The sequence below is a fragment of the Erithacus rubecula genome (assembly GCF_903797595.1).
Source record: "Erithacus rubecula genome assembly, chromosome: 13".
NCBI classification, from domain to species: domain Eukaryota; kingdom Metazoa; phylum Chordata; class Aves; order Passeriformes; family Muscicapidae; genus Erithacus; species Erithacus rubecula.
The window spans coordinates 19068214-19334829 of NC_136665.1; the positions used below are offsets into that span (position 1 = coordinate 19068214).

Genomic DNA, 266616 nt, shown 5'->3' on the forward strand with positions numbered 1-266616 from the left:
CAAATTCTCTGCTGGTGTCAACTGTCACAATTCTCCTGATCTCAGTGAGATATTTGCATCACCTGGGATTCCTTTCTCACAATCAATAGTGATCAACCAATTTAACTCCTCCAACAACTATTTTGTCCTTTGTAGAGTCCAAGTGCCTGATAGAAAAGAGGAATATCTTACATCCATTATGAAATGTGGCTCTTTTCCCCACGCTGTAACAAATACACACAGACACTGCTACCAGAGCCTGAGTGCAATGGGACAGCTCCTCCTGCTTCCCTTGGGGAGCCACTGGGACCCCAAAGGCAAACACTTTATCTTCTCAAAACATAGCTGTGAATTCTATGAAATACCCACAGATCCAATTTGCAGCTTCCAAGGCCAAAAAATGCCTTAGCTCCTGTATTCTCCCAAGAAACAAGTTCATTTCATTCTACAATTTACTCCCAGGAAGAGCTGCATTTGTGACTGATGGTGAGGGATACTGGAACTGAATCTGCCCAAAACCACTGGGTTTGTGCTAAAGGGTGTTGGAAATGCAAAACTTCTGGCTGTGAGCAAGGCAGGTTTTATTTCCTCCTCTTTGTTATCTCTCTCTCCTGTATTAAACAATTGGAGTGCTTTGTTTATATTGTCAATAGCACTGTGTGCCAATTGTGATAGAAAAATTTGCTTATAATTTAATTATGTTTCAGAAGCCTCTGGGAAAACAATGGAAAGTGACAGTGTGAAAAGAGGGAGGGAAGCATTGTCAGAGTAGAAAATTCTTATTTTTTAGTGTGAATCTTTGATATGAATTAGTCAGTAAAATCCGTTTACCACATGTAAATCCTTCTCAGGTGACTGGAAGGAAAAAAACCACAAGAGCATTTCCTGATCCTAAGCTTGTCTATGTACTCAGATCCTGGAGTCACTTTGGGAATATTTCCTCAGCACAGACCAAGCCTGAACAGCAGCATCCTCCCCTCAAAACACAAAGTCACTCACTGTCTGTGTGATGTGTTCAGTGGGAGAACCCCAGCAGGTCTCGAGCTGGTGGCCCAGTGAAACCCAGCACAAACCAGTACAGCTGCTCTGCATTTCCACTCCCACAATAAAGAGAAGGGAACAAACCTGATGGAGGGCAAGGGTGGGGAAAATAAATCCAACGTGCAGCTCAAAGCACTGCTCAACTCATTTTCACAGGCAGGAAAGAAAAGGTATTTCAACCCTAACAGAAAATATCCTCATTCACACTCAGATTATGTGACAGAACTACAGGAAACCTGAAGTTCTGAAATGACATCATGAAGGTAGAAGACAAGAGCAAACTCAGATAAAAGGCCACAGGAAAAAGTAGATCCTATGCAGAAAAAAAAAAAATATATTCATGCTTTGTTACTTTCTATAAAAAACTTGTCAGAGTCTTTTCCCTGGAAGGAAAGCGTCTGTCAGAGCGAGCGAGAGGAACTGAGAGCAGCAGATCTGAGCCAAGGGAACAAAAGCAGAGCAGCAGAGTAGAAAGAAGTCAGCAGCCAGTCCCCAACAGTCTGGCACACAATAAAACACACCAGCAATCACAGCCTCGGTGAGAGACAGTGCAGGAGCTGCAGATGAGATGAACAGATGGAAAGACAAAGACAACCAGGAATCAAAATGCACAGTCCCAGCAAGGAGACTCCCCACCAGTGGACATTTTGCAGGCTTTAGTTCCAGAACTAGGTCAAGGGATTTTTTTTTTCCTTTACCCCTTAACTGCTGCCTGAAGTAAAAAGTTCTGAAGTGAGAATGGACCCTGAGAAATCCCAAAAAATATTCTGAGCATGTACAGAAAATAAAGCAACAGAAGAATATACCATATAAACAAATCAGATTTCAGCTTAAGATTTAACTGGGGTACAGAACAGGGCACTCCATGAAAATATATGGAAGGGAACAAAATACAAAGTGATTTTCAAAATGACTAGAGAAGTTAGGGATATTTATATATCTATTTATATATATGTATACACAATGCTGACAGATGGCAAAAACCCTCACTAATTGCATTCAGTATTCTTATCAACAGGAATCAATTTTCCCCCATAATCTTAGGAGTTTCTCAATACACACACTAAATTTGTGATGGTAACAATAATATACTTCATTCACTAGAATTCCAGGACCACAGGTTTATGAAGGGATCAACTAAAAAACTCAGGGGCAGCCCCAGGGGTTGTCCAGGCACATGTACAAAACAGTGACTACTAAATAATCCATCCCTGGCAGCAAGCACTGCACAGACACCCCAACAAAAGGCTTTTCTCTCTGCCCCCCTGCACTGAAAACATTCAGACTCTGCCCCCTGGCATATGTGCAGATAATCCCAGGCAGAAGATCCCAAATGCTGAGCACATTTTAGCTGGACTGAGGGGGAACACAGGCTGGCCATTGTGCCCTGGTCTCTATGGGATGAGGCACAGCACCCTCACACAATAGTGGCCATCATTGCCAAGAAACAAAAATTCAGGGAATATTTGATCTGACACCCCCATAAGAGCACACAAACGGCAAAGGTGTTTAATGCTGAAGATGATGCTCACTCCTCTGTAAAAGGAGATGTAACCAGAAACTGCTGCTGTCAAGGGAAGGGCTCCCAGTGCCTCTGCTGGAGTTTGGTGAACACAGAGGGAAAGGAGAGCCCTGCTGACCAGGGCTGGGGAGAACCACAGCAGCAGCTCTGGGTGCTCTGTCTAGCTGTGCCACTTTGGCAAGGAGATTAGGATGTACTCAAAAGACCTGAATCCTCTGCCTCATCCTGCTGGGGATTCTTTGATGAGTCATTCCTCCTCTGGCCCTCTCTTCTGTCCTTCACTCATGTCCTTGCTGAAATCCTCCTGATGTGGCCATAAAAGTAAAAAGCACAGTGCCCTGAGTCTGCACCAGCCTCTGCTGACACAGATCAGGGCTCAGGCCTCTCTGGACTCCTGTTCAGAGTTCAGCTTCCCACTTTTATGTCCTGTTGGCCAAGAACCAACATTTGGTCTCCTGCCAGCCATCTGCACTAGAGCTGAACAGAGACAAACCCACTGAGAGCATGATTCCAGCCATGGCTTTGCAACAGACACCAGGAGGGACACGAGTTTAGGCTTAGTTTTCAAATGTTGTAAATTTTGTTATTACACAGGTCATTCCTTCATTTTCTTCAAGTGAAGAAAATCTTCAGAATGACTGGAGTGTATATGAAAATTTTCAGACCAATTAAATTCAAGAGTAAATGAAAAAGTAGACAAGATGCACATAGGTAAGAAACCTCACATTCGCCCTGAATTAAAATTATAAAAAGCTACAAAATGGGAATAAGAGCATGAAGTATTTATTACAGTAATGGAGACATGGACAATATTGGGTTGTATTAAGACAGAAAATTTAGTCTGAATATTACACAATTTTGATAAACATCCCATGTGAATGGAGGGAACACAGTCTAGTACCAGCATCATGGAAACAACCTCAGATTTTAGCAACAAATGGCACCAACTGAAGAGTTTTCTCTACTAACACTTGTTTGAGAAAGGACACTCTCCAAGAGCACATTTCCAGCAGTGTCCTGTGTCCCTGGCACAGCCCAGGTGACTCCTGAGGGACACAGGGACAGGGGGTTATTCTCATTCCTGAGGGAATTCTCTCCCCAGCCACAACTCCAGCAGCACATCACCCAGCTGTTCTAACCCACTGCCTGACAGAACTGAATTCCCCCAGAGGGACAGGGGGGTACCAGCACTGCTGACAAGCCCTGGAGCCTCAGCCACCCCTGTCACACAGCCCCAGAAGGGAACAAAGCCTCCTGCACCCCCAGCCATCCCAGAGTGACAGCAAGCACAGCCCTCTGCAGCTGGATCCCTCTCATCTCCCACCCACCTTTCCAGGAGACACTTGGCATCCAGCAGACAAACAGGAGGTTTTTCAGCACTAGCAGCTCTGCTGTGTTCCTGGAACACGGGGCTGTAGAGCAGCTCAGAGGGGTTTCACAGCAGCCACCCTGTGACTCTGACCAGAGGGATACCTGTCCCTGGCAGCCTTGCTCACCCAAACCCATACAGCACCTGGCAGCAGCACAAGGGGATTCCTTTTGGGGGGGAAGAATGATCCCTTCAGCATTCCCTGCAACAGAAATCCGTGTTGAACCACCACTGTCAGGGCATGGAAATGGTACCAGCCTCAGCTGTCTTTGCTTCTGTGCTGTTTCACTCAAGAGAAATCCAGCTACTGAGACCAACATTGACTCTGTGCCAGCCAAAGCACAGATCAGAAATGCATCCACGGGATGGAAGGGAAACTTCCCAGAGCTGACAGAGCACTGCAAGGCAGACAACAATTCCAATTTCGTTTATTTTCTCAACTCACAGCTCGTATGATGTGAACTGATAAATGTTGGGCTGTTCTAGGAGATGCCACCAAAGCCCTGAGATATTCCCAGATCCGAGACGTTCCCAGACTCGCCCAGCACATGGAGCAGCATTGCATCGCCATCTCTTGGCGGATGTTTAGATAACAATGTTACTGTACACGAAAAAATTGACATTAACAAAACATTAGAAGCTATAAACAGAGACATGTTTCTCTCACAAGCCAAAGAAAAAAAAAAATTGCAAATCTAGCCAAGGAGTCTATATTCACTTAACTTTCTCGACTCCCAATACTTAATGTTAGACACACTTCAAAAAACAAACAAGTGAAAATTTAAATATAGTCTAGCCCACTCCCCACTTTAAATAAATCATAAAAAAGAATAATGAATTTTTAAAGTTAGCTCATATAAGCAGCACATGACCACTCTTCTGAATTCAAGATTTCACCCAGTTGATTAAAAACAGTATTAAATGACCATCAGATTTATGGGCAAAAATATTGCTCAAGTTCTTGGTTCTTTCAAGTATATAAAGTGACAAATGACATATCCTCAATAGCAGGGAGTTGGGTTTCTTTATTTTCTAAGACCTTTTTTCAAGCCTTTAGAAAAGGGGGTTGTTTTTTTTAATCTAGCTCTGAGCTGTAAAACCTAAGAGCAAGTCCCTAAAATAATTTGGGCATTTAGTCCTAGAGAAATCCTATAGCATTTGGGGGACTCCCACAAATTTTATTAATTATTTCCATAACTATGTGCAATTCATCAACTAAAATACACAACAGAAAGTCTTGGCAGGCCCAATAGAGCTCACACCCCTAAAGCAGAGGCTCAGGGCAGGGGATTTTAAGGAGACAGCAGCCAGAATGCAGTTAAACAACAGCCCCTACAGAGCACCAGGGTTATTTACCATGATTCCATCTCAGTGAACAAAAACAATTTGCAGCAGTTCAACATCGAGCCCATCAAATGTTATAACAGAATGACACCAGCAAGATCTGTAAAAAACCACCCAGAATTATGAAGTTGCAAACACTGGGAGATAAACAAGGTCACTGGCTACCTCCTCGAGATGCAGCTATATGGATTTGACCTTTCTGTAAAAAGTGGTAATTTCAGGGAAAATAACCTTTCAGTTCCAAGGGAAAGGGGAGTAAGTCATGTCTCCTGCCCTGGCAGTCTATGATGAGACTCCCAGCCCTAATTTAAAGGTCACCAACAATCCTTTGAAAGCAAGATTGCTTTTCACTTTCCCACATTTCATGCAGTGTGGTCAGAGCTGGCCAGCCCAGGAGAGCAAAACTGGCCAAGCAGGCAGCTCAGGGCTCAGCACATCCCTGCACACAGTGAGTAAAACTGCTGGCACAAAGGATCACCTGGCTGATCTGTATTACAGGAGTTCACTCTGGGAACAGGGAGAGGAACTGAAGACCTTGCTTTAAACACAGCTAATGCTGCATTAAAATCAGAGCTCCAGATGTTTTCCAAACAGGAGCAGCATTCACCATCCCTGATTGCTCAAAGGATGTGCTCCTGGAGGTCAGAGCCAGAGCAGCACTAATGATCTCAGATGTATCCCTGAAAAGTTCACTTCCCACCTGGAGCCTGCCCAGAAATCCCCCGGGAGGATCCCACTGGTGGTTTTGGGTTGGATTTGGATGCTCAGGAACAGCTGCTGTGGGTGCTGGCACTGAGTGAGCCCTGCCCATGCTGAGCCCCTTTCTCTGGCTCCCAGTTATCAGCTCTGCTCTGGGAGCACCCCTAGCACTGAGAGGTTTCCACAGAACCCCAGAATGGTTCCAACCCACCCCTGGCCTGCAGGGACACTTCACTGTCCAGCTGTTCCAGCCCCAATGTCCAGCCTGGCCTGGGCACTGCCAGGATCAGGGGCAGCCACAGCTGCTCTGGGCTTGCCCTGCAACAATTCCTTCCTCATATCTGATCTGAACCTCCTCTGTCAGCTTAGAGCCACACAAAACCAGTGTTGCATAGAACATCGAGATTAAAATGGAAGGATTACACAAAAATTAATAGTTCTGAAGGGCAATTAATTTTCAAGAAACTGAAATACTACATAAGCTAACTTTTTTTCCTTCCTAAATTTTCTTTAAGAAGGAACATTTAGCATTGAAGCATTATGCTTTTCAGATAAATTGCAGTTTTGTGCTGTAACCTTTAAATACATCTCTCAGTCCTGTGCAAGATGCTTTATTAATTGCCCTGCATATACACACACATAAATTTGTTTGGGTAATTTGATGAGAGGAATTGATTTACTATCACAGTGAAATACTACATTAAAAACACATAATTCACTCTTTATAATTCTCCTCCCCCCTTAAAAGCATCCCATCTGACTGCAGGCCACACTGAATTATTACTCTGCAATCATTAAGGGATTTATTTAACCACAGCACACACAGTTAACATTAATCTATATTCCTATCCCAATTTCACCTTTGTTTTCTGTTGTCCTACCAACATGGAAAAATTATTGATTTCATTTAAACCCAAGTACAGTTATGGAACAGCAAGACAAGATGAGGGGTACTTTTATTCTCAAATCATATTTTTCAACAATTCAAATGAGAAAAAATGCAACATGAAATGTTTTTGAAAGCATGAACAGTACAGAATCATCACCATGAAAAAATTGTAATATACTAAGCAAATGTTACTTGTGAGGGGAAAAAGCACCAAATCCTAACCCATTTTTATTACTGTTAAATCATTTAATAAAGGAAAGACTCAGACCAAGATGCTACATGAGATGAGAACTAGAAGAATTCTATGATCCATCACACCTGACCCAACATTTGCTCGAGATAAAGGTAGTTATTCCTGACTCAATCTTCTATTTATTCCCAAAGCACTGTAATTTTCCAGCAGCCCTTGCTCCTGTGCATTTTCAGATTACTTGCACTCCAGTACTTATTGAGACATTAACCAGCAAGATTAAACACTCACAACTGGCAGCAAACCACCAAAAAGAACCACTCCAACCCAAGTATTTACAGGCACTAGGCCACACTAGTGATGAGAAATCAAGAAGAGGAAATTAAATTATTTTTAAAAGGAAGCTAAAAAAAACATAAGAAATTTTCATTACATCCTGCTTTATGAGGTATAGAGGTGAGACCTGGGGAAAACAAGGAAGCATTTAGATTCTCTGAGAACTTCAATCAATACAGTCCTGTGGAGCAAATTGGAGATAGAAACACTGTATGAGCTGTGTAAATCCACAGCCCAAGGGGGCACTGCCACACAGAGTGCCCCCAGGTGCACACCTGGCCTTGGCTGGGACCCAGTTGCCTTCAGCACAATGGCAAAGCCACATCTCCAAGGCAAACAAGGTGTGCACTGGGGAATATCCTGAATAATGGAGAATACACCTTGACAAAACAAAGCAGAACTGCAGACCTGGCACTGCAAACCTCTCCTGCCTGTGTGCAGGCTAAAGAAACCCCAAAATAAACATTTTACCCCCCCAAGCCAGCTCAGAGAGCAGCAGCACTCCCACCCTGGCACAGCACACAGCCAGCCAGGGTGCCACTGTCACTGTGCCACTGCCAGCTCACAGGGTTACAGCATCACCTGAGTGTCCCACAACACACCATGGCACCCACAGACCCTGACACAGCCACCTGTGGGCAGGGACAGCCCTGCCTGGGTGCCAGCAGGACTGCAGGGGTCACCTGGGGGGCTGAGGACACTGGAAGCACAACCTTGTCACACTAAGCACAGCCCAGACCCCTGCACAGGAGCTGCACAGCACATTCTGGGGGCAGGCAGGACAGCAGATCCACAGGGATTCTCTCTCAGCTCCATCCACTCTGGCAGAATGTGCAGTTCTGCCTCTGGCAAGCAGCAGCACAATAAGTGACACCACCAAGCACAGCTTGCAGCAGAAGTTGGCTGAGCCTGCTCCATCACTGATACACCCACTTAAAGCCCCCTGCAATCCCCTGGAACTCCTGTTACACATGTATTCCCTGACAGACCCGAATGGTGTGCAGGGACAGCTCCCTCACCCAGAGGGAAATGCCAGAGGTCACTGATGTCAGATGAAGTTGGTTCATACAAGGCAGATGGGGAGCACAGGAGGAATTTGATGTGCACTTCAAAGGGAAGAAATTTGTCCAGTCTGGGGGGAAGCTCTGTGTCTCACTTGGTAATGAGTTTCTTTTGAAGAAATACTGTTACACAGAAGTTTATCTGAAAGGCTGTTCTATGGCTTTCTCTACTAACAAAAACAGAATAATACTCTCAGAAAAGAGAACAACACATCAGCACAGTTTTAGCTAGGAGATGAGTGGTTCATCTAGACTTAGTGGCACACTTGCTGCTGCCAGGCCAATAGTAGGAGTGAATTTAATTACTTGAAATATATCAATAAAGAATAATTTTTACAAAACTACATTACTATTAGTGAGGAATCCATTTGCATGGTGAGAGCTGAATTGTTCTCATTACTCTAACTTGTTTGCTTACATCTAAGGATGTGACAACACATTGAGTCATAAAACTTTTGCTACTCATCTCAAAGTCAAGACTTTGTGAGTGCCCGTGTATTGGCAAAGAGATTTATGGTTCCTTTTACCCAATCGATGCTGCAGGAGCAGCACATGGGAAGGGATGAAATGCAGAGCCCTGTGATAACCTAGAGCTCAACTACTGCTTAACTTCTTTCATGTGTCCCTGCGTCAGTTTTCTTATCTGTACCAGAAAGGAAACAAAGTTAATCTCTCTCTGCAAAAGCACTTGGAGATATTTTGATAAACGGCGTTATTCAAACACAGCATTTTCCAAGGTCAGCCCTCTCCGTGCAGCTAAGGCACGCTTAAATAAACCGATCTTCAACTCCTCCTTGTCGGGATCTGCAAACATCATTACAGAGCTCTGGCTGCAGCGTGCGTTTCCTTGGGAAGGTTTGGGCAGCTCATTAGCGCACAGCAGGAGCCGGGCTGAGCAGTGACCCCAAAACCCGAAGCCAAACCCGGCCGGAGGGCACTGGGGGCACTGCACAGCCCGGGGAGCACAAACAGCCCGAGCTGTGCACGGACAAGCCACGGCTCCCCAGCTGAGCAATTAGCAGCGATGTGTTTATTGCGTTCTAATCAGAGGGGAACGCACCTGTGCTCGGTCAGGTGTCTGTGGATGGCTCCGAGGCACAAGGAGCACATGATGAAATAACTGCAGACTGCTCTGAGAATGGTTCAAAAGAGGGAAACACAAGAGATTCGTTCGAGTTCTCCATTTTCAGTGGCAGTCTGCTGAGGCAGGTGGGTGAGCTGCAGTCATCACCTCTGGGGCAAAGATCTCATACTGACAAAAAAAAAAAAAAATCAGATCTCCATATCTGGTGTCTCCACAATTCCCTGAGCACTTCAGAGCAGGCATGACACATCAGATTGCTCCCACCGGGACTAAATGCTCTGCAGAACGTTCATGTCCTACTATTTCACTACTAAAAACCAAACTGCAAGTGCTCTAATAAATCCAAACACCTGCTTGCATTATAAGCACTATAAGATGTGGCTGTTTGCCATGAACACACCTGAACAAAACCAGGACATGGTTTTATCTCACCTGCCCAGCCTCCATGTGGGGACACCAACCTGAGCTTGTCCAGCCTTGGAACGTTGTCACTTGGCTCACTAAACAGGATATTGACTTTTTATACTTGACTCTTTGCAAATCAATATTCTAATAGACACAAAAGAGACTGCCAGAAGGACCCTGGTGGAGGTGATGTTCCATAAATAAAAGTCAAATGAAAGGAAAAGTTAAACTTGACACAAAAAGAAGAGCAGCACAAAGAGAAGAGTCTTTAAAAAGGGAATTTTTTAAAAAGTATCTAAGATTAACTACAGGAGAAAGGAGACACAGCCTAAAGCAGACACAGATAAGGCAGTTAAAACTCAGCCAGGGAATGACAGACTAAAGTCCCTTTGGAATGCCTGTGCTCAGCCAGGATTGAAGAAACCCTTCAGGAGGTATCTTGAGTACATCACACAGGAAATGTGCTACCTTTTAATGTAAAATAGCAACTTTCAATATCTGAATAGGCTTTTCAGAGCAAAGTCACAGAAAACATGTGCAATGTAACAAAGTACTTAAAAGGGATTACTTGACTCTTTCAGAGATTGGTTCCATAGGAAACCAGGAAGCCAGAGGGAACCTTTAGAGAGGCTCCTGATCACTCTCCCTGGGAGAGCCCTGAAACCAGGATACAGCACACAGCCTCAGCCACCAAAATTCAGTGCAGTGAGCTGAAGACAAACTCACAGATCAGGCAGAGCCAGCCTTCCAAATTCCAATTTTCACAAGAATATTAAATAATCCAAAGGAGTGCAGAGGTCACAAAAATGATTTATGAGCAGAAAGCATTATTTATACAGGGGAAAACCCAACAGCTTAATAGATGCCATGGAACAAAAGGGACTTGCAGTCTCATCCCAGAGAATGCAACACCAATTCCCAGCTGCACCAGGTGCCTCAGACCAGCATCACAAAGTTCACCTCCAATTCACTCTTCCAGCTCCATTTTAAGCTGTTCTTCCTCAACAATTTTACATAACAAATGTAAACAAGCTTTCACCCATTTTTCACCCACCCTGGACCTCTCAACACTTACCCCATTTATAGTTCAACACAACAGAGCCCTAGGTGAGATAAGGAGGAGAAAAACACTGGATTTTTCATAACCTTTCACAGATTCCCAATCCCCTCTGCCATACACAAAAGCAATCTCTTTCTTCTACGACTACATCACTACAATCATTTCAAAATGGCAGAGAATTCCATTCGGTACCATGGATCAGCAGCCAAACTACAGTGTCTTTAGATAAAGGTCAACGTGGCAATAACAGGAAACGCTAAACAGAACATTTCAATATCAGCAATCACTCAGCATTTCAGCAGCTCTGATAAAGCTGATCTGCCTCCCCACACTGGGGGGGACTCCCAGGGTGAGAGCAGCCACCCCAAGGAGGCACCAGGGGCAGCTGAGGCTGGACAAACCCACAACAAACTGTTTAAACCCTTCCACCACAGACAGTCTGAGCAGCAATGAAGCACCAGTGCCACAAGTTTAAATTGATGGACGTCTTCCCCAAAATTAGGCAGGCCAGATATTGGGAAGCACTGACCTCCAGAAGTGCCTCTTCCACACCTCCCCTTCTCTCACAGCCCAATAATAACACTATTGCAATAATAATAAAATAAACAACCCTTCCAATTATCCAACAAACAATACTTTCGTTATCTTCATCCCAACTCTCTATCCCCCATAAACACAGACTTCACTGTCCAAACTCACCAGAAACTCTCCTGCTGTTGCTCAGCTCCTTTTCCAAAGTAGGAGAAAGGAGACAAAAAAAGGTGATGACTCTTCCTACTTCCTGAACGTTGCAGAAAGAGGGACCAGAAAAGCATCATCAGGAACCATCCCAGGAAAAAGAATCCACAAGTAAAAAATCCTCCTGAAGGAGCACAGAGCATACACCAAAAACTTCTAAGCACCAGCTCTGAGGGGGAGCTTATTTGTGGGTGTGCTAATTGAGCTCCAAATGGAAACACCTGGCTCAAGCTAACGGACAAAGCAGGTGAAATGATGAAACAGCTTTGTTAAAGTCAAACCCAAAACACCTGAGCCAGGGATAAATACAAAATTAATGGAACTCTCAGCATGGCAAGCCTGGCTTTGCGTTCCCAAGACTGGGGGCAGTTTCAAGTTCAGAAAGGATGGTGTGAGATGCTTTAGAAGAATGTCATGTATTGCACCAGCGGGACTTCCCTGAGCCGGTTTCAGATGAGAGATTTGGAATAAATTCCTGGCTGTGAAGGTGAGCAGGGCTGGCACAGGTGCCCAAAAAGCTGTGGCTGTCCCTGGATCCCTGGCAGTGCCCCAGGCCAGGCTGGACACTGGGGCTGGAGCAGCTGGGACAGTGGGAACGTCCCTTCCAACCCAAACCAGCCTGTGATCCCAAACCACAACTTGTTTCCATGGATTCCATCCAGAACACTGATTTGGCTGCATGATCTCCTGCCAAAACCCACGGCCACGGCTCTTCCCATGCCCAGGACAGGAGCGTGTGGCACTGCCTGCCCTGCACAAGGGTTGGAGTCCCATCAAATCATCACACACATTTACTTGTTTAAAAAAAGGAAAAAGGGTGTTATGGACAACAAAGAGATTTAGCCGGATAAAGTACAATCAAAATAAGCGATAATTTATTTAGTGACCGGGATATGGTCGACGAAGGCACAATGCCGGGATCGGGGCCGGGTGAACACGCTGTGATCCGAACTCCGGATCCCCCGGGGTTCAGCCCCGTTTTTATACAGCCTTTCTAGCCCGGAGCAGAGATCTGTGTCTTCTTCTGTGGTTTTCTTTTTCTGCGTTGGGCTGCACAAACCGTATTTAGTCCGTGGTGCTCTTTTTGGCTTCTGAGTTTTCTTCATTAATTTATTCATACAAACATTGCTTATTCTATATTATTATACAGCTTTACACGAATTACATTATATCATATATTACAAGGAAAAAAAAAAAAAGAAACAAAAGCAAACTCGAACACTTTCAAAACAAGCAAGGATTGACAGCCTGGTGGGGAATTACAACTCAGTGGTTTGCGATTAACGGTGATTATTGATGCGAGCGCTTCACGCGGCCGCGCGATTTGGAGCGAGGTGTGACCGCACCGGGCCCGGGCCGGGACGGGAATGGCCCGAGGTGTGACCGCACCGGGCCCGGGGTGGGAATGGCCCGAGGTGTGACCGCACCGGGCCCGGGGTGGGAATGGCCCGAGGTGTGACCGCACCGGGACCGGGCCGGGGCGGGAATGGCCCGAGGTGTGGCCGCACCGGGACCGGGCCGGGGCGGGAATGGCCCGAGGTGTGGCCGCACCGGGCGCGGGGCGGGAATGGCCCGAGGTGTGGCCGCACCGCGCCCGGGCCGGGACGGGAATGGCCCGAGGTGTGACTGAACCGGGCCGGGGTGGGAATGGCCCGAGGTGTGGCCGCACCGGGCCCGGGCCGGGACGGGAATGGCCCGAGGTGTGGCCGCACCGGGCCGGGGTGGGAATGGCCCGAGGTGTGGCCGCACCGAGCCCGGGGTGGGAATGGCCCGAGGTGTGACCGCACCGGGACCGGGCCGGGACGGGAGTGGCCCGAGGTGTGGCCGCACCGAGCCCGGGGCGGGAATGGCCCGAGGTGTGACCGGACCGGGACCGGCCCGAGGTGTGGCCGCACCGGGCCCGGGCCGGGGCGCGGCTCTCTCGCAGTGCCCGCCCCGCTGAGGGAGGGCTGGCGCAGCGCGGTGCCGCCCCCTAGCGGCGCTGTCAGTTACCGCCCCGCCCAATCAGCGAGCGGCGCGGCCGCGCGCAGCCAATGAGCGCCTCGGGGCGGGGCGGGGCGGGGCGCGAGCATGGCGGATCTGAGCGGCGGCAGCGAGCCCGTGCCCGTGGCGCTATGGCCGCCCGGGGAGGCCCCGCCGGTGTTCCAGGTACCGGGGCGGGGATATCCAAATCCCTCTGCAGGGACAAATCCCTCTGCAGGGACACCTCTCTGTGCAGGGACACCTTCCACCTTCCCCTGCGGGTCCCTCCAACAGGCCTCGCACACCGCCACAGCTTCTCCGGCCAGCCTGTGCCGGGGCCTCCCCGTCCTCAACGGGGGAGGATTTAGCTAATATCTAATTTCTAATATCGAATCTAAATCTGCTGTCTTTTGGGTTGTATCTGTTCCTACTTGTCCTGTCACTCCAGGATGCGTAGGAATTTGCTTCAGTGGTATTAGAGAGTCTTTACAAACCAGGTTGGAGCAGTTTCTAATAGGCCTGAAGGTGTGATCACTGTAGACCCAAATCTCCCTGAATTGCGTGGTGTGCTCGTGTTTTATTAAAATTGGAAAGGTTGTGGTGGTTGAAGAACATTCAACTTTGACTGGAAAGATGGTGCTCATTAAAAAAAGAAACTTGCGAATGCACCGTCATCTTTCACAGCACCCAGAACTTGCCAGGTACAAGCTGCTGTGAAATGCAGTGTTTAGGGATAGCACATCCTCCAGGCTTCTAAATTAAGCTGAATGCTGAGACAGCAGTGAAAATATACCCGCGGCTGTCCTCTAATCTTGATTTCCAAATGTAGCAGTTTCTATCAGGTTTTGTTTTGCAACATTCCGTGGTTCTATAGCCATTCACCTGCTGGGGGCATCAGTGTAATTTTGGCAGTCTGGTTTTCTACCGGAATTAGGAAGGAAGCGTGAATGCAACAAGCTGAAAAGATAAATTAAAACATCTTCATTTTTAACATAATTGTGTTTTTCAAGTCCTGTGGCTTAAAAGAGCTATAGATTAACCTTAGAAGTAACTTATTGAACATTTTGAAGTGTGTGGAGAATTATTTTAAGAATATCTTGATAGTTGTGCAAATAAATACATCCATAAATATCTTTGGTATCACTAGAAATTAAAATAGTGCATAGTAGAGTAGATTAAATGAGCTGGTTTTTTTTTTCTACTAAGCATTTTTTGTGGGCAGGGAGTTGTTTTGACAGATTCAGACACAAGACTAGACTAGTTCTTCTACTAGTCTACAAGACTAATGAGCTGATTTTTTTCTGCATTTTTTGTGGCCAGGGAGCTGTTTTGACAAATTCAGACACAAGACTAGACTAGTTCTTCTACTAGTCTACAAGACTAATTAGCTGATTTTTTTCTGCGTTTTTTTTGTGGGCAGGGGGCTGTTTGGAGAAATTCAGACACAAGACTAACTAGTTCTTCTACTAGTCTACAAGACTAATGAGCTGATTTTTTTCTGCATTTTTTGTGGCCAGGGGGCTGTTTTGAGAAGTTCAGACACAAGACTAAACTAGTTCTTCTACTAGTCTACAAGACTAATGAGCTGATTTTTTTCTGCATTTTTTGTGGCCAGGGGGTTGTTTTGAGAGATTCAGACACAAGACTAGACTAGTTCTTCTACTAGTCTACAAGACTAATGACCTGATTTTTTTCTGCGTTTTTTGTGGGCAGGGGGCTGTTTTGAGAAGCTCAGTCCCAATAGTAGCAGTTGGTTTTTGATCTGTGTGAAATAGCCGACTGGCGTTGTTGTAAGCAGTTCAGCCGGGCCGGGAGTTGGCGGTGTGTGTACCGGCGGCGGGCGGTGCCGGTGCCGGTGCCGGTGCCGGTGCCGGTGCCGGCTCTGACCGCCGCTCTCCCTGCAGTACAGCCCCGAGAGCGTGGCGGGCGCGGACGGGGAGCTGGAGCCCAACGCCGTGACCTTCCCGGGCTGTCCCTGCCGCCGCTCCTGCCAGCCGCCCGAGTGTCCCTGCCTGCCCCGCGGGCACAGCTACAGCGGGCCGTGCCTGCGGCTGCCCGAGCGCCAGCAGCAGCCGCTCTGCAGCCCGGTGTTCGAGTGTAACAGCCTGTGCCGCTGCGGGCCGCGCTGCCAGAACCGGCTGGTGCAGCGCGGGCTGCGGCGGCGGCTGCAGGTGTTCCGCACGCCCAGGAAGGGCTGGGGAGTGCGGGCGCTGGAGCCCGTCCCCAGGGGCGCCTTCGTCTGCGAGTACGCTGGGGAGGTGCTGGGCTTTGCTGAGGCTCAGAGGAGGATCCGGGCCCAGAGTGCGCAGGAGCCGAACTACATCATAGCAGTGAGGGAGCACCTGCACGACGGGCGGCTGATGGAGACCTTCGTGGATCCCACGCGCGTCGGGAACGTGGGCAGGTTCCTGAACCACTCCTGCGAGCCCAACCTCTTCATGGTGCCCGTCAGAGTTGACTCCATGGTGCCCAAGCTGGCGCTTTTTGCAGCCACTGATATTTCTGCTGGAGAGGAACTTTCATATGATTACTCTGGAGGATCCCATCATGTACCAGGAGCTGGCAGAGAACACAAACCTCTGGAGGAAGAGAACAGCTCGAGAAAACCTTGTTACTGTGGTTCCCGCACGTGTGCTGCCTTCTTACCTTGGGACAGCTCCCTCTTCTCCACACCAGCGAGTTCTCCACAGTCTTTCAACCTTAAACACACCTAAAATATACTATTTTCTCTAGCAGTTAAATCAAACTCTGTATGTTCCAGCAAGGAAGCACACGTGGGTTTGAGGAACAGCAAAGAGACATGGTTTTGAGAATTAACTCTGTGCAAAACCCTTTTCAAGGTGGACAGTACAAGGGGTTATTGGAGCTTTGAGATGTTTCAAAATCAGTCACTGAGCCAGGCCTGGTGTTTTTGTCTGGTTTTCCTCTGACAGCTTGGTGTATGTTAAACCTCTCAGTTTGTACCTTGCAGAAAGAAGTTGTACCTTTGACACTTGTATGTGGATAGGACATGGGATAATAGCAAGAAAAGTCACTGACAGTGGCACAAGACATCAAGAAATGACACTTGCAAGAAGGATATTAGTTTTCTTTAAAGCCATTAAATTATTTGTTTAAATTACGTGGTGTATTCTTTTTTCTTCCACATACCATAGTAACTACTAATTACTGATGTAAAAGGAAAGAGTAGCTTTAGTACTTTGTGTGTTCCTTTAGTTGCATGACTGGCTGGCTGTTTCACTCCCTTTTAGCTGTGTGGAAGCTGTGCAGGACAGCAGTCTCTGAGGAGCACATCTCATCTTTTTTCATCACCTCAGCCTCGAGGCAGCTCCCATCAGATCTCTGCAGTCACAGCAAGCAGCACATCTGTTACTCCCCAGCACTGTCACTACATACTTAGGAAGCAAATCCAGCCCCTGCAGCATGAACAGGATGATGCTGACAGCTGAAAGTAGAAATACTGAAGTGCATCTGAACAACAGATTTGTGTTTTTGTGCTGAACAGATGCACAAGGGAACAGCTGCTAACTGATCCATGTTTTCACTACTCCAGGACCAGGCAGCCTTAAGCAAGACCTGGCCTTTCCCAGCACAGGGAGAAGCTCATTCCATCTTTGCATCATCCTGTCCAGCTGTAGGAGTTGTGCAGGGCTTTTCTGAGCTCCTCCTTCCACCAGGGATGCACTGCCAGATGGGCACATTCTGCAACTGCACCTTCCTTCCCTTCCTTTCTGCAGAGATCAAATTCAGGCAGCTTCACATGGGCTGGTTTTGGTGTTTAAGATGGATAAACTGCAGTGCAGCTTTTTATTCATGTCACACTGTGCCATCAGCAGCACAAAGCCTGTTATTTGCTCTGGACAGTTTGATCTTTACCTGTTTCCATACCCTTTGACAGAACACAGACAAGGGAGTACATCTCATGGGGATCAGCTGTTCTGCAGGCAATCAGTAACTTGATTTTTAAATTACAGACAGCTTTGATTTGGACCTGAAAGATTGGTGCCACTGAAGGACTGAGCTGTCACTCCCAGCTCAGTGTGCTCTTTCACAAGGAATCCAGGCAAGCAGCTAAGAACTGGGAGCTCTCTGTAATGCTGTCTGCTAAGAGCAGTAATGATCATCAGTATTTCAATATTCACTGGGAGATGTACTTTCCTATTGAAATATGATCAGAATAATTCAAGGATGCAGCTCTGAACAAATTGAAGGTCCCCTGGTCTGAGTAGGGGGGTTGGAAAGATGAGCTTTAAGGTCCCTTCCAACCCAACCACTCTGATTAACCTGATACTAACCTGGGATAAAGGACATTTTGCTATTTACTAAACAAAATCCTATTTGGTGTTTACCTTTGCTTCCTTGATAAGATGCAGTGTTAACCTCTCCCATTTAAGTGCCTTCCTGCTGCTGTTGGGGTTTACACAAAGCTGTGGGTTTATGTTTAGATAAACTTTACCACGTGATTTCTCTTAGGATTAATCATTAAACATCATTTCTGGCACAGAAACCCCAAAGGATTTCAGCTGCTTGTCACAAGTAGTTTGCAGGCTGAGTGGACATGAACTTTACTCCTCAATGAGGGTTCTTGCTGCTACAGCAGAGGATCCCACACCTTGAAATCCACAGGATTCCAGAGCACAGCCTGGACTGCAAGGTCTCTTTGTAGAGGAGGGTTTTATCAGGTTTTCTCACTGAAAAGGCATCATGCCAGCCACTTTCAGACCACAGGGCTGGCAGCAGATGATCCAATCCACTTCCTCTTTCCCTGCTGAGAAGTTTCAAGATTAGTGTTACAGCATCTGCACTCTTCATTTTCAGGATGACAGCACGGATTGTTACCTTCCTGTTATGAATATGCACTTGGCATGATTTGGAGTAGTTAAGGAAGTGCAAGATGAAAAAAAATCCAGCCACCTTGAGCAGTATCTGGTCCTTGATCAGAGCTTACAGCAGGAGCACAGCTGAGCCCTCAGTCCCTGCAATCTGACCCCTCAGCCCACGCCAGGGCTGCAGCTCCTGGGAGTGACCCAATCCCAGTTATCTGCTGAGAGCAAACTTCCCAGCACACAACAGGAACAGTGCTGGACTGCTCAAAACAGCCCTGCAAAAACAAAATCATTGCTAATTGAGTTCTAAACCATCCTGACAGTTGTTGATAGCCTTGTTCCATACAGCTTGTGCACTATACTCCACCATGCCTTGGCACTGCAGCTGCCTGGGGGAGTGGACCAAAATCCTACTAAAAAAAAAAAAATCCCTGTCAAGGAAATGGAAAAGAAATAGTTGTATCCCTTTGTTGTATCTGCTGAATTTCTCTTCAGGCTCCTTTCAGCTTCAGAGCCCCAGTCTGCCCCTTAAGCTCAGTGTGTTCTTCCACAATGAATCCAGTCAAAGAGCTCAAAAGGCTCTGAGCCTCCTCTCATCCTCCCTCCTCCTCTCTTCTCTGAGTGCAGGATTAATTATCAATATCTCAATACTGTGCCATGTCATGCTGTGTCCTGCAATAGATTTTTCTGCTTGCTGGGCTTACCTGGACCCCACTGGAGGCTGGTGTTTGGTGAAGGACTCTGCAGGCATTCTCCTGTGCCATCTTTTCAACATTTTCAACACTGAAAGCAGTGCAGAAGGAGCTGGCAGGTGATGGATTTGCATTGTACTCAAACCCAATGTTCATGTTTCATGTTCTACAGCAAAGACACTGCTGGCAAGGACCAGCATCAGTGCCAAAGCTCTTGTTAATCCACTGTTATATTCAGATCCCAAAATGAGGTTGCTTTCAATTACTCCCATTTCCCTTCTCACTTGCTAAAATTCCTCTCCTTTTCAGTGGGGAATTTTATTTTCAACAAAACAGCTTAGAAATTTACCCTGTTAGGTCTTAGGGCTCACAGTTCCATCTACCATCACTTCCATGATTTTTATTCAAGTAGAATCATTCATTAGCTTCAGTTTCTAATAAGGCCAGTACTGCATTTTCCAAGTCTTTAAAATAAGTCTACACCACATCCAAGAAATTCAAAGGAAATTGTGGTTTTCCATCAATAAAAGTCTTTGGCATAAACAAATGCTTAATACTTTATTCAAATATGTACATGATTTCTAATCATCATTCCCTTGAGGATCATCACCCTCAGCTGCAGAAGGCACTTTCTGAAGAGCAGCCCCAGAAGAAGCCCATTTCTGGACATGATTTGTGGAATGTAACCAAGGGCTGTGTGAGCTGCCTCTGGGAGAGCTGTCATCTCCCAGCTCTCATTCTTGACTCCTTCATTCTCTCTCAAAGCTGCCTAGAATTTAATAACTGCCTAGGATTTCTTTTAAAGCTGTCTAGAAGTTTATAAAGTCTTTTCTTATTGCATTTGAGTGTAGAAGCTCTACTTAAATAAAATTGATTACAATAAAGATCTTGTCTAAAGAGGAGCTGTTGTAGTTGACAAGGTGGTGATCAGTCAAGGGTTGGAATCCATAATTCTGGGATGAAGTAATCTTTAACAACATGGTTGGCATGTTTCTGCTGAGTTTTGCTGCAGCTCTGCTCAGGATTTCAATCCAGACGAGCTCGCTCATGACGCCAAGGTTCTCCAAGCGCTGTTGAGTCGTGCTGCTTTCCCTTCCCTCAGCAGGAACTCCAAGCAAGGTTTCCCCACTGTGTGTCTCCAGCGAGGGGCCCTGCTGCCATTCTCCTGCCTGGGTGGGCTGCAGCCCCTCCTGGGGCAGAGCCCTGTCAGCCTGGCCCCGGGCCGGCGCAGCGGAAGCCCAGGTTGGAGGCTGAGCTGTCGGGGGTGTTCTGGCTCCGGGCTGCACAGCGGTACCTGTAGCAGTAGGACTGCACAGCAACACAGAAAGGGACTGCTCAGCACTCCTCAGGCAACAGCTTGTTAGATGAACAGATTCATTAGTTAGATTAATGCAGCAAATACAGCCACTGCTGTGGGACAGATCGGTGAGGCGACACGGAGGGAAATCCTGTGTTAGAAATGAGGGAATCCTACAGACAGCAGCTGACACAAACACTGCACTGGAGGGCAAAGTGGCTGATAAAGTGTCAGTCAATGATCTCTCCTGCACTGGGAAAAAGCCAAAATGACCATTCAGCTTCCCCTCAGAGGCTGAGCTGTGTATCCATGTGCTAATGCCCCACTGCAAGGGACAGGTACCAGAAACATTTCCCTGAATGAGATGCCAGACTTTTGGGATGGGATGTAAAAAGGTGCAACTTCAGCCCCTGTCAGCTCTGAGAGGGAGAAGAGCACCAGCACACAAAGATCAGTCTGAGCAGATGTCAGGCACCTAATAAAGAGCCCTGGTACTAACAGCACTCAGTGGTTTCTGTCTGGATCCACAGCCTAGTTTTATCACCTACAAAAACAGACTAGGGCAGACTAGAATCTTCACAAACCTTCAAAATGGGTCATGTTATTCATCACTGAAGAGCCTATTCCAGTGTTAATTTAATCAAAACTGCTAATTAACATCTGACATTGATTTCACCTAAGAAGGAAATCAGTGAAGAAAATGGGATCTCACTGTAGAAAATTTAATCTAATTATGAGAGTGATTTGCCAGCCACAGGCTTTGCAAGGGAAGAAGAGCAGGACAGCTTTAATGAAACAGGAGATGTACAGTGAGGGGTTTTAAGCACTGCATGAGCAGAGTTTAAAACACAGTTGTGTGTCATGAACAGCCATCATTCTGTGGTGACATCCTGGCTGTTCTGAAGGATTTTCAGGTATGTCACCAACTCAGCTGAAACACTTCATCTCTCAGCCAGCTCTGCAAACACCTGACATCACTGAACCATGGAATTTTAAAAGGATTTGGGATTGAAGGGCCCTTAGAGCTTACCCAGTCCCAACCCCCTGCCCTGGGCAGGAATACCTTTCACTAGACCAGGTTACTCCATCCAGATCCTTTCTAAAATTTAAAAATCAAAGTCACATCACTTTCTACTCTGACAAGTATCACTCAAGCTCTGTCATGAAAACAGCATTAGAAACCTACATCAATTTTAAGTTCTGCATCTAAAACCCATACTGATTAAAAAAACTTACTTGTTTTAATTCCAAGCTAAGCAAAAAGAGATCCTTAGGAATATCAGATGTTGCTCTTCATAAATCCCATTAAACCCCTTCACAAGCATCCAGGCTGCCAGGAAATTGTCAGAGGATCAAGTGTTCTCAGAGGGAAGAGGAAAGCAGCACATTACCTTATGGCACATGTAGGATCCACCCTTCTTCACTCTGTCTGTGCCTGAGGCTGGCCCTGTCTGGGAGGGAGGACACTGGTCAGTATTCAGGGAATAACTGCTAATTACATAAATAAATATTGCAGGCACAAATGTCAGTGGTGTCTGAACCAGACAGCTTGAAATAATTCTCTACAGGTGACAGTAACTGTGCTCTCTCCTCACTGCTGCAAATGTTGAACATGATTAAATGAATATAAACACTTTTGCTGCCCACTGCTAACAGGCAGGTTCCTAAAGAGGATTGTAGCAGGCAGGAAATGAGCTCCAGCTTTCCCCAGTGACCAGCCTGGTCACACCTGGCATGGACCCCCCTCTCCCACCCTGTCTCGAGGGGTACACTTGTGTCCCACCCAGGTCTGCATTACTGGGGTGATGTTCTAGAAGAATCTACCCCAGAGGAGCATTTGGAACTGAGCATAAATCCCAGGGGCTGTCAGAAAACCTTGAGAGTTGATGTTGGTACTCCAGAAGCTCCTGCCTGCACCTCCTGAGTTTGACTGCTTTGTGTCAAAGTTCACCACACAAATTGCAGCATCTTCATGTTTATTGGCAAAATTGACACGTGTGAAATAGAATTTGGCCTTTCACTGCATTTAATGGCACACAAATACTCAAGGAAAGCCACACCCTGAGGCAGCATCTGCTCATTCCAAGCCTGGGTGCTCCTCCACAGCACAGCCCTGCTCCCCCTCAAACATCTGGAAATTGTCCTCACAACACCTGCAGTGGATGCACAGTCCCTGCTCTGAGAGGAACTCTAACCAGCACAGCCATCACCCAGCCTGGGAAGCTCATTTTAGGGGAAGCCAGGAGAAAACTGACCTAAAAAAAGTTCCACAGGAACCAGACAAAGCAGAACAATGGGGCTGTGGAGCAGGATTTCCCCTAAATGCTGCAGTGCTGAGCAGCAATCTGTGCTACTGGTTCCACAGACACTTTTATAAATGAAGAGGAACATTTCTGGTTAGGGTTAGAAAGCTCTAAACTATCATGTGGCAGCAATTTCAAAGGGCTGACCTGTACTGAGCAGAGTATGAACCCAAAGCTCATAAGTGAATCTTTTTATTAACTACTGCTCTCTTCCACCAGGCAAAAATTCAGCATCAAAGGTTATCTGGTAACAAAAAAAAAACAACTTAAATTGATCCCCACAGCCTCTGCAGGAGGATCACAGCCCTGAAGCACTCCACCACCTGCAGAAATCTGCTCTAGTGTCCTCCATTAATCTATTCTATTACAAAACATCATTCTCTTACTTAAAATCATGAAGGTAAAGAGTTTATCATAAAACAACTGGCAAAGATGTCAGGAATTCAGAACAGCAATAGACATCATCAGCATCTGCAGTGTTAACATTTGCTTGTGCACATATCTCACTTAGAGATGGAGGAAACTGCTTTGGCTGTGCTTCCAGCTAATCACAGCCCAGCAATTAAGGTCACATTAGATTAAAACAAGCAGATCTCTGTTCTATCAACCACCACTGGTTTATGGCCTGCTCTGGAGAAGTGCTCCAGCTGGTACTGCAGGGGAAGGACACTGGCTGCCTGCTGCAAAGGGCCAGACTTTGATCCTAGATTTAAACCCCAGAGTTTACTGCAAATTAGCAGGGTTATTCTCTACTAGAGCACTACAACATCCATATTCCACTCTGATTACATAAGTGCTTGTGCATTCCATTACCAAAGCTTACAGAAGTAGGATTGTTCTTTTAAAAGTTACTGAAAAAGTGCAGAAGCTTTTTTGCTAATGAAAATAAAATTGTATTTCTCTCATTACATCAAACAAATGCTTTTTGATGGTGCATGGTGATTTTCAGTGCACAGTCACATGATAACTCTGTTTTGAGTGAAATCAGTCTTCAAACAGAGAACTGCAGCTCACACAAAAAAAAATGAGAGCCAGAAGTCACAATAAAATAACCCCTGAAGGGACTGTGGTTTGATTGATCTCTCACACACACTTGCCTCTCTCTGCTAAAGGATCAGTTACATTTTTAGGGAGGAATTGTTCCCTGGCAGGGTGGGCAGCCCTGGCACAGGGTGCCCCTGATCCCTGGCAGTGCCCAGGCCAGGCTGGACACTGGGTTTGGACCCTGGGACAGTGAAGTGTCCCTGCCATGGCTCTGGGTGGGATTTAAGGTCCCTCCCAACCCCAAACCATTCTGGGATCCTGTGACCTCACTGAGGCACCTTCAGTGCAATTCTCTGAGACACTTTGGTGTTGATGCCAAAGCTGCAGCACTTCCCTGCTGGACTGAGGTGATGGTGGGGAACAACTGTCCTGTGAATTCTGCTCTGTTAAACTCCAAGAGTTTCCTGAAGTTTTAAACTCAGACACTCCAGAAAGTGTTTAAAAACTAGGTGTTAACAATGAGGCTTTTACAGGCTTTTCAGATGCAAACTGATTGTCAGAATTCAGTGTCTGAGGCAAAGCACTTCAAAGTGAATTCCAAAGGCTTTTTCTGATTAAATGGGTAAGGAAACTGAATCTCCTCGTGTGAAAAGGTGTCCCAAAATAGCCAGGCTGCAGTCATCTTCTGAGACACTAGAACTGATTAGCACCAGATCTATCAGAGCCCAGCTCTTCAGTCTCTGCAGAGCACAAGGCAGTATAACCTAAATATAGGATGTGTTCTCTGGGCTGAGAAGACTCTGAATTCTTCCAGAGGGTCAGAGCTCAGGAAAAGATTTTTAACATATTTAGTTTAACACCCAAAATCTTCAAAGCAGCTTTCTAGCACTGGAGAGATCTGGGCTATGCTGGGGATTGGTTACAAGGAATGGATGGAATTCTGACACAGATTGTTGGGGGGTTTCATAATTGATTGTCTTGCCTTCACAAATAATTACCAGGAGTAAAAATCAGCCTGCAAGTGCTTTTAAGTGGTAAGCAAATAAAAACCACTGTGTTTGGTGGGGTTTTGAGTGACAAACTCTATGTAGCCTTACTTGTCATATTCATAAATCATAGGATTTATTCATCCTGGATAGCTGGGAGAGGAGCAGATCTAACACTGGAACTGGAATCTGCTGAGACAGAGCACCAGTGACCCCACACAATCTCACCCTGCAGGACCTGCCACAAAGGAAAACAAAAATTCACCTCTCAGAGCCTGGTGACTTCTCTAAATCTCACTTTTACCACTTGTTCAGTTTAAAACGAGCTACCAGAAGCCAGAAAAATAATTCATGGTAGGGGGGAGATAAATACAGCTTGTAACAATATAAATGAACTAAAAACCTTCCTTTTTAAATACAAGTCATTCCATAAATTCTTAATTTCTGTAATATGAGGCCAGTCTGGAAGTATGCAGTGATAACTTACCCAACAACACAAAAATTGCAGCAGAGCACTGTAATTGCAGGGGGATGAGCTGTCTGTGATGCTCCCAGGGCCCCAGCACAGAACAGGAAGTTTCCAAGCAGCAATCCTACTCACAGAGGGGATTCTGAACTCCATGAGAACCAAGCAAACACTTACAGGGTTGTGAAGGTCCTGGGGGGAGTGGTGCACAGCCCACCAGTCAGATGTCCACTCCCAGGCATTCCCCACCATGTTGTAGAGGCCAAAACCATTGGGGGGAAAGGCAGAGACCTGCACAGGACAGGAACACAGCTCTGTCACCACACAAAACAGGCTTTGGGTCCTCACACCAGGCTGAAGGTGCACTTGGGGGAGCCCCAAAAGCAGACACCAGATCAGCAGTGCAGAGCTGGAACACTCCCACATCCTGCATTTAAACCACACAGGAAAGCTGTCATCACCTCTGTGTCCTTTTCCAGTGTCACACAGCATCCCCTCACTTGTTTTAGGGGCTGACCCTCCTCAGAGAGGCACTGCAGACACACCTGGCACCAGTGACTGACCCACTCACAGCTCCCAGATTCCCTTCCACCAAGGAAAAGCCAGGGTGGCTGCCAACTCCTGCCTGTGCAGGCTCCTCTTCTGATCAAACTTTTGGACTTACTTAACTACCATTAAATAATTCATTCACATTCTTGATTGCTTTTCAAATTCCACTCTGGTTGTTATACTAGACAGGCTCAACCTTTCCCAAGAAGGGAAGTTTAATTTCTTTTAAACTATTGTGTGATTTTTGAGTTGCCAAAACTGCAAGGCCAGAAGTGCAGGCAGAAAGTATTTCAGCTTCTGACTACAAACTGACTGAGAAAGGGGAAAAGAGGTCAGTTTGAGAGGAACTAGAAGTTAAAATGAAAGTAATCTTTACTTTTCAATTAGCTTGCAAAAGAGTCCCTTGATAATACTCAAGCCTGCAGTGAAATTTAATGTAACTTAAAATCTAAAATGAAAGAACACGGGGATGGAAAACAGCCATGGCTCATCCTCCTGAAGACAGACCTTAATTTTAGGATTAAAGATCATTAAGATCATTAAGATTAAGATCATTTCCACATGCTGGATTGTCTTTGAGACACACTTACAGGTGCAGTCCCCTTGTACCCATCCTCTGCTGTGTTATTGGTGGGGAACTCTCCCTGCCAGATATTGGCATAGTGCTGCCCTTTGGGCTGCAATTTGTTGCCCCATGGGAAAAGCCTGGGAGAAGACAAACAGAGCAACTGTCAAACACTTGGAATTAAAAGTCAGTTTTATACAGAATCCCAGACTGGTTTGGGTTGAGAGGGACCTTACATCCCACCCAGTGCCAGCCCTGCCATGGCAGGGACACTTCACTGTCCCAGGTGCTCCAAGCCCTGTCCAGCTGGCCTGGGACACTGCCAGAGATCCAGGGGCAGCCTGTGCCAGGGCTGCCCACCCTTGCAATAAATACCTTCCTCCTAATACTCACTCAATCTAAACCTCCTCTCCTTAAGTTTAAAGCCATTCCCTGTGTCCTGTCCCTCCATCCCTCATTCCCAGTCCAGCTCTGCAAGGGCTCTGAGCTCTCCCTGGAGCTTCTCCAGGTAAGAAACCCCTGCCAAGCCCTGCTGCTGTTCCAAAGGCCAGGGGCAGCCCTGGCCAGGCCCATTTTGGGCCAGGTCCCTGTTACCTGTTCTCCAGGCCCCCTCGGCAGCTGTACTCCCACTCAGCCTCGGTGGGCAAGCGCTTCCCTGCCCACCTGCAGAAGGCCAGGGCATCATTCCAGGACACATGAAGGACTGGATGGTCCATCCTGGGGACAAAATCAACAGGACAAGCTCCTCAGGGCACCAGGCAGACTCACACAGCACAGCACAACGTGACACCCACACAGGACTGAGTTACAGCTGGACCAGGCAGCAGGTGACTTTTACAGGAAAGGCAGCAAAATGCTGGAAGGGAAATGCAGCCATCAGACAGAGACAAAGAAGAGAAAATAATTTAACTTCTGTTGGTCTCATGTTCCTACATCCAGCTCTAGACTTAAAGGTATTTGTGGTTCAGTTAAAGGTATTTGTGGTTCAGTTAAAGGTATTTGTGGTTCAGTTAAAGGTATTTGTGGTTTGTGCTTTCTCATGTGCAGCACAGACCTGTCCCCACCCTGCCCTCTGTGGGAGCCTGGGGCTTGCAGACCCAAAGGAGAGCACTGAAAATCTGCAGCATCTCCACTGGCAAACCAGCCTGGTAAGGGCCATCTCAGCCAGGATTCCCAGCAGGAAAATGCATGTTGGAATTGAATGGTGATTGTTCTTCAACCCCCTGCAGCTCTTCTCCTGCTCTGGGTTCTGTCCTTGCTGTCAGCTGTAGAGTTTTGAAGAAGTGACATGAGGAAGAGTCTTACCAATATCAGCTTTTACAACTGAACTGCAGAAATTTAGCTGGGAACTGATTTTCCTTGGGTGCTACAAGCAGTCCAGTTTACATAAGAGCTCCCATCTTTAATGGGGTTTGGTTTCAGAACTGGCATTAAAATCTTTGTCACTTTCTCCAGAAAAATACAGAAAAAATGCCCAGGCATTCTTGCAGAAGGACCCTCCCCATCCAAGCCTCCAATAGACCAAGATGCCTCTAGAGCTGAGGGTCCAGGAGAGAGAAGAGCTTCCTATAAACTTCTCTTTGCTGCCCCATTTAAGAATCCAAGGTATCCCTGTTAATCCATGGGCACCTCCATGTGCCAGGCCAGGTCTGCACCACCCTTGCACAAGCCCAGAATCCCATGGCAGGTTTCCAGCTCCTGTCTGCTGCCTCTGACCTCAATTCCTGGCTCCCCCTAACAATGCCTCCAGCTATTATCTCTATTTTTGCCTCAGATAATTCTTTCCTTGCCCTTGGAGAGCAGACAACTCGTTACTGAGTGCTTCAGCCATCAGATGATGGTGAACTAACAAAGTCCTGTCCTTAGAGGACTCAAAAACCTACTAGATCTAGGCTAGAGAGTCTGATTTGATTTCAAAATGCTGTTAGAAACTTTCACTAGTTGTTGAAGTGCCAATTTCCCTGACACCTGCCTAGAGAAGGAGCAGTTGCAATGCAAGAGGTCTCAAATGAAGTCAGTAATTTAATTTTCTAAGCCTAAAATTCATCCCACTTCAGAATGGAAAGCAATTCCATGAAGACAAACATCAACAAGTTTCAGGGTTAGTGCAGGCAAAGTGTGGCACTAACTGTAAGAAAAAGCAGAGTTTTCCAAAGCATTTAGAAGTTCTACATAGTCACAACTGATTTTTCACAGTCAGAATAAGAGAAAAAAAAAATCACAAAACTCTTCAATCTTCTGTTGCCAGAGAAAGAGGCTTCCAAATCCCACATGGAAGAGTTCACCCCAGCCAGACTCCTGGAGTGTGCACACAGTGAGGATTTACTGTTCCTCTCCAAACCCAGGTGTGCACTGGAATTCCTGACCCTTGGAAGATGTGCACAGATGTGAGCAGCAAGCACTGAGCATCAGCATGGTCCAGAAATGTGAGCAGCAAGCACTGAGCATCAGCATGGTCCAGAAATGTCAACAGCAAGCACTGAGCATCAGCATGGTCCAGAAATGTGAGCAGCAAGCACTGAGCATCAGCATGGTCCAGAAAGGTGAGCAGCAAGCACTGAGCATCAGCATGGTCCAGAAAGGTGAGCAGCAAGCACTGAGCATCAGCATGGTCCAGAAATGTGAGCAGCAAGCACTGAGCATCAGCATGGTCCAGAAATGTGAGCAGCAAGCACTGAGCATCAGCATGGTCCAGAAAGGTGAACAGCAAGCACTGAGCATCAGCATGGTCCAGAAAGGTGAGCAGCAAGCACTGAGCATCAGCATGGTCCAGAAATGTGAGCAGCAAGCACTGAGCATCAGCATGGTCCAGAAAGGTGAACAGCAAGCACTGATCATCAGCATGGTCCAGAAAGGTGAACAGCAAGCACTGAGCATCAGCATGGTCCAGAAAGGTGAGCAGCAAGCACTGAGCATCAGCATGGTCCTGACAGACTTTGTGCCCCACATCATCCCCCATGGCCATGGAATGCTGCATGCAGCAAGGTGGGAACCAGTCCCAGAAGCAGCAGCAAACAGGTGAGTAAAGAAGCAAACCAAAGCCCTTTTCTGCAGCCCAGTGCTGCTGGAGGCACAGGGACAGTGCTTTAGGATGAAGGGGTGGGCATGGCTCACCTGCTGGAGATGCTGGAGTCAGGGCCCTCAGGGTGCCTCCAGCTGGCTCCTTTCACAGGCAGCCACCAGGGAGCAGCTGCCACCTGAAAAGGGACAAGAGCAGCAGGGAAGGACACTTAAATTCCCAGCTAAAGGATTTTCTGAAAAACCACCAGATCCCTTCCAACCCAAACCAGCCTGTGCCTGTATCAATCCCACCTCAGTCTGAGACAATCTGCAAAGAGGAAAAAAGAACTGCAATTGTGGCCTAAAGAGCATTTCCCCCCTAGTTATTTGCTGCCTGGACTCAGTGTTTTGAGATCACTGGAACAACCCCTGTGATGCCCTTTAGCTGCAGGTCAAACTCACTTCTTGCAGCACATTTGTTTTCCAGGTCATTAACCCACTAAGCTGATTTTAAATTATTTGCTCTCAGCTTCCAGAAGGTGGAGACAGAAGAACCACACAAGGGAAGTGAAGCATGAAACCTTTTTTTTTTTTTTTTTCCTTCCCCAGCTGGTTTGCTGGGAAACATCACACAGCCAAAATCCTCTGTAGCAATGCAGATATTGAGTAGTTCTCTCAAAGCAGAAATCCCAAATTTGGTGCTTCAGGGCCAAGAAGTTTTTCTTGGAAGACATTCTTTAAGGATTTCTTCTATAAGGTTTACTTCAGAGCAGAGGAGGTCATGCTTAATTGTTCTGTTCTGATTCATACTCACTTAGAAATACTTATTTTAATAATGGGGCCTTCACTGAGGCAAAAAAAAAAAGGAACATTTATGCCACCCATCAACACTGGGTTTATTGCAGTAACTGCCAAAATACTCCTATTACAGAGATAATGTCTATAAAGAACAAAAATGGAAGGAAATAAGTCTGGAATGCTTTAGGAGGTAAACAAGCCAGAGGCTGGTTAGTGCTAGGCTGACTTTGTCAAGTGTTATTCACAGAGGCAGGAAAGGTGCCAAGTGTGTTACCCTTTAACTCAGCAAACCTTCAGAGTCAAGTTCAAAAAAATCACTGCAAGCTGCTATTGAGGAGACCCAGAATCAATCTGCTCAAACAATTTTAACAGCAGCTTCCAGGGGGAAGCTGCATCCTTCACCAGAACATGGAATTACAGGTGTGTGGGGAAAAAGATTATCTATGTCACACTCACCTGGATATTTCAGCAAGAAAAATCAGCAGAAGTGCCCAAACACAGACTGCTGTGACCCAGACATTCTGTGCTCTCCGTGGGACCCCCAGGCACTGACAGTTTTTACAGACCCTCTCTGACCCCCCCAGGCACTGCCAGTTTTTACAGACCCTCTCTGACTCAGCAATTCCAGTTTTTATAGACCCTCTCTGACCCCCCCAGGCAATCCCAGTTTTTACAGACCCTCTCTGACCCCCCCAGGCAATCCCAGTTTTTACAGACCCTCTCTGACCCCCCCAGGCAATCCCAGTTTTTACAGACCCTCTCTGACCCCCCCAGGCAATCCCAGTTTTTACAGACCCTCTCTGACCCCCCCAGGCAATCCCAGTTTTTACAGACCCTCTCTGACTCAGCAATTCCAGTTTTTGCAGACCCTCTCTGACTCAGCAATGCCAGTTTTTACAGACCCTCTCTGAGCTCCCCAGCACATCAAACAATGCCAACCCCAGTTCTGGCTCAGTGTCTAACAAAGGACACTCTCACCCCAAGCAGAGCCACTTGGCAAAAAGCATAAGATATATAAAATATCTGATCTCTCATGGGGAATTACAGCTCTGTCACTGAGCATTTGAACCCCAAAATGAGACTTTCCTGCAGATATTCTGCTCAACTCTCACAGCACTGAAGCTTCAGAGTGACAGAGCTGCTAGACTGATACAACAGTCAAGAGGTTTAAAACTAGTCTGATTTAACCAATTCCTTGCCCTTATTGAGGTTTGACCTTTAAACTATACTGAAAATAGGACAGAAATCCAAAATTAGCGTTTTACAGCTATTTAAGGAAAATAAAAGAGCAGCAGAAGCATTTGCTAAAGCTAAAATCTGAAAGATTACAAGAAAGATTTCGACAGTTTCTAAGCACAACATATTTTTGTAAATTAAACTGCTGGGTTTTAGATAAAAACATCTCTGCAGGAGACTCAAAGATTTACACTTTACACTACTTTAATTTTGGAAAACATTTTTGTGATGCAAAAGAAAAAGCAGATGCTTTCAATCAGGCTGGTTTATTTTAACCCAAGAAAAATGTCTCTCCACAGGAGAGCACTGTGTGTGCACAGCTCCTGGTTGTGGCTCTGCTGAGCTGAGCTCCAAATGGCTGCCAGGCTCTGCAGAGCACCCAGAGCTCCAGAGCAGCCCCAGATCCAGGCAGAGAGCACAGAGAGCCTGCAAGAATTACCTGGAGACTCACCTAAGGCAGCCCTGCCTCTGCTGAACACAGCCTGAGCTGCTCCTTCCAGAAATCTCCTACCTGAAATCTCCACTTCTCTCCCAGAACTTCTCACAAGTCTTTAAAGCTTTTAATTGCTCTAAATTTAATTAGCAGAAGAGCTAATTAGACAGATATTACAGCATCACAGTTAATACAGCCAAGTCCTCCCTTGCCAATAATGAGCTTAGTTACTTTCATAACACTTCACGTTCTGCTTCCCTCCAAAACATCTTCTGTGCCCTGCAACAGATTCCTGCTGCCACAAGAGCAGCAATGCTCCTGAACAGCTCTTGAACCACAGGACAGTCCCCTTGCTTTGGTTAATTGTGGCAGAATGTCACCTGTCCCAGGGTACCCACAGCTGCCCTGCAATCCTCACACCCTCCTGCACAGGGCCAAGCAGAGGCACAAAGGTTTGTTTTGGTCAGATCCAGCTGGAAACAGGGATTATCCAGCTCTCCCCTCCAGGATTAAACCTTAAGGACTCACTGTTCTGCTTCTTACAGACTCAGAGCAGTGTGGAAAGAGAGCCCAGTGTGGTAACACTGGGAAGAGCTGGAACAATTAATTCTGATCCACGAGCTCTGCGCTGGGCAGAGCGATTTGCAGAGCTGAACTCCCACTAACAGCCTGCAGAAAACTCCTCCTAAGTATTCCATTTTCCTTTCCAAGTAGGCTGGGACAGCCTAACTTTAATTGCTCCATTACCTCATGATGTCAAGGTTTTTAAATTACTTCACAATTACCTTGAGGAAAATTCCTTCCTAAATCTATGTAGAGGATAAAAAATGAGAGTGAGGAACATCACCAAGTGAGTTTTATTGTCAGCATTATCCTGAGCTGGTACTGCAGTAATACCTGTAAAAACCACCCCAAAGCCACCCAGCCCATAGCCATAAAAACATTTATTAGTCTTGCACTAACATGAAACAGGCCACATTTGAGAAAAACAACCCCCACTCGAGGAGAAAATCTCAAATTCAAATCAGGTTTATGCATTCGAAAAAATTACCAAAAATAAACTCAACAGAGTAGCTCATGTTGGCTCAGACTCCACATTTCCATCAAGCAGCAAGTCCCCTGAAATAACAAAGCTGTACATTTGAACCTTAAGTCAGGCCCACAAGATGATGACAAATTCATGCTGCTGTCCAGACACAGGGCACCAAATATCATTTTTCTTTGTGTTATTCTATTGCTATTTTAATGCAGCACAGCCTTACACCAGGTCAGGATAAACAGCTGGAAAAAACCAAAAGTGACTGCAGAGTAAAAACTTCAGAATTAACTGTGTGAAAAGAGATTTTGAGTGAAAAGTAGCCCAAGTCAGGAAACCACTTTAAGAATAATTTATTAAGTGGTGGGTTCTTAGAAAAACACTCCAGTTCAGAAGCTGACTTAATAGGTTATTTGAATCACATGGTTAAGTTCTGAACATCTTTAATATGCAAAAGGATTTGCTAGCATTGGTAGGACATGAGAAACTATTTGTTACTCAGTAAAGAACATAATTTTTGGATGAGGTTTTATTTTATCCAAGTAAAGCAGATACACATAAATCTCTGACAGTTTTTCCTCCTCTAAGCCAGATCCTAAACCTTGAGCACTGATGGATGAACTACTGAAGAAAGAGGCAAATGGAAAATGGAACATTTTTAGTAGGGTGAGAAGTTTAAGAAATAAAAATAATTACTGTGCAATGGATCCACTTCATTGTCCCTGCAGAGAAGAAACCTGCTGTAATTATGGACAAGGAGTGAGACAGGATAAATCCTGTCACACACAGAGCCAAACTCACAGTTAGCAGAATATTTGTCCAGCAGGTAACTCACACCTGCACCAGGGGCTGCATCTCCAGAGGTCCTCCCCAGGCACAGCCAGCCTGGGATTCTGTGAATACCTGATTTTGCCAGCTCCTGCAATTCCCATGCTATTTATTCTATCAATTAAAAGTCCCAGCTCCCCCAAAGCTCTAATTACAGAGGAATCTGTTCTCACTCTTAATTTCTAACATTAATGGCCTCTCTCATGAGCTCAGAAACAGAAGCAACAAGGGGGTTTGTTTAATATTGAATATTGATATTATCTGCCTTAAAATCCAGTATTTCACAGCAGCTTGAAACTGCCCTACAAAAAATATTTCAGACTTGATTGGAAACAAACATTTTATGAAAGGACCTTTTCTCTGAATAAGGAAAGGACATTGAACTTCAGTTCAGACAGTGTAAAACTTCAGAGCCCTGTCAATCCTCCAAGAAAAATAACCACAAACATGTGATGCTAAAATCCCCTCAGATTCATTAAGTGCAAGTTTTGGAATCAGAAGAAGCTTCTTTTGAGGAACTGATACTCCTGGTGAAGGCAGACACCTCATGAAGTCTAATTTCCAGCCAACATCTAAATCTGCACTCCAACTGGGCATTTTTTTCCACAAAACCAAGTGCACATGAGCTGTAAGGAAATGAGATGTGCAGGGATTTATCCCCAGCCTGAGGCACAAACCAAGCCCTGCTTTAACACTGCAGTTCTGACAAACACTGGCTGATATTCCTGGCAATTCCCAGGGAGAATTCCTGCACATCCTTCTTTATCCCAGCAGTGGGAGTAGAGCAGAGAAACACAGATGAACACTTCAGCAGCTCCATCCTGCAGCTCCTTGCAGGGAACAGCTCACCCAGCCCACGCTGGCACTGCTGTCCCACCTGCAGCCAGGGCTCCCTCAGCAGCAGCTGGAGATGTTCAGCTGAAATGCAGAATGTCTCAATTTGGGGTAACTCTGAAACAGGCAAATTGCACAGCTCCAGGCCACTGCAGAGATCTCCATACAAACAGGGGTGAAAGTAGCATCCCATAGTTCTGGATTGGCCAGAACTTCGTGTTTGCTTGAGCTGCCAGTGAGCCAGTTCCATTGCATTCCAGACCCAAAATTCCATACCTTACAGACAGAGAGCACTCACATTTGTATGCTCTCAGACTCTTCAGTGCAGGATTTATCTGGCCTTGAAGCAAAAATTAATTTTTCTGCCTTCCACAAGCCAAGAATAACAATGTCCCACCACTCTCCAGTGAGCAGAGACTGAGGCTGCACTCTTGTTCTCCCTTTTCCATGGTACCTGGAAGCAAGGAAAACTCCTGCAGGGTCTGGAAAGAGCTCTCAAATTCCCTCAGAATAAAATGGAATTACAGAATGGTTTGGGGTTGGAAGGGACCTTAAATCCCACCAAGTGCCATGGCAGGGACACCTCCCACTGTCCCAGGTGCTCCAGTCTGGCCTGGGACACTGCCAGGACTGCCCACCCTCCCAGGGAACAGTTCCTGCCCAAAATCCCATCTAGCCCTGGCAGTGGGAAGCCATTCCCCTTGTCCTGTCTCTCCAGGTCCTTGTCCCAAGTTCTCCTCCATCTCTTCTGGAGCCCCTTTAGGCTCTGGAAGGGGCTCCAAGGTCTCCTCAGAGCCTTCTCCTCTCGAGGCTGCATGTGAAGAATTTAAGATGTGAAGCTCTCAAAACTTGTTAAGCCCACACAAAGCATTTCAGCCTCAAAGGACCTTCCCCCCTCACACTATAAAATCCTTTTCCATTTGAAGAAACCCTCCCCAGTTCCATCAGTAACCCTCATCAGCACAGCACTAAATCCCCCTCTGTGCCACGTGACCACCACAAACTTGGAGACCAAAACTAAAACTTGAGCTCCCAGAAATCTGCAACAATTCCATCACTGGCTGCTACACCCCTTTTTACTGCTTCCCTTCCAGAGGCTGAGGCCAGCCCACATTCCTGGCTATCTGGGAGCCCACCTCACCTCCAGGAAAGGCACACCCAGAGCTCCAACAATCACCCTACGTGCTCAGCTGGGTCACTCCTGCAGCAGCTGCCACCAGCCCCAACTGAGGCTCTGAGAAATCTGCTTTAAAAACTGGAGAAGTGGCCAAACAGCAAAATTCCCAACAGACACACACAGCTCATTTCTGTTATAAATTATTTAGTTTGGTACCTCCACTTGCACCTTTCCCCAGTTATTTCACTGCATGGGAAATACTGCTTAAAAAATTTACATTCCTGTGTGTCTTCTGCTATATTCACATTTGCATTTCACAGCCCTGTGCTACACCTGGAGAAAACCTTGCCAAAACACTCCTGGGCCACTGAGGCAAAGGAAAACCACAATCCTTTCTCCCATTGGTTGGTTGGAGGGATTTTCAATGCCAGTAACACATTAATATTTATACCTTATTTCTGCTTTTCATCTGATAGTTATGATTGAAGAAGGTAACTTTTAACACCCCAGAAAACCTTCATGAAGCAGCAGCCAAAAAAGACCAATTGGGCTCCATTCCAGGCCTCTGGCACAACACTTGTCCTGTGAGCACTGCAGCCAACACTTGGAAATTTGGCTGACACACTCAGGAAAGTGGCTCCCAACACTCTGTGTTTACAAAGTTGCCAAGGCTGAGCTTACAGCAACATTCTTGGGGTTTGTTTGTTTGTTTTCAAACAGAGAACCTGATTTAGGGATTTCTGCCTCACAGAAAAAGGGATTTCTCCAATACTGACTGTTGGGAAGATGGGATGAGCCATTCATTTTTTTATTTGTATTTTTTATTATTTTTATGAAGGCAAAACAAATCCAGAGATGGATTTAGCATCAGTTATGCTGGTGGTGGGAACTGCAATTTAGCCTTATCTCTCACAGTGCACAAATGTTAGTCCTGAATTAAAAGATTACAAACTGCACTTGTAATCTTCCTTCCCTGGCAGGAGGAACCCAAATCCCACATTCTCTGCCAGTCCCTCACAGCACACACTCACACAGGACTTCCTGAAACCTCCCAGGCTCCCCCTTGAAAACAAAAATCCAAATGAAGCCTGAGGAAGTCTCAGCAACACATTCACAACAGAAAAAGAGGAGAGGGAGGGTAGGGAAGATTTACTACAGAACTTTCTTTCTTTTTAAACCAATATCCACTTTCACCCAACAGGAAAAGTGGATCAGCTCCAGAGTAATCAGAACTGCCCCTCCCAGGATCACTGTGGGGGATGAGGGAGCTGGAAAAGCAGCAAATGAACACAGAATCTTCTATAGAGAAGGAGAAAACATGATAAACTCCAGCCATTCACAATATAAGGAATCTTACAGACACAGCCTGAACTTCCAGGTAGGGGGCAAAAAGAAACAACAAAGGGTTGTTACCAACTTTAGCTAGTCAGGAAGAGATGGTTTTAATTTTTAATTTTTTAAAAGAACAGGGAATAGACTGCAAATCCTCCCCACTTCAAGCCATGATTCCAGGCCAAACACCTCTCCATAATCCCCATTTTTGCACCTGGCTTTGGGGACATCACAGAGTTCAGTTTTCCCTGCTGTGAGTGCCAACAGAGCCCAGGGGTTGCTCAGGGAGGTTCCCCCTGCTGTGCTACTCACTGCTTGGTGGATGTCAGCCTTCACTGCTTCACTCAGCATCCCCTCAAACACAAAGGAGTCACCAAACTTCTCTGCCTAGGGAAAGAACAAAGGATTCAACCATTAGCATTCATTATTATTCAAAGGAATGCTATTCTTAGAGCCACACTCAACGTTCCCAGCTTTGCTTTATCAAGGATGAGAAAATTCAGAGAATCATTAAGGTAGGAAAAGACCTGCAAGACCATCAAGTCCAACCTTTGACAAATTCTAATAGTGAATTTGAGCTCTCTTGCAAGGAAGCTGTTTTGGAACAGAAAATAAGGGAATTTTTTCTCTGGATGTTGTTTTTGTTCAGCAGCCCCTGGGCAGATGGCAGCTCACTGAGCTTCTGCACATGTTTTTACTTTTATTCATTAAAAATGCAGTTCTGATTGTCCCAACTGCTTTCAAATGCTACAGTCATCAATCTAATAGCAAAGGGCACATTACATTCTTCTTATTTTTCCTTCAGGAATCACAATAAAAGATTGAACCTTGTCACTGCTCCACCATCACTAGCACCAAGTTTTTAAGTGCTGCTACAACAATAAGGAGTTAAAATTCACTCAATCATTATATCTAACATTATATAAATCCAAAAGAATAAAAGATACAAACAATTTTGATCAATGCCAGTACATTATGCCAAGAGAAAAAAGAGGGAGGAGGAGTAAGTGGAGCACTCAGCTACACCAGCTGAGCCATGCAGTCTGAACCAGAGCCCACTGATGCAGCTCTAGCTGCCAGAGCTGCAGGAACATTTGGGTAACACTCTCAGGGACAGGGTGGGATTGTTGGGGTGTCTGTGCAGAGCCAGGGGTTGCACTGGATGATCTTTGTGGTCCCTTCTAGCTGAGGATATTCTGTGATTCCACATTTAACCCCACCACATACTCATCCTGGCACCTGTTTGTAACAAGCAAGCTTTGTTCCACTCCAAATAGTTAAACTGCCTTTTTTTTTTTTTTTTTTTTCATAATTATCCAGCTAAGAAACAGAAAGAATAGAAAAAAGAAGCTCTTCATCCAACCAGAAGGATCCAAATAAGAACCAGTTCATCCAGTGAATTGAGCAAAGTGCCTCCTTTGAGACCTGCTCATTCCTGCAGCTTTCATTTGCCTGAAGGGCTGTCAGGGCTTTGTCAGAGTTGCTTAGGAACAGTCACCTGTCAGGAGGGAGCTGAGCCTCAGGCACAGGTGGCTCCTTTCTGGGAGGAACCTCAACATATTCAGTCCATTGTTCCCAGGAACATGCACACAATTATCATGGCAGTTGCTATTGTCTCCCCCTGAGGCACAGGGCTCTCTGTCACCAGCAAGGAGCTGTGCTGCAGGGTCCTTGGCCATCTCAGTTGGTCAAACCCCTGCTCCAGGTCCCTCTAACACAAGGAAAATCTCACCTGGTTGTACTGGTACAAAGAGCTCCAGGACCCAAATGTCAAAAAACCCCAAGCAAACCCCCCCAAAAAAGCCCAGTAGAGACCTGCTGGTGTCACCCAGGCTGCAGGGCAGGCATGAGCTCAGGTGACAGTTGTGACAATTATAAAACTCAGCAACAAACACCTGAGTGCCCTTCCAGCCCAGGACAGCAAGGCCAGGTAATTCCTTCTTCCCACTACTTCCAGAAATACTTACAGAAATATTTGAGCCAAACAAGTATTGAGATGTCCTACAAAAAGAAAAGTCTGGGTTTTCAGCTGGGATTTTCTGAGGCTGGATGCCCTGGGGCCTTACCTCAGTGATGTAACCCGTGGAATTCACAAATCTCTCAAAGTCCTGGTTGCTGACCTCATACTGGTCCATGTAGAAGGTGTCAATGTGCACTCTCCTGGCAGGGCCCTCTCCATCCTGCTGGATTTGGGGCTCCTGGGTGCCCATGGTGAACACCCCTCCTGGAATCTGCACCATCTGCACAGCAAACACAACCCAAAAAAAGGAAAAGTGAAGGACTGAGAAGCCCCAGCTGGTTTTACTCCTCCTGCACCTCTCCTTTGCAGGTGGTTTGGAAACAGCATTTTGAGCAGCCCATTTGGGGAAACAGCTAAAAGAACAGAAATTGGGAACAAAGCCCAGTTTGCAGCTTTTTTACATGAAGTCTGGGTCATGCTTGTGCTGCAGGAAGAGAAACATGTTCTGTTTCCTGTGTTACACTTGGCTGTTATTTCTGCAGTTACACCACTGCCAGGGTAGCAAAGGAGCAGTAAATGAATTTACAGCAGCTCTCCTGGTTCTTCAGGGCAGCTGGAGGGAGTATTTGGCATCACCTAACTCATGCCATTGCAGTTTCTTCTCCACTGCAGATCTCTCCTAGCAACACCTGAAATTCACGTAACTTGAACAGGACCATAAAAAATGCTACAAACATCTTCTCCTTCACATTACCCACATCTGAAGCTGGCTCTTAACTTTCTCCACTGAGAAGAATCTGAGCTCTTACACACAGTCTGAACCTGAACTCCATAAAAGGGCTGCAGGATGAACTTGCTTACATTTTTTAGGACTTAGGAAATGACAACGTGGTGCAAAGTTGCACCACTTCCTCCCTTCTAACCTCCCTTCAACCCTCAGGAGCTGAAACAACTCCCTGAAGAGGTTTCCAAGCCAGGCTCAGAACTCACTGGGCTAAAACCATCTGCAAAATTAACTCCTGGTTAATTGTTAAATTAACTCCTGGTGGCTCCCCAGCTCTAAAAACATAGTGAAAATAAATAAATAATCCTGTTTGTGGGTGATGCAGAGGCCAATTCTTCTCTCACTTCTCTGCTTGTAAAGATGTTTTTTAGCTGAGAATCACCAGTGATTTTGCGAGCAAAACTTAAACCAGCAGTAATTAGCTTTCATTACCTACTGCGGAGCTGCCAGCTGCATAAAGAGACAAAGGATTTTTTCCTCCTCCAGACCCACGGTAAATACTCATGTTTGCCACACAAAACACCCGTGAGTGATGTGATTTAATTCACACTGTGCAGCCGGTGAAGGCAGTACCGGAGTCACCGCTGATGCCGCTCCCTCGCTCCGTTCCCGCTCTCCCCAGCACAGAGGGATTCCTCATCTTTGCTGTTCCTCCGCGAGGCACAAGCAGCACCCGAGCCCAAGCCCAGTTTCCCGGGGTTCCCACCCGCCTGTAATTTAATTGAAGTTTCCCCACAGTTTCCCCAGGGCCCGGCCGCTCACCGGCCCGCTCCCGCCGCTCCGCCCGCTGCTCGCCGCCGCCGAGTAGCGCCGCGCCGCCTCCTCCCGCCCGTCCCCGGCGGCCCTGCCGGCGCTGCAGCCGCAGTTCCCGCTGCCGGGGGTCCCGGCGGCCGCCGCCGTTGCCGTTCCCGTTGTTCCCATTGCCAGCAGCAGCGGGAAGAGGCAGCGGCACAGCCGGGTGGGCGCGGCCATGTTGGCGGCGGGGCCACGTGCCGCGCGCGGTCACGTGACCGGGAGCGTCTTAAAGGGGCCGCGCCGCGCCCTGAGGGGACCGTGAGGGGCGGGACCGGGGCTGTCCCCGCGTCCCCTCCGTGTCCCCGCGTCCCCTCCCTGTTTCCCTTCCCTGTCCCCGTGTCCCCTCCCCGTGTCCCCGTGTCCCCTCCCCATTCACACGGCTACCTGCCCACCCTGTGCGCATTATGAGCAGAAACTCTTCAGGGCCTCTTTACTCCCGAGGAGGCTGCGAGGGGAACTCAGCGATCCGTATAAATATCTCCAATACCCACGGGAGTCTCACCAGTCCCTATAAACACCTCAAATATCCATGCAGTATCTCCTAAGGGGTGCCAAGAACGTGGTTCCAGACCCTTTCCAGGAAAGGTGCTCTGGTATTCCCCTCTCCAGCAGGGAACTCGCAGTTCCTGTAATTTCTTTCATTTTTCCTGCAGTTCACTGTAGTTGTTGGAGATTCTGTAAAATCTCCGTGTGGGAGCTTCTGTTGAGAAATGTCAACAGAATGGATATTCTGCATCATCCCTTACACCAAAATAAATCTTTACTCATCCTGCGGGATATTAATTCTAAATACTCCATTTGATTTTTGCTTATACTTTTAGCGAAGAGAAGCACGGCCAGAGTGAAGGAGGGGTTTTATTGTTTGAGGGCTGCACTCGAACGTGTTTGCTCTGTGAAGTTTTACTGTGTGTAAAATGGAAGTGCTGGGAGGCCTCTCAGGGATGAATTCCAATTATCCATCATTAATCCCTTTTGCTCCAGAAAAGCATCAGAGTGCAAGAAAACAAATGAATGCAAACTTAATTCTACGGCCACCCCTTGCTGCTTTGGGGTCAGAAAATGGAAATATTCCTTTTGCGTTGACACGGTGATCTTTTCCCTTTGTTAAGGGATGAATGTCCGTGAAAATGAGAGTTAAATCCAGCTTATTTTCTCCTGCTAAATTTTTCCCAACACAATTCACTCACAAAATGTAGGCATCCAGATTCTACAGACTTCTAGAACTGAAAACATCCTGCCAAGGACAACCTCCCCTCATGAAAGCCATGGGATTCTGCCTGTGTGGTGATGGAATTCAGGAAAATCAGCTGATTTCCAATGAGCTGGGACAGCTCTCTGGTGTATCCTGCCCACTCCTTCTCATGGCTCCTTTTCCTGGAATTCTTGTGTGCATCATTCGTGTAGTTCCATCAGGAGGGTTCTTATTCCTTCCTCTCCCTGGAGAACAGAAGAAATAATTACAGTTTGCTTCTGAGCAACATCCAGCTTCCAGTGTGAGATCCTGAGGACTTTGGAGAACTTTTGCTGGTGTGGATCATTTTGTGCTCAGCCATGCAGGCTTTGGTTTGTTCTCACACTGAGTCCCCACGCTTCTGATCTTGCTGTTATTAAAATGTGATGGGAATGAGAGATTTTCCAGCACTTCACTGAGAGCCCGAGGTGTTCTGCATTTGTCTTTTCATCCCTGAGTGCTGGCATGGATCTCCCTAAGGACAGGGAACTTCTGGGATCATCTTCCCCATTGTGAAGACCAGCCATGACAAGAGGAGACAGATTGATCCTCAGAGTTCTGGAATTTCTTCTGCTCTCGTTTTTCTCCCAGGGCTGTTGAGCTGCAGCTAAGCCAAGAACAGAGACAAAACCTGTGCAAAGCCACCCTGCAGGCTGGAGGTGCAGTGTTTCCAAAACAGCCCAGGGAAGCCAATGGTTAGTTGCAATTTTGTCAGCATAAAACAAGACAATTGAAATAAAAAGCAAGTAAAAGACTTCAAACTTCATTCTAACATCATTCATCAATGCTGAATTGCCATAATTGCTAAAAATAAAGTAGGAGTGGAGCAGAATAAGGTTGAAAAGGAGAAAAAGAACAAAGTACTCCAATAGCAAAAAATAAAAATCCCTCACAAGTTGTTTTCCTGTGACTGAAACCAAATGTGAAATTGGGCCAAACATTCATAGCACAGCTCCCAGGCTGAAGTGATACCTACCAAGTAGTGTTTTTTCACTATTTCCTCTCTGAATTCCTGAGTTCATTCCCTCGACCCTCTGGGGCTGTGTGGGCTCTGAGCCCAGCCCTCATTTGTTACTGAGTGAGCAGGACTCTGTTCCCATCTCAGGGCTGCCTCCTGTAGTTCCCATTGTAGGGAAAATTCCTTTAAGGGAATAGCTCTGGTCCTTCCCAAGGTGACCTTTCCACTGCCCTACAGCAGTTTTAATCTTAGAGCTCTTTTCAGTGCTGTAAGATTATAGGAACCCAGGAACTCACTGTGCCTGCAGCAGCATCCCAGAGCAAGTTCCTAAAAAAACAACAACAAAAAAAGAAACATTCACGATTATCTTGTCTTTGCCAGCACCCCTTCACATCTAGCAAGTTCTTTGCTGAGCTTGGTCAGTATTTTTGGCTGAAGGCTCAAAAATTGGTGAGGGGCCATCAGTAGCAAGTGCATGGAATGACAGAACAAGGGGAATGGATTCTGACAGAGAATAGGTTCAGATGGGATATTAGGAAGCAGCTGTTCCCTGTGAGGGTGGGAGGCCCAAAGAGAGCAGCTGTGGCTGCCCCATTCGTGCAAATGGATCAGGTTGGACAGGGCTTGGAGCAACTCAGACCATTCTGGGCTTCTATGAGCTCCTCAGCCTCTGAAGAACTGAGCAAGACCCAGAATCAAACACAGCCCATAGGAGAAAATGTGATATTTGGTATTGGGGAGAGGAATGTCTCCAGAGGGCAGACTCCACTCCCTCCTGGGCAGCCTGTTCTCCCCCAGTGCTGCTGCAGGGATTTTTCCCTCAGTGCTGGAGCTATTTCAAGGCACACTGTTTGCAGAGCTGCTCAAGGTGCTCAGCAGGCAAAGCTCTGCCCCTGGCTCTGGTGAGAGCCCTTCTGTCACTGCCTCTGCCTGCTGAACCCATCCAGAGATTAGATTTGATTACACAAGAATTCATTAGGATTATCTAATGATATTAGGCACCACTACTCTGCCAAATTCCTGATGAGTAATGGCTTGTAGTATTGCAGCCATGTAGGAAACCCATAAAACTGTTCTCTGACCTTCGCTTCAGTTCCTGAGTCACAGGCTCCAGCTTCTGCATATCCTTGCTCCAGAGCCACAACTCCAGCTCCTCTGGAGGATTTTTAATGGACAGCCAGTGCAGGGGGAGGTTACGTTGATTTCAAACTGGCTAATCTGGGCTTGTTCCCATTCATCAGCGTTATCCTGCTGCTGTAGAGAGGGAAACAAGCAAGGAGCCGGGCACCATTGCTGCCTGTCACCCACGGCAGCAGGTGGGTGTGGGTGAGAGTGAGCGGAGGAAAATGTTTCCTTCACCTAAATCCCAGTTAAAGCGATACAGTTGTTCTGCAGGCAAACATTGCACCCACCCCTGCACGGCTCTGAGTGCTGCCAGCCAGGCACAGAGGGCAGGAAAATTAGGGTGTAAAGGTGAGAAATAATCTTGGCTAATATTTAAGGGCAAATAATTGCATAGTACGATAAATAAATGAAGTATTACTATTTTTTATTCGCTGCTGGTCATTCTGGCTGATGGGATGTCTCGTTAATGATTTTAGCGAAGAGGAGCCCCAGGGACACTATTCCCAGAGTTTGGAGCCGTTTCCTGCAGAGCAGCCGTGACTGCTCAGCCAAGGGCTCGCACCTGAGGCGCGCCAGAGGTGACAGCACCTGTGCAGGCAGGTGCCCAGCTCAGCCATCACCTCCCCGCTATGCTGCGCTGCCCAAGTCGCGCTGTCACCTGGTTTACTCAGGGTTTACTCAGAGTTTACTCTCCCTGGCTGGTTTCACCGCAGCCTCTGTGCCCGATACCCCCGCACGCTCGCCCCTCGCCCGCTCCAGGGCTCTGTGCTGAGCCCCCCCCGGACCAAAACACATCCGTGTCCTCAGCCGGGGGGTCCATCCCTATCACTGAGCGCACGGACCGGGGGCTCCATCCCTATCACTGACTGCACGGACCGGGGGGTCCATCCCCGTCACTGAGCGCACGGACCGGGGGCTCCATCCCTATCACTGACTGCACGGACCGGGGGGTCCATCCCCATCACTGACCGCACGGACCGGGGGGTCTATCCCCGTCACTGACCGCACGGACCGGGGGGTCCATCCCCGTCACTGAGCGCACGGACCGGGGGGTCCATCCCCGTCACTGACCGCACGGACCGGGGGGTCCATCCCCGTCTCTGAGAGCACGGACCGGGGGGTCCATCCCTATCACTGAGCGCACGGACCGGGGGGGTCCATCCTCGTCACTGAGCGCACGGACCGGGGGGTCCATCCCTATCACTGAGCGCACGGACCGGGGGGTCCATCCCCGTCACTGAGCGCACGGACCCGAGGTCTCCGCTGCCCCTCCCGGAGCGCGGCGCGGGGCACGCTGGGAGCTGTAGTCCTGCGGGACGCCCCCCCTTGGCGGCGCGGTGGCGGCAGGACTCGCTTACCCAGCGTGCCTCGAGCGATATTTAATGCGCGGCGTTGGGCGCGGAGCGCAGTGACCATGTGGACGCGCAACTGAGGCGGCGGCGGGCGCAGTCTCCGGGAGCGGGACCGGGAGCGCCGCCGGAATGGGGCTGCCGAGCCGTCCATAGCCCGCCCCGCCGCCTCCGCAGCCAGGTACGGCCGGGAGAGAGCGGGCACGGCTGGGCAGGGAGGGAGGCGGTGAGTGACCGCCGGGGCAGCCCCGTCCCGCAGCCCGAGAGATGCAGCCGGGTGCTGGGCGGGGATGCCCGGGGATGCAGCCCGTTGCTGGGCGGGGATAGCCGGCAGTGCAGCCCGCTGCTGTGCGGGGATGCGTTCCCGTGCTCGGCGGGGATGCCCGGCCGCCGCAGCCCTGGCAGGAGCGGGCAGAGCCCCCTCAGCCCTCCCGGCGGGTCCCGCACCGGGCTCCCGTCCCCGGGGCTCGGCAGCGGAGCTGCGCCTCCGCTCCAACTTTCCCCGAGTGTTTGCCCCCGTGCTCGGGGCTCTGCCGCCAGGGATGTTTCGCGTTATGTAAACACTCGTGAGCGCCGATGGGGATTTGGCTATGGGCGATCTTCCTCTTAAATGGTCAAAAAGCGGGCAGCTGTGGGTGGATGTTTCGGAGGGTCCCGGTGACTGGCCTGACAGGCCAAATATTTGTCTGTTTCCTGGACTACAATAACTGGACTTCGGCGGGGGAAGGGGTGGGGGCACATGTGCATTCCCCATGCGTGTACGTGGGATGTGCCCGGATCCCGGGCGGCTGCACGGTCCGTGCCCGGCTCCTGCGGGCTGCTTGGGGCTGGCTCTGCTCGGGCTCCGGGGGCTCCGGGGATTTTCCCCCGAAGGAAAACGCTCCGTGCATTGCGACCAGCTGGGGCTGGCTCAGCCTTTCCGCTCCCTGCCCCAGGTGGGTTCGCTCTGGCTCCCGGCAGTTTGCCTTAAAAGACTCCAACAGGTGAAAGGTTGGAGTTGGATTTATTGCCGTGCAGCGGTTCTGTGCCTGCTCAGCCACAGATGGATCGAGCTGCGGTCCTGCTGCTCGCAGATCGAGCAGGAGGGAGAACGTGGCTAATACAATCCAGATCTTTGCCTGATGGGGATTTAGTGGCTGCAAGTCGAGTGGGAGCTATTGGTTTTATTTATTACTGGGGGTCGGTACCTGTGCACGTGTTTTATTTCTTAGAGTGTGTTTAGTTATTTGTCTTTGAGGCTCTTTTCCTGGGCTCAGAAATTTGCTTGGTATCCCAGGATTTCCAGACCTGTTGAGCCAGAGCCCTGGCTGAGTGGCAGCCCAGGCCAGGGGCCCATGGTGGAGCTGTTTTCTTTCCCATTCTCTCACAGGGCTCAGCTGTGTGAGTGTGGGATGCCATGTGAGGCCAATATCCCTTCCTTTCCTCCGTGATTCCCCTGTGGCCAAGTTAATGGGCTACCAGGCACTGGATTTCTTGTTGGTTTCTTTGCTTTGATTTACGCCAATTTCCTCACACAGCAGCTATTCCATGGTCTAAGTGCCTGGTGGTTTTGCTGGTGTAAGTGCCTGAAGCAATACCAGTGTTGCAGGGTGTTGTGTTCAGTGAGTGGAAAAAGCAGGTGGCATTGCTAAGGCCAAACATTCAGGGTGAATTTCACCTGGTGAAACAAACGTGGAAATTGACTGCTGTGGGATGCAGCAGCTTGTATTGAAACTGTAGTGCTGAGTGTATCTAAACCAAAACAAGGAATCACTGTGAAAATAAAACCACAGTTCCAGAGTGTTTCAAAACAAGCTGATGCTGAGCTGATTATTTCTAATGTTTTCTTTAAGCTGCCTCTTGTTTGTCAATAGTAGGGGTTTTTCTTGTTAAAATACCTTATTTCCCCAAGATTAGAGTGTTTGCTTAGATGAGTGTTTTTCCCCCATCTGCTTGTTTTGCAGTGTTGATTAAGCCTTCAAAATCGTTTTCTTGTACAGGGTTTCATAAATTAGGAAGTAAACAAACAAGAGTAACTTTGGTTTGCCTTTGCAATCGTGGGGTGGAGCTTAGCTCGGGGAAATGGTTTTTGAGAGATGTGCTAATCCTGGACACCATCGTTGGAGGGTGGAGGAGGCCTCTGAAGAGCACAGGATGGGGACATTGGGTGTGTTTCTTTGGTGATGGTCAGTGGAACTGCAGGTTTGGATGAATGGAGATGTGCTGGGGCTGATGAACAGGGTGGAGGGGATGTGAGGGACAGTTGTGGTCTCTGGTTATAAATGAGAAGTGTAATTTTGGAAGGAATTCTTCATAAAAGGGCTGTCAGGCTTTGGAGCAGGTGGTGCAATCCCCATCCCTGGAGTGTCCAAGGAACACCTGGAGGTGGTACTGAGTGCTCTGGGCTGGGGACAAGGTGAGGATTGGGCACAGCTGGGACTCTGATCCTGGAGGGCTCCATCCTCAGTGGTTCTGTAACATGATCTTACCCACAGCACCATCAACCCTCTCATGTTCCCTCAACAAACCTGTTTTGGTGTGGCATAGTCTGGAGAGTGCACAAATGCAGTTAAAGTGAAGAAATAATCTCGGGTCCTGGCAGCTCACAAGTGAGGCCATTGCAGCTTAGAGTGAAAGCTGCAAACCACTATGTCCTGTTACTGTGTGGTGTGAGGTCCTGATCTGATTTTGTAGTAACTCCTCTGGTAAAGACAGCACTGAGTGTCCCTGACAGTGTGGCAAGCATGAGAGCAGGGCATCTGCAGGGGTGGCAGGTTTGGGGTGAATTTTGGGGATCCAGCTCCTCCAGTACTGTGTAAAAGGGAACAGTCCCAGGGACTGGTCAAACTGGGGTGATCCAGAAGTGTGTTCTGGAAGCAGAAGCTCCTTTTAGCTACTTCTCTTCAGATGAGCTGGTCTCCCCTGGTGAATTGCTGAAATGGACAGCATTGGGGTGGAACTTCTTGTTCAGTGCTGTTGAGCAGGATTAATTCAGATCCCTGAAATCCTGAGCCCTTGTCTGGTACCTGCCCTTGAATTGGAGCCATCAGAAGAGCAGGTGTTGCTTGTTCTGATGATCTCCTGCAGCAGGTGTAGCTGCTCTTGGCACCTGAGCTGTCCCAGCTCTGGTGTGCCATCAGGAGCAGGGCACTGCCTGTCCTTCTGCTGGGCACCAGAGATGGGAATGGAGCTGGGGAAGGGTCCAGGAGCAGCTGGGGGGCTCAGCCTGGAGGAAAGGAGGCTCAGGGGGAACTTCTGGCTCTGGACAACTCCCTGACAGGAAGAGATTTGGGATCTGCTCCCAGGGAACAGGCACAGGAGGAGAGGGAATGAGCTCAAGCTGTGTTAAGGGAGGCTCAAATTAAATATTAGGAAAAATAACTTCACTTGAAAGAGTAGTCAAGCACTGAAATGGGCAGCCCAGCGAAGCTGTAGGGTTCCCATCCCTGCAGGTGTTCAAAGATTGAGCAGATGTGGCTCTTCCTGACATGGCTGGGTGGACACAAGTTTAACCTGATATCTGGGAGGTTTTTTGCAGCCTCCATGATCCTGTGATCCTGGTTTGGCTGTGGTGACTCCTCAGTGCACAGCAACCTCCTTTGGAATATCTGATGTGTCAACTTGCAGAGTGTACTGGGAGTCTTTGAGACATTATTACCCCATAAATACAAGACAGTTGTAGTTGTAGGATTGTCTTAAAGCCAGGAGGAATGTGAGGCTCCCGTGGGAGGTGGGATGAGGGTAGTGGCTCTGTAGTAGCTGGTAGACGAGCTGCTGGCTCGCCCGTGGGTGAGTGTGAGGGGAGGCAGCCTCACCAAAGCAGCTTATGGAGACCACAGGGTTTAGAGGCAGAAAATCATGTGCTGCTAGAAGGTTATGTAAATGCAACATCACAATGAGACCGTGGTGTAAATCCTCATTCCTAAAAATCTGCATTACTGTATGCCCCAAACTAGTTTCTTCTGCTAAGAGAGCAACAGAACAGAAACTGAAGGTGCTCTGGGTGGCCTGGAGCTTTTTTTGGTGCTGTTTGTGTGTGATAATGCACAGGGGGAGTCAGAAGCTGCCCAGTTTTGTGCAGTGACCTGTGTCCAGGGCTGTGCAGTGATTCCTGTGCTCTTCCACCCAGCCTCTGCTGCAGGAGGCAGGATGCCAGAACTGCACGAGCTTTGATCTGGCTCGATATTCCTGTCTAATTTCTGCTCCCCATGGACACTACAAAAGCAGTACAGCAATTATTGCCTCATTCTCTGTCTTGGCAAGGGCGGGCAGTGGCTGGGGATGGAGACAGATCCCTCTTTCCAGGGTGCTGCAGCTACTTGTTGGATTGGCAGAGGCATCCAGAGGCTCTTTGTGTGGCTCTTCTTGTGCTGTACCTGTTGAGAAAGTACATTTCCAGGTCTTCAGGGCAGCTGTGGTTTATGGGATCAGATTTGCTCAGAGAAGCTGTGGCTGCTTCATCCCTGGAAGTGTCCAAGGCCAGGTTGGACAGGGCTTGGAGCAGCCTGGGGTACTGGAATGGTACTGCCCATGGCAGGGGTGGCAATGAGATGATCTGCAAGGTTTCTTCCAACCCAAACCATTCTGTGAAAAAGATGAAGATGAAATGGAAACTACAGGAACTGTAATTCCAGTGGGGAAAGCTGCAACATTCAGCTGTGGGCTCTGAACTCAGAGGAGTTTCATTTTCATGCTTGTGGTTTTGGTTAAGCTTGTGAAAACTTGGATCAGAACTTCCTATCAGTGTTTAATGGGGAACAGAATGTCAGCTGATACCTGAGCAAATTAACCCTCTGGAGTGAAAAATGGGTTGGAAATGTGCATGGAAATCTGTGTTATTTGGGGATTTGTGGCTTGTGGCAATGTAATTGCATCCTCACGTGCCAGAACGCCAACATGAAGAGTGCTGCAGGAAACTGAGTGTTCATATCTCACTGATAATCTTGCCTGGAAGGGCCCAAGGCCAGGCTGGGCAGGGTTTGGAGCAGCCTGGGACAGTGCAAGGGAGAGGAATGAGATGATCTTTCATGTCCCTTTCAAGCCAAACCAGCCTGTGACTCTGATGATTTGGCTGCAGAGGTGATCAGAGGAGGGGGAAGAGCTCTGAGAAATGGAAATGCCAGATGTTGCTGGGTTAGGATGTTAGGTAATGCCTCTGCTTTTGGAGTAATGTGATGCTGAGCTCTAAGGGAAGAGGCTTGGGTTGATTAAACTCAGTGTGACGATGGACACAGGCAGTTCATCCTCTCCTCACCCACTGCATGATGCCTGTGGTTAGAAGATGATGATCTCTGAGCCTGCACATGGAAGAAATTTCTGATCATAGTAGGCCAAAAAATGGCTGCTGCCCAAAGGCTGTACTTTGTTTTTTTATTTTATGGAATTGTTTAGTAGCAGTTTTGCATGAAACTTTTATAAACATTTCTGTTGTGCTTTGGCCCATCCTGTCCACTCCTTCAGAAATTTAGAAATCTGCCAAGAAGTTGTGAAGAGGAAAGCTTTGTTTGCAGTCCAGCTCTGTCCCATCTGCATCCCACTCCAAGGATGAACACATGGCCACAGACACCGACCTCAGCTGGCTGATGGTGCTTGATCTGAAGGGTTAATTGAAAACCTCTGATTAAAATAACTCTGCAATCCTTGGCTGCTCCTCTGCTAAGAGTTCAGTAAATTCAGATGCTCATACTCATGGGTGGTTCAGCATTTTGAACTTTTGCCTTCTAGAAAATTACAGCTGGGAGGCCAACAGGTACATGCCAGCCTGGGAACTGGAGCCTTCATCTGTAAAGCAGCCCAGCCCATCTGGGCTTTTGGGCTCAAAGTAGGTCCCCTGGCCACCAGTGGCCCTCCACACGTGCTCATCATGTGCTGGCAGTGGCTCCTCCTCTCGGGCTGAGGTTTTATCCCGGGAGCAGAGGCAGAGCAGGTGTCCGGGAGGGACAGCAGCACCTCGGTACCTGCAGCAGCAGCCAGGGGCTGGCCAGCTCACAAACCTTGGCATCACTGCCAGAGGAGACCCAAACGAGCTGGGGGACCCCCTGCCAAGCCCAGCCCTGGAGACCGACAGTGGGACCACCATGGAGGAGAGGGAGCCCCCGCCCAGGTACCGGGAGGGGATGGGGACAGGGACAGATGGGGACAGGGAGAGCAGGGGATGGGGACAGGGAGAGCAGGGGATGGGGACAGGGACAGTGAGGGGACAGGGAGAGCAGGGGATGGGGACAGGAACAGTGAGGGACAGCAGGGGATGGGGACAGGGACAGTGAGGGGACAGGGAGAGCAGGGGATGGGGACAGGGACAGTGAGGGGACAGGGAGAGCAGGGGATGGGAACAGGGAGAGCAGGGGATGGGAACAGGGAGAGCAGGGGATGGGGACAGGGACAGTGAGGAGACAGGGAGAGCAGGGGATGGGGACAGGGACAGTGAGGAGACAGGGAGAGCAGGGGATGGGGACAGGGACAGTGAGGAGACAGGGAGAGCAGGGGATGGGGACAGGGACAGCAGGGGATGGAGGCTGCTGAGACATCCCTGCTCCTCAGCATCCCTGGCCACTCCAAGTGATGTTGGGACTGCTCTGTGCCCTCTTCTTCCCTGGCCGTCTTTGTTCCTTGGCCAAGCTCCAGTTGGTGTAACAAACCCAGCTTGCTCTCTTTCCCCATGACATTGGTTGTGCTGCTCCTTTTGGCGTGTTCCAGCTCTCTGCTGATAGAAATATGCTGGAAAACATTGTGTGCTCATAGGAGCCTCGTCCAGAGGCTGACATCCAGGCTGCCTCCTCCCAGCAGGGCTGGAGCCAGCCAGGATGGACTTCAGGAAGTATCAGCTTCACTAAGTGCTCCTTACTTTTAATGGGATTAAGGAGATGCTGTCAGGTTGTGCTTGGTTTGGAACAAAAAAATGACTTTTTTCCCCTGACAGTGTGTCTCTAATAGATTTTCTTTTTCCAGCTGTCTGCAGATGCCTGTCAATAGGACCTGTCAGTTGTGTTTCTTACCTCAGTCAGTGGCTGCTGTGGAAGGGATTGCTGTCAGAGTGTAATTTCCATGCTTTTGACCTGAATTTGCTGTAACTAGCTTGTCTGGTTGCACTAGGCAAATAATTAAAAAAAAAAAAAAAGGCAGGTGCCCTTTCAAAGGAGAAAAGGACCTTGTGCACGTTTGCTTTCCTGTACTGAGGTTTTATTGAGATTAAAGTTACTGAAATGAGTTGCTTTATCTGTTTTCTTAAATAGCTGTTGCACCTATGAAGTAGTAACTTCTGAATAACTTTATCACTGATGTGATAGAAAAATCTACTTATCTGTGGAGTGGCAAACAGTATGAATAGAACATAATTAACTCGGCCCTCATCTTGCTGTGTGAGTTTACACTCCTCTCCCTACTTATTTTTAGAGGAAGGGGAAGTGTGTGCTTGATTAGATGTGCAGTGAGACTGATCTCCCTCCTGGGAGCAGAGGAGTGTGAGCTGGTGGATGGGGATTTGGGAGACCTGGATTCAGATCTGGGCTCTGAGTGTGACCTGCTGCATGTCCTTGAGGAAGTCACAGTGCTGTGCTTCTCCCTCCTTCCCCAGCCTCCATCTTGCCTGCTCAGCCTGGAAATTGGAGGAGAAAAATCTGCTGCGTTTTACGCATCGGGAGGAAAAATACTTTGAGAAAATGCATTTCTCCTCCTTAATCTAACGGCTCATCAGCCCATGTGGGGCAGATAGCAGCCTCCTGGACATGAAAGGTTGCAGCTGAAGGCAAAACAAGATCCTGTGGTAGATAAATGTACTGCACTGCTAGGTTATTTTTTAAAATGGAACGTGTAATGTGTGAAATGGAACTCCACGTGCACAAAGGAGCAGTGCTGAGCCCTCCCAGCACCAGGCTGGGTCCCACTGCAGGTGTGAGAGGATCCTGCTGTTCAGGACATGGCCTGATCCACATCCCAAAATCCCTTTGTTTGCCTTTCCCTGGCGAGTGCAAAGAGCTCCTTTTAGATTTGCTAAGTCAGAAGCTTTGCAGATGACAGAGCTCTGTCCTCAGCCCCAGCACAGTGATTATTCACTGGGTGAGTTTTTAAATAAAGCACTTCCTCCCTTCTTTGGCTGTTTTAATGGGATTCTTAGGAATCTTTCTTAGTGTCCTCAGGGAGGAAATCTTCCTTTTTTTCTTTTCCTTCTGAAATAAGAATGAGAAACATCAGATTTGGGTTCAGATTTTCGAGTTAGCCGCACCTGTGAAAATAGAGAATGCTCTGTTGATGTTGTCCCAAAAATGCACATGATATCTTGATTAGTCTATGGGGCCAAATGTTCAGCCAAGTAATCTTGTAAAATTTGGATTTACCAGATTATCTAAGCCCTGGATTTTCAATATAATACAGGGTTTGGCTGCATTTAAAAAATTTTAACTCGCTTGGCCTAATTTACCAGTATTAATGACCCGATTCCATTTAATTCAAGCACGGACTTACCTGGTCTTGGGGGTTCTCAGATCTGTTCATTTCTGGATTATTCTGCTTCTGCCATTAGGCAGTTCTTTGTGTTTGCTTCTTTGTTGTCTCTCTACCCTTAAACTCTGGTCTTGTTTCTGTCAAAAACTGAAACAGAATTAAACTTTCACTCTGGAATTTCCTGTCGGCAGTAATGAAGCTGAAGCTCTGAAGTACAGTTTGAGATTCTATTCTTAAACAACTGAGATAGTGAAAAAGACTTTGATAAAGTGCTGCTCCAGTTTTGGTACCAGTACATATATAAAATTGCCAGTGTTTATTGAATTGAGCACTAAACCACAGTGAAAATTAGTAGGGACCCGAGTGCATCCTGGGACTGCAGGGCACAGCAAGGAGCTATTTTTTTTATTTTTTTCCCCTCCAAACAAACATCATTAGAAGCATCTTAGACACAGTAATTTGTATCCCAGTTGCTGGGAGTCAAACAGTCGGCAATGAGACACATTTGGGCTGGTTTATTTTACAAACAGGATTTGCAGGGTAAAGAATTAAAATCCCACACAAAGCAGACGTGTGAGACACAGAATCAGGGAAGCAGCTTTGCCTTTTTTGAAAAAGCCTTTTGACAAATGCTGGGGATGAGGAGTGACAGTGCAGGGATGTTGTCACAAGCAGTCCCCATGAGCAGGGACTTCAAACAGAGCCTTGACTCAGCTCCTCAAGGAAAGCAAACCCTCAGTGTCGCTCTTGAAACCTGGTTTTTCTAACTTAGCATCAGGAGTGAGGTGAGTGATGGGAGGAATTAGTGTGAAATGTTTAGAGAGCAGTTGCATTTCCACTCTGAGAGTTTCAGGAGGCAGCTGTCTCATTGAGGTATTGGATGTTGAGCAGCCAGTTTGATTTCACAGTGTTTTCCCTGCTAATCCTGCTTTTACTGCTGCTGTGAAATGTGTTTTCATGAGGAAAAGGATTGCATTTCAGGGACTATATTAAGCTTATCCTGGCTTATTCAAGGCCATTAGGTTGAGCATGTGCCCTAAAATACATCAGAGTCCTGAGAGCTGGTGGGAAACACTCTGGGTCTGCTGAGCTTCCCCTTGGCTTTGGGGACAAACCCTGGCCAAGGGCTGGTGCAAACCTCAGAGCTGGTTCTGTCCAGTCCTTGCTGTAGGAAAAGCTGCTTGTTTGGAAGGTACACGAGATCATCTGTAGGAGGAAATAATCAGAACTGACCCCCGGAGCTGTGTCACTTTCTGTTCAGTCAGAAAATCAAACTCCTGCTGCAGATTTGTGCTCGCCAGAGCAGGAGGGGAAAGTCCTGAAACTCCTGGGCTGAACAGCAGCTTTTCCTGGGTTTAATTTATGTTAATATATGTTTAGATCCAGCCCCATCGAGCAGATCTGGCAGAAAAAATGGTAGGTTGGTTTCTTGAAATTCACATGAAATTCAGCAGATTTCTATGTTTGTGCATTTCTGTTATTCAGTTGCTTAAAGAGAAACTTGATTTTGTTTTCCCGTGCTGATACACTGTATATAAAACATACTCTAACTTTGATATAGACCTGAGGAAACAGTCACCAAGGTAATTATAAAAATTCAGGCTTTCAGGGCTTAAAAAAATACAGTAGCAAGTGTTCCTATCTCAGGAATTTTTCTATTGCCAGTGGACAGATAATTAACTTCTCAATGTACAGTCCACTTTTAGTTCACCTTTCTTTCATACCCTGGCAAGTCCTTCTGTCTGTTAAAATGAGAACCTTCAGGTTAGTGGGAAAAGAACATTATTTTTCAAGTTTGGATTGCTGCTGTTGACATTGCTGCCACCTGAGTTAAGCTGCTTGGAGAAACCTGACTTCAATTTTGCTTATCAGTGCTTCATCTTCGATTTTTTTTTTTTTTTAAGTGAGTTTACCTAGAGGGAATCTTGTTTTCCTGCAGTTTTAAGGGGAAGAGGAGGGCAATGCTCCTCTGCCACGTTTCAGCTGGAACAGGATGAATTTCCTGCAGGACTCCCCTTTTGCAAGGCTGTGAGAGTTCCATTAAAACTGGGATTATGCACAGAATAGCTGCAAATGTTCACTTAGGTCCGTCCCCTCCTCTAGTAGCAATCAGTTGCTCTTGGCACTGGCATATCTAAAATAAATAAATAGTGGGGTAATGGTTATATTTGTCTATGGAGCACAATTGCCTGTTGAGCAGTGATTGTGCTGTACCCCTGAGAGCCAGGTCCTGGGAGCTGTGAAAATCCTCCTGTCCTGCACTCCCAGGGAGTTGTGATGGTCATCCCAGTCATGGTCAGTGCCTGGGGAGGGCAGTGGCCCCTCCACAGCCAGGGGGACACACATGGATGCTCTGATGTGTCCAGGAGCAAACCTGCTCTGCTCACTCCCTCTGTGCTCTGGACTTGGGACAAACGTGCCAAAATTGACAGATTTTTACTGCCTCCGCTTCTGGCTTGTCCTGCTGAAGAAAATATTTAAAAATGACCCCCACAGAGGTCTGATTTTGGGAGGATTAGTGTTGTCAGCTGTCATTGACAGCACCTTTTAGAAAAAGGTTTTCAAACTGGGTACCTGGGAACTTTACTCTTGAAAACTTGCCACTTTTACTTTTTTGCTTCACATTTCCCAGTTGTCAGAGGTAGAAAATACTCCATTTGAGGTGGCTGATTTAGTGCTTGGTGCCAATAACTGGAGTGGTTTTGTCAGTCCCTTGTGAGGAGACTGTAAAAAGCTTTGAAGGTGGATCAGTGTGGCAATGATTCTCCTCCCTCCTGTGTGGGGTCCCCAAGTCCCTTCTCCATCTGCCAGTCCAGTGTGTTCCTGAGCACTGGCCAAGCTGAGCAGCAGCTTTTGTAAGGAGGGATGTCAGGGACACTGATTTTTGGCTATTAAAGGACAGATGCAGCCAGTGTTCATTTTGGCTGTGGGGAAGGCTGAGGATAAATCAGTATTTTGTAAGAGGCTCACCCCAGTGGGAATTGGCTCCCTGCTTCCCAAGGTGGTGGAGCATGTCCTGGCATCACACTGCTGGTGTTAGAGCAGTGCTCAGAAACACAAGGGAAGGAGGAGTGAGACTTAGAGGGTGATTAATCCTTGCCTAAGCCTTGTGAAATGAGGTTATTGTAGCCAGAAGAGCCCTTTGTGAAGCAGAGCTGTGAGCACAGCTCCCCTGGCTGGGCTCAACTCACCCAGAAATTCCAAGGATGATGTGCTGAGGAACCCAGCAGCTCAATTCACTGAACACCCACCTTCTGTCATCCAGAACTCTGTGATGGGTATCAGTGAAATTGATAAACATTTTTTAAGTGGAGTTGTCAGTAAATTGCAGAAGAGCTTTTTTTAGGGTTTTGCACTATCACGATATGTCAGAGTTACAATATCATGGGGGTCTTCCTCAGTGAATAAAATGTAATAAGATTGAGGTTGTATCCTGCAAAGTGATGCAGGAGTTTGCTTCTCCATCCCTGAGCCTGATTTTGAGCAATGGTCTGAGATTTTTTTTTTTTTTTTTAAACCAAGAAAAAGATCTCTAATGCAAGTCAATAATTTTGACCTTCACATTCCTTTGGGAACAGCTGTGGTGAACATCTGCCTCTTGTGAGGAAAAATAATGTCCCTCACAGCCTGGAAAGGAAACCTTAATGCCATTGTAGAAAGGGTTAATATGGAAGTATCTGTGGTTTTTGTTTTGGGCTGCATTAATTCAGGGCTGAGCCTACTTTTCAGGGATGAAAAGTTTTTTGGTCTGAACTTGGTAGTTTAACATCCAAGTCAGGAAATGGTAAAGTTGTATTTCCAGTGCTGCTAATTCAGTCACTCTGCATATTTCTGTATGTTTTGTGGCATATATCTTAAAATAGGTAGCAGTGTTTTTCTGTCCACTTATCAAGAAAGAATGGGAACAGACTGTGTAGCATGCAGTGGCTGAAGGACTTGGCATTCAACAAGCAACCTGGAGCCAAAGGGTTTGGTTTTCTTATGCACCCAAATTTGATTCCAGAGGAGCTGAGACCCCTTTACCTGCATATCAGCCTGGCCTGTTATCTCCTGGTTTTCCTGGATTTGTTTTTCACTGTAGCAGTGGCACAGATTTAGGAGGATGGAATGTCAGTGGTGAGCTTTGATTTAATAATAATGAAAGTTGTTATTGTTACTCCCAGCAGCACAGATCCTTTGGGAGTGAGGAGGGAGAGCTGCTTGGAGCTTTTCAGCAGAAAAAAAACTTTAGGTTTTTATTTTCATAGCTGCAAACATCACCTTTTAGATCTCCATGAATTTGTCCTTGTTGAGCTCCAACCTTGCCTAACAACCTGATCCTTTTGCTGTTGGTAAACATGTCCAAGGCAAGGGGATATTTATCCCTGTACAGTCAGGAATAAGCAGAATTCTCTGCTGTGCTGTTCTCCTTCCCTTAGACCTTTTAGAGCCTCTTTGGGTGTGATGGGGAGAGAGGCTGGAAGTGCTTGGAGCTGTTTTTCCCTCACCTGTGGCAGTGTTGGCTGGCAGGGCTCACAGGAGGAGCAGCTCTGTGCTCCTGCTGATGGAATCCTCAAGCACAGGAGCTGCTGGGGCCTTTTGAACTCAGTGATCAAAAAGCAGGGCTTGGGAGGATCTCCAGGAAACCAGTAAATGGGCTTGGAGAAGTCTTTGAAAATCTGTTCCACTGGGTTTTTTTATCTGGGATCATGTTGTCTCTTTGTTGCTGTGACAGATTGAAACTCCCTTTTTTTTTTCTATATTTATTGAAATGACAAGTGGGTCCTGTGTTGTTTGGACTTGGGGCTTTAGAGAAAATCAAGTTGTTAATACAGTGGAAGTTGGTGACACTCAGTGTCTGTCTCCTCATCTCTTTTAAACCCAGTATTGAAGTATTACTGATTTCAGAGATTTGGTTTCCTAGTAAAGCATTTGACTTTGAAAAAAATCTTAATCTTTGTTTTTACATGCAAAATCTGTTGTCAGGCATGCTGAGTGGGTCTTCACCTAATTCTGCCTTTGAGCCTGCAGGTGTAAGCAGGAGGCTGCTGGTGTCATGTTAAAATTTTGACATGACCAAAAAATGTTGCCATGAATCAGGTCAATATTTTTAATTTCTCAGAAGCACCATTCCAGCACAAAGGAGAGCCTTTAAAGGATGCTTAAACCTGCCTTTAATTCCAGCAAAGAGATGTGATTTAGATAGAAATATGCCTTAAAGTGGAGCAGTCCCCTCTCCCCCTTTCCCTCTGGCAGTGGGATGGAATGGGTTGGTACAGCTGCACTGGAATCCAGCATCCTCTGGGATGAATGCCTGCCTGTGAAACAGTCCCACGTGCAGTGGGATGCCAGTAGCTGCTTGTTTTTTTCTTTTTTTTTTTTTTTTTCCCTGGTTTATTTTTCCAAGCAAACACTCTGGCGTGCTGAGTTTTCTTTGATACCTGAAATTCCACTGCAAGAACTTGTGCTGCTTTTCAAACAAACCAACAATCAAAGGCAAAGGGCCCTGTTGCTGTAACCTCTGGTAGCTGCACCAAGGAATTGTGCCTGATTAATGTTGTGCTTTATTCTTTCTCCTTCCTTCCAGGGGCAATAAGCCAGAGATGACTGACAAGATGTCGAGCTTCCTTCATATTGGAGATATTTGTTCTCTCTATGCAGAGGGCTCAACAAATGGATTTATTAGCACTTTGGGGTAAGAACAGCTGTTCTCTTGTATTAAAAACACCATGAGAAGGATTAGCAGAGCTCAGGTAGCTCTCCTGAGCCTGATCCCAGGGAATATTGGCTAAAGCAAGGGAGCTTGATGGATAGATTTGGCCCTAAATGTAAAACTGGCCTAAAGTGAATATGGCAAGGTAGATTTTGGGAGGCTGGAGAGTGTGTCAGTGGCTGTGGTGCAGTGGGGAGGAAGAACCCTGTCAGGTGGAGGGGTAGAGGGGGAATGAATGCAATCCAATGATTTTCATGTTGTTGTCTGTCCCGTGTCCATCCGTGTGTCCCGTCCTGTCCCTCCCTGCCCCTTCCCCCAGTCAGGGATGAACAGACCCCAGTGCACTCTGCTGACTGCTCTAAGGGTGTAGCATAGGCAATGCAAGAAGTTTAAACAAGATGTATATAAAGAAAAATCAAATCCCTGAGCCAAGTGGTTTAAATACCAGTAACTCACCACTACAGCTAGCTTGGTCTTAAAATCGAGGTTTAATTGGAGGTTTTCCTACAAACAAAATTTTCTCCCATCAAAGGAGCTCATGTTTTGACTCTTGTGCTTTGCCAGAGCTCTGGAGCTGTGTTGTGCCAGCTCCTGCCCCACAGAGCCCCTTTGTGCTGCCTTCCCCAAGGACACAGAGCAGGTGCTCTGCACAGAGCTGCTGCAGCAGCTACTCCAGTAACCCAAAATCAGCTTTTCACAAAAGGGTGAGCTGGCAGAGCCATGGCATTGGAGCACAGCTCTGAGGAGGGCCAGGGAATGTTTGATCCTGCTGAGGAGGAACCTCTGCAAGCACCAGGAGCTTGGGGAGGAGCCCTTGCAGGGCGAGAAGCTCCAGGAGCACCTCTGGCCCCTGTTCCTGGGGATGTGCCCAGCCAGGGGCACACAACCTGCTCTTTCTCATTTCCAGTAGCCCTAAGGGCCTCAGGGTGGGTTCAGTCACAGCACATTTTTTGATGCCTACAGTCCAGATGCATCTGCTAAACGGAGCTCCCAAGCAGGGTACAGAGCCAGCATCCTGGTAAGTGCCTCAGCAGGAAACCATGGGCTGCACCCTCACCTCAGTGACTCCAAACTAACTTGTAGGTTTAGTCCTCTAGCTATTAGGATTCTGGAAAATAAGGGGGCAGAGAAGGAAGCAGACACTGAAGATGCACCATGATCTATTATAGGAAAGAGAAGAAAATATGGGATGCTGCCAGAAAGGAAAGAAGGTATGATAAAAGCAGGGGATGTAGTAAGTAGGGTTGGTCGAATAGTATTTGGCAAATGTATTTGACAAATTTCCCAGGTCCTGGTCAAATATGACACGTGCACTCTGCAGTCCTGGATCAGCTGTGTAACTGCCAAATACTATCTGCTGAACACTGGCAACATGAACTATCCTCTACATCTGCCTCTTGTTTTTCTTCCCAGTCCTGAAGCGAGTTTGGCAGTAAATAATTCCAGGCCAAGTAGAAAGTTGTTCTGCCGTGTGGAATCCCATGCAGTGCATGATGATCAGTTTGCAGTGGCTGTGGCTTCTGGTGGCATTGCTGAGCAGATATTTTTTTCACCATGGGTAGTCCTTTTGGACATGACAGGCCCCAAGTGTGTTTCCCAGGCTTGATGAGATGTTCTCATGGCAGGCTAAAGACCTCTCAGTGTTCAAGCCTCCTCTCTATTTGGTTAGTGCTGTTTTAAGGTAACTGCATTCTATAATGGCCACATATCTCTGAGCCTGATTGAAGCCAGAAATGCTAATTGCTATGTGAAACATGAAATGCATTATCATCTTAATAAGCCTTCGTAATCGAATTAGTTTTGTCCCATATTTAATTTAGTCTTTGTCCTGGAGAAAATTAAAGCAGCAAAGGCAAGATTTGGTGTAATTGTCCTCCAGCCCATGTGGAGTTTTGGACAGTCTGATGTCATAACGATGTGTAACGACTTGTTATGTGCTTACTGAAGGTTGAGCAGCAGATACCACTCTACATTCTAATGCTGTCCTAAATCTCTGAAGAGTGTTCCTATTTAATATTCCTATGACATGTTGCTTAATCAGAACTTTACTCTTGCTGTTTCCCAGACTCAGTGCTGTCATCTTGATGATTATTGGTGTACAATATATCCTCTTCTGTGTTTCTCACCCTGTCAAATTTTCCTCTTACTGCTTTGGGAAGTTCCTCTTTACTTTCAACTTAATCTCAGATGAGAGGGATATATTGCACTGAGATTATCTGTATGGGATGATCAGAGTAACCTATTTCCTTGATACTTTTGGCCCTTTGTTCACCAGAAGCAGGTGCTTCAGCTCAAATGTTAACACCATTCATGTTGGAGCACCTATATATATATATATCTGTATGTAGTACTGAGTAGGGAGAAAATCCATGGGGAAAAAGCAATTCACTCTGAATGTTTGCATATGCAAATTTTAGATGCATAAAACTGTTGAGCCCTCTTAGTTTCTCTGATCTCTTTCATGCACTTCCTTATTTTCCCTAATTGTTGTCTCAAGATGCTCCCTGCATGTGACCAGCCTCTGCAAGGAACAACTCTCATATTCTAGGTCTCAGTCTTTCTCAAGTTGATTCTGCATGAGAATGGACCTCTCAAGCCTTTGACCTTGGAGTTTGACTTTCTACGTTTGTGTAGAAAGCCTCTTTGACAGATTGGTTGTAAGGGGCCAAATTGAGTCATTCAGGATCAAATCAAGCCCCAAAGTGTTTGGTCACAGGGGTAATTTTCCAGTTTGGAAGTGGTGTTTGGGAAAAGCCCCATTCCACCTTGATCCAAAGCTGCTCAAGTAGTGGGAGCAGCTGCTTCTTAACAATTCCGTTTATTCTGTGGGATTTCAGCTGACCCTGTGGGGGTTCTGCAGGGACAGACAGCCCTGTCCTGGCATTCCCCCTTGGAATCTCTTGGGTTTGCCTGTCCAGCTCCCTCCTTCCTGGCAGAACAGGAGGAGGTTGGCTCAGTCCCTCAGCTCACCCTGTGTTTGGCTGGTGGGCAGGAGGGTCCATTTGTGCCTTCCTTTCTCTCAAGAGTCAATTTTTATTGTGGCAGTGACTGTTCCTGCCATTTCTTAATATTGAGGGGTCACAGGGTCAGTGTCCAGTTTGCATAGCTGCCATATTTTCCCATTCTCTATTCATATAACCACATTTGCAGCATGACTCAAATCTGTCCAAGAGGCAGGACCTGTCCTGAGGCTGTCTGTCACCTCCCTAGAATATGGGCTGTTCTGTCTGCACCTCGAGCAGGGGACATAAAGATGATGCACAACACAGGAGCAATGACTTATTTATTGTCCCACCTACCAGGAGCATAGCTCTGGGCAACAGTAAAAATCAGCTGCATGCTTCTTAGAGAGATCTGGCATAAGTTGGCATTTGGGGAATGTCTTCTGCTGGAGTGGCCACTCGGATGAAATATTGCAAGTGAACGACTTGGGTTTTGTTGAGGAGGATGGGAGGGCTGCAGGGGATGCAATCTCACTTCACTGCTCATTTCTTTGCAGCCTTGTGGATGATCGGTGTGTTGTGCAGCCAGAAGCAGGTGATCTTAACAACCCACCCAAAAAATTCAGAGGTAAGTTGGTCAGACAGCTCCTTAACCTTCTGCTTAGAAGTGGTTCTTGGTTTTGTGCAGTGATGTGTGGCAGTTCTGACCTCTCTGCTTTCTGTAGCATATTTTAGTGTCATCTTCTTCCACAAGTGACAGCTCATGAGGAGAAATGTGTGTGTTGAATGGCTGTGGGACTGTGGTGGTTTAACCTGAGTCATCCCCACCACGTGGGATGGGGGAGAGAACTGGGAGAGGAAGAATGTTCAGATAAAGCACTTTAGTGGAGAAAAGTTTCACACACCAGCAAAGCAAAACAATGAATTGATTGCCCATTTCCCAAGGGCAGGCAGGTGTTGGGCCAGACAAAATGCACTTCCACAGGTCCTATGGTCTGGGACATCCCTAGGGCTGGCTGTGTCCCCTCAGCCCTCACAGGTGAGGTGAGGAGCAGAAATCTGCCCAGCAGAAACATCCCTGTGGTACCAACAGCTTCCAGCACAAAACCAAAGTCTGGCTCTACCAGCTGCTGCAAAGAAAATTAACTCTGTCCCAGCCAAACCCAGCATGAAGAAAGCTTTGTGAGAGGATGGGGTTCAGCTTCTCAGTTGTTTGCCTTTCAGATCTGTCCAAACTTTCAGGATTCTTGGGAATTTTATTTCCTTTTCTCCATTCTATCACACATTCTAATTACCCAGTACCAAACCTCAGGGAGTGGGAAAACAAAAAGGAGCAAAGTGTTTGCCATGACTGTTGTTGTCTGACCTAATTTGATATGAGCTACCTTGGGCTTTGCTTTCCTTCTGCCAGGAAATTTATGCTCAGTGATAAGAAATGAGTGCTCTGCTTTGCACAGTTTGGCAAGGGCTGACTGGTTCAAGAAAAACTCAGACAGGAAAAGAATTTTGATTTGGGAATTTGGGATTTTGTTTGCAAAGATCTTGAATTCTTTTTCTCACCCCTGGGTTGCATTTTTTACCCAGGGGATAATTCAGCCAAATATTCTGCAGTTTGGGTCTGGATTTTATTGTTCAGATGTAGCAGAACTGTGTCTCAGAATCACCATCATTCTATTCAGCTTTGGCCAGGACTGCAGGTGATTGCCTTTGAAAATCATGTGCAATCTGTACTGCTTGCTGGTTTTTTGGGTTGTTTGGGTGTTTTTTTGTTTTATTTATTTTAATTTTTTTTTGCTATGACATGATATTGTATATAATGAAACTCTCCTTTTAAAATATTGCTGAAGTCTGTGAGTTCTAGTTGTTTTTTCTCCGTTTTTCCTGGAAAACTGAAGAGCTGATAATTGAAACAGTAAAGAGGCAACCTGGGGAAGTTTCAGCATTCAGTGGTGAGCTCTCCAAGAAAGAACAATGTTGTTATGTGGAACCTTGACTTGAGGCATTCTTGATGTTAAAATCATGTGGAAGAATAAAAGCAGATTTGACTGAGACTGCTGGGTGCAGAAGGAGGGGGAGGGAGAGACAGAGAGAGAAAAGAATGAGAAAAAGGCAATTCTTGCTAGCACAGTTTAGGAACTGCAAGTACAGAGAGAGACATTTGTCTGACATAGAACACCATGGTTAGACATTGTAAATGTTCTCATATTACTTATAATTTATACAGGGAGAGAAAGAATGGTGTGAACCTTTTCCAACCTTTGTAGTTACTGCATGGGGAAGTTTATGCTTAATGGTAAATGGCAACAAAAGTCATAAAATTTTAGCAGGCTTTTCTCTTATTTATACACATACTTTGTAAGTGTAGTCTGAGATAAAATGCTTTCCATGATAAACATGTTCAGAAGAAGTAATAGGGGAGTTTATCACCCCATCTTCACCAGAAGGGGAAAATGGAAATGGAAAAAAAACCCCCAGTTTTATGCAGAAGCTGGGTGGGGCTTGGAGCTGGGATAGGGGAAAGTGCCCCCTGGCAGGGGGTGGAATGGGATGAGTTTTGGGGTCCCTTCCAACCCAAACCATCCTGTGAATCATGTTGTGGTCACCCCAGCAGCTGCAGGCCTGAGGAGTGGGGTCAGGCACTGGTAATTACGAAGGAATGTTCCAAAATTTTCCTGGAGCAAGAAGAAAATGAATCAGATGGAAGTGACTCTCATTATGCCCTTACAGAGGACTGGAAAAACACTTGTGTGTTTCTGTGACCTGTTTGATGTCCCTGTGCTCCAGGTGTCCAGAGGCAGGTCAGTCCCCTCCTGGGAGGGACACTGAGCCTGTCACCTGTGGCCAGGCTTGGCAATCTCCTTTTTGGTATCATTTTTTAAGCAGTGTTGTTCTGAGCTTCTCAGAGCAGATCTGTCTCCTGTTTGCAGATGTAAAACAGTTGTAAATATAAATTTCATGCTTAATCAAGATGAGGAGAGATCTTTAGAAGCAAGATTGACTGCTTAGATATGCATAGATGACTCCAAGAAAATTCAGTGTGAAGCTCAAGCCTGTCTATCCAGTGGCAGAATGAATCCATCCTGCTTTTCTCCCTAACCACAGGTGCTTCAGGTTGTAAAAAGTCATGTTGCCAAGGCTACATTTAATCACTTGCATCTGGTGGCTGTGCTTAAATTTGAGATATTGTGTCACTAAAAACTGCTTGTGGTGTGGAAACAGCCCTGCCTGAGGAACCTGTTCCTGAAATCAGCCCCTTGCCAGAGCCTGTGCTGGGAAATCACTGCTTGGACAAGGATGGGAGGCAGGAGGGGATGTGGATGTGTTTGGTGGGACAGAGGATGTTGCAGTGGGAGCTGCTCAGCCTGCAGGGAGAGCAGAGGGATCCTGGGGACAGCAGGGCTGGCTCTGGTGACAGAAGGTGTCTGACAGATGGAGCTGGTGGTGGGGGAGCCCTGCAAAGGGTGAGGTGCAAGAGGCAGCTGAGAGTCAGAGGGGGTGGTGCATGGAGTAAAAGTGTAAATGAGATGGTTTAAAAAAAAAAAAAAAAAAGAATTCCAGGGTTATTAGATGGAAAAAAGTGAAGTGCTGGAGTTGGAAGGAGCTCCAGAGGAAGTTAGTGCAGCACACACAAGTTCCTGTGAGTGTTTACCTGCAGTCCTGCAGTTATTTCACTTGTAATGCTGTGGTGCCTCTAGGTCATTAAAATATTCATTTGAGCACTTGAAGGTGTGAAGGCAGATTCTTTTTCTTACTCTTTTCCATCCCAAGCAGAATTATTTAGCACCTGAGGTCAGGGGTTTGAGGTTGGATGGTAATTATGGGCTAAGATTTCAGTGGATTATTTTTTTAGTTCTGGATTTATGTGTCCACTTTAAACACAGTGGTTTGGGCGTGTTTGGGTTTTTTTTTTTCAAGTACAGCATTTCTCTGGCTCTTTGTGCCTCCAGCTCCAAACAATTCTAAAACTGCTTTTCAGAATGGGAGGACTGAAGAGTATATTCATTAGGGTGTTTCTTTTTAATAATGTTAATATGCAAAAGAGGTTTTTTATACTTAACTGTTGTAAATGTACTGTGTGCAGATGAGGTTCCTGGAAGAAATTGTACTTGTATGAGTCTCTAAAAAAAGAAAAAGTGTGACATTCCCTTAGTTATCCACACTCCTTTAAACAGAAAAGACAGTTAATGTTTTTATTAAGCTCCAGTTGCCATCTCTGAGTGTGACTGTGCAGCTCAGCAGTGGCTGGAGATGAATTTCCCTGTAATGTGCCTGGGTTGATGTGGGCAGTGTGACCTGGGGCTGACCCTCAGCTGGGCTAAAGCCCCAATTTCACTGGCAGTCACTCCTGCAGTGCTCACAGAGGTCCCTGCTGTGCAGATGAGGAGCAGAGCTGCTGCTGCCTGGGAGCTGTGCATGTGCAGAGGTTTATTTGTCTTCATTTGTACTGGAGCACAGCCCTGCCCGAGCCAAACGTGTTTGTTTAATGCAAGACACTGCTACTACAGCAAAGCAGTCTGTCTGACAGGCTTCTCAGGAAATTCCTTACAGCTCTTTATTTGGGATGCAGAGCTGGCTGCCAGCAGCTCTGCAAGAGATGCTTGAAACCCTGGCAAAAAGGGCACTCACTGGGTTAATCTGTCCAGCAGCTCCCTCCTTCCAGAACATTGTTTTAGTAGTTGCTGGGCAACACTCTTTTTTTGGCAAGATGTTCAAGGAATGAACCCATATCTTAGATTTAAAATACCCTCATGGCAAGGCAGAAGAGGAGTAGTTCAAATTCTGTTTGTTCTTTTGATCCTAATCCAGGCTGTGCTCCTGTGGCTCTGCAGGTGTTGGGGGCCAGCCCTGGGGGGCTCAGCCTTGAGCAGCTCCCAAGGCTGCTTTCATTTATAATTATATGGGTATAAAAACTGTTTAATATCAATCATGGAGTGGCTTGGGAATGGTTTCTGTTTCATCCATCCCATCCCTGCCATGGCAGGGACACCTCCCACTGTCCCAGGTGCTCCAGCCCCAGTGTCCAGCCTGGCCTGGGACATTCCAGGGATCCAGGGCTGCTCTGGACACCTGTGCCAGGCCTGCCCACCCTCCCAGGAAACAGCTCCTTCCCAAAATCCACAGTTTTGATGTTCTGGAGTTATCCCTGTGCTCAGCACTGAAAAGCCAATGTGCTTCTCCCCAGCAGAAATATTTTATATTTTGTCCTTCATAGCTTTGCCATCACTGATCTGAATCCTCCCCACTCCTGCTTTGTGTTACATGAAGGAAACTCCATATGAAGGAAAAATATGAAGGAAATCTGTGATTCATGTAGGTCTGCTGGAGGCTCTGGAATTCTCTTGCACACATACACATTATTTACCCTTATTTAGCCAGGGCAAGCTTGTTTATAGTTTGGCATCAGGGCTGAGATCAGGGATTCTTTCAGTTGAAGAGTCACATAATGTAATTTTCCCAAACACTTCTGAAAATTAGAAAAGAAGCTGAAACAAATGCCCAGGTCCCTCTGGCTGTTGGTTCTGGAGGAGTATGAGCAGCAGAGAGGGTGCCCTTTGCAGGCTTTGGGGGGTTCAGTGCCACCCCTGGGTTTGTCACCATTTCTCTGGGATCAGCCTGATGTTCTTGTTCAGCTCCCAGCAGGTGGGCAGCTGGAGTCCTGCTGGTCTCCACTCACTCTTTTCCTGCTCTGCTGTGGTGGAAGGGATGAAATCAGCTCTCTAAACTTTGATGTGGAGTAGCCTGAGTTGTTTCACTCTCTCAGCTGAGTTGGAGTGGGTGTTCTGCAGAGGTTTGAGCTGGAATGATGGTGCAGGGGATGGGATAGACCTGAGCTGCACAGCCAAGTTGGGGCTTCTTTTCCTTCTGGATGTGGAGTTTCTAATGCTGCTGAAATGCTTGGATACATTAATTATTAAAGTGCCTGGATTCCTTTAAGGAAAATTTAAACTAGAGTCTAAATATGGCTTTTTTTTCCCCCCTCTGATATTAGCAGTTCAAATAGCAGGATTTGTTTTTCATGCAGGAAGCAGAACTTGGGGAGTGCCTGAGTGCTGAGGCCAAAGTCTTCTTGCAGACATCCATCACTTGCAATAGAAACTCCTTTCCAATTTTGAGATGTCCAAGTGAGATTAAAATGCCTGTGCTGAATACAAGAGTAGAAAGTGGAGCATAATAGTGAATACCCACTTAAACTTTTCTGTTTTGCAGCCAAACACCATAAAAAGAAAAAAGATGCCTCTTAGCCCCTTTTTAAAAACAGTAAAAATCAAAATAAGTGTAAAATCAAAATCAACTTTTTGGTTCTTGTGATGGAAGAGAAAAATGATAAAAATACAGTCTGTTATGCCTATAATTTTTTTATTCAAAATTGAAGCATTGAGCATTTTGAGTAAAAAAAAAATCTTTCAGTCTTGCTGAATTAGGGTATAGTTAAATCTAAAATACATTTTGCTGCCTTGATGAGGAATCTTTCAGTATTTATAGAGCTGCACTAGGAAACTGCCAACTGCTTGTACACATTTAAATTTGCTGCCCTTTATAAGATGAAGAAATCCTGAATCCTGGCTTTGAACTGTGGAACTTTAGCCCACTGCAGCCTATGTGCAAGCAGATGTTGGGGACAATTGTCACTGCAGCATTTAGGTATTTTAGAAAAGCTGGGAATTTGGAAGTGTTGCTTTTTCCTGCAGAGAAGTTTTCTTTTTATCTGCTAAGGCTTGGGACACCCTGGTCAGGGGGTGCAGGAATCAAAGGGAAGCTTGGGTGGGTTTTTATCTGCAGAGTGAATTGGAAAGGTGTTTTTCTTTCATTTCCTGCATCTCTTGCAGTGGTTCCTTACTGGCCAGACAAGTTTGTGGTGCAGTCAGGAATGATTTGTGATGGAGTACCAGGATATCCCAAAGGCATCCCGAGTCTGTGGTGCTTTGTTACCCAGAGCAGCTGTGGCTGCTCATCCCTGGAAAGATCCCAGGCCAGGCTGGGCAGGGCTGGGAGCAGCCTGGGACACTGGGAGGTGTCCCTGCCATGGCAGGGTGACAATGAGATGAGCTGTAAGGTCCCTTCCACCCCAAACCCTTCAGGGATTCTGTGCTGATGTGCTTAGCAGAGATAAATGACTGGCTAAATAATTGCTGGCTTCGTTGAGATGATCAGCATTTCTCCTGTGTCCCTCTGGTGGGTGCTGGGATCAGGGGGAAGGGTCTGGCACAGGTCAGGAGGGTCTGCCCAGCTGGGGACAGTGAGGAGGAGCTGCAGAGGTTGGCTGGGCTGTGTCCCTGCTGCTCTGTGCCCAGACAGCTGCCTGCCAGCTTCTGGCCTTCAAGGGCTTTCATCTGGGTGTTGTGCATGGAGATGGAGCAGAGCAAAGCCCCTTTGGAACAGAAAGTGCCATTAATATTCATAGCTGGAACTCTGTGAAACCCCATCTGTTGGTTCAGTTCAGCAGAGGAAGGAGGGGGATTTATTTCAACTCCTGGGAGAAGTTTGATCTGTGCATTTGGTCCCTCTGGAAATGGGGGCAGTTCTGTTCTGACAAGTTTTGTGTGGGACAAAGGGGGTTGACTGTGCCCTAAATTGAAGAACTGGGCAAAATGCTCTTTGGAACATGTATTCTTTCTCAGCTCTTGCAGGTCTGAGCCTTTTCCCCGTGGAAAGCTCAGGGTATTTCAGGTAGGATTGAGGAAGGGATTGCCAGAAAGCAGTGCTGAGCTATTAAGTAGAGCAGTTCTGTTAATAAACCTGGTCCCAACCTTGTAGACAAAAGAATACTGTGGCTTTGTTGCCATAGTTTCAGTGCAAAATCTGACCTTAGCTACAATAACATTCAGTTAGAAAGAACTAGCTAATCAGTTTTCTAAAATTAGTGTGTTCCCTAGTACATAAGCCAGTATGAACAGGATATTTAATGAAATATTATACTTAGTCACAAGAGCCCAAGGGAGTGAAATGCCTTGATGAATTGTGGGGGTGGGGTGACATTGGTGCCTATCTTTTAATATAGCAAAGTTATTAAAATTTGGGACTTGCTTAATATTTAGAGTAGCCAAGTGTGTTCTGTGCACCCTGTTTTGCTGTGTTGCTTTTGAAAGAGTCTGTTCTGTGAGCTGGCAGGATTGAGATGCTGGGGAATCTCTTCAATCCCAAGTGCTCCCAAGGACCTTCAGGTGAATTGAGGGTGGGTGCTGTGTGTTCTGCCAGCACAGCCCAGTGCTCTGCAGGGAGAGGAGCTCACTCCTTTGGCAGGATGCAGGCAGATGGATAATGTCATAAATTGTGTGGAAAAAACCCTGTGTGTGAGGACAGAAGTCTCCCAGGTACTGGGAACATCTTGAGCTGTACATTCATTATCTAAAGTGCTGAGAGACTTAAGGGAGAGCCTCAGGTAAGGTCTGGGGTGGAAAATCCTGCTGGCAGTCCAGAACACCTCACTGAGAGAACATTTATTGTGCCCAGGCTCACTGACCTGGCCCTGGGTGAGATTTTATCCAACTGTGGTAACCTAGAGCCAAAGATCTCTTTCTTTCCAGTACAAGAGCTGTGATGAATTATTGTTTTCTTATGTGCAGTTTGGTATAAATATAAATAATACAGAATAGGCAAGGCTGGGTGGGTTGTCTGTTCTTCACTTCTGCTTGGAGTTCTTTGGAGCTGGATTCACCTGCTGTTGGGTGCTTGAGACACCCAAATACTCAGGGAAAGGTGTTTTAGACAAGGATCATCTAAATGATGCTTCCCAGTTTGGTGGGAGCTTTTGGAATTTGGCAGCCAGTGAGTTATTAGAGTTACCAGGGGGTCATCACCTGTGAGGGCTTTGCAGTTGAGGTTCAAAGTGCTTTTATTCAGTCACAGGCAGCTGTAGTTCCCTTAAAGACATTCCCAGGAGTGCTGTGGGCTGTGCTGGATGTGTGGAAGCACAAACATTGCTGCCAAACTCACTCAGGTTTGGTTCAGAAAAGCATTTCCAGCTTGGAAGTGCTGACACTTGCAGGGCTGAGCTCAGGCTCAGCCTCTTGGCTGCCCTTGGCTTGGATGTTTCCTGATGAGCACAGTCAGGGGAGGTGTGATCCCTGCTCCTGCATCCTCCTCCACATCTGCATTTGCATGTTGGTGCTTCAGGAGTTTTGGTTTTAGCTCTGCCTTTCCCAGGATGCTTGAGGGAAGCTTAAGGAACCAAACCTGGCCTCTCAAGCTTTTTCTCCTGGACACTTCTCTGTGGCCAGGTTGGATTTCCTGTCATCCCTTGAGGTGTTTGGTTTTTCAGAGGGAGCAGGTGGGTGCACTGTGACACCCCTGGGGAGCCCATCTGTGTCCAGCTCTTCAGTCTGTTCTGTATCATCTCCCTTCTCTTGCTTTTAGAACACAGTGAAGTTCTATGCATACAAAAAACTTCACTTATTTTCCTTTAAAAAGAAGGCTTCATACTTGGAAATGAGTTACAATTCAAAAATATTTTCAGTTTAGGTTATTTACTTAAGAAGACAAGAGATAAATGTGCTAAGTACCTGTATCAAGGAGGCCTTACAGGTGCTGTGCCCAAGTGCCACATGCAAGTCATTAGTCCAAGAGGAACCCAACCCAGAAGTTAAATAATTTCACTTCTGATTTTCTGGGCAGGCTGTTCTTCACTGAGCAAGAGTCCTGAGTGCAGTGGTGCTGTCTCAGGGAGGTGAAGCTGTGAGTGCTCGTGTTTGAGAGCAGTGAGAAGGAAAGTGGAGAGGCTGCCAGCAGAGCCAGCCATAAAAATGTGCTGTGAGAGAAGGCAAACCTTGCCAGGTGTCTTCAGCAAACACTCTGTGCCACTCACACCTTCCTGCCTTCCCACACTGCTGGAGATGGAATATTCTGCCCTTCTTGCAGGGTCTGGATTCATCCTTCAGCATGAAATGTGGTACTTAATGTGTCAGCACCTGAGTGTGATCCCTCTCCTTCAATCCCTGCACAGTTCCAGCACCTCCAGCTGCATTCTTGACATTCTGGGTGGAGATGGAGGTGCCAGTGCTGATCTGTCAAGCTCCTGCTGATTGGGAGCCTGAGTGGATAAAAACCTCCAGTCTTTGCTGCCTGACTTGAGAGTCTGTGATCCAAACTCCAGGAAACAAGTGAGCTGTTGCTGAAGGCTCTTGTCTCTGAAAACTGCTTTGCATTTTTTTGCCATCCAGAGAGGAATTTGCTGCTTTGAGGTCAGTCTTGAAAAGCACCTGACTGGATCTTTAGGAATAAACTGTTTGTTTCCTTGCTTGGCAACTGGCTGGCTGGGGGCAGGGAGTTGCAAAAATCCTGGATTAGCTTTAGTGGCCCTTGACAAATGTGTAAAAGAAGCCTTATGTCTCACATGAGCATGGAAACACCAGATTGACACTGAGTGCAGTGTTCTTTGACAATTTTATTCTAATGAACAACTATTCAGAGAGGGACTCAAAGGACTTAAGTGTTAGGGCTGACACTTCTTCATTCCCAGCTTGTGAAAACAGTCAGCACTGAGCCCCAGTGTTGGCAATTATCATCTGTTTTGATTATGTAATGTACAGAAGTTCAGTGCAAACATAACTCCTTGTGTTGTGGTTGAAGAGCCTTTCTGTAGCTCTCAGTGATGTTCAGAGCAAGAAATCTCCTGCAAGCTCCACTGCCAGCAGAGAAACCATGACAGTGCTGAAAACTCTGCTACAGGATCCTCCCCTGCCTGAACCAGAGCAAATTCTGCCTGAGCTGGGTTTTATTGAGGGTGCAGAGAGCTGTGCTATGCAGAAGCAATCTGGTAGCACTTAGACCTTGCATTTAGTGAATGTCAACCCTTTTATTTGTCGAGGTTAAAAATTACACAGGGGAAAAAAATAAACACAGAATTTGCAGGCATGAGGAAGTGAGGGAGCTGGATGAGGGAGCAGCCATCCTGAAAAGGAAAAAATCTGAGCTAGAGCTGCAAAAATGCTTTCCCTCCCCTTTGGAGCAGCATGTGGGCTCCAGGCAGCAGCAGCTGGCTTTGGGGCAGAGCTTGGGGCTGGTGGTGGCCCAAATCTCTGGGAGCCAGTCCAAAGGGGGATTCCAGCCCACAGCTGCTCCTGCTGCCCTAAAGCTCTTTTATTGTCAGAGAAAGGGGAATAATTTGAGCATTTTCAGAGTGTAACCAGCATGGAAGGAGAAGAGTTGAGTCCCCTCTGGAGGGGAGTCAGGAGCAGGGAGGGCTGAGCTGGGTGTTGACTTTGGTGCTTTCCCAAAAGCAGGAATTGCAGTGCTGATCTGGCCAATGCTCCAGACCCACAGCTCTGATTTACCAGCACCAAGTGGTGGATCTGTGATGCTGCCTGCTCACAACTGGCTTCAGCACTGAGCCTTTCCCAGCCACAGCTTTTCATGTATTTAACTGGATTTTTATGGCAAATGCATCCAGGTGCCTTTGGCTTCTTGCTCATGTCTTAACACCAGGATTGAGCAAATTATGGAGCAGACACTTTGGTGCAGCTTTGCTGGGGTTAGTATTGACTTACTTTGTTCTGACCTTCAGAATTGCATTTTCCTTGTTGATTGGAAAGCAAATACTGTCCCATACTCAGGTGATCACACTAAAACTGATCAGAAGCTGAGGTCCTGTAAGAGTGACTTGATCACCACATTTTCCTGGTGGAAACACACAAATGAAAATTGTGTGTTTGCTGTAGGAACATTTGGCAGTGTTATGGGATGGTGGCTCCAAAGGGAGAATAATCCCTCCTTGCTGCAAAGTGCACCCTCAATAAATAGGAATGGCTCCAGCCTTGGCATTGGAGGTAAATCTGAAGGCAATGTAGATTTTACAAATAACCTTCTTGGTTGGCATTGACAAGCTTTAAAATAAGTAAAGAATTTCTTTCCTCCCACTCCCTGTCAGGCAGATGGCCTTGGTCATGAAGAATGACAATGAGGAGAAGATCCTTCAAATATGATCTATAAGGTTTAATCCCAAATATAATTTTTTTCCATATGCAGCCTGTCATGTGCTGCAAGTTTTTGTGTTCTGTGAAGATTTGGGCAATTTGACAGATGATAATTCTGCATTGGGATCAGAATTTGCCTGCAGAGAACTCTGGGCTTTAACAGCTTATTTGTGTTGCAGTCTCCTTACAGGTTCATGTATATATTTCTGTATGTATATATAAACAAATAAACATTGTAGGAGAAAGGAGTACAAGATATAGAGATGATTTTATATTTAATTTTAGTAGCTTATGCTCTGAATACCCATTAATACTTCACAGCAGCTCCTTTTAATTTTAATATCACAGTTGACATTTAATTTGTAGTTCTTACCTGATGGAAAAATAACTGAGAGGATGTGTTTTCATGTTGGTATTTTAATATTTGGGTGCAGTTACCTTGAAAGATCCAGAAGGATCACCACAGCTGCTCAGTGCTCCCAATCCTCAGTGGGAGGACCTTGAAGGCAGAGGAGCAGCAGGGAAAGCTGAAAGGGAAGAAATGGGATTAATTCTGTGCCTGCCTGGGGTGTTTGATTGAGGGAAAACCCTGCAGAGGCTGAGCTGGTTCAGGGTGTGTTTCCAGAGGGATGTCACAACTCCCTGTGCTGCCCATGCACCCACTAAATGGGGAGAGGGATGTAGGATGGGAGGAAAACCTTGCAGGGTTTTTGATGTGGAATCCACATGGAGATCTTATTCTTCCCACTGATGAGTCAAGCAATGTTCAGAGTTGAGCAGGAGAAAATATTCTGTTCTTCCAACTTCTCCATGAATCCCTTACTGAGAAAGAATATGAAAATATCCAAGTTTTTTAATTTTCTGAAATTCAGCAGAAAAAAAGAAACACAACCCAAAACCTCAGAGAAAAAGTCAAGTTCTTTGGGGGACGATAAAAAAACATAAAAATGGATTCTTGCTTTCAGGCCCTTTCCAGGGGATTTTTCTGAGCAGCAGTTCCTTTCTTTGAGCTCTCAGTGTTATTTTCATACCTGATGGCTGCATAGATTTGTGCTGAAGGATCTTTGAGATCCTTCACCAGGGTTTGCTCCTGCTGAAACCATTGAGGGATTGAGGGGAGCAGTCTGCATCTCACTCTGAATTAATTCCACCCTGCTGGACCTCGTGTTCCCTGCAGGTGTTTCCAGTGTTTACATTTGCTGTTCTCTTTCTTGTGCCTTTTCTCTGCAGAAATGCTGGATTGGCCTGTCTGCTCTGGGTTTTTAGAAGTCTGCTGAGCCTGCTCCTTGCTCTGATGTTTAATGCAGGATTGAAGTTAAACACTGTGTTGGGAGCTAGATATCAAAGTATTCAAAAACCAAAAATAAAAGGGGGAGAGAAAATGTGAAGTAAAGAAGCTGCAGCCTTAGACTGAAAAACTCAGGAACTTTAAAAGAAAAACTTTTATCTGTCAGGAGTTTTGAAGTGCCTGTCACTTAGTGTTCCTTCCTTCAAGTCCTGTTTGGGGGCTCATTTCAGAAAACCACAGTGACTCAGCTACTTTGAATATCTGTTCTGTGGCGCGTGTTGGAAGCTCCCAGAGTTTCTCCCACCTCCAAATGTGGTTTTTATTGGTGGATAATTCACTGGCAGGATCTTGTGTGCTGTGCTAATTTAAACCACACTTCCAATATTTAGATTTTTCCAAGTGTAAAGGCACAATGCCCTGATGTTGGTAAGTACAAAGGAGGACGTTTGTTTATAAATATTTATTATTTTGCAGTTGTAAAGGTAAGCTTATCTAGATTTCTGTTCCAGATAAATGCTGAGTTCCTCTGTACAACACTAAATGTTCTCAAGGGTGAGATTTGCCTTGTGCTGTTTTATGTCCTCGAGCTCTTTGGCAATGGTGTTGGTTCTGGACAGAGCTTTTGCTGGAGCATCAGCTCCAGTGAGAGTTCCTGAATGTATCAAAGGGAATTTCTGAGCAAAATATTCAAAATTTGTGTGTCAATATAAACACAAACCAGAACTAATGACCTGTACAGGAGGGAACCACATGCCTGTGGTCAGGCTACAATATTTTTATTCCCTGCTTGACACTCAGAGGATGGTGGGAATAGATGATAAGGGCTGGATACTTGTGATGGCTGGGGAAGGAAGGTGTGCACTGGAATAACATGGATCCACAGGAATTCCTCACCCATCAGTGATGGAGCTGTGGCACAGCATCCTGTGAGGGTTTGCTGCTCCCAGCTGGGGTTTTTGGGGTTCACATGGAGCCAGCCCAACATCTGGCAGGGATTTCTGCAGGGCTGAGCTCCCAGCCATCACCTCTGAATTTCTCCTTCTCTCTGAGTTTCCTGGTGTGCGTGGAGGGGTTGCCATGGAGGGAGCGTGGGGTGGAGTGGGCAGAGGCAGCTGCTGCAGCACTGGGGGAGGATCCTGCTCTTGCAGCAATCCTGGGAACTTCTGCTGCTGCCCAGAGCTCTGCACATTCCCTGGGGAGAGTTCTGATGGTTGGTGGGCACGGGGGGAGCTGTTATGTGAGCAAAGTGCTTTCCCTGCTCTGCTCAGGAGGGTGAGGAGCTCATGGCCATGGTGGCCTTCATGGACCTTTGGGTTCAGTCAGGTTCCTTGTCCATCCTGTGTGCATTTCTGCACTGTTTAAACCATTGGAAAGAATGGATGAGGCACTCAGTGCCATGGTTTAGTTGATAAGAAGATGTCTGGTCATAGGTTGGACTTGATCCCAAAGGTCTTCTCCTGCCTAGTTCATTCTGTGATTTTGCCCCTTCATGGTTTGCCCCTTCAAGGATGTGCAGAACAACTCTATTACTTCTTGAAAGTCCTCTGCAAGTTTTTAATCTGTTACTTTTTTGTAAGTCCTCTGCAAGTTTTTAATCTGTTACTTTTTTTGTAAGTCCTCTGCAAATTTTTTAATCCCTGTTACTTCTTTGAAAGCCCTCTGCAAGTTTTTAATGTTACTTCTTTGTAAATCCTCTGCAAGTTTTTAATCTGTTATTTCTTTGTAAGTCCTCTTCAGATTTGCAATCTAGCAAAAGGGTGTTCTGATGGTGAACTGACAGATCCATCTGCTCCATCACAGTGGGTTTATCAACAGTTTCAGTTTCAATATTTTTAGTGGAAAAGTTGATTTGTGTATGTCAGAGGCATATGGCTTAAGGCTTGTGCTCAGCAGCTGTTTGGGTGCATTTATTAGGAAAAATACCACGCAGGGATGTTTGAGACAATCTCATTCTCTGGGGTGGGGTTGGGGTGTTTGGGGTCACTCAGAACCCAGGAGCAGCCCTGCAGTGCAGGCTGAAGCTTTCTCAGTTTAATGGTCATTTGTGTCCCCAGACTGGGACACAGTGTCTGGGAGTGTGGGCAAGCTGATGACAACTCTCCAGACATGTTACATCAAAGAAAAGGAGATAATGTGCATGAAAACTGTAACACTTGGCAGTGTCTGTAGTGGAGCAGCCCAGGGCTGGAATAGCAGATCTGTTCATCCCTGTGCAGCACTGTTCTGTCCCTGCTCTGACCTGCTGTCACCCCTCCAGCCTCAATATTGCCTTGTAAAAAACAGCATTATTCTCAGTGTCACAAAGCCATTTGGCTCAGGAGCTGCTCTGCAGTGCACGTGGGTCTCCAGCAGCTCATCTGCTTCTCCTCAAATACGGAGTTTTTTGTCATTTTTTAACCACACTTGCAATGGTTTCACCTTGTAAAAAAAAACCTTCAAAGCTTTTTGAATGAGCAGGAGGGGAAATCTGCACAGTGGAACCAGTGACACTCCTGGTCATTAATGGTTCTGTTTCTGCAAGGGCTGGAGGTGGTGGAAATACAATCCACTGAGTTTGTGCCAGCCAATATCTTTTGTTCAGACCCATAATCCTTCCTGAAGAAGTTTTTCATTTCACTTTCATCTAGTATTTAAGTGTTCTTTAATAAAAAACAGTGGATTTGTTCTGCAAATGCCTAACATGCAGTTTGTGTGTTAGCAGAACTTCTGGAATATCTTCAATGGGCAAAGAGAAGGCATGGTTGGTATCATGAACTTCACTTTTAAAAGTCCAGAGAGCTGGCAGACAAATTTACCTCATTGCTCCAGTGCTGTTCCTTCACAGCATCTCAGTGAAGTGGGAAATGCACATAAAATGTCCCATATCCTCAGATGTTTTGAGGGGATTTTTTTTTTTTTTTTTTTTTTTTTTTTTTTTTTTGCTTTGTACCATTTATCTCAGAATAAGGTTCAGATACTTCATCAGAACAGTTGGCACTTTCCATGATGGAGCCTTTGGATAACATCAGTTTTCTGATGTTTCTGATCCAAAATTCATTTGGGATTTGCTGAAACACTTGTTATTTCTGAATGGGTTTTTTTGGGCACCTCTAATACCAAGGACACTTGCAGTCCAGATTTCATAACTTGTGTCTGGTTTATCACATGGAAGTTTCCTGTTGGATCAAGAGGCTGAGAATCTTATTTTTTCCAAAGCTTGTGGGTAAAAATTATTCCTGTGGTCAGCAGGTGGGTGGCACAGTCCTGTGCTACCTCGTGCTGCTGCAGTTTTCCCCTGGAGTGATAAATCTGGGCAGGATTGTTTGAAATCTCCCCTGTGGGAGGGTTGGCAGGGCACTGACCCTCCTGGAGCTGGGATTTGGGGGCTGGGACCTGCAAGTGGCACCACTCAGGTGTGGTGAACTTCTGACAACTCTTCCTTTTACAGCAGAGCCTGAGAGGGCTCCAGGAGCTTTTGGAATTCTCCACCAGGGCTGGGTTGTTCTGTGGGGCTCAATTTCACTGTGGCTGCCTTGGACACTTGTCACCATTTCAGGCTCTGCCCTGCTCTGCAGACCCACAGTTGTAAAGTGATATTATCAAATCTGTGGGATGGAATCAGATTTTTTTTTTTTTTTGGTCATTTCTGCTGTTTCTGAATGCCAGGATTTTGTGCAGAAAATGAAAGTTCAGCTGAAACCTGATGAAATTAATTTGAAACTTGAAATCCTGCAGATCAAGGCACAAAACTGGTGTAGATCTGGAAGAGGAGACTGGACCACCTGACACAACCAGAAAGCAGTTCTAATGCAATTACCATGGAATTAATAACTGAAAATAAAGACAGTGATTGAAACAGATGAAGAAAGAGAACAGAAAGGAGCAGGCAGTGTTAAAAGAAGATTTCAGTTCATTTTTTCTCAACTTGGAAGGTTATTTCTGCTTTGAGGCTGCTGACAGAGGTGGTATTTGTGAGCCAGATTTGTGTATCTTTGCTCACTCTGGGTGGATGTGGGGTAGGATGCCTTCAGTGCTGCAGCTGGTGTTATTTAATAATTTTCCCAGCCCATCCATCACTTCTGAATCCAGCATTCTCCCTCACTGATTCATGTGTTACCATTGTGTCAGTAAGGCAGCTTGAAAGATGGCTGAAAACATTGAAAATACCTAATTATTGTTCTTTGTGGAAAAGGAAGTTTTTTAATAGCTGTGGCACAAAGCAATTTGAATACATTTATTTTCTGTAGCATTTTCAGACACACAGAGAGGATATTCTTTTTACTGTTTCTTTTCTTGTCTCCTGGATTTCAGGGCAATAATGGAGGCATTGTCAGCACCTAAACCCAGATTTCTTTGCACATGGAGTTAAAGAAATGAAACTTGTGGTTTTCTTTTCAGGTGTGTTTTAACTCTTTGGATTATCCCATGAAGTTTTGGTGCTCCTGTGGGCTCTTACACCCTGTTCTCCAGAGAGATAATCAGCTGTGAAAAACCAAGGAGCCAGAGAAGCTGCTCTGTGTGTTGGAAAATAGACAGCAAGTTCACAGAGTGTTTATTTCTGCAGCAGGCTCACACTGGGAGTGTGTATGGAACATCCCTGAGATGGATGATCCTGTGTTCCACTGCTTTTGCTGGGAGACAATGAGCCAGTAGAGCAGGCAGAAATAAATTGAATTACGTTCATGTGTTTAAAAATGAAAGGAGAAAACAACAGCTCAGTTGAAGTTGAGAAAGGAGCAGTTTGTCTTTAGCAGCTCAGTGTTTGTGGAAGCACGTGGGCAGCAGGTGAATTGCATCCCTGTGGGAGCATCCCTGGGAGCTGGGATTGACTTTGCCTTAAGGGAAATTTGGGTTAGATGTTAGAGTTTTTTACAGGAAGAGTGATGAGGTACTGGAATGGTCTGGCCAGGGAGGTGGTGGAGTCACCATCCCTGGGTGTGTTTAAGAAAAGACTGGCTGTGGCACTGGGTGCTGTGGGTTAGTTGAGGTGTTGGGCTGGGTTGGAGTTGATACTCAGATACACTCAGGCACAATCACACCCACTCAGGTGCTTCAGGTGATGGCCAGCCCTCCATGAGTGCCTCTCTCACAGTCTCTGGGGTTTCCCTGTTGGCAGTGACCACCCTGCATCTCCAGCCCCACTGAACCCCCCAGGGATGTGCTGCCAGTGGGGTGAAGGCCTGCAGGCCCCTCCTGGCAGCCTCTGCTTCCTCCCAGGGCCGTGGAACATTTCTTCTCCCCATCTGCAGTGCAGCCCATGTGTGCTGGCTGCCTCCCATGCTGGATCCAGCTGTCTGCTGTCCCCAGCCCTGTGCCTCTGCTGCCTTGGCTCCTGCTGCTCGCTTCCCTTTTTTGGTAACGCTCGGCTCCTCAGCCCTGCCTGCAGCAGGCTCCTGCACTGCTTTAGGGACTGCTTTCCACTTTCATTTTTGATCTCTAAAGCCATGGATTGTGTTTCAGCAGCGGTGCTGGCACAGCCTAACTCATAAGTGTTGTCAGACTGGAATATTGTGGTTTCTAGAAGTGCTTGGCTGTTTTACTCTCTCTGTAATGCTCTGCCTTGCTGCTGCAGAGGCAATATACAGCAGCACTTGTGTTTATGGGGTATATACACCTTGTCAGCATAACCTGCTTATTAAAATGACTTCCAGAGTGCAGCCTTCAGTGCTGAGATTACGTTCTGGAGGCCAGATTTTAATTAGCTGCATGATTTGTTGGCGTTTTCCGCGCTGTGTTCCTGGGAGGGGAAGCGGCGCCCGAGCGAGCTGGGACAGATTGAGCTGCATCACTTGATGGGCCTCAGCAGAGCATCCCTGGGCCCCTGCCAGAAGGGATGGGGACTGTTTAAAGTGGAGAGAAGGGAGAGGCCTTGGGGAGGTGGAAGACTCAGGCCCAGCAGCAGAAAGTGAGGAATATAAACTTCCAGGGTGGAGGTGTTCTGCTGGGTTTGCCTGGGCAGCAGGACTCTGCTCAGCTCCAGGCTGTTGTTTCCTATTGATGTTTTTTTTTTTGCATTGATCTTTGCTTTCTTAAGCCAGTTTCTGGAAAGCTGAACATCTGTGGCAGCTCAGAGCTCCTGGGTGCTGCCCGTGTCTGCCCACAGTGTTGGTCACAGCTGGCTGTGCTCTCTGAGCTCTGCAGAGCAGCCACCAGCTTGGGAATTCACTCAGGAGCTGTCAGAGGCTGCTCTCAGTCAGCTGCATGCAGAGAGGAGGAGGGTGGGCACGTGGCAGTGCATAGGGAAGCATCCATGGTGTGGGAACTGTGCTTAGAAAAGGAGTTGTCCGTGCTGTGCTGTGAGAAAAAGTGCAGTTGGAAAATAGAGAAGAAGAAACATGGCTAAAAAGCAGTAATTGTTTTTTTCCAGTTTTGCTTTCTGGCAGAGCCTCAAGTGAAGTTTCTTGTACTTGCAGAACAAGAGAGAAAACCCAGGAGGGAAATGGGCAGGAATGCCACTGACCAGTCTTTTATCTTGGTATCTGTGGGACACAGGACCCTGCAGATATTGCTGGGAGAGGGAGAAATTCTCTCCTGCCATGTCCCTGTGGAGAGGGAAAATATCATGGCATGAAACTGTAAAAATGAATAGGTTAAATACAGAAATAGTGCAGTGCTGGAAGGGATCACTTCAGGTGTTATGCCAGGAATGGAGGAAATTCTGCCCTTGGAGGGGAGGGATGGGCTGAGGGAGCTCCAAGGGGCTGCCAGCCCTGAGAACCTGCTTTGGAATTCTCCAGGACTTCAGGAGGGCAGCACCTGGTGCAGAAGGGAAGAAACAAACAAGTAATTCAGGCAAGGGATCTCAAGTGCTTCATTAGCATAAGAAAAATTGAAACACTAAATTCAATTTTATTATTTCTTCCATTCTTCCAACCAAGACCTCAATAATATTATCAAATATTTATTTAATCTCCCTACATCTTTTTTTGGCAATGCAGTTTTTCTTTAAGCCAAATCCATTTAAGAGCTGGAAATGGAGCTGCTTTATTGAACAGCTGAAAAATTTGCCTTTTTTCTTGCATGATGCTGTGGTGCTTCATTCCTTGTGACACGCACACGAGACATTTTTAAACAGAAGTGACTTTTATTATGCTGTTCAGTCAGCTCTGTCTAATAGCACAACAGTGTTCTTTCCATGCTGGTCAACACTGATGCTTCCAGAGGGGGTTTGAAATTTGATCTTTCCTTGTTCTTCCTGTGCTCAGAGCTTCCAAGCTTTCCCTGCCTCCTGCCCCCACTTCCTGCCCTGTTTTCAGCAGGAACTTTAATCCAGAAAAGCAGGAGCAAGTGAAGAAGCAAATGTGAGAGTGAAATCCAAGGGGTGAGCAGCCAAAATTAAATGAAATGTGGCCAGAAAATAAATATGCTTTGGTTTACTTCCAGGGTGAATGTAGACTGAAAAGCCCCAAAGATTTTGAGGAGGGGAATGTCTCAGGGTTCCCATCCTGAGAATTGTGTTGGTGTCTCACAGGGAGGTTTGGCGTGGAAACTGTTAAAATGGAGATTTGGGGATGGTTTCCTGGGTCAAGGGTCCAGCTCAGGCTGGGACAAACAATTCACTTACAAATATGGCTCATATGGCATCAGTGTGCTGAATTCCCTGCACATACAGATCCTTCTCCTTGTGTGTAAAAATTGATTTTCAGTGCCTGTGAGGGAGAGAAAGGGATGGCCTTGCAGTCTCTTGTTCAGGGTTTGTTTTCATGCTGGACCAGAGATGGAGCTGTGCTAGGACAGGAACACTCACTGCACTTCCTTGGGGTCCTGGCTTAACTCACATTCATGTGTGCAGCTCTGAACCCCTCACCTGAGGCTTTTTCTTCTTTTTTCACCTCTCCTCAATAAAAAGAGTTTTTTTTCCTGACTTGTATCTTCTATTAGCCAGGAGCCATCAAGGTGCTTTGATTTGTAAAGAGATGATTCTTAAGTAGCTTCTCCTGGTTGAAATGACCCATTTTGTCCATAAATGAGGCTGTACCTTAATGCTTCCCTGGGCACCTGCTGCATTCTCTGTGTCCCTAACAGCTTTCCCTGGGGGAACTTGCTGTGTTCTGGCATCCCACATCTCCTGTGGCCAGTCTTGCCCATCCAGGGACACATTATCCATTGGGATGGCAAGGAGAGGAATGGTTTTCTTGCCTTTTTAGCCTGGATGGGTGTCAGATGGGACATGTTGTAGATAGATCAGTGGGGTTTGGGGTTTTTTTCCTTTCTGCTTGTGCTGCTCTCCCTTCTGGCTCTGTGTTTTCACGCAGCATCTTCCCTCAGTACCAGAGATAGAAAAAAGCATCTGGTCTTTCCTGCAAATGTTTCCTTTTGGAACTGCCTGTATATCCAGTGTCTAAATATTTCTCTCTTTTCGAGTAGCAGTTTTCTTTTTGAAGGAGACCAAAGAGGTTACGTGTAGAAATAAAACAAACACTGGTGTGTTCTGAACTCTTTGGAACACAAGGTGTTTACTTAAAGGTGCATTTCTCAGGTCAGCTTTAGCTTTAGCAGACATTGATATTCAGTGTCCAGCTCTAGGGTAGATAATTTTTCTCTCTCTGAAATCTCTGTTCAGTCTTCTCCATTTGCTTTGACAGCTCAGCTCCAAGTTAATAACAATTACATTATTTCCTGTGTTGTTACAGCTTGAACAAATGAAGCAGCAATTCCCATTGGTGGGGCTTTGCATAAATGAATACAATTGCAAGAGGGTGGTTATCCTCGTGTCTTTGCAGATAGGAGTTGAGGGTGGTTATTTTAACATAAAAATTAAAATATATTTAGATCACAAATGGTGCACGCTCTCAATTTAAATGTTGGTTGCAAGGGTGATTTTCCCCCTTTATTCTGCTTTAAAAAGCACAGCATTGAAAGCCCTTGAAACACAAGATGCAGCAGCACAAAGCAGGGAGGTAACAGACGTCACCACAGCAGAAAGCACTAATAAATTTTGTCATGCAATTAGTTCAGGGTTTGGATCCTGAGTGATTGGGCTGCTTTGCAGAGGGGTGGGATAGAATCTCAGAATGGTTTGGGGTGGGAGGGGAGCTTAAATCCCCCCCAGTGCCACCCCTGCCCTGCAGGGACACTTCACTGTCCAGGTGCTCAATGTCCAGCCTGGCCTGGGCACTGCCAGGATCCAGGGCAGCCCCAGATTTCCCTGTCCTGTACCAGTGCCCTGCTCACCTGTGCCTCAGTTTCCCCACTCCTGGAATGGCAGAGCTCTTGGCAGCCTGAGGCTGGAATTGAGATGAGTTCTTCCACCAGGTTTGGTGTCCTGCTGGGATGGAGCTGTTAATGGATGGAGCCCATGGGGGACCACAAAAACCCTCTTCTGATCTGAGCTGGTCTGCTCCCAGCCAAGCTTGGTCACTGCAAATTGAAAATGAGAGAGAGTCATTTCAGTAGGATCAGGTTCTTTTTTCTCCCCCTTCATGGAAATGCAGGAATGATTAATAATCAACACGTTTCTGTGGCTGCTTTTGTTCTATATTCTTTGAACCTCTTAGGGCTGTCATCTATTAATTTTAAATCTCAGAAGGAACAAGTATAGAAATAGATGATGGAGTAATCCAAGGGTTTCTGAAAAGGTGAAACTTGTCTGTGGTTGAATATGTGCATTTTGTATTAATCTCTGAGTCTCCTGTGTGAAAATACTGCATTTGAGAACAAGAGAGGTCTTCATTTTGTCTTCAAATAAACTCATCATCTTATGGAGCATTTCCATCCTTGTGAGTGCAATTTTGTAAATACAAAGTCAACAACTTCTGTGTACAATGTTTCCATCATTGCCAGCTACATAACTTCTTCATTGCTGCTCTTCTTTCATATTTAAAACAAAAAGAGAAGTTACTATCTGTGTGTTTATTCTCTCCTTTGAACAGGCATTGGCCTTGGGAAAATATCAGGTATCTAAGTATAGAAAAGTCAGAAGAGAAAATGCTGAATTTCTGCAGGGAATAGCTGGCTTTCTTTTAATTTTAGTTTTGCTGTGCAAAAATGTGTTTGGTTTTTTCCAAGTAATGAAGAAACAGCTGTGTTGGTGTTAAATATTCAGTGGATTTGTAAGTGACTTATTTAAAGATCTTCATCTTTATAAGATTTCCCTCATTTGAAAGTACCCTAAAGTTTGATTTTTGTGAGGGGGAGTAATTTCTTTTGGTTCTTACCTTTCTCCAGTTGGCATTTTGGAGAGTTTGGGTTTAAAACCCGAAATAACACGACACACCTTTTTGTTGCCAACAAAGTATTTGATTCCTGCTCTCTCCAACTGCAGAAAAGTTGGTGAAGACCTTCTAAGTGCTTAAAATAGGCAGTGGAGATTTGGAAAAAATGATGAGTGGTGGATTGCACAACCAGCCTGGCTGGAGCTAAAACTGCTTCCAGATCTTTCTGAGTGCTGGAGAGGGGCAGAGGGAGGAGAATGGGCCCCCAAAACTGAGCTGAGCTCTGAAAGACCTAAAAAAAAAATAGGGGAGAGACTACCTGGGAGGACAGGACAAGGGGAAAGGGTTCCCAAAGGGCAGGGCTGGGTGGGATATGGGGGTGAAATCCTTCCCTGGGAGGGTGGGCAATCCCTGGATCCCTGAAAGTGCCCAGGGTCAGTCTGGATGGGGTTTGGAGCAGCCTGGGACAGTGGAAGTGTCCCTGCCATGCTGGGGGGGAGGGATGAGCACTGAGGTCCCTTCCAGTCCAGAACATTCCATGGATCTTTGCCATTCTCTGAAAGGAGTTTGATATTCATTGCTGGAGCTTTGGGTGCCTGTGCAGGAGCTTTCTGAGCTGTCCTGTAGACCAAGGGTAGAATTGACATAATTGCAACTCTTAGTGCCCAGAACAGTGGGAAAAGCCTCTGAAGGGCAGGCTGGAATTGCATGGGAATGTTTGACTTGGGTGTTTCTAGGCAGGTTTGTGTGAAAGAAGGTGGTGATATCCTGGGTCAGCTCTGAAATACTCAACTCCCTTCTCCATATCATTTCAGCCTTTCTAACCTTAGTATTTGGAATTTTGGGCAAGTCTTGCATTGTATTTTCAAATGATTAATGTACTGCCTAAACATGGCCTAAGTTTGTGGTGGAATCTATTGTAAGAAAAAGAAGCAGCTCAGTTTTTGTCAGGTTTGTCAATATGCTTTGAGAGCAAGAATTGGGTGTTTGAGATGTGGCTGCTTGGGTTTGGACTGGAGGAAAGGGCTGGAATTTTGGAATGTGTGCTAGGTTGGGAAGGAGCACAGTCTAATCAAGAAGGGAATGTAGAAAGGAGAAGAACAAGTGGGGTGGAAGGAATTGACAGTTGGAATAACGTTGCTGGCAAGTTTCCCTCTTCCTTGAGCCCCAAAATACTTTGGAACACGGGGGTTTCTAGCTTTTGCTGCCTGTGTGCTGCTGGTGCATGCAGAGGGTAACCAATCCTGGCTGTGATATTCTGGGGAGCTGCAGGTGGCAGAGCCCACGTGGGCTGTGAGTGTCCCACCAGTTCATCTCACGTGGTGCAGGTGCAGCCTCGCTTCATTCCACGCTGAGCAGTCACTGGGGATTCATCTGGGGAGCACTGACATGCACATTTAATGTGTGCCCATGGAGCATCCATCATCCTGCTGGGGTGGTGTAGGATTATGCAATCCCTCTTTCCTGCAGGACCTACGTTGGGTGTTCAGGCTTGATGTGTCATCATTTCATCAACTGTGACGTAGTATTTTATTTTTGTACTTCTTCATTGTGCAATTCTGCCATTTTTCACTGTATATCATGAAGATCTGAAAGGAAAATGCATTCCTTCCTGGTTAATATGCAACAAACAGTCTATAAAAAGATGTTGTTACTGTGCAGTAATTCTTTATTTATCACCTTTGCTATGTGGCTAAAGCTGCTCGAATCACTGAGTGGAGCAGGGAGCTGATGCTTTGGGCTGCTTTAGCTTCACTTTTAATTTCTGGCTTTGGAATTTTGGCTTCTGTTGTAGAAAGAGGCCTAAATTCCATAAGGATGGTGTGTGACAAGCATGGGTTTATCTTGCTCAGTCATCAGGACTGTGGGTCACAGATCAATGACCACGGTGGTACTCAGCCAGCACATCCTTGACTTTGTAAACATCCAAGGCAGTGGAGTCTGCAGATCTAAAAGTCTTCTGGCCATAAAGTTCATGTAGTTTGACCTGTGGCAAAATGCATTTGGTGGCCATATGAAGGTGAATAAGGCCAAGCTGAATTTCTCACCCATTTCAGAAACAGATTTCATAGAACAAATACTAGGGAAAAAAATATATATTGGGTGCTTTTCATTGTTTGTTTTAGATCTGTAGCTTTGTTACTAGGGAGAAAACCTAAGGAAAACATGTTAATGCTTTCCCTTCTTGCACTGGACTGGGTCAGAGTCTTGTAGCCCTGCTTTTCAGGCAGGAAGAGGGGGTTACTTGCAGTTAACAATTTGGAAGTTAAGTCTAACTTGACAACTTTCTTGACTGAAAAGGATGGAAAGAAGTGCACTGTGACTAAATCTAGCCTACAATTAATTCTTCTCTGCAGTTCTGTGTGTTAATTGCTGTCATTGTGTGAACTGATGGTTTAAGCAAAAATAGCAAATTTTATAACTGGTGTGTTGCTTACAATGCAGAGTCTTAGCTCGGAGTGCCAGCCTGCAGTGGCTCTTTGAATCTCTGCTGTGCTGTCAATCCCTGTGAATCATCCTGATGGGAATGGAAAAAGTGGTGAAGAGCACAAAGCTGGCAAGTGTGGTTTGCACCTTTCCTGGAGGTTCAGCAGCCCCAGGCTGGCAGTGAGGGTGGAAGTGGAGCTGAGTGTTTGTGCAGAGATGCAGCTCAGCCTCCCCCTGAGCTCTGTCCTTCCCCAGTGCCATGCCCAGCTCATGCCATGGGATCTGCTGTGGGGTCCTGGGCTGGTCAGCCAGGGGGTAGTGGGCTCATCTCTAAGGTCCTTCCAGCCCAAACCATCCTGGGATTCTTTGCCCTTCTGTGAAAGGAGTTGGGTGTTGCCTGGTGTGCTCTGGGGGTGGATTGGAGGAAAGGCATGAGCAGAGTCCATCTCAGGCAGCATCCAGAGGTGAAATCACCAAGCTCTGTCTCCAGCATGGGATTTCTCCTTTCCTGGTTGGAGTGTCCATGAACCAGCAGCTCTGCATCTCAGGCTCTGAGCATTAACCCCAGCTGGGTTTCTCCTCACCTTGCTGCTTCCCAAATTGTGCTGCTTGGCTGTAGGGATGCACCAGGAGCCTGGCCATGTGGACCTGGAGCCTTCCATCACTGCTGCCAGAGAGGCTGGGAACAGCCTCCTGCCTCTTCTGGCACTTTGTTTGAACTTCTGAGCTGCTCCTTCAGGCCCTGCCTTTCAATAGCTGAATTTATTTTTTTGCGTGTTCCGTTGCTTAGCGACAACAGGAGGAAAAACAGTCACTGCAGCTCATGTGGGTTTATTACTGATAAGTTAGCATCTCTAATACAGAAATGTATTTTTAATAAGACTAATGAGCTGTGATTCCTGACTTTTGCCAGGCAGAATGTTAAATAAACTGTGTTTCTGCATTGGGTATAGAACCTGACACGCTGAGGGGTTTGATGTTACCTCAAACCATGCCTTGAATGCCTGTGCTTGTGCAGGCTCTTGTTTGAGGGTATTTTATGTTCCTGCCACTTCATTAGGTGAGGAGTTTCTCCTATTTTTTTTTTTTTTTGCCCAGTTTTCCTTAGCAATAGAAGGGATTTGATATAAAACTAAACTGACAACAGCAACAGTGAAAAAATCCAAGGCAAACCTCTCCCCAACTTGATGGAGTTTACCTGCTGAAGTACAAAAACTCCAAGCAGAAAGTGCAGAAACCAAGTCTGTTTGCCTGGGAAAGCGCTGGAACGTGTTCCCATTTTAGTCTGGTACTGTTTTTGACTGGGACAAGTTATAAATTTTCTACTCTTGCATCAGATGTTGGCAGCAGCAGTTAGTTTTTATCATTCATGGGGCTGCATTCCTGTCGCTCAGAAAAGCATTTGTCTGATCAGGAGCTTTTTGGAATTTGTTTATAAAGCTTTCCTTGCCGCTGGAATATTTGGAGAGCATCAGCAGCACGAATCCAGCTAATTGTGGGTGTCTCAGCCCTCCTTGTGTTTGTTGCCTGCTTTTCCAGATTGCCTGTTCAAGCTGTGTCCCATGAACCGCTACTCGGCGCAGAAGCAGTTCTGGAAGGCAGCAAAGCCAGGAGCCAACAGCACCACGGATGCTGTGCTGCTCAACAAGCTGCATGTGAGTACAGCATCCCTCCCCCAGCACCCAGCCAGCCTGCCTGAGGTGAAATCAGGGTTTCCAGCCTTGGCACAGAGTGGATGGAGCAATAAATCAGCGTGCGAGATTCCTTTGGAGGTGTTCGCTCCAAGCCTTCAGTCCTGTGGTTTATGACAAAATCGTGGAATGAGCTGAGTTGGAGGGGCCCACAGGGATCATCCCAGCTCCTGGCCCTGCACAGACACCCCAGCAATCCCACCCTGTCCCCAGGAGTGTTGTCCAGTGCTCTGGCAGCCTCGGGGCTGTGCCCATTCCCTGGGGAGCCTGGGCAGTGCCAGCACCCTCTGGGGGAAGAACCTTTCCCTGAAATCCATCCCAAAGCTCCCCTGGCCCAGCTCCAGCCATTCCCAGGGTTCTGTCTGTGTCACACAGAGTGGACAGAACCCCCTCCTGTTCCTGCTCAAGCTCTGTGCCCATGGCACTGGGGTAGCCCTGGCCTTTAACCTGTGGTACAAATAATTGTGCATTTTGGGCATTAAGAGCATAAAAAAGGGACCTTTGAAGCAATTGCACAGGGGAGTCTCAGGCACTGCATTCAGCATGGCAAATCAGGAGCTGCTGCTCTCATCAATCCATTGGGACTGCTCAAACAAACATCAGTGCTGTTGATACATGGGAAGGTTGATGGGTAATTATGAGTAATTATAAGGCCAGGCAGCCTCTGCTTCCGTATTAGCATGCAGTATTTAATATTTTCTGGGTAAAATGTTGACATTCAGCAGCAGAAAACTCAGTAAGGCAGTTGATTGCTGTTTTTAGAGCTCCTATATAAAAAAAAAGCCAACTTAACTTAAATACCATCTGTTGACTTTAGAGTTAAATAAACTCAGTGTTTATGTTAAAATTACATAGCTGGAGTACTTCATGTCAAAATTACAATTCTAAATATTTTTAGGCTCTTTAAGCCTATATTAAGCTCATTGTAGCCTGGAATATGAAATGGCCCTGTAGGAGAGTGTCACTTGCTGATTGCCATATGGCTGCCTCACTGCTGCACTTCACAAAGACCCACTGGTGGACTCCTTCTGCTTCAAGAAATGTATTTATAACCCAAAAGTATCAGCTTGGCAGGGACAAAGCTATTTTGGTAGCACAAAGCTGCCTCACCTGGGCTGTGTTGATAAGGGAAGTGGGATGTGGCAGCAGGTTGGGGGTGCTGGGGTTGGCTGCTTGGGTGTATCAGGAGCAGGGAAGGTTCATGGGTTTTAACAGGAAACAGTCTAAATACTGCAATATGGAGAAGAAAATTGGAATTGCCCTGGATTACATTCTCATGTGGAGTTTTCTCCTAAGCACATGCCAGTGCTGGTTTTGGGACCTGTCCCCACTCATCTGACACTTGGCTCTTTTGTGCCAAGTGAAATACAGGATGAGATTCTTCCAGGATGGGATTTTCCCAGGATGAGATTTTGCCAGGATTAGCCTGAGCCCAGTAATGTTTGCACAGAAATGTCCCACCAAGACCTGCTTGATTTGGAGGAAGGATTTGAGTGCCTTACAGTTTTATTGGGGATGATTTAATCTGCATCACTTGGACATGCAGTGTGATGGGATCAGACAGGTCTGCAGTGACCAAGGGCTTGAAAATATTGTCCCATGGACCTCACTCATGTCAGAACTTCTTCCTGCCAGTCCTGTGTCCATGGGTCACCTTCCCCACTTGCTGGAGTGCTCTGCACCCTGTGCCTGTGCTCCAGCTGTGAGCTCTGCCCAGGATGAGATTTCTTTATCAGAGCATTTCCAACGCAGCTGATGATGCAAGATGTCTTCATCATCATCACTTGCCTTTTTTGGCTTCTGTTTGTCTGCTGGTGGAATTTATTGTCTGCCACGGAGCACTCCATGCTGAGGTCAGGTTATTTTAAGTTAATGCCATTTAAGGGATTTAAAATCTGGGACACTTGTCTCTCTCTGGTCGCAGCATCCGAGCTGCTTGAGGAGCTGACATCTAGTGGCCAGAAAATTGCTTCTGCTGGAGTCACTGTCTGGTCTGGGGGTGCTTTGGAAGTACATCCTGAGTCCTAGTTGTACTTTCATTTAAAAAAATTGTTTTCTGTATTTATAATAAATGTGGCACCCAGCATGGCAGGACAGTCCTGGCTGTAGTTGCTGTTGTTTGGGAGGGCTGTGATGTCTTGAAGAAACATTTTTCTTGACTGAATAATTGGAAATCAAGCAAAAAAAAAGCTGTATTTTAGTAATACAGAGAAAATTGTGCTGCATTCCATGACTGAATAAAATTGTGAATTTGAAAGAGCAGCTGTATCTCAGGTTCTCCTGGAGCAAGAAGCCAGTTTTCATACCTAGCACAGCATCTAAAAATAGCACATTTTGAGTGAGCTGGAGCTGATGAAATTCTCTAACATTGTGCAAGTAGCTGCTCCTTTGTCCTGGTACTTCACTGTAGTGAGGAGCTGTGGGCACTTTCCTTCTCCAGGGGAAACCTGGACCCACCACAGTCCTTGAGATCTGAGAACTAAACCATAATCCTTGATGCTCAGCCTCCTAAAAAGTCCAATTTTAAATTGCTCTTCACCTCCAGAAAGGAGTTAAAGCAAATACAGATTTATGTTTTTAATTCAGAGCATCACCCTTTCTGTAAAGTTAAGGAGAAGTTCTTTACCAAATGAAATTGTTTAAAAGCAGCCTGGGCCAAATAGCTCACTTTAGAAACAAGAATGGCAAGAGGCTCATTGTTAATTATTAATTAGGTCTTTGTGTTCTTATAATAATTTAATTTTGCAAGGGTTTTCCCCTTTCCTTCCCCTGTCAGTGTGGTGCAGGAGTGCTCAGCTGTGGCACAGAGGATCCATCACCTTGGGGAGGACAAGCCCAGGTGTGGGGAGTGGGGAACTCCCAAATCCAGAGCTGCAGTGGGCATTTGTACATTGGAGTCTCCAGAAAAACACAGCCTGGAGGGCAGCTGGAGCCTGTATTGGCCAAGGAAAACAAAGAAACAAAGTTGAGGTTCTTTCATTCAGTTTGTGTAGAGGTCAGTAGAAAGGAAAATAAAATTCCTGGCTGGAGTTGTTGCCCATCCCTTTCTCACCTCTCCCCCCTAGGTATCTGCCTTCTGTCTTGTCTGAGCTTTTCATCTCATGTTTTATTCCAGAATTTTGTCCAATTGTACCCAAATTACAAGTTACATAAATGATGTGTGTTTATCTCCCCAAACAGTTGAAAAAGGGAATTGGAAATTACGCTGTTGGAAACTGGAGAAAGAGGAAATTAGGCTCTTTCAGATGCTTGCTGTTTTTCCAGTCCTTTGAAATAATCTCGAGGAAAAGAGAGTCTCACAAAACCCCCTTTTTGTAAAACACTCAGCAATTGAAATGCTCTCCTTTGATTTCAGCATGCTGCAGATTTGGAAAAGAAACAGAATGAAACTGAAAACAGAAAACTGCTGGGAACAGTCATCCAGTATGGGAATGTCATCCAGGTAAGGCTGTGAACATCTGTGCAGAATGGAGAGGCTTCAGTTGAAAATTCCCTGCTCAGTGGACTTCAGATTTCTGGAATTCATGATCAGGAGTCTGTAGTTTTGGTTTCACCATCTCTGAAGTGGGATCCTGGGATGCAGGGCTGGGGTGTTATGGCTTTAATGAGGTCAGGTTGTTTATTATGGGTTAAATGTGTTTGGTTTTGAGGTCACCATTGATTGTTTTCTGCAGAAATACTTGTTAGAGCCCTCATTAGAGTTGCTGGAAGGTGGCACATGTACAGCACCAAATATCTCGCAGTGAAATGTTGACACTTAAATCAAAAACTGACACAGAGAAGGAAAATCAATAGAAACAGTTACATTTTCTGTTAGAGGAGACCAAGCAAAGCAGGAGAAGAGCAGCTTTGCCTCTTAAAGAGCCATTTGGTCCCCAGCATTTCACAGGTTTTGGTCCTGGGTTTTTTTGAACAGTTTGTTGTAAGTGATGAGGGCATCTCCATGTGTTTGTCCTAGTGGGCAAGGGCCAGTTGGATAAAGTGAAGGTGTTTGGCTCTGTGTCTGGGTGTGGGGGGATTGAATCCATCAGTGTTTGTCCCCAGTTCAGTTTGCAGTCCTGTGTAGCTTTGCAGTTGTCTCATGCACGCTCGGGTTATTGAGGGGAGGAAGAGGAGCATTCTTAGAACTGAACTCTGATTCTTATTCTAGCTGCTTCACTTAAAAAGTAACAAATACTTAACAGTAAATAAGAGGCTTCCAGCCCTGCTAGAGAAGAATGCAATGAGGGTGACCTTGGATGAAGCTGGAAATGAAGGCTCCTGGTTCTACATCCAGCCCTTCTACAAGCTGCGCTCCATTGGGGACAGTGTAAGTGCTGGGAGCAGCATCCCCAGCCATGCCTGTGCATCCCCATCCATGCCTGTGCATCCCCAGCCATGCCTGTGCATCCCCAGCCATGCCTGTGCATCCCCATCCATGCCTGTGCATCCCCAGCCATGCCTGTGCATCCCCAGCCATGCCTGTGCATCCCCATCCATGCCTGTGCATCCCCATCCATGCCTGTGCATCCCCAGCCATGCCTGTGCATCCCCAGCCATGCCTGTGCATCCCCAGCCATGCCTGTGCATCCCCAGCCATGCCTGTGCACCCCCAGCCATGCCTGTGCATCCCCATCCATGCCTGTGCATCCCCATCCATGCCTGTGCATCCCCAGCCATGCCTGTGCATCCTCACCCATCCCTCTGCATCCCCAGCCATGCCTGTGCATCCCCATCCATGCCTCTGCATCCCCATCCATGCCTGTGCATCCCCAGCCATGCCTGTGCATCCCCAGCCATGCCTGTGCATCCCCAGCCATGCCTGTGCATCCCCATCCATGCCTCTGCATCCCCAGCCATCCCTCTGCATCCCCATCCATGCCTGTGCATCCCCAGCCATGCCTCTGCATCCCCAGCCATGCCTGTGCATCCCCAGCCATGCCTGTGCATCCCCATCCATGCCTGTGCATCCCCAGCCATGCCTGTGCATCCCCAGCCATGCCTGTGCATCCCCATCCATGCCTGTGCATCCCCAGCCATGCCTCTGCATCCCCAGCCATGCCTGTGCATCCCCAGCCATGCCTGTGCATCCCCAGCCATGCCTGTGCATCCCCATCCATGCCTGTGCATCCCCATCCATGCCTGTGCATCCCCAGCCATGCCTCTGCATCCTCACCATCCCTCTTTATCCTCACCATCCCTCTTTATCCTCACCATCCCTCTGGGCACTGCCTGCACTTGGGAGCCCTGTCCTGCCATTAATGCAATGCACACATCTCCCAGTGCCTGATGATGATGCAGGAACAACCTTTTTGCTATGCTGTCATGAGGGGGAGGAGAATTGCTATGGTAACTCGTATTTTGGAAACGTGGAATGATCTAACATTGGAGGGAATAAGGGACCTAATTAGGCTGGCCTTGCACAATTCCTGCTCAATTCAAAATGGTAGGAAGTGTTGAGCTCCTTCAGGAGCTTTGGAGGGAATAATTAGCATCTTGGATTTCAGTGTTGTCAGCTTGGAATCAAAATTCGTCATCACTTGGGATATGAGAAGTGAGGTAATAAGGAAGTGAAATGCTCCTGTTGGTGGGAAATCTTTAAATGCATTGACACTTCAATCCCTTTTGCAAAATCTGAGTCACTTGGGTATAGAATCTTCCTGAAACCAGGAGGTCATAAGCTTCAGTGTGCTCTGGGTTCAGGCCAGGTATGTTTGGCACCTAAACATGGTGACTTTATCAATCAGCTATCATTTATCCTGTGGCCCCATCTCTACCAGAACTCAGCCTGCTGCTTCTGCAGCTCTGAGCCCAGTAGCATAGGGGTTTTTGTCTCAGTGACTGAGTTTGGTGAGCTAAAGTCTGAACCAAACAGAATCCTGGTGGAATACTCAGACTGACATCTCTCCAGATTGCAAAAGGGTGATTTCCTCCCATTGCTCCCATTAAAAACAAAAAAAAAAAATGAAAGGAAGAAGAAGCTTTCTCAGGGTACAAATTTGTCTGATGCTGCATTTCTCTGCAGGTTGTCATTGGAGACAAAGTAGTCCTGAATCCTGTCAATGCTGGCCAGCCTCTCCATGCCAGTAGCCATCAGCTTGTGGATAATCCAGGATGCAATGAGGTAAGGGGGCTTTGGCACAGCTGGAGCAGCTGTACAAACCTCTCTGTGCTTCAGCTTAGCTTTGTACATGGTTTAGAATTCAGCAAGTTGGTTGGTACCCATTCCTAGGAATGGTTATCCTGGTAATCAGTCACTTAAAAGCAAAGTGTTGGAGCTCTGCTTTCTCTTGGGTGCTGGCAGAGGTTTGAATTTGATCTCTTTTGTATGAGTGGCTAAAAACAAGTTGTTCCTTCAAAATCAGGAGCAGTGGCAAAGGGATGTGCCCCACACTCATCACTGTGAAGAAAATTAAATCTACCAGCACAGATGTGTAACAAGTGACTTCCAAGCAAGCCTTGTTCTGGAGCAGATGCAGAAAGGGCTTTGCTTCTCCAGAGCAATGCAGCCAGGCCTGCAGGCTTTTGGTGAAGGTTGTTTAAAGAATAAGACAGTAGCTCATGGCAGGGTCTTGTGCAGGCACAGGACAGTGGGACTGATGTCTCAGTTCTCCTTCCAGGTCAACTCAGTGAACTGCAACACCAGCTGGAAAATCGTGCTCTTCATGAAATGGAGCGACAACAAGGACGACATCCTCAAAGGGGTGAGGGCAGAGCTGTGCTGTGTGAATGGGCACTGCTGGGCTGGCACTGCCCTGCTGGCACTGCCCTGCTGGCACTGCCCTGCTGACACTGCCCTGCTGACCCTGCCCTGCTGACCCTGCCTGCCTTTGCCAGGGGGACGTGGTGAGGCTGTTCCACGCCGAGCAGGAGAAGTTCCTGACGTGTGACGAGCACAGGAAGAAGCAGCACGTGTTCCTCAGGACCACGGGCAGGCAGTCTGCCACGTCTGCCACCAGCTCCAAGGCCCTCTGGGAGGTGGAGGTGAGGGCTGAGCCCAGCCTGGGCTTGGCTTGGAGGAGCAGTTGCTCCTTCTGTGTATCAACACTCTGAGTTTTTTGCTTTAGGTGTAATTAAAATCCCTTCCCTTGCTGTGCTCTGATGGTGCAGCACAGAGCTCTCCACTTCAGGTGCTTTACAGTTCAGGAAAAGGGCACAGAGAAACATCAATGAAGTCATTATCTAACCAGTCATTGAAATTTAACAACAGCTTATAATTTCCACTGTCCTGCTGAGTGTACTGAGGGCTCTATTCTTGGTGTGGAATAATGTGATTATGTATATCCTCATTTGATAGGAGGCTGCAGCCCCTTCAGTCTGCCTGAACTGGCTTTTTTAATTCACTTGGCTTTTAAACAGAGTGACTAACACCTTGGCCATCACTGGCTTCTGAAAATAGCCTCAATCTGTTGGTATTATTAGTATTGGTTTATGATCTTAAATCTGATTAAATTATGAACTGCGTAAAAGAATCAAAAAATAAATTGTGATGATGGGTAGGTTCTTTTATACTCCTTTTCCAGAAGTATCTGCTGTGGCATTCAGCTTCTCCTGTATTTCAAATGCAAGTCTGCCTGTAATAGCATTACTTTATCACATTATCAGTCTGTGCCAACTGCCCATGTGTGTGCAGTTACCTGGCACAGGTGAGAGTTTTTCCCTGAAAGGTGCTGGTGTGATGAGATTTCTTTAGGGATCAGGTGTACCCACAGCCAATGTGGGGTTACAGGTGTTGGAGGCTCTGCTTGCCCCACTTTGTCACTAAATATAAATATTAATTTCTTTGTACAACATTGTTGCTTTTTAAATATTTCCAAGTGTCTTCCCTTATCCACTTTAAACAGTCAAAAATTTAGTTACAGCCATAGGATAATAAATTTGTTGCCTTTTCTGGGGTTTGTTTCAAGACCTGGCAACACATGCACATAGAGAGCACCACCTTTAATTAAATCCTAAATTGAAGTGAGCTATTCCCAGCCAGCTCAGAGCATTCCCTGCACAAAGCTGGCTTTGTCTTTTCTGGTTGTGTTTGCTCTTCCCTGCCCAGGAGCTGGGGCAGGTCCTGCTGGGGGCTCTGGCTGAGTCCAGGTGTGTCCCTGTCCTTGCAGGTGGTGCAGCATGATCCCTGCAGGGGGGGAGCTGGCTACTGGAACAGCCTCTTCAGGTTCAAGCACCTGGCCACGGGCCACTACCTGGCAGCAGAGGTAGGTGGGGCAGGGCTGGCACCCCTGCTGCCCTGGCACTGTGCTCTCCTGCTTTGGCACCTTCTCAAAATCTGTCATTTCCCACCCCAGAACTGGACACGGGGAGGGGAGGAGAGTGGTCATTGGGTTAGTGCAAAAATAGATGCTAAAAGGAGGGAGTGAGATGAAAGAGCTGGAAGAGCACTGTGGTTTGGGGTAGTCATGAGCTGATCACACTTTTTGTGTGAATTCTGGAGTCAAGAACTTCTGCTGCAAAGAATAGGCACTAAATAGTATCCTGTCATGTGGGCACTGGAATCAATGTGACTTTATTAACTGATGAATAAATGGTAAATGACTGAGAGCCTTTGGGGGAAAATGAATTCAAGTGTTGGTAATTTCTCTTGAATCACTGATTTTTGAGCAGAATCATAGAAATGAGTATAAAATGAAAGCACTGACTTCAGACAAGTCTGTAAGAGCTGCAGATAAAGTCCAGATTAAATGTCCCAATTTTTATTCTTCTGATAAGCAGATTGGAAAACCAGAAGCATTTTGTCACATGCACACTGCAAATCCTTTTCAGAAGTGATCCAGTGTAGAGCTTTTCCAGTAAATCTTGGGTTTTCTAATCAGCCAAAACAAAGACATGCTCTTAAATCCTGAAAGAATATCCCAGAGGAGATTGCTCACCTGATCCCTGGTTAGAATCATGTTTGTTCTAAAAGATTTCTCCAAGCCAGTAATTTCTAGTTGGAAATTCCACTTGAAATTTAAACAACAAAAAGCAAGCATGAACTCGTTACCTCTCTCCTCTTGCTCCAGTAGAGATTCTCCTGGATGAGATGAATCTCCTGCATGTTTGCAGGTTTTTAACTGTGATTTTAGCCTGGTGGCTGTGCTGGGTTTGGGCAGAGTGCTCTGCTGGAGCAGTGTAGCCCACTGGTGACCATGAGAGGTTTGGTGGTGCTCAGGCTCTTTCCCACTTGCAGCTGTGCTGGAGTTTTGACTGTGATTCTGTTCCATCAGGTAAACCCTGACTATGAGGAAGATGACCTGGAGTGTCAATCCTCAGTAAGTATAGGCAAGGGTCTGGTCCTGCCCTGGATTGAGGAGGGCTTGGCACACACCCAGGGCTCACCTGGTGCTCAGCTGGTCCAGGCTTCCCTGCTAGTGAAGAAACACAAACCTGAGAATGCTCTGAAGGCTTTTACAGCCTATCCAAGGAGTGGGTTAACACCTTAGTGAAGAACAACCCACTTGGAGCTGAATTAACAGTACCTGAACCCCCCTCAACTCCTCCCTTTGTGGCATCTTTTGCTTTCTTCCTGTTTCCTCAACCTTTGCTTCCTTGGAGCACTGTCCTGCCAAGGGCTGGGAATCCAGCTGCTCAGGGTGACACCAGATGGGAATTGTCCCTGAGGGAATGTCCCCAGTGCTGTGCCTGTCTGACCTCTGTGCTTAAGCAGCAAATTGGCTGTTGTTGTACCTTGTGTGTGACAGGGGCAGGAATGGCAGGGGAGGGTGATTCCAGTGCCACTCCTCTGGTTTTCCTGTGGGAGCCAGTCTGTGTTGTCAGTAAATGTTGTTGTGTCAAAGATGGAGTGTGTGGTGCTTTGTATTGACAGAAGCTTCTCTTTGGTGTCAGAGGGACCCAGCAGCAGTTGAAAAGCAGAGAAAACTGGAACAGCACTTTCCATTGTGGGTTTTATTTATTTAGTTGGGTTTGATGATAGGTTTGTGCAGCTCTCTTGGTCATTTATCCTGTATTATGGAGGATTTGCACCATTTGGATATGACAAAGAGCTGTTCCTTCCATTCTGCAGAGATGGATGTGATGCTTGGAAATCCTGCAGGGTGCATTTTTCCTCCTAAAAGGATTTTTCATTGTAGCCTGGCCATTAAAATGCTTCCTGTGCCCTCAGATATTGAGCTGTTTTCCTGATTACTTTTTGGTGGCATTTGGCAGCTTAACTGCAGTAAACATTGCAAAAAACTGAACAAACCCCACCCACAGCTATGGTCTGGAGGGAATCCAGTACTGAGATGTTTTACTGGGTTAATTTTTTGGAAGTTAATCAATGCTGAGGGCCTTTAGGCAGACAGCCCTGCTCCTGTGGTGTGTCCTGCTGACATGTGCATGGATAACATTCATGCACACTCTCAGCTCTCTGGGTTTTCCCTGCTCTGTCTCTTTACCACTAGATGGCAAAAATAGACCAGCAAGAACAGGACCAGGAGCACATAACTCAGCTCTGGCAGGAAATTGCCACATGGTTTATCATTCACTGGTGACAGGAGGGTGTAGGCTGCTTTATCCAACTTTATCCAAACTCCAGCTCAAATCGAGTGTGAGCTGTATGCAGGGTTTCTGTGCACAGCTCAGTGGTTTTATTGTTGTTTTCTCCTTGTCCCTCAGAGGACTGTGCAGGAAGGGTTTCCATGGGCATGGGTGAGGTGCCAGCTCCACCTTCCAGCAGCAAAGGGAGCTGCTCCTGTCACCTTTGGGGTTGACTTTTAATGTTCCCTGAATTGCCCCAGTTCTGCTTTACTGCTCGTGTTCAGCTTTGCCACAGTTTGAAGAAGTGACCAGTTGTCTGCTGAAGAAAGCAGAGCAGCTGTATCCCTCACTGAATTCCCTCCCCTTGCTGGGGGGGATGAAGGAGACAGCTGAAATTCAGAGAATTCATTCCAAGTGAGCGAATTCCTCCCAGAATTTCTCTCCAGATGGACTCTGAGTGTGGAGTTGCTCCTTCCCTTGAAGGCACACTCCCAAAGTGTATTTCTGTTCCATGCAGACAACTGCCTGTTCCCATGTACAGAATCAGACTTTAAATGTCACTGCTTTGCAGCCAAGTCCATTGACTGCAAATGTGTTAACTTGGGAGTATCCTGAGGCACCAGCAGCACTGGATACCTTTTCCATCTGCTTGAGGATGGCAGTGCCTTACAGCAGGCCTGTGACAGGCAGGTGCCTGAGTGCTGCCTGCTTTGAGTGCCACCAATTTCACAGAGAAATTGGTTTCTTGGTCACCTTGAAAACTGCAGCCAGGATTTAGGTGTTTGTACATGGACAGCAGTTCCTGTGTGCCAGGACAGTCAGCAACTTCTTTAGGGACTTGTGATAGCTGGGAGGTCCCTAAAAGGATTTGGAAAAAGTTGTTGTTCCATTTTCTCAGTTCATGTTTGTTTTTTTCCTACCCTTTTGTCCTTTCATCTGGGGTTTTATCCAATTGATCTGTCTTTGCTTTGCTGAGGGAGGTTGGGGATTTGCTGGCACCTTGGGAATAAAGATCCTTCTGGTGCCATGGCCTTTGGAACACATTTTTGTGCTTGAGAGCAGCACAAAAAGTGTGTGAACAGCAAGACTTCCAACTCCTTGATTGGCTTTTTGTTTCTCTTGCCTGGGATTGATGGATGTGGGTCCTATTTCTGCTGCTGAAGCTGGTTATTTCCCAGCAAGGTTGTTGGTACATGGTGTGTCTGGGTTTTTATGTTATCAGCTCATTAATTATGTGGTTAGAGGGATAATTGCAATGTGTGGGGTATGTTTGGAGAGCTGGTAGTGTCAGAATTGGGGATCTCAGCTGATGTGTGTGACCAGAAACCAGTCAGAGCTCCCAGTGTGTGTGAGGTGAATGGCTGGGAGGGTTTTGTCTCTTCTGGCACTGTCTGTGAGACATGAATTCTGTGTGGAGGAGCAGTTCCTGTGTTGGTTCTCAGGAATCACACCAGGGCAAGCAAAGAGTGCTTGGCCAGATCAGCTGCTGTCAGTGTTGCTGGTGTCCTGCAGTGTGCTGGTCCAGAGCCCTGTCTGTACCCCCTGTGTGCCCTGGGGCTGTCTGGGGGCTCTGCTGGTGTCCTGGGACTCTGCAGGGCTCTTCTGGGGCTCTGCTGGTGCCATAGGGCTCTGCAGGGCTCTCCTGGGCCCCGCAGGGCTCTGCTGGGGTTCTGCTGTCCCCCTGGGCTCTCCTGGGGCTCTGCTGGGGCTCTGCTGTCCCCCTGGGGCTCTGCAGGGCTCTCCTGGGCCCTGCAGGGCTCTCCTGGGGCTCTGCTGTCCCCCTGGGGCTCTGCAGGGCTCTCTGTCCCCTGGTCCCTGCAGGGCTCTCTGTCCCCTGGTCCCTGCAGGGCTCTCTGTCCCCTGGTCCCTGCAGGGCTCTCTGTCCCTGTCCCTGCAGGGCTCTCTGTCCCTGGCCCCTGAGGCTCTCTGTCCCTGTCCCTGAGGCTCTGTCCCTGTCCCTGAGGCTCTGTCCCTGTCCCTGAGGCTCTCTGTCCCCTGGTCCCTGCAGGGCTCTCTGTCCCTGGTCCCTGAGACTCTCTGTCCCTGTCCCTGAGGCTCTCTGTCCCTGTCCCTGAGGCTCTGTCCCTGTCCCTGAGACTCTCTGTCCCTGTCCCCCTGAGGCTCTGTCCCTGGCCCTGAGGCTCTCTCTCCCTGTCCCTGAGGCTCTCTGTCCCTGTCCCTGAGGCTCTGTCCCTGTCCCTGCAGGGCTCTCTGTCCCCTGGTCCCTGCAGGGCTCTCTGTCCCTGTCCCTGAGGCTCTGTCCCTGTCCCTGAGGCTCTCTGTCCCTGTCCCTGAGGCTCTGTCCCTGTCCCTGAGGCTCTCTGTCCCCCTGAGGCTCTGTCCCTGTCCCTGAGGCTCTCTGTCCCCCTGAGGCTCTGTCCCTGTCCCTGAGGCTCCCTGTCCCCCTGAGGCTCTGTCCCTGTCCCTGAGGCTCTGTCCCTGTCCCTGAGGCTCTCTGTCCCCGTCCCTGAGGCTCTGTCCCTGTCCCTGAGGCTCCCTGTCCCTGAGGCTCTGTCCCTGTCCCTGAGGCTCTGTCCCTGTCCCTGCAGCTGGACCCCGAGCAGGAGGCGCGCCGTGGCCGCGCTGCCCAGGACAGGATGGCCTATTCCCTGGTGTCCGTGCCCGAGGGCAACGACATCTCCTCCATCTTCGAGCTGGACCCCACCACCCTGCGAGGGGGAGACAGCCTCGTGCCCAGGTACCTCCCTGCCTGCCAGCTGGCACTTCATGGCTTTTAACCAAAGCTGCCCCAGGCTCTTTTCATTTTGTCCTGTGGAGTCAGTTTCCTCCTCGAATGAATGTAGAAATAATGAGGATAATTTGCTTGAGTGCTTTGCAATTGAGGTATAAGTCAAAGAAAACCATTTTACAGATGGGAAAATTGAGATTAAGTGACTTCCTAAGTGACTTCCTTGCCAGGAATGACCTGGGACTAAAAGCCTTGGGTGTCCTCTCAAGGCGTTCATTCCTCTGACCTGTGTGTACTGTGTCAGGATGCAGCACCAGCTGCTTAGCACTGGATTTTCTGTTGTTTGTATTCTTTACTTTTCATGTGGCACCTCTTGCTGTTGAAAACATGCTGCACCTTTCCAAGTCACACACACTGCACACAGCTTTTTGCTGCTCCCACTGAGAAAGCACAGCAAGTTTGTTCCATCTATTCAGCAGCTCCCCGAATCATCAGGTGCCCATATTTTGGAGTATCAGGGAGTTCAGGGCTGAAAACCCCAGAGGTGAGGGGAGAAGTTGGCAGCTCATAGCAGTGGAGAAGTGAGGATGGGAGAGGTTTAGATTGTTGCTGTGCAGCAGCAGCTCAGAGTGGCTGTGGTTCTGTTTCAGAACAGAATCTCTTTCATTCTAGAGGAAGCCTTCCTCAGGTGAATTCACAGAATGAGCTAAGGCAGTAAGAATTGCAGTTATGGTGTGCAGTGTGGACAGAAATGACACTTCTTTTGCACTTGTTCCTGCCAGCATCTCAAAATGCCAACAATGCAAAGATTTCCCAGCTGGGAGCTGACTCATGCTGGGGCACTCCTGACTTTCTTTCAGGAACTCCTATGTGAGGCTCAGGCACCTCTGCACCAACACCTGGGTTCACAGCACCAACATCCCTATTGATAAAGAAGAGGAGAAACCTGTGATGCTGAAAGTAAGTTCTGCCACTTTCTGTAAGCACATCCTTTGATTGCTGTACTTCCACAGAAGTGGTGTTGGCAGCAGTTTCACTCCCTGAGCCTGTCACACACAGAGCATGTGACAGTGATGAACAGTGCCTGTGCAAAATATTAGCTCTTAATGGCTCAGGTTCATGGTAGTTTTCTAGTTAAACTGTTCAGCTTCTACTCCACAACAGTCATCAGGAGGAGGGTGTTTTTTCCACTGGCTACAACAGTGTTTTGCCACCTCACCTGCAGCTCCTTTGAATTTGGGAACAGCTCTGAGCTTGCACAGAGTGTTCTCAGATTTTGGGTTCAGCAGTGCTCCCAGGCTGCCTAAGCACAGTGTGGCTTTTCTGTTTCATTATCTCTGAGTGTGTGAGCCACTGCTCTGTTCCTGCCCTTGGGTTTGCTGATAAAGCTTCTCTGGGTTTCAGATTGGGACCTCTCCAGTGAAGGAGGACAAAGAAGCTTTTGCTATCGTGCCAGTCTCACCTGCAGAGGTTCGGGACTTGGATTTTGCAAATGATGCAAGTAAAGTTTTAGGTTCCATTGCTGGCAAGCTGGAAAAGGGAACTATAACCCAGAATGAAAGAAGGTAAGGGAACCAGAATTGGGATCGGATAATGTTGTTCCCTTTAGTCAGTAACTGTTTCTTTGAAAATTTTTTCAGAGTAAGCTACAGAAGAGGGATTTGGTTTCCTCCTTGATGAGATTTGATATTGTTGTGTCCATAGTGGAAGTTCTCAGGTCTGGTCTGTCCAGCCCTCCTTGTCCTCTGTGAAGTGAGAGCATGAGAAATGTTGTTAGCCTGGGGAACTAATCCCCAGCATACCTCTGCAAATGGAGTGTGGGAATTCCTAATCCATCTTGTGAGGACTGAACATGTGACTTGCTGCAAATCCTCTGACTGTGTCTGTGAAAATGTGGCCACACAAAAAGAGCACAGGGGTGGCTGTGTCACACCAGGGCCCCTGTGCTTCCATAGCCAGTACCTTTTATTTGGCCTTGGAGAGATTATCACCTGATTTATTGTTTGTGGCAATTGACAGAAGTGCCAAATAGAACTTGGCAAGTGTAGACTTGTCCTGAAGTGATTTTTCTTGTCTTGCTGCTGCTCTGGTTTAGCTGTTGGACAGTGAGGCTGCAGCAATGGAGGAACATTAGTTCCTAATTTTAAGTTCTGTGCAAACCTCTGAGCTTTATCCAGTCTCTAATTGCTGTTAGTTTTTCACTTAGCATTTGGAAATCTGTGTAAACTTACCCTGGCACTGCTCTTTTAGCACAGGGAATTTGTATTCTCATGTTAACAACTTCTGGCTCTTCTGTAGATCTGTTACCAAGCTGTTGGAGGATTTGGTCTACTTTGTTACTGGTGGAACTAATTCTGGCCAGGATGTCCTTGAGGTGGTGTTTTCTAAACCTAACAGAGAACGGCAAAAGCTGATGAGAGAGCAGAATATTCTAAAGCAGGTAGGCTGTGGTTTTCTCTAAGCTCTGCCTGTGAAAAAATAAACCTGATAACAGAGAACCTGGCCAGGATGGATGAATGAATGGTGGGAAGTGTCCCTGCCCCTGGCAGAGGATTGGAACAAGATCATCTTTATGATCCCTTCCAACCCAAGCTGTTCTGTGGCTCTGTGAAACTTTGGTCTCAAATTATTGGGACCAAAAGGTCCTTTGAGTTTCCAGCTTTCAGCAGGCTCTGGGCAGTGGAGTGCAGGCTCTGGGCAGTGAACTATAGGCTCTGGGCAGTGGAGTGCAGGCTCTGGGCAGTGGACTGCAGTCTCACCATTGCTGGAACTAAAAATTCCAGCAGGTGGTGTTGAATAAAGGTGATCAGCATCCTCTGTCCGGGCTGCTCCATGGCCACGAGCCTTGGTGGCTGCTGTACCTTTTGAAAGAAAGGCACAGAGCTTTGACAGTCACTCTGAGCAGAGGAAGGCAGTGCCTCATGGGGCTGTGTGTGTGCTCTCTGCTGCCTGTGCAGATTTTCAAGCTGCTGCAGGCGCCGTTCACGGACAGCGGGGACGGGCCGATGCTGCGGCTGGAGGAGCTGGGGGACCAGCGGCACGCGCCCTTCAGGCACATCTGCAGGCTCTGCTACAGGGTGCTCAGGCATTCCCAGCAGGACTACAGGAAAAACCAGGTTGGAAATGTGTCTGTCATTGTCACAGGCTCACAGCAGGGTTCCTGTGCTCAAAAAAAAGATTTATCCCGTAAAGTAAACCCTGCTCTGCTGTGGTCGCACTGTCAGCGAGAGGTTTTTGGGATTGCTCAGTTTCATTCTGGTTTTTATTTTCGTTTTTCATCTCTGTCAGAGATTATACTGTAATTAGCATTGGTTGTAAGTGGGATTTAAGAAAACAACAGGATTTCTGTCCCTCACAGGTGATTTACAGGACTCTGTTCATTCTTGCTGACTACAGGCTCCATTGAAAGTTGCCCTGTAAATTGAGGCTGTGCAGTTTTTGGTGCCATGTATTAAAAACAAAGTCCTGTCAGCTAAGTATAGATGCCTTGCTGGTGCCTAGCCCAGGAGAGAGGGGAGGGATGGAAGTGTTAATGTTGTCTGTTGTTTGCTTTCTTCCACACAAGCAATTTGGATCTAACTCAGTTTGCTCCTTGGGGTGTTGTTATTTACAAACATCCACCTGTTTTCTGTTATTATTTCAAATTCTGAGGGTTAATTACACCCCCTTCTCCCCTTGCCTGTGTGTTTTGAAGGAATACATTGCCAAGCAGTTTGGCTTCATGCAGAAGCAGATTGGCTACGACGTCTTGGCCGAGGACACCATCACAGCCCTGCTCCACAACAACCGCAAGCTGCTGGAGAAGCACATCACAGCTGCTGAGATTGACACCTTTGTCAGTCTCGTGAGGAAAAATAGGGAGCCCAGGTGAGAGCTGCATGTTTGATAAAAGGGTAATCACACTTCTCCTTCTGGGAGAAGTCTGTACCTGGCAGCTTGCTCAGGAGGAGGCACAGCCAGTTCGCCGTGTTCTGGCACTCGCCCCGCCGTCCCCTCGGGCAGCAAGTCTTGCTCTGCTCTGTTCAAGTGGAGTTCTGAGTGTTTGCCTCCTGAAATGTGGATAGCTTCAGTCTAGATCTGTGCAGTGATTGATGCCCTTTTGGCTCGTGCTCCCCTCCAGGTTTTTGGATTACCTCTCGGATCTGTGCGTTTCCATGAACAAGTCTATTCCCGTGACACAGGAGCTGATTTGTAAAGCCGTGCTGAACCCAGCCAACGCAGACATTCTCATTGAAACCAAGTAAGTTGGTGCCTTTCGAGATGGTTCTGCTGGTGTGAAGCAGAAGGAAGGTGGTTCAGAGCTGCTGGCACGTCCCAGGGGAGCAGGGAATGGATGGTGTGGGGTCCTTTCCATGCCCAGGGAACGGGGCTGGGACAGCAGGTGTGTGCCAGGTGCATCCTCAGCCCCGCAGGCAGAACTCCATCACGTGTCTCCTGTTTGATCCAAAGCACACAGGCTTTGCAGGGAGGTGTGCAGGCTCCTGCTCTGCCCTCCCCCAGCTCTGAGGGCTCACCTTTCCTCCACTGAGCTGGGTTTGGGTCTCCAGCTCTCCTCTGCCATTGCTGAGGCCTCATAGCAGGCACCAAATCCTGATTGTCCTTGACAAAGATGGCTTGATTCAATGTAAGTACTAGGGAATAGATAACCATTATCAAAATACTGCAAATTTGGTAGTATTTAGTATTTAAAACACAAATGGCTTCAAGTATACTTGCACATTTAATTCTTGTCCTGAAATCATAAAGGCTGTTTTTATTCCCACAAGCTTTAACTTCATATTGGTACATCACTTATTTATCCTTGAGTATTTGATTTGAGGTTTTTTTCAGATGTTAATCTTTTCTTTGCTGGAAGCCTTTTTAGGATCAGCAGCTGATTTTTTTTCTAGTTACTTGGTCACATAGACAGAAAGAAGTTCTGATCCATTTGGCATTTATGGGATACAGAATAAATAATTTTTTTCTATTTCAGGAAAATATCTTTTCCTGGTCTGTTGAATGATCTTTGAATCAATTCTCCTGCAAAGAAGGTTTTGAAAGTCCATTATTATGTGTCTTTAACTTCCTTGTTTCTTCATCTTTTTCACTTGAAAGGAGCTGAAATGTTCATCTTTCTAAGGTTGAACAGGAAACTAATAATCAAATGCTTTTAATAACACACCCCAGTGATTTGGTGTGGTAAAATGGGACTGCTGGAAGGGTAAGATGCATTTCAGAAATGTGCAGGATGTGGAATGTAACCTCCCCTCCTCCTGGCAGGCTGGTGCTGTCCCGTTTTGAATTTGAGGAGGTGTCCAGTGGAGACAATGCCCTGGAAGTTGGAGAGGATGAGGAGGAGGTGTGGCTGTTCTGGAGGGACAGCAACAAGGAGCTGCGCAGCAAGAGCATCCGGGAGCTGGCACAGGACGCCAAGGAGGGGCAGAAGGAGGATCGGGACGTGCTCAGCTACTACAGGTGAGCAGCACAGGCTGCAGGGTCAGCTCAGGGCTCAGCAGGGCTGCTGGAGCCTGCCTGCACTGTGCCTGGGGAGCAGAGCTCCTGTTTGGTACACAAAACACCTTCAGAGAGGGAGGGTGAGGTCTCAGAGGTGACAGCTGAAAGCACTGAGTTATTTGTGGTGAGGAGTCCAGGTATTGACACAAAGCAGTTTAAGCTGACTTGTGAAAATTAGTTCAGGCTTTGAGTGTGTTGAATTTCCCAAGCACTTGGTGCTTGGTTTCCTGCTGTGGGAGTGGGAAGAGCCCCTGCAGGTGCCCACTGGGTTCCCTGTGTTCAGGGGGCACTTGAGGACTGCAGGATGTGGGTGTGTAGATGGCTTTGCTTTGTTTGCAAGAAGCCACTGCTGTTGTCTGTGCCTGCTGCTTGCTCTCCAAGCCAGTAGTGGTGCTGAATTGCCAGCAGCACAGACATGAGCTGGTGTTGGTGCCCAGCTGGCTGTTGGCACAGCCCAGCCGTGCTCTGGGCAGCTCTGACACCAGAGATGTTTCCAGATGACTTGACAAGACACCGAGTTCTTGGCATAGCGTAAGGTCAGGTTTCAGCCCAGACCAAATTCCTGTGTCTGGGTTAAAACCCCTGAGAGTCATTTGACAGGCTCAGTTGTAGCAGTGCAGAAAGTACAACTAGATTATTTGTTTAAATAAACATTTTATTTTGAGTTCTTTTCCATTGAAATCATTCTCCCGGGAGAATTCCTAATACCTGTTTTTATTTGAGCCTGTTGAAGCTCAAAAGGAAACCTCTGAGATAAAAGTTTTTTAAAACATACTCGCTTTCAGGTTTTTTGCTAGGTTTTAAATAGAATTGATAAATTTTGGTGTGTATATATATTGGTATAACAATAGTGTTAATTATTTTTTAGTCTACATAATGCCTCATAACCATGCTTAAAGAAGGGCTTAGGATATGGTTTGGTTACATTCCATGAGGAATACTGAAAGTGAAAGGAATCTGCCTTCAATTAAATCTTCTTTTATTTAGGAAGCCTCACACTTGCCAGTGCTGAGCAGCAGCCTGTGAGCACTGCTGGGTGCTGGGCACCTGCTCTGTGCTGAAGGTGAATTATCAGCCTGTGCTTGGCCATTGGGGAGGTGCCAGGGATCAGTTCATGGCCTGAGAATCTCAGACTGGAGTTCAGTTTTTCTCTAGCAGTTCTCTCCCTGAAGGGAGCAGAGCTCAGTAGTTGTTTGATCTGGTTTTTGATGATCACTCACCTGTATTGCTGCCTCAGGGAAAGGTGTGGCTTCAGCATCTGTAGGATGTGTTTGGTCTTACACAATATTTAGTTGCTTTAAGTGTTTTTTGCGTTCTGCTGCACTTTCATGAAAAACATTATTTATAATTTCCTGTCAGGGTGGGCAGGGTGGCACAGTGCCCAGAGCAGCCCCTGGATCCCTGGAGTGCCCAGGCCAGGCTGGACCCTGGGGCTGGAGCACCTGGACAGTGAAGTGTCCCTGCCATGGTGGCACTGGGTCATCTTTGAAGTGCCTTCCAACCAAACCATTCTGTGGTTTTATGGCATTTAATGGGTGATTCCATGTTACTTATTCTGTGCTAACTTACCCTACTGTTCCATTGACTGTTAGTGCTTTATTCTTCCCAGTAAGGAAGCAGCTCTAATTCTAGACCATATAATATTATTTCCATTAATACATGAGTGTATCAGTATACTTCATAGTATACTTTATATATGCTTTTATGTATTTATGCTTTATATACATATACTTTATATATTTAATGTATATAAAGTATACTTTGTGTACTTAGATGTGCTTTATATCTAATGTATTACCTTATAGAATAGATACACAGCATATATATACATTGTATATATATATTTATATTAAGCATATAAAGTATACTTTATATATACTTATATATACTTTGTATCTAATGTATAAGTACATTGTAGATATGTATACTTTGTGGATATTATTATGCATATACAGTATACTTTATATTTACTTATATGCTTTGTATCTAACATAAAGTACATTGTATTTATATTTATATATCTTCATATTTTTGTATATTTATGCTTTAGAGACATTGTTATACATATAAAGTACACTTTATAAATACTTATATATGCTTTGTATCTAAAGTATAAGGTACATTGTATATATATTTATGCTTTATATATATATTTATGCTTTATATACATTTGTACTTTATATTTATTTATATTTATGCTTTATAGATATATCGTTATGCATATAAAATATACATTACATGTGCTTACATGCTTTGTATCTAATGTATAAAGTACATTGTTTATGTATTTATTTGTGCTTTATAGCTACACTGCTATACATATAAAGTTTACTTTATATGTACTTATATATGCTTTGCATCTAGTATATAAGGTACGTTGTACATGTAGTATTTATGCTTTATATATTTATATTTATATTATGCTTTATATTTATATTTAGGCTTTATATAAATATATGTTTTCTAGATATGTTATGCATATGAAATATCCTTTACAAGTGCTTACACGCTTTGTGTCTAGAGTGTGAAGTCCATTGCCCATATATTTGTAAGCACTATGGCAGTAGGCAGGAGCTGGAAGGCCAGGGCTCCCTGGTGCAGCAGTGGCAGCTCAGTGTCCTTCCCTGCAGGTACCAGCTGAACCTCTTTGCTCGCATGTGCCTGGACCGCCAGTACCTGGCCATCAACGAGATCTCGGGGCAGCTGGACGTGGACCTGATCCTGCGCTGCATGGCGGACGAGAACCTGCCCTACGAGCTGCGCGCCTCCTTCTGCCGCCTGATGCTGCACATGCACGTGGACAGGGACCCCCAGGAGCAGGTCACCCCCGTCAAGTACGCACGCCTCTGGTCTGAGATCCCCTCCGAGATCGCCATTGGAGAGTGAGTGTGGGGCTGCTGGGGGATCAAAGCTAGACACATATTGTATATATTATATATATATATATATACACACACACACATATATACACACACACAGGAGCAGGTCACCCCCGTCAAGTACGCGCGCCTCTGGTCTGAGATCCCCTCCGAGATCGCCATTGGAGAGTGAGTGTGGGGCTGCTGGGGGAGCAAAGCCATGTATGTGTTAGATATAAATATATATATATATATACACACACACACATATATACACACACAGGAGCAGGTCACCCCCGTCAAGTACGCACGCCTCTGGTCTGAGATCCCCTCCGAGATCGCCATTGGAGAGTGAGTGTGGGGCTGCTGGGGGAGCAAAGCTAGACACATATTGTATATATTATATATATACACACACACACACATATATACACACACACACAGGAGCAGGTCACCCCCGTCAAGTACGCGCGCCTCTGGTCCGAGATCCCCTCCGAGATCGCCATTGGAGAGTGAGTGTGGGGCTGCTGGGGGATCAAAGCTATGTATGTGTTAGATATAAATATATATATATATATACACACACACACATATATACACACACACAGGAGCAGGTCACCCCCGTCAAGTACGCACGCCTCTGGTCTGAGATCCCCTCCGAGATCGCCATTGGAGAGTGAGTGTGGGGCTGCTGGGGGAGCAAAGCTAGATACATATTGTATATATTATATATATACACACACACACACATATATACACACACATATATATATACACACACACACACACACGCACAGGGGCAGTGCTGCTGGGGGGAGTCAAAGCTACATATATGTTATATATATTATATAAGTGCACACAGTGCTTCTGGGGGGAATCAAATCTAGACAGATATTATATATATGTACACACACACGCACACACAGCACTGTTGGGGCAAGGGAGTCAAATCTACATATATATTATATATATATACACACACACAGCACTGCTGGGGGCAAGGGAATCAAAGCTACATATATATTATATATGTACACACATACAGTGCTGCTGGGGGGTGGCAATCAAATCTAGATATATATTTTATATATATATATATATCTACACACAGTGCTGCTGGGGGGTGGGAATCAAAGCTACATATATATTATATACACACACACACACAGAGCACTGCTGGGGCAAGGGAATCAAATCTTTGGAGTATTCAGGGATGGAGCTTCCACCACTGCCCTGGGCCCCTGCTCCAGGGCTTCACCACTGAAGGCATTTTCCCTAAAATCTCTCTAAACCTCCCCAATCTGAGGCCATTTCCTCTGAGTGTGCTCCCCTCTTGTTTGTCCTTATGGGAGAAACAAGGAAAGATGCTCAAACAAAGACACATTCCTGAGCTTCCAATGGAAAATCCTCTGGCACAGTGCTCAAAAACCTACAAAAAACCACAGCTGGAGCAGGCACATGATTTCTTGACCACTTGTATTAACTCTATAATTAATAATTCTAAATTTATAGTACTCAACTGTTCATTTTGAGCTCATTTTTTGGTTGGAGAAAATGAGCACCTAAAATTGATGTTAGGTGTTAGGAATTTAAATCTTGTGGATGTTAATACTGGTGTTCAGTGGTTCCTTGTATTTCCTTCCTTGCCAGCCTGGTTTTCTCTGCTGAGAGATGCAGGAGATAATAAATCAAATGTAAAAGTTGAGATACAAAACCAAATGGTTTTAGCCCTGGCAGAGGCTCACCAGTGACAAGTGATCAAACAGGATTTTGTGGGAGGTGGTGGGATTGTCCTTCTCAAAGTCACTCAGCACATACTGAGAAAAAAACCCCTAGAACTTAGATTAAAAATTAATACCTGCTTTGCATGTATATTGGTTTTATTTGGAGGAAAAATTCCATCCCCACTCAGCCTCTCTTGGCCACTTGTTCTCCTCAGTGCTGCACATCACTTGTCACTATTTCCACTCAAATAATGAGGGTTTTTTTCTGTTTTTTGGGACAAAATTATCCCTCTTTTGTTTTCCTCAGATGTTTTAAAATAGTACCTAATGAGCATATGGGATAAACCAACAAAAGCCAGGAAATTCTGGTGTCAGTGTCCTGTCTTCCTGCTTTGGATAAATTATTTAGCAGCTTTCAGCTTTTCTTAGATTTTGACAAACCAATGAAAAATTGTACTGGGGGGAAAAGAGCCCTGTGTATTTGCATGCTAAGTTTTGTTTTCTTTTCTTTTATGTTTTATTCTTTTTTTCCCCTCTTCAGCTATGATAGCAGTGGAACTTCCAAAGATGAAATTAAGGAGAGATTTGCACAAACAATGGAATTTGTAGAGGAATATTTAAGAGATGTGGTGTGTCAGAGGTTCCCTTTCTCTGATAAAGAGAAAAATAAACTCACTTTTGAGGTAGTTATCCAGTTCTGATTTTATCCTATTCTTTTTTTATTTTGTGGAATGTTGGTTATTTTTTCAGCACCAGGTAGTTTGGCAAGTAATTAGTGTAATTAATGAGTGCTGAGCCTGAGTTGGCTCCTTTCTCCTTGTACAAGTAACCCTACTGCAGTTTGTGAGTTTGCAATGATGGTTCTTGAAATGCAATTAATGAATGTGAGTTTATGTCTGAGGTTTGCAGCAGCTTTGTTTACTCTCTGTGCTCTCAGTGTTATTGCAAAGCCAGGCTTTACTGGAATAAACATCTCAAAAATTAAACACTGTCTGCATGCACAGAGAGTCTCCAGAGCTTATAGTGATGTTCACCATGAGAAAAAGTGTCCTGTGACTTACTGACCTGTTAAAATACTCTGTGCAAATAAAATGTAGCAAATCCATGCAACAAATAATCATTAATTTAAGAAAAGATGGGATATTCTGTAAGAAATACAGTTAATGCAATCAGATAATGGGGCTAGATTAAATATTTGCCCTGTATGTGATATTTTTATGTGGATCTTTATGGGGAAACTTCATAACTTGGAAGTCACAAAGTTCAGCATTATGGGTGTGATGCCTTTTTTGTAAAACAATGATAAAATTATCTGTACCTTCCCCTAGTCTTGCCCTGTTTCATAGTGAGGCAAATAAAGTCTGATTTTGTAGCTATAGAATCTCAGTTACAGATACAGACATTAACTGCAAGCATTGCAGTATTTATAGGCAAGTAGAAAACTTCCTGATGTGATGTAGAACTAGACAGTGTTGTAGCATTCCCAGATATTGTGATAAAATATGACCCTCAGCCAGGCTCTTGATCTTGTCACTGTGTTAAGACAACTTGACTGTGATAGCAAAATGTTCAGTATTAATCAGGCTTTTTATTGTTATTTTGGTAGGTTGTTAACTTAGCCAGAAATCTGATATATTTTGGTTTCTACAACTTCTGTGACCTCCTCAGACTAACCAAAATCCTCCTTGCTATATTAGACTGTGTGCACATCACTACCATCTTCCCTATTACCAAGATGGCAAAAGGCGAGGAAAGTAAAGGTAAGGCTGGAGAGTGTAGGGCAGAAGGTCCTGGGGTGGCTCTGGCATCCCAGAATGTCACTGTGGGTTGGAGCCATCAAACAACATCCTGAGCTGGAAGGGACCCACCAGGATCATCCATTCTAGCTCCTTCCCTGCACAGACAGCCCAAATCCCACCCTGGGCATCTCTGGAGCTCTGTGGGGCCGTGTCTGTTCCCTGGGGAGCCTGGGCAGTGCCAGCACCTCTGGGGGAAGAACCTTTCCCCGAAATCCAGCCTGAGACTGTCCTGGCACAGCCACTCCCTGGGTGCTGTCCCTGTCACACAGGGCAGAGCTGGGAGCTGCAGCCCCCAGTGAGGTCTGACCTCAGTGTGCTCTGCCCCATCTGATCACAGCAAGGGGTCTCAGCTGATCCTCCAGTCCCTTCCCCATCTCTGTAGCCTCCTCTGGTGCTCTCTAACATCTTTAGTTCTTAGATTTTGGCCTCCAGGACTGGAGATGAGGCTGCCCCAGTGCAGAGTGGCCAGTGGTGCTGTGCCTGGAAATCTCCTTTCTGTCCATGGTTTGGCTGTAAAGCTGAGTAGTGCCTGGGATGGAGAGGGCAGGGGGCTTCTCCAGGTACTGCACTGCTTCTCTTGGCTTCCCCTGTCCCCAGGGTGTGGATGTGCAATGCTGGGACAGTCTCTTTGTGGGATGTGGCTGTTCCTTGCCCTGTTGCTGCAGTCCCATTCAGCACACTAACCCTGGCTGTTTCCTCTCTGAAGGGAGCAATGTGATGAGGTCCATCCACGGCGTGGGGGAGCTGATGACCCAGGTGGTGCTCAGGGGTGGGGGGTTCCTGCCCATGACTCCTCTGGCAGCTGCCCCTGAGGGGAATGTCAAGCAGAGTGAGCCAGAGAAGGAGGACATCCTGGTGATGGACACCAAGCTCAAGATCATCGAGATACTCCAGGTACCACATGGATGCAGCTTCTGCTGCAGTAATTGTGTCTGCTGCCTCTCAAACTGGGAAAGTATTGCAAGGGTGACCTTGTCAGGCACAGGGCTCTCAACTTGCTTGTGACAATATTGTGCCATTACTGAAAGAATTTGTTGCAGGAGAGTTTGCAGTAGACATTTGCTTATTCAGCAGTGATTTGTGAGTATCTGACTTGAGGCAGAGCTGTTGTTTTCCACCTTATTGTCTTCCCAATTTCTCTGGGTCTGCAGGGGCATCTGAAGTGCCCTGAGGAATGGGGAGTTCTCCAGACTCCTCTTGGCAGAGCCATCAGCCTGACATCTATTTGCAGCATGCACAGCCAGCCTCTCTCTTCCATCTCTGCTTTTCTCACCCCAAAGTCTTTGGGACAGACATTTTTTCATTCTTGACTTAGAATTACTGTGCTGAAATGCATCTTCTTGTGCTCAGTAACTTGATCAGCAGGTCCTGGGGTCAGAGTGCTGCCAGAGCCTGGTGGGTGAGGGCAGGAAGCAGCAGGAGATCCTGGGTGTTCCTTCCCATGCCCCGTGGGAGGCTCTGCCCTTCCCTCAGCAGCAGATGCAGCACAGGGGAGGCTCCATTCCTTCCTTGCACCATTGCTAATTTTAGCTGGAGCCAGAGCTTCTCTCATGGCCTGGCATGTGCAGGGGGATATTTCAGTGTGCCAGTGTTCCCTGCTACCAGGGGCTCTTCAAACTGGCACTGAGCATTTTCCCTGAAAGCTGCAAGAACTCGGAGTGTTCTTGGCTTTGGAGCTCCTTCCTTGAGAGGAAGACCATGGAGAAGCTGCTCTCTGCTAGGCTGGAGGTTTCTCTGGCCCAGCCCAGCTGAAGTGGTGATTTGTGTGGCACAGCCTGGCTCCTCATGTGCTGTCCTGTGTCCTGTGAGAGCAGCCACACGTGTTTGGGATGGAGATGGAAATGCTGCTTTGCTTTCCTGGGGGATGGGGTGAGCATGCCAGCATCATCACACAGGGATGAGGCACCAAAACTCTGCCAAAGTGTTTTACTCATCACTATTTATTATGTGTATGCTCGTTGAAATCCCTGGAAAATATTATTGAATTCTGGGGTTTTTAAGGCAATATTTGCATATATTAGAAAGATGGAATCCCAGAATGGTTTGGGTTGTAAAGGACTTTGAAGTTCATCCAGTTCCACTCTCTGCTATAGGCAGGGACATTTTCCACTGTCCCAGGCTGCTCCAAAATCCATCCAGGCTGGCCTTGCACCTTTCCATGGATGCCCTGTGACAGGCCCTCCCCACCCTGGGTAACTTTTCCAGGTTGAATCCACATCTCTACTCAGTTGATGTTGCATGTTGGTAGCTCTGCTTTGTGTGTGAGTTGGAAATACACAGATTATTTCAACATTTTTCCTACTTCTGTGCCATCAGTTTATTCTGAATGTGCGGTTGGACTACAGGATCTCCTGCCTGCTTTGCATATTTAAACATGAATTTGATGAAAGCAATGCCCAGATGTCTGAATCCCCCACTGGAAGCAGTAGTCAAGAAATGCCAGCTAATGTACCAGGTGGGTTATTTGGCTTAGGGAAGACTCTGGAATCTTCAAGGGTTAATGGGATGATTGCTTTAGGTCCCCACGTGCTATTTGAAATGTTTTTAAGATGGAAAAACATCTTGGCTGCCACTCTGACCTCATGTAGTTGTGTTGTTTATTTTTTCAGGAGCCCTGGACTTTGAACACATTGAAGAACAAGCTGAGGGGATCTTTGGTGGAAGGAAAGTATCTCCTCACAGGTGCAAATGGAGAGGGAGTCCCCAGGCTGGAGTGGGAGTGGGAGCCACAGATACCCAGGCTTCATTTTCCTAAAAAGGCTTTGGTGCAGCTCATTTGGATCAAAAAACAGAGATAAGGAACAGGAGTTCCTCAGCCAGAAGCATCACTGGGGAGGGCTCTGTGGTGTGGGTGATTAGTGCATCTCAGCTCGATGCTGCAATAAAATCTCAGTACAATTTCCCCCTTTATTTAAAAGTAAGAAAAAGGTTTTCTGCCACTTCTGAGAGGACTTAGAACCTCATGGGGCCCTCAGTCTAATGTGCTGGTGACTCCTGCTGTGTTGCAGTGAGGAGAACACCCCTCTGGATTTGGATGATCACGGGGGCAGGACTTTTCTGCGGGTGCTGCTGCATTTAACGATGCACGATTACCCTCCCCTGGTGTCTGGTGCACTGCAGCTGCTCTTCAGGCACTTCAGCCAGAGACAAGAAGTCCTTCAGGCTTTCAAGCAGGTACCTGTGTGTTTGGAGAGAGTTACTCCTCATCTGAGTGTATTTATGGCAGCTGAACCCAGCCCTTTTTGAGCTACTAATGGCTTTGCCTCCCTGTAAGGTTCAACTGCTGGTTACCAGCCAAGATGTTGACAACTACAAGCAGATCAAACAGGATTTGGACCAGCTGAGGTCAATAGTGGAGAAGTCTGAGCTCTGGGTGTACAAAGGCCAAGGTCCTGATGAGGCCATGGACAGTGTGCCAGGTGAAAACGAGCACAAGAAGAAAGAGGTAATTAGGTTGTGTTTGTGGGAATTTGGGTGGGTATTTGGGGGGTTTCAGAGCTGTGACAAGGCCCATCTTCCCAGCACACTGCCTAGGTGAGGTTCCCTCTACTGCTCTCAGGTTGAGGCAGGGATGAGAGGAAAACTTGAACCAGTAGCAGCCTCTGAGGTGTCACCTTTAGGGTCTAACAGGGCTGGTTTGGGTTTGCTCTGGCTCCCCACTGTGTGCTTTCAGCACTGAGCAATGGCACAGGATTTGTGCAGTCACAAGTACCTCAAGTAAGGTAAGGGCAGAGCTGTGAACTGCTCAGCTGATGCATTTTGAGTCATGGCACTTGATTAAATGACAGCAGAGAACTGTGCTTTATCTCTGCCTGATAACACAGGATTTCCCTAACGTGCACATCTGGCTTAGAACTCTATGAGCATCTTTTACTATCATATAATTTGTAATCAAATAGGAAAGATTGGATGAGGGGATCCAAGAAGCAGTCCCTGGTTTAGGAACATTTACTGTTGGAAGTAAATGCAAGTAATCCACTTGTTGCTTTTCTTGTACACATTGCTGTGAGGAATCTCTTGGTATTTGTGCAGTGACAGTTTAATAATAATAGGGAGAGAGAGGAAGGGTTTTTATGGAGGGGAGACTTGATTAGAGACAGAATGTGACAGGCAAAGGACAGGAGGTTGCTGCCTCTGAAATCATCCCTCCCTCACCTTATTTTGTGTCCTAGAGGTCAATGTGACTTGACAGGATAATTGTATGTATTTTTCTGTGGCTGTCAGAGAGCTGGAGGATGACAGTCCTTCCCAGGAGGAGAGCGGGCGCTACCCCAGAACGGTAATTTTAGCCTTCATGTAGACAGTAGTATAAGCTACTAATAAATTGTCTGATTTTATCCTCAGGAAGGTCACAGCAAGTCTCAAAAGCCTGAAAGTACTAGCAGCTACAACTACCGGGTAGTAAAAGAGGTAAAACTTTGCTTCTTGATAGTTCACTGGAAGTGTAAATGAGTAACAGAGCTCTGGAGAGCTGCAGTCAGAGGGAGGCACCCAGGAAAGTCTGAGTCACTCTGCCATTGTGGAAACTATTTGCTGAGTAATAACAAATCCCAACTTGAATGAGAAGCCAGGATAGAATAAGCACGACGTGTGTATTCTTTCCTTAAGAATGGATTAGTGAGAAACGTGACGTTTGCTGCTGTTTCAATGGTAACACAATGTTTTTATTGGTCAGGACTACAAAGGCAGTAAGCAAGGGGAGAAGACATTTAATGTGCCCTGTCCTGGGTACCTTGCACTCCAAGCCACTGTGCTGTTGAGATTTAATGTAGAAAATACCAGATCAGGAACACGCTGTGGTGCTGGTGTGGTGTGAGCTGAAGGTGTGTCTGTGGCTCTGCTGTGGAGCTTGGTGTTGGGTTCACTTGACATGGCTGAGTTCTGCAGGAGCATAGAGTCAGAACTGTAGAGTACCTGAGGTGGAAGGGACCCACAAGGATCATCCAAGTCCAGCAGCCCCAGTCAGAGCCACGGATGGAGCCTGGCCACGGGGGCTGCCTGGAGCTGCTGTGCTCCGTGCAGACGAGCTGTCCCTGGTGCTCTCTGGAGGAAAGGCAGAGCTGGGGCTCTAAGGCCAGTGTCTCCTGCAGATCCTGCTGCGCCTCAGCAAGCTCTGTGTGCAGGAGGGGGCCTCGGGCAGGAAGAGCAGGAAGCAGCAGCAGCGACTCCTGAGGAACATGGGGGCTCACGCCGTGGTGCTGGAGCTGCTGCAGATCCCTTATGAGAAGGTGGGGCTTTGTGTCGTGCTGGCAGCTTTTCATAACTCCTCTGAGTCTTCCTGGAGCTCCTCCCTGAGGATTGGTTATTTATTGGATATACAGATATGTACTGTTGGCTGAAGAAATATCCATGCATCTTGCTGCAGGATTGTGCTCAACTCTTGAGCTTTTCATGTGAGGCAGGTGCTGCCTTGAGGTTAAGCTGTGTTGATGGGAGCAAGACTCTGTGTGAGCACCATCCTGGGAGCAAGGAGGGAAGGGAGGGTCCCCCAGGGGTTTATGAGCAGTAGAGTCCTAAACACCCCCTTAGAGGTGAATAAACACCCACTGGCTCTCCAGGTGAGGTGTGCTGCCCTAAGTAGCCATGTCAGGGCTGACACTTGCCAGATGTGCAGGTTGGAGCCAGGGTTGTGCCTGTGAGCCTGCAGAGCAGCAGGCTGTGCTGACACAGCACACCCCAGGGTCATCACACTGGCTGCTCATCAGTCACAGCTGACAGGTATTTATCAGTGCATTATCCTGGTCACTCTGCTGTCCTTTGTTCCAAACTCATCAGATTTCTGAGAACCAGTAATTCTGCACAGGAGCTTTGATTAATGTTGATTCTCGTGGTTTCTTGCATCATGTTTTGCTAAGAAATCAGCAGCAAAAACACCCTTCAACACCTTCTCATCACCTTTCTGTCCCCTTTGTGTGAATGTGCATCAGACAGGCATAGAATGGAAAGGAGTTTCACCCTTGGAAATATATTAAATTCCTTAAAAATAAACACAGGCAGTAATTTTCCAAAGTGGAGCTTCTGCCATCAGTGGGTTGGGAATCCACTCTGACATCAGAGGAAGGGCAGGGGTTCCTCAGCAGTGCTTGGAAGGCTGCAAGGAGCCTGGAGGTTCCAGTAAAGATAAACTGGGCTGAGCTGGTGCAGTAGCAATTTTTCCATGCCCTGAGCTCCCTGTGCATGGCTGTGGGACGTGGCAGCTCTCCTGGGCAGCCAGAGGTGATGATGTGTGGTTTGGCCAAGGGGCTGGGATGTTCAGCACTGCAGAAGTGACTAAAGCACGTTGCTGGCAGGCCTGGCTGTGGAATAGGCACTTTTAGAGAATAAACTACTGTAATTTCTATTATGGGCTTGATTTTTGACACTCTTTGGAAGCGTGGAGCTGGCCCAGCTCATCCCAAACGTCTGTGAACTGGGTGGAGGTTTGTTTTCCTTCGGGGTGTGAGAGACGTGACAGTTCTCTTGCTGGAGCTGTGGCTCATCTTGTGCTCACCTCAGGGTGAACCTTTGGATTCTTTTTAACCCCCTCCTCTTTGTCGTGCGATCCCAGGCTGAAGACACGAGGATGCAGGAGATAATGAAGCTTGCACACGAGTTCCTGCAGAACTTCTGTGCTGGGAACCAACAGAACCAGGCCTTGCTGCACAAGCACATAAACCTGTTCCTTAACCCAGGGGTAAGAACAACCTCAGGCTGTGATTTATTTTTTTTTGCTCTAGCAAGAGAAGGGACTGGATTGTCCTTGTGATACCTCTGGGGCTGTTCTGTTGTAAGATTGGTTGAAGAGGTCACATTTTGTTTTCATTCTAAAGCCTCAAAAGTTGGCAAGATGTTTGTTTAGGGCAGTTTCGGTGTAGAAAGTTCAAGAGGCTGAAGTGGAGTGACAAAGGCTGAGATAGGAGCAGTGGTGTTGAAAACAAAGTTCCCTTCAGGAGTGTTGGCTTTACCCTAACCTCCATGGGGATGTGGTAGGTTGTTGATTTTCTCATTTTTATCTCCCTTTCATCCCCTCCATCAGATCCTGGAAGCAGTGACAATGCAGCACATTTTCATGAACAACTTCCAGCTCTGCAGCGAGATCAACGAGCGCGTGGTTCAGCACTTCGTCCACTGCATCGAGACGCACGGCAGGAACGTTCAGTACATCAAGTTCCTGCAGACCATCGTCAAGGCAGAGGGGAAATTCATCAAGAAATGCCAAGATATGGTAATGGCTGAGGTGAGAGCTGCAGAGATTTGCAGGGTCTGAACAGAAGTTTGCACATAGCAGTTGGTGAACATGACAAATTGATCCTCTCGCTTCGGGGACTGCCAAGAAGCTGACAGCTCTCACCGTGCAAAAAGAGCATTGCAGCTCCCAGGCAGCTCAGGCTTTTTGTGACCAAAGCTCTCTGAGCTCCTGACTCACAGGTGTAGCAAGGAGTTGGTTATTAATGGCATGAGTTACTTCCCAGGCCTGTACACAGCAGCATGTAGGTGGGGTTCTGAAGCAAGGCTGCCTTGGCCTAATAAAATTGGCATGAAGAGAAGTAATTTAATTTCACCACGGTAGCATTTTGATGGGAATTTTTTATGAGATCATAGACCCACCATAGAATTGCCTTCCACTATCCCAGGCTGCCCCAAGCCCCATCCAACCTGACCCTGGCACTTCCAGGGATCCAGGGGCAGCCACAGCTTGTCTGGGCACCTGTGCCAGACCCTCACCACCCATATTTTTCCTTTTGTCTAAACCTACTCTCAATTTGAAGCCATCCCCTTTGTTCTGCCTCTCCAAGACCTTGCAAATACTCCTAGCCAGATGCACTCATTCAGCTGTTCAGGTGCTGGAGGGGGAAAAGGTGAGGATTGGCTTTAGGTGTGTGGGTAACTTGAAGCTGAGGACTTGGGATAAAAGGGAGAGGTAAGAGAAGGGTGAATGAATAAATGAATGCCTTTCAGTGGGATATGGATGGGATCTGTTTGGCAGATCTGCACATCTGATGGAATATTTTGGCCTCCTCAGCAGGGGGAGCCCCAGGATCAGATTTGTCATATCTGGTTTTTGAGTATCAATCCTGATAGGTGGGTCAAAAATCTTTCATATTTTGCTCTTCTGCTCAAAACCAGCTCCATGAACTTCTCAACACTTAGTCAAGTGTGAGATGCTCACCAAGGGGTTTCCTTGAGGTCAGCAACTGCCCTGGGGGTTTTCTTGTATATTTTATCCTGCTGGTTTTCCCAAATCCTTTGGGAGGACAGCCCTGGATCCCTCCAGCTGTGTGCTCAGCAGTGCCCAGCCTGGAGCAGGGCTCAGCTTGCTCCATCTCCTCCTTTTCCTGGAGTTCCAGGAGCTCTGAGCTGCTCTGAAATCATGGCCAGCCAGGTGTCAAATGTGAAGCTGATGGAAATACTCAGTGTGTGACTTAAGGTGTCACTCCCTGGCCTTGGAGAAGGGCTGATGTGTGTTGGGAAGGGTGGAAGGAGTGAGCCCTGCAGTCCCATCCCCTGTGCCCTGGCAGCTCTCCAGCAGCACAGGGCTGCCCTCATCTCCCTTGGGGAGTCACCCAGGGTGACAGACTGGAAATGGAAAGGCACAATGGAAAGTCACAAACTTCTTGGCACAGCTTCTGCCTAAGCAGACAGCTGGACTGGCCTGGCTTTGAATTTTCTCAGTGCTCCAGAAGTGGTTAGTTCAGTGGGAAATGTCCCTGGAGCCCTGTGTGTGTGTCCCTTGAGCCCTGCTGTGTGTCCCTGGAGCCCTGTGTGTGTCCCTGGAGCCCTGTGTGTGTCCCTTGAGCCCTGTGTGTGTCCCTGGAGCCCTGTGTGTGTCCCTGGAGCCCTGCTGTGTGTCCCTTGAGCCCTGTGTGTGTCCCTGGAGCCCTGCTGTGTGTCCATGGAGCCCTGCTGTGTGTCCATGGAGCCCTGTGTGTGTCCCTGGAGCCCTGCTGTGTGTCCCTGGAGCCCTGTGTGTGTCCCTGGAGCCCTGTGTGTGTCCCTGGAGCCCTGCTGTGTGTCCCTGGAGCCCTGTGTGTGTCCCTGGAGCCCTGTGTGTGTCCCTGGAGCCCTGCTGTGTGTCCCTGGAGCCCTGTGTGTGTCCCTGGAGCCCTGTGTGTGTCCCTGGAGCCCTGTGTGTGTGTCCCTGGAGCCCTGTGTGTGTCCCTGGAGCCCTGTGTGTGTCCCTGGAGCCCTGCTGTGTGTCCCTTGAGCCCTGTGTGTGTCCCTGGAGCCATGTGTGTGTCCCTGGAGCCCTGTGTGTGTCCCTTGAGCCCTGTGTGTGTCCCTGGAGCCCTGCTGTGTGTCCCTGGAGCCCTGTGTGTGTCCCTGGATCCCTGCTGTGTGTCCCTTGAGCCCTGTGTGTGTCCCTGGAGCCATGTGTGTGTCCCTGGAGCCCTGTGTGTGTCCCTTGAGCCCTGTGTGTGTCCCTGGAGCCCTGCTGTGTGTCCCTGGAGCCCTGTGTGTGTCCCTGGAGCCCTGTGTGTGTCCCTGGAGCCCTGCTGTGTGTCCCTGGAGCCCTGCTGTGTGTCCCTGGAGCCCTGTGTGTGTCCCTGGAGCCCTGTGTGTGTCCCTTGAGCCCTGTGTGTGTGTCCCTTGAGCCCTGTGTGTGTGTCCCTGGAGCCCTGTGTGTGTCCCTGGAGCCCTGTGTGTGTCCCTGGAGCTCTGTGTGTGTGTCCCTGGAGCCCTGTGTGTGTCCCTTGAGCCCTGTGTGTGTGTCCCTTGAGCCCTGTGTGTGTGTCCCTGGAGCCCTGTGTGTGTGTCCCTGGAGCTCTGTGTGTGTCCCTGGAGCCCTGTGTGTGTGTCCCTTGAGCCCTGTGTGTGTCCCTTGAGCCCTGTGTGTGTGTCCCTTGAGCCCTGTGTGTGTGTCCCTGGAGCCCTGTGTGTGTCCCTGGAGCCCTGCTGTGTGTCCCTGGAGCTCTGTGTGTGTCCCTGGAGCCCTGTGTGTGTCCCTGAAGCCCTGTGTGTGTCCCTTGAGCCCTGCTGTGTGTCCCTGGAGCTCTGTGTGTGTCCCTGGAGCCCTGTGTCCTGCCCTGGGGATGTGCAGTGGGACAGACCCCAGTGAGGGGTGCTGGGGGGATCCCAGGCTTTGCTCTGCTGATGGAGTGTTCTCCTTGCCCCTCATGCAGCTGGTGAATGCAGGGGAAGATGTGCTGGTGTTCTACAATGACAGAGCCTCCTTCCAGACCCTGGTGCAGATGATGAGGTCAGAGAGGGACAGGATGGATGAGAACAGCCCCCTGATGTACCACATCCACCTGGTGGAGCTGCTGGCCGTGTGCACAGAGGGCAAGAACGTCTACACAGAAATCAAGTGCAACTCCCTCCTCCCTCTGGATGACATTGTCAGGGTGGTGACCCATGAGGATTGCATACCTGAGGTGAGGGCCAGCAGGGAGCTGGGCTGTTTGTGTTTGAAATGTGCTGGGTTTGGTGAGAGAGGGCTGGCACTGCTGAGTCTGGCCTGGCAGGGGGGTGGGTGCAGGTGGGCAGGGAGCTGGGAGCTGGAATCCTTCCCTGCTGCTGCTCTTGGCACCCCCAGCCAACCTGGACAGTCAAGTTAAATCCTTTTATACTTCTTTCTTACCCTGAAAGTGGGAATGGGATGCTGTACTTGGTTATTTTATAGGGTTCTTGAGGCAGAGAGGTTTATGGATGTGCTGCTAACCTTGAACAGATGGTTCTGCAGAACTGGAAATTATTATTATGCTGACGTTTTGTCTGCAGTAATCCTGGTGGTTTTTTATTGGATGGTGTCTTGCTATTCATGGCATTAAATTTCACCAGTGTTTAAGTAAAAAGAAGAGGCAGAATTCCAAAATTCCAGTTTTAATGTGACATTATATTCATTCATACCATTCAGGTTTTTACTCTTTATATGAATTATTTTCTCTACTTTTAGGTCAAAATTGCATACATCAACTTCTTGAATCACTGCTATGTGGACACAGAAGTAGAAATGAAAGAGATTTACACCAGTAATCACATGTGGAAGCTGTTTGAGAACTTCCTGGTTGACATCTGTCGGGTAATGTGTCTGCACCAAGGGACTGAATTCAAAAAGCTGAAAAACCTCTTTAATCCAGGGCAGTAAGGACAAGACATCCCAGTGCATCAAGGCAATAAGTACCCTGAATACTCTGTTCCTGCAAATATGTGCCTCCTTTTCCTTGTGCCTGTGGATTTCATTAGTCATATTCCATGGAACACGTTCATATTTTCCTTTTTAAAAGAAAAAAGAAAAACCAAGCCCAAAGCAAAGCTCAGTGAAGCTCCACACCCTGCTCCTTTGTCCAGTGCCTTTTCTGTCCTGCCACCTGGCCTGCTTATCCTGGCCAGGATCACTCAGCTCCTTCCTGAGCAGCACTCAGCGTTTTTTGGCAGGTCAGGACAGATTGTTTTCCAGCCTTGGTGTTTGTTTGGCCATATGGCTTTTTGCCTGGGATTCCAAGTATTTCCCCATACGAAAGCATTACACCTCAGTCCTCCCCATCCTGCTCTTGCTTTCCTCCAGGACACTGTGGGGTTTTTTCCCTGCCCCAGCCACGCTCTGTGCCAGCACATCAAACCAGCAGCGGCGCTGGCTCTGCCCTGGCGTGGGCTGGATTTGCAGGGCCCCAGCGGTGTCACTGAGCTGCTGGGGCCAGGACAGTGTGAGAGGGGGAGCTGCAGTCCCTGCTGGGCTGCCCCTGACACTGCTGTGCTTTGTGCTGCAGGCCTGCAACAACACCAGTGACAGGAAGCACGCTGACTCCATCCTGGAGAAGTACGTGACCGAGATCGTCATGAGCATCGTCACCACCTTCTTCAGCTCCCCCTTCTCTGACCAGAGCACCACCCTGCAGGTGGGGAAGCACAGGGACAAGCAGGGACAGCCCTGCCAGGCTGCTGTGTTCGTCCCACTGCCATTAGCATTAGTGCTGAAAGAACACAGGGAGCAGTGGTGGTGTAAATGGGGAGCAAATACATAACTGTCTTTGGTGACCACGTTGGTCTTTTTGCTGTAGAAATGGAAAAATATGTTGGTCACAGTGCAACTGTTCTTCTAGAAGAGCTCAAGTGTTACATTAATTAATCAGTGGATTCAACTCTGTGCTACCACCAAGGTCTTTGGTAGAGAGTTCTTGTGTGCCATTGAATCCTGAATGGTTTGGAAATGTTGGAAGGGACCTTAAAGCCCAACCCCCTGCCATAGATATCACAGAGGGAGCAAGGGTGATTGATTTAGGACAGCATATTTTACAAAAAATTTCCCTTTAAAACCAAAAAAGGATGCAGAGTAAAAATCCAGAAGCTCCCATGTGTTTCTGAGTGGACTTTTGCCTAGTTCAAAAGTTGGGGAAGTGTGAAGGAAGAGCTTGTGAAGGGGAGAAGGCAGAGATTTGTACAGTGTCAGAATATTGCCCTAATATTTCTGTTTGCACAGAGATTAGACTGTTCTGTATTACCCATAAATAACTTTCTGGGAGGATGTGGGTGGATGGGTCAGGTGTCTGGCAGGAGGTTGAGAGGGGCAGTTGTTGAAACCTGATGTAACCTGCTAGTGCCAAAGGCAGTTTGCAGTGCAATCTCCAGGTCTCAAAGCTCATCCAGTCCTACCCCAGCCACACCTCTGAGCTCAGCTGAGTCTGAGCAGGGCAGCAGCTGCTTTGTTCTTCAGGTGCCTTCAGACTGCCCATCACCTTCCACACTCACCAGAGAAGTGAGAAATGGAGGCTGTGGCCTTGTCCTCTGCCATGTACCTGAGCTGCCCTGCTCTCAGCTGTCATCTCTGAGATTCAGCATTTGAATACACATCTTGCCATCCTATTTTAGCCATCTGTTAATGTTATATCAGCAGTTTTTCTTTAGTTTCTCAATCTCCCCCTCTGTCTAGCAGGATGAAGTCACTTGGTTCACCTCTTTTCCCATCTCAGTTGATAGATCTGCCTTGTCCTAGATTCATCTTTCCTCTACATCTCCAAGTTAAAAGCAGTTTCTCTCCCTTTTCCTGCCTGTCAATATTCTATACCCAGGGACTCTCCCCCTGAGGAGCACAGCCTGTTGTCCCACCTGTCTGTCCCACCTGCTCCAGGTGGGATTTCCTGCCCCTGGTGCTGCAGGTGGGCTGATCTCTGTAGCCAAGGGATGTGGTCACTCTGCTCTGGGTTCAGTCCCTCCCTGCTGCACCTTCTCATCCCTTCCAGCCTTCTCTTGCCTCCTGCTCTTTCATGTCAGGGCTTGTTTGACTGAAATTCTTCCTGCCCTGAGTCAGCCCTGCTGGTTCAGGGAACACCTTGTCCATCCATCATGTGGTTCCAATCATATAAAATTAGGAGAACACAAATCTCTTGGCACAGGGCAGCTGCCCACAGCTTCTCTTTAACAAACATTGTTCAGCCTGTTTGCCTCCCAAGGCTGCTGCTGCCCCAGGTTTCCCTTTCCAAGTGCAGTTGGAGACATGAGGGACATGGAGTAAATTTCCTGTTTGATTTATTGACCTTATTTAAGCAAATGATACATCTTAAAGGCTTTTAAAGACCAAAAAGTCTTTAGACATAAATGAAAGGAGTATGTGGGTGGTTTTAATCCAAACATGCAGGTGTTTCCAGGGCCCTGGGTAAATGCTGCTGTTTGCCAGCAGATTTTTGGTGTGTGGCTTGTTTCCAGAAAGGATAATGGGTAGCAATTTTGGGGGCTTAAATTTTGGTTCTCCTCTTATACCTTTTGTAATGGTTTTTGATTTAATTGATCTAATGGATTTAATTAGGAAATAGATTTGGCTTTTTACTCTAACTCCACTTTTTTCTTGCAAACAGGCTTTACTGTTGGCCAGAATAAATGAGGTATTCTTTCCCTGGTTCCTAAGTGCTGTGGTGTTTGCACTGTGGTGTAGTTCCTTTAGCTGATAGAAGCATTCCATAGCTAGTGGACACAGGGTATTCCCTCTCAGATTGAAATATTTAAAATGCTCTTTCCTCTACAGGTAAAATATGTTTTTCTACTTAATAATCACTGCACAAAAGCAAGTGGAGTTTTGGTCACTGTGGTTGGGCAGCTGCAAAGGTGACAGAGCAGAGCTCATGGGCTTGGGTGTGTTGGAGCAGCTCACCTGTCTGTAGTGGAATATCACCTTGTGAAATTCTGGGCTGAAAACCATTCCTTGATTTTGGCTGATCCATGGCAGCTGCTGTGTTTGCCACTAACCACTGCCTGTGTTCCAAATAACACACAGCTGGTTTCTTTGTGAATTGGGTACCAGCTAAAGGTGCTTGGAATGAGGAGTTTCCAACTCTGGAGCTGTGCTGTCACACAGCCAAGTCCCATTTACCTGTGGCCTCTTGAGTCAGCTGTGGGTCAACACTGAAAGAGGAATCTGTGTGCCAGGGTTGCTGATAGCCCTGATAAAACAGATGAAGGTGTCTGCTCATTTCCTTTGCTTAGTCAGGCCTCAATTACCAGGGTTTTCTGCTGCTCCTGTTTCATGTTTCCCTTCCAGCCTGGTTCCCACCCTTCCCATGCAGCTGCTGATCCCGTGGTAGATCCCCTGCTGCCACAGGGAGCTGCCCAGCAGTGCTGCAGCCCAGTTAGGAGGGGCTGGAGGGTGCAGCTGAGCTGGGCCCTGCTCTGGGCTGGCTGTGACTGTGCTGTGCTTGCTTTGCAGACCAGGCAGCCCGTGTTTGTGCAGCTGCTGCAGGGGGTGTTCAGGGTGTACCACTGCACCTGGCTGATGCCCAGCCAGAAAGCCTCTGTGGAGAGCTGCATCCGGGTGCTCTCTGATGTAGGTAAGGACTGGGGCTGGGCAGGGCTGCCTGCTGGGACAGGCCATCAGGGCTGCCTGCTGGGACAGGCCATCCTGCCACAGGGACAGTGCTCTTTGTCCTGCAGGTGCCACCTGGGCACAGCTCGTGTCCAGCCTTGTGCTGGTGGATCATCCTGCTTGAGCAGTGGGTGTTGTCACTGTCACCTGGAGTATTTTCTCTGTCCAACCTCAAAAGTCCCAGCAGTCCTGTTGATCTGCAGCAGGGAGATGTTTTCATGGAATCACTGAGGTTGAAAAGCCCTCCAGGATCGTGGAGTCCAAGCTGTGCCCAATCCCCACCTTGTCCCCAGCCCAGAGCACTGAGTGTCACATCCAGGAATTCCTTGGACACTCCAGGGATGGGGACTCCAAACCCCCCAGGCACTTCCAAAGTCTGACAACCCTTTCTATGGAGAAATTCCTCCTGATGTCCAACCTGACCCTGCCCTGGTGCATCTGGGAGTGCCCATAAATTTGCTGCACTTTCATTGCCCACAAGAGTAGCTTGTACTGGATATGGGGTCAGGTTCTGCTGCTGTGTGTCCACGTGTGCCAGCACGAGGTGTTGGGGGGTGTGTTTAGGGACAGATTCCTACTCCCACACCTCAAACAACAGCAACAGCTCTGAGGTGTGGAAGCCTCTAAACATAATCCTGCCCAGGCCTGACCCTGCACAGGGACTGAGAACTGCCCTGTTTAAAATGCACTCAGAGTCATGGCATGGTTAAGGTTGGAGAAGACCCCTTAAGGTCCTCAAGTGCAACTACCAGCCCAGCACCAGTAAAACAAGAACTCAAGTGCCACATACAAATGTTCTTTAGCCACTTCCCTGGGCAGCCCTTTCTAATGCTTTACAACCCTTTCTGTGAAAATAAAATTTCTGATGTCCTAGTTTCCCAGTATCTAATCTAAACCTTCCCTGGTACATCTTGGGCTGTTTCCTCTCAGCCTGGGAAGGAGAGTCTGTAGAAGGAAGGACTTGCACAGACCTTTGTCCTAGTTTCCCAGTGTCTAATCTAAACCTTCCCTGGTACATCTTGGGCTGTTTCCTCTCAGCCTGGGAAGGAGAGTCTGTAGAAGGAAGGACTCGCACAGACCTTTGTCCTGGTTTTGTGTTGCTTCATGATGTCAGTCTCTCAGTCCCCACTACTTTGCCTGTTGCAGCCAAAAGCCGAGCAATTGCCATCCCTGTGGACTTGGACAGCCAGGTGAACAACCTGTTCCTGAAATCCCACAACCTGGTGCAGAAAACAGCCATGAACTGGCGGCTGAGCGCGCGCAACGCCGCGCGCAGGGACTCGGTGCTGGCCGCCTCCCGCGACTACAGGAACATCATCGAGAGGCTGCAGGTATGCCCAGCCCCCCTCCTGCAGGGGCACAGCACAACCCCCCCCTGAGCAAACCCCCAAAGCTCCCTTAGGTTCAGGCCTGTGCAGCCTTGGGGTTGTGCACCCATCCCTGGGTGGCACTTTGGCTGAAAGTGGCCGTGCTTGTGTCCTAGGACATCGTGTCAGCCCTGGAGGATCGGCTGCGCCCTCTGGTCCAGGCAGAGCTCTCAGTGCTGGTGGATGTGCTCCACAGGCCTGAGCTGCTCTTCCCAGAGAACACAGATGCCAGGAGGAAATGTGAGAGTGGAGGTTTCATTTGCAAGTAAGTTGTCTCAGAAGTCTGGCTTGGTTTTGTTTTTTTTCCAATATTCCTGTGCCTGGTGAGATAAAACCGTCTTGCCCAGCTTGGTGAATACTTGATATACTCCAAAATACCTGTAGAAATCAGTATTTTGTGATATTGTCATTGCAGTTTCTTCTTGGAGAAGAAAACAGTTGATTGTGAGAATGGGGAAAGACAGGTTGATATGTTCTGCCAGCTAATGCTTAAAAATGTGTGTTTGCTGCAGGAGGCAAATGTCCTGAGCAGTTGCACAAATGAGTTAAATATTTTAGCTGGTCCAGTTATTGATACCTGCCTTCACCCCAGGAGTGTTTGTGAGGTGCTGGGTGAATGCATCAGGATCAGTGTTGTCATGGGCATCAGCACAGCTAGAGGGAAGGAAAAGGGAAGATTTCATGGTTGTTTAGAGGGCAGTTCAGAGCAGATCCAGCTTCCCCCATCACCTCCTGGAGGGGTGGGCTCTGTACAGAGGCTGTGGAAGCTGGGCACTGACTCAGTCCCAAGTGCTGGGTGGGATGGATTTGGGATTGCACCCTCCAGGGCTCTCTGTTTTTTAACCAGGTGAAATGGATTTTTTGCTGTTCACTGGTTGTTCTGGAGGACCATCAGATCCTGGATCCCACTGATTCCTTGCTGCCTGTAGCCAGAGGGATTTTTTTTGCCTTTTTCCTACCCAGATTCCTCCCCAGTTTCCCCTGGTAGCTCTCAGGTGTTGCTCTGGAGAGAACACTCCAAACTGGTTTTGTAACAGTATGATGATAAACCTTGTTTGCAGCATACACCAGTTAAGATAAACACATATATCTCTCCCCATTTTTAGAATAATTGCACTAACCTGATTGATGGCTTTTTTCAGGTTAATTAAGCACACAAAGCAGCTGCTGGAGGAGAATGAGGAGAAGCTGTGTATTAAGGTATTGCAGACGCTCAGGGAAATGATGACCAAAGATAGAGGCTATGGGGAAAAGGTAAGGTGCAGTCCATCATTCTGTTCAACACTGCCTTTATTCAGGAGAGGAAAATAAATCTGCTTTTTCCAGCTGTTTTGTATGTGTAAGCACTTCTAGGCTGGAGCAGGGACAAAACATTTTTAGTCAGCTAAAACCTTTCAAATTATATTTGAAGTTAAGCTTGTTTCTGTTGCTTTTCTACGCGAGACTGGCAAGTTTGAATCTAATCCTGCAGTTTCTGGCACTCTAAAACACCAATTTTGTTACCTTTTTCTGAAGGCTATAACCTCTTTTTCTGCTTCCTGGGTCCAGGTGACTCTTCAGGTCATGTAACCCTACAACAAGAGGTTGTTCTGTAGATAATTTCAATTTGTGTACAACTGAGTAATCTTGTTGTGATTTATAGATGGAAACTCTCTATGCACCTACCCATGTTTCTTCTTCCCCTTTCCTACACACAACTCTTGACTGATTGAGAGGAACATTTTTCTGTAGGTACAGACCTGTTCTTTATTTCCACCAGGAGAGTGTGTATGCACCCATATGTTTGTGTTTCTAGAAGTGGTTACAGAGAGATTCTGCTGGAATTCTGATCAGCTGAGGTTCTTCCCATGGCACCCAGAGGGTTCAGAGGAGCACACCCTGCATGAAGGTGTTGGGAGCAGCTGGGAGAGGGGACTGGGGGAAGCAGTGGTGTGGAAGGGCTCTCTCTGCCACTGGGAGGCTGTGCCCAGGAGCAGATGGTGCCTCAGTCCAGTTCTCCCCCAGATGGGTTTGGAGCTGCTGCCTCGTGCTGAATTCACAGCAAAAAGGACAAAAAACTTCAGAGCTGAGGGTTTCATAACAGCAGGAGGGGTTTGCAGCAGCTGCCAGGGAGGGAGATGCTGCACAGGCAGAGGAGCCTGGAGCATCCTGGCCAGCTGGGAGTGTCAGCAGGAGGCAGGAGCAGGACGTGGTGCCAGGGCTCTGAGAGGCAGCAGGGCAGCCTGGCACACAGGGGTGTGCCCATGTGGGCTGCTCCAGCACAGCCAGGAGCACAGGCAGTGCCAGGGAGCAGGAGACTCCCAGGAAAACACCCCAAGGGCAGGGATGGCCAGGGCTGTGCTCCCTGCCCTGCCAGGTGCCAGCCCAGCTCCAGCTGCTGCCTGGGCACTGTCACTGTTCTGAGTTTTGTCACTGTCACATGCTTCTGAGTCCATTCCTCAGCTGCAGGACAGCAGCACATCCCTGTGGGGTGTGGGCTGGGTAGGGAAGGACACAGCTGCAGGTCTCAGTTTGGAGCACTTTGTCCTTCTCTGCCCACGTGGCCAAACCTGTGCTGTCCCCTCCTCAAGGTCTCTGCTCTGAGACATCCCAGCTGGAAAGGAACTCAGGCTGCTCCTGGGAAAGGAGTGGGGTTGCTGATCTTCTGTTGGTGCTGGTATCTCCTGATGTTCAGCACTGGGGTGAGACAGATTCAGTGTGCCCATGGATCACATTTTACACTTGTTCAACAGATCAGTGCATCCTCTCCTGTTAAATCAGCCAGGAGCCACTGTCCCTGTCATCCTGAGTAAGAAAAGCAGTGTCATGCATCTTGTACATGCTATACACCAGTGAAACCCAAATCAGAGCTCTGAGAGTTTTCCTTACATGCAGTCAGCCACTGAGAGATTTCCCAAAATGAAAATTAATTTCTAGGACTTTCTTAGACTTTATTCAGCTCACTTGGATGAAGCAGTACTTCTGGAAACAGCTAACATACCTTGCACCATTCAGACCACAGAGAACCCCACAAGATGCTAAAAAATCTTCAAAGTGTGGCAGAAGCATTAATTTCTGAGGCAGCAGCTCAGTTACATAAGGAGTCAGGATCTGCCTGCCTGTGAAGTGATTCCTGAGTTGGAAGCAGCAGCTGATTGCTCACAGTAGACTGGCAGTAGTAGTAGAACAGCTTTTGCTGTCTGGCTGGGAGCAGTGCAGTCGCATTTATTCTCCCTTGTGACTCAGAGAACTGAATTTAGTCACCACCTAAAAGGCAGCACCTTTTGTTTTTAACATCATCCTGTAGTGTAACAAAAATAAAAGAAGGAAAAAACCCTCTTACAATGTAAAAACCCCACTGCAAATCCTGGAGTCCCTATCCTGGAGGTGGCAGAACTCACCCCTGTGAGCAGCTGATTGACCTCACAAGCACAGAACCATGGGAGGGCTTAAAGATGACCCAGTTCCATCCCTGCCCCAGCCAGGAACACCTTCCATAGCCCAGGGTGCTCCAGCCTGACCTTGAACCCTTCCAGGGATGAGCCAGCCACAGCTTCCCTGTTTGGGCAGCCTGTGCCAGAGCCTCCCCACCTTCACAGGAAATAATTCCTCTGTGACATCCCACCTAACCCTTCTCTCCCAGTGCAGAGCTGTCAGTCCTGTCCTGTCCCTCTCCAGGGCTGTCCCTTCACACCTGTGTCCACCCCCAGGGCTCTGGGAGGTTCTGGCAGTGCTGTGGTTCTGCTGCAGCACCCTGGTGCTCTCTGGAACACCCTGCCTGACACAGGGATGGGGCTGGAGCTCCTGCCTGACACAGGGATGGGGCTGGAACACCTGCCTGACATAGGGATGGGGCTGGAACACCCTGTCTGACACAGGGATGGGGCTGGAACACCTGCCTGACACAGGGATGGGGCTGGAATACCCTGCCAGACACAGGGATGGGGCTGGAACACCTGCCTGACACAGGGATGGGGCTGGAACACCCTGCCTGACACAGAGATGGGGCTGGAACACCCTGCCAGACACAGGGATGGGGCTGGAACACCTGCCTGACACAGGGATGGGGCTGGAACACCCTGCCTGACACAGGGATGGGGCTGGAACACCTGCCTGACACAGGGATGGGGCTGGAACACCTGCCTGACACAGGGATGGGGCTGGAACACCTGCCTGACACAGGGATGGGGCTGGAACACCTGCCTGACACAGGGATGGGGCTGGAACACCCTGCCTGACACAGGGATGGGGCTGGAACACCCTGCCTGACACAGGGATGGGGCTGTTCCTGTCCTGCTGATGTCCCAAATCACCTCACCCTGCTGTGTGTCCCTGAGCAGGGTGAGCAGTGCAGGGGACACAGGTGTGCTCCTGTCACCCTCTGTGCCACAGCTGGGGTTCCCCAGCAGGGAGCAAACCCCATGGGGGGAGAGCAGAGATGTCCAGAAGCCTGTGGGAAGGCTCAAATTTTCCCATCTTGCTGAAGGCTGCTGGCTTGGCAGCTGCTCAGGAAGGCTCAGTGATGGGGAGCATACTGTGCAGTATTTAATAGGCACAAAACTGCTCTGCACTGACAGGGTAGGCCCGACCCAAGTTTTTCACTGTGCTGAAACATGTCATTCACACACGTCTCCAGCAGCTGACTCGCCTCAGCTCTGCAGGATTTGCACTGGGAAGCTCCATTTTCCTTCCCAGGGTAGAAATGCAGCCCCTGCACTGCTGCTGCTGGTGACACTCCCCTGCCCAAGGGTGAAGTCCTTGGCTCTGGGTCAGCCAGCCCACGTGGCTTGTCCCTGGCACAGGAACAAAGGCAGGGTACAGCCTGCCTCCCAAGCTGCCTGGCACAGCATTGCCAGCAGTGTCTGTTCCCTAACCCCTCACTGGCAGATCTGCCTCATGCCCACTGCAAAAATAATGTTGGATTGCAGCATTAAAGTTTTAAATGATTTGTAAGATCCTTACATGAAATTTATGTTTCGTTTCTCTTACTAATCCTTGCTTTCAATTCTTCCCCTTCTTTCTTTCCTGGCAGATTACCATTGAATTGGATAATGCTGAGGTTTTAATTTTATTTCTTTTCTCCAGTGTTGTTTCTATGGTGTTTGTTTTACCAGTAGCCCTGTGATCTGTCCTGTCTCTGCAGCACTGAGCGTTCTGATCTGTGTGCCTGTGTCAGTGAATTAGTGGAGTTTTCAGTCTGCTCTGTGTCTCTCCTGGGAATAGTTACCATAACTAATTCCATATGTCATTACTTGGAATATTAATCCACTGGAGTCATTTTTGGTGGTCTGCAATCAGGTGGTGCCTGGTCAGCATTTAGCACTTGGTCACCTGTGCCATATCTGAAGTGTTATTTATTTTTATTTGTAAAGCTAAACAGTGAGGTTTAATGGTGTCCATGCAGGAGCTGGGAGAAGGGGGGACTGGGGAGAGGGGCAGGTCCCTGTGGAGAGGTTTTGCAGCTGCTTTTCCCAAAAAAGTGACAGTCCTGCAGCCCTAGAACATTCCAGTGCCCTGAGGAGTGACTGGCTTGGGAAGCTTTTCTGGGTGAAAAGCCCTTTTTGAGGGAAAACTTGGAGCTGAGCTGAAGTGGAGCTTTCCAAGGACTGTGTCTGGTCAGGGAGCAGCACAGGGTGGAGGGAGCTGAGCTGCCTCTGCTGTGCAACTTCCTCATCAGCTCAAAAAAACCCTGGTGTGGGCGTGGAATTTGCATAAATGTATAATACTGAGAAAATGATTGACTGGCACCTTATTTTACTGAAATACCACGGAAAAAAAGAAATATTTTCCTTTCAGTGCTTTGTTTCCTGTGTTCTCTCCCAAGCCAGCCTTTTATTTGGAACAAAATTCAACCACTTAAAATGTCTAAAGCATTTCTGACCTTTATTTAGTGGAGTAGGTAATGAATTCTACAGAAAGCAATTTTCGATGTGACTTGTTAATTTTGATGTTCATCACCTGAATTCACTGGGTAAACTTCATTCTGAAAATGAAATATTTGGGGACCTTGCCTGGTGAAATGGATTTGAAAGCCAAACTGTTTGTCACTAAAGCAGACAAACACTGTGCACATCACCCAGAGTTGGCCTGGAGGGTGTTTTCTGTTCAGGGGGGCTTTTAGGGCTGGAGCTGAAGGTCCCTTCCCTAAGAAATGGGTTTCCCATCACTGCTTTCAGCTCAGAGTCTGATTTTGACCTGGAAGAAACATTTCTTGTTGCACAAATTCATTTGCTGCCCTGCCATCACCTCTGAGCTGTGCTGGGATGAGATCCCAAGTGTTTCCAAGCTCCACTTGTGGCATTACAGAGATGCTCTGCTGTCTGTTTCTCTGGGTTTTTTGTTAACAAACCCAGTTTTTCCCCTTTTACCAGGGCTATAGACACAGCAGCCTGCTCTGGTTTCCAGAAGTTAACCTGTAGCACAGAAACATTTCCATCAGGCCAGGTCCTTTGGATGATGTGCTGCTGCAGCTTCCCAGAGAGCAGCACGTGTGTATGTATATAATTTCAGCTTGGAGAAACTTCAGAGAGAAAGTGGAATTGTTTAATTGCAAATTAAGTCATAATGTGAAACTCTTTCCCCTTTGGTTTCTGGCTGTGATGTGCTGTCTTTGCCTGCAGTAAATCAGCCAGAGCGTGCAGAGCAATTTAGGATTTGGTCTGGAGGCTGCAAAGGAGGAATTTTATTGCTCTTTAATGGAGCAAGTGCATGGAAGGAGCAGGTGTGTGTATAACCATCAGCACTGAGCCCTGGCTGTGTAGGGAGAGGGATTCAGGTGGAGCTGGAACCACTGGCAAGCCTCAGAAATCCTGGGGTTTTCTGTTTTCCCTTTTTTCTCTTTGTCAGCCTTAGAGCCATTTAAGGCAAAGAATGCAGAAATCTCCATTATTAGTAAAATTGTTAACTTGCTTGTCTGTCAAAACAATGCACAATTTAATTGTTTTAATCAGTTGAAATGCTCCTTATTCCCTTGGGGGAAACTCCACTGAAGTAAATATTGATGGCATGATTTCATGGTGGCTTTTTAATGTAGGTTATCTTAGTTGTGTCCTGCAAGGTAATCCCAGTGAGCAGTGGTGTTAAAAATGCCAGGAGTGTTTGTTAGTGAAAGCCTTGATAGGAAGTCATGACAGACCCTCTTTAAAGTTGTTGTGAGTGAAGAAGGGAGTGTCCTTTGGAAGTGGGTGAATAATACTGGGATTGACCCAATGGTAGGAAATCCCCTGAGTGTGGGGTTGGCAGCAGCCCTGGACAGTTTTGGGCTGAGCTGGGGGGTTTTGGTGCTGGAGAAGTGGAGTGGAACAGCAGAGGTGGTGCTGTGCTCCTCACTCACACTTGTAGTGAGGGTTGATATGCAATTCCCTGGTGTTGGAAAGGAGGGATGGGGAGGAGCTGCAGTATTCCAAGTGGTACAGCATTGACAGAAAACCCAAAGCATGGAGAGCTGGAGCTGTGCCAGCACCCTGGCCCCATGGCTGTGCTGGGTCTCTGCTGTGTGCTCAGAGCTGGGCCTTGGCTCTGCTGGGGCTGCTATGGCCTCTCCTGGAGCAGGAGATGAAGAGCCCAGGTGTCTGACATTGGCTCTGTGCGGGTGTCTCAGGTGGTAAAGCCAAAACCCCAAGGCGAGGCAGTGTCCTTAAAAGCCCTTGGGCTGAGTTTCTGTTGGTGATCCCTTGCTCTAATCCTGTTCCTGTTGGAGCTGCTGGCTCGAGGTGAATTCTTCCCGAGTGCCACCGAGTGTGAATGTTCACACAACAGCAACAGCTAAACTCTGCTTGTAATTAGACACAACAGCCTAACGTGCTTTAACTCAGTCCCCAGCCCAGTGAGAGGTGCAGCCGTGCTGCAGATTTCCTGCTGTGCCTGGTGATCTGCACCGTGGGCTCCCTGTGCTCCAGCTCCTCCCTGCCTGCCAGCCACGGGGATGGGACATTCCTGTCAGGGAATGGCACTTGGGGACACCCAGTTTCCACCTGCAGTGTGAGCCCTGGGTGCCAAACACCATCCTGAGAGCCCCTGGGTGCTGTGCAGGCAGGGCCCTGTGCGCTGACCTGCAGGTGGCACGCGCAGGATGCCGGTGGCGCTGGGAGATGGCCTACTTTGCCTCCTTTTTATTTTTTTATATTCCCTTTTCCCCTCCCAGCCACATTGCAGTGAGCTGTTCCGCTGGGCACCTGCCAACATTCAGGCAGCAGTTACATAAGAAGAGCTTTTTTTCCTGGAATTTAGGCCTGCTGCTGATGTGTGACCTTCAGCAGGGGCTGCCAGTGACGGCGCTGGGGATGTTCCCAGCCGGGGCTGGGCCTCTGCACCGGGCCTGTGCCCCAGGGAATGGGGGTGCTCTGCTGCCCCAGGGAATGGGGGTGCTCTGCTGCCCCAGGGAAATGGGGGTGCTCTGCTGCCCCAGGGAATGGGGGTGCTCTGCTGCCCCAGGGAAATGGGGGTGCTCTGCTACCCCAGGGAATGGGGGTGCTCTGCTGCCCCAGGGAATGGGGGTGCTCTGCTCCCTCAGGGAATGGGGGTGCTCTGCTCCCTCAGGGAAATGGGGGTGCTCTGCTGCCCCAGGGAATGGGGGTGCTCTGCTGCCCCAGGGAAATGGGGGTGCTCTGCTGCCCCAGGGAATGGGGGTGCTCTGCTGCCCCAGGGAAATGGGGGTGCTCTGCTCCCTCAGGGAAATGGGGGTGCTCTGCTACCCCAGGGAAATGGGGGTGCTCTGCTGCCCCAGGGAATGGGGGTGCTCTGCTGCCCCAGGGAAATGGGGGTGCTCTGCTGCCCCAGGGAATGGGGGTGCTCTGCTGCCCCAGGGAATGGGGGTGCTCTGCTGCCCCAGGGCTGATCCCACACCCTGCAGCTCTATTTCAATTTCCAGGGGTGAAATGGGGGTGCTCTGCTGCACACTTCAGCTCTGCTTCAGTTCTGGGGTGAAAAGGGGGTGCACTGCTTCCCCCCAATCCTGATCCCAACCACTGCAGCTCTGTTTCATTTTCAAATTGAAATGGGGCTGCTCTGCTTCCCCCAACCCTAGGGCTCAGGTATGGCACCCAACCAAATCCAGCACAGAGTTTCCACTGTAGTTATTTAGTTATTTTTTAGGGTTGTGTTGGTGTTTTATCTATTTTTTCAGTAGTGACTCTTCTATATACATCTGATATATCCACAGGCAGCTCTGTCCAGTAAAATGCACTTGCAGACCCACTCAGTCGAGTTTAGGTTTGGGGGTTTTTTCACCTCTTTGTATTAGTCTTGAGGTTTCCAGTAGGTGAAAAGGGAACTGAAAATCCTGGTTCAAAAGGGTTGCCTGAATTAACCTTCTCACTGCTCTTTATCTATGATAAACTAAAATTCCAATGGCTAAGGTGCAAAATGCATGTTTTATGCATTTTTGATGGGAGTAAGGAAATGTATTAACCTCTTCAGAGCTGGAAAGCTGCACTTGGGAATTATTTTCCTTGTAGAAAGCTTACTCTGCAGTCATTTCTCTTGTGTATTTTGCACTTAGACAGTGCTTCACTTGTTATGTCTCTAGCAGAGGAAATGCAGGCGCTCATAAATTTTTGTGGGCTGCCTTATATTTTTTTTTCCCCTTGAGAAATCCTGCAATCTTTGGACTGAATTTTTTTTCTTTTTTTTTTTTTTTGGTGAGCTCCTTGGAAAAGGAGACTGGAATATTTCTTACAGTTGCTTGTCACCAAAAAAATAATAGTTATACCATCTCACTGGTTAGTTAAAACTGCTGTAAAATGTGTTGGGAAGGTGGATCTCATTGTATTCAGTAGAAGTCCTGTAAGATTGAGGATTTAAGGAGGAGGAAGTGGTTGTAAGAGCAGAGACTGAAGTCTCCAGCTCCTGGAAAGTCCCTGCCCAAGTTAAGACATGATTTCTCCACTGAAAACTCTGGGAAGGGAGGGAAGGCATTGCCCATGGCAGATCTTGGTGAGCTTTGTGTGCAGGCACTGGCAGCCCTGGTGCCAGGTTTGCCACCTCCTCAGCTGGCACTGCCCATGCCCTGGGATGAGGGAGGGGGTTCAGCCCTGTCCCTGCCTGTGCTGGGGGCTGTCCCTGTCCCCAAAATCCCTCCAGTGCCTTCTGGGGGAGCTGTGCCCTCCTGCTGCTGCCTGATTCAGGCAGGTCTGAGCTGCTCCATCCCTGAAAACACAAGGTCTGTGCAGTAACGTGGGAAGTCTGTCAAAGCAGTTCAGTGCTCCTGGGTCCCAGTTATTCCCCTCTGCCCTGAAACTTCTCCACAACAAGTCAAATCCTTGCTTGACAAACACCTACAGATCATCTGCAGGGGCTAGAAATTTCCAAATTTCTCCTCAGCTCCACAAGGTAACAGTGTTGGCTTTACAAAGGGGACTTGGCAAGGAAGCTGCACAGAGTTTTGTGGTATTTTTAAAGAGTTATGAAGGACAGCAACATAATTTGTGCTCTAGTCTGTTGCCATGAATCAGACAAGGTGATGCTTTTGCTGTGTGCCTTTCAAGGAAGAGCTGATGGTATTTCAGAGGGAAGAGCAGAGGAGTTCAGAGAAGGGAGGAAAAAGAGGAAAGGGAGTTGCAGGACTCAATCTGAATTCCCACTGGAATTCCAGCTGCTATTGGAGATGGCAATGCAGAGGCTTCAGAATAACATTTATCTGAGATCTTCACTCTAATTCCTTGCATCTGGTTGTACAACCTGCCTATCAAAAGCTTAATGTGCTATTTGGCTGACTCTGCAGTTGTGTTTTTCACTTTTTATTTCCTCCTCTCTGCCAAATGTCTCTCCCTGCCACCCCAGTAATGAGATGCCATATGCATGGAGTTGGGTCAGTTCCTGAATTCACAGATTTGAGGACCAGGAGGGACCTCTCAGTGATGGAACCTGACTTTCTGCACAGCCCAGGGCATCCTGCTCCCCACCATTGAGTTCCATGGAGCCAAATCCATGGAGTTTGGCTCAGCTTCCTCAGAGTGCTCAGTGCTGAGCTCAAGGACCTCCCAGGACAGAGAGAGGGATGTTTGGAGAAAGACCTGAAGGAGTTGTGTGGAGGTTTGGGCAATGTCATCAGCTCAGCAGGCTGAGGTTTGTCCCCTCTCAGTCCTTTGAACTCCAGGGCAGCCTGAAGTGTAGGAGATTTGTGCTTGGAATTGTGCTGGTTTGTGTGTTGTTTTGTCAAAATTCCAGAGTCTGGTGAGGCTGAAGAGAAAAGGACCAAGTTTTTGAATGTGTGTTTGTGTGGTCACACAAATGTGAGTTTTCTGATCAGATTATTTCCCTCCCATTTATTTACAATGTCAGATGTTTTCCAGCCTGTTTTGCTGAAGTCACTCTCTGGAGCTGCCCCAGTCTGTGAACTTCAATCTCCACCAGCCTTTTAAATGCATTTCAAGCCTTTTAAATGCATTTCAAGCCTTTTCACTGCTCGGTGGTCTGGGTGTTCACTGCACAGTTGAATAAAAAATGTGGAGAACAACAATTCTGATGCTTCAGACTTAGATTAAAGTCTTTCTGCCTTTTCCTCAAATCTTTTCCACTCTATCACAGCAGTAGTTTGAGTTTTCTGTGAAGGAAGGATTAGACAACTTTTGTTGGGATTGTTATTTTGAAAAGAAATGAGAATATAAAGAACTCCTCCAGACGATAAAGAAAAAGGATGCAAAGCTCATCTGTATCTCAGAATTGAGATGTAATGAATTCCCCCTGGAGCTGTCACGTGCTCTGTTGATTTTGGGGGGCATCCATCCACTCTGGAGTCAGACAGTCCCTTCTGGAAGCACACATGGCCTGTGCTGGGGAGGAGGATGCTGGAAGCACTGGGGTCACAGAGTCAGGGATTGTGCATCTCCAGTCCTGGATCATGGGGAGTGGTTTATTGGCCAGCCCTGGGGAGTGAAAACTTCAAAGGAAGGGAGGGTTTTGCTCAAGTTGAAAGGAGCTTCCCTATGCTTGTAAAAAGCACAGATGTTGGACTCTGACCAGGCCACCCACTGGGCTCCAGTTGAAAACTGTGTCCTGCTAATCACCTGGCTGTGTTTGGTGTTCCACAAACCTGCCCCTGCCCCCCAAACCAGCACCTTCTTACAGCTGGAGAGCTGAAATATATGGAGGCACAAGAAATCTTGGAAAATTGCTGCTTTGGGCTGCTCTCCCACACTGTCAATCCTGATGAAGCATAAGGTGATATTTGCTGTTGCAGCACACAGGAGAGTGCAAAGTGTAGCACAGCAACAGAAGCTCAGAAGTTCTTTGCTATTTGAACCCATTTTGACTCAAAGAATAACAATTTCAGGTTTTGGAGTTGGTGTTCTTGCTGGCAGATTGCTGAGGGCTGTGCTGCTGTGGATGGTGCATGTGGGCATTGGGTTTGCTCCCAGGTCAGTGTGTGGGGCTGTCTGTGCCACACAGGGAAGGCACAGGAATTTGTGAGCTGGAATTGGTAATTTTAGCTTGGGAAGGAACAAACTAATTTTGTGCTGATTCTTCATCAGTGCTGCCAAATGTAAATGTATGTTTGGTTGAAATGGGGTCAAGGTATCAGCCCAGGAATCCCAGGATGGTTTGGGTTGGGAGGGACCTTAAAGCCCATCCAGTTCCACCACCTCCCACTGTCCCAGGCTGCTCAGAGCTCCATCCAGCACAGCCTTGGACACTTGAAGGGATGGAAAATCATCCAGTTTCTCTGGGAAACCTCTGCCAGTGCCCAGCAGGAAACTTTTGTTTGGAATCCCGAGTCCAGCAGTCATGTCCACTTGACCTGTCAGCTCCAGCCTCCCCATGAGGAAGGGACCTCATTTCCCCTGCAGGGGAACAAGCCCAGTTCCCTTGCTGCTGTTGGCTCCTGGGGCAGGCAGGGATGTTTCCTGTGCCCCAGGCAGGTTGTGCAGGCAGCACAATGCGCCCTGTGAGCTGTCCCACTCCAGCCTGGAGCAGGCAGGGACGGTGTGTTCCTGTGCTTCCTGTGCTCTTGTGCTGCTCTGGTTCAGCCCTCCCTGCTTCCATTTGGCCAGACAAGGGGCCAGACGTGTCCAGGAGCTGTGACAATGCAAGGAAACCACTTCCAAAGGCATGGGAGCTGGCCAGGAGCAAAGTCCCTTAGGAGGAGGATGGAGAAGGGTCTTTTTCCTGGCCAAGGAGCCCCTGCTCGTGGGACTCCTTCCTGGGAATTGGAGTTTTGTTATTCCTCCTGCTGGTTTTCAGCCTCCCTCTCCCTTTGCTGGGCACTGCCCAGGCTGCAGCAGCTCCTGGGTTGCTCTCCCAGTCTGTCCCTGTGGCCTCTGGGCAGACAAATGCCTGGCTCAGGTTGGGGTTACAGGATTGTGAGAGTGTTATTTCCTGCTGTCTGCTCCTGAGAGGTTACAGGAATTTCCCCACGATGCAGTCAGTAGCTGAGTTTGAATGTTCAGCTCTCTGTTGTGTGTCTGTGCTTGACTAGATAAAAGTTACTTGTCTTCATCTGTATCAGTTTAAGATTAGCATTTTAAATTTGAGAAGCTGACACCATTCAGGTCCTTATTTCATGGCTTCTGTTTGGTGCTGTATGGTGTATCTTTTATCTTGAGAAAAGCATGTTTGTAGATGAGAATCCACAGAATACATTTTTTTAAGCTAAAATTATAAGGCTGCCACCTTTGTGATATGCAGCCCTGGCTTCCTCCTCCTCCCCACTGGGATGGATGTGCAGCATTCCAATGACAGATCCTGGGGGTGTGGTCCCCAAAAGTGCTCTGGGCACCTGCAACTGCATTATTTTGCTTGTGCCTCTGAGCTCATGCAAAGCACTTTGGGATGTTCAAAGGATACCTGTGAAATTTGCCAAATGTGACCCTTTTGGGAGCAGGGTGGGAGGGCATAAGCAGTAATTACAGCCATGATTAATTAGTGATGATTCAGCTGAAGTCAAGTGCTTTGCCAGCTCCCTTCCCCTCACTGTTGACCACTGGGTTGCTGTTGGGATGAAAGGTTCTGGAGGAATGAATGACTAATTTTTTCTGCATTTTACTTTCAACTAGCTGCCACAAGCTCCAGAAACGGAGAGCCCTGTAGAGGTGTGTCAGCCACCTATATTTGTACAGCACACAAATATTGGTGTTTCACTAGTCCTAGTGGAGTGTCTTGTTGGTAAAAAACCCCTGTGAAATGTGTGTTCCTGCCTGGTGTTAGACAGTGGAAATAAGTAAATTTGTTCAAGTGCCTTAATCCAATAGAGCATCAGCGTGGTAGTCTGAAAATATTAAAAAAAAAAAAAAGCTAATCCTAAGTCTGTTCCTTTCACCAATTTCCTTTGTTCTTTAAGGATGGCACTGGGAAAAGTCTCCTCAAATTTTATTACATTGGCACAATGAGAGTTCATTTTGGCTCCTAATGCAGAATTTGGTTTTCCCTTTGCCTCACATACTTAAAAAATTCAATACTTTAGGGAATGGGAGGTGTCACATGTTCTTAGTGGAAGCTTCATAACTCCAGAGCAATTGGTGTCCCATTTAAAATCCCCCAGTGGATGAGCTCAGGGTCACTGCACATTGTCAAGGTCACTGGTTCTCAGGGAATTGGATATGTAGAAACATGTCCTTTATGTGCATAAAGCAGATTATTTGCCAAAAAAAAAAAGGCAGGAAAATTTATCAAGTCTTACATTCCTTTGAAATTGATGGGACATCCAGACATGGCATTGGTAGATTGTACAGCTGGGTGCCAAATCAGTGCAAATCTAAATGGAACATGGAAGTCTAAATCTGGGAGAGTGTTGATTCTCTGAGCTGTGAAGTTTATAAATGTGAGATCATGTAGAACAAGAAATGTTTGTGATGGTTTAGGCATTTGTATTTGTAATTTTTGTGGAATAGTGTTTAAATGTAACCTGAAACTCTGCGTGCTCATCCAATGGATTTGAGATGTCTGGGAGATGGCTCCTGGTTCTGATGGGTCCTGTACAGAGCCATTATTCTGCACCTTTTCAGATGCTTTAAAGCAGCAAAACCCCAGTGTGCTTCAGCTTTGCAAAGTCAAGTTGCATTCCTGGCAGTGAATATCCAAAGTGAGAGTTTGATTTGGACACGTGCCCGTGCCAAGGGCTCTGTTCAGTGACTCCCCACTGCCCTGCTGGCCAGTGCAGGGAGCCCCCAGGCTGCTCCAGAAGCCCTCCCCAGCCTCAAATGAGTTTCAGTGGTTGTTGGAGTCCCTGCCCCCAGAGTGTGTGTCCAGTGGGGCTGGGGGTGTTGTGTGTGTCTGTGCATGGGCATGTGTGTGCTGGGAGCCCAGCCCTGCTGGCACACCTGCATGCCAGGGGGTGTGAGGGGGCAGAGCAGAGGGGCAGGGCTGGCACAGGGCAGGGCTCCTCTTCTCCTGGCTTGTCAGTGCATCTCCCTCATCTCCCCCTCACATCCAGCTGTGATTTCCCCAGTATCCCCCATGAGTGCCCAGATGTTGGTCTCTCTTGAGTGTTGTTCTGCTTTAAAATGAACTTTCTGCACGCACAGCAGGAGATTGATCAAACTCTACCACAGAGGCAACTGGAGGATCATAGAAGGGTATGTACAGCAGTCAGAACTCATCTCTCCCCTTCCCTTTCAAACAGTGAAGCCTAAGTCATGTAAAAGCTTGTATGGTTAAATGCTGGCTGTTGGGCTCTTGGAAGGAGTGAAAAATGAGCCATATTTACAGAGTGAGGTGCTGGAGCCCCTTCTCTGGGGTGACATGGAAGGGATCAGTGAGTGCTTGGCTGCTTTGAGTTAGTCTCAGGTCCTGCTCTGGTCCATTCACAGTGTCCAAAAACTCCCTGTGGGTGCTGATCCCTCCCCTGTGAAGTGACATCCATCAGTGTGGCTCCTCTGGCCACAGCTCCCCTCTGGAACCAGCCAAGCTGCACAATTTAATCCTTTGGGCCCTTCCTCCATTTCTTCTGCACTTGCAGCTGGGAGCACAACAGCAGCAACTTCTAACAGCTTCACTCTGAAATATTAAAGATGCTCTGTTTTAAAGCTTCTAACAGGTTTCTGATATCACTTAGAGTTGTGTGTTGTATCTGCATTGCTGGTACATGAGGGATGTTTCTGTGTGATTTACTCTTCCTTTACCTGGTGTGAATGCAGATGAAACTGGACTCTGTTGGGTTTTTTCCTAGGTACCATATTTGATTTTTCTGGCTGCTGCCAAACATCTGATATTTGTTTGCACACTGCCCTCGTCCAAGTGGTGCACAGCACTAACAGGATGGTTAAAGAACTGTTCTGGAGCCAAGCACTGCAGCTGAATTAATTAGAACATTTCTTAAATACCACTTATTTTTTCTCCCTTCTGCTTTCATCACATATACATATTTTGTTAGCTGATACCAGGGTTTGGGTTTGGATAAATTTGTAGGAGCCAAAGCTTTTCTTCCCAGTTAGAGTTTGAACTGCTGGTGACTGTGTATTGCCAGACCTGGATCAGCACACTCTGACTAGAAATGATTTCTAGAAATTCTAGTTTCTGACTAGAAACAGCTGCTTGATACTTGTTCCTGCTGTGTTTTCTGGTGGTTTGTCTTGTTTTGGATACACAACACCTACAGACACCAGAGGTGCCTGTCCTGGTCAGGTCTCCACTCACCCCAACTATTTTGACCATGGAATAGAAGTCACCTCCTGCTCCACAAAGGGCCAGAAGGAGAATTTGGGGACAGCTCCAAGAGCTTTAATTGCTCTCCTGAGTTCAGGCAAAGCAGAGTTTGCTGAGTTTTCTGTATGTGTGTTCTCTTTGTAGGAAGTATAAAAATCTCTGGTTTAAATGCCAGTGCACACAGTGGCTGCCAGTTAGTTCAGCAGAGGAGGAGAAAGGTGATGTGGGAGCTCCCTTGTAGCCATTTGTGTCCTCGGGCCCATCTGGGTGTCAGGTTGCCTTTCTCAACATGTACAAGGAAGATGTAGTTCAGGGGTTTTTGTCTGGCTTGGCCTTGTTCTGTCAGTAGCCTCCCTTACCTGCCAGACTGGGAGCAGGGAGGAGGGTAAAGCACTGCCTTGTGTCCTAAACACTCTCATGTGTCTGTCAGTCACAGGAGCTCCTCCAGGACAGGGTTTGCTGGAGCTCCTGAGCTGTCTCTTGCCTCTCCCACATGTTCACTCTTTGGCCCAAGCAGTGATGGGGAGCATATGCCCCTTGAGAAGTGCTGCTCACACAGAGTTTTCCTTTTTTTTTTTTTTTTCCTGTTGTTTGGGGGGTTTTGGAAGCAGCTGGTTGGAACACTGTGTTTATTTTACATTCTGTTCCCTGACATTTGCTCCCTCCCCACCTGATGCCATAAAATGCAGCTCCTGTGCTGCAGCTTTCAGTCTGATAATCCACAGGAACCTCTTCTAAGCTGCTGGGTTGTGGTGACAGGGGGGCAGTGGGAGGGAGCCCTGACTTCAGCCCCAGCCTGTGGGGAGGGCAGAGATCCCTCACCAGCTCAGGCATGTGTTGGGCTTCTCCCTGTGGAAGTGATTTCTCAAATTTGGTACAGAACTTAATCATCTTTTTTGTCTTTTTTTCTTTTGGGGTGTAAGGATCTCTTGGAGTGACTTTAGTAGTGCTAGCTGTGTATCAAATCAGTGGGACTGAAGCTGGGCTGGAGTTCTGTACTAGCCAATTAATGCACATTTATGTTGTTCCATTTCCTCACTTGTGTTTTAAAGGCCTCCTGTGAAAGTTTCAAGAGTAAGATTTCACTTTTATGACAGCTAACGTATTAAATGACATATTGAATCTATAGTCAGACAACCAGTTTCATTTGAAATAAAATCAGTGGATCAGTGACAAGCACATGTTTTGTGAGTGGAATTAGAGATGTTTCAGTTCATTGGACATATTTTTGGCTAGATCAAGTTTTTATAAAAATACTGTTATTTATTTTCTGAATCCCCAGAAAATCCCTGCCCTCTGCAGCACTGTCCTGGGATGCTGCTGCTGTGACCACGCTGCCATTAGCAGGGCAGGAGCTCTCAGTGACAATAACCCTCAGTTCTCCTTTGTGCACAAAGACCTGACAGAAATCCCTTAATCCCTGTGCAGTGTTTGTGTGCTGGCAGAGCCGCCAGCTTTGTCCAGCTCCCCAAATTCCTGGGAATTGCTGTGGAGGCTGAGGTGACAGCAGTGGGGTGATGTCCCCTGGAGGTGTTGGGTCTCCCTGCTCACTCTGGGGCTGTGCTGGAGCTCTGGGGTTTGGGGTTGTGTGAGGTCCTGCCCTGTGCAGTGCCCTGTGCTGGCTGCCAGGGCTGGGTGCCTGGGGCAGCTGCCAGCAGGGAGCAAAGAGCCAAAAGAGCCAGGATGCAGCAGGATCCCTCTGCTTTCCCTTGGCATGGAGCACAGCAGCCAATGGTGGAGGGACAGCAGAGCACAGCCTGCAGGGCTGGTGCCATGGCAAAATAGGAGAGGGGTCAGGATGTTAAATTGCTCCTTAAAACCATTTCTGATGTTCCTCTAACCCACCTCCTGCCTTTGTGTTGGTGCTGTATGGATGCAACTCCTTCGTGTTTAAGACCGAGACAGTAGAACTTAACCAAAATTCTCAGAAAGCTAAATCTGTCTGGAAAGCTTTACACAAAACCTGAACAATAGAACTTAAACAAAACTGTTGAAAAACTAAATCTGTCTGGAAAGCTTTACACAAAACCTGACCTGCAGCTGTCTCCGTGCTGCATGGGGGAACCCATAATCTTACTGAGCCCCCTCCAGTGTCCCAGCACCAGCACATCAGTGGATTTTTCCAGCTCTCAGGGTTTTCCATCCCCCTCCCTCAGCACAAGAAGGGCACTGGTACTGTGCTGGTGCCAGAGCTGCCCTGAGTGTGTCCCTCTGTGTGCAGGGCGAGGCTCTGCGGCAGGTGCTGGTGAGCCGCTACTACGGGACGGCGCGCGCGGCCGGGCGGCGCGAGAGCCTCACCGCCTTCAACGGGCCCCTGGCCTCGGCCAGCTCCAGCAAGGCTGGACCAGCAGGTAGGACACGCCCTGGGCACGGCCCCTCCTGCCTGACCACCCCAAAGCAGTGTGTTCTCCCTCCTGCTTTTGTCTGTGAACTCCCAAAAAATGTCAAACTGTCCGCGCGGGTGAGAGCGAAACCGGCTCTTTGTGCTTTTCAGTGAGAGCCTTGGGTTGGCTCGAGGTTTGTGATGTTGCCTTGAGTAAATCCTGAGCAATTTAATATTTGCAGTAATATCTAGGAAATCTGCCCATAAGGATGTGAGATTATGAACCATTTCTGAAAGAAAACCATATCATGGTACTGCAGAGATTCAAATTCCATTTGGAGGCAGTTATCCAGTGAAGTTTATTTAATTTGAGGCTGTTGCTAAAAAAGTCACTAATGGAATCCCAGGATGGGTTGGGTTGAAAGGGACCTTAAAACTCATCCTGTTCCACCCCCTGCCATGAGCCAGGGCCACCTTCCACTGTCTCAGGATGGCCTTGCCATCCCCATGGGGTCAGTGCCAACCTGTTTCTCCTGATCCCCTTCACAGGAGGAAGCTCTGGGTCCAGCTCCATGAGCAGGGGGGAGATGAGCCTGGCAGATGTCCAGTGCCACCTGGATAAAGAAGGTGCTTCCAACCTGGTCATAGATCTCATCATGAATGCCACCAGTGACAGAGTCTTCCACGAGAGCATCCTGCTGGCCATTGCCCTGCTGGAAGGTGGGAACACCACCATACAGGTAGGGAAATGGAAAACTCCATCCTGGGGCTGAGCAGTGTTGGGAAGGGAAGTGTTTTTATGAAATCCAGGAAATTCGAGAGGGTTAAGGAGGTGGGAGAGGAAATGATCTGAGTGATCTTCAACCTGTAATTAAGGGAAATATTGGTGTCTGCCATGCAAAAGTGAGCTGATTAAATGTTTGCACCAGTGCTGGATACTTGAGGTGTTTTCCCAGGGCAATATGGAGGAGTGTGTAATAAAACAGTTTTGTAGGTAAGTTACTGACTGCTCTTACAAATAACTTAAGCAACTGCAATGTGCTCAGAGACTTTTACAATGAGCTGTTAAATTTCAGACTGGAATTTGAAATACATGTATGATAAACTCCAGACCACCACCACTCTCCAGCAATCTCACTGTTCTTCTTTTCTGTGTTTTCAATAAGGATTAGAGTCCCCTAAAAAGAAAATTGTCCCTAGTGAGGATTAATGAACACACATCAGTGAGCTCTTACATTCTTCCAAATGGAAAGTAAAACCTTATTCCAGCAAAACTTGCTTACAAAGATGATTGAATGTGTGATATCTTTTTTGTTTGGCTCTGCACGTGTTGTGTTTGCAGTCTGTCTGTGGGGCTGAGTCCTGACCAGACCTAACTGATTGTTGTGGTTAAACACACACTAGATCCCTGCAGCAGCACCTCCTGTGTCCCTGCAAACTTCCCTTCAGAGAACAGGGAATGTCTCTGGGCTCCTTCACTCTCTCTGTAATCAGTACCCTCATTAATCCCCTGTGTATAAGCTCTGCAATGAAACTTCTTTGCAAAGGATAAAGTGGGAATTGAGTGTTGAAAATCCTGTGTCACCTTAAACTGCAATGACAGGATTAATGTTCCTGGGGGACAGTCACTCCTTTAAATTTCCTGCTCTTCTCTAATGTAAAGGGAGCTGAGCTTTCATCTTTACAGCTCTCAGGGAGCCTCAGGTAACCTCACACTGTCATGCTGGAAGGAAAAACAAACTGCACCAGCCTGATGGGGAGAGATCCTTTGCTTGTGCTGACCTCAGTGCTAAAGTCACTTCCCACTGTGCCCAAATCCGTGTTGGAAGCAGATTTCTTAACTCACCCACTGAAAACCAACAGGAAAATCTGCAGTCCATGTCCAAAGACACCTTTTTGCCCAGAAGGGAGGTAGATTAGTTTGTGTTTGCTGTCTGTAACTGGGAGCTGGGAGGCTGTGGGATAACCCTGCAGTCAGGAGTGATGGATGGCTCTCAGGGCACTGCTGCCTCCACCCCACACCCTGCACTGCTGCAGCTCCTGCAGCACTCCAGCCTCTACAGATGTGCTCCCACAACCCAGAGTGGCTCTTTTCCATCCCTTCCCACTCAGGATAAGTGTCTGGCAGGTGTTTGCAGGACAGGCAGCAGTGCTGGGTGCATGGTGTGCTCAGGCAGGATGGGCTGGGCTGGGAGGGGGCTCTGCTGCAGTGTGGGCAGTTCTAAGTACAGAATGTTTTAGGAACCAAATGACTTGTGATGCCTACAGCTAATGCTGGGAGCTCTGAGGGCTCAGACACACCCAGCAGCTCTTACTCATGCATGCAAAGCACGAAGGGATGTTATTGAAAATATCCCGTGGAACTCTTGGGATATGGATGTTCCCTGCTACAAAGCTCCAACTTCGTAGCAAAAGGCAAAAAAAAAGGAGCATGATCAGTGCATGGATGTATTCTGTGGCTTTCCTCCCTGTTGGTTAAACTCTGGTGGTAGGGAGAGTTTTCTGGTGCCTTGCAGTGGCTCCAGCCCATGGGGGCCTGTGGGGTGCTGGCAGTGGGGAACAGCAGATCCTCAGCACTCTGAGCTCTCAGCAGGGCTTTGAGAGCCAAGTCAGGAGAGCTCCAGAGGGGAAAACACCAACCACAAAGCTCAACTTCTGGGAGAACAGCTGGCTCCACACTGGGAATCAAAGTGAAGGTGGAGGCTTGCTCTTTAGCAAAATCATTAATTCAGGGCTGTATCTCCCAGGGTAATTGCTGAGTGATGTGATGGCCAAGTTAAGCTGCTATCCTGAGACAGTGAACTCGTGTAATCAAGCTTTGCTGTCTCCATGTAGGAAGAATGGCTCACAGTGCAGAGAGCCCTGGGTGCAGCCCAGCTGTTCAGGAGAGCTGTGTGGGTACTTGCAAATCTGCAGAGCTGATGGGTTTTGTACAGCAGCCTTTGGCTGTGACACAGTGAAGATTTACTGAGTGCACCAAAGTGGAGGTCTCTCCTTAGCAGGAATTGTTTTTTACAAAACATGCAGCAAAATGTGGCTGCTTATGGAAATAAGGCACTTGGGAAAATTAACCTGATACTTTCTGTGTGTGTTATCCCAATCTTTCTCTAATGTTCTTTGGTAGGTTTTGCAGACTGGTAGGTTGGGCTTGGCAACCTCTGCAACCTGCAGAGTGCATTTTCTGCAGTTCTCCTGCAGTTTCCAGTAAGTGCCACTGGAAGAGCCAGCCTCAGTCTCTGGACTAATAACTGTTCATTTTGCATCAGATGCATTTGTTGTTGGGAAAGTTAACCTAGCCAAACCAGCCAGCTTTGTCTTTGAGGTCTAACAGAGTTTATCTTCATTTCACAATTTTTTTTTGTTATTATTTGCAGCTTTTGATTGATGGTGTTCCAGACAAGTTTGTTCTGTGCTCAGTTTGAATAATTTCTGCTGAACTTCAATTGCCTCCATCCACAGGCCTTTGAGAATAGGAAAGTGGTGGGATAGGGACAGGTTATGTAAAAAAGGCTCTTTGGCAGCAAAGCCAGAAATGTGTCACCCCTGCATGGCATTTTCTTAACTCCAGGTTTTCACACGGGAAATTGATTCTGCCTGGAGTGCAGCAGAAGGTTTGTACCAACACACAGGAACTTGCACATGATGATTGTAATATGGTTAATAATGGGAGTTCCCAGGTAACTCCCATGAGCTGCAGTGGGAGAACAGATCCCCATGATGCTGGGAAGGGATAACTGCAGTAGGTGTTGCTGTTTCATTAGGTACACACGGGGCCAATATTAAGGGTAGGCAAAGTAGGTGGTTGCCAACTCCAGCAGAAAAGCAAATCTTGAAACGTTCCTTGTTGTAATTGGTAGGAGGGATTTTTGTTGTATTGTTAAGGAAATGAGTGTGGGGGAGAAGCAGGACAAGAGAAAAGGCTCCTGGTTCAGCTCAGGAAGGAGGCTGGGCTGGTGGTGTGGCACCCCGAGTCCCACGCTGCTCCGTGTTTTGCTGCAGGGCTGAATGAGAATGTGGCAAAGGAGCCCTTCTGGGAAGGTCTTTGCCTGATTCCAGCTCTCTGGGTGGAAATTTTCTGGGCTTTAGCTTCTGGAATTAGCTTAGAAACGCTGTCAGGCTCAGTGGGAGCAGGATGGTGCTGACCCTGTGGTGGCTGAGCCCGTCGCTCCAGCTCAGCAGGAGCCCTGGGTTTCAGTGGGAAGCCTGCCCTCCTTTGCACAGACACAGAGCAGAGGTGGAGCCACAGGGTCAGCACCAGACAACAAATTAACTTGACAAATGCTGCAACTCACTGAGCTGCAAATTACATCAACCCCTTTATTAATTTATGTAACCCTGAGCATCCCCTGGGGAGCACTGGTTGTGAGCAGCCCTGGGGGTGCCCCACGCTCTGCTCCAGAGGGTGAGGGCAGAGCCTGCCCTGCTCCTGGGTGCCAGTGCCTGGCTGCTGTCCTGGGGATCCCTTTACAGAGCAGGGAGTGCTCTGCTGGGTGCTGATGCTCGTGGGCTGTGTCTCCATGTGAAGGGATGAAGGCTCAGTCCCTCTCCACACCCATGGCCAGGCTTTCCTCTGGCACAGCAAGTGAGTGACAGAGCAGGAAATTGCTGAGGACTTGTCCTGCAACGCTCCCCTCTGCTAAATAAAAATTGTGTGTGCTGTTACTCTGCCTCACCTCCCTGAGTTTCGGGTTTCCTTGGTCTCTGGAAGTTAATGGCAAGCAAAGCCCCTTACATAACACCTCTCCATGGAGACTCTGCTCCTTTAATTAGGGACCTGCTCAAAAGTCAGCTTGCGTGACAGATTCCCCACATGCACATGTTGGTGCTTCCAGCAGGGGAAGGTGAAGTGAGGTTGGTGGCATTGGCAGCTTCAGGCAGGTTTTGGGTGCTGCCCAAGGTGACACTGCCCCTCCAGGGAGTGGTGGTGCCTGTGTCCCCTGTGTGCATTGCTGTCCCTGGGTGGGCTGCCGGCACAGAGGATGGGCTGATGGCAGTTGGCTCACAAGGAAAAGGTGCTTGTTTTCCAGGAAAAACGTGGGATTTGCTCCTGGCTTTAAGGAGTTGCTGCTGTTGCAGCAGTGGTGGGATGTGCTCCACAGCCCTCTGTCCCAGCAGCTGAGGGTGGGAGGATGAGCAGGGGCCAGCCTGACTCAGGACAGAGCTGTGCCCCCATCACAGCACGGCAGGAGTGAACCAGGGCTGGGTGGAATGGTGCCTTGGTGCTCACTGGGTGTGTGAGGCTCCTTTGAGATGTGACAGTGCAAAACCCTCGTGGCTTTGAGCTGTTTGACCTTCCAGAGGAGCCATGTGCCCTCCCTTGAGTGCTGGCCCTGGAACAGATGCCATGGACACAGAAATCTCAGCAGCCAGCTCCCCACTCAGGTTTGGTGGGAAATTCTGGCCTGGACTCACACAGCTCTCCACCCCAAGCCAGTCTTGCTCCATACCTGCACTCATTTGACATTTCTCAGCATTTCTCCTCATGCATTGCCACCAGTGAGGAAACCCCAGGACAAGCTGTCATCTCCTTTTCTGTGCCTCTGACTGTCCAGAGATGATTGACACCATTACATAACTGCAGGATTGATGCACAAAAGGAATTTAATCCTGAGCTATCCAGTTCTTTATGTTTCTGGCACTTGGGGACCCAGGGAAGCCCAGAGCTGGGGGCTACCAGCCACTGGTGCTGGCCAGCCACAGCCCTTGGGATTGAGGGAGCAGAGACTTCAAGACAAATTTATGTCCTTGAGCTCATTGTAGCATTGACTGTGCTACAATAGCGTGTGAAATACTGTGACCAGAACGTCCTGTTTGGTTGCAGGAACACTTTGTTTCTGTTTTTTATGTGGCTGCAACTGCCCTGCAAAATGAGGGGAAAATTCTACAAGAAATTACAGGAGTAGTGGTGGGGTAAGATGTAGGCTTAGTAACTCAATTGTGCTTTAATTTGTGGTTTGGACATTTAAAATCAGATTTATTTCTTGCAAGATTTGCAGCAGTCATAGATATCAGTGAGCTCAGACAACTGTATGTGATGGCAAAAGCTGCAGAGGTAAGAATGTCTTTGGGTCAGTAAACTTCTGTAAATAGCACTTGAAAACTTCTGGTCATTGATAAAACAAGTTTGAAATTTTCTGTGTGTTTCTAACAGACAGAATTCTGTGATGTAGGATGTTGCATCTTTTTTTAGATTGTTTTAATGATACCTATTTAGGAAACCATTGCACAGCCAGCAAGCTCTTGGCACATGTTAAACAATCACCTACCTGTGTCATTCACTGTTTTAATGTGTTTCTCCTCAAAGGTGAAATACACCTTTTTTTTTTTTTTTAGTTCTGAGTACGTTATGAACATGACACTAAAAAAAAAAGTTGATAAGGACCTGCATCATTAACTGTGTGCAGAGATCTTGTCCTTTTCTGAAAGAGCCCTCTGCAAAACAAACCTTGTGCAAATCCTGAGCTCCTGACAGGGCAGCTGCCTTGCAGAGAAGGCACAGGAGCTGCAGTAGCCCTGAGGAGCCTCTGTCCTGCTGCTCCACAGCTCATGAGAACATGGGGCTGCCCAGCCTGTGGGGGCTCACCCCTCTTCTCTTGGTGTATTTTTATGTATTTAGCACGGTGAAGTCTCAGTTGTTGGACACCACCATGTTCAAAACAACCCAGCCCTGCTGATAATGCAGAGTAAGGAATCCTTCCTGCAGGGGAAATTCCATTTTTACCCAGGGCACTGGGATGCACAGGTGGGATGGGGGTGGATGGGGTGAGATGGGAGTGATTCCACCTCATCTTTCCACCTGAGCTGCAGCTCCTGCTGCTTCCTGAGTGTGTTTGGGCCATCAGTGTTCCTGGAGCAGAACATCTTCCAGCCTTTTTTCCCAAAGGGAAGTTTTTTTGCTGGGTTCTGAGGTGCCCATCCGTGCAGTTGAGCAGTGTGGGTGGAAAGGAAGGAGAAGAGGAGCTACCTCAGGGTTCAGCTGTGCCTTGGTGGCCTTGTGTTGTTCGTGCTTGGGTGCCACCTCCTGTGTGGCAATCCTCTCAGCATTCCACTGGGCTCCTGCCCTGCAAGGAGCAGGGAGGTAAATCAGTAATTCTCCCAATTCCTCTCCATGGGATCCAGGTCCAACACAAACTTTCAAGATGATCCCTAGCAGGATTAAAGTGCTCCCCGAGCAGGCAGAGGCAAAGCTATTCAGCAAAACAAGGTCATGCTGCCTTTTTTTTTTGGTAAGCACAGGAATCAACAAAGCACTGTTATATAACTTCTATTTATATCCCACTTGCTCACTAGCTGCAGGCACACAAGAGTAGCTGAGAAGGGAATTTAATGAGCTCTCAGGGCTTGCTCACCTTCCAGAGCGGGTAGGAGCCAGCTTGTTTTTGAAGTGCGTCAGCAAATGAAACTGGTGGTGGGTGGGTGGGTTGGGTAGGTGGACTGACTTGTTGCTATGGTTTTCTTTAATTCCTCTGTCTCTCAAGGAGATCTTACACTTTTTTATTTTTTCTTCCTTTTGGGGAGTCTGCAGACTTCCTTGTTTCTCACACCTACACAGCGCTGGTTTGGTGGGGAGGTGGGATCCACATTCCTGTAATGGGATATGGGATCCATTATCCTGTAATGGGATATGGGATCCATTATCCTGTAATGGGATATGGGATCCATTATCCTGTAATGGGATATGGGATCCATGTTCCTGCAATGGGATATGGGATCCCTGTTCCTGCAATGGGATATGGGATCCATGTTCCTGTAATGGGATATGGGATCCATTATCCTGTAATGGGATATGGGATCCATTCTCCTGACATGGGATATGGGATCCATTATCCTGTAATGGGATATGGGATCCATGTTCCTGTAATGGGATATGGGATCCATGTTCCTGTAATGGGATATGGGATCCATGTTCCTGTAATGGGATATGGGATCCATGTTCCTGCAATGGGATATGGGATCCATTATCCTGTAATGGGATATGGGATCCATTCTCCTGTAATGGGATATGAGATCCATTATCCTGTAATGGGATATGGGATCCATTCTCCTGCCATGGATATGGGATCCATTCTCCTGCCATGGGATATGGGATCCATTCTCCTGCCATGGGATATGGGATCCATTCTCCTGTAATGGGATATGAGATCCATTATCCTGTAATGGGATATGGGATCCATTCTCCTGCCATGGGATATGGGATCCATTCTCCTGCCATGGATATGGGATCCATTCTCCTGCCATGGATATGGGATCCATTCTCCTGCCATGGATATGGGATCCATTCTCCTGCCATGGATATGGGATCCATTCTCCTGCCATGGCTGAGCTGTGTGACCCAGCTCTGTGTGTTCCCACAGGGATTCAGGGGGAACCCAAATCAACTCTGTGCTGGCAGCAGGGCAGACCCCCAGGTTCTGTGAGCCCAGACCCCACAGTGATGTTTGTGCCTGTTTTTCCCCCACTGTGCCTTCCCCAGTGTCACCTCATCCTTTCAGGAGCTCCTGCTGCCTCTGGAAGGGAGTGAGGGTCTCTGGATGAGGTTTGTTCTTGCCTTCCTCTGTGAAATGACTTTAAGTTGCACCATAATTTTGGGTGTTGCAGTAGGAGAATGTGTAGGATGCAACTCTTCCTGCTCTAGTGCTGCTGGTTGGGACAGGCAGGCATTCCCACAGGTCAGGCTCTGTACACTCAGCAGCCCCAAAAAACATCCCCCCTAAGGTGGGCAGAGCCCCCAGCCAAGAGCAGAGCTGGGAGAGTGGATGCCCCTGGCAGGGAGAGTTTGTCTTATTTGTGGAAAATAGAGCTGGGAAGTCCTCCTTCTGCTTTCAGGACAAAGTTTATTTTACAGTTTGCAAAAAACCCAGGCAATTGAGGTGTTCTGGCAGATTTTCCTTATGGGTTTATTTCAAACTGTGAAGTATGTTCAGTGTGAAATATTTCAGCTGCCATTTCCTTAAGCTGTGCAAGACTAATGATATCCATCACTCATGCCCAAAGTGATGGATCTCCAGCGAGCCAGGACTTAAGAGAGATTTCAAGAGAGAGAGATTAGTGATATTTGAAATAAATAAATGAGGAGGGACCAAAAGCAGAGTTAGGTTGGAATTTTCTGCAGTAGAAGCCCTCACAATATATTCAGGCAGAGGGCTGGCACTTGTGCTTAATTCAGTGTGTTAGTGCTGTTCCCCTTAAAATGTGGCTTGTTTGAAGTAGTCCAGCTCTAAGAACTCGTCTGGGGGTGGCAAACTCCTCCTGCAGAGATGAGGTAGCACACGAGTTTTGCATTAGTTGGTGCTGGCAGCCTGGCTGGATAACCCAGAGCTGAGGGCCCTGCAATCATTTCTCTGGTGCTGGAATAAAATGTCCTGAGTTGGAGCCAGAGCCCTGAGCTTTCTCCCTTTCTGGAGGGACCTTGCTCTGCAATCTCCTGCCAAGTCCACGGGGTATTTCTGTTCCTGCCATTAGAGAAACAGAGGGAGACAGCAGCAGTTTGCTTTAATTGCAGCTGTTTGCTGGGACTCTGCTTCCCCTGATTTCTTGCTCATCAAGAGCTTGTTTTGCAGGGGAATTCTTGGGGCTGTGTTGGATGCTCTGGCAGGGCTGGTGGCTGGTGCAGCTCTGGGATGAAGCTGCTGCCCCTCAGCCAGCACAGCCTGCAGTGGCAAGTGGAGCTGTGAAACAATCCAAGCCTTGTTCCTTCCCTTGGCTGGCAGAACAGTGGTGGCTTTGGGCAGAGGCAGGTGACAGCACAGGGAAAGGTGTTCCCAGGAAAGGGGACAGCACACACAGCCCAAACTGGCAAGGCTTTCAGAGACAAGAGGTAGAAATCAGCTGCCTGCTTTGATTTTTTTTCCCCATTTAACAATCCTACACTGGGCACAAGCTCAAGCTCACTCATTAAATTTACTGTGGATTAGTTACATTTCTGGTGGATTAGTTACCTGGGTCTGTCCTCTGTACACCTTACACAAAGGTAGCAGACTGCTGTGCTGTGTGGTTTCACTCTCCACAGGACAGATGTCAGTTCTGCTGGCTGAAATCCAATTTATTACTGACTGCTGGTATGAGAGACACATTAAGGAGCATTTGTCCCTAACCCTGTGGTTATCCTGCCTCCATAATCCCACCCCCCTGAACTGCTGGGGAGTTAGTTGAGCTTCTCTTCCAGTCATCATTAGAAATTTTGTATATTGCATATGTCAAAGGTCTTAGAATTAAATGCTAATGCCAGGAAATGTGCCTGTTCTTTGCTGATTTATTTTTTTTTCATGTGGTTCTACGATCCAGCTTGTTAATGATTTGCAATATTTAAGAACATGCCAAAAAATACCCACCACAGAAAATGATATTAATGCTGAATGAAAAGTCAGCAAGCAGAAATGGTATTTTCAGTTTAGCACGAAACGTTAGGTAAACATTTCACAGAGTATGTAAATAGTCAGGAGGGAAAAGGAGACCAAGTTCCTGGGAATAACTACAGAAGAGACACCAACTTAAAAAAATATCAGTGACTGGAAATTAGTGGTATAAAAAAGACCTTAACCACATGTTTCTAACAGTTGTTAACCACTGGAACAGACCATAGACAGACATAGCTCATCATCTCTGACACCTGCTCAGGAAAGAAGGATTCTGTTCTCAAGAAAAACACATGAAAGGCTGAGTCAGCAGGGAGCTCGAGGGGCTGCTGGGGTGCAGGGCTCCAGCTGGTCAAGGTGCTGCAACCAGAACTTGGCCTTGGGTTTCTTTTCCAGGGAAATCCATCTCTGGGTCTGCACCTTTCCTTCTGCCCCATGTGGTGTGGATTGGTGGTGATGGGATTTACTCCCTGACCTCCTTTGGCCCAGAGGGGAGGCACTGGAGGGGCAGAGGTGGAGGGGGCTTGTCCTGCTGTGCACGAGGCTTCTGGCTGGAATTGCTCAGGAGCAGAGTGGATGGAGAGGAAAGGAAGTTTCTGCACAGGTTTGCTGGTGTTGTTCTGCTCCGTGGTGCTGTAACTGGGTGCCAGCAGGAGCAGTGCTGTGGCTGCTCTGCAGATGTGCTTCATCCCCTTGAAACAATCAGTGTGTGCAGCAAGTGGTTGCTCCCTCCTTAAAAGTGCAGTGCTGATGTCCTTGCTCACAGAGAGTCTGTCCTGCCAGCCACTTGTGCTTGCCTTATGGGTGGCTCTGGGTTTCCTCCTGTGGCTGTCATTAATTAATTACCCTCCCGTTATCTCAGGTTTGTTTGCTCAGGAGCTTGCTGTGCTCTGTGATCTGCTGCCTTCCCTCAGCTCTGGGCACTTGTCAGGCTCTTTGCTGAGCCTGAGTCCATGGGGCAAAGCTCAGGGGGCTGCCATGGCTCCATGGTAATGGCTTGACAGACATTAACAGCACAGGGTTGAAATAAAATGCAGTTTCACAATGTGTGAGTTTAGCTCTCTAGGAATGTCAGAATGCTTTGGGTTGGAAGGCACCTTAAAAATCATCTACTTCCAACTCCCTACCATGAGCAGGGACACTTTCCACTAGCCCAGAGTGCTCAACCTGGCCTTGGACACTTCCAGGGATCCTGGGGCAGCCACAGCTTCTCTGGGCAACCTGTGCTAGAGCCTCCCCACCCTCCCAGGGAAGAATTCCTTCCCAAATCCCATCCAGCCCTGCCCTCTGGCAATGAGAACCCATTCCCTGTGTCCTGTCCCTCCATGCCCTTGTCACAAATCCCTCTCTGCCTGTGTCTCCAGTACCTCTCAGGCAGCTTTTCCATACTGGTTCCTTGTGGGACACAGCTCCCTGCCTGCAGGAGGTTTTTAGGAGCTCCCAGACCCCAGTGTGATGCTGATGGAGTCCTCAGGTGCTGCAGTGTCAGGGCTCTGCTGGCAGCTCAGAATCCCTCAGAGTGTGAGGCTGGCTGTTCCACACTTGCTCTTTCAGCAGCCTGTGGTTCCATGGTGTCTGTACACAAGGCAGGACCCCAGCAGACGGTGCTCTAAAATGGCCACTCAATTTCCGTTTTAAAAAGGGAGATTTCTCCACTTTCTGCTCTGGGGCTATATCTGTCAATAAGATTTTAGGATTTCTGTCATAATTATCACCACCCGTTACCTGCTCGAGTGCAACTTGCAAGATCACACCTCTTAAAATACAGAATCTTTGGGAGCTGGCATGTGGTTGATTCATATGTGTGAAGGTGTTAGGCATCCTGACCTAAACTGAAACAATCATTTGGTGACACCCCTTCAGTGTATGCACAGCATGCACAAAAAGCTTTACTGGAAATGCTCCTTTCATTTGGGGCTTTTTCTCTGAAGTGCAGTGGAAACTCAGTTAAGAAGCTTGAAAAGACAGTAAAAATCAAGTCTGTCAGCAAATAGTAATTACTCTCATAGAAGGTATTTCTTTGGTGTGGTTCATTTAAAAAAGGCTTTTCCTTCAGCACAGCTTCATCACAGGGGAACTCCTCCTGTCTGGGCTCTGCAGATGTGACAGCCAGGTCATGGCCATCACTGCCTGACAACCAGATTCTTCAGAAAGTGCTTGGCCTTTCTAGAGCCTGTGGTTTCTGCTGGTCTTTCTGGAAATTGTTATTTGTAATCTTGGTAGAGTGAAATTTCCAAGATGCACCTTAGATACAAACTCTTCCCCTCTCTGTCCTTGTAGCCACCAAGGCACAGAGTTAGTTCAGGCTTGGCTGCCTCAACCACCTGGTTATTGAGGGGCTGCTGGTCAGCCCTTTACAGAGAAGAATTTCTTGAATATATCTAATTTAAATCAGCCCTCTTTCAGTTTCAAGCCATGGGAGAACTTTGTGAGAAAACATTCAAATTGTTGATAGCAAGTCTTGGATTAGATATTTTATTTTTACTGTACCAATACTAATAGATGACTTTGGAACCCAGAGGCACATCACAGTGTTTGGGCAGAGGGATTTCCTCTGACACCTCTGCTTGAGGGGGTACTGGTGTGACTGGATTTGGGGTGTCTGTCCTGGGTCGTTCTCCTTTCCCTCCTCTTTGTTAACCCTAGAAATAAACACAATCTTCAGAGTTTACCTGAGGTTCTGGGGGCAGGTGGGAGGTATTGCAGTGGTGGGAGGGACATCTCGTGAATATTGACCACATTCTTTAAATAACCCCACTCCTGCTCTGCCTGTAATCAAAGCCACAACTCTGGGAGGGTTCAAAGTCACTCTGTGCAGCTGCTGGGGAGTGATCAAAGGCAGCAGCAGCCATGGCCCCGTGTGCTCCACAGCAGAGCGGGCAGGAGATATTGCTGTTCCCATTTTAATTTGTTTTTTCAATAAATCAGGCTTCATTCCTATTCATCATGTAAAGCTGTTGGATGGAGAGCCGCTGCAGAATGCTAACTAATTTCATAATGCTCTGCATAAGGTGACCCACTTACAAGTTCATCCTTCAGTCATGTTTAAGCTCTGGTCCTGATTTATGTAACAGCATATTGGTTTCATCAAGAGTTGTCTGATCACTCACTGTGTTGGCTCCTTCTTGACCTGTACATGATTTGTATTCTCCTCGATTTTAGGGAGAACTTTCTGTCTCCGTGCACATATGTGCAGAAGGAGAGTAATAAACCTTCTTAAAAGTGCTTTTTGAGTTTCTCTGTCACTTAAAGATAGATTGGAGTGGGAACTAAAAGGAGTTTTAAGGAGCCTGCTGCAGGCAGGGCAGGGGAAACTCAGCATGGGTTGTCCCTCATGATACCACCCTGTGTGGACATTTTTGGACTGTGATTAACATTGGCTTTTGCATCTTGTGAGTCACAGTCCCTTGGATTTGAGGGTGGGAAGGCAAGAAGAGTTCTCCTTCCTCTGTATTTTCCTCATAACCTTTTGTTTCTGAACTGAGAATCAAATTATAGGGAATTTCCTTCCTCTTACCTTAATTCCTTATCTCCCTTGTTGAGAGTGAGGTGTGCCACCTCAATGTATCAGGTTGATGTGATTTATTGCCCTCAGTTCTCTTTAAAACTGTATTTGAAGTTGTTAATGAAGGACTTAACAAAGCTGAGACGCTGAGGCTACCTCACAATAAACTATAAAAGTTTATTAATTGCTCATTAAGAAAAGTTTCCATTGCTGTTTGTTTACTGGCAACTCTTGAAGCTCCCAGTCCTGCAGGATACCACAGTGCAGCAGGGTGGGATTGTCTGGGTTCAGACCTGTGTGTGGAGCTGCAGATGCTGTTCCTTCTATTGTAGCATTCCTTCTTCTGCCGACTGACAGAGGACAAGAAATCCGAGAAGTTCTTTAAAGTTTTTTATGATCGCATGAAAGTGGCACAGCAGGAGATCAAGGCAACTGTCACAGTCAACACCAGCGACTTGGGGAACAAAAAGAAAGATGAGGACTCGGACAGAGATGTCCCCAACAGGAAAAGAGGTAATCCCCAGTCATTCCCCTTCTGAAGTAACAGGGAGTGTGTTCTGAGCTCATTTCAGTTGATGCAATCTCTGATCCCAGAGAGCAAAGTTCAGAGATCAGTGGTGCCCTGGCTCGGGATTTCAAGAGCTTCCTCCCCTCTTCATCGATTTGTGAGGTTGTGCTATTGAAATCAGCAAAAGTCATTTCTGAGCTGAGACTCTGCTGCCGTGTTTTGTCACAAGCTGCCCAAATCTGACCCGCAGTAACAACCCCAGACTGTGGGGTGTGGTCACTGCCTTCTCTAACAATAAGTGAAGAAATCCTAATTTTGTTCTGAAGCAGGTTCTTTTACCATAACTCCTGCCAGTGCTAGATGTGCGTGCCCTAACCAGCAAATGCCCAGATTTATAACCCAGCTGTGCTCGGTGCAGAGTGTTCCACGAGCCCCTCAGACACTCTCCCAGAGAGCTGCTGTGTGTGCAGCTGCCAGGGGAGCTGTGGGCAGCTTTGCTGGCCCGTAAGGAGCTGTGTGGTGTGTTGCAGTGAGGGAGCCCATGAGCCAGCTGAGCGAGGAGGTGCGGGAGCAGCTGCTGGAGGCGTCGGCGGCCACGCGCAAGGCGTACGGCGCCTACCGGAGAGAGGCCGACCCCGAGGAGCACTTCTCAGCAGGAGAGGGAGCCCAGGCTGCAGCAGACAAGAGCAAGGATGAGCTGGAGATGAGTGCTGTCATCTCCATCATGCAGCCCATCCTGCGCTTCCTGCAGCTGCTCTGTGAAAACCACAACCGGGATCTGCAGGTACGGCTGTGCGCCACGCCCTTATCCCTGATCCCAGCCTTTTTAATGGATTGTGTGAACAATTATTCTCTTTGGTCTTGATGTTAATCCAGAAAAAAAAAAAAAAGTACTTATACCTTGCTGGGCTGATATGAGCAAATCCAGTTATCCAGTGATCTTTGAAAGGTACATAGAAGGTGGTGGGATCAACGCTTGTTGGGGTTTTTTAAAAGTGTATTTTGAAAGCAAGCAAGTGTTGTGCTGTGAAGTTACTGATTTGCTTTTGAGAGTGGGGGGAAAGAAAAATCATCTAGGAAAATGAAGAGAGCATTGGGACTTTGGTTCCAGCAGCCTTCAAGCTTTCCAGTAGCCAGGTCCTCTTGGATTCTCTTGGATCTGTTTATGCCTAGAGTTGAACACATGGGGAGGGAGTCAGGAATGCCACAGCTGGAGGTGAATCTGCTGAGGGACATGGAGGGCAGTGAGAAGGGTTTATAAGCTGTATAGAAAGGAGGAGATAGCAGAGGTGGCTTTGCTGTGGGATGGGCACAGCCCCTGGTGACACAGGACAAGGAGAAGGTCAGGGATCTCAGTGCCACCTTCACCTTGCCCCTTACTGGTAGGACTGGCCTTCACCCACCCTACAGCCCTGAGTGAGGTCTGGAGTAAGGGAGTCTTAGCCTTGGTGGAGAATTGGGGTGGGAAACTAAACAAGCTGGATGCCCCAGGCTCTGTGTGGAATCCCAGCTCCAGTCCTGGGCTCCTGAGTCCAGCAGGCAGTCTCAGAGATGACCATGGGACTGGAGCATCTGATGGGCAGGGAGAGCTGGGAGAGCTCAGGCTGCAGAGAAGGCTCAGGGTCTCTCACCATGTGTGCAAACACCTGATGGGGATGTGGAGAGGACGGGCCAGGCTCTGCTCCAGCTGCCTCGTGACAGGATTGGAGCTGGCAGAGTCCAAAGGTCCTGGCAGCCTCTGTGTCCTGTGCTGCCCTGGGACGTGTTTGCAGAATTGCTGGGAGCCCAGAGCAGGCTCCCCTTTACAAAGGGGCTGCAATTCAGATGTTTCAGCTGCTGGGCTGGGATGGAGGAGCTGGTGAGGCACTGTGCAATGTGCTAAATGCTCCTAAAGAGCAATAATTGCCTCGATTGCCCATTGTTCCCTGGCCAGCAGGAGCGTGGGACCCTGTGAGAGCTTTGCAGAGCTGCCAAATCGCTTCCCCGAGCAGGAATGCCCCAGCAGCCCTGGGATCACTGCATGGAAACTCCTGGGAGCATCCCTGAGTGCCCAGGTTCTATACACCAGCCTGTCTCTGGCTTTGAGGAGAGCAGCCTTTGATGTGTGTTTTGTCAGAGGGTTTTCCTGGTGCTGGTTCAGTGGCACAATTCCAAACCGCAGCTCAGGATCCGCCTTTGGCGAGGCACCCGCAGCTACAGGAGACACTTGAACTGCAGCCAGTGCACAGCCCTGGCCTCAGCTCCTCCCCGTCCTCAACAATCACATTTCCCAAACAGCAGGTAGCTGTAGGCAGCTCGGAGAGAAAAAGGGATTTATTTTTTTAACAACAACAAAAAAAAAGAGGCAGAACGATTTTTCCGTGTAATCCTCTTGCTGCCTGCCTGCCTCGAGGTTTGTTCTTCTCCCTCAGCCCCAAAGGGAAGGCAGAAGTGTCTGATCCTCCAAATCGTGGTGTCTGCAGCTGGTACAGGAGCCCCCTGAAGGAGCAGGGAGGGAGCTGAGTGTGCCAGAACTGCACATGGTGTTTGAGTGAGGAGTCACTGGGGTCACCTGCCTGGTGCAGGTGTGGGCTGGGCACACTGAGCCTTTCCAGGCTGGTGGCAGCTGCTGTGCAAACACTGGGAAGTGCAGGTTGTGCTGGAGGAGCTTTAGAGGAGGAGGAGGAGGAGGAGGAGGAGGACTCTGGGATGCTCAGGCAGCTGCAGTGCTGTGCCCTGTGCTTCAGTCAGCCCTTCCCTTCCCACATGCAGCCCCAGTTTGCTCCGTGTGGATGCTGTTTGCCTTCTCCAAATGGGTGCAAGCACTGGGATGAAGGGGTGGATGCACTTCCCACGTGTTCCAGCAGCTGCTGACTGGGTGCAGGGTCTGGCAGGGCTGCACACCACAGGGTCATTCCCATGGAGAGCAGGGGGTGCCTCACTCAGCACTCAGGAGTTGTGTTCCCACTCTGTACCCTGGGGGATGCTCTGGGTGACTGAAAATGAAAAGTTCACTCTGTCCTGGCTGAGACAGCAGCAGACACTCCCTGGGGCAGTTTCTCACAGTGCAGCAGGGGTTTGTTTTCTACAGTTTTTTCCTTCCCCTTGTTTTAGCCTAACAATGTCCTCCTGCCTCTTGTGCCTCATTCCTCTTCTTCCCTTGCTGACTGTGGATCAAGCAGCTCAGGTACAAGCTTAGCTCTAATCAGAATAAATGTTATGCTGCAGACAGGGAGCATTTTGCTTCCTCACTTTGGGCATTATCCTTTCGTTTTGCTTTTTTTTTTCCTGGAGGGAAGGCACGAGCTCCAATTTCTGTAGGATCAACCTTTTTTACATTCTGACAAGTTAATCAGAAGTCAGGATACTAAATGAGCAATCAGCTGAAATGTGCTGAATCACTGTCACCTTTAGTCTGCATTCATAGACAGCGTTTTCCTTTTTTAGCTTTGCCTTCCATTGAATCTGCAATTCCTCTCTCTGTTTGCCTTAAAAGACTCATTAGTGTGACTCAGGCAGAGACAGCCAGGAACCAGTGCTGCTCTCTGGGCTGGCAGGAAAGACCCTGCTGCTTCCACACTCCCATGGCTCCTGTTCCTCTGAGGGCCTTTTCACCCTGGAATTGTTGTTACCTGCTAGAATTAAGTGAAATAAGAGTTTTCCTGCTGAAACTTCAAGGAAAAGCAAGTGGTAGTGGCTGCTAATCTTTGCAGCACTGCTGGGAATGCACTGGCAAACAGCATCTGAGTCACTGGGAAATTGGTTTTCATTGTTGTCCTTCACTTTTGGGTAGTTTCAGTTTTTCATTTGGAATATAGGAGAGCAGAAAGCTGTTAAATCCATAGTGGCAAATCTGGCTTTTCATTAGAGGAGCTGCTCCTAATCAGTAGCTTCAAGCAGGAGTCACAGTAATTATGTGGAAAGAAATGCAGTGGAGAGAATTCCATTGTCAGGCACCTTCCTTCAGGTGTGCACTCAGGCCCCTCTTGTTCCCTGCTGTGAGACCCCAGCCAGGGAATTGCTGCTCCCACCTTGGGGAGGGGTCTGCAGGAGGGAGTGATCACCTTGAGTGATGCTTGGCAGGGAAGTGCAGCAGGTGGAGTGAAGCTCCAGGGAGCTTCCAGAGTGCCTGTCCTGGGCTGGGTGTGTCAGGCTCTAATGGATCTCTCTGTTTATGGGATGCACTCTGTTTATTGCTGTACAAGTGAAGCCAACAAGCTGCTCAGGACAGCAGCACCTCGCAATAAAGAAAGAGGCTAAAACTGCTTGTACCAGAGCAATCCACCATGCAGTGGATGAAGTTAATAAATACTATCAGCCAAGCAGCATTTTGTATGTTTTTTTCTCCTCCCTCATGGCTTTGACACTCTCCTCACAGAATTTCCTACGCTGCCAGAACAACAAGACAAACTACAACCTGGTGTGTGAGACTCTGCAGTTCCTGGACTGCATCTGTGGGAGCACAACTGGGGGCCTTGGACTGCTGGGTCTGTACATCAATGAGAAGAACGTGGCACTGATCAACCAGACCCTGGAAAGTTTGACTGAGTACTGTCAGGGGCCCTGCCATGAGAACCAGGTAATGCATCCAGAGCTGGGAAATGCTTCCCCCTTTCTCCCTGGTCCCCAGCTCTGCTAGACTGCTGTTGTCTTATAACACTGCCCACTTTACTTGTCCCACAAGTTGGAGGATTTTTTTTTTTCTTTATAAACTCCTCATGATCAACTTGTCTTTCTCAGGGTCCCTTCTGAGGAGTTGAGCCATTCAAAGCAGTAAAAATATTTCTGCTTTGCTAAGTTCTGTTCCAATAGACTGGACAGGGAGAGTGGGGAATTTCTGTACTTCAGATAATCTCAGAGTTGGTTGGGAGGGACCTTAAATATCATCCAGTGGCACCTCTGCCATGGCAGGGACACCTCCCACTGTCCCAGGTGTTCCCAGCCTCATCCAGCCTGGCCTTGAACACTTCCAAGGATGGGGCAGCCACAGCTGCTCTGGGCCAGTTTCTGCTTATTCTCCCCATTTCCCCTTTAATTGAACCATAATATTGTCCTGAAAGATTGGCATGTGACTTTCCTGTTCTTGTTTCTGCAAGAGAGTGTGAGGCTGTGCATACCAGAGAGAAGTGTCAGTGTCCCTCTGCTCTCTGGATCAGGTGGAATGAAACCCTTCAGGTGTTCCAGCTGTGGAGTTCAATGACAGAGCAGGGTTCTCTCTGGATTTGGAAGGCAGCAATCTGCTGTTTGTACATTTTAGTTGCAGCCCATTCCAAAAGCAGGGCTGAAGGGTAGGCAGAAGGTTGTGGAAATTCCCATTCTTTGTGCAGACAGCACTGAAGTAGGTCTTGATTGGCACGTTTTTAATCAAGAAAACTCTCCCTAATCTCAGTAAAGCACTGTTCCTCCAGCCTGCAGACTCTGGCATGGAAATGCTTCATTTATCAGCTCTGGTTCTCCATGCTTCCTGAGGCCAGGGGCTCCAGCAGGACCATGGCTGAGGAGAGGAAAAGCTCACAACAAAATGCTTTAATCTTTCATTGTTTGCTGTGCCTGGAGCTCTCTGTGCACTTCTCCATCTCGGGCAGCCCACGAGGTGATGACAGAGGGGACTCTGCTGCTCTGGCAGGGTCAGCAGCCCAGGCTGTGTTTGCAGTGCAGGCAATTAGTGCAGGCTGATGACTTTTCTTTGGACAGAACTGCATTGCTACTCACGAGTCCAATGGCATTGACATCATCACAGCATTAATCCTCAATGACATCAACCCTCTGGGGAAGAAGAGGATGGACCTCGTGCTGGAGCTGAAGGCAAGTGGATGCTCTGTGTGAGGCACAGTAACAGTGAGATAAAATATCATTTTGTTGTTGGAATTATGTGGGTGTTTATTGTATCCCAGTATTCATAAGTGCCCAAAAATTATATACATCAGTGAGCTGCAGGCAGTGCCCAAAGATTGTTTGTCACAGGCATTTCATCTTTTACATGGTGACATGGAGCCACCAGTTCTCAGATGGGGAATGCACTCAGAATATGCTGAGGAATCCTAAAATCACTTCCTGTAAAAAATGTAAAGCTGATGAAAACTGTTCTGTTGCTGCTGAGCTTTTACATGGACAATGGAAGTGAAATTTCTCATGTTGCAACTACTTTCCTAACACTTTATTGGTGTTGTTTAATTGGCTGACATGAAATCATCCACAGTTCTTTAGGGCTGTCCATATGAGTGCTGAAATAATTAGCCCTGCTGCTGGTTTCAAAACACAAAAACACAGGAGCAGGTTCCCCTCTAGCAACAGCAGTCCCAGAGCACTCTTGCTTGAGCCTGTGCTTGAGAAATATTTCCTTTCTGACTTTTTGCCCTGACTGACACTGCAGTGTCTCCTTGTTTTCCGTTGCCGACTCACACCATTATTATGGGTAATGTGGGTTTTTTATTATTGTAAATAAAAAATGCTTTTAGACTCGATTAGCATTATACTTCAAAATTAAATACTTTTATTGGGTTTTATTGTCAGGCATGATGGATTTTAATCTTAATTGTTGGTATTAAAGTAGTCTGGTGCCTTGTGGTAGTTTCCCATTTCCTCCCTGTGCTCCTCACCGTGAGCAGACTGCAGAGTGATTTCAGTTAAAAGCAGCAAAGCATGTCTGTCTTCAGCCCTGGCTGTCCCTTGATTTAATCAGCAGCATCTTCAGCAGAGCTGAGCTGCTCCATTTGGGAGCTCAGAGCTTGTGGTGATGCTGCAATGTCTTTAAACCAAACCAAAACAACACCAGCATGAAACAGCAGCATTTTTAGAAATTTAAACTTTGGCTGGGGTTAATTTGATGTCTCTCAATAAGTAGGATTTGGGGAATAAAGTGGTAAAAAGTCCTGCTGAGATGTGTAGGTCAGTAATTAGAGAAGGGGAGGGTTGGGAGCCCTGGGCTGGCTGGCACACTCTGCCTGCAGTGGCACCCCAAAGCCCTTCTGGCAGCAGAGTGCTGCCTCTCAAGCTGGGTACCCTCATTTTTTGGCTCCTGGCAGTGATTCCATTGCTGTTCCCTTCCCTCAGAACAATGCTTCCAAGCTGCTCTTGGCCATCATGGAGAGCAGGCACGACAGTGAGAATGCTGAGAGGATCCTCTACAACATGAGGCCCAAGGAGCTGGTGAGTCCTGGGGTCACTCCTGAGCCCCTGGCTCTTCATCTGCACAGGACACAGAGGGGTGAAAATCCCTTGTGCCCCAAGAGCTGCCCAGTAAAGCCATGGCAGGGCTTTGGGGCTGGTTAATGTATGACCTGGTAGAAACACAAGCAGGAAATCCCAGGGTTAGAGCATGGCACAGTGCAGGGAGGGTGGCCTGGAATTTGTTACCTTCAGGGAAATGTGAGGCTCAGTTTGTTGTCCTGGGCTGAAGCTGAGCTCAGCTCATCCTGAGTGTTGAGAATCCCACTGAAGATCCCCCTTGGAACATCCCTGCTCCCATTCCCATCCCTGGGAGTGCCCTCAGCAGCTTCCCCCCTCCCCTGAGCCTCCTCTCCTTGCCTCTGTGTCCTTCTGCAGGTGGAGGTGATCAAGAAGGCTTATCTGCAGGGAGAGGTGGAGTTTGAGGATGGAGAGAACGGGGAAGATGTGGCAGCATCTCCTCGGAACGTGGGACACAACATTTATATCTTGGCTCATCAGGTAATGTTTCACCTCCAGGCACAAACTGGGAAGAGCCAGAGTCTGCTGTTCCCTGGAACTGTGATCATGGCTCATCTCTGAGACTGACTCACTGCACATTCCCTTGTTATCAGAGCAAATCCTAATTTTAATCAGAAGCAAAAATAGTATAATGCAAGAAAATTTTGGGAGTTTTCTTTTATAGTGGGAAGCAGGCAGGCTGTGGACTGAGTTCCTGAGGACACGTGGCTCAGTTCTTGGCACCACTGAGCAGCAGTGTATTATTTTTCAGCTGTATCAAAGGTTACTTTATACTCCCAAAGAAATTCTACTCACAGATCAATTAAAGTGTAATCAGAAATCTCAGTCCTTGCCACATTCTCTCTGCTGGAGCCAAGCAGAGCCGTTGTATTGATACAATGTGTGTTTGAAAGGTAAAAAAAAACAAAGGGGAGAAAAAAATATCTAAATTTATTTAATATATTGGTGCTACATCTCTCACTACATTGGAGACTTCTTGTTCCTCCAGCATCTGAGCAGGCAGACCCTCACTGTGCTGCTGGATGAAATTGGGAGCATCCAGCAGCATTTTTGGAGCAGTGCTCTGTGCATCTGCTGCTCAGTTGATGCAGATTTTCTCTTTGTCCCTGCCTGGTCCTTGGAGGATGAGCACACCTTTGGCTTAGGGTGCTGTAGAAGGACAGGCCAAATGTGAATTTCTGTGTGAAAGATTCCAGGCAAAGGGTGGGAGAGGATGGGGAAAAGAGGAGCACAACACTGGCATTAAAGAAATACATATTTGAATCATTCTGACTTGCTCCCAAAATAGAGCTGCAGGGTGTCTGGTTGGAACAGAACAAGCCTTCTGTCAACTTTGCCCTTTCCTAGCAGCTGACTGCGTACTATTTCTTTTTTTATGCCAAAAAATCAGAAATTTAATATCACAGAGAGACATCTGGTGTCTCCCACTCCCTGTGCATTCCTTTATTTTAGTTGGCTCGTCACAACAAAGAGCTGCAGAACATGCTGAAGCCAGGGGGTCAGCTGGAGGGGGACGAGGCGCTGGAGTTCTACGCCAAGCACACGGCGCAGATCGAGGTAGGAGCTGCTGGGCAGCCCCAGGGCGTGTCCCAGTGCTGCTGTGGCTCTGATACACAGCCTGCACACACAGTTATTTATTTAATTCCCTGGCAGTGGCAGGGGAGCTATTCCTGAGCTGTCATGTGTGGGCTCGGGGATGGGGCTGAGCAGAGCTCTCTTGGCAGGAGGAAGTGTGGCTTCGCTTCTGTTACATTTTGGCCGGTGCCGTTGCTGAATCCAGAAAGTTTGTGATGCTTTTGCCACTTTTTCTGGATTCAAATGACAGTTTGGCCTCCTGTGCCATCTAAGAGCTTTATGAAAGCAAAATGTTCACAAATATGGAGATTTCCTGGAGAAGCTGTGGCTGCCCCATCCCTGGAAGTGTCCCAGATCAGGTTGGACAGGGTTTGGAGCAGCCTGGCACAGTAGAAAGCGTCCCTTCCATGGCAGGGGTGGCACTGGATGGGATTTGAGGTTCTTCCAACCTCAACCAGTCCATGGTTCTGTGACTTCACAAAACTCTCTAATAAGCAATACAGATACGAGTGTTGTTCCCTATAGTTGCCCATGGCTCAAATTTGCCAGCATTCTTGAATTGGGCCAGCACATTGCTCTGAGCTGCATCCCAGCTTTGGTGCAGGCTGCTCTGGGCCCCTTGGGACCACAGCATAGAAATCACAATTCTGGAGCTAAACACAGCCCCGCTCTGAGAGGTCAATCAAACCAAATCTGCATGGAGCTGCTGTTCCTTGGCAATGTGTGTGTATATGAGAGGAGGGGGCGGCAGGGGCTGGGGCTGGGGCTGGGGCAGGGGCTGGGGCAGGGGCTGGGCAGGCTGACAGGCTGCTCTGCAGATCGTCAGGTCGGACCGCACCATGGAGCAGATCGTGTTCCCCGTGCCCAGCATCTGTGAGTTCCTCACCAGGGAGTCCAAGCTGCGCATCTACTACACCACCGAGAGGGACGAGCAGGGCAGCAAGATCAACGACTTCTTCCTCAAGTCTGAGGATCTCTTCAACGAGATGAACTGGCAGAAGAAGCTGCGAGGTGGGTCAGTGCTGCTCCACTGAGCTGGCGGTCTGGGGGTCTGGGGGTTTGGGGGTTTGGGGGTGTGTGAGCTGCTGGTGGTTCCCCAGCCTGGCAGCAGCCTCCAGCATTGTTGGCAGTGCAGAAGTGGCTGGATGCTGCAGCAACAAGGATCCTCTGCAGAGGATCCAGGGCAGAGAAGGAAGGAGCAGCACAGGTTGTCATGTTTGAGATCCAGCAGGAAGGAATAAATGTGTGGAGGAGTGGCTGAGATGAGGAGGGAACTGAAGAGAGCAGTGGCCTGTGCTGGATGCAGGGGGAGTGAGGCTGGGCAGTGCAGCAAGGTTGGACTTGGTGGTTGTAAAGATCTTTTCCAACCATATTCTGTGGACTTAGAGCATCCCTAAGAAGGGAGATTTTTAAGGACAAGTTAAAGATGGATTTCTCAGTAATGGTAAAGTAGAATTCATCTTCTCTTGGCAAGTAGACTGGCTGACTCCCTTCCATCCCTATGATGCTAAAATATCTGAACACAGGTGTTTTCAAGCACTGATTTTCCCACTGGCAGCTGGGAAATCCCTTAAAATGATATTTTAATTTACTCAGTTCCACCACATCCTCCAGTAAAGCTTCTAGCTCATTTGCTCCATGTTTTTGTCCTTGTTCTGCTGAAGGCTGGGTGCTGCAGCTGAGGCTCAGTGGGCAGTGCTGAGGGCTGACCCTGAGGAATGGGAGACCAGGCAGGGCCCTCCTGCTCCAGCCCTGCCCTCTGAGAGCTGCTCCCCTCCCCTGCAGCAGCTCCACTCCAGTTTTCAGTGCAAGAGCAGGACTGGTCTGGAACCCCATCTTGGAGCAGATGTGGGACTGCTTCCAAAAATCTGAGAGCTCTGCAAGAAATCTGGGAGTGTGACATCCTAAACAAATTGCAACTTCAACAGCATCCATATATTCTGTTAGATTTTGTTGTTTGAGTCACTTTGTCTTTGAGGCTGTCTCCAAGCAAGCTGTGAAGGCATCCATCATTAACAACAAACCACAAATTAGCCAAGATCCACCTGCAGAGATGGAGAATATTTCTTTTTTCTTCAAAAAAACAGGGATAATTTATTCTGTCTCTAATATTCAGGTCTTGTCTGATCTCTGAGTGATTTTTTTTTTACATTGCTACAATTGTTTCTCACATTTTTAGTGAGTTTGTGTTGGAGCTGTGACCTCTGGCAACATTGTGTGTGCTCATGTGATGCCACTTTAGAGTTTATTCAACCCTCAAAAAGACTTTTAAAATAAAGACCCATGTACTTCTCCCCTCAGCTCATGGTGCTGGCCCATAATCTGAGCACCAGAAGCCTCTTAATTGTTAATTAAGAATGGAAATGAGCTGCCAAAACCAGGCAGAAGCACTGCACAGTCAATTTCCATCCCCAAAAGGAAGGTGTAAAGTTAAACCTGGACCTTTATAATCACCCTTATATATTTCATATAAATTAATTAAATCTGGTTATAAATTCTTCCAGTTAAAAGGAATCTGAGGACATTGAGAGATTATGGATTTCTTTAGCCCTTTGTTGCTGGGGGTGTTAGAGCAGAGGATTTTCTGGACAGAGCTGGGGCTACTGTGAGGCTCAGAACTGCAGCATGTAATAAATTCCCTTTCAGCCCCAGAGTCTGCATTTTCAACCTGCTCCTAGATTTTACTGAGACCTTTTTCTTTGCTGTCTGATATCTAAGCAGGCTGCCTCCTTCCACCAGGGCAAAACAGTTCCTTTCCCTTCTTTGAGAGCATTTTTAAGGGATTTTTTTCACTGCTCCAGGTTTCAGGAGGACACAATTTGCTGTGCAGGAGCTAAAATCAGGGGGATTTTGCCTGGCTGCAGAGGGAATTGCTGCAAGGCAGCTCCTTGGCTTCTTTGTGACCTCAGCTTCACAACCACTTCAGCAAAGGAATCTTTCTACTTTTTCTGCCTCTTGGTTCTGGCTGCAGGGATTATTAAAATCAGGAGTCTTTTTGAGAAGTATTTTTTTGTAACATTAAGGATTTAAATGTGCTGCTGGATTGTACATGGAGCTCTGTTGCCCCCAGGGCAGAGGGAAGGCCAGGGAGCTTCACCCCCAGGTTATTCTGGGGCTGTTTTGGGCTGTTCTCAGCAGAAAATGAGTTTGCAGGTGGCACTGGCTGGCGCAGGGCACACAGGGATGCAGCTGGAGCTCACTGCTCATTTTCCTCCTCCAAATTGTTCTTGGTGTGACTGAGTACAAAGTGTATTATTAGGGGAAGCCTCAAGTGCTTGATCTCTGCAGTTTCTCAGCTTACCTCTTGCTGCTGCTAAACCATGTTTGAAACAGGGATCCTTTGCCTTAAAGCATCATCCAGGAAACTTGAAGGGCCCCCAAGATGAAAGATAATTAAATAAACTTCAGAATAAGCCATGAATATTATTACTTTTAATGCTGTGCTTTTGGGCAAACTGAAAACAAGCTTGTTTTGGTGGTGATAGTATTTTTTTTTAATAGAAACCTCTTATTTTTACTAAACCCTCCATTAAAAAGAAATGATTTTCTGTATTGCAGCTCAGCCCTTCCTGTACTGGTGTGCTAGGAACATGTCCTTCTGGAGCAGCATTTCCTTTAACCTGGCTGTCCTCATGAACCTGCTCGTGGCATTTTTCTACCCATTCAAAGGAATTCGAGGAGGTACTGATAATTAACCTAAAAAAAAAATGTGAATAAATGAGGTGGCATGAGCCAAATTCTGCTGTTTGCATCACTGTGGGTAGGAGAACAGAATTTGGCTTTTTAAATTGTCTTGTTTTAAATGGTGCTGTTGTCTTATTCTTTCTTGAGGCATTTTTAAAAGAATTTGTAGAGCCATGCTTTTTCCTAGGGGAAAAAAATTAACCCAAGACAAACATCCACCTTTAATTGCTTGACTGTTCTACTTTGGTTTAAAGCCCTGTAATTAAGGATTGAGCTAAAAATAGGTGAAATGTTGATTGTGTTGTTTTCCTTGAGCTTGCAGTTTATTAATGGTGTTTTCCACACACTTTTCCTAGTGCTGCAGGAGGCTCCTGAGTGCTGGGAGTGTGTCCAGCCCCTCCCCAGAGCTGCACCCAGGGCAGGGCAGGGCTGGGTGCTGCCAGCAGCACTTGGGAAATCACAGGGATATTCTTGTGTGGGGGGGTTTGCATCCTGAAAAAGGGATATTTTAGACCAAATCCCTGTGCTCCTGAGAGGGGGAAAAGTGCAGTTTTGCCATCAGGACCAGCAGGCTGTGGCTGCAGCTGATGTCCCCAGTGTCACACCCAGTGTCAGCAGAGTGGGGACAGCCCAGATCCTGGCTGGAGGTTCTAACAAACCCAAAGAGCAACTGAATTTCTGTCTCTAGTTGCAAAGATCCCAAGTTAAAAGCTCTGAATTTATGGCTGCCAGGAAAGCTGCTGGTTAAATGAGTTCTCTGAGATTACAAACTGCAAGACTGGGGGGGGATTGTTTGGCATTTTGAAGATGCCCTACCCTACATATTTGAAATTCTTTCTTTATCAGGTAACATTTTGGTAAAACCTCTTCCTCTTCTAGGGGAATCCAAAAAGTAAAATAAATAAATACATGTGTATCTTATATTTAGCTTAAAAAAAAAAAAAAGACTCTTCCAAACAGACTGTTTGGGGGAAGTTGTCAGTGTCTTGAATTGCTCAGACACGGTGAACTGAGCAGCTGATGAGCATCTGACAGTAGCAGAAGCTGTAAAACTTCTGACTTGAGGAGCAGAAACAAAACTGGATGCCTGGAATTGGGTACTGGAATGGTGAGAATTCCAGAGACAGGGAGAAGTTGCTGCTGGTTGCTGTTCCTCCTGCCTGCAGGGACTCTCTGGGGGTCAGGCTGATGCAGCAGTTGAGGAGTGACCCCTGTGGCTGTGTGGCACAAGCCCTGCTCTGCCCAAGGTGACCCTGCTGGGTCCCATGAGGTGCTGGCACTGCCCTCCTCGTGCTGCTGGGCTTTGGGCAGGAGCCAGGAGGGTGTTGCAGGGCCTCAGCCACTCCAGGTGTTTCCTTAGAGCTGCTGCAACTCCTGAAAGCAAATCTGTCCCCAATAAATCTTATTTAGATTTTAGAGCAGTCATTCCTGAAGAAGCTGCTGCACATTTCCTCTGTCCCCTCTCCATGCTGTTGCTTGTTCCCACTCAGTGGCTCCATTCCCAGCTCTGCACCTTGTGCTGTGACAGCTCCAGGAGCCCAAACTCCCCCCAGGCAGCCAAAACAGCTGTTCAACTTTACGCTTATTAACTTTTAATTTCCATCCATCCTCTGCTGTCTTTATTAATCTGCAGTGATTTGGAACAAGATTAAATGGCTGCTCGTGGTAGTCAGATGAGAGTAATATTTCCTAAGCTGCCTGAATTTGGGAGCAGGGGGGGAAAAAAGCCCTGAGTGAGGATCTTGCCAGTCAGACACAAGTTCTGTGAGAATGTGCTTGCAGAAGGGCTGCAGAGTGCTGTGAAATTTGGGGGGATTTTGCTTTTTTGGCTGTTGAGGAACCAGTTGCTTGAAGACAAAAATTTTAAGTCAGCTTTGAGAAAGAGATGTCTCACATTCTGCATCAACCTGGGGTGATGGTGTTTTGGGCTGAATCTCTTTTATGGCTCTTTCAGGGATGTTTATTTTTAGCTACATGGGCTCAGTGTTGTGTAAGCAACCAGTCTCAGGGGGCAGCCTAAACAAACCCAGAAACAGCAAGAGATGCCAAAAATGGGTACCAGGCTCTGACCAAAAGCACATCAGGGGGCTCTGGGGGACTGTCCTCACCTGCCCAGGCACTGCCCCTGCACAGAACAGCCCTCAGGTGTGCAGGCAGTGAGCACCAAAGTGAACATCCTGTAGGACTTACATTTGTGTCATGATTTAGTAACAGGTTTGTGAGTAAAACCTGCTGAAGGCTTTGGGCTCAGGTGTTGCTGCTGTGCAGTGAGGACTGGGTGCTGCTCCCCCAAAAACAGAACAACTGGCAGTGCTCTGGTCAGTTTGGTTATGCTGATGCCTGTGAGAGGCTGAGCTGGAGCAGAGTTAAAGGAATAAAGCAGAGATTTATTCAAAGGATTCCCCTTGGGCATGGCTACACCCAGGATGGACCCTGAATCACGAGTTTCACACTTTTATCAGTTTTGCTCCATTTCCCCATTGGGGTTCATTGTCCCATCCCAGCTCCAGGCTCTGCAGTCCCACCCTCCCAGATTCTCTCCTCAATTCTCTGTTTGCACTTTTTGGGGCTGGAGCTGCAGCGTGTCCTTGGTTCTGGGGCTGGGGAAGGATTGTTGTGTGACTGAGCTGGGAGGAGAACCTGTGACACTTTCTATGGAGTGCAGAGTGTGGGAAACAGAAGAGCTCAGGCTGAAGGCAGCAATGCAGGGGCTGGGTTTGCTCTCTGTGGCAGGCACGCTGGAGCCCCACCTGTCAGGGCTGCTGTGGACAGCCATGCTGATCTCCCTGGCCATCGTCATCGCCCTGCCCAAGCCCCACGGCATCCGCGCCCTCATCGCCTCCACCATCCTGCGCCTCATCTTCTCCGTGGGGCTGCAGCCCACCCTCTTCCTCCTGGGAGCCTTCAATGTAAGAGCAGGGGGCTTTGCTGCCACTCCCCTGCCCCCCGTGGAAGGGCTCCTTAGCTGTGTGTGGGGGTGTGGGGCAGAAATAGGCTGGGGGTGGTGTGGGACGGGTGGGGGGAGTGATTCCCTCCTGGGGCTCTGTGTTGTTCATTTGATCCTGGTGCCCCAGGCTGCTGACAGAGCTCTGAGGTTTTGCTCAGTGTAGGAACAGCTCCAGATTCAGACAGACAGGGGGAGGAATGTCTGTGACCCTAAAGCACGTGGTTCTTCACTCCAGCAGCCTCCCAGTGTGTATGGGGATGTGTGAGGATCACTGAATGATGCATTGTGAGTCTGATGGGGAGCTGGGAAGGGACTCAGGGGGGATCCTGTGCCTCTGCACAACTCCCTGACAGGAGGGGACAGCCAGGGGGGGTCAGGCTCTGCTCCAGGGAACAGGGACAGGACAAGGAATGGCCTCAAGCTGTGCCAGGGCAGGCTCAGGGTGGGCACCAGGAGGAATTTCCTCATGGAAACAGTGGTGAGGCATTGGAAGGGATTGCCCAGCAAAGTGCCAAGTTACCTCCAGTTTGAAAAAACAATCTGTTTTCCCTGATGTTGTAATTTATGGTTGATGTCTCCCTAGGTGTGTAATAAAATCATTTTCCTGATGAGTTTTGTGGGTAACTGTGGAACCTTCACAAGAGGATACAAGGCCATGATCATGGGATGTGGAGTTCCTCTATCACCTGCTGTACCTGCCTCATCTGTGCCCTGGGGCTCTTTGTGCACGAGTTCTTCTACAAGCCTCCTGGTGGGTGTTTTGCTTGGCCCTCAGAACATCTTCTGGTCTCTTTGGGAGGTCCCATCTTGGCATATCCAGGAAAAATTGCTGCTTTTCTGCTGGGAAACTGTTGAACAGACACTGGGAAGAAGCCACAGTCTGGAGGCTTTCTTTAGGGAGAAGTTACTGGTGGAGACAGCAGGACTCCTGCCACATCCCTTTTGCTGATGTGAGACTTCCTGCACAGACAGATAGGGAGAGGACATTGGGGGGTGGTTTTAAACCAAAAGAAGAGAGGTTTAGATGAGATATGAGGAAGGAATTGTTCCCTGGGAGGGTGGGGAAGGCCCTGGCACAGGGTGCCCAGAGCAGCTGTGGCTGCCCCTGGATCCCTGGCAGTGACCAAGGCCAGGCTGGACACTGGGGCTGGAAGCAGCTGGGATGGGGAAGGTTGTCCCTGCCTGAGGGATAGAATGAGATGTGCTGTGAGGCTTTGCTGTGTTGTTATCAATGGCTGTAAACACAGTGTCCTGTGCTTCCTGAGCAGCTGGATGATTTTGGAGAGTCTCCATGGCTGTGTCCAGGCTCCATCCCTCATGGGATGGACAACAGATCCTGGCACACATGTCATTTGCCTGGGGCTGGGATTCACCTTGCACAGCACAGTGCTTCCAAGAATAACACTGAAGGGATCTAGTGTTTGGTGGGGGAACTGTGTCAACTGTTGAGACAAAGCTGAAATCCCATTCAGAACAGGCTATTTTTGTCCCTTTGCTTGGTGTTTGCCACATCCTCTGGTACCTGAGCTGGTTATTTGCTCATGTGTTCATAGAGGTCCAATTTAACCAATACCTGTCCTGTGATCCACCAACATAGCCACAACCTGCCTGGCCTCTGCCCCAGCAAAAAAATGGAGGAAACATCAGCAGAGAAATCAAAAATCAGAATTGGAGGAGGGGGGAAATATTGCTTCTTTAATGAAACACTCAATAAATTAAAATGTAAAGGAAATAACAAGCTGCAGTTTGGAGTGAGCTGTTTGCAGCTGCGAGGGGGGCAGGTGGCACTGTAAAAACCAGCTGGGAGCTTGCTGCAGCATGCTGCTGGCTGCAGAGGGGCACAGCTGCCCCCGTGCTGCCCATGGCAGCATGCTGTGCCCCACGGGCTGTCACTGGCTGTCCCCAGCTCTTTGACCTGGTGTACCGGGAGGAGACGCTGCTCAACGTCATCAAGAGCGTGACGCGCAACGGGCGCTCCATCATCCTGACGGCCGTGCTCGCCCTCATCCCTGGTCTACCTCTTCTCCATCGTGGGCTACCTCTTCTTCAAGGATGACTTCATCCTGGAAGTGGACAAGCTCCCCACCGAGACCCTGCTGCCAGGTCAGTGCCAGCAGCTCCTTCCCCCAGGGCATTGACAGGGCGAGGGAGCGGCCTCAGGCTGGAATTTCTCCAGGGTGTCCAAGGAAGGGCTGGAGGTGACACTCAGTGCTCTGGTTGGGTGACACTGAGTGGTGACAATCCACTGAATGAAGAATCTTGGAGGTCTTTTCCAGCCTCAGTGTCCCAAGGAAGGGCTGGAAGGTGGCACTCAGTGCTCTGGTTGGGTGACACTGAGTGGTGACACTCCACTGAATGAAGAATCTTGGAGGTCTTTTCCGCCTCAGTGTCCAAGGAAGGGCTGGAGGTGGCACTCAGTGCTCTGGTTGGGTGACACTGAGTGGTGACAATCCACTGAATGAAGAATCTTGGAGGTCCTTTTCCAGCCTCAGTGAATCTGGGATTCTGTGAAATGAACAATGCTTTGTTGTTGACTTTAAAGCCACACTTTACCCGTGGAATGTGTAAATCAGGAAGCACTGTGCCCTTCCAAACTCTAGGACAAGGCACTGCTCTAAATGCTTGTAATCACGCACTGAGTGTGATGGGGAGCTCTAATTCCTGAGAAGTCACCTTGCAGGCTGTTCAGGCATCCTTTGAAGCAGCATTTTGTGGTTTCAGATCACACAGAGCCAGGTGAGACCATGACTGGAGAGTTCCTCTACTCAGATGTGTGCAAGTTAGGGAGCAGTGAAAACTGCTCCTCCATCATCCCCTCCGACCGTAAGTACCACTCTGGAATTCCTAACTCACACCCTGAGTTTTCACTCTGTTCTTAGTTAATCACCTTCAATTAAAATAATTTCTTTAGAAAACCCTATGCAATAAATTTAGGAACAAAGCTATCACGACATTAACTTGAAATAGGATTAATTTAGGCCAGCAGCATAAATAACATTTGTTACATGAAGTGACTAAAGCAGAGAAACTTAGAACTTAACCAGACTCCATAAAACACTGTCAGACTCTTTCATTTTCTGCATCAATTGGAGAAGGAAGAGATGCAGTTTGCCTCTTTGCAAAGTTTATTATTTTAAAACATGAGGCTATTAAATGTGATTTCAGAGGATAATGCCCTGTGAAATATGGTTTATTGGCAGCATTGTTCCATCTCAAACTAAGGAAACTGTTTTAATATCATGGCAGGAAGTACTGGATGGATTAAGTAGACAAGAGTGGGTTTGGAGATCAAGAAAGTGAGATATTACCTGGGTATTGAAATATTTCAGTTTTATTTCTAGAAAATGTAATTTCCTTGTGGGAGATTTACAGTGCTGGCTGGGAGGGGCAGACAGAACATCCAGGTTTCTCTGGGAGGGGCAGCCCTTGCATGGCCATCCCAGGTCAGTGATGGCCACCAGCCCTGCTCACAGCAGGAGAGGGCTCTGCTTTGTCCTCTCTGAGAGAGTCAAATTCAGCCTTGCTGCAGGAAAAGCTGCTTCTTTCAGCTCTGGCTGCAGGAAGGGAAACTCAGGGATGTTTTTGCATCCCAAATAATCAGCATATAGGGCAGGGTCTTGTGTGGTCAGGGATGTTCATGATGCCCCAGATTTGGGTGCTGCTCTGGGGTTTTGGTTATTTCAGGGTTGCACAGGGCTGTGGGAAGGTGGGATCTGCTCATGAGCATTTTTGTCATGGAATGAAAGTGGTGAGATTTTGAATGGGTGCAGGGGAGTGTGTGAGTTTAGGGAATGGATTTTAGCAGCTCTGCCAGTGAAACAGTGAAGTTGGAGCCCTGAGCTGGGCGAGGAGAAGGTCAGGAGTGTGTTGCTGCTTTTCTAGCAGAATGCTGTTTCCACAAGCACTGATCTTTTAGCCATTTGAAAGCTCTGAGTGGAAGTTGCCATTTTGAGTGCAGCCCAAAGGCTGTGCAATCTGTCAGGCACCAGGGGAGAGTGGAAGAGGCAACACTTTGTCCTCTGAGCTGTCAAAAAGCTCGGGTTCTGTATAAACAGGCATCTGGTGATCTGAGCTGTGCATGAGAGCTGGGATGGAAGAGATTGCACAGAGCCACAGGCAGCAGCTCAGGCACTAAAGAAAGCTGGTGCTGGGAGAGCAGGGCAGGGAGCAGAGCTGCTGCCAGGGTGGCTCTGGAGGGGGTCCAGGGGTGATGGGGGTCTGGAGCATCTCCCTCATGGGGAGAGACTGTTCAGGGCCTGTTCAGTCCAGGGAAGGCTGAGAGGGGATCCCATCAATCCATTCACTATGCCCAAGGGTGTCAGAGAATGGATTCAGACCCTTCCCAGTGACAGCCAAGGAGCAGTGGCCACAAACTAGAACAGGTTTTTGCTCTTTTCCATGGAGGGGCAGAGCCCTGGAGCAGCTGCCTGTGGAGGTTTCCCTCTCTGAAACCATCCCAACCTCACCTGGAGCTGTTCTGTGTCCCTGCTCCAGGTGGCCCTGCCTGGGCAGGGGATGGGATGGATGGATGGATGGATGGATGGATGGATGGATGGATGGATGATGGATGGTGATGGGTTGGATGATGGATGGATGATGGATGGATGAGGATGGATGGATGATGTGTGGATGGATGGATGGATGGATGGATGGAATGGATGGATGGATGGATGGATGGATGATATGCCCCCAGCCCCACACTGTTCTGTGATGATTTGGGGAATGAGCACAGGCTGGCAGTCTGAGGGGGGAGAGAGCACAGCCAGCAGAGAATGGAGAGGAGGATTTCCAGCTAATCTTGGCTGTGAAACGTGTCTTTGCTTGCTGTGTTCCCAGAGCTGCTCACTGAGGAGATGGAGGAAGAGAACAAGGAGCATACGTGCGAGACGCTGTGATGTGCATTGTTACTGTGCTGAGTCACGGGCTCAGGAGCGGGGGAGGAGTAGGTGATGTGCTCCGGAAACCTTTCCAAGGAGGTAAATCACCCTGCTGGGGGTGGAGGAGCTGCTGGTGGGGCTGGGATCTGCTTTGCTGGGGGGTGTGAGCGCTGCTCTGCAGGGAGCAGCACAGGGGATGCTCTGCTGGGGCTGTGCTGGCACCTGGGGGCTCACTGGGCACCTGCCCCTGCACACTGGCTTCTCCCTGGGCATTCACAGCCCCTGGGCTGTCCAGAGCCAGCAGCCTGAGCTGGGGTGTGGAGCAGCTGCAGGAAGGAGATGAGCACTAATCAGTGAGGGTGGCACAGGATGGTGGATGCCAGTGGCACAGATTTTGTGGAGCATCCCTAGGGAGAGGTAATGTGTGAGATGGGAGGGGTGAGAGGACAGGGACCAGGCTGCCTTGGTGGGACAGTGGGGGAGGAAGGATGGATGTGATTTGGAACTGTCATCAGAGAGAGGACCAGGCTAAGCAGCAGGAATTTTTCCATAACACCTCCTTGCTCCCCTCAGCTGTTCAGGCTGATTGTGTCCATCACTTAGGAAGGAATTGTTCCCTGGCAGGGTGGGCAGGGCTGGCACAGGGTGCCCCTGATCCCTGGCAGTGCCCAGGCCAGGCTGGACACTGGGGCTGGAGCACCTGGACAGTGAAGTGTCCCTGCAGGGCAGGAGTGGCACTGGGTGGGATTTAAGGTCCCTTCCCACCCATTCTACAATTCTCTGATGATTCTGTGAGCTGAGGTTCAGGCTGTCACTCCCAAAGCCACACTGGGGGCAAGGCTTTTTTGTTTTACCTGACATTCAAAGCTTTTTTTTTTTTTTTTTCTACAACTTAGCCTTCACAGTTACTTAATTCTTAATAATAAGTTTGGCACTTGAGTGGCAGGATGATTGTGAAAATGAGGGTTGGATGTTTGGGTATTCAGGCCTGCAATAAATGTGGAATGTGTAGTGAAAAGTCTAGCTTAGTGTCCATTTACATGGTTGTTAAATGCAATTAATGGTATTAAATTGCAGTACAAGACTTTATGGTCCACACTGATCCTCTGTTGATATACTGCAGACAATATAAGGATATAATTTGGAAGGGCTTCAGGGAGGGGTGAGAACAAATTTCAGTGTGTGAGAGTTTTTTCCCTTGTGAAAGTGAGAGAAGTCCCAAATCTTGGACACAGGAAGAGCAGCTTTGCAGAGATCCCACACTGGCAGATGACTAATTTGGCTTTTCTTTCAGTGATTTTTGCATTTTAGTTTTACATTTTAGTTCCATTTAATGTTTTGAGTTGTGAGCTCCCCTTGGAGAGCATCAGCAGGGGAGACTCTCAGGGAAAGGGGTGTGGGGCAGGGTGGTAATGAGGGTGAGATGGGTACCTAATTGGGAGGTTAATAATTAAAAAAATGTATCTTGCAGGAACCTCTCTTTGCTGCTAGAGTGATCTATGATCTGTTGTTCTTCTTCATGGTCATCATTATTGTCCTGAACCTGATTTTTGGGGTGATCATTGACACTTTTGCTGACTTAAGGAGTGAAAAACAGAAGAAAGAAGAAATCTTAAAAACAACTTGCTTTATTTGTGGTAAGTGTGGAGACACTTAAGAAGAAGGGGTTGCTCTGGGTGAGCTGCAGACTCACAGGGAACAGCCCTGAGTTGCTGGCTGCTCCTCCTTGCATTCCCCAGCCAGTTCCTGCTCCTGGAGCTTGGCAGCAGCAGCACGTGGGCAATGCTCAGGATACCATTTCCCCTCAAGACTTCAGTTCTTGCTTCTCCTCTGCCTCAAAGAAGAGTTTCCTATTGGAGCAGGGAGGTTTTCATGAGCTGTCCCCTTTTCCAGGTGTGCAGAGTGCTGCCTGAGGAAGCTGTTCCCAGCAGGAGGCTGGATGGAGGTGCTGTGCTTCTCTGCCATGTCCTGCCATGTCACAAAACACACAGCCTGACAGGAGAGCCTTTGGAAGCTTGCTGCAAAGCAAACATTGCTTTTGCTATCACTTTGCCCAAAAATAGGAGATGTGTTATGAAATCCAGCAAACTGCTTGCTACAGGGTGTTGCCTTTTTTTAACCAATTTTTTTCCAGTTATGTTTAATAAATATAAGTAAGTACTCATTACTCTTTACTCTTTTCTCTTCCTCCTGTTTTTCCTCTTTCTCATCTGATCTTTTTTTCCTTTTATTTCTTCTTTCCCCTCTTCTTTCTTCTTTCTCTTCTTCTTTCTCTTCTTCTTTCTCTTCTTTCTCTTCTTCTTTCTCTTCTTTCTCTTCTTTTTTCTCTTCTTCTTTCTCTTCTCCTTTCTCCTTTCTCCTCTGTCCTCTTCCTGGGTATTTGTCAGATTTTATCCTGATATTCAGTGTCCATTCCAGAATGACTGTGACTTCCAGAAGTGCAGCAGCCTTTAGGAACCAGTTTTGATTCTAGAGCTGATTTTCCTGCTCCCCAGCTGGCAAACACTCAGGGTTCTCCCTGTGTCCCTGTCACAGGTTTGGAGAGAGATAAGCTTTGACAACAAGACTGTGACCTTTGAAGAGCACATTAAGGAGGAGCACAACATGGTGCACTACTTGTGCTTTATTGTCTTAGTGAAAGTCAAAGATTCCACAGATACACAGGACCAGAGAGTTACGTGGCAGAAATGATCAAGGTGAGTTTGATTTTTTTCTCTAGATTAGACCAATTTCAGTGGAATATTGTGTCCGGTGCTCTGTATTGTATTAATTTATTTAGTAAATGTTCTGGTGTACTTCCCAGCCTCCAGAGCACTGGTGGTGTGTGCTGGAGTAGGTGACAGTGAGTGGTGACAGCCAGGTGGATCAGGGAATGGAACCTGTTCTGCCTTAACTCACTTTTATTTCCAAGCTGGTGGAAGTGTCTGAAGCACAACTAACAGGTTATACTGTCCTGGTATAAATATCCCCAGCTGACTTGTAGGATTTGTTGTCATATGATTGGAGCTTATTATCACAGAAAACTACAATTAATGTCTACTCAATTGGAAGGGCTTTTAATGAGAGAATTAAAAGCCTCATCTCTGCCAAGCTGCAGGTTCAGAGCTCCTGGAATTAGATCCCAAGCCCAGTCACTAATCTGTGTCTTCTGGCTGGGGAGCAGAAGCTGTTTGATTTTTACCATTTCAGTGTGATTTCTTTGGGGCAGAGCACTTTGCTGCCTCCCCTGCCAGCTCCCCTGTGAGGTGCCACCTCCCTGGGCTGGCTCTGGCAATGCCCCCGAGCCCTCCCCAGGGTCAGATTTGTTATTTTGGGGTCACCAAAGTGTCCATCCTACTTCTGCATTTCCACCTCAGTAATGAGGGCTTAAAGAAATCTTGTGAGCAGTCACCTGATGGAGGATTAGCACAGTGAGATAACCAAGTGCATCTCTGCTGCTTTCTGGCTGATTTATTGCTCCCTTCCTTTATCCCCCTGCAGCACACATGACTTCAGGGGAAGCACTGCACTTCTGAAGGGTTTTTGCTTCTGAAAGACAGTTCTGTGTTGTGCTTTTTGCTTCTAAAAGATGATTCTGGGCTGTGTTTTTGTTGTTGTTAAAACCAGTTTGAAGGAAGTTTGAATTGGCAACCAATTCATTATTTCAGATGAACGGTTTGAATTAGATAAGAAGGAATTAGTCACTGATATGTTTGCATGAAGCACAAAAACTGGAGAACTTTTATGAGAATCCCCATTCATTAAGTGTCAGCAAGGGCTAATTACTGTGTGTGGATGGGAGTAGGGATAAATTATGCATAGCCAGAGTGTCTCATGCAGATGCAATTTTATGTAACCATGTGCTCTAGGTAGAGGTTTGGAGTGTGTCTGCAGTTGGGGTTTTGCATTTCATGAGCCAGTTTTAAATGAAGAACTAAGAGCAGGTCTCAGTGAGGGCTGGTGAGTGTGGGGTGTAACTGCAAGAGTGTGGAATAGGCAGGAAATGTGGATTTCACCTCAGTGCTCTGTCACCATCCTGCCCCAGGCTCAGGCTGTGCCCTGACTCTGGATCCTCTGCAGTCTGTGTTCCTGAGCAGCCATTTGGCAAAGCTTACTCTGAAAATCAATTCCTTTCCAATGTCCTTTAACATTAAAACTTCCTTTTCTGCCCTAAAATCTGGGTGTAAAACATGATCAATCTGATTCTCTTCTGTTATAAATGCTGCTGTAGAGTCAGAAGTGATTTTTTTCCTGCTGAGGTGTTTTTAGGGATAACTTGGGTGGGCCTGGCTCATCTGTTCCTCAAGCTTTGTGTGTTCTTAGAATCCCAGATTGGTTCTGGGTGGGAGGGACATTTAAATCCCATCCAGTGGCACCTCCCAGTGTCCCAGGCTGCTCACAACCCCAGTGTCCCGCCTGGCCCTGGGCACCTCAGGGACACTCAGTCTGTCTGGGCAGAAGGACAGAGCAGGGGAAGCTTCAGAGTTGTCCATGGGTGCCAGGCAGAGACTCAGGGTGGGTCAGAGTGGAGGTTGCTGCTTTCCCAAGGGCTGGCTCAGCCTCTCCTGGGAAGCCTCCTTGGGCCATGGCTGCCCTTTTCAAGGGATTTTTCTCCCGTATTCAGACTGAAGGTGGCACTGTAACTATCTTGGATAGTGACCAGAGATGGGGCACGTTGTCCCTGGCTCAGTGTGGGACCAGAGTTCAGCTGCTCTGTACCCATTTTTAGGGGATGGGGTTTAGGAAGCATCATGTGCTGCACTGTGATGGCAGAACACACCTCACATGTGTTCACCTGTGCTCTGACTCCCAACAAACACCTCCAGAAAACTCCTGCATTTCTGCCCTTTGGTAAATAAAAGGAAAAAATATAAGAAAATACAATTTTAAAAATTGCCTTTGCCATTCAGTATTTGTGGGTTGTTCCAACACTACAGAAAAGTTGAAAAAATAGAAAAAAATAATTAGGACACTTAAATTATCCACTGTCAGTTTGTGAGTTGTTTCCAGTGCTGCTTGTACAGTGCTTTAGAGATATCTTAAGCACTGTGGTATCAAAAGAATCCTGGACAATTTCATTTATGCAGTTAGTGAATATTCAGGTGCCTTTAAGGGAGATCTTGAATTTTGATGTTTTCTTGTCTAAAAATAACGTGTGCAGAAAGGCAGGTTTGAGGATTCCCAGTGTATTGGGAATGGCAGAGCTGGATCTGGATTCATCCTTCACCCTGCATGATCCTGACCCCCATAAAAGAAATTGCAGCCTTGAAAATCAATGATTAACTACAATTCCTTAGTGAATTTTGTATTTCTTCACAGACAGAAGCTCATTAAGTTCAAAACACATCCGAGGCGGAAAGAAGTCAACAGGTACACTTGGAAACAGAGTTGATGTTTAGGGCACTGAAGATGATCAGAAAATCAAAATTCAAAAAAACCCAGCAGTGATCTGATCTGAGCAGCCTGGGCTACTGAGAGGTGTCACTGCCATGGGGCTGCAGTGAGATGAGTTTTCAGGTCCCTTCCAACCAGTCCAGTCTGGGATTCTGGGATTCTATAAAATAAAATCCTAGTAACTGCTCTGACAGTGCTGCTGTCGTTGCTGCAATTGCCCAGCCCTCCCATCACCCTGTTCTGGGACAGTCTTGGGGCTGCTGGTGGCTCTGGGATCTGGGCTGGTTTGGTTGAGTCATGTGCTAGGGCCAGGCTGCCCTGGGCTTGTAGCTGCAGGTCCAGGCTGCTGCTGGAGGCTGGAATTCCTGCCCCTGTAAACAGGGATAATGTTCCCTTTCATCAGGAGGGGAGCTGTGCCTGCTGACAGATGATGTCAAACCCAGGCTATCTCAGGAATCTTTGCTGGGAATCTTTGCTGGGGATGCTCAAGGAATGGGGCTGCAGGGGTGGGGTGGGGCAGGCTGAGGCTGTGCCCACCCCAGTGCTATCCCTGCCCCTCATCCCTGCCCCATCCTTGCCCCTCATCTCTGCCCCATCCCTGCCCCATCCCTGCCCTTCATCCCTGCCCCATCCCTGCCCCATCCCTGCCCTTCATCCCTGCCCCATCCCTGCTCCATCCCTGCCCTTCATCCGCCCCATCCTTGCCCCTCATCTCTGCCCCATCCCTGCCCCTCCCTGCCCCATCCCTGCCCCTCATCCCTGCCCCTCATCCCTGCCCCTCATCCCTGCCCTCATCCCTGCCCTTCTCCATCCCTGCTCCATCCCTGCCTCATCCCTGCCATCCCTGCCCTTCATCCCTGCCTCATCCCTCATCCCTGCCCCTTCTCCCTGCCCTTCATCCCTGCCCCATCCCTGCCCTGGCAGCTCTTGGCTTTTGGAGCAGCTCCCCTTGGCAATGCACCCCTGAGCCACCTCCTTAATATCAACTTTATGGCACAGACAGTGCTGTGGGATGTGAGAAAACATCCCTCTCCAGCTGCTGGTGCTTGTCCAGCTGCCCTGGCTGCAGTGCCTGGCTCCCTCCCTGCCAGGGATGCTCCCGTTTTGGGGCAGGGTCTCTGGGGAGGATGCTGAGGCTGTGCAGGGCCAGAGCCCGGTGCCTCTGGTGATTCCCAGGAACAAAGGCCCCGGTTCTGCGAGGCTCTGCAGTCACCAGGAGGATCAGTGATGTCTGAATACCCTGTTGTGGGAGGTGGGGGGATCCACTTATCGCCTTGGCCGACACTGACATCCACACCCAAGTGACTCATGTGAACTCCCTGCAACTCCCTGCAGATTAGTTCCCCTTCCATGTCTTATCTTCCCATCCTGGCTGCAGGATTCCTGCTGGGGTTCTGTGCTTAGCCTGGGCAGCACAGCAGCCCTGCCAGCTCAGCTGTCCCCGGGGCTTTGGCAGGGCTGTGCCACAGCCAGCTGTGTGCAGGCATCTCCAATATGTAAAACCTCTCACTCTGCAGCTCGGCAGGGAGAAAACCACACAGGCACCCGGGCTTTGTGTGCATTCCTGAGCTGTCTGCAGGCAGCTGCATGGGCTGTCACAGCACTGACAAATGTTTGCATGCCCAGCTCCTGCATGTCCTGCTCTGCACCTCGAGTGTGTGGGGCCAAGCCCTGGCTCTCAGGGGTTGTGCAGGCAGATGTGCTCATTAAAAAGTGAAGGCTGCTTTGGAAAGGTTTGTACAGTTTCTTATGTAGCTCCTGCAGTTCCCTCATGTTTTTAATCCAAGCAGGAACTGTGTCATTAACAACCTTTATTACAGAAACGAGGCAGAGGTGTCACAGTTGCCCAAGCTCCTGTGTGCAGATCCAGGGCACTGAGTTCCAAACCTGGGTGTGTTGTCATCAAAAGGAACCATTTACAAATGGGAGTGATGGCACAGATAAAGGAATTTGGAATAGAAACGAAGGCTGCAGGTTCCCTTTGTACCTTAGTTACCCTCTGTGTACAAGCGGGGATGTAAGTAAATTATTGGGTTTTTTCCTTGGTGTCCTGAGCTCGGCCTGTAATGGGAAGTGTTTCTGGTTCTGGATTTGAGTGACTGCTGCCAAGGCACAGCCCCGTGGTGGAGCAAAGACAGGGTTCCATCAGTGTCAGGCTTTTAAATTGCATCCTTTCAGAAGGTGCAAGTGTGGCTGAAGCCTTTCCAGGGATGTTATCCAGCAAGGACAGTGACTGTGCTCTGAACCCCAGCAGCAAGTGGGACCCACCAGTGGGATGGCTTGAGGAGTGGCTGTGTGTCCCAGGCTCTCCCTGGAATCCAGTTCAGCTGGAGATGGCCAGGACTGGCTTTGCTCCCACGGGGAATGACAAGGGCAGACCATGACACTTCCAACCCAAAGCATTCCAAAAGGTCTTTAATGATTCCAGCGCTGGTGAAAGACATATGTATGTGAAATTACAGTCTGAGAAAGTGTTGGAAACCTAGTTATGTTCATCTGTCATTTGTGCCTGGAAATCCTGTACTTCAGGCAGAGTCAAACAGGGGAGATTTGTCATATCAATATTGAGCAAAGCCAGCTGCAGACACAGGAGTGAGCAGCCTGTGCAAATGACTTGGTTGCAGATGAGGAAATTGGGGTTTTGGGGTATCAGTCACCCTGATACTGCTGCAGGCTGGCAGAGGAGGAGGAGGAGGAGGAGGAAGACCAAGGAGGTCAGGATGTGACCTGGAGCTGACAGTGCTTAGTTTGGTGGTAACTCCCCAACAAGCTGCATCTTGAGATAGCTGGCTGGAGTTAGCCAATATAATTATAGGGTTTAAAAAGAAATCATGGCAGAGGCTTGGAAGAGCCCAGAGGGTTTGGCAGCAGGCCCTGGGCCTGCTGGAAACACTGTGTCATAGGCACGGGCTGAGCTCTGTGCTCACACAGGGGAGGAACTTGTTCCACCCTTGGTGCAAAGCAGGAGCTGCACTGGGAGAAAGGAATGGTCAACCTCATCTTCCCCAGCTGTGGCACAGGGTGCTCAGAGCAGCTGGGCTGCCCCTGCATCCATGAAGTGCCCAAGGTGGACAGTGGGAGGTGGCCCTGCCATGGCAAAACAAGATGAGCTTTAAGATCCCTTCCCAGCCAACCCATTCTGGGATTCTCTGGGTTGTCTGAGCTGGCTGTCCATGGTGGGCTGCAGGAAACCCTCCTGCTGCTGGCAGGAACCCCACGTGGCCCCTGGTAAAACCCCCACTTGGTTTTGATGATGAACCACCTGGTATCCACACTGGGAATCTCAGGTTGGCATCCCAGCTGGCCAGGTAAAGGTTTCCCTTGGGCTGAGTGTGAGTGTGAAAGAGGCCTGGGTGGATGGCAGCAGGAAAAGCTTCAGGCCAGTTCTGGGGCATGGGATGTTTGCATAATGTGGGTTTGGGTGGATCCCAGTCAGCTGCCAGGGTGGGTGCCTGTCCTGGGGCAGCACCAGCACCCCGGGACATGGGCAGGGTTCCTGCCAGGAGCTGTGGGTGACACAGGGAGCACAAACCCTGGGAGCACAAACCCTGGGAGCAGAGAGCCCCAGCGTGCCCAGGGCTGTCCCTGAGTCACAGCCCTGACCCACAGCACTGATGGCCACTTGTGCAAGAGGCCGTGGGTGACAGCAGCAGTGCCACCAGCTGTGGGCTCATTCCCTGCTGGGAAATTGCTCATCCTGCCCAGCTGTGGGGTGCCCCACTTCAGTGGGGATGCAGACAGCCTGCAGGAGGTGGTGTGGCTTTGTCCTGTTGGGAGGCAGGACGTGGCTCTCAGGAATCCCATCCCTGCAGTCCATCGGGCTGGTGCTGCTTGGCTGGGTCACCCAGCAGAGCTGTCCCAGGGCTGTGGGGACATGGGCATCCTCCACCTTTGGGAGTGGTGGCTGTTCCAGGTGTGTTCCAGGCTCCTGCCCAAGTGCCACTGGGGTATTTAACAGAGAAAAGGAGGTTATTGCACCCTAAACCTTGTGTCATCACCCTCCTGTGGGGCAACACGGGCATGTGAGGAGTTGGGAGTGCTCTGAGTGTGGAGGGGGGACAGTCAAGTGCTGGTTTTGATAGAGGGAAGAAGTGCAGCTCAGTGTGGAAGAAGTGAGCCCTTTGCAGCAGAGAGAGAACCTGATGTGGGGATTTTCCAGGAAGCTCAAGAAAGACCCAAGAGGAGTCCCATCTCACCACAAACAAACAGATGAATTTTCAGAGTGCTCTTTTGTAGCTGTGTGGGTCTGATGTTTAACTTCCCATGACAGAAACTGAAATTAGCTGCTGCCACCTTTCCTTGCTTGTGTTCAAGAAACAACTGGATGTGGCACTCAGTGCTCTGGGCTGGGTGACAAGGTGGGCATGGGGCACAGCATGGAATTGGTGATCTTGGGCTTTTTTTTTCCAAGCAAAATAATTCTGTAAGTGCTGCTGCTGGGCAGCCCTTCGGTGGCAGCTGAAGGGATTTATTGTGGAGAGGGTTGGATTAGCCCTCAGGCACAGGGGTAGCTGGATTAGTGGAGAGTCCTTGGGGTGAGCAGAGCCCCAGGAGCTGCCTGCCTTGCCCCTGGTGGCCCAGCCCGTGCTGAGGTCGCCCCTCAGCCTTTCTCAGAAGCAGCTCTTCGGCAGAAGCCGGGAGGAGCCGGCGCTTCTCAGAATGAATCGCGCCCGCATCACCGGCACCGCTTCCTTCCTCTTCCTCACATTTCCAGCCGGGCATGGGCAGCACCCTCACCCCGGGGCGAGATCTGCCGCTGCTCTCTCGCCTTTCAACGGGGACTTTTCCAGCTTTACCTGGAAAAGAGCTGCAACCCGAAACCCAGCCCTTGCGTCAGACAGCGGCTGCTGCAGCGCGGGGGCTGTGCCCGTGCTGGGGATGGGGAGAGAGGGGACCCCAGGATCCTGGGAATGGGGAAAAAGGGCACCCCAGGATCCTGGGAATGGGGAAAAAGGGCACCCCAGGATCCTGGGAATGGAGAGAGAGCACCCCAGGATCCTGGGAATGGAGACAGGGCACCCCAGGATCCTGGGAATGGGGAAAAAAGGGCACCCCAGGATCCTGGGAATGGGGAAAAAGGGCACCCCAGGATCCTGGGAATGGAGAGAGGGGACCCCAGGATCCTGGGAATGGGGAAAAAGGGCACCCCAGGATCCTGGGAATGGAGAGAGGGCACCCCAGGATCCTGGGAATGGGGAAAAAGGGCAGCCCAGGATCCTGGGAATGGGGAGAAGGCACCCCAGGATCCTGGGAATGGGGACAGGGCACCCCAGGATCCTGGGAATGGAGAGAGAGCACCCCAGGATCCTGGGAATGGGGAGCTGAGGGTACCCCAGGGCAGAAGGGAGCAAAGGGTATCTGTCTGTGGCTGCCAGCAGCTGCACAGGAGCACGGGCAGCCTCCTCTCTCTGGGTTCACTCAGTGCCCCTAAAACACCTCCAAACCCCAAGAGGGATGTGAGGCTGTATCTTTAAAGGCACCCCAGGGCTGAGCTGAAGTTCAGCAGAAACTGGATCATGGAGATATAAATGTTTTATTGCCCCCCGAGTGGCAGTGCTGGGAGCCAGGCTGGCCCAGCAGGATCACCATCCCCTGACCTTTCAGCATTCCTGCTCCGTTCTGTTGGTGCTGGCTCTGCTTAAATATTTATTTATTTGAAAGAAAACACCCCCACACTCGCAGCAGGGCCAGGGCTGGGCTGTGTGTCAGCAGCCTGGTCACATCCAGCTCCTCTCTGCAGGGCTGGGGGAGGCTGGAGAGCAGGCTCAAGGTTTCCAGTGCAATCCAGGATGAAGAGTGTGTGCAGAAGGCAGAGCTGTGTCCTGCTGTGCTGGCAGCTTCCCTCTGTGCTCTCTGCAGAGTTCCAGCCCAGCCTGGGCCAGGAGCATTACCTGGTAGCTGCTCCACAAGGATTCATCTGCCCCTCTCTCCCCCTGTTCCTTGCTGGGTGGCAGTTGGACACATCCAGATAAATTCTGGGTCTGGGTACCCCAGTCAGGGTGGGCTCTGGGATGTCCAGGTCCTTCCTGAGGCTGTCCCTGCACAGGGAGTTCCCAGGTGCCTGTTAACCCTTTCCCAGGTGGGTCAGCACTGAGCAGGGCATTGCCAGTTCCAGCTGAGCTGTGAGCCCTGTCCCCCAGCTCAGGGACACCCAGAGGGCTGTGTCTCCTTGTCCTCAGCCTGTAGAGTTCATGGAAACCATGATTTGGTTTTAATCTTTCAACCTTGGCATGAGAACTAGAGGTGCTTTGTTGTTGTTTTTTTCAAATCAAAGCCAAGATTTACCAACTTTGAGGGCTGGGGCTTTCAGAAACCCAGCGAGTGTGGAAGCTCTGAGGAGGCTGCAGAAGCTGTGGGTGCTGTTTGATTTCACCTTCTGGGCCTGATCAAGTCACAGCCTCTGCAGCAGCTGCAGCATTGGCTTAAATTGCAGAGTAATGTTGGAAAGTGCTTGGGGTGTTTGTTATGAAACACTGCAGGTAGGGAAAGTTGGTGCTTCCCTCATCCCTTTCATCCTTCTCAAGGATGGGGCCTGGGAACGCTCTGGGGATGGCTTTAGAAATGTTTTTTGGGAACAAGGAAAATATTTCTGAAGCAAGAAAGGGTCAGGCAGCAGCTTCAGGGCTCTTGTGTGTGCCTAGAAACCTCAGGATATGGGCCTGAGGGTCCAGGCAAACCTGCAAATATAAACTGCATTTTAGTCTAATTTTCCTCATCCTCTGTTCTTGTTTTTTCCCTGGAGGAACAGAGGGAGGTGCAGTTGGTGTAGTTGGTTTTCCCTGGGTGGGAGATGCTGGACCTGAGCACAAATGTTGAGCTGCCCCCTCCTCCCTAATGAGGAGGAGCTGGAAGAACACAGTGCAGTGTTGCCTGTTCCTGCTATTAAACCTTAATTGTGGGACTGGTGTTTCCTAAAGTCCAAAATATTTTGGCACTTGTCTGGCTAAAGGCGTATTTTTTTTTTTGTACATAGATTTTTTTTTCCCTTTTATTAGCAGAAACCATCTGCCCTGTAAACAGAGATCAGGAGCAAACAGCCTTCCTGGCAGTTCTGCATCACGTGGGAATGCTGTGGTGCCTGCATGGGAAAGGGGCTGCTTTCTGCCTTCTCATCCTGGCAAAAGGAAACTCCAGGCACATCAGAAGCAGCTAATTTAAGCTGATGAGTCTTGGCATCACATCTGAATTGCAGAGAGGATGTGACTGAGATCTCTGTAGAGGTGCACAGCCCTGATTAAGCAGGATGGAGACTCCTGGGATTGAGGGGGAGCATGGAGGGGATGCAGGTTGGAGCTGGAGGTTTAGGCAGGGAGTGACACAAAGCCAGGAGTTTGCAGGGCTGCAAAAACCAGCTGAGAGCCCAGAGAGGAGCCTGGCCAGCACAGTGGGGTGAGCTGTGTTGATTGATTTTTGACAGCATCCCTGTCAGTCCCTGTGCAGTCCCCATCACCGTGCCTGGTGTGTTCAAACCTCCCCAGCTGTGTCACCTGGCAGAGCACACACACCCTGATCTCAGCAGCAGAGTTCAGCTTCCATTTCAGAGCACATCTCCAGCGTGGGAGGAGAACCAGACTGGATGGGAAACCAGTTTGATGTTGAACTGTAAGGTGTCAGGACGTGGGGTGCACCCCTCCTCTTTTGTGGCTTTCTGTTCCGCTCCTGCCTTTATTTTTAACATCTCTGGCATGTACACAGTGCCTGTGTGACTCTGTGCAGGCTCCTCAGCCTGAGTGTGTGTCCAGTGACATTCCTGACTGTAACTTAAACATGGAGCATGAGAGAATTTGTATGGCTGAGGGAAAACTCTGCAGGCAGTGCATTGTAATGTATCTGTGCCACGTTCTAGCCTGAACCAGACAGTCAAAATATCATTTTCTTTTTCATTAAAAAGGAAGTATTTCAGCTATGGAAGGAGTTCCAGGTAGAACTTGGTTTCTTTTATCAGAGAGCACAGCCAAGCTTTGCTTGACCAAAAAAAGCAGAAAATCTTCCTCAAACACAAATTAAAAGATTGTAAGATGGCAGTGGATTTCTAGCACTGGGAAATGATTGTCCAGACGTGAAATCTGGGCTGGTTTGATGTGCAGTGTCTGTGGGTTTATCCTGAGGTGTATGTGAGGGATCAAGGGCTGGGGCAGTGAGTGGCTGGAGAGGAAACCCCAGCACTGAGCAGCCCCAATTCCCAGCAGTGCCTCGGGCTGGCACTTTGCAAACTTTCCAGTGAGATGCAAATGCAGATAACTGCAGATGAGTACAGATAAGTGCAGAACTGCTGCACCCGAGGAATGTCCCTGGCTTTGGAGCTGTGTCTGTGCTGTGCTCTCAGGGCAGGTTTTCACCTGGCAAAGCCTAATTGTGGCCTGTGTGATCCTCAGGAGAGAAACCTGGACTGGTTCCCTCGCATGAGAGCCATGTCACTGGTCAGCAGCGACTCGGAGGGAGAGCAGAACGAGCTGAGGAACCTGCAGGAGAAGTTGGAGTCCACCATGAAGCTCGTGACCAACCTCTCTGGGCAGCTCTCCGAGCTCAAAGATCAGGTAAGGAGCTCCTGGGACCAGCTGGGGTTCTCCAGACCCCAGGGAGAGCATTCCCAGAGTAACTCATGGTTAGGAAAGAAGTGAACAAACCTGATGTCCCTCCAGAGCTGACCTGCCTGGTACTGACCCAGCTGGAGAGTTTCAAAGTGGCCACATCAGAAAGGGAAACCTGTGTTAAAAAAATCACCAGAGTTAACCTCAGTCAGTGCAGGCTGGTGCAGGGAGCCTGTGTGTGTTGTTGTTGTTGTTTGGGGTGTGAACCCGAGGAGCTGAGTGTGATACTGTCAGCCAGAGGCTGTGGGGTGTGACACTGACACAAGGGCTGTGGGGACCTCAAAACCCACTGAGAAACAAAAGAAGCCTTTGAGTGGTTGCTGGTGGTGCAGGTCCCTGTGAGCTGTGGCTGTGCTGCTGTGCAGAAGGGATTTGGCTGCTGGCACCCTGAGCCTGCAGCACACAGAGCCATCAGTGCCCCACACAGCTCACAGTGCTTTGCTGCTGCAGCAGCTCCTCTGCAGCAAGAGCTGCCTTGCCTGGGCTCGAGGGTGTCGTGGGGCTGGTCCCCACCCAGGCTTTGTGAAACACAGAGCTCAAGGTGTCCCTGGGGATTGCAGCTTCCCTGGAGGGAGCAGGGAAAGCACTGCTGCTTGTGGGAGCTGTGTGTGGTGGCTGCTGGTCTCTGGGCATTAATAACCCAAGCCAGATGGTTCAGTCAGTGCATTTATGTAGGATTGGCACTGGGTTAGATTCATGCTGACTTGCACCCGGGTGCTGGAGGGAGCTGCCCAGGGCAGGAGTGGCTCAGCAGCTGTGGGTCAGATCCTCTCCCAACAGCAGCCCCATCCCTGCTGGGCTGGGTGTCTCCAGGGGCTGGCTGGGTGTCTCCAGGGGCTGGCTGGGTGTCCCTGCTGGGCTGGCAGGGTGACTCCAGGGGCTGGCAGGGTGTCCCTGCTGGGCTGGCAGGGTGACTCCAGGGGCTGGCAGGGTGACTCCAGGGGCTGGCAGGGTGACTCCAGGGGCTGGCTGGGTGTCCTTGCTGGGCTGGCTGGGTGTCTCCATGCCCTGGCTGGGTGTCTCCATGCCCTGGCTGGGTGTCCCTGCTGGGCTGGCAGGGTGTCTCCAGGGGCTGTCTGGGTGTCCCTGCTGGGCTGGCAGGGTGACTCCAGGGGCTGGCTGGGTGTCCCTGCTGGGCTGTCTGGGTGTCCCTGCTGGGCTGGCAGGGTGTCTCCAGGGGCTGGCTGGGTGTCCCTGCTGGGCTGGCAGGGTGTCCCTGCTGGGCTGGCTGGGTGTCCCTGCTGGGCTGGCAGGGTGTCTCCATGCCCTGGCTGGGTGTCCCTGCTGGGCTGGCTGGTGTCTCCATGGCCACTGCCCTGTCAGGAGCCCTGGCAGCAGCACTGCAGAGGTCTGGCTCCTGCCTGATGATCACACTCTGCTCTCGGGCTGGAGCTGGGCCCTGTCCCCAGCACCCTGTGGAGCACAAGGAAGGGATTCATGTGGGGCACTGGGAGCTGACAGCCTCCTGCCCTGGGCTGTAATTAGTTCTCAGTGCCACAGAGCCCCTTGCTCCAGTTGCTCTGGGATGGAGGGCAGAGGCAGTTGCTCTTTTGTCCGGGCTCTAATTCTTGCTGGGCAGTGGTTTGGCTGTTCTGCCTGGAAACAATTATCCTGCCCCATGTGTCCTGTGTCTCCCTGCTGAAGGCTCTGACTCCAAGTGCTCTGCAGGCACTGGAGCCTCCCCACCTCAGCAGCCTCACACACATTTCTTCCTGAAGCTCCAGCCCTCTTGGCTGACCAAGCACTAAAACCCCTCCTTGCTCTTTGTGAAAATAAGAATGAAGGGTTTAGCTTTTAGAGAGCTATTTGACTGTAAAAGCAAGAGAGGAAACTTCAGCTTCATTAATGTGGTGATAGCTTTTAGGAATTCCCCTAAGTACCATTATTGAGAGTCCTGCTGAAGATGCAGGATGCTCCAATTATGTGACAAAGCCAGTATATCCCTCCTCCTGATCAGGAACTGTCTCCAGGAAAGGAACTAACTCAGGGAATTTTTATTTGTATTTATTTTCTTGTAATTAAATAAAGGGAAAACCTCTCATTCATTTGCTCTTCAAGCTTGTTAGGTTTCTGGAGACTCTAATTATTAGAAGCCGAGTTCCAGCCCGCCTGCTTCCCCAAAGTGCACCAAGAGCCATTAAAATCCTGATCACTTTAATTCTGTGCGAAAAGATTACACCATAATTGTGTGCAGCAGCAGGGGATTAGATGTAATCACCCAGAAATGCTTGCCAGCCCCTCCTGAGTGAGCATTGCTGCTGGGGACAGCCCCCTGAGCTGCAGGTGTGGCTCAGGGTGACTCAGCTGCCAGAGGGACCCTGCTCCTGCCCCTGGAGGTGACTCCAGCTCACCCTCACCTTTGGAATCAGGAGTTATCAGGGAGCCCTGGCTCAGCTGAACCCCTTGGGCAGTGTTTGGGTGCTGTCAGCACAATTCCAGCTCCTGGCAGCTCCCTGGGGATTTACTGTGCCTGGCTTTTATGGGCTGTTAGCCCAGGTGGCTGTCACTGGAAAGCTTTTGCTGGAGATTCACTCTCCAGTAAATGGGATGGCACCAAGTTGCTCCCTCCTGCAGCCCTGTGCCCTCCACACAAGCATTAAGCATTGTGCAGGATTAATAATGTTCTGCATCAACACTAAAATTGCATTTCTCCCTCTTATTTATGGTTGGTTGCTTTATTCTTCTCTTTTTTTCTAAAGCCACATCTTCTACAAACCCCTGCTCCAGGGTGCACCATCTCTTTTCTACACAGCCTGAAAAATATCTCCTGCAGTCCCTTTTCATTATTCCTATTTTATTTTTATTCCATGCGTCCTCTGAATCAGTTTATTGGCACTGTGAATTGAAATTGTGCCTCTCGGTTTGCTCAGTGAAGATAATTAATGTAAAGGGGCATTTTTAATCCAAGCATTTCCACTTGTGAGTTATCTTAGAAGCAGTTTAACATTCAGGTTCAGCAGGGAGTCGTGTGTGTGTTCAGAGAGCTCTGGGAATATCCCTGTCCTGCTGTTGCCATTCCCTGTGAGGCATTAGGAGCTTTTTGTGCAGAGGAGCAGGAGGTGTGCCCTGGCCTGGGATCTGCAGTCAGCCCTGGGGAAAGGGAAAGCAGCAGCTCTGCCTCCCCTTGGGGCAGGCAGCGAGCAGGGTGCTGGGCTGAGCTCATTAATTGTGGTTTCAGGAGGAATGATGGTGTTTCAGCCCTTTTCCTGCTGGTTAAAGGAGTGCCACTGGACACCTGGGGAGGCTGTCCAGCACTGCCCATTTGGAGAAATCCCATTCCCCACAGAGAACTCCAGACCCCAGGTCAGCAGGGAGTCACTGGCTGGCCACCAGGATACCCTGCACCAGCTGGGAAACTCCACCAGTGCTGAAACTGGGGTTTTAAACAGATGCACTCAGGTGGTTTAGTGGTGACTGGTGGTGGGGCTGGGTTGATTGTTGGATTTGATCTTGGAGGTCTTTCCACAATTCTCTGATCCCAAGTGTGTTACAAATGGACATGCACAACACCTCCCTTCTGGGGTTGCTGCCACAAGCAGTGACACTGGCTGGCATTTGTCATTAAACAGCAAAATCTGGAGAAGTCTTGTTGGATGTGGCTGGAAGGAGCAGCAGGAGCAGGATGGGAGTGTGGCTGGTGTGCTGTGTGTGCTGAGCCTGGGGCTGTGGGGGCTCTTGGGGTGCCCAGGTGCCCTTGGTGGTGCAGGGGTGAGGCTGTGCTGGTGTTCCCTGTGAGCCTCCCACGTGTTGGCCCCTCTGCAGCCACGACACGGCTGGAGCTGTGGGATCCAGCTGTGGGATCCAGCTGTTCACTCCTGAGACCCTGCCCAGCCAGAGTCATTCCTTACATGGCTTATGTAACTTGTCAGAAACCTCCCAAAGTTTTAAAAAACCAGAGCGGAGTCATTGGATTGCGGCCATTTCTCAATATCAGAAATAACAGACAGTGATCCATTTTCCACAGGAGAACATTACTGAGTTTCTGGGAAGCAGGTGGGGCACGCTGAGGTGTGGGGTGTGTGGCAGTGAGGTGGTTAAGTCCTGCCTTGGCAGGTGGGGAGGGCAGTTGGCTGTGTGTTCCAGCACAGCCGAGGGTATTCCCAGCCTGACTGCAGGCTCACCCCTTTTCCACCCCCTCCATCTGCTCTGCTGGCCGGGTTACAAAGAATTCCTGACAGGGGAGGTTTCTGCAGGCTGCTCCTGCGTGGGCTCCCCATTCCCAGTGCCCACCAGGCTCTGCTGAGTGTCCTGGCACAGCAGTGACGGGCACACAGGGGCTGTGGCTGTGCCTGTGGCCAGTGCTGCAGGGAAAATGCCAAAAGCACACAGGCCCTGGGGCGAGTGACGCACAGGAAGCAGCGAGGCCTAATGAGCAAACTGCTTCATTTTCCAGATGACAGAGCAGAGGAAGCAGAAGCAGCGCATCGGTCTCCTCGGCCACCCCCCGCCCATGAATGTGAACCTGCAGCAGCAGCCAGCCTGAGCTGGGGGGGCACGGCCCCTCCGGGACACCCCGAGCATCCCCAGCCCGGGGGCTGCTCCCTGCACCTTCTGTCACCCTGTAAATACCCTGGTTTTCTACTTAGATGTACATGACTGCTACTCTAGCGAGCTGGGGGCGCGTGGATTGGGATTAGAACTGTTGGCACGGGACGGAGGTTAAACTTTGTGCCAAAACTATCAAAATTGCCTTTTCCTTGGAAGGACTAAAGAGAGCACCTGAATTGCACTTGAAAAGATTATTTGACTATGTGACATGTATTTTATATTTAAAAGAGAAAAAAATAATAGAATAGCTAGTATTTATGTTTTTATACGATTGTGCAATATGAATTATGCAATCACAATATATTTGGAACTCCTGAATGTCCCAAAGGGAGTGCACATCTTTGGATCTGGTGTGTTAGTACAATGTAATAAATGGTATAAAATTACAGGTGTAAATGAGGCTGCTGCAAAATTGTGTAACTGGTGATTTTTTCATACCCTTGGACATTTTTGTACCATGTGTGTAAATATCTTGCAATGCCATATTTGTTGCCTCTTCCTCCCAGGGATGACGCTGGGACTCCGTGAGCTGTTCAATTGGTATCGATTAAAGCAAAACATTATTTTGAAGCTTCCGAGTGAGGAAAGCAGGAGGTATTTTTCAAGAGATTTCTTTAGAGTACTGAAGCTAGAAGAGCTCAGACACCGGGTTTTTTAAATGCTAAGATTTCTTAAAGGGAACTTTTTATGCAAAATGAAGTTTGGAATGAGGATGCACTACTGGCGAGTCGGTGCAGTCTCCCAGGACCGAGCTGAGGCTGTCCAGGCTTTGCATTCTCAGTGTGTAGGATCCTCTCCTTCTATTTTTTCATTAGAGACCTATGTGCCTGCTAAAGCTTTAGCAAACAGGCACTGCACCGACTGAAACGTGTCCTGTAGCTGAGCACTGATGTGTGTAATGCTTGTGTGAGAGCCACTGGTTTGAGGCTGCTCTGTCCCACCCCTTCCTCTCCCTCTCATTCGGTCACTTTCTTTGGTTTCTGATTCTCCAGAGTGTGAAAGGAAACTTGTCGGGTTGTTGTTTGGTTGGTTTTTTTTTTCCCTCTAATCCGCTGCATAGTTTTATACATGGACCTCATTTTACAGAAGCTGACTTCTCTGCAATACTGTCTACAAAAGAATAAAAAAAAAAAAAGAAAAAAAGCTACAGACAGAGTTATGAAAATTTGTAAATGCATAAATATAGGTATTTAAATAAATGATGCAAAATACTCTACAGTCAGAGGCTGCTGGTGGTTTGTATCCCCCCCAAGGGGGTGTGTGGCAGTTCTGTCACATCCATGTGTCCTGGAGTGTGGTGTCACAGGGCCTGGCAGGTGAGGATGGGGCTTTTCCCACTGCCCAGAGGGGCAGAGGTTGGTTTTGTAAAAACCAGAGCATGTCCCTTCTCCATGCTGGCACCCCGGGAACTTCACCTGCGCTCACTCCGGGCTGGGATACTTCACACTCTCCCCACTGATAGTTTAGGTTTGTGGCTGTCATTGGAGCATGAGAGAGTTAAAAACCCCTCCAGCTCCGAGTATCGTGTGCACAGGAGCGTTGCTGATTATGTGTATTTGATTAAGACGTAGCAGGAACTACCTGGTACAATTAATCATCTTTAATGGGGTCCGTGCACACAAGTGTCTGAAGCGAGTGCGTGCCCCTGGCTCGGTCATCAGGAAAGCTCAGCAGGAGGGCACCCGAGGGGAGGGAGGAAGGAGGGCAGCCCGAGCAGCAGTCTCCCAGCCAGATTTATGGGTGAGATTGGGACTCCTTAATCACATCTATTTCCATATATATCTCCTGGCAAATCTGTCTTTCCCTCTGCAGCAAGGTGTGTGCAGAGGGAGCGCTGCGGCTGCCGCCGGGCTGGCGCGGTGGAGGAGCAGGATTTCAGTGGAGGAGCAGGATTTCAGTGGAGGAGCAGGATTTCAGTGGAGGAGCAGGATTTCAGTGGAGGAGCAGGATTTCATTTCCCCTGAGCAGCAGAGCCACGGACCTGACTCACTCCTTCCCCTCCTGCCATCCAGGGATAAGCAGACACACAAATTTGTCAGGCTTCCCGGAGCCTCTGCCAGTCAGGTGAGAGGGAGGCGGCTGAGAGGGCACCCCTGAGGATGAGAACTGTTGCTGCATCTTTACCTTAAAAAGGCAGAAGCAGCGTGTGGCTGAGCGCTGGCACAGCCCTGCTCTGCCCTGTGATCCGTGTGAAAGCAGCCCGGGCGGGGCTGTGCCTTCCCGGAGCTCTGGGGAATGCACACAGGGAGAGAAGCAGAGCACAGCCTCGCCCTGCCGGGGGGGATGCGGGGCTGCACGGTGGGTGGGTGGGTGGTTCCCGGGGTGGCACAGATGGCTCAGGAGGTCACGCTGTGTCCCCAGTCTGAGCAGAGGATGTGTCAGCTGGTCAGCAGAGGAAGGTGACTCTGTTCCTCCCCTCAGCCCACGAACAGGTCATTCACATCTGCAGATTCATTTCTGCAGTGACATGTCATGCATGACCATTTTCCTTTTTTCTTCTTTCACTCTTGGGTTTTCTAAGCTTTTTTTTTTTTTTTTTTTTTTTTTTTTTTTGTCATTCTGGCTGAACTCTGCCCATGACGGCTGTGCCAGCAGAGGCAGGGAGTGGTGAGAACCCTGCTGGGGCTGGTGGTGGTTCTGTCCCTGCAGCTTCCGAGGTCAAATCTGTGTTAGGACTTTCCCATTCTGGACTGAGATCTGGTGCCCTATGGCAACTTCCTCATCTCAAAGAAAAACTGTGTGAGGGATCTGTTTAATTTCCCCCTTTGAGGTACTCTTTTCCACAAAAGCTGAGTATCTCTGACATCACAAGAAGTTTTATTCACAATTGTTGGACTCAAGTGAAAAAAATCCTTCAAAACCTGACAGAGTCATCTGTAATGTGAGTTTAGGTGCTGTACAGGAGGGAGCTTTTTGGCTCTAAAAACACATCACTGACATCCAGTAAAATTAATGATTGGGTGACAGACAGATGGCTGTTGGTTTAAGGATTAGATTGAAACCAGGGAGGTTCCACCTGCCCTGCACACACCTGGGTTTTCCTTTGGCATCAGCTTTCATTAAGCAGGACTGCTGAATGTTAAAGTTTGGGACCATGATTACTTTGTCTCTTAAATAAGAACTTCCATTTGGCGGTGGAAATCAAAAGTGACCTTCTGAAGAGGAAGGAGCAAACCAAATGTACCAATTTTGCTAATAATGGAAAGTCCTAGAGGGGAAGGATCCCCGTGCATTCCTCAATTTGCATGACTGGCTGAGTGCGTGGAGGAGCCTTTTCTCCACTAATGAAGCAGGTGACATGCTAATCAAGGCAATGCAAATAACTGCTCTGAAAGCAGAGCTGCAGCCCCGGCACGGCCGCAATGGCAAATTCAAGCCTCATCCTCAATTTTGCAGCAAATTGTCGGAGGGCAGGACAAAGGAGCCGGGATTGCAGCCTCGGTGCTCGCGGCGGGGTCTCCCCCTGGGGCGCGTGTGATGGAGCCCTCGTTACATAATGGGGGCTTGATTGAGATGGGGGAAGTCATAACCCAGCTCCACAGCAATCCCCCTCGCCTCCCGGATGGGAAACGCTCCTGCACACGCGCCTAATGGGGGTTTTAAATTGCCCATTGTATTTCCGAACAAGAGGAACTTATTTGGAGTGCTTTCCCATTTCCTATGTAAGCAGCTGAGGGCACTGCCGTGTGTGTTCTCTGGCTCTGCACTGTGGCTGCAGTTCCAGGCTCACATCCCATCCCAGGAGGGGTCAGGTGGGATCACCATCCCTGCTCCATCGGAGCTCGTGGCAGGAGGTCCCGCGGGATTCCTGCAGAGCCAGAACAGCCAATTCAGGTCCATGTCAAGCGCCTTCCCCAGCAGGGGACACCAAGCTGGTGCTGGCAGACGGGGGTGGCTCCGTTTCCATGGGACACTCCTGGCTGCGGGCCAGCGTGCCCAGGTTCTCCCACGCCGCTGCAAGTTCCGTGCCAAGCTGTGAATTTCCTGGGGCCAGCACGGAGTGTAACCTTTACTCTCTGCACAGTGCAGTTACTTCTGCAAACACACTGACCAGGCTTTCAGCTCACTCGGGATGAGCTGTGGATATTTGGAGTAAAATCAGAAATATTCCTTCTAAGTGAAACTGGCATTGTCACTGCGACATAAGGAGTAACTTCTGGAGAGATGCTGTATTTCTCCATCCAATTTTTTATTTACTACCTTTCCAACCTTCTTTCAGACTAAACATGTTAATGAGCTGAATGTCAAAACCACCCACGAGTAAACTGAGCTGTCCCATCCAGTAGGCTGATGTTAGTTTGTTTTTAGTAACTAGCAAGGATGCTGGAAAACCCCTATAAAGATTTCATTTTTAACAAAAAGTACCAAAAACTCCACCAGTTTTGCATCACAAAGTTGTGGTTAAAGTCAAGATTTGAGTCAAGCAGCATGTCTGTGGTTTTTGTGGGTGGATGCATCTCGGAATGACTATCAATCTGTCAGGGGGAGATCTGCATGTCATCTTTGCATATGACAAGCAGAATCTGCAGTGACAAATATCTTTCCAGTACTCGCTGCGCTGAGCCCTGTACCCCTCCTGCCATCCAAAATCGCCAAGTCTTGTCAGCACATAGCTTGGACCTGCTTTTTTTTCCATTAAACTGACACAAACAGAGGAAGGAAAGACAAACACAGAGCAGTGCTCCAGAGATGCCGCTGAACACCACTGCCAATGTGCTTAGTCACCCCAAAATTGGGATGTGCACACGGGAGGTACCATGCTGGACACTTGGGTCAGAGCAGTCTCTGCAGTGTGTGTGAGGGGGACACTTGCAGTTGAAACTGTGTAAGATAAAAAAATTAGAGAATAACTCTGGACTAAATCAGAGTAACTCAGGAGATACAGCTGGAATTGCACAGAGAAGTTAGCAGGAAATCTGTTTGATTTAGAGCTTGACTGTTGGTGTGGAAGTGCCCAAATCTTCTCCCTGTTTTCAGGTCTCCATGGGAGAAACAGGAGCAGTTTGAGCCAACACAGGAAAAAAAGCCTGAAATTCAACAATAACCAGGAGATGGGAAAAGCACCCTGTGCACATCCCAGTGCTGGGCTGCATCCAGAGTCTGTGTGAGAACATGCTGACAGCTGGATAAATTGCCTCGAGGCAGGTGCTTCCCCAGGAGCCCCACGGAGCAGGAACAGCCAGAGCCATTTCCAGGCAGCCCTTCCCTCCAGAAGCACTATCATCCCTCAGACCTGTCTCTCAGCTTTCTCACCCATTAGTGCTCCTCGCCTGGCTCTTCTCACCCTGACTCTCAGCCCTTTTTTCCCCCCTTTCTTGTCTCATCTCAGGAATGACTTTGCAGCTCTGGCTTGCCCGAGGGCCTTCCCCTGCCTGGAAATGGTGCCTGGTCCCAAGGGGATGGGCAGGAGCAAAGCCATTCCTGGGCTTTATTGAGGCAATGGGTTTGTTGTCACTTCCCTTTTCTAGCGCTAAGTAAATACACAGAGCACCGAATCTGAAGGCAGTGAAGAGTGGAATTCCATCTCTGTTCTGTGTGTTCCAATATGACTCTTAAAATAGTGGAGATGCTGTGTTATGATTTCCATCTCGCTTGTGTCCATAACACTGTTTTTACGCAGCAGAGATGGAAACACAATCTGTTAAGTCTGTAAGAAACTTTTCCTTATGAATGATGGGTGCAAACATCATGTACAATCATATTCCAGGAAGAAAATTCTATCCCCTCTCTGTTAGCAACCCCAAAAGGAGCTAAAAACTGCAGCTTGCCTCTATTTACACACCATGGGAGTTTTCACTTCAATTTAATCACAGGATGATTCATTATTCACAAACCAAAGAATCATTTTAATCAAGTAGAATCATAGAATTGTTAAGGTTGGAAAAGACCTTTAAGATCATCAAGGCAATGGTCAACCCAGCCTTGCCACCATGTTCACCACTAAACCATGTCCTCAGTGCCACTTCCACTGGGTTTTTGGGGCACTTAGAGGCATGGTGACTCCTCCACTTCCTTGGGCAGCATGTTCTAATGCTTTACAACCCTTTCTGCAAAAAAAAATTCCCTAATATCTAATCTAAACCTTCCATGGTGCAACTTTGGTTGTGCAGAAGCACAGCTACCTGCAGGACCCAAATCACAGAGTATCTCCCCAAAGTGGTGGGAAAACTGCCCGATATCTTCAAGAACATCTCCATGTGATGCTAAATTTGGTGTAGACCTTTGCAATGTGGCCCTATGACTGACTGATAAATGTAGTTATTGCCTTTCATTTGAATTTTTGCTGCCAATGAATCTCATTCTGGCACAAAAGGTCACCTCAACAACCAGCAGACTTCTGCAGAGAGCAACCTGAATTGTGTCCACTTAGATCTAAAACTGATGGGAGAATTAAGCCATTTAAACCCTAAATGCATGGAAATCCAGACTCAGCCTGGAGACACCCCCAAACCTCCAGCTGCTCCAAGTCTGGAAGAAGCCAGGACTAGGGCTATGGAAAACCTCAAACAGGCAGGGCTGGCTGGGTGGGATGAGTCATCCACAGGGAAATGCTGCTGATGGGCTCCTCCTGAACGTGCTCTGCTCACACACATCCTGCTCTGCTGCGTCAGGAGCCTCTCTCCCAAAGGTGTGTGTTTGTGGCTGACAACCAGAGCGTGTTCCCTTTTTTCCCTAAAATTAGGAAGTGGGAGGAATAGAAAGAAACGGTGGCCTCCAAAACCTGCTTGATGTAAATGTTGGGGAGAGATGGAAAGGCAGGTTCCTCGCAGCCCTTTGATGTCAGTGCCATTCACAGCCACTCCTAAGTTTCTTCCTGGCCCTGTGAAAATTTCCTGCACAGAGCCAAGGGCAGCAGTGCAAAGGATGTCTGGGATGAATTGATGACCCTGAAGGAGCCACCTTGTACCAACCCAAACAGAGCAATCCGTTTATTAAGGGAATGCTCTACCAACAACTGCTCCTCAACATTGGCACAGATGCACAGGGCAGGGTGGAGTGAATAAAAATCCTTGGCTGTTGCCTGGAGCAGGCATGGACAGCAAGGCTGTGGGCTGCAGGATCCCTCACCTGGGGAGGGGTTTGAAGGAATAAGTATCCAAGGAGGAATGAAGCAGCTCCTGTCTCAGGGATATCTTGCTAGTTAAAGCTTTTACCTGGCTCTTCCAGGCTGCTGCCCAGTGCACACTGTGCTTTGCTTCCCCCTCGCCCTGGGCAGGGCTCCCAGCTGTGATTCCAGCATGGAGAAAAGCAGCTGGAAGTGTGTTCTGGGCTGACCAGAGGCTACATCCCTGTGCCAGAGGCTCTCCTGCCTCCCAAATACACCCACCCTTCCCTCCTTATCACCTGTCTAAGAACTGAGACCCCAAACTCAGGGGCTGAGTTGGTGCCCACAAGGTAAGAACATAAACTCTCAGATTTTTGCTTTTCAGATCTTTTCTAAGCCTCACTCCTGGTCTTTCTGTGGGTCTAGTACTCAGTCTGACATGGCTGTAGGAGAAAATCTTGCTCTGTACCTACACCCTCCCCCTAATTCTGAGCAACTGGAATTGTAAAGCAAGAAGGAAGATTACATGCTTGTACAGTGCCTACAGTGCTGCCCCTTCCCCTCTCTCCCAGCTTGTCTATCTGGGAAACCAGGGTTACCTCAGCCTGTGCCAAACCCCACATTTTATACAGTGAAAAAATAAATAAGCAGAACATTCCAATTTCCTGGACCAAAGGCCCAGAGGTGGTGCATGAAGTGGTGCAGGAGCAGGCTGGGCAGACAGTGTGAATCAGAGGCTGGGGTGACTCCAGGGAGCAGGAAAGCCCTGGTGGCAGGCGGCCAGGCTGAGGCTCAGCCCCTGCGGCGCATTCCGCAGCATCCTGCCCACCTCTGACAAATCCTTGCAGGCACCACTGAGTAACAGTGGGCAGCTGTGACCAGCATCCCTCCATCAGTGGCTCCTCTGGGGTGACTCTTCAAGGTGCTCTCTGAAAGTGAATGGCCCTTCAATTCACAGTTGGGGTTTGCCTTGTGATTCGAGCCTGTCACCCACAGACAGGAGCTGCGTGTGACGAACAACCGTGTGTGAACAGAGCAGAAAAATCAGGGTGCCACCTCCAGATAGGAAAAGCACCTGGTTTCAGTTCTAAGTGTCCTTGAGCACAAGCTCAGCTGCTGGTGGGCAGCAGTGGGTAATGCCCTTTGCTGCTCCCCGGTGCCGTTGTCATCGTCTCCAGGTGCAGGTTAAATTGGGCACGGCTGCTCACCTTTGTACACCGTGTTTAGGATAACCATGGGCTGGCTGAGGTCTCTAAATTATTGCTCTTGTGTTACATTCAGTCCTTACTACACCTTTTTGGGGACAAACTTAATTTTTAACTCCAAAAGCAGACTGATATAAATCATTAAGCCGTCCATCCTGCCTAAATGAATATATTGCTGTCTTTTAACATATCCAGGGAGGAGCGTGTGTGAGCTGCCTGGGAGGGGTTTGGGGAGGAAAGGGCATTTCTGCTGTGGCTATTCCAGCGCTGTCCCCTGCAGCAGCGGTGACCGTAAAGGTTAAGCCTGTCACAGACTATTGTACCCAGCGGCACTGCTTGGCTGGGCTTTGCAGTCTAATTGCCACTGACCCCGTGACAATGAGGTAATGTCTCTGCCTCCCGGGTCAGATAAATACTGCTCATTTTATAACCACCAGACACGTTACTGAAAAACAGATAGGAAACGACCCAAAGCCCCATGATCACTGGAATATAAACTCTACTACAGCTGCTGCCTTTGTCCTTCATTTGAATGCTCAGGGGTTTTTCTCGTAACACCCACTCAGGGGCAGAGCTCTTGCCCAAATTCTGGCCAGGGATCTCCTCAGGTGGCCTCACCCGAACTAAGAGGGCAAGGTATGAAAACGTCAGAGCGGAAGGATGTGATTGGTAGGAAACAACGGGGATAAAATTGTCTTCTCACAGCTTTCTAAACCTGAACAACTGGGATGGGAATCCGAGCCAAGAGCTGTGCCGGGGACCGAGAGCCAGCAGCCTCACGCAGTTCCAGGGAGCTGGCAAACCCCCCTGAACACCCCAAGTTGAACACCGCGGGCTGCAATGCTGCCGGCGCAGCCCCGGCTCGGCCCAAAGTCCTCGTTGCCACCTGTGTCCCTCCGGCCCGGCACAGCTCCCTAACGAGCGGCCCTTTGAAGATAAATGCCCGAGTGACGCCAGAGTGACGAGCAGGACTTTGCCCCGTCCCGCGGGACACAGGACAGTGAGAACCCTCCCTCCAGCCCCATGCCCTGTGCCGAGCGAGGCTCAGCCTGGCCCGGGCTCCCTTCCCGGACAGCGGCGGGCACGGCACGCTGCAGCTGTTCTGCTGCAGGGGCAAAGCAGCTTTTCTCCCTGCGCCTCCACAAACTCCCTCCAGCATCGCGCTGCACACTCTGCACTGGGGAAAACAGGCTTAAGATAAACCCTGCGGTCTTAAACCAGAACCTCTGTAGAACAAATCCCGAAATATTTACAGACATTATCCCAGAACGACCAAGAAAGTCATGTCATTTTCATTGATACATCCTTATTTTATATAAAATACCCCCAGAGCTGACAGCTGGTTTTGTTGCTGCTCAGAATTTTACCTACCTTCTCTGTACCTTTGACTTGAAGAAGTTGAGGGCTTTTTTTTTTTTAAGCTGTGGAAAAATGCTAAGATGAAAAATACTTTTGCAGTCCTTTACCTGATATTTACAATAATTTAGGCTTTATAAAAGTTTAAATTGTTTTAAGCTTATCTTATCTTGGTACGCTGTCCCCTAATTGTATGGTCTGACTATCATGAAGTTCATGATAGTTCAAATTCCAAACTCAAAAGCTGCGGGATGTTTTATTTTTTCTTTCCCTCATGATAATTTTTGGGTCACACTTTAAAATACCCTTTCTCCCCCCATACTCTGGCCATGACTCAGCAATGTTGATTTGCATTGGGCTAGCACTTTGCATACAAGCTATAGAGAAGGGATTTAAATATAAAACGCTCAAATATTTCACAGTCCTTCTTTGACCTCCTCCATTCCTGTAGTGGCAATTTCTCTTCCACACGTTTTGATGGGAAGAGTGATTCCTGGTATTGTTCCAGGTTTCTCCACATTATCACCACCTCTCTGCACCAGCCCCAGTGGGATTTGGATTTGCCATCTCTTGCACTAGGGGGAAAAGCTTCCTGCTCATTCTGAAGATACACATGTGCTGTAAAAAGTAGACAATGAGTAGAAAAATTGGTACAATTAAACCAAAATGTGTTTGGGAAAGTCACTGGTACTTGGGAAAGTCACTGGCGCTTGCAATAACCATTTGTTGATGCACTTAAAAATTGTCTTTAAATGTAAGAAGCCCTGTCTTGTAGTCAACTTACTTTTTAATGGGGGATATATATATATATATATATATATATATATATATATATATATATATATATAATCTCCCAGACCCCTCTATGCCAGGGCAAGGCAGCAGCAGCTTCTACAACCCTCTCGATGTCATGTGAAAATACAGCAGAAAAGATTTTCCCTCTTGGCTTGGCACAACCTCTGTTTGACTTATAAAATGACTGTGCTGGGGGTTTTTCTCTTGGTTCTTGTTAACCATCACCACTTTTCCCTCATTACTGGAACAAACACGAAGACATTTGGACTGCATTTCGAACTGTTTTAAAGAGAGATCACATCCTTCTGTGCCCTGTCAGGGCTCAAGGTATACTTAAGGCATCACTTATATATTAAGCATATTTTATTTAAGAACAACTAGGTTTTTTTGCAAGATTATATTGGGGAAATACAATACCTCCAGCAGATTAGGAGACATTGAATTAAAAACCCTGAAAGGTTTCTTTCTTCAAGGAAGCAAGACATTGATTGTGGTAAATTACCAGTTTCTGCAGAACCACGGTAATGCATCGACTGGGGCAGATGAAGCCCAGAATGCCACTAATGGCACTGGCACATCAGACGTGACATTGAAGCCATAAATTACCCACTGCGTTCCGATATATAAATCTCAACACAATAAAATCTGGAAAAATCACATTGTCCTTGCAAGCCCGAGTCAGGTGGATCAGTCAGATCCCAAGTAAATGCCGTTCTGCGCTGATAAATAATAAACTGCAAAGTAACACTGAGAAACAGTGTTTTTATCTTAAGTAAAACATTATCTATAAAATGTTAAAAAGTGGAAATGTTAGTTTCTGCGAAGTGAAGTTGTGATTTAACTTTTATTACACGTATATAGTGAAAAGTAAAATGTAATGTAATTACAGGGATAACACTTGACTATTATGCAAGTGCATGCCTTTTGGAAAGAAGAAGGTCTCACATATTCTTCTGTTTTAAATGCCTGTTTCACCTCCCGAAATCCCCGGGGAATGTGCTTAGCAAAAGGTGAACTCAACATTTCCAAAGGCACAGAGCCGCTCTGCTGGACCGGGAATTCGGGAATTCGGAATTCGGGAATTCGGGAATTCGGGCATTGGCCTGGGGCTGTGAGTGACATTCCTGACCATGAGGCGGCCCCGGGGTTTAACTTATAAAACTTCCTCGGTGCTGTGTTTTTATTTTATCTGAGAATGGCTGAGAACGGCCGGGCTGGCCCGGGCTCGAGGGACGGGCGGTGCTATCAGCGCGGCCGCCGCCACCTGCACCCCGTCCGTCCCAGCTCCTAACGGGGCTCGGCCCGCGGCTGGCACAGCTCCTGGGTCGGGGCTTTTCTGCCTTTTGGCCCCGCGGTGCAGCCCCCGTGCCGGGCGCGGCGGCGGCGCTGGAAAGCCCCGCGGGGCGGCTGCCAGGCGGCGGCGGGGGCGGCAGGAAGGCGGGCGGACACGGGCCGTGCCCGCGGGGGCCGGGCTGACGGCAGGGAAACAGGACCGGAGCCGGCTGCCCTCCCGCCCGGCCGCGACACGCCTTGGCCACCTGCCCGTCCCCGTGCGGGGCCGCGGCTCGGCCGGGCCGGGCCGGGCCGGGCGGGAGGCGGCGCTTCCCCCGCTGCCCCGGCGGCGCGGCCCCGTCACGTTCCGCTCCGCATGGCCCGGGCGGGCCCGCCCCGCATGGCCCGGCCCGCCCTCAGGGGCCGCCGCGGGGGCGGCTCGGGCCGCACAGCGCCCGCCCCTCACGGACCGTGCCCTCAGAGCGGCTCCGGTTCCCGGGGCGGTCACACAGCGCTCGCCCCTCACGGACCGTGCCCTCAGAGCGGCTCCGGTTCCCGGGCAGTCACACAGCGCTCGCCCCTCACGGACCGTGCCCTCAGAGCGGCTCCGGTTCCCGGGGCGGTCACACAGCGCTCGCCCCTCACGGACCGTGCCCTCAGAGCGGCTCCGGTTCCCGGGGCGGTCACACAGCGCTGGCCCCTCACGGACCGTGCCCTCAGAGCGGCTCCGGTTCCCGGGCAGTCACACAGCATTTATCCCTCACGGACCGTGCCCTCAGAGCGGCTCCGGTTCCCGGGCAGTCACACAGCATTTATCCCTCACGGACCGTGCCCTCAGAGCGGCTCCGGTTCCCGGGCAGTCACACAGCATTTATCCCTCCCGGACCGTGCCGGCGCCATCGCCCCCTCACAGCCGGCCCGGCCCCGGGGAGCCGCACACCTCCCACCCTTCACCTCGCCCCCCTCAGCTTCCCACAGAAATGGTGTGAATTCCGCTCTCCGGGGACACAGTGAATGTCCCGGCCGGGCAGCGATCCTGCTGATGGAAGAGCGTGGGAAACGGTGTAAAATGAATGCGACATTTCCTCCTTCGCACCTACGCGCGTGTGTGTGAGCGTCCTCAGCGCTGCCTCAGCGCGTGTGCTGTGAGCGAGGGGCACTCACTGTCCTTTCCAAATTCACGGAATCACAGAATGTTAAAGGGTTGGAAGGGACTTTAAATCCCATCCATTCCCGCTCCTGCCGTGGGCAGGGACACCTTCCACTATCCCAGATTACTCTAAGCCCCGTCCGAGCTTCTCTTGGACACTTTCAGGGATGGGACAGCCACAGCTTCTCTGGTAACCTGTGCCAGGGCCTCCCCACCCTAACAGGGAAGAAGTACTTTGTAATATCAAAACTGAATTTTCCCTCTTTCAATTTGTACACATTATTCCTTGTTCTGTCACTACAGGTCATGGTGGGGTTTCTCTCCAGCTTCTCTGCAGCCCCCTTTAGATTCTGGAAGGTTTCTATAGAGTTTCCATGCAGTCTCTAAATTGTCACCTCACCCACCTGTGCTACCTCAGTGTCCTCCTGCCACTTGTACCCACCCGGATTTTTTTATTTTTTTTTTTACTGTACAGAAGTGGTTCCTGGGTCTATTTTGCCACACATAAATGTCTCCTTGGTCATTATTGTCCCCACTTGTACCACAGCTGGCACAATGAAGCCCCAAATGATTAAAGCACAGACACGAAACATTCCTCAAAGGCCAATTCTGTGGCTGCCAAATCCACGACTGAAAAGAGGTGCCTGTGCAAAATTAATTTGGCTTATCTCTGGGCATGGATTAGAAGCCTTATTAGATATTCATCTCCTGCTTTTTGCACGGAGCCCTGTCTAGCCAGTGAGCAGAGCAGAGGGTGTTTCTTAGCGAGCTAAGACTGGTGCTCTGCTTTACCTTTGTAAGTCGGGGCGTTGCCTGTGGCTGAGACCCACATTCCCCAAGCCAGCCCTGGGGCACTCAGCCGTGCTCTCACAGCTTTTTGCACAGGGCTAGAAGGTTTTGTGGATGCTTGCAGAGGGTGGAAGTGCAATGGGATTAGATGATTTAGGATGAGCTTGAAGCTCTAAAAGGGAGCTGCCTGACATTGGGTTTGGACTCATCAGGACTCTCTCCTTCAGCCTGTTCCTCTGCCTTCCTCTCTATGGCTGCTTGTGCTTGCCTGGCTCTCAATCTCCCTTCTAATCCTGCTGTTCTCTACCAGTTTCTGAAAAAAAAAACTGGTTTGAGCTAAAGCAAAAGTTTCTCAAACAGAAATGCAGGTGTTGCCCTCCTGGTGCTTGAGTGGGGCACCTTCCATCCCCAAAGATCCCTAAGAAAACAAGGAGGTTAAATATCCCCTCTTCAGTCTGAGTGCCTGGGCCAAGCTCAGAGCATCTGCAGTTGCAGAGGAGAGCCCACTGGGCCTCACATGGATGAGATCCTCGGGGAATTCAGCTGGGGGCATCTATCAAACCTGTGCTGAAAGTGCAAAAACTGCAGCTTCTCAGAAGCTTATCAATTATTAGCTTATCAGGTCAATGGCCTCCTCGTTAAGATGGCAGTACTCACATTTCCCCACTGCCAGGTTTTGGGAGCAAGCCAAGGCATGTTGGCATCAGAGATTTCCCCAAAAAACAATCTTAGAATTATTTTAGCATGGATAAAATATCCCTGCCCCCTTGCTTCCTTGGCAGGGAGAGCCAGTGAATCTTTTCAAAGCTGTAATCAACTTAAGACAGAGGGTTTATGGTGGAGAGTGTTGGACAACCTTTGTGATCAGTGTACTGCTCTCGTCTGGAATATTCATGGAACAAACAAGAACAGGGTGGCGTGCTAAGGATGTGAGTGGGTTATTAAGATAAATGTCTGGAAAGAAAGTTCAATCACAGTGCTCTCTGCAACCTAGGAAGTGTTGGTGCCGGGCACCGTGCAGGCAATGACAGGGGTGGTGTGGCAGTGAGCAGAGGCCAGAGTCCACTGGGAACACGTCTGCCAGGGAGCAGCACTGCCCTGACCTCTGCCAGCACTCCCCAGCACGTCCACGCTGGGCCAGGCAAACAGAGGAGAGCGGTGGGGATCAGGTTTGGTGGAACAGGTAGAGAGAGATGCAGCTGTCCCAGAAAGAAGCAACGTGACAGTCTTTGAGCACATAAATCTGTGTCTGTCAATGATTTATGTGCTGGGGGTGGCTGTGCGTTGTGACTCCCCTCGCCTGGGCAGGGAGCTGAGCCCCAGGCTCACCCACAGGTCCATCAAGCAGCTCTGCAAATACATTAGAGTCAGAGTGGGATGGAGGAAATAAATCTTTATACAACCAGCTGTTTTCATATACCAAGATACAGCCACCTCTTCTGTGTCCTCAGCCATGATAAATGTGCTTGTTTGGGTAAAGTTGTGCCCTTCAAAAATCTGTCTTGCGGCGACTATTACAAGTTTGATTAAAAATCTCATGCTCTTTCTGACAAGCACGGCCTGCATAACAAAATAAATGTGACAGACAATTGGCTTGCTAATAAGTGCAATTAAGCAGTATGGGGGCTTGGTTTAATCACAGTTTATTGGGAAAGCCACAGAATTTTTTATGCAGCTGGTTTCACGGAAATTAAATCATTGATAGATTTGTACGGGAATGCCATGGAAATCCTTTTGTTTCCTGGCTCAGGAGACACACACCATTTTTCAGAGTGAAGGAATTCATTTGGCTCCTCTTTGTTACTCACATTACTTTCTGAACCCCTCACCCAGGGACCTCTGTGGGGTGGTCTCACTTGAAGAACCTCACCACTGGGTCAGATAAAATTTACATCAAAGCCCATCAAAATACAACTGTTTGTTCATAATGCAGTGAGGGATCAGCCAGGATCCAAGAAAAAATATCCATCTTGCTTGACCTGTGGAGTCTGAAAGTGCTGTAGCCTCATGCTGGCATTGTCCCCAGTGCCATGGAAAAATTGTAAGAGATGTTATAATTGCAAAGAGATGTTTTCTTTTATTTCTGTGTGGCTACTGGGCTCTTCATCAGGAATAGGGATTGAGCCTGGACCTGAGTCCCATCTGACCGTCTTCAAAGCACTTTGTGTTGATGAACTTATAAAGGGACTCTAGCACGCCATTTTTAGGGCACATTTTCTATTAAAAAGAAATATTTGCTGGAAATGCAGTGCCTGTACATTAATTGGAAGATAATTCTGAAGAGTTGAGGAGCCCTTTCTCTTGTGCCACAGAAGCTGAGAAATGGAAGTAATTGGTGAAACAAAGTGTGGATCACCCCTCTAAAAAACTGTTCTGTGATCTGTGAATGAACACAGGCAAGGGCAACAAGCAGGAAATCAGGATGGTTTGCAGGTGATGGATTCATTGGAGGGCACAGCACAGAGACAGCTGTTAGCACAAAACTGCTGCTGGAATGATCAGATCATAAGTGATCTGGGTGGAAAAGGGAAAGGAGAGGGAGACAACCTTCCCCTGAAAGCAAGCACAAACCAGGGGAGAGGAGCACACTGCTGGTTGGGTTGGGGCTGGGTTGTTTTTCAGGAAAAGAAAACCTCATCTAGTGAGAATCATAAAAGGTTGCAAAATCAAAGAGCTAAGGACTAGAAGGGCTTTGGTAAATATTAACAAATAAAGACCTGCATGCTTTGAAAGAGTGAATTAAAGGCAGTGAATTAAAGCCTTTATAGCGATTTGAATGGCCGGGGGTCAGTTCTTAGTGAGGGCTCAGCCAAGGGGTGTCCAGGTGGGAGCTGGGATCCTTCCTTAGGGCGTGTCAGTGGCTGCTCCAAGGAAAGGGAGACACCCAGGAGATACCTCGGAGTGAAACTTCCTGCAAGGGACAGCATGGGAGCAGAAAGAGGCTGGAGAGGAGGCAGGAGCTCAGAAAGGGCTGTGAGGCAGACGTGGGTGGAGGGGCCCATTCACAAAGGCTGACAAAAGCATCTCCCACCTCTATAAATGAGGGATTGTCAGATCCATTCTTGAACTTTGCCCTCCCTTGATGATTTGGCATCTGCACGGTGGCTGTTCCTGCTTGTCTTCACCTCAGCAGTTATCTACCAGCAGGGTCTGATTATCTCAGGGCAGCGCTCCGTGCCTGTGACATCCCTTAATTAAACTATGACAGTTGCTAACTATGGAAAAGAAAAATACTGAAGAGAAAAAACCCTCACTGCATTCTCATTAGACCACAGTATTCCAGAGACTTTGGGTGCCACATAAGAGGGCGGTACAAAGAATATTTTTAATGAGCTTCAGTAAAGGTGCCCTTGATTTTGGTTTGTCTCTAATTGGGCGAGCTTTGATCTTGATTTCTTCTAGAGATATTTTAGTGTGCACTTAGATAGCACTGAGAGACCTGAACAATTTTTCTTTGTCCAGTTTCTAAGAGAGGAAGAAAGTTTCCACTGAAAAATGGTTTCAGGGTAAGTTTCACCAGGGAAAGCAACATCTTCAGGAGCAGTCCCTATATTTGTCTCCAAACAGGTTCTGCAGGAGGAAGTGTGCTCAGGTGATATGGAACACATGCATTGGGACAGGTGAAGCCACATGCTGAGGGATGTGTTTCATGCCTGGCTATCTATGCAGAGAGAGAAAAGCTTTAGAAAGGCAGGAAAGCAGCTGAGGAATATTGCAAGGCTGTGTAGCTGCACAGACCCAGCTCGTGGCCTGGGACTTCTCGGCCCCTTCCCTCTCCCTCACATTATGGCTCCAGTTAAGACTGGAAGCCTCGTGGGAGGGAATTTCTGCATTTATCACTTGGCATGAGTGCCTGGCCTCCCTGAGAAGACTGTTGAAATCTCTTTTCTAATATGAATCATTTAGTATTTTGCTTATTAATAAAGCAAGAAACAAGATGCAAACTTGAGGTAATTGTAAAGCTGTTTTTAAATTAATCTTGGCATTTTGTAGCTTGACAAATCCGAAGCCTCTGAAATCATTGCACAGCTGTAACAAATGAAGTTTTTATTCAGGAGAAATCAAGTTTGGAGGTTTTTGTGTTTCTAGCCATGGCTTTACAGCTAAGGCTACCAGGAATTAAGCTTTCTAGAACTAGACTGAGCTCACTGAGGGAAGAGCCTTCACTTCAGAGAGAGCTCAGGCTGCCTCAAATTAGTACTTGATTCAGTGGAGCCTCAGAATTGAGTTTAGGGGTTGCTGGCATAAAGGCAATGCTGGAGAATATCTGTGGTGTGAGAACAGCTGCAGTCAGGCTGTGAACCCTCCTCTTCCCAGCAAGAGCACAGGATAAAACCTGCTGAGACATCCTTGGTACCCTGCCACGAGCTCCCTTCTTCGGTGCCTTTTCATCTCTCCCCCTTGCATCAATATTAACAGCAGTTGTTTCCCCCTGAAGAGTGCGATGCTAAAATGCAATGCTAGAGCAGGCTCAGCCCCCGAGCTGTTCTGCAGCAGAGCCTGGACATGTAGGACACTGGAGCCATCAGACACGCTGGTGACTTCTTGCCATTGTTGAATTAGGCTGGATTTAATCAACAGCCGTGGCGAGCGCAGCATTTCCAGCGCTGCGCCCTCAGCGTCGGGTGCTTGGAGGTCACCGGTGGGAGGGAATGCCAGCCTGGAATCCGGGGCTTCCCTGCTGACAGCCTCTCAAAAGGCAGGGGGAAAAGAGTTCATCTGGAGCCTCACATGTTCCTGGAATAAAGTTCCAGCGTAGTGAAAGTTTAGCTGCAGTGTCTGCAGCTCCTTCGTCATGACTCAGGGGAAAACCTCTTTTTTATGGGTGTGAGTGCTTTAAGGGGCACGTCGGCAGCGCAGGGAACAGCCCGCTCCCAGGTACTACGCTAACCTTTAGAGGTGCTGTGAAAGCACTTTTGGCCCGTTGTCTCCTGGATGTTTATTTGCTCCTTTTTTAATTTTTTTGCTTAACTATGTGCAGATTCCTCCGAAGAAATTACTCAGGGAATAAATCAGTGCCCCGTGAAAAGCACCTAATCAAACAGATAAGTCTTGCGTTTCACCCTTGCCTCTCTCACTCCCACACATGACTTTGCATGTGAATCTTTAAGACCTGTATGCCCTATATTTTTTCAGTCTAATGCTGCAATTAATCACATTACATAACCAGCCTACTGCTGTTTCTAATTAAATTTTTCGGGGAGGGTGGGGAGGGAAGAAAGAACCCTGCATTTAAATACCGTGAAGGGTCTGTCTTGAAATGACAATGCCAGGAAGCGGCGAGGGAAGGCTCCCTCCATCCTCCTCCTCTCACCCCCGTGCGCCGGGAGCTGCGGCGCAGGCCCGGCTTATGCAACATCCCACGCCGGCGTCTGACTCACGCGCACTTACCTCACCCAGGACAGGCTAAAAATAGGGATTCATTCTTAACTCTGCACAGCCGGGCTCTGCCTCGCTCCCCAGAAGACCCTTGACGGGATTAAAATAGAGCGCTGTGTTTCCTGCGGGGATGCGCTGCCGTGCGCCAGCCGGGCTGCTCCCGGCTCGGGGAGCGGGCTGGAGCTGGGGGGGCACGGCCAGGAGCTTCCCCCGGTACCGGGGCTCCCCAGGCGCTCCGGACGCGGAGCCACCAGAGGGGTTGGCCAGACGTCGGGAAGCAGCGCTGTAGTAACTGCGTGCCAGCGCTTGCCGCAGCTTTGGGGAAGATCGCCGGGCTGGAGGATGTGAAATCAGCCCTGGGCTGGCTGGCCCCGCACTCGGGATGCACCGGGGATCCAGGAACAAGCCTCCCTCAGAACTGTCTCTGCAGCGCTGCCCCATGTCCCCCTCTCGCTCCCCCACACCCTCCCATCGCTTTTTGGGAATGGTCCAGCACGGCACAGGGCTGACACAGCTCATCGCCCCCAGGACGGGCAGTGGTGGCACGTCCTTGGCACGGGGATGTCCCCACCATCGCTGTAGCAGCTTTGCGAGGCTCAGGGCATGCCCAGAGCCCCCACACCTGCTGGGGGATGTCTCAAGAGCTCTGCTGCCAGATTAAAACAAAGCAGTTTTCGAGCTGTCCTGGTGGCTGCAGAAGGATCCAAAGCGCAGACAAGTGCCTCAATACTCAGAGCAAGTATACTTCCAGATGAATTAGAAAACTTTAAAAATGTTCTGGCAATTGATACATCACTCCAATGAATTTTCTGGCTGCCCTGAAGAAAAAGTCTTGGAGCCTCGGCTTGGTGTAATTGGCACCAGGCTGCTTCCCTTCCCCTCTGCTTTCTCAGCACATGAATATTTGGCTGAGAGTCATTTAGAGGGGCTGGAGATGTTTTTCCCTACAAATTCTACCTTAAACTATTTGAGAGTGAAAAAGTGATGTGGAAACCCATACTCCATTTTGCTTCCATTGGTCTTTTTGAAAACATCTGTTTCTAGGTTGCCTTATTTTCCCTGGAATTTCAGTCTCAGCCTGTCTTTACCCTGGCAGGATGAACAGTGAACCAGAGGCTCTTGTGGCAGAGCTAACCCAGCTGGGCACATTCTTCATAGATTCACCATAACAATAGAATTTCTTAAACACAAATCCTGGGCTTGAGGAGATCCACGACCATTCCCTGATTCCAGAGCTAATTTTAAAGTGTATTTGTAAGGAATTTTAATCAGATTAGAATGAACATATCTAATTCCTAAAGGCCACATAAAGACTTGTCTTCTTTAGCTTTCTGCTCCTCCCCAAGGGCACGGGCAGTGTCCTGGTTATTTTGCTTTGGGCACCTGATCCCTTGAGCCCTGAGCTCAGCTCTCCCCCTGTGGCAGTCAGCATCATTCACTTCAGTTTTTGCCTCACAAGAGCAGCAGAGCTGCCCTGAAGAGATGCACTGGAGGATGTGGCTTTGGTCAGCCAGGCCAAAGTCAGGGGCACAGCAGCACCTCATGCACTTTGTCACCTCTGTGCCATGAGAACCTGAGCTCCTGCTTCACCACAGTGCCTTGTGAAGCTGAGCTCCTGTTCACAGAGCCAGAGTTCAGTGAGATTTGGGGAATGGAGGTGGCAGGAGGATTTGATGCCATGCGGATGTCTGAGGTGTTTTCCTGATTGCTGCTAAATTGAAATCTCCTGTTGGATGTGATTGAGAAAGAATGCAAATGGCCTCACAGGAAAAGCCTGGGGAAGAGGAAGGAGGTTGACTGTGAGAATGAGAAGATGATAAGGAAAGGGAAGAAGGAATAAGACAGAGAGAGAGAGAGAGAGAGCTATTTAAGGAAGCAGGCACCTTGAGCAGATGAAAAAAATGAGTGGGACCAGGATAAGGGACAGCAACAAGAAGCAAAAGGCTTAAACAAGCAAGGAGCAAAGCTTATAGACCAGAGCACAGAGTGAAGGAAGAAAATTAAAAGCAGGGAGCTGATTTCTATACATATTTAAAAAACCAGTATTGTGCAACCTGGGTTTTCGTGGCACATGTCCTACATCAGTGCAGCAGTCAGAAAAGGGTGTAGCTGAGGGATGCTGCTTTGGAGTGCTGGAGCCTAATTACTGCCTCCTGTTATTTGGGACAAGTGTTTTAAATTTGCATTCTGCCCTGAGAGGCAGTACTCCCTCTAATAATTTCAAGTCTTGGTTTGGAGCTGGGAGAAGGAGATTTCGGAATAGCATCAAAGTAAGTCGTGGGCCTCGGAGGTGGGAGCAGGACTGGTATGAGTGCAGCAGGAGCCAGATGCTTGGGTTTGGCATTTCTTCAGTGCTGGCTGCTGGCCAGAGGAGAAACCTCTTGTGCCTGCCTGGCCACCACCTGAATCCAGAGCAGGCAAGGTGGATGCAGACTTTGTTCCATGTGAATTTTCGTGCTTGTGGGCCAGGTTCTCTCATTTTCTGTATAGGGTATGCTGCTCTGTATTGTGTAAAGCAAAGCCAGTGCACCCATAGAGTCCCAGAACAGAAGTTTCTGTTTATATAGAACTAAGAGAAATGTCCTCAATGCTTCCTGCAGTGTCCAGGCAGTTTGTTGGGACATAAGGGACAGAAAGTGGAGGAGCAGGGCTGTCAGTGCTGTGAGTTGGATGTGGCAAAATATGGACTGGTTACAAGGGCTGGAGATGTGGGACTAGAATCCTTGATGGTTTAGAGTAGGTGTTGGGAAGAAATTCTTTCTTCAGAGACTGGTGAGGCCCTGGCACAACTTCCCTAGAGAAGATGTGACTGCCCCATCCCTGGAAGTGTCCAAGGGAAGCTTGGATGGGGATTGGAGCAAACTGGGGTAGTGGAAGGTGTCCCTGCCCATGAAAAGAGTAAATTCTTCTGTGATTCCACGATTTTGTGGCACAGAGGAGGCAAAGCCTGTTCCTGCTGGCATGCCAGCCCATGGAGAACCCAGGGCTGGGAACCACTGGCTGCCAGTGGCCCAGGGCCAGGTGCTGGTTGCCCAGCTCTGTGCACAGCCCTGCTGAAATGGCTGATTTCTCTCACAGAAGGGCAGTGATGTTCTCCTGTTGTCCTTGTCAATGCAGCATGGCCTGACCCTGCATTGGTTTGGAGACCAGAGATTTCCCAGGTCTTGCTGAGATCTGTGCATATCCCAGGCACAGATCCCACTCTGTTTCCTAACTGGGCCATTAAACAAACAAACAGCATAAATCCAGTGTGGGCAGTGAACTCCTCAAGCTGGAGAGCTCAGAGACCTTGCATTGCTGCAGGGTTCCTCTCAGGGCAAGGGAGGGAGTTTGGAGTTAATGCAGGAGAGGAGGAAAAAGTTGATGCAAGGTTGGAAAGGAGGAGGGAGAAAAAGCAGGGAAATATCATGCATTTTTTTATTATTCATTGGATGCTGTAATTCAACTCACCTGTACTGCATTGGGCACAACCCAGAGGGATGTGGTTGGGTGGGAACAGGCACGGAGCACCCTCAGTGTGTGGAATCCCCAGCACTGCTCTGGGCAGTGGGGCAGCCTCCTGCCAGGGAGTGTGGGCAGCAGTGGGACACACAGCTCCCCTGGCTGGAGGACATCAGGACACAGTGCCAGGGGTCCCTTCAAACAACCAGGCACAGAACCAGAGCTTTCCAGCCCCTCTGGGCTCCAGAGCCTCTGTCAGCAGAGGTGATCCCCTGGTCTGTGTGAGCTGCACAGGCAAACCAGACAAGGAGGGCAGAGGCCTTGGTGTGCCCATGGGCTGGTGTTTGGCCCTGTCCTGTCCCACTCCAAGGGCTCTGCTGGAGGCTTTGGGACTGTCAGCTGATGGCTTTGTTGCCTGTGCTCTGGTTGAGCAACGTGCTCTGGGCTGGCTAAGGGAGTTTGTGGCCTTACTGTGAATAGAGGTTTTGTTATAAGCACTGGGAGGGAAAAATAGGCTGCAACCCCCCAGAAAAATAGTGGCTAGTTCCCCCAAACTCTGTTCATGACTTGAAGGGAAGGAGGATATGTTGGGAATACTCTGTAGGCATAAAATCCACCTGTATCTCCAGCATGGTGCTGCTCACCCTGCTGCTGTCACACACAGAGCTCTGCAGGTCATTCTGGCACCAGCAGAACCGAGCAAGTCACCCTGGAGCAGCTTTTCCTCAAACCACCTATTCCCAAGGAGTCTTCATTTCTGAGAAGGACATTCAGGGAGAGTTTGCTGCTATTCCTCTGCCCATGTTTCCCCTTTTGCAGTAACCAGTCACTGTTCAGCCCATGAAGGTTTTTGTCCTCCCAGGAGCTGAGGTCTGACCATGCTGGCTGTGATCTGCAGCTGTCACCTGGCAGGGAAAAGCCTGTCCCACCCCAGGATGGGCTGCCCAAAATCCCAAAGCCTGATGGATTGGCCTTTTCACTGGAGGATTCCTGTCCTGACCTATGGGCACAAGTCAAGCCATTTGGAAGTGGAGGAAGGTGCTGCTGATTTATCTGGGACTGGCACTTAGTCTGAGAGTATTGCTGGAGAATTTGGAGAAGAATCCAAAAGTGTTGCTGCTAGCAATGGAATACTGGGATATATGGCTAGTGGGGGAAAACTCAGAGAGTTGAGATGTGGCAACTACAATTGCCAGTCTTGGGAAGTTTGAGCCACGCCATCATTCTGTGATAATTGTAATATTTATGAACTTTTTAGGGGAAGTTATTTTGGGGTGAGAAACTGGAATAGTCCTTGACTTAATATAAACACTGCTCAGCAACAACTAAACCATCAGAGCATTATCAGCATTACTCTTATCCTAAATCCAAAGCATAGCCCTATATCAGCTACTGGGAAAAAAAGTTAACTCCACCCCAGCCAAAATCAGGACATATGATGCTTAAATCTTCTTCAGGCAGCATACCTAGTTCATTTAATATCACATGCAAATGTAGAAACCTGAATTGGAAGCTCAGAAACCCCCAGAGAAGTATTTCTCCTGTCTTATCCTCAAGAGGGTGAATTGGAAACTCTGGCTGAGGGAGGGGTGCTTAGAGATTGCAAATTAACTTATGCAGTCTTCTGATAAGCTCCAACTTCAGTCCATATTTCCAAGATTTCATGTCTTGAAGAGCCTGTTCTCCCACTTCCCTGACTTTTGTCCCTTGGATGAGGAGATTTGTTCTGCTGAGGCTCGGAGTGTTTTACTGCCAGTAGCAAACAGGGAGTCCCTGGGCATTTCCCTGCTGGCCGTGCCATGGACTGTGGCTGGCTGGATGTGGCAGTGCAGGTGCTGGAGCATTGCTGCCTGCTCTCACCTGCTCCCCTGGGGCTCCCCAGGCACCAGCACTGGCTGCCACTGGCTGCTTGCTCAGCCGTTGTGATTCAGCTGTTGATGCTGTAGTTAAACCATCATTTAATATGTTCCTTCAGAGCTTTGATTAAAGAGGAATCAGTCTGCTGTGTGAGAAATCAATCTGATGTGTGGCACTGGCAGAGGAGGCAGCTGGGTGGTCCCAGCCCGCTGTCTCAGGTGCAGCAGCTGGCCTGGGGCTCCAGCTGTGGCAGCAGGGCTGGCGTGACTCTCGGAAGTCATCTGGGGAGGGTGCAGAGCATGAATCAGTCTGGATTTCTCTGATGGTTTCCTAGCCAGAGTCTTCAGACAAATATGTACTTTGCATCATAACAGCTGCTGCCCTTTCTGCCAGTTTCTAACGCTTGCGGTCGCCGGCTTGGCTCTGGCTCGTCCTTCCACCCAGTGTAAACAAATCCCACCCATGTTATGTTTGGGAGATGAAAGCAGAGATCAGTGGCAGCGAGGAGCAGCCATGGGAAGCATGGGCTGCTGTGCTCAGTCATGTGGTCAAGCCTGGTTATCTGGGAGCACGTGAGCTCCTCACTTTAACCAAGGGTTCAAGCTTGGGCTCCCTGACCTTGGAGGTCTTTTCCAACCCAAATGTTTCTGTGAAACCCAAACTCGAGGTCTTTATTGTTAATTCAAAGTCATCCCTGTTTGAAGTAAGGAGTTGAGACATCTTCATGGCTTAAACATCATGGCTATGGTTTGCCTTAAGTTTTCCTGGGAAAAGGCATCCATTGTCTCCATACTTCAGGGCCTTGGAGAAAATGTTCTTAGATGTCTTCTGATGTCTTGTGTTTGTGACTTGAGGGAGCACCAAGCAATTACATCTGTGAGTAATAACTGCTCCAGAGTGTCTGCAGAGAAAAGTATATGGCAGTGAGAGATGAGATATGAGAGGGGATTGGGAAAGGCTCAGGGAGGTGACAGAGCAGATGAGAGGAGGATGCTGCTGCTCTGATCCAGAAACCAGGACAGGAGCTGCTGTGAGCAGGAACTCTGCAGGATCACCACAGCTTCTCCCTGCCCTAAGAGGAGTAGGAATATCAGAGCTGCTTCTCCTTACCACCTGTGTATGAGTTGATCCTGTTTTAATGACGCTCAGTATTTGCACATTGTTTTCTCTCCAATAATGTTTTATTTTTTTGGTGTGCAAGGCTTTTAAGTAGATTAAGAGAAAAAAAGAAGTGACAATCTCCTATATTTTGATTTTGCTGCACAGTGATTTCTGCATCTGCACTGGGGGTTTCATTGATGTTTGCAGCCTGGGCTGGGTTGGAGCCTGGAGGTGCTGGCTGGCTCCAGCCGTGTTGGCAGCTCCCTGCAAGGACATGAAGGAATAGCTTTGAGGAATGACAGTCAAAGCTTTCCTGTGCTGGTCCCTGTCCCTTTATCCAAAGGGAATTCCCTGCATTTGGAAAGATTGTTCAGCTCAGGAACTGCAGCCAAGATCCTGAGACAGGCAGCAGAGGTCTTGGTAGCTGTGATGGTAATGAAGGAGCAATGGGGACACTCTTTCCCTGGCAGCAGTCCTGAAAGCATTGCCAGATCAATTCCCAGAGAAAAAAAAAGGCTTTCTACCTCAGAACAAATGGCCTTGGGAGGTAGTTAATGCTGGAAAATTGGCCAAAGCAAATCTTACTGATGGGAGGTTGGTGTTGCCACTGTCTGGTCCCAACCTCAGGAGCAAACCAAAACTGGGGAGCAGGGGAAAGGTGGAGAAGGAAATGTGAAATATCAGAAAACTAATGGCAGTTCTGTATAGTGTTTTGCACCGTCAAAGGGGTCATTTTGAGCCCTTTTGCATTTTACTTTGGGTTTTTATGCCCCTTGACTCTCCTGTGAGATGCACACCCAATGTGTTTCTGCTGCCCATAGTCACAAGGAAGTTCCACTGAAACCATGGCTTGTGCAATCTTTCTGCCGTGGGTCTGACCCATCCTGATTCCAAAGAATTATAGAATGGTTTGGGTTGGAAATGAGTCAGAATGGCTTCATTTTAAAACTCATCCCACTCCCTGACCCTGGACACTTCCTGGGATGGGGCAGCCACAGCTTCTCTAAGCAGCCTAAGAGGCCAGGGCCTCACCACCCTCACAGCCAAGATTTTTTCCCTGTGTCCAATCAAACCCTGTCCTCTCTCATTTTTAGACTATTCCCCCTTGTCCTGTCACTTCAGGCCACTGTCCAATGTCTCTTTTAGGCCCTCTAACCAAGGCTGATGGAGCCTCCAGAGACATATCTCAAATTCAGCAGAGGTTTTCCAATGATTTGAAAAGTTTTTCCCAGAAAACATTCACTGGTAGAGAAGCAGTGCCTGGCCACCATTAGCAGCATTTTGGAGCCAGCCACAGCCATTCCCTCACTCCAAATGTGTGCAGGAAACACTTGGAGAGACTGGCAAAATCAAAGAAAAAACTTTTTAAAATTATCTTCTGGACTTCTGGTTTGTTGTGGTTCCTCTCCTGGTTCCAGAGCAGCAGCAGCAGCCAGCCATGGTGCAGTTAAATGTCAGCATGACTCAACTGGTGTGGGGATCTGCTGGGTCAGGGGGTGGGTTCACACCCAGGGCACGAGGCTGCTGGAGGTGATGTCCTGGCCAGCAGACAATCCCCTGAACACCCTCCTGCCCTGCTGCTGCTGCCCCTTGGCAGCTGCACCACCCTTGAGGCTTTTGGAGGGACACCAGGCTATCCTGGGCACCCCAGAGTTGTGCTTCCCCTCCCAAAGCCACCTTTTGTACCCAAACATTTGTGTCAGCTTGGTGAGGCTTCCAGCTCTTGTTCCCTCTTGCTCTGTCTCTTTAATTAAATGCCTTTTAAATTGCATTTTATTTAAATTTAACTCCTGTAACAGTCACCCACTAAAATTCTCTGCTGTCCTCTGGATATCCAAAGGTCTGTGGGACACCAGGCTTTGCTGGAGTGAGGGTGAGGAGGAGCTTTGAAAGCAGAGCTATTGATTAAATAATTAAATGGATACAAATGAGCTTTTCTCGGGATTTTGTTTAGCTGGTCCTTGGGTGAGAGAAAAAAAAAAAAAAAAAAAAAAAAGTAGGTGGCCTGAGAAGACCAGTATTCTGCCAGATCTCATTCCTGTTTGGAAAGGGTCTTTGGAGTTTCTCACTGCAGGAAATTGCATTGCCATCAATAATTTATTTCTCTTTAGCAAGGAGATTTTTCCTATAGTGATGCCTGTGTCAGAGGCTTGTCCTGCAGCACACCCAGCTCCATTCTGATGCCAGGCTGGGATTTCTCTGATTCCCACTGGAAACAGTGGTGGGGAGGATGCTGTGGGTCTGGTGCTCTGCTCCCAGAGCAGGTGAACAACCTGTGCTGCTTTTCCATGGCAGCCTCACCTCCTTGAGCTCTGTGTCTGCCAGGAGGGAGTCTGGTTTTCTGTGCACGATCAGCGGTGGAAGGATGGATTTGTGCAGCTTTTAGCAGCTTTTGGAGAGGGTTTGTGTTTCCTGATGAGGTTTCTGGGTGCCGGGGCGGCGCTGGAGGCACCGCCTCACATTCTTGGAGATGCTTCAAGGCTGGGCACTGGAGGGGGCATGGAAAAGGTGGATCACAGCCCTGGCACGCCCAGCGTGAGCTGGAGCTGTGCTGACACTTCCCACAGCCAGATCTGGCCAGTCCCTCCAGGGCTGGCTCTCGTCTAGGGTTCACCTGTTAGAAAGTGAGACTCAGACACCTCGTGAAATAGGATTGGTTTTGTCTGAACACGCACTCTTCCCTCTAATTCTTCTTTGGAATCCTGTTTTACCATTAAAACAGCTAAAATGAGGAAAAAAAATATGCAGAGAGATTTCAATATTAAACCAGGGCAATTGTTACTGTCTTTTCTCCCTTTTAAATTTTATTTAGAGCTGATGGGAACTGTTAGGAAAAAAGAGCTGGAAAAGTTAATCTTTGAACAGCCAACATCCCTGAAAGGGGAAAGCGGGGGGAGAAAAAAAAAAAAAAAGTGAGAATGGTCCTTTCAAAGAACCATTGACCTAAATTGCACTTTAATGCACATACCACGCTGTCCACACCACCTACGTGTCTCCAGGAATCCTGCTCAATAACAAGCACTCAATGTTTAGTCATTTCCTGCAGCACGTTTGCAGGAGCCGGTGGCTCCGTGCGATCGCATGTGTCAGTGCTCGGCAGCTCCAACAGTTGCTTTCCATATCAGCAGCTGCTGCCTTCCATCTCCTGTTGGGAAAGGTGCCACGGTGAGCCCAGGTTAATGTTTCAGCTGCCTTCCAGCAGCAGTTCCAGCAAAGGCTGCGGTGACGTGGTGACAGCTCAGCCCAGCCCTGGGCTTTGCAGCTCGCCCTGGGGAATCCTGGCTGCAGAACCCAGCGGGCTCTGCAGGAGATGGGTTTGTCCTTTCCTTGGAAGGGCTTTGAAGGAGGTTTTGTTCTTGTGTTTATGAATCTGGGGACTTGATGGGCTGGGTGGCAGGGGAAAGCAGGGGCTGCTCTGACCTGTGCAGCTCTGCCCTTTTGCTTGCCAGGGATGCCAGGGTCCCCTGCCAGGGATGCCAGGTGCCCTGCCAGGGATGCCAGGTGCCCTGCCAGGGATGCCAGGGTGCCCTGCCCACTGCCAGTCCTGCCTTCCCACTCAGGGCTTGCTGCTCCTCACATCAGCCCCAGCTCACTGCCTGCTGCACAGGGGCCAGAGCACCAGGGATTTACACAGGTGGTGCTAGGACAACAGGGAATGGCTTTAAACTAAAAGAGGGAAGATTAAATTAGATTTTAGGAAGAAATTCTTTCTTGTGAGGGTAGGAAGACCCTGGTACAGGTTTCCCAGAAAAGCTGTGGCTGCCTCATCCCTGGAAATATTCAAGGCCGGGACTTGGAGCAGTATGGGACAGTGGAAGGTGTCCCTGCCTATGGCACAGAGATGAAAAATGAAATGAGCTTTAAGGTCCCTTCCAGCCCAAAGCATCCTGTGTTTCTGTTAACTTTATAGCCATTAGCTCAGCCTTTGTTCAGCCGTGCAGGGAAGATGATCTTGCCCAGAGAGGTTTGCAGTTTGTGCCTTGCCCTCTCCCAGGCATGGGAGCTGCTTTCTGCCCGAGGAATCGAGGGCTGCATCCTCTCACTTTTTTAAGTGTCTGCCTTCAAAATGGTGGCTGCTTCTCACTTGAAGTTCATGGGAACAGATGGCTGGATCTCAGAGACAGGAGTTACAAGCTATAGGGTGTTTTTCACCACATGTCTTGCTAGTTTCCCTCCTAAAAAAAAGATCTGTGTGAGAACCCTCCCAACATGCCAGGCCAAATCTGACCGTCTGTTAAGTTCACTTTATATAATCTCTGTTTAGAACTGAGAGCCCTTTAAAAACCCAGGGAGCTGGGAGCTCCCAGAGCCCAGGGCAGGCAGCAGCTGCACAACCACCCCTCCCCAGAGCCCAGCAGCATCTTTCACAGATACTTGATTTTAACTCTGGAGGAGGGGGGAGCTGCCCAAACCCCCAGTGCAGGGCTGTGTGGGGGCTCTGTGTGGGTGCTGGGGGCACAGGCAGGGCTGCTGGCAGCGTCCCACGGGCACATCCAGCAGGGAACACGGCGGGAGCTCACAGCTCCAGGAGCAGCATATGCTCCAGGAGACCTCGCTACGTTGCATAAGCCTCCCATCCCAGGAGCTGGCTGAGCACAGCACATGAGTCAACAGCACAGCGAGACTTGTGCCGTGGGAGTCACACCTACTCTTGGCTGCAGAATTATCCAGAGAAGCAGAAGGTTAATAGGAACAAAATAAAGCCTAAGGAAGCCTTAAAGGTTAGTTAACAGGATTTGATTCTGTTGGAAAGAGAGGGGGAAAATGGGTCAAGGCAAGCAGGGGAAAGCAGGGTAATGCAAAGCCATGGTGTCTGTCTCCTCAGGAGACAGTCCGGTTTGGATCAGTAAAAATGTGATCAATAAAACATTTGTATTGGCAAATTATCTGCTTCTGGAGAGGGCCATTGTTAATTACGGAAAGAAAAAGTCACTTCACTAATGAGAAAGAATGTGTGTGCTTCAGGATGCTCAAGAAATATTAGCACTGTGTGAAAGCAGTTCTGCAAGTCAGGGAATGACTCCTCAAAGTGGGTAAACACAGGCACAGCAAGTACCTGACCTGGAGCATCAGCAGCACCAGCGCAGTCCTTGGCTTTGCTTCTGCTCTGTAGATCATTGCTTCACCTACAGATCATTATTTTATCTTGGGACAGTTTAGGGATCAAAGCAGGAGCAGGTCTGTCTGTGGCAGCTGGAAACCCCGAGCATCTCTGGTCTGTGCAGGGCAGAGCTCGTGCTGCAGTGCAGTGCCAGCAGTGTCCCACACAGGAGGGACAGCGGGGCTGGGCTCCCCACTTCTCACCAGCTTGGCCCCAGTTTGGCTCAGCACCCAGGACTGGGGCTGACTGGTCTGCTGCAGTTTGCAGGTTGAGTCCCCACTCAGATCTGATCCAAATTTCCAAGTGGGATCTGGGGCAGAGTGGGAAATGGAGATATCCTAAAAAGATAAATTCACAGGACTTCAGTTTATAAAGATGCTCATTGAGTGAAATTTATCTTGATATCGAATCCTTTCTGTAGGTCATGTAGATGAGTTTGGTTTATTGCATTTCTCTTTGTCAAGAATGCAGAGGGGCCTCCCTGGCCTCAGGAGATGAAAAAGAGGGAATACAGAAAGTTGTGTTGAATTTCCAGGATGTTATCTCGGTTTTCCCCCCTGAATGAAGATTCCCATGGCCAAAGCTGATCCTGCTCGTGATGCAGACTTGCCTGAGGTTCACCTCAGCCCCAGATCCGTGCTGTAAAAATTGGGGATTACCAAGGTGGGAGTGGAAACCCTTGGAGGCTCCGAGCTGCCCTGGAATGGTGTCCCTGCTGTGCTGGGTGCTGGCTGCCAGCCACATCCCAAGCTCTGAGCAGAGCACGTCCGTGGGGGAGGTGTTGGGCAACACAAGGGATGGTTCATCCCTCGCTCCCGGTGCTCTTGCAGAGGGAAAGATCATCTTGTGATCAGGGCACAAGACCAGGAGTCAGGAGATGTGGGTCACTGCAGAGTTGGGTTTGCCAACAGGGCTGAAGAGTCCTGACACCTCCATTGGCACAGGCACCCTGGAAGGTGCAGGTTGCCTTCTGCCACGGCGTGTTTGGGCTTCTTTGTGATGGTCTGGTTGGGGAGTAACAGCTCGAGGGATTTAACAAAATAATTTAAGTGATGGAGGCAAACAACTCTTAGTGGCTTTGTGCTGAAGTTTGGGTGAAAGCCCTTGGGATGGGTGGGTGAGGGGTGATGGATGGAGATAAATTAGGTGTGAATAGTCAGTCTGGGGTCCTGCACACACAGGGGTGGCCTCAGCTCCTGCCAAGGGCTGTTTGGGCTGGAGCTGTCACCCTGTCCCTGACTCCAGCTGTGGTGGCAAGGGGACAGCACCCCTGGCCAAGCTCCTCCTCTGACATGCAGGGCCCCCCCACAGCCCCTGGGCAGTCACAGACCTTCCAGGTGTGGTCATCACCTGTGCCCCCACTCAGAGCCAGGTGAGGGGACCCAGCTCAGGTGTGTGCAGAGCCCCAAGGGGTCCCCAGGAGAGCCAAGCACAGCCTGTGCTGCAACCCTGGCAACGAGCACAGGCTCTGAGCTCCATCCCTCAGCATCTGCCATGGGTCCTGGCACAGGAGACTGCTCAGTTTTCCCTGAATCTGTCTCCTGGGAAATGGGAGTCAGCTTGCTGGCACTCCTGCTTGCATCAGTCCCCGAGTGGCAGGTGGGAAGTCAAAGTCCCTCTTTAGCTGTAGACACACAGAGGAGCTTTCATCCCCAAAATGTGCAAGGTTTGAAATGTTCATGGGGGAAAAGAGGAATGTTTCCTTATAGGGGAAAAAAAGGATAAAATTCAGTAAATCAGTTTGGCTCCTCCATGCCTTCTTTTGGGTGCAGACTGGAGGAGTTGGAAGGAGGCAGAAAGGAGGGAGAAACCCCAGCTGAGAAGGTTCTGTGTGGTGTCCAGGTGGTGGGAACCTGAGCAGAGGTCCCTGCTTGGCTGTGGGGTCCCTCCCTGCACCACCCAGCTCCAAACCACTGGTCTTGTGATTCCTTCTTTTTCTTCTTCTTCTTCTTTTTTTTTTTTTTTTTTTTTTTTTTTTTTTTTTAAATTCTTATTATTTCAGTCGCATGATTTTGTTTTCATCATTTGTAATTCTTTGCCTTGGGGAAGGGAGGCAGGGAACAGCACAGATTTGTACTGCTGTGGTTTTCTGGGTGTCCATAACGTGACATTGAAGTGATGAGGCATTGCCAGCCAGGCTGCAGAAATCAATTTTTTTGATGGGAGGGGGGTAGTGTAGTTCTAACAAAGCTGTGGGTTTACTTTTATTCATTTCAGTATTTGACTTCTTTCCTTACTTTACCCAAGCAGTGAAAATCCATCAGTCATGACCCCACAGCAAACCCCTGGAGTGGTGTCACTTCAGGGCAGGGGCTCAGACACCTTGGAATGTGCTTGGCCAAGGTAAAGATTAAATCCTGCTCCAGAAATGAAGGGGTTATATTATTTCTAGGTAGTTTCAATGGCACTCAGAGATAGTTTCAAACTTACACAGGGCTTTCCATCCTAAAGAGTCCCAGAGCAGAGAATTCCATACAGAAGCTGCATGGAGATAAAAGATGGCAATTGAGTGATAGTGCCTGGCAAGAAAAGTAAAGAACAACCTTCTGTTTTGGATGCTGAGGGAGGAGAGCATCCAGGCAGCCAGATCTGTGTGATTTCTGTCCAGCCACACCACACACCCTCCTGAGAGACACCAGAACGAGCCCTGGTTCCCAAACCTGGCTGGAAACCAGCCCAGCAGTGGCCCTGTGCCCACCTTGCCCTGGGGCCAGCAGGACTGGAGGGACCCTGTGACCAGGCTGACCTGGACCCCCTGCCCTGAGTCACTGCTGTCCTGCTCAGCTGCCCTTGGGTCATGGCCACTCAGCTCCAGGGGCTTTCCATGCCTTGCATTTGGAAAGACGCAAGAGGACAGTGGTGGGTCATCCATGTCCCATGGGCTGTGAGGTGTCTGTCACCTCCTGCCAGCCCTGGTGGCATCCCTGTGGCTCCATGGCAGCTCTCAGTGTCACACAGGCACAGCTGTGTGTGATTAAAGCCAGCTGGGACAAGCCCCCCAAGGCTGTCCTGGGAGGGTGTGATGGGGTCAGCCCTTCCTTTGGCCACTGCATCCTGTCCTTGGCCGGGAGCTGGAGGAGATTCCTGCTGTGGGAGTGCCAGGTCCCTGTGTGTCCATGCTCTCCTCACCAAGCCTGGAGGCTCTGGCATCCAGCTGTGAGCCTGGTGTGCTCTGGCAGGGCTGTCTGTGGGAATTCTGTGCAGGTGTGGGGTGCATGTGCACCATCCCCAGCAGGAGCTCAGGAGCAGCGTGTCCTGCAGCCACCCACGGTCCTGTCAGGGCTGGGGTCACATCTGGGGACTCTGAGGGACTCCAGAGGGAGGCTGCAGCTCTGGCACCCCCAGCTCATCTCCTAAAACCCTCCCCACCACTTTTCCCAACAAGACACAGAATGGGAACAGAAGCTCCTGCCAGGGAATTTCCACCCCAAATCAGTAACGTTTGAGTAGTGGGAACAAGCCGCCAAAAGAGTTGTTGGGTTTTTTTTGTTGTTGTTGGTTTTTTAATTTCATTTTTCTGGAAAGTTGGCTGTGCAGATGTGTGATGTGGAGGTGGGTGTGGTGACCTCAGCACTGCACAAAATCTTGCTCATAAGGGTTGCTAAGGGATGCCTCAAACGACAGCCATGGCAGGGGAGAGGCCACAGCCCCAGGGCAGGTCGGCTCCCAGATTGTTTTATGGCTTAGGGAGGTTTCGGAGTTTTCTTTGCAAGCATAAATAGAATTTATCTGTATTTTAAAATCCCATAAGAAAAACAAACCCCAAGATCTCCCACTAAGTTTCTGAGGAAGTTGCTTTCTGATGGAAATAGTTTGGTATCCAAAATACACAAGGCTCGGTGGCTCGGGGGAGGTCATGGCAGGCAGCTGCACTGGTCCTGTTACTCAGTGCTCTGGGAGGGGGTTGCTGGAAGTCTGGAGGAGGTTTCACGATGGAAGATTGGGCTAAATAAAGGTCTTCCACCTCCATAATTCCGGCAGCTGCATTTCAGCACAGGATCCAGTCACAGTGTGACACGGCGTCTGGGATGGAGGAGGGAGCCTCAAACCTTCCTTAGGGGGCAGCCAGAGAGATTGATGGAGCAGCCTCTGCTCAGGTGGGCTGTTCCTGAGGTCCCTGTCCCTGAGGATTATCTGCAATGAGTCCTGCTGCTGCTGAGCTGGCAGTGACAGCACAGTTTTATCCTGCCTGTCCCCTGGAAGTGCCTCTTGCTGCACGTTTGCACCGAGGGCTGGAGCCTGGCAAAGCCACAGCACCCGGATGTCCAGCCCAGCCCCGTCATTTCCAGTGCAACTGGGGTTGTCAGGGGCATCCAGCCAGTCATGTCATGGTCTGGGCATCCTGACAGCTCCTGGCTGCTGCCTGGGAACAATACCACTGTTCCCAGGGGATGGCAAACCAAAATCAGGGTATTTTAGTGTTTCCGATGAGTTTGTAAAGAGTAGCCAGAGTTGATGGGCTCCAGCCAGCTGTTTATAGAGTCATGGAATGGTTTGGGTTGGGAGGGACCTTAAAAATCATCCCATTCCACTCCCTGTCATGAGCAGGGATGCCTTCCACTATCCCAGGCTGCCCTTTCCAAGCTGCCCTTGGACACTTCCAGGGACGGGGCAGCTTCTCTGGTAACCTGTGCCAGGGCCTCACCTCCCTCACAGGGAGGAATTTCTTCCTAATCTCCAATCTGAATCTCTCCTCTTTTAAATTTAAAACCATGCCCCCTTGTGCTATTGCAGCAGGCCCAGCTGGAGGGGGAATGGCAGTGGGAATGGGGAATGTGGTGGGATGTTTCCATGGGCAGTTCCTCACGCCTGGCTGCCTCGTTGGGCTCTCAGTGGGGTCAGGAACCAGCCCCCACTGATCCCCTCAGCTCACCTGGGGCTGCCCTGTCCAGGCTGGCAGCCCAGAGCAGAGCAGGGGTTACTGGGGATGCTTGGGCTGCTCTGGGCAGGGGCTGTGTGTGAGGGGAAGAGGAAAGCCCATCTAGGGTGTAGGAGAGACTTGGAGGTTGTTATTGCCATCAGGAGAGAGGGACAGCAGGCCAGGTCCCACCTTCTGGCTCAGCCTTCTCAGGGAGCTGCTTGTGAGGCCAACTTCCTCTGGGAGGAAGAGAAAAAGAGCCATGGAAGCTGTCCAAACCCTGTGCTGAGAAAGAGGGTGAGGCCAGACAGGGCTGCTTTGGGACTTTATTTGGGTGTGCTTGGAATTGCCTGTGCTGGGGAAGCACCGGGAGCCACAGGACGAGATAACCTGTGGGTGCTGCTGGTGAATCACCCTCCCACACCTGCACAGAGCACCTTGCTGGCTGCAGGGCCAGCAGCCCTGATCAACCCAGCTTTTTGGGGATGTAAATAGGAAATGAGCTCTGCAGCTCAGCCTCCTGCACCACACCGGGCTCGGCCAGCACAGGCACTTCGTTAATAAGCAAATATATGTGGCTCCATAGGGTTTGAATAACTCCTGGAAGCAAAGTAGTTTGGAGGGTTGAGTCCTTTGCCTGCTCTAAATGGCTGAAAATAATTGGTTTTATTTCACTTCCAAAGTGGTGGAGCCCACACGTTTCCGTGTAGCACACCTGGCTCTGACTGTCTCCAGAGGAGTGAGCCTGGCTGGGGAGCCTGGCCTGGGGCTGGACCCCTCTGACTGTTTTTCCAGGTGTTTGCCTGCCTGCACACCTTGCCCTGGCTGGAGAAAGGCTTGGGAAAACCTGAAACCTGGAGCCTGTGGCTGTGGGAAATGAGAATTCCATGAGGAAAGGTGTTGCTGGGGCTCTGGCAGTGGAGCAGGAGCTGGGGGTGACCCTGAAGGGCTCCAGCAGCTCTGGAACCCAACTGGGGCTCGGCCACTGTAATGACCAGGGGACCCTTTTCCATGACACTGTATCATAGGGGGGGGTGATTCAGCAGCTTTCTAGAAATGGAAGGATCTAAAAGAAGTAAAGAAGGAAGTTTTCTTTCTCTGTTTTCTTTCTCTGTCTCTTTCTGCATTAAGAAATAAGGCAACTTAGGTTCTCCCTTCAGGGAAGAGGGAAATTTGGCACCAGAAAGCCCCTCCATCCCTTCCCACATCTCTGTACCACATGTCTCCGCTTCACTTCTCACTTGTTTTGACATCAAGTACTTTCCCCAAAAAAATATTAGTCACAACTTTGGCTCCAAGCAGCCAACTCTTAACCTTCCTCAAAGTGGTTTGTAAGGGGTGACGTTGGTAATGAGTGATGGAGATGGGGACGGGTGGGCGGGCTCGGGGTTTCTGGAAGGTTCTGCACCGAGCTGGGGGAGCCCTAAAGCTGCTGCCTGCTGTGTAAGGGAATCCCAAAGGACCTGCCAGCAGATCCAAGGAGCTCTGGCAGGTCCTTGGAATAACACAAAGTGTGAGGCTGGAAAACCAGGACATCTGGTGGGGGTGAGGCTGTCGATGGAGGCTGAATGAGCAGAGGGATGAGTTCGGTGTAAAGCTGACTAATCTGTGTTGAGGGGTGTCAAACTTGAACCAGCTGCCTAAAATCCTGGGTTTGGAGCAATAACAGCTCTGTTGAGTGGTTCAGCACCACCAGGAGGGAAAACCCCAGTGGCATTTGGGATCAGGTATGGATTCCTGAGAATTCCTGGGAAGGAAGGAGCGAGGGATGCTTGGGCTGGGCAGAGCTGTGGAATCATGTCCCAGACCTGCAGCAGCTGCACATGAGGAGCCTGCAGAGGCTGTGGGATCCAGGGAGAGCCCAGCCCTGTGCTTCCTCAAGTAATTATCACACACCTTGCACCCTAATGAGAACCTGCTCCATTTTCCCATCCCTCTGCTCCACGGCTCTTCCCTCATGGCTGCTCCTTTGCAAACCCCATCTGCTAAAGGGCTTGGATTTTCTTTTGAAAAGGAGAAATCATTGGAAATTAGTAGTTTCTCTGTGCGTTATTATGCTTATAATCCTCTAATTTGGTAATGGGGCTGTAATCACAGCCGTGCAGGAGCAGAGCCAGCCCAGAAAGGTGCCCTGGGGATTCCCAGGCACAGCAGGCACAGCGTGCCTGGACAGAGTGATTCCGTGGCAGGGAAGGCAGGGAGGGAGAGGATGGACCTCCCAGCACTGCCAGTGATGGAAAACCAGAGCCAAACACAGCTCATGGGTGAGGAACCCTGAAACAAGGGATGTCACCATGGACAGTGGCAGATCCTGTGCCCAAATGAGCTTGGCAGCCCCATCCCTCCCCAAAAAGTCAAGGGAAAACAACAAACCCAAGGGAAAACAATAAATGCTGTCCCTTTGCCAGGGATACTTCCTGCTCAGGACTTTTTCAGGCAGGTGAGTTCCCAGGATGCAGAGGAAGGTGTGGGCTGTGAGTGAGGCCTTTCCAGCCCCAAATCCCAACCTGCTGCTCCTGAGGCTGCTGCCCAGCCCATTCCCACAGCAGGATTTTCCCCCTTCCCACACTGTAGTGAGGGAAATTGGTACATCTTGCTGAGGGTAACCTGTGGTGCTGTGCCACACCTGTATGAAAAAACCAGCCAGGGACTTCCAGATTGTTAGACTGGAAAGATGAGGGAGCTAATTGGGATCTACCTGGCTGTCCAGGCAGGAAATCCATCCATGCTGGGGCTGGTGGCTGCTCAGGAAACTGCTCATTCCCACATTCTGCATCCTGTGCAAGGCCTCCTGATGTGCCAGGATGCAAGGTGCTGGCAGCAGGGACCTTGCTCTCAGCAGAGCTAAACCCTGAGTAAACTCCTGGTAAGCACTGTGAAAAGGAGATGGAGCAGTCTGGCTGATGTTGGAAATGGGTTGCATTCCAAATAATGCTGAAACTCAGTCCCAGTGCAGGAGAGGTGGATGGGAGAGGTTCCCAGGGGCTGAAACCTCAGCCCTAATGGGCAAACTGGAATCAGGGATGTTTCCACTCAGCACATCTGGCTCACAGATCCAAGGGAAAACCCTGAGCCTTGAGAACTAAGGGACTAGAAATGCAGAGCAGGGATGAAAATGATGAAAATGAGACAAAGTCACCACTTCCCAAAACCTTCACAGTGAAGGAAACACCTCCCACTGTCTGGAGGATCCATGGGAATATTACAATATTTGTTCCAAAAACATGACTGGGTGGATCCAGACTCACTGACGCAGACACAAGCAGCTAATTGAATTCATACGTAGGAACCCTGGACACCATCTGGCCTCAATAAAACGTGGGTCCAGAGCTGTTTCTTAGCAGATGGTTCCTCATTTTCATAATCTGAAATCAAAAGATCATTTTTCTATCTGGAGATCAAAGGCGCTTAATGTCTCCTTGGTGGAGGGTTCCAAAGAGAAACCTCTGTCCTCTGTTTTGGCATTTTGTGTGAGGCAGACAGGGGTTTTCCCCTGAAACCTCTGCTCAGGCTCTGGGCAACCACATCTGGGCAGCAGCTGCAGATGTGCACAGCTCTCCAGGGCTGGGCTTTATTTCCACGATAGGGACGTGCAGTTTATGAAATGAGAAGGGACAGCTGTAATAAGCTTGTGTGGCCATTTCCATTTCCTCAGACTGCTGCAGTGTAGCCCGTGTGAATATCTGGGGATGAAACGATTCCTTTTCCCTTAGAAGAAGAGCTCAGAGCCCTGCCTGACCTCTCAGAGCCCGCTCAGCCCTGCAGCCCCGTGTGTGAGGCCATCAGTGCCCACTCTGATGTGGTGTTTGGGGTGTCCTGAGCAGGGACACGAGCTGGACTCGATGATCCTTGTGATCCCTTCCAGCTCGGGGTATCCCATATCCTCTGATCCCTGCGGGAGACATTCCTGCAAGGAATGAGACCAGCCTGGAGAAAAGGAGGCTCAGGGAGAACTTCTGGCTCTGCACAACTCCCTGACAGGAGGGGACAGCCGGGGGGGGTTGGGCTCTGGGAACAGGGACAGGGAGATGAGGAGAGACCTCAGTTCAGGAAGAATTCCCTCATGGAAAGGGTGGTCAGGGACTGGAACTGCCCGCAGAGGTTTGGATCCCCATCCCTGGAGCGTCCAAGGAACACCTGGACGTGGCACTCAGAGCTCTGGGTGAGGACAAGGCGAGGATGGGGCACAGCTGGGACTCGATCCTGGAGGTCTTTGCAGCCTCGGTGATTCTGGAATTCCGGGAGTCGGGGCTCCTCCTGGGCTGGTGCGGGTGGGCGAGCACTCGCCACGTCAGCGCCGCTCCGGCGGCAGCAGCGCAGGGGAGGAGAAGGGGGCGAGATGCGCTTCTGTGGAAAGCACTTCCACACCCACCCAAAAGCCTCGGGGATAGACGTGATCTTTGCCACCTAAGAACGAGAGGTGTGTGGTTACTCGGAGCAGGTTGTAACAAATTGAGTCCTGCTCACAAACTTATTTTGCAGCGGGTACCTGCGGGCTCGGGGCCGTTCTCGCCGGCCCAGGTGGAACCCAAAGGCTCCCCCCGTCCTGCCCGAGCGCTCTTTGCATCTCTGACACCGATGCACCAGGTGAACATCTGCTCCCGGAGGAGCCGCAGCCTCCCTGCTGTGCCTCCCTGCGCTGCAGTGTGGAAATGATCCTCCGGCAGACAGCTGAGTCCCACCTCGGTTCCCGTTCACCTGGAGATGAAAGTGCTCTGGCTGCCAGTGTAGGCGGGGCAAAACTATTTAAAAACCTCATTAGAGAAAGTATTTGGGGAAGACAGCAACACCCTCAGTTGTGGTTTGCTCCAGGACTTCTCAGCCAGATCCCTGCTGATACAGAGGGAAGGGCACTATGAGAGACATTCCTGTCAAATACTACTCCTCCTAGGGATGCCTTGGGTGTCCTTTGCCTTTCTCTCTGTCCTGGTGGGCTGTTTTACCTAAACCTAAGCGTTCCCCTCCAGGTGGTGTTTTGGGGGGTGGAATCAGGGCTCTGTGTGGCACAGAGGGGTCCAGGAGTGATGTAGGAGGGTCCTGCTGCATGCTGGAGGAACGGAGCCAGCAGAACTGTGTGTAATCTTGATTAGGCAGAAATCCACCATGAATATTTCCTATTCCATTTAATTCCCGTTTGTGCTTATTTCAGCTGAATTTGCAGCAGGAGTAATGCCCCAGCCACATCTGGCTCGTGATGCACATGGGATCAGACCAGGAGTTTGGGAGGAGGTGGATCTGGATTCAGAGGTTTGGCTTCTTATTTAGAAAATGACGGGTTGCATTCTCCCACGGCTGCTCCAGACTGCCCCAGAGCTCAATGATATTCCTGGCCAAGGGTTTTTTCAGTCTGCCTGACGAGGAAACAGTGTCATGTGTGTGGCTTGTCTGGCCTCGTGCACCTGCACTTCCCCTTCTGCCTTCACTTTCTTTGCATCCCATTTATTCCAAGGAGCCAAATATTCATTAAGTCCTGATGAGTTGGAGTGCCAGGAATCCCTTTTCCTCTCCCAGCACAGCCACCCACCCACCTTAAGCAGCCCCAGTTAATCCAGACAACTGCAGCTCTCAGCCAGCCCAGGGATATCCCGGGCCCTCCAAGCAGGTGCCTGATCCCATGGGATCCCACAGAGACCAGGCTGAGCTGAGCAAGGCCACGTGCAGCACACGGGTTTGTTCTCCCTTGGCTCCAGCTGTGGAAGCTGATGGCATCTTGGCAAAATCCATTGGATTCCTGGTGTGCCCCTTCCCAGAATCACATGGAATCACAGAATCAGCAAGGTTGGAAGAGATCTTCAAGATCATTCAGTCCCACCATCACTCCAAATCCATGATCCCCATCCAGATAGCTCTTTAACCCTTTCAGAGGGGGTGACTCTACCATGTCCCAGGCAGCACTGCATCCCCAGCTCCTCTCACTGGCCTGCCACACTCTCACCTGTGCCCCCTGCCCTGAGGAGCAGCCCCTGCTCACCCCTGTGCTGATGGCATTTGCAGCTTGAACCAACTCCCCCAGCCCAGACCTTGGGTGCCCCACACCCCTTGGGCAGGGAGGTCACACAGACCTTGTCCCAAAGCCTTGAGCTGACAGGTCAGGGTTTAACTCATGTCCTGACATGAACTGCAGGAGAACACACTTCCGGGCTCTTCTTCTGCCTGTCCCAGCTTTATTTTATTATTATTTTTAGGGGTGGGTGTGTAATTTTTTTTTGACTCAATTAGCAAGTTCAGAATATTCTCTGGGTTCGTATTTGACTCAGACATGATGCAGTTCAGCCCCGCAGCTGTTGTTACCTGCATCCCCCAAAAGAACAACATCTCCCCAGACTGGGAGCCTCGGTGCTGTTGATTCCTGCCGGGGTACGTGGGTGCCAGTGGAAAATAAATAAGGTGGTATTTTCCAAGTGGCAGATCTGAAGGCACCCTGCTTTCCTTGCTTTGCATACTCACAGAGCACCATCCTCTCTGCTTCCCAGATATGAAAGCCGAGGCAGAGACATCTGATGGGGCTCCAGCGCTGACTCACTGTTTGATGTGAGGCAAGAGGAGGGATGTGATCAGATCCCATTGTGCAGAGCATCCACCAGATGAGGGAAAAGTGATTCCTCATCCTCTCTAAAGCCTGCTGTCACCCCTGGCTGTGCCCTGCCCCACCTGCAGCAGCCAGGATGTCACCTCTGAGATGGCTCTTGGGTTGTGGACTCCCATCCCTGAAGTGTCCAAGGCCAGGTTGGACGGGGCTTGGAGCAGGTCTGGTGGGAGGTGTGTGTGCCCATGGCAGGGGTGGAACAGGATAACTTTCAGGTCCCTTCCAAGCCAAGGCATCCCATTCCATGAGTCCCTGATTCCGTGATTAGGGCGGTGCAGACAGAGCCGAGCCCGTGCAGCCCCGGGGTGTGCCGGGTGTGCACGCCCGGGGTTCTTTCTCACGAGATGGTGCAAGAGCCGGGGGGGAACTGGTTAAACAGCGTGAGCTGCCAGGGCTTGGCAGGGCAGGATGTCACCGGGAAGGCGGCGTGTTTTATTAAACACACTATCAAAGTGGGCTAAAGTCTCTTATTAATGTCCGCAAATTTTGCCACTTCCAAATAGTTTCCACCTACATGTTCCTCCCACTGCTGCACTGGGTGCTGGCAAACATCTCTCGGAGAGGGAGAGGGGAATGGCTTTGGTTTGAACAGTCCTGGGGCGAGTTTCGCTGAGCGATGCCAGCGTCATTCCCGCAGCTCTCACGTGCCCGGCAGCGCTCCAGGGTCGTGCCGGAGGGAGGGCACAGAGACAACAGCTCTCGCTGTGTTTTCCCAGGGCTTTATCCAGCCAGAGCCCATGGCAGCCCAAACCAATGCAATTAGGCAGCGATGGATGCACATATTTGCAATATTAAATCTCGGCTTCTGACTCGTGACGGTTCCTGCCGGTTCCACGGCAGCGAGTGCGGCCAGCTGTGCTATCGAGAGTCACACACGGCTGAAACCAGCCGGCCTCACCCCAAATCGGGCTTGTGCAACTCCCAGAAGGCTCAGCAGAGCCCTGGTGGGTGTCGAGCTGCTGCTCACACCCTGTGCTGTGAGATCCCGCAGCATCCCCTGGGACCCGCCTTGGCTGAGGGGTGCGGGCTCTCCCCGCCTTCCCGGGACACTGCGGGGGGAAAGGAGGCGAGCAGCGCTCCTGGCAGCTCCTGCCGGGCACATCCCACACTGAGCACTCAGCAGGACCGCAGGGATGCAGGGATGCAGGGATGGAGGGATGCAGGGATGGAGGGATGGAGGGATGGAGGGATGGAGGGATGCAGGGATGGAAGATTCAGGGATGGAGGGATGAAGGGATGCAGGAACGGAGGGATGCAGGGATGAAGGGATGCAGGGATGGAGGGATGAAGGGATGCAGGGATGCAGGGATGGAAGATTCAGGGATGGAGGGCTGCAGGGATGGAGGGATGAAGGGATGCAGGGATGCAGGGATGCAGGGATGGAGGGATGCAGGGATGAAGGGATGAAGGGATGGAGGGATGAAGGGATGCAGGAACGGAGGGATGCAGGGATGAAGGGATGCAGGGACGGAGGGATGCAGGGATGCAGGGATGGAAGATTCAGGGATGCAGGGATGCAGGGATGCAGGTGCTGTCCCCCGCTGTCCGTGCCCTGCTGCCCAGCCCGTGCCTCCCGCCCGTCCCGGAGGCGGCAGCAGCAGCTGCGGAGCCGCGGGGCTCGGGAGCGGAGCTGTCACGTTTGCCGAGCACAGGAGAGAGCCCCGCTGCCCAGCCTGGCTCCCACAGGAGCTGCTCCTGCGCCGACAGCACGGGCTGTTCCTGCCCGGGGCCGAGGATGCCGAGGCTGAGCGCATCCCTGCCGGCACCGCGCCCGGTCCAGCCCCGGCACGGCGGAGCTTTCACCTCCGGTGCCAGTAACCCGAGCCGGGATTGCTGGAAATGGGAGAGAGGGAGAGTCAGCGATTTGATTACAGGCCACAGGCACATGCCTGGCCTTCATGGATATATTAAGTAAGAGACATTTTAAAACAAAACCACCCTCAGTAACCTTATCGTAAGCTCGAATCCACAACCCATCTGTTAACTCCCGGCGCTGCCCACATAGGCTTCCATCAGACAGCAGTGCCAGGGATTTTTGGAACGTTTTCCCCCAAATCCCTGCGGTCGGAAGGGGACAGTCCCGGGGAAGGGGCAGATCCTGAGTCTCGGGTTCCCAGCCCACCCCCAAACCATCCCCCAGACTCTCACCTTCCCGTGCCTCTGTAAATAGCTGCAAATCCCCCTGGACACGAGCTGCCGGTCCTGTGACGCCCAGCCCTGCTGGAGGAGCGCTCAGGAGAGCTGCTGCTCCACGCATGGCTTGGGGGAATTCAGCCTTTTGAAACATTTTGTTACTGCCTGAATCGTGCGGTGTAAAGGAGCCCTCCATGTAGAAATAATTCAGCAAACACAAGCGAGAAGGCGAATTGATGATTGCATCAGCCCTTGCTTATGAAAACTGATCCCCAGGAAAGTGTAACTCAACTCTCGAGCAATCTCACTTGATGCCCAAGAATGCAATAACTTCATTTGGATCCTCCTTTTAGGGGGACTCCTAAATCCTTGGCAACGTCCCTTAAGGTCATGAGCAAATCCTGATATGGAGAATTGTTTGGCAAGCAGGAGAACAGTAAAAGGGCTAAATAATTGGGGATTACCTCTGACCCTGACTTGTGGCTCACCACCCACTGCAGGAATGTACCGAATATCTGAAGGAGCATGCAGGAGTCAGACAATCCACGGGCATGAAGCCGTCCACGTACTCTTGGAGCCTGAACTTCAAATGCAGAACAGGTTGGCCCCAAACCTCATTTTTCATTAGCAAAAGGCTGCAGCAAGCTCTAATTATTTCTGTTGCCTTGGACAGAGGGTCAGAGATGGGACAGATGAAAAATTGTCTGTGTTTTTTCCACCCTTTGTTTGGAAAATAACAGCTTGGGTCTTGGGGGCAGAGAGAGAAGGAACTGTCTGCTCCAGGGCTCGTTACTGAGGCTGGTCACGGTCCCCTGAGTGCAGCAGGGGACAAAGGCATCAGCCCCATGTCTTCTGGTGCTTATTGCTGGATTTGTTCAGTGCCTGCAGGAAGGAGCAGCTCTGCCCTGGAGGTGATTCTGTGGCACTCAGAGCTCCATGCCCAGCCCCAAGCCCTCTCTCCACGGTGCACCAGGGCTGTGGCACCACAGAGACCCTCGAGGTCCTGCCCATGGCAGGGTGCTGGGTTGGGATGTCTTTAGGGTCCCTTCCAACCCCAGCCATTCTGGGATTCCATGATCCTGGCCATAATCACCAGGTTTGCAGGCTGGGATGTCAAACACTGAGAAGAACATGTTGACTTTTGTTTGGGACAACCCAAACATCTGTTTTGTGGAAGCCCCATGTCACTGCTACACTGCTGTGCTGCTCACACTGGAGATGCTGCTGGGAGCTTGTAGAGGAGATTTTGGGGTTTTGTAGACCTTGCATTTATGGCTAGCATCTTTCTGAAGCTCCAGCTTCCCTTAGGATTCTTCCTGGTAACAAGAGACACCTTTGGATGGGGATAAGCCTTGAACAGCCTGTCTCCATCGCCCACATAAAACCTCTCAGTGCTCTCATGTAGCACCTCCTGCCCTCAGCTTCCTCCCGAGGTGGAGCAGCCAGGACTCTGCAGGCAATAGCAGAGCTCAGTGCTGGAGCTCTGCTGCTCCCTTATCTCGGTAAATGCAGCTTTTATCAGCTGAGCCTGCTTCTACTTGCTCAGCACTCAGCAGGGAAGTGACCACGGCCCTTCAGGAGAGCTCTGCCTTGGCAGGTACACACAGACCATTATCATTGCTCAGCATTGTGCAACTGCTGGCATCCACGGGCTGGCACGGCCATGGGATGTCATGGAATGGGCTGGGCTGGAGGGGACCTGAAAGTTATCATAATTCCACCCCTGCCATGCACAGGGACATCTTCTGCTAGACCATGGGATGGGGCAGGCACAGCTTCTGTGGGAACCTGTGCCAGGGCCTCCTCACCCTCACAGGGGAGAATTTCCTGCTGATCATAGAATCACGAATGGTTTGGGTCAGAAGGGACCTTACAGTTATCATCTATTTCCACCCCGTATGATGGGGAGGGACACCTTTCACTGGAGTAAACCCTGTCCAACCTGGCCTTTGGTATCCCCAGGGATGGGGTCCTACCACCCCAAAACTTCCCTGCAGCACCACCATTTCCCCAGAGCCACATTTTAGCAACTCTCACTTATTTTATTTTTTTCCCCTCACATCTCCAAACTTCTGCAGCTGCAGCTTTCTCTGGGTCCATGTTTGTGCCTGGGTCGCTTTGGGGGTGATTTTAATTTTTTCTCCCCGATCTAGGGACACAGCAGCGGGACCACAGGGTATGGCAGGGTACTGTGTACCACAGCATGGCATGGTATGGCACAGAACAGTATGGCATTGACACAGCACGGTATGGCACTGTATGGCACAGAACAGTATGGCATTGACACAGCACAGTATGGCACGGTATGGCACAGAACAGTGTGACATTGACACAGCACAGTATGGCACTGTATGGCACAGAACAGTATGGCATTGACACAGCACAGTATGGCACGGTATGGCACAGAACAGTGTGACATTGACACAGCACAGTATGGCACTGTATGGCACAGAACAGTATGGCACAAAATGGTATGGCACATATGGCACTGTATAGGACTGTATGGCATGGTATGGCACAGCACCATATGGCACATATGGCACACTATGGCACTGTATGGCACAACACAGTATGACAGTATGGTATGGCACAGCACTATATGGCACATATGGCACACTATGGCACTGTATGGCACGGTATGGTATAGCACTATATAGCACAGTAAAGCAGGGCACTGCGTGACTGGCACAACATGGACGGCATGGTATAGCACTGTATGGCACAGTATGGCATGGAATGGCACAGTATGGCACTGTATGGCATAGCACAGTATGGCACAGCAAAGCAGGGCACTGCATGGCAGGGAAAGCACAGCAGAGCATGGTATAGCACTGTATGGCACGATGTGGCACAGTATAACACGGCATGGCACAGGATGGTGTGGCACGGCACGGTATGGCACAGCACAGTATGGTATAGCACTATATGGCACGATGTGGCACAGTATAGCACGGTATGGCACAGGATGGTGTGGCACGGCACGGTATGGCACAGCACTGTATGGCACGATGTGGCACAGTATAGCACGGCATGGCACAGGATGGTGTGGCACGGCACGATATGGCACAGCACAGTATGGCACAGCAAAGCAGGACACTGCATGGCAGGCGCAGCACAGCCCAGCAGGGCACGGCACGGCACAGCCCATCCCGGTCCATCTCATCCCATCCCGTCCCATCCCATCCGTCCCGTCCCATCCATCCCGTCCCATCCCGTCCCATCCCGTCCCATCCCATTATCCCATCCCGTCCCATCCCGTCCCATCCCGTCCCATCCCATTATCCCGTCCCGTCCCATCCCGTCCCATCCCATCCCGTCCAGTCCCGTCCCGTCCCGTCCCGTCCCGTCCCGTCCCGTCCCGTCCCGTCCCGTCCCATTGATCCCATCCCATCCCATCCCATCCCATCCCATCCCGTCCCATTATCCCGTCCCGCCCCGCCCCGCCGCGCCGGCACACACGTGCGGGGGGGCGCAGCCCGGCCCCGCCTCCCCGCCGCGCGCCGGCGCCACGTGAGGCTCATGTGACGCGGGGCGGGGGCGCGGGGCCGCCAGACGTGCCGGCGGTCACAGGGCTCCGCACGTCGCTCCCGTCCACCCACTCGCCCGCATTTAACCCGGCCCGCGGCCGCCCGCCGCTCCTCAGCCCGCGCGGCGCGGGCGCGGCATGAGCAGCAGCGCTACCGGCAGCGCTACCGGCACCGGCAGCGCCTGAGCGCCCCGCACCGCCCGCGCCCCGCGCCCCGCGCCCCCCGCCATGGAGCGCATCCCCAGCGCGCAGCCCCCGCCCGGCTGCCTGGGCAAGCTGCCCGCCCTGGAGAGCGGAGACCTGCCCGGGTAAGCGGGGCGGCGGGGCTCGGGGGGCTCCGGGAGAGCGGCGCCGCCGGCTCCGGGACGGGGGTAACGCGCTGCTCTGCTTTCACCCGTGCAGGCTGGACTTCGCGCACATGTACCAGGTGTACAAGCCGCGGAGGGGCTTGAAGAGGAGCGAGGACAACAAGGTGAGTGGGGGGTGATGGGGCGAGCGGGGGTTAACGGGGTGGAGCGGGGGTTAACGGGGCGACGCGGCCGGTGCGCTCCCGGCGCGCTGGGCACGGGAGGAGCGGCGGCGGCAGCGGCGCCGTGCGGGCTGTCCCGTCCCGTCCCGTCCCGTCCCCGCTGATCCGCTGCCCCGGCCCCACAGGAGACCTACAAGCTGCCGCACCGGCTGATCGAGAAGAAGAGACGCGACAGGATCAACGAGTGCATCGCGCAGCTCAAGGACCTGCTGCCCGAGCACCTCAAGCTGACGGTGAGTGCGAGCGCAGGGACGGGGCAGCGGCTCCTCGCTGCCGCTTCACCGCCGATTTGGGGTGGCTTTTTTTGAGGTGTTTGTTTTTTTTTTTTAATTTATTTTTCCTCCGTGGTGCCGCACGCCCGGAGAGCATCCCAAACTTCCCCGGGAGCTGCGGATCCCCGCCGGATCCCTCCCACACCATTGCCGGGCGAGTGCAGTCCCCGGCCGGGCTCCCGGGCTCAGGTCACGGTGCCAGCAGGGGCAGCAGAACCCATAAATAAAACGCTTTTCTCCGGGCTATGCGGCTGGTCCGAAAGTACCCCCAGGGTTCTGTGAGAGCCTTTTCCGTAGCCTGATTTTTTAAGAGATTTCCGTGGAGTGTTGTAGCCCTGCCCGCTGAGGCTCTCACCCTGCCCGTCCTCCCGCGGCTCCTGGGACGGCACTGCCAGCGCCGCGGGGCTCCTGCCAACCTGTCCCTGTGCTCCCAGACTCTAGGGCACCTGGAGAAGGCTGTGGTTCTGGAGCTCACCTTGAAGCACGTGAAGGCACTGACCAATCTCATCGAGCAGCAGCAGCAGAAGATCATCGCTCTGCAGAGCGGTTTGCAGGCGGGTGAGTGCTCAGAGCAGGCTGAGCCTGTGTGTGTGTGATGGACTTTCCCTGGGGAGCCTCTGAGATGCGGTTGTGACACCTTGTTCCCCAGAAGGGAGGAGACAGGAATTGTGGCTTTCGTGCTGTCGTTTTCTCAGGCTTTGCTTACGAGCTTTCACCAAAAAAAGATGCATTGCTCAAGGTGGTCAGTGTAGAGTGCCCCGAAGTTTGTTTGAAATTAAGCTGGGTTTTAAGTAGTTTTAGTTATAGCCCAGGTTTGCTGTGAGGTTCTCTCCAAAGCTATTCCCATTTGTGTCTGTGAGCTTTAGACAACCCAGTCGGGTTTATTTGGTCATTTTTCTCTGGAAACAGACATAAATCTGCTTTCTGTACACACCTTTTAAAGTTTTCTTTATAACCGAGCTGGCCTGTGCTCTGTGGGCAGAGGGGAGACCGGGTGCTTCAGCTTATCAGCCTTAGATGCACTTCCTCCTGCTGTTTCACATGTGGCACTCACGTGAATCTGATACAGTAAACCCGAATTTTTCGGAGGCGCCGTCCGTGCCCCGGCAGCCACAGGGAGTGCAGTGGAGCTGCTGGAGCAGCCCTGGAGTCCCCGGGGCTGCTGCCAGGGCTGGAGCTCCCTGCTGGAGGTGCAGGGCGAGGTGCAGCCTCCCTTCCCCGGGGGCTTTCCTGCAGAAGCCACAGCAGGACTCGCTCCCCTCTCTGCACTCTGGTACCCGCGGAAGGTGGATGATGCAGTAAATAACAAAAAAGGGCAGGCAGCGCTTCACATAAAGTTATTATGTAAAAGTGGGCAGGTGGATGTTGCAATGGAATTGTCCATTTCTGCAGAAATCCAGGGATTTCTGCTCAGAGTCCAGCTTGGCCGTCCCATTCCCCTCTGGCTGTGCCGTAGCCCAAGCCCAACGTCACCTCCCGCCCGCCTCGGAGATGAAAATGGAACTATTTAGCATGTTGTTAATTTTTAATTTCTTTCTGTTAATGTTTCCTTAGGTGACCTGTCATCGAGAAACCTCGATTCCAGCCAGGAAATGTTTCGATCCGGTTTCCAGATGTGTGCCAAGGAAATGCTGCAATACCTGGCCAAGCACGAGAACGGCAAGGAGCTGAAGCCGTCGCAGCTGGTCAGCCACCTGCACCGCATGGCCAGCGAGGTGCTGCAGGGCGGGGCGCCCCGCAAGGCCCCCGACGTGCCCCCCAAAATGATGGACTTGAAGGAGAAGCCGGCGGCGCTGGGCGAGGGCCACGGGAAGAACTGCGTGCCCGTGATCCAGCGGACATTCGCTCACTCCAGCGGGGAGCAGAGCGGCAGCGACACGGACACGGACAGCGGCTACGGCGGGGAGCTGGACAAAAGCGACTCCAAATCGGAGCAGCCCTATTTCAGAAAGGATTCCGACCTCAAGTACGCTGTCCAGGAGAGAATAAGCTCTATTAAGCAAGAGACTGAGGACCCGCCGGCCAAGAGGAGCCGGCTGGAGTCGCCGCAGGACGAGGGCCCTTTTGGCAGTGACATGATGGGCTCTTCCAGCAGCTTCCTGGGCCCCCACGCTCACCAGCCTCCCCTGTGCCTGCCTTTCTACCTGATCCCGCCGTCCGCCACCGCCTACCTGCCCATGCTGGAGAAGTGCTGGTACCCGGCCTCGGTGCCCGTGCTGTACCCCAGCCTGCCCGCCTCTGCCGCCGCGCTCACGGGCTTCATGAACCCCGACAAAATCTCCCCCCCTCTGCTGATGCCCCAGAGACTCCCTTCTCCTGTACCAGCCCATTCCCCCATCGACTCCTCGGCTCTGCTTCAAGCTTTGAAGCAGATTCCTCCTTTGAACTTGGAAACCAAAGACTGAGCGCAGTGTGACTGGTTTTTCTTTTTTTTTTTCTTTTTCTGTTTTTTTTTTTTTTTTTAAGTTTGAGAGACTGTTTCACTTTTATATATTGGCTGGACTGAGGTGTGGGGACGAGGTTCACTGTGCGTAGGAAGCTAAATCCCCTTTTCTCTGACTTGTCAGGTAGCTTGGAGAAGGATGAAGGATGCGCCCAGGTTAGCGCTTGACAACTACTTCCAAAAGATTAAAGAAGGGTTTAGGAAGAGTTTTGTGCTTCACCCCTTCCCTTCCTCCCTCTCCACATCTACAGAGCAACAGTTGACTCGGTCAGCTGCGAATCTATTGCAAAGCTGTGAAGAAACGTTCCATGGGGCAGACTTGGTTTGGGTCTGCAGATACGAAATACGTGAATATCAAACACGGTACTTCCCTCGAGCGGCTCTGAAGGCAACGGCCCCGCTGGCTCCTTGGAGCTGGGCTGGTGTCCAAGTGACCCTGAGTGTGGCATGGTGGTGGCAATGCCACCATGAGCACAGGAGGAGTAGGGCAGTGGTCACTGCAGGGGCAGCAGTGTCACCAGGAGGAGCAGGGCAGTGGTCACTGCCTGGTCACACACAGGTCAAGGCAGAACCGAGACGGGTTTCTCTCCACACCTTTGCTGATACATAGATACTTTTTTAAGAAATAAAAGGTAGCTGCTGCTTGGAGCTTTCCATGGCGTAATCTAATAAATAAATTAACCTGCGCCCTTCCTGTAACTTGAGCTGCTACGTTGGGCCGGGTCAGAGGAGCTGTCCCTGGGATCTCTGTGCTGGTGGCACCGGCTCCAGCCTCTCCTGCTGCTGCTGCACGGGCATGGCCGTGTCCCCTGGGGCATCACCATGTCCCCTGGGGCACCATCGTGTCCCCTGGGCATGGCTGTGTCCCCTGGGCATGGCTGTGTCCCCAGGAATCACCGTGTCCCCGGGCCATCACCGTCTCCCCGGGAATCACCGCGGTTTTCCCGCTCGGGAGCCTCTTGCCAGAGGGAGCAGTTCAGCTGTGCCATCCCTGCTGAACATCCCTGTCAGTGCCTTTGGGAAATGACCACGCTGGGATTTTCAAATCCAAACCCCAGCCTGCTCCCAGCAGGGTTTGAGCATCTGGATTCCTCCTTGGCAAAGCCTGGCTCACGTCCCCGAGTTAAGGAGAGAGGGGCTGGGTGGTGACTTGGGAACTGCAAGGAGCTTTCTCCACAGAGGAACATCATCTCCAGTTCAGCTTCTTTTTACCTAAAAAACCCCAAACTTCACTGCTAAGGGCAGTGCTCTTTGGTGGTTTTTGTTCTGACTGGTTTTGAGAACTGGTGAGCAGACCCCCTGTCTGGATCCTCATGTCACCCTCCCATTGCACCAGCTGTTGAGATGCACTATGCTTGATTGCAGATTGTGTTCTAACGTTTATTTTGTTGTTGGTTTTTTGGGATTTTTTTTTTTTGGTATACAGTTGTTGCCTTTATTTGTAAAATCCTGTTATAAATATATATATTATATAAATATATTAAAAGTTTAAACGTTTCAGATGTCTATTATTTGTATAACTACTTGAGCATAAAGAAGTGAGAAATATGAATGTATTCTTGTTTCTGGGTTGTCTTTTTTTTTGAAGAGAATATTCCGTTTTTCTCTCGGGAGAGGTACAGTGTTTATATTTTGGAGCTGCCTTCAAGGTGGGATATTGTACATATTTTTATCTTGAGTAAATGTTAAGTAGCTGTTTAAAAATGCTTAATAAAATAATTCTTTTCCTGTGGAAGATAAGGGTTTGCCTCTTGTGCTTTGCAATGTTTGAGCAGGGTCATTCCACATGGTCTGGTCCAGCTGGGGATGGCACAGGGAGGAGCAGGATCTGGGGGTTCAGGGAGAAGGGGGGATGAGGGATGCAGGGAGGAGTGAGGATTTTGGGGTGCAGGGAGCAGTGAGGATTTTGGGGTGCAGAGCCCTGCTCCCCCCACAGCTCCCTGCAGTGCCTGAAGGAGCTCAGCTCCCATTACCCGTGTCACCAGGGATATTTATTTATTTTAACTCCCTTGGCACCTTGGTGGATTTTTTTCCTAGCAGCCTCGAGGGAGGTGCCTGGAGAGCCTGGCTGGCTTTCCTGCTCTCTCCTGATGTCACGTTGTGCTCCCTGTGTCTGGCATTTGGCTCCTGGGCCCCAGGCTCTGTGGGGAGGGGGCAGCCCCTCGCCCTGGGGTGTCTCCACAGGTGTTGCCCAGTTCCTGAAGGAAAATGGACTTGCTGCAAACTGGTTTTGCTTTAGCACCCTCAGCCCTTGTCCCAGCTGCCCAGGACTGCCAGGGGTGGTGCCCACCCAGCCCCTGAGGGGTGTGAGGGTCACTTTGCTGCAGTGACCCCTGCCACCCCCACTGTCCCTGCTTTGGGAATTGCAGCTGGCACTGAGGGTGCTGGAGCAGCCTCTGCTCCCAGTGCTGCCAATGAGCCAGAGGGCAGGGTCCTGTCCCACCAGGGCTCCTGCCAGCCCCTCCAGCAGCACTGCTGGATTCTGGGCTCCACATGGAACAGCAACGACCCCAAACCTCCCCCAGAGCAGGGGAGGGGTGAAACCAAGGGTGGGTGGGTGGGAGGACTCTGCTTCCCAGAGTGCTGCCTGTGTGTGCATGGGGCACAGGCACTCTGGGGGGCATTTGGGATTTTCACTGTGCAGATGAATCACAGGGGAGGGGAGTGCTTTAAGTGTCCAGCTGGGCCAGCACTGCTCAGTCCTGGGCTGAGCATCTCCAGTGGAGGGGCCAATGTTAGACTGTGCTTAGAACTAAAGAAACCTTAGCTTAAGTAATGCTAGAAAAAAATGCTGCTTGGTTTAATGTGTTTGGGGCCTCCACATGTCCCAAAGTTCACCTTTAATTAGGGCTAAATATTGATCTTACTGAAGCTGGGTAACACCCCATTTGGGGACAGCTTTGGTGCTCGGTGCAGAGCTGTCTCAGCCTCGGGATCCTCTGGATTCCTGGCTTTTCCATGGCTCCTACTCCCCTTTGATCCTCATTTTCTGATCCCCCTTGTCCTATGGTGGGACAGCTTGTAGGAGTTCCAGATCCTCAGTCATGGAGGGAAAAACTGAAAAAAATAAAACAAACAAAAAAACCAGAAAGAAAAATAAAACAGTTGAAGTTGAAGGGGGAACATTTACTCAGGAGAAAGGATCATTAGGGGCAGGGAATTTTCTCTGCTGCCCTGGACAGATGCCAGTGGGAGAGGGGAACAGGTGAGTTCTGTGGGACAGAGTGGGGCAGGGGCTGCACCTGTGGTGGCACCAGGTGGGGACCAGAGCAGCATCCCTGGAGAAAGAGGGGATGGATGGAGGGATGGAGGGATGGATGATGGATGGATGGATGGATGATGGATGGATGAGTGGGTGGATGGATGGAGGGATGGATGGAGGGATGAGGGAGAGATGGGTGGATGGAGGGATGGATGAGTGGATGGATGGAGGGATGGAGGGATGGAGGGATGGATGGATGATGGATGGATGGATGGATGGATGGATGGATGGATGGATGATGGATGATGGATGGATGGATGGATGGATGGATGGATGGATGGATGGATGGGGGAGAGATGGGTGGATGGAGAGATGGATGATGGATGAGTGGATGGATGGAGGGATGGATGGAGGGATGGAGGGATGGATGGATGGATGGATGGATGGATGATGGATAGATGAGTGGGTGGATGGATGGAGGGATGGAGGGATGAGGGAGGGATGAGGGAGAGATGGGTGGATGGAGGGACGACCCCCGGCACTGCGCCAGCCCGGGACAGCCCGCCCCGCCCGCCCCGCCGGGGTGTGCTGAGTTCCCGGGCTTGTTTTCATGGTCTCACCCAGCTCTGACCTGCCTCAAATGTTGACACAATGTCACGTTTCCGACTGCAGTCTTTCATGTGCAGCCGGAGGCTAAATACGGCTGCTGGTTCCTGGAAAAAGACGTGCCTGGCACCCTTTCAGCAGAAACCCGATCCCCATGCAGGCTTGGCACAACAGCTGAATAACACGGCAATAACTCTTTCAGCAGCATTTCAACCCATAAATAGGGCTTCCCGAGCGACTCCCTGAAGTCAGACAAGGAGGATACAATGATTTTAGGCAAAAAAAAAAAAAAAAAAAAAAAAGTTAGTGTGCGTGAAGAGCGGCGGCGAGGGGGCAGCGGGGTCAGGCAGATCAGAGGGTGTTGTGGAGGTGCTGAGTGAGGTTTGCTGAGTGGGAGGGCAGGATTGCCTCAAAAGGAAAGAAATGCTCCTGAATTTTTTAATGTCTCGGTCCTGTTTCATACCAGCCCTGTGGAGGCACGGGGAGAGCCTTCCTGAGAGCCAGGGCCTTTCCTAACCCCGGTGAGGACACACAGACACATAATTTTAGCTTTTCACCACCTGTTTGGAAAGCTCCCGTAGCCGAGCGCTGTGGGACTGGATGGTTTTCACAGGCATGTACCCCGGGAGCTGCTTATTTGCATTATGCATGGACCAGGGCCTAAAATAATCTGCAGTGACGCACTTTTTTTTTTTTTTTTTTGCTGTGATTTTCCCCCCCCCTCCCCTCCCCTTTTCCAGGACTCCGTTTCTCTGAACGTGCCGTGACTTTTGGAGGAGCACGCATGGTTAGCCAGCCCCGGGGCTGCCGGGCCACTGATTCAGCAGCTTGGGCTGGGCTGGGGGGAGCTGCCCCATGCCCTGGCTGTGACACACAGGGGGAGAGGGAGGGAGAAGAGGGAGAAGAGGGAGAAGAGGGAGAAGAGGGAGAAGTGCCCTCGTGCTCCGCCTTGGCTTTCATCTGCAGAGCGTGTAGCTGCAAGTGCGGCGTGTTTACAAATGCAGGCATTGCAAGATCCCTTGAACTGTGTCCTAGTACAAAAGAGGCTTTGAAACGAGAAACACGTTGTCATGGCATGTTCCAGGCCAGCAGCACCAGACTGAACCAGATAATTGCTGTTTCTGCTTCGGCGTGGAAAAAGCAGCAGGCCTTGAGCAAGTCTTTTTTTTTTTTTTTTTTTTTTCCCCTTAGACATTTCGTGTGATGCTCGGGATGGAAGGAGAGGGCTGGGAATGCCCGGGCAGCGGGGGCAGGAGCTGATCTGCACAGGGCTGCAGGCAGGATGACTGTGCTGGGCTCAGCCCGTGTAACCATAGCCTGCAGGGCTGGTGACACTGACCCTCGCTATGTGACACGGGCTGCCCGTGTTTTGTAACCCTGGCGTGCTGCCGGCGCCGGGGGATGTGGCTCTCGCTGCTCCCTCGTGTTCCAGACCTTTCCCACTGCCCTTCTGGGGCACTTGAGAGCTCTCCCGATGCCTTTGGTGCCAATAGAGCTGCTAATTGCAGTGAGCATTGCTGGCCCTGGGCAGGGCACCTCTGCCCTGGGCATGGCTCAGGGGTGTCTGTGCTCTCACTCCTGTGAGGGGTGTAAGAAATAGAGGGTCATATTTGTACCTATTTTGGAGTAATTTATTTCTTAGACATGCGCCTTTCTCCCAGATGTGTTTCTGCCCCAGGCACATCACCCCACAGTTATATCACACCCAGTGCCTTTGGAAATGGCCAAACAGGAAAGCTCTGCACGGGGAGGGTTTTTCACCACATGTGCCTTGTTAAAACTGCAAACTGAGCAGGCTGGGTAACACCACACAGCTGATGGAAACAGGAATGCCTGGAAATAAAAGGCAGCTCCACTTGTGCTTGCTGCTGTCCTTGGGATCTGGCTGCTCCTGGCATCCAAGTTTCTGTATCCAGGCAGCCTGGCCAAGGCAGGTGGGTGTTTGCTGTGGGATGACCCTCGGTGGTCTCAGCCCTGCCCATGTCCTGAGTGACCCTCTGCAGGGTGGCAGTGCTGCTGGGAAAGGGCTGGGTTGGCATTACAGCTCCATTTACCTCCCTGCTCTTTGTTCAGTGCCCAGGATGGGCTCCCACGTTGTTGTTTTCTGAACACCAGCTCAGCCCAAGGAGGATGGCCACAGGCTGTGGCTGCCAGAGCTGTCACCCAAGAGGAATAATTAGTTTCTCTCTGTACCACAGCCCGTGGTGCTGCTGAGGTACAGCAGCATTCCCTCCTCTGTGCCAAGGCAGTGAGAGAAAAGGCTGAGATCTGTCCTGCTTTGGAGGGGCTGATGAATATGCAAACTCTCAGGGCTGAAATGTTGCTTATCCGTGTCACGGGGTGTGCACGGAGCTCGTGTTTGTGCTGCTGCCTGAGGATGTGTGCACCACCAGTGTGCAGCTGAGCAGCTTAGGGAAGATTTAACTCTTATTTCTATTCTTGACACCGAATCATTAATAAGGTTATGGCCATGTTGGGGGCCTTTCCCAGTGCCCTCCTCCTGCTGTGGCAGGGCCTGGGACCTGCTGGTGGGGTTTGACTGCAGATGGGGTAAAGCTCCATCCCGAATGGAAGCAGCCACTGGTGATTACCTCGTGGTATTAGTGCATGTGTTGTGAAACTGGTGTGATTTGAGATGAAATGTGACCTATGGGCATAGGCAACGTGTTCTGGTGTATTCAGAAATGCTGGGGCTGACGAGCTATTGCTGCTGGTAGCACACTATGAAACCCCAGCTCGCTCTGCTCCCATTGAAATCAGTGGGAGGTCTGTCATTGCCTTCCTGAGTGCTGGCCTGCATCCAGCTGCACTTCATGGGATGCATTATTCCACAGGATTAGAGAGGCACAGGCAGTGGGATTCCTCTCTCTCACTGATCTCTGCTGCTTAGACACTTGCCTTGGAGCTGGCTGGGACGTGGAGCACCCAGCCTGGTGTTGGTGCAGCCCAAGGAGGAGATGAGTGGTGTTTGCTCCTGAGGGTCAGCCAGGGCTGGGGTGCTGCTCTGGGGCTGGGCAGCCCCTGTGATCCAGAATGGTGCTGTGGGGACACAGGGATTCATCAGCACTGCCTGTACCGAGTGTTTGACCCACCAGTGCTGGGGTCCCGGCTCAGCAATGAAAAGCTCAGGGAGCCCCAGAGGGGTCCTGGCTCTGCACACACGGGTCAGGATGTGCCTGGGGAGGGGTTTTCTTAATTTCACACAAATGTTTGTCCTCAAAGAGGTGCCAGTCGCTCCGGGGATGAGTTCCCTGTGGCATGGGAGGCTGCTGGAGCACCAGCCCAGCCACGCTGGCCCCTGGCTGAGCCCTTGGGTGGAGGATGACTCAGTGCCCCGTGGAAGGAGGGGGTGGCAGTGACCCCCCCAGTGCTGCTGGGGAACTGAAGCAATCTGTTTATCATGGAAAAACTGCTCTTTGCAGCAATTCAAATGGAAACTTCCCAGAATGAGTGTGGCGGAGCTTTCCCCTTGAATCACCGCGCCTCCCAGGAGCCGCTTTCTAAGAGATGCCCTCGGGAGCGCTGTCACCGCTCCTGCCGTGACACTGTCGCCCTCTGTCCCTGCCGGGACCCGCTCCCGTGGGAGCAGAGCCCTTCCCCGGGTGGAACAGGTACGGGACCACCTGCACACCTGTCCCGGGGGATGGGTGGCACGGACCAGCCCCGGGGGAGGCTCTCACCCGGCTGTCTGCCTGTTTTCCCTTCCCTCTGGCTGCTCATCACCCTTTCCACGGCTGGGATGAGTGTCCAGGAGTCACGGGCAATTCAGCCTGGAGCGCTGGGAGCCGGGTGAATAAGGAGGAGGGAGTGAGTGATGCCTGAGCCCCCCGCATCCCGCGCTGTGGCACACCCTGCCCTGGGGCTGCCCTGGGATGCAGGGATGGCCAGAGGAACCACAGCGATGTAAGCCCCGAGCAGACTGCGCTAAAACAGCCGAGGGCTGGGCAGGTTACAGCACCCTGGTGATCCCACCACCACCCTGGAGTGGAGCTGCTGGGGATTTTTCTCCATTTATTGCTGCCAGCCCCGCGGTGCTTGTCCCCATAGTAACAGAGCAGGCGGGCACTGCGGCTCTCGGTGACATCCCTGCTCCCCAGGGACCGCCGTGCTCAGCATCCCCGGGACAGCTCTGCTGCTCCTCAGTGTGCCAGCCCTCCCCTGCCTCGGGGAAGGTGCTGAATTGTTGGCAGGTGCTGTGGGAGCTTGAGGTGGACGGCGGTCAGGATGAATTCAGGCACTCTCTATATTCTGGTCTTGAAGTCAGCAGTTTATTGCTTTGGGTGTGGGTGAAAAGGGCTCAGCTGGGAGATGCCAGAGGCTGCTCAGAGCAGGCCCAGAGGAGAAAGATAACAAAGGGGGTAAAGCAAGGGTGAGGGGTGCAGGGACAAGAGCAAGGGAGAGAGAGGGTGTCTGAGGGTGTAAGAGCAAGAGAGAGATTGTTCTGTCTACAATACAATAAATCTTCTATGTTGAATATTCTAATTTCCACTAACCAATCTAATACAAGATACAAATTCTCTGACGTTTACATACAGCCTATAGGAATTGCTACATTACCATGTTTTACTAATTTCTTATCTCTAAACCTTATCTTGGACTCTTCCTCTCATGCCTGGCTCTTTGTTATGTTTGCAGCAACTGGCATTATCTTAACAAAGGGATAAGATGTTTAAGTATCCACATTGCTGCTCTCCAGCCACTCAGTCAAAAGCTGCTTTCATTTCAATCTCACTGATGGTTTCCCACCTTCCTCAAAATCCTTTGCTAGGCAATCATATTTATAAGGTTTTCCTGCTTCATCCTTCCCAACAGGTGTGGGGCTGTGCTGGTGGCAGGTCCTTGTCCCCAGGTGTGTGTGAGAAGCAGGAGCCCAGCTGCTGTGTGCTGCTGGGGCAGGAACCACAGAGGGGTTTTCCAGCCAGCACCTGGGCACTTGAGGTCAGGAGGCATCTGCAGTTGAACCCAGCAGCGAGGCAAAGGAGCTCTGAAGGAGAATGGCAGGACAGAGATCTGTGCTCAGATCCTGGAGCCGCTCGGGAGATGAGTCAAAGGATTCCTGAAACAATTAGAGCTGTGAGGTGCAGCAGCAACAGCACATCCACCCTCAGCAGCTCTGCCAGGCGCCCTCGGCCAGCTGCTCGTGCTCTCCCTTTAATAAGGCATATTAGGCAATTTCCCATTTAAAAATGTTTATGGGAATATATAAATATTCGCTTATACAGAACTTGCCTGGCCCTCTGTGTGCAGAGCAGCAGTGAGAGTGACTGGAATGGTTATAAATCCATCCAGAAAGCTGGAGATGGAGCGTTGAGCATGGTGAGATGATCTCAGAGCCCCCAGGGGCTGAGTCCCCCAGGTGCCAGGATGGGACACCTGGCTCTGTGGGCAGGACAGGGCCACCACAGGGCTGTGTCACATCCCTGGCAGCGTGGGCAGGGTTTTCCCTCCTGTGATTTCCCGATGGCCACAGGAAGAGCTTGCACAGACACGATCTGGATTTAATCAAAGGAATTTTTTTTTCTTTTTTTCATTTGCTGTCTTATGTGCTGACCACCAAACCACATCCTTCGATCTTGAGCCCAGCACAGTGAAACAAAAACTAGCAAAAACTAGGCCAGGGCTTTTTGCTATGTATTTTTTTTTTTTTCTCTTTGGTGCATCGGTTGGGTGCAAAGCTGGCACACACCTCTGCTCCCACACAGCCCCTTCCCAGGGCAGTGTGGCATTCCCAGCACCCTGAGCCAGGCACTTGCAGCTCCACGTGAAACCTGGGAACTGTCCAGATTATGTGCACTGAGCATGGCATCAGTGGGAAGCAAATACAGAATAATGAATAATAACGTGCTGGCAGACCCTGTTGGGACCTAATAAGACACAAGGTGGGGACTGCCCTTGGCTCTCACCCGGTGCTGGGATGGTCTCACTCTGGGGTCAGAGCAAAGCAGAGGGGCCCCAGTGACCCCCCCCCAGTGCTGGTGTGGCACTGGCAGCATCCCACAGCATCCAGGGGCGAGGTGCCTGTGCAGGGAAGTTCTCACGTTCACAGAACAGAGAGCAGCTTTATTGTTGTATTTTGCAAACCAAAACCAGCCGGGAGTTTCTGAAGCGTCTGCTGTCCCTGCAGAGCTGTTTAGTCATGCCTGGTGTGTGTGCATGTGAGACAGAGAGGGGAGGGAGGCTCGAGGACTTTGCAAAGATTAAAGATTTATGCTGACCCTTGAATCTGATCCAAGGCTACTAATCTGCCCTGATCCTATCATCTGCTCAGGGTGGATCTATTTCACTTTCCTTTATGGTACTCCTGACTCATTCCACTCCCACTCCAGGCCAGTCCAGTGGGAATGGGAAGAGCTACCACATATTTGTTTGGGTTTGCATTTAAAGCTCTGGACCTGTAGTGGGTGCAGCTCATAAAGGAAACCAGTGTGGATAAGATATGGGCGAGCTGAATGCTTGGAAACCACTCCCAAACACAAGCTGAAGTGGTTTGAAATCAAGGTGGAGTGATGTACCGAGGCACAATACTTGGCAGCTACGCCCAGCGTGTGAGAAAGGCATTTAAATCCGAGGAGGTGAGGCAGGCAGGGCAGCGGTGCCACCCACCCTCCTGCCCTCGCTGCAGCCCGGTGAGCCCCTCCACAGCCCTGCAGGCAGCTCTGCCGGGGTTCTGGCACTGCTCTCTCTGGGAAAGCCTTGGTTGTGCTCCATCACCCTGTGCTGAACGGCTCCTGGTGGCTGCTGGGGCTTCAGTGTGAAAAACAATGCGTGGAGGAGAGCTCAGACCTGATTTTTCAGAGGGCAGGATAAATCTCCCCCCTGCCTTCACACCACAAAATAGTGTGGCAGGAAGAGAAATAGGAGCTTTCCACCCCCCAGCTCTTGTGTGCTGCAGCCACACGTGTCTGGAGGGAGGCTGGGGATGCCAGAGCAGGCTGGCCCGGGTGCCAGGGAGGAGAACACCCCGGGCAGACCGGCAAACAGCATCAGTCACACGGGGCTGCATGGCCAGCAGATGCAGCGTGGGATATCCTATTTCAGATCCCCTGGGACATCCTGTTCTCCTGATAACTGATGATATGTAAATATAGCAAATGCAAAGCCAGGCACTTTCCTAGGTGCCCGGCCCAAGCTGCTTATAGAACAGGGCTGAGCCCCAGCGGCGCTCTTGGAAACACCCATCTGCAACAGTGACACAGGCAGCAGGCTTTATTTTTAGTTTAAAACGAAGTTCCTGTTTGTAAGGCCAAAGGGGTTACAGGAAGAAAAATTACGAAGTGGGATCATTTACTGCTATTTTCTTTTCACGTGTCCTTCCTTCCTTCCTCCCTCCCGAGAAATGGGATGTAGCACATCGCTATTCCAGGCTGTGATGCTCGCTGTTCCTGCTCCCTCCGAAGAGGCCCATTAAGCCTGTTAAGTGTAACAAAAGGCTCCCAGCCCCGCCGATACCCCGGGTTCAGCTGCACCGAGGCGCTGATCTCACGGGAACCAGGGACTCGCAGCTCCTTTCGCTCTCAGCACTTTTGGGGTGACGGGCAGGGCATGGGCATCCCTGCCTGGCTCATCCATCCCTCTCTGGGCAGACCCAGCAGCCACGGGATGGACGGAAACAATGGGAGCCATTGGGTCAGGTCAGCCAAAGGAGCCTGTTTAATGAGCTCTGGTTAATTAGCGGGTGTGCAGCCCCTGGCCCGTCCCGGCGGGGTCAGGGCGCAGCGGGAGCGCAGGGATGGTTTGGGCAGCCGCTTTTCCCCTTGCCCTGCCCTCGGGAAAGGCAATCCCGAGCTGACAGCAGGGAGAGCGCGGGCTGCCGACGGGAATTCCCAGCTGGGAGCTGCTGGGAGCGCTGGGAACCCCGGCGTGTGGATTGGGTCGCTTCTGTTCGCTGCGGTGTGAAGGAAACGGGCGGTTTTGCTAATTCCCTTGCACTCGGGTTTAATAAAGCAGGATTTGTCTGGTGGGAAAGGGTAGCAGTGGGATTTGGGCTGTGTGAGTCTCATGACCGTGCTCGCCTGGCTGGGTGGGAAGCATCGATTGCATTCTGTCTCTCCCGGGTTTTCCAACACGGTTGGAGTGCCCACAGCTTCGGATGAGCTTTATTTGGGATTAGTTTATTTTAAAAATCTATGTGCATGTACTTGCACTAAATTCTGTTTTCCAGAACTGCAGTGCCCTATGTCTTGGGAGAACCAGGACTGCTCAGTTTGTCAGTGCCTTTGCCAGTGAGAAAGATTCATGTAAACTGAGAAAGGATAGAGAGGGGATGGCCAGGACACGGGGGAGAAGGGGCAAGTAAATATCTGGTACAGCCTCTGTAGGCAAAAGAGATCCTTCTGCTTCTGGTTTTAATGAGAAAGGCCCCAATGGAAATTTAAAATCTGGATCTGCATCAAATCCTCAAAGTTCAGGGAGTTTAGAACGAGGAGTTCGGTCCATTCCATCACTCATCAGAGCTGTCTGCAAAATTCACATCCCAATGCTTTTTTCCACTCATAAATTCTGCCAAAGATGTGCTTGGATGTGAGATATTTTACTTCTTTTTCATCCCTTTTGCTAATTTAATTCCCAGATCTAAATCAAGTTTTCCATCTCAGACTTCCAGGAGCTGGGATGCCTTGCTTGCAGTTGGGAATCTTTGGGGGCTGAAAGGTTCACCTGCCTGCAGGTGACCAAGACAAGATGAGGCCTTGGGGTCAGGCTGCTTTATTGCCAGAGCCCAAGTTTTGGGATGTGCTAGGGAGTAAATAATGTCAGTGCTCCTGCCCTTCTTTCCTTTATTTTGAAGAGGTTAAAACCCAAGCCATTTTTGGGACATGCACAAATAAGCTCCTGATGAGGGCCCTGAGCAACCAGGCAGATTTTCTGAGCAGCCTTGAAGCAGCAAGGCAGAGCAGCCACATGCTGGGCTCTCCCTTATTCTTATTCTTTTCTGTTTTCTTGGGTGTACAATAAGAGCTAATCAAAGTGATGCTCTCCAGCAGGCTTTTGTGTATGGCATTACAGCAAAATCCTAAATTCCCCTTCCTGCTCATGCATACAAAGCAGGAAGAACTAGGATGGCTGCAGACTATTTTCAGATGATTTAGCCAGAGAGGAGATAACTGGATGGCTGGAAGGAGGAGCATTTGATAGGAAATAACCTTGAAGCACAGCT

The 266616-nt window shown here is 49.1% G+C and overlaps 4 protein-coding genes across 6 annotated transcripts; 3 read left to right on the forward strand and 1 right to left on the reverse strand.

The window, feature by feature from the left end:
• Positions 1-13744: 13744 nt before the first annotated feature.
• Positions 13745-16800, forward strand: LOC306807283 (histone-lysine N-methyltransferase SETMAR). Its single transcript, XM_079316680.1, has 2 exons — positions 13745-13865; positions 15584-16800. Exons 1-2 carry the CDS (start codon positions 13788-13790, stop codon positions 16391-16393), a joined length of 888 nt encoding a protein of 295 aa, XP_079172806.1. The 5' UTR covers positions 13745-13787; the 3' UTR covers positions 16394-16800.
• Positions 16801-20397: 3597 nt separating this feature from the next.
• SUMF1 (sulfatase modifying factor 1) lies at positions 20398-40785 on the reverse strand. 3 transcript variants are annotated; one of them, XM_079317492.1, is made up of 9 exons: positions 40468-40777; positions 39028-39201; positions 37274-37348; positions 29462-29544; positions 26942-27064; positions 26373-26487; positions 25411-25524; positions 21886-21945; positions 20398-20505 (listed from the first exon to the last, which is right to left on the reverse strand). In XM_079317492.1, exons 1-9 carry the CDS (start codon positions 40675-40677, stop codon positions 20404-20406), a joined length of 1056 nt encoding a protein of 351 aa, XP_079173618.1. In that variant the 5' UTR covers positions 40678-40777; the 3' UTR covers positions 20398-20403. The 3 variants fall into 3 exon arrangements, with proteins under 3 accessions (XP_079173618.1, XP_079173620.1, XP_079173619.1); XM_079317494.1 differs by lacking the exon at positions 40468-40777 and adding an exon at positions 40412-40452; XM_079317493.1 differs by lacking the exon at positions 20398-20505 and adding an exon at positions 24879-25005 and having other exon boundaries at positions 40468-40785.
• A 4407-nt stretch (positions 40786-45192) lies between these two features.
• On the forward strand, positions 45193-204038 carry ITPR1 (inositol 1,4,5-trisphosphate receptor type 1). The gene is given in 67 exon segments (XM_079316953.1): positions 45193-45344; positions 59148-59255; positions 62773-62843; positions 89512-89627; positions 93019-93105; positions 93814-93972; positions 95668-95766; positions 96263-96346; positions 96480-96626; positions 97751-97846; positions 98855-98899; positions 102656-102804; positions 103656-103755; positions 104200-104360; positions 105094-105235; positions 105753-105911; positions 106490-106662; positions 106916-107035; positions 108055-108249; positions 110919-111108; positions 111597-111658; positions 113412-113553; positions 114477-114630; positions 115376-115563; positions 116986-117124; positions 117279-117337; positions 117682-117843; positions 117944-118114; positions 119014-119079; positions 119760-119897; positions 121217-121342; positions 121685-121885; positions 124770-125021; positions 125543-125668; positions 126357-126485; positions 129284-129404; positions 130586-130770; positions 130923-131071; positions 131949-132060; positions 149585-149714; positions 150236-150426; positions 163879-164059; positions 164585-164838; positions 168412-168612; positions 169728-169838; positions 171087-171182; positions 171579-171701; positions 172674-172778; positions 173615-173807; positions 176355-176477; positions 179214-179389; positions 180011-180091; positions 180093-180125; positions 180127-180168; positions 180170-180178; positions 181334-181435; positions 181437-181530; positions 182149-182250; positions 184264-184317; positions 184320-184393; positions 184395-184403; positions 185776-185941; positions 186840-186856; positions 186858-186957; positions 186960-187000; positions 198053-198214; positions 202662-204038. Coding segments are annotated over 66 exon segments (8127 nt in total). The 5' UTR covers positions 45193-45344; positions 59148-59163; the 3' UTR covers positions 202752-204038.
• A 46377-nt stretch (positions 204039-250415) lies between these two features.
• Positions 250416-255394, forward strand: BHLHE40 (basic helix-loop-helix family member e40). The gene is made up of 5 exons (XM_079317463.1): positions 250416-250718; positions 250813-250882; positions 251065-251172; positions 251646-251769; positions 252766-255394. Exons 1-5 carry the CDS (start codon positions 250639-250641, stop codon positions 253614-253616), a joined length of 1233 nt encoding a protein of 410 aa, XP_079173589.1. The 5' UTR covers positions 250416-250638; the 3' UTR covers positions 253617-255394.
• Positions 255395-266616: the final 11222 nt, after the last annotated feature.

Bases quoted from the DNA above. Each gene is read 5' to 3' on its own strand.
- LOC306807283 (XM_079316680.1), top strand. From the start codon at position 13,788: ATGGCGGATCTGAGCGGCGGCAGCGAGCCCGTGCCCGTGGCGCTATGG. The intron at 13,866-15,583 runs GTACCGGGGCGG...CTCTCCCTGCAG, and splicing joins AGGCCCCGCCGGTGTTCCAG to TACAGCCCCGAGAGCGTGGC.
- SUMF1 (XM_079317492.1), bottom strand. From the start codon at position 40,677: ATGGCCGCGCCCACCCGGCTGTGCCGCTGCCTCTTCCCGCTGCTGCTG. The intron at 26,488-26,941 runs GTAACAGGGACC...GTCTTCTCCCAG, and splicing joins CGAGGGGGCCTGGAGAACAG to GCTTTTCCCATGGGGCAACA. The intron at 25,525-26,372 runs GTAAGTGTGTCT...TGTCCTGTGCAG, and splicing joins GGTACAAGGGGACTGCACCT to GTCTCTGCCTTTCCCCCCAA.
- BHLHE40 (XM_079317463.1), top strand. From the start codon at position 250,639: ATGGAGCGCATCCCCAGCGCGCAGCCCCCGCCCGGCTGCCTGGGCAAG. The intron at 250,883-251,064 runs GTGAGTGGGGGG...CCGGCCCCACAG, and splicing joins AGAGGAGCGAGGACAACAAG to GAGACCTACAAGCTGCCGCA. The intron at 251,173-251,645 runs GTGAGTGCGAGC...CTGTGCTCCCAG, and splicing joins CCGAGCACCTCAAGCTGACG to ACTCTAGGGCACCTGGAGAA.